General features: G+C 40.8%; 5 protein-coding genes and 1 long non-coding RNA gene across 9 annotated transcripts; 2 read left to right on the forward strand and 4 right to left on the reverse strand.

Moving 5' to 3' along the window:
• Positions 1-600: 600 nt before the first annotated feature.
• Positions 601-1,896, reverse strand: nkx2.9 (NK2 transcription factor related, locus 9 (Drosophila)). Its single transcript, XM_055038630.1, has 2 exons — positions 1,643-1,896; positions 601-1,536 (listed from the first exon to the last, which is right to left on the reverse strand). Exons 1-2 carry the CDS (start codon positions 1,803-1,805, stop codon positions 953-955), a joined length of 747 nt encoding a protein of 248 aa, XP_054894605.1. The 5' UTR covers positions 1,806-1,896; the 3' UTR covers positions 601-952.
• Positions 1,897-15,738: 13,842 nt separating this feature from the next.
• pax9 (paired box 9) lies at positions 15,739-24,238 on the forward strand. Of its 3 annotated transcripts, XM_055038940.1 has the most exons (5): positions 15,739-15,791; positions 15,912-15,997; positions 16,564-17,178; positions 18,956-19,098; positions 23,223-24,238. In XM_055038940.1, the coding sequence occupies exons 2-5, from the start codon at positions 15,994-15,996 to the stop codon at positions 23,475-23,477; spliced, it is 1,017 nt and encodes a 338-aa protein (XP_054894915.1). In that variant the 5' UTR covers positions 15,739-15,791; positions 15,912-15,993; the 3' UTR covers positions 23,478-24,238. The 3 variants fall into 3 exon arrangements, with proteins under 3 accessions (XP_054894915.1, XP_054894914.1, XP_054894916.1); XM_055038939.1 differs by lacking the exon at positions 15,739-15,791 and having other exon boundaries at positions 15,803-15,997; XM_055038941.1 differs by lacking the exons at positions 15,739-15,791; positions 18,956-19,098 and having other exon boundaries at positions 15,803-15,997.
• Positions 24,239-30,277: 6,039 nt separating this feature from the next.
• Positions 30,278-142,719, reverse strand: slc25a21 (solute carrier family 25 member 21). The gene is made up of 11 exons (XM_055038138.1): positions 142,474-142,719; positions 142,245-142,381; positions 74,383-74,431; positions 60,944-61,027; positions 44,470-44,536; positions 42,708-42,767; positions 38,287-38,394; positions 38,016-38,180; positions 35,221-35,402; positions 31,902-31,954; positions 30,278-30,807 (listed from the first exon to the last, which is right to left on the reverse strand). The coding sequence occupies exons 2-11, from the start codon at positions 142,312-142,314 to the stop codon at positions 30,746-30,748; spliced, it is 900 nt and encodes a 299-aa protein (XP_054894113.1). The 5' UTR covers positions 142,315-142,381; positions 142,474-142,719; the 3' UTR covers positions 30,278-30,745.
• Positions 142,720-144,492: 1,773 nt separating this feature from the next.
• plekhh1 (pleckstrin homology domain containing, family H (with MyTH4 domain) member 1) lies at positions 144,493-178,366 on the reverse strand. Of its 2 annotated transcripts, XM_055038135.1 has the most exons (31): positions 178,191-178,366; positions 176,501-176,574; positions 172,450-172,627; positions 166,512-166,574; positions 165,359-165,508; positions 165,181-165,264; positions 164,955-165,036; positions 162,949-163,131; positions 161,342-162,102; positions 160,490-160,568; positions 159,179-159,270; positions 158,910-159,057; positions 158,687-158,823; positions 158,466-158,576; positions 157,899-157,985; positions 157,474-157,632; positions 155,765-155,845; positions 155,486-155,665; positions 155,283-155,394; positions 154,505-154,617; positions 152,900-153,076; positions 152,690-152,787; positions 152,397-152,574; positions 151,457-151,612; positions 151,020-151,117; positions 150,442-150,583; positions 149,660-149,802; positions 149,400-149,529; positions 149,153-149,236; positions 148,417-148,563; positions 144,493-146,514 (listed from the first exon to the last, which is right to left on the reverse strand). In XM_055038135.1, exons 3-31 carry the CDS (start codon positions 172,591-172,593, stop codon positions 146,362-146,364), a joined length of 4,272 nt encoding a protein of 1,423 aa, XP_054894110.1. In that variant the 5' UTR covers positions 172,594-172,627; positions 176,501-176,574; positions 178,191-178,366; the 3' UTR covers positions 144,493-146,361. The 2 variants fall into 2 exon arrangements, with proteins under 2 accessions (XP_054894110.1, XP_054894109.1); XM_055038134.1 differs by lacking the exon at positions 176,501-176,574.
• A 28,425-nt stretch (positions 178,367-206,791) lies between these two features.
• LOC129365162 (uncharacterized) lies at positions 206,792-212,501 on the reverse strand. Its single transcript, XR_008606504.1, has 2 exons — positions 212,346-212,501; positions 206,792-207,133 (listed from the first exon to the last, which is right to left on the reverse strand). It is a non-coding gene; the product is annotated as an uncharacterized LOC129365162 (long non-coding RNA).
• Positions 212,502-251,882: 39,381 nt separating this feature from the next.
• zfp36l1a (zinc finger protein 36, C3H type-like 1a) lies at positions 251,883-257,231 on the forward strand. Its single transcript, XM_055038137.1, has 2 exons — positions 251,883-252,088; positions 254,000-257,231. The coding sequence occupies exons 1-2, from the start codon at positions 252,038-252,040 to the stop codon at positions 255,062-255,064; spliced, it is 1,116 nt and encodes a 371-aa protein (XP_054894112.1). The 5' UTR covers positions 251,883-252,037; the 3' UTR covers positions 255,065-257,231.
• Positions 257,232-288,358: the final 31,127 nt, after the last annotated feature.

Genomic DNA, 288,358 nt, shown 5'->3' on the forward strand with positions numbered 1-288,358 from the left:
AGGTTTTTTCCTTTTCTTTTTCTTTTTTTTTTTTTACATCATGAAAGCTTCTTAGATCACTCTTAATTTATCATCCTGTTTGGATGATATACACATCTACATATACACTGTATATTAAACAAGCACAGATTGATTATTTTTTTAGACAGGCATTCTCTTCCCTTTAGGATATGAAGCAACTCTGGACAGAATAAAAAATGCAAACAGAATGAGGCAAACTGTCTTCCAAAACTTCCTTCATATTTATGAAGAAACTTCAATACGTTATGCATAAATAGGGCTTATTTGTTTACGGTTAAACAAAGGTACCCATAATATATTTTGTATGTTACAGTTACACATATTTGTATATATATTATAACATCTATTTGCCCTGCATGCACCCAGTCAGTAAATATTAAATGTTTTAAAATGACACAAAATTTACCAAACCAATGTGCAGCCAGAGTTCACATGTGAAATAAACACATTACTCTAAAAAGTATTAATCCAAAATAAGTGATTTTATTTATAATTGTTTTACATAAACAGCTTAAACTTTACAGAAGTTCTGGAAGAAAAAAAAAGTAATAATAATAATACACATTTTCTTGCTTTTTTTGTTTCTTTTTTTTAATTGAGACTAAAGGTTGATTTTCTTACATCCCTATCTACTGGAATGAAAACAAAAGTTATTGATACAAATATTCAAGATTTCAAAAACAGAAAAGTCAAATATACACAAATGAATGATCACTTTAAAAAACAAAACAAAACAAACAAAATAAAAATGTCCTACACGCTGCACCAAGAATCAGCTGTACAAAAATAAACACATAAAATAAAAATTGTGCAAAATATTCTCCGCTCTAAAGTGTGAATCTAAACGTTCGAGTAGCTCAGAAGTGAGTAAAACCATTTAGACAACATTTGATGCCATTCTAAATGAGTTCGTGCATTCCCGTCAGGATCCTCATTTGAGAGGCGCGAAGGGAACCGAGTCGCTCCAAAAGTCCCTCCAGGCGAATCTGGAGGCCGCTGGAAAGTGCTGCTGGTACCGGGAAGGGAGCGATGTGGGGGAGGGATGCTGGAGAGGGGGGAAGGCTAGAGGGAACGGGACAGCCTGAGGATGAGGAGGCGCGGGAGCGGTCAGGCAACTGGCTTTGTCCGCCTCGATGAAGCAGGTGTGGAAAGGTTTCCCGTCCCGGACCAGGATCGGAACCACCACCCTGCGCAGCAGCGGAGGCTGCGGAATGTCCGCGTCCGGCGGCAGCGCGCCTTCCGCCCGGCCTCTCTTCATCTTGTAGCGGTGGTTCTGGAACCAGATCTTCACCTGGGTCGGGGTGAGGCTGAGGATCCGGGCCAGCTGTTCCCTCTCCGGCCCGGACAGGTAGCGCTGCCGGCGGAAGCGCCTCTCCAGCTCCAGGGTCTGGGCTTTGGAGAACAGGACGCGGCGCTTCTTGCTCTTCTTGATCCTCTCCACCGGCTCCAAGTCCAAGGACGAGTCATCCGGCTTGGTCGAGTCGGGCGACGGTTCGAAACCGCCTTCATCAGAAGCTGGAGGGGGAAAAAAACAAGAAGAAATAATATTTGCCATAAGCAGTCCTTTCTGTTAGAGCTCTTTGAAGACATGCGTTTTGCCAGTGAAAAGCCAACAACTCACACATGCAGGGGCTCCGATCGCACTCCACCCAGGAGGTGTAGGGCGAGCTGGAGGAGCAGGAGGAGTAAACCGAGGAGGACCGCGGCGCAGACTCCGCGTCCCGCTCAGGCAGGTCCAGGATGCTCCTGACGGAAAAGCTGAACCTGCTCGGCGCACCAGTCATCGCGTACACTCAGTGACAATCCGAGGTCCGTTTCGTTCCTTCCTTACTTTTCTATCTATTTATTTATTTATTGCATTAAAAGGAACCGAGTCCTCAGAGTAAAACCTCTCCACTTTGCTGTTTACACAAACCGCAACTCTCCATGCGCCGCTCGTTTATAAAGCCTCCCTCCTCCGCTCACTGCCCGCACGGATGGAGTGCTGTCACCAATAACGGCTGGGTGTGGAGGAGAAAGAGATGGAGAGAGACAGAGAGAGAGAGAGAGAGAGAGAGAGAGAGAGAGAGAGAGAGAGAGAGAGAGAGAGAGAGAGAAAAGAAAAACTCAACAAAAAGCCAAGGAAACACTCGTCATCATTACAGATTCGTCCCGTATCGTCCAACTGAGGAACAGATAATGGTGATTGTTGGAGCTGAATCACGTCTTGGGTGGCAACTGACAACGGAGCCTGTCCCATCATCAGCCCCTCCACCCCTCAGTACCCCTCGCCCCCCTACCCCCCTCCTCCAGCCTGCTCTTGTCCAAACAACGTGTCCAATATTTGCATACAAAGTGAGCAATTAGCGCGACGCCCGCGGAGTTGGTTTAACTAATGCGCCACTAATGTGCGGATCGCTTACAGGCGTGAGAAGTTTATGGCGCTTTATGGGCGGCGGAGGATTCCCGAACATTCCGACGGGATGCGATGGATGACATGTGGGCTTCTTCTGGTCACGAAGAGGCGAGGGTTAAACGCTTCTCGCAATGGTTGCTGCGCTGAAGGGGCCTACACGTCGGAGGCCGTGAAATAGTCTGAAATAATCCGCAAAACCCGCGCGCTCTGCCTGGCCTCCGGGCACAGGACGTGTTTTTAAGTGCGTCACATATAGAAGAAAAAAAATTGTGAAAAACTTTTTTATTTTTATTAAAACTTTTCGAATTTATGCAACAGCTACTAAAGAAGAAGAAGAAGAAAAAATGCTTAAAACCGAATTTGTTTTTAAGGTCATTTTACTTAAATCTCTTCAATAAATCCATTTATTTCCTCAGTTTCTATTTTATTAAGCCGGTCGAAACAAATCGATTTTAAGCAGCACTACTTTTTCTATTTTCCCCCCAGTCCAGAATAGTATTTTAAAAATATTAATTTAAGACCGTAAATCCCAGACTGGTCAATAATATCAATCCATTCACAAACTACACAGTGACTGGATGCTTTAGCTGCTGCAGAATCAGGACCAACATCTCATTCTTCTTTATCCCCCATGCCAATAAACAATAACAATAATTAAAAAAAAGAATTGATTTCCAATTAACTAATTTCTACTTCGATTAAGATGGGATATCACTGATAATACGACACATGATGTACACTTCAGTCCTGCTGGACTCTAGAGAAAGTGAGAATGGCGAGCTAATCGCTGGCTTAATCGATATTGTTAGTCGAATCCTAATCTGAATGTTAAACTTTGTTTTTTCTTTTTTTTTTTTTTTTTTGCTAAACTGAAGCAAATCGTTTTACAATCTGAATCATTGGCATTATATTTAGAACGTAACAGGCTTAATCAAAGTTTATTCAGTTTTATTAGACTTAATGACTCCAAGTGACATTTTTTGTAGCCCGTAAAACTTTTAACTGAAAAGAAATGAGCGTCATTCTGTGGCTCCACTGAGCCGGACTTCATTGAGTTTTATCTGACCTCAATAATTTAAAAAAAGAGTTATAAAAGAGGCTGGTTTATTTATTTATTTATTTTTCTAACCCGTGGTTTAAAACACTATCAGACGATAGCAGATTTTAGACCTACTTTACATCTTTCACTTTTGAGCGGCGTTTAAAAAGGAGTCGACGCAGCAACGTCGGCCCAAATACGACGTTGTCGTCGTATTTGGCGACGTATCGTTCCGGTCAGTCCATTTGAATCTTTTTTCGCCTCCCTCTCCTTGCAGTGATTGATCGCTGCAAGCCAGATTTAATTAGTAGGCAAAACAAATCGTGAACAATGAATCACTCTGCCGGCGCATATAGCGCAGAAAAAAAAATATGTGCACATTCCCGATTAATTGTTTTTCAATTAAATTCACTGAAAAATAAAAAGAACATTTTATTTCAAATGGACCAGATATCTATAAGATATAACTTCACTATGTTTTCTTTTTTCTTTTTCCAAATCATCCAGCCTGATGTGATGCGTAATTCTCATTTGGAGCCTCGTCCTCTCCGGCAAGGTGCAGCCGTGAGGGCCGAGGAGGAGAGTGGTGGTGGTGGTGGACCTGCCTCCCCGGGGCGTCCTGGGTGGTCGGCCGAGAAATAAGGGGGGCGAGGGGGCAGGCGGGGGGGAATGGAGGGTCGGGGGCAAGACCAATACATGCCAACCAGAGGAGGGGAACAAAGGAGGAAAATGTAGCCCCGCGTCCGAGACCCGTTGGAAGCATTTGTTCCAGTCAAGATTTTGCATTTGTTCAGTGCGGCTATAATGGCTGATTGACGCCCCGACACAATGTGCTTTAACTTCACGGGATAAATCTGAGCTTGTTCTGTGTTGTCATGGTTTTCAATGGGGCTCAATGGGATCTGGGACACTATCTACTGCTCCCGCGTCCCCTGCCGCCCATGTCCACGGACCGGAGCAATATTACATGTGTGATTTAGGCCGCATTAAATTCCCTTTAGATATCAAAGCTCTTTCTTTTTTGTCTCTTTCTCTCTCTCTCTTTCTCTTTTTTCTTTTCTTTTTTCTTTTTTTTACTTGTAGTCTTCATCTCTGCCTTTTCTGCATACATTACAATATGAATCAAATAAACAAAAAGTGATTTTTAAAAAAAAACAACAAAATCAAGGAAATGTCAGACTAATTCTGTCGTGGATGCTTACACTAAAAATAAAATAAATGTGGACACTATTAAGCATTAACTATGATACCTATTATCTGTCCAAGTTGAAAGAGTTTGGGACAGGAAGCATGTGTGTATCCAGATTTAACTCGTTAAGCGACAGTGATGATGCTGAAGTTAAGCTGGACTGTTTGTGCTGCTAAACAAAGCGGTGAACCTCAAACCCTGGTCTTGCAAACTAACACAAATTGTTGCTGTGGTTGTCAGGGAAACTGTTTGTGTTCCACTTTGTGGCAACAGATTTACAAAGTTTATTACTTTTCCGGATATATTTTATGCCTTAATCCCAAATAATGACTATTTTTGTTCCCTTTGAAAGTAGGACAATCCATATGAAAAAAAAAGAATAATAATTGTAATAGTTATAGCTGGACAATAATTCTTTAAATTCTAATTACAAATGACTTGTGCAGATCTAACCAGATAAGATACACAGAATTTGAGAGAGCATTGCTATTGTTTTCAGTGTACCTTATGGTTGGCAAATACAGTAGCTGCCTCATGGTCTGCTGAAGTGGATTGCTTACAGAGAGGCCACTCGATTGGAGAGCAAAAACACGCAAAAAGCAAAGAAGAAGTCATGTCCAAAGAGTGGGAATTTCTCTTTCCACAATGACCCAGCAGCCCCTTAATCTATTTAACACCCACAGGCTTCAGCCGGAGTGGGCACTCTGCCGCGTCCAAGAGCCCTCCACTGCCAAATATTTACTCTGTTGTTCAACTCTCCATTCCCAATCCCTCCTCAGCCAAAAAGGCAGATTTTTCCTCACACGGTCCCTGGAGTCTGCCGCTGCCGGGCCCTGCATGCCGGCAGTTCGGGTTTATGCTCTTGTCATTTTGAAACTGTGTAAAAACGAAACGTGGAAAGAAGAGGCACAGATCACGTGAAAAGGTTTTAGGTTTGAATGTGTTCTGCTCCAATCAAACCTATTTGTTTTACTGTTTGGCTCCATGATGGATGTGCACAGCAGGTTTCACATTGAGGAGAAGGTTTTCCTTAAACAGCCAGTTTAATTACACAGCCAAAGTTATTAACTGAAGGTGCGCTACAAAAATAACGTTTGTTTTCAATATTAGGCCGGTTTTAGATCTGATAGTAGCTACGTTTCACTGGAAACAAATCCTTTCTCAACATTTCTCGGCTATGTGAAAATGTTTGTTCAGTCAAGTGTTATTCTAATTAGCTTAGCCAGAGCGCTAATGCGAAAGTCAATGCTGCTGGGAAGATGAGCTTCTTCACCCTCAGACTAAAGACTAGCACATCTTGGCTGCGGTTGCCATTGGAAAGGTTCACGTGTGACCTAGACTGAGTTTTCAAAGTTCAGGAACATTTTGTGACCTAAATTATCAGATCACTTTTTTGTTTGTTTGTTGGTTTGTTTTTCTTAACATTGAAAATAAACCAGATGCCTTTATGAAAGAAACACTGAAAGATGCTTGTTGGTCACGATTCTCCTACTCAGCAAAGATTATGATGAGGACGATCCTCTGCATCCTGAAAACATGTTCAATGCAAGTAGTTGTAAAATTGTATCCTTATTAATGTAGAAGATTTTTCATGTATATTAAGGAAGATGATGTCATGCCCTTATTCTGCTGGGAATGCCCTGTTGACTGGGCAAATGTTTTAAGACCAATCAAGAAATGTCATCTTCCAAATCCAAAACTGATTCATTTATTAGACTAACCGTCTAATAAATATTTCTACTTAAAGCAATATAAAATACTTGAAGGAAGCTCAAGTGAAACGACACTCTCCAGGGAAATTTTCTTTACATTTAAAGTGAATAAAAACAAACTCATAACATTTCTCACCTCAGAGACAAACCAGAAATAATATCACTCTGCCTCTGTATTTTCTATAATCTAGCTATTTTTTTGGCTTTAAATGTCCTTTTAAGAACCCAGCATCACTATTACTGCATTTATTTATTTATTTACTTAATTTTTTGACTGTAAACTTAATCCAGCTAATTTGAATCACGGTTCCCTCTGATGCTTTCTATTATCACTCAAGTGTCTGACCTTCACATGGAGGCTAATGAGCGCCGACGACGCGCAGATTATTCAGCAGAGCTTTATCCGATCCCAGTGCATCCATCACCTAAAGAGCCACAATGCCTCCTCTGTTGGCCGTCAGCGTACTGCGGTGTCTCAGTGCAGCATCTCGCTCCAGCAGCTGCACCTGCCACTGATGCCCTCTGCCCTCTCTGTCTCCTGTAAATCTACCATTAGCATTTTGGAGACGGCGGGGTGTAGCTGTGGTGGGGGTGATTGGATAATTACTTGGCTGCCACGTTAGTCTCTCTCTCTCTCTCTCTCTCTCTCTCTCTCTCTCTCTCTCTCTCTCTCTCTCTCTCTCTCTCTCTCTCTCTCTCTCTCTCTCTGTGGTAAACTGGAGTCTTGTGAGGCTGCTTGTCCGTGCAGCAGCTGCATGTTGGTGCTCTCACCGAGGGCGAGTCAAAAAGTCAGGTTTGTTTAAGCGCTGCAGGAGAACACAAGACGGCCTTTGTGAGGTCGCGGTATTTTTTCCCCCCTTCTTCTCCTCTCTGTTTTTGGCAAAGGGAACTACAATAAAATAAACAAAACAGGAGCTCAAATAAGTAGAAAGATTTTGACTTGGATTGGATCATATGTTGAGTGTTTCCTTTTTGGAAGAGGGGTGAACGTGTCTGCTGGATTTGCACTTCCGAAGATGAAAGTTTGTGCCTGTTCTTAAAAAGTTTGGTCAGATTGGAAAAACAAAAACTGTTTAACTTTTGGGCCCCAGAAACTCAATTGATTAGCTGTAGTTTTGGCATAAATATTAATCTATTTTTGCAGCCTCCAAGTGGTTTTCTTCCAGCAAACTCATCCCCACTTCGTGATTCTTCGCCGAATACACTTTGTCCTCTCGATAACGGCGTCTCAAAAAGGCTAGTTTTGCTTTTCATTGAGCAGACTGGGACTTTTTATTCCCTCTTTTAACAAAAATCTCCTTTGTCTTTCTTCCATAAAGATCTGAGGTACACGTCTAATAGCAGCTCTATTGGCAGATTTTACCGCCTGCAGCTGCTCCAGGGAGGTCAGGTGATTTTCTGCCGGTTTACCTAATCTTCTAACGTAGTTATTCCTGAATAACTATCACGGTGTTCCTTGATCATCGCGATGCAATTTATCCTCTAATATTTCCTAACAAACTTAAGGGGATCTCCTCACAGAACAGCTGCATTTATACTGACGCTGAATTGCACACAGCTGGACTCTGTCTGCTAATTAGGCAACATCTGACAGCAACTGGATTTTTTTTTTCATTACGGTTCATTAGAGCAAAGTGGTGTGAATAGAAATGCATGCCACACTTTTCAGGACTGCTACTTAGTTCTTAGTCAATCACACACACACACACACACACACACACACACACACACACACACACACACACACACACACACACACACACACACACACACACACACACAAAAAAAACTCTGTGAAATACATTGAGGTGTGCGGTTGTAAACGTTCAAAGGGTGTGAATACTTTTGCAGAGCACTGTAAGACATTCTCTAGACTGCCTGCAGAGAGACCAGAGGAAGATGGAGAGAGAAATTTAGTTTTTATTAAAGCGGTTATGTTCCAAACACAACCTGGTGTGCGAGAAAAAGAAAATGAAAAAAAGAAATCCAGCTCCAAAACCCCTTTATTCCAAGCTATGTGTCATACTTTGTCGCCCCCTACAGGACAAATATTTAAAGCTTCTCTCTTACAGCACCTTTATTTCAAAACCTCTTGCTCGGGAGAAGTAAAATGAAATCCTACATGGTATTCTATGTCAGTGTCCAGTCAAACACAATAATTGATCACATCTGATAATAAATATCTCCATAATGTTTCAACTTCCTTTCCCTGTAGAGTCTGACAATGAGAACCAATGAAATCACAGCGTTAAAGGGACATTTTGAACATAACCATTAAGCAGGTTTTAAACACACTTTATATTTAGTCTATATTTCTGCATTAATCTGATGTAATATTCTGTTTCCATTGATTTCTCTCAATATGTACATTTTAAATGTGCAGCTGAATGACAAACTGACTATTGTCGGCTCTCAAGTGGCTTCAAAGGCTACAACAGAAAAAAAATACAGTCTGGGTTTTGGGTTTTTTGAGATTAATCGATACAATGTGTTTCAATTAGTGAATTCAGTTACTAAAATAAACAAACAGTTAATATTCAAGTTTACTAAGTTGGCCCTGAGACACACACTTTTATCCAACAGGAAAGTCCTGCAGTCATGAATTCGCCCAATCTCTCCAGAAATGTGTTAGTCACTGATATAATATAGTCTGAAGCTCTAGAGCTCTCCATCCAACTTCTGACAACAACAAAATAACCCTAAATGAATATGCATGTTGCCCAAAAACATAAACTACCACAATATCATAAAAGGTATTTAATTCTGTATACAAAGCCTTGTAAAAGAATTCACTTCCCTTGAATTTAACACCACGACCACAAATCTGACATAGTGTCAGATGTGGTGTGCATTTATGTTCAACCTGGTTTACACTCATTGAAATACAATGCAACCAAACGTTCAATACAAAGTTATTTCATTTTAAGCAGAGTCTGGTTGTGTGCAATGAAGTCTCCGTTTAAGGGTCAGGGGTCACGTTGCGGAGATGTTGACAGTAGGGTTGTGGTACTAAATTAGCAACTACATTTTGTATGAGGCACAAACTGCAAAGATATCAAGACGTGATCGTCTGCTAACGCTGACAGGACAGCATTGATCAGTCACAACCTGTTGACACGATCACTATTATTGTTGCCCACCATGAATCTGGCCTCTATTGTAGAATGGAAATAATGACCATTGTTGAGGCAAACCCCAAAAGGAGATTAATCTGAAGTACAACACAAGCCAGCTAGTCCTAGGAAACAAAGCAAACAGGTCAGATGAGACAGAAATGGACGTTTTCAACCTATATGTACATGAAAATGTATATCTAGGTTGAACACACCCCAGTAAAGATCGGAAAGCTGGTGACTGTTGGAGGGCGGATGGCGCTTGGACAAACGGCTTTAAAGGACTGCAGTAGAGAATTCCCTTCCAGCAGCACAATAATACTAAACATAAAGCCAGAGATGGAATGAAAATGTTTGGATCAAAGTATTTGTTGCAAGGGCCCAGTCAAAGTCCACCATGTACTTTTCAAAACCGCTGCGTACGAAGGCTCTCTATCTAACCTGACTTTGGCTAGGAACAGTGGGCAGAAAATGTCAGTCTGCAAATGTGCAACGGTGGCACAGACACGCGTCGACGTGCAGCTGCAACTGCGTCAAATGTGGTTCAACAAAGTGTTTCCTCCGGGGACTGAACCCAGACCACAGACCGAGCAGATTTTTTTAGGTTCCCTCAAATAGTTCCTTCGTCATCCTCACGGTGGAGCCACTGTGCTTCAAAACGAGCCGATCTGGTTGGCGTTTTGAGTGACGTTGGCGCTGAATCAGTGGCACCAGCGGCGCTCTGCAACCAGAACACAGAGGGAAAACTGAAAAAGAAAGTTAAGCTTCGTTAGTTTTTGTCGCAAAAAAAAGATAAAAAAAGAAGAGGAGATGCTCAGTGTCTGCAGGTTCGTTTCCGGACGCATCTTTTTTTTTTCTTGGACTAAATATGTTGTTTTCTATGGAATGTAGGCGATAAATGACTCCATTTTTTATGACTGACTTAACAGAGGCTACATATTATAGAAGAAGAAGAAATCTCTCAGAAGACGCTTTGTCAAAGTTCACAGTCACACACTCCGCCAGGCGCGCTGCGGCCTCTGTTAGTGTTTGCGGATATTAAACACTCAGTCCCACTGTTACTTATCCAATAGGCCTGCGTGAAAAATTTCTTGACGCCGCTGCGCCCAAACCTGACTAATTACTCGCATATTTCTGCGCCTAAACGAGGGGGGATCATAATGGATGAGGAAATTTAATATATGTCTCGTTCAGGTATGAGTCAACGGTTCCCCGTGTCCCCAGTTCACGAGGGGCGGCGTGTTCTGTATCAACACCCCATTTGCACTTTTCTGCACAAACAAGCGCCGCGTGAAAGCGCAGTAAACGAGGAGCTCTCCATTTTTTCTCGCCCCCCTCTCTTCGGTGTCTTCAGCTTCAAATTAAAGCGGGGATGAAATATTTATTACTAATGGATGCCAGGTGCAACAGGAACAGACGTCAAAAGTGATGTATGCGCGAAAGCGTCGTAAATATCGTTTCTTCCCGGGCCCTCTCCGATGCAGCCCGGGCCCTTGGCCTCTGAGACGGGGCTACATAGGTCGTTAACCCGCGTTCGTCCTCATTAAGGCCGCACTAAAGTTACCAATCCGGCCGGGGCCAAGAGAAGTGCTAACCTGCACAAAGACCTTAAATGTGTGACAGCAGCGGGGTCTTTTGTTGTTGTTTTGGGGCCGGGGGGGTTTAGCGGCAGAAGTTGCGCGTTATTTTAAAGGCGCATTTATCTAAAGAAGAAGAAGGAAAAAAGCGTCAAGAAATGAACAAATATAGCGTTAGCCGTTTCGACTAACGCCAAAACGGCTAGAGGTGAAATCAACATATTCTTCGTCGAATAAATAAATAAATCGGTGGAACTTGGAGGCACCGAGCTGCATCCACAGACGGAAACACCGCCGCGCTGTCCGCGCTTGTCAGTTTCGGGGACAGTTAGACTACGAGATGACAGACGTCCGGCCCCTCTGGAACAAGAAATCACTGCGCGTCCCCATAATAACCCATTAGTGGTGACTTGGATTTCCCCACAGGATCACACTGGGAACATTAAACCGCCAACTGGGAGCCATTTTTTCCCCCCCTTCTCTCTCCTTCAGCCGCTTTTCTCCGCGTAGAAACCGAGCGGCTCTGCGGGCTGCGGGTCGAACAAACGGCTCCGTCCAGAACAGAAGACATGGCCGCTCAACCAGAGGAAAGATGATTTCTGCTGAATTAATTTAACCACGGGGGGAATTAGCATATGGTCAAAATAATAATAATGATAATTACAAGAAATAAATATATAAACAAACAAACAAATAATCAGTTAAAAATAAATAGTAAAAAATGTGTAGGTTAGTAAAAGTTAATTATCGATGGAACGTCGCTACTAAAAACAACAAGATTTTTAATGCAAATTAAGCGAATAATAATAATAATAATAATAATAATAATAATAATAATAATAATAATAATAATAATAATAAATTATGATAAACAATAATAATAAAATATGAAAAAAACAAAATTTTGCTGGACTTCAAGATTTACTTTTAAATGTTTTTTTTTTTTTTACGATTTTATTACCTCTGACAGATTGATTTATTTTGGTTATGTACGTATTAGTGGTTTTAACTGAGTCGCTTAAAGAGTGTAAATAATGCAGACGGAAAATAACATTTTGAAAAGCACCAATACCAATAAACAACAGAACAAGCGAGTGTGGACGGTGGGTGAACGTTATTTCTATTATGAAACAGAATTTACTTCTGGGCCATAACATATTTATCATTAGTCCGATTTCCCGGGTTATTCGTTGATACTTTTGGGGTGTAACACCTTTAACCGGTTCATGGAGTCACTCATCAGGCATTTCTGGTTATCAGCGCCTTAATGGCGTTGAAATCTGACCGGCTGGGAGGAAATCAAATATTTGGTGATCAAGGCGCGTGAACTGTTCCTGATTTATTGGGTCAAAGACTTAATTAACTTTGTGGATGATGATACCAGGAAGGCACAGAACTGAACTTTCTTGCATCTTCCTCACCGTTTTCTGGTTCTTACAGATGCGGAGTATTCCGCATTGGTTTTTTAAAATTATTTTATTTCTCATTTTCTCCGATTTTCGAATAAATTTGGTCGAATATATAATAAGCAGTTTGGTGGGGCGCGTCGAGTTCTGCATCTTTCCCCACACAAATGTTTGGCACCCGAGGCCAAAACTCGTTTCATAAGAAACCGTTTGAAAATTTGCTTTGCTCCATAAACCAGTTCATCACATCTCTGTCTCCGTTTACCGCTGACATGATGGATGTCTAAAGTCAACCCCCTTCAAACGCGCAGGACGGATGGGGTTGTTTCGATAAGTGGCGATCGAAATGTAATGCGGCAGGAGAGTGTTTGGAGCAGTTTTTTTTTTTGTGTGTGTGTGTTTGTTTTTTTTAACGGTTTGGTTGACAACAAAAACAGCCCCAAAGCAGGGAACGAGAAAATCCTCCGACGTCCCTCATGTCCCCACTTGTTCGAGAAAAAAAAGACGCGGTAAATCATGATGAAAATGTGATAAGAGACTTTATAGCAGAAGGAATGAAATGTATAATGTGGGAGAGTTTCAGCCGAGAGCGCGGCGGTTTAACAGTAGCTATAGCAGGTAAACAAACCTGACAAACGCTTCCGGAGGTTTTCTCTGCTCTGTTGGTGATCAGAGCAGGTTTTTATTTATTTATTTTTCATTGCGACAATAAAATTGCGTCCTTGCGAAGAGGAATCTAAGACGCGTTCAATTTCCACCGTCGCAGGTTTGAGGACAGCTAAGACCCAAAGGCGTAAATGAAAACGCTCCGAGTGCGAACGGAGGCCAATTACAGACACGGTGACTGCAAAATACAGACATACTGTCAATAGGGAGGAATTGGTGCATTTTACAGTGAACAGGAGGAGAGACGAAAAACGAAAAATCACAAATAATAAGATTATTTAACATTCAGCTTTAGTGCGTGAAATAATTCTCTTTTATCAGAAAAAAGACGTGCAGGTACAGATCAGCTTATCCGCCGAGGATAGGCTGATCCTTATCCTTAAGACGGAAAATGTAAACTTAATATAATTTATTTGAGGGTAGAATAAAATAATTTAACCCTCAGACATACATGCATAAATTATAGAAAATTTCATCTAATTTACACACATTTAAATTGCATTTTTTCTTATATATATATAAGTAAAAATAAGGATAAAAGTTTAAGGCGCTTTAGGCCTACTATTAATCCTAATATTAATCATTTATCAGGTGAGCGTTGACCTCTGTTACCCGCGCAGCGTCATGGATCTGCAGCTCAGACATTATTTATCTTGCGGGTGAGAAGGGAAGTTAAGGGGGGCAGAGGGGAAGAAAAAAAAAAAAAGTAAGGTGCGTTTCCGTCCGCTGTGAAAGCGCTGAAGATGGACCAGCCTGCAGAGACCTCTGATCCCTCACCGCTGACCTCCTGTCCTTTTAGCCAACGCGGGGCTCCCGATACGCAGAAACGCGTCGATCGCGCCTCGCAAACCGTGGACGTCCCCCCCACCCCCTCCCCGACCTGACGCGAGGGTGGGCAGGTGGGGTGCAAAGCGTGCCGCGGTGGGTGAGCTTAATGGGGGGAAAGTCTTACTTGGGTTTTCGTTACGGTAAACAATATTCGAACTAATTTGCGCGTTACCTAGCCCGGGTGTATTTATTCACACTTCTGGGGGAATTAGGCCCTCATCACCGAGACTGGAGAAGGTAAACAAAACACACACACAAACGCTTTCCCCGTCCTGCAGCTAAACCTCAAAGCTGTACGTGCTGGAACAAATACCGAGGAATCATCTGTGTGTACCTTTTGGCCCCTCGCAGCCGCCTCGCTTGTTTAACGTCTGCAGAGTCTTTTTTTTTTGTCAACAATATTCCTAATTGCACATGGCGCCGTTTGATGTGTACATGCACATTGATCCCTTCAGAGTGGGAAGATGAAGGTCAGACCTGCGCTCTTAAAGAACGTATGATACGAGATAACCCAAAGCATGTGTCATAACGGGGAGAAAGTGGAGGTGCAAAATTATGGCGTGTTTGTTTCTCGTGTAGGGAGGCAACAAATCTCTCCTACTGGCTGCCAGTGGGCTCTCTATCCACCCAATGCGTGTTAACGAAACCGCTAGAAACAGTTACTGCCTGATGCATTTGCGTGCAAACGCCGAATCCCAATAACGGCTCTAAAGCTAAAAAAAAAAAAAAAAAAAAAAAAAAAAAGGTCTGCAAGCCCACAAGCCTCCAAGCGCAATTGGATTATTTCGGAGCACTTGATCCGTCCTGTGCGCGCAGCTAAACGATATGCGGGCGATTCTCTGGGTTCATATCAGAGCATCAAGCCAAATTCGACGCACGGACTGCGCGACTTGGCGTCTTAAATACGGTTCTATTGCCGGAATCTAACTCCGAATTAAAATTCGGTCGATTTGTGTCTCTCTCACAAAAGCAAAAAGAAAAAAGGAAAGAAAATGCAACACGTGCGACTTTTGGTGAGCACGCTCTCAACAAGAAAACTCCTGCAACGTCTTGGTTTTTGCGCGCAACTGTGCAGAAGAAATGGAAACGCTCGACATGATCGGGATGTATTGCAAGAATCACCCGAGTTCAAAATGAGCATTTTGCACATTTTAGAGTGGATAACACCAACGTCATCCATCCATATATATATATATATATATATATATATATATATATATATATATATATATATATATATATATATATATATATATATATATATATATATATATATATATATATATATATATATATATATATATATATATAATAAGTCATTATCAATAATAAGTCATTATTACTAATTACAATGAAAAATTTAATGTGCAACCGATATTAAATGGAACCATTTCTGGGTTTTTTTTGCAGATGGGATATCCCTGATTATCCCCAACAGGAGCCATATTTATTTATTTATTTAATTGTAATTTAATTCATTTGCTGCCCATCACTCTTCAGTGGGCGAACGATCTAATCTAGAATCTTGATTCTGCGTAAAACCCACCCTATCTGTCTCAATAACAAACACCTACATGTTGGCTGTCCCCATCTTTTAGAGGTGTGTGTGTGTGTGTGTGTGTGTGTGTGTGTGTGTGTGTGTGTGTGTGTGTTGAGGAGGGGGAAGGGGGGGGGGTGTCAGGAACGGGGAGGAGGCGAGAGATGAAACTGTCATGTCAAACGTCTCCCCCCTCACCAATGGCAGACAGCGCAGCGCGATCCCGACCGCGGATTGGAGAGGCGGGCCAATGAGCGGGCGCAGACGCTCCGGGAAGCCCGGCCTCCCTGATTTCAACAGATTGAAATGTAAGCCTGTCTCCGGCGCCTTCGGGAAACAGAAAGAGAATTTTGTCCCCTCTTCTTCATTTTGTCGCACGAGAAGTGGGTTGTATTTATTTATTTATTTTTTTTCTTCCCCCACTCGAGCGCGGACACGCTGGACGCGCGGCAGGACCCACGGAGGCGGCACAGAGCGGACACCGTGTACTTCCTTTGCGGCTTCAACACGATGGGTGAGTTCGACTGTCCGTTTCTCTCCCGTCTAAACGGGGAGGATGCAGCAATCGGTTCTAGTAGGAAGGTGAGAAAATCCGGGGAGATTTTTCTTTTTTTTTTTTTTTGTCTTCTTTTTTTTGGGGTGGTTGCCGTTTCAGGCGGAAAACTGTTAGTCGACAGTCACGCACGGGTCTTTCGGGGGGCGTCCGCGTGGCGTTTGGACCGTGTTAATACCAACAAACATCTCTCATAACTCGTACTGATTAGCTTCCAAATCAAAGCGAAAATTTTTCTGAGACGAAAGCATAAAATGTTCCTTTGTGGGCTTTTTAAAAACAGCTATAAAAAAGTTTATAAGCGGAGTAAAAAGCTTCCATCTGCTTCATTAGTTCACCCAGAAATCAGATTGTGTCAAATCGCTTCCATCATGTCAGATGTGTGAGACCCGGGTGTGTGTGTGAGAGTGTGTGTGAGAGAGAGGGTGCGTGTATGCTTGTGTGTGTGTGTGCGTGTGTGTGTGCGTGTGTTTTGGCCATTAGCGTCATGTCTCACAGCCCTCTCCTCTGCCTGTTTTCAACACTAGAACCTGCCTTCGGTGAGGTGAACCAGCTCGGCGGTGTCTTCGTGAACGGCCGGCCTCTCCCGAACGCCATCCGCCTGCGCATCGTGGAGCTGGCGCAGCTCGGGATCCGACCGTGCGACATCAGCCGCCAGCTGCGCGTCTCCCACGGCTGCGTGAGCAAGATCCTGGCGCGCTACAACGAGACCGGCTCCATCCTGCCGGGGGCCATCGGGGGCAGCAAGCCGCGCGTCACCACGCCCACCGTCGTCAAGCACATACGGACTTACAAGCAACGGGACCCGGGGATTTTCGCCTGGGAGATCCGGGACAGGCTGCTGGCGGACGGCGTGTGCGACAAGTTCAACCTGCCCTCCGTGAGCTCCATCAGCCGGATCCTGCGGAACAAGATCGGGAATCTGGCGCAGCAGAGTCAGTACGAGTCCGGCAAGCAGGCGCCTCACCCGCCGCCTCAGCCCTCGCTACCTTACAACCACTTGTACTCCTACCCGGCGTCTAAAGTACCCAATCCCCCCGGCATGCCCACCCTTCCCGGACACATGGCCATGCACAGGATATGGCCCTCCTCGCATTCTGTCACAGATATTCTGGGGATTCGATCGATCACAGAGCAACAAAGTAAGCAAGGCTGCGCACAGGCCTGTTACTGTTACTCACCACATCACATCTGAACAAGCTTTAGGGGTTAGTGTGTGTGTGAGTGTGTGTATGTGTGTGCAGCTTCCAAAGTAGTAATTGATTAATAATAATAATAATAATAATAATAATAATAATAATAATAATAATAAAATAATAATAATAGGAATAATAATAGTAATAATAATAATAATAATAATAATATATCGTTAGTTTGCTGCTCTAGAGTGTTCATGCGGTTCTTGGGGACATTCTGCTTTCAGGTCAAACGCGTCAGAATTTGTTCGGTGTTTCTTTGGCGCAGAGCCGCGTTTCCCAGCACAGCCAGAGCCTCGTGTTTTGTAGTCCAGTCTGTGTGACACATGCAGGTAAAGGCCCAGATGACTTTGCCTACCCCCCCCCCCCCCCCACGCCCCTCACACACACCCCACACCCCTCCACTCCACAACCCCCTTCAACACGACCGCAGATGTTTTGGAAACAGTGAAACAGGATCCGGCATAAATCAGTGTTAATGGTGGGCTCGGGCTCAGCAGCTTGTTTACCAGGGGCAGGAGGGGAAGTGCTGTCAGGGTTCCGGGCTCCTCTCCACTTCCACCGCCGTCATATTAACGACGTATATCTGTAACTTAAGCGGCCCAAACGAGACGAACGCGAGGCAGATATCTGCGAGAAGAACTCACACAGGGGGGGGGGGGGGATTGTGTTTTTGAAAGGCTGCCTCTCTAAACAATTTATGCATTTCCAAAATCACTTGCAGATGTCTCGTGGCTGCAGGTTTTGAAGGTTTTCGCGCGGATCTCGCGTTTTGCACAAAAAAAAAGTAAAAAAAAAAAAAAAAGTGAACTGAGACCTTGTGAAAGGTGGGGGTCAAAAGAGACTCGTAGGTCGATTTGTTTGTTGTTGGGTTTGTTTTTTTTTTTTTTCATGCGCACAGACTCAGAAGTGCGCGCAGGCGTTTGACCTGTGAGCACCAAATGCAAAGCTGCTGAGATTTGATTTGCAGGGAGGCAGGCAGACTTTTTATTTTAGCTTCGGAAGTGTGAATTTTGTTCCAATGTTCTACAACATGGGGTTGCAGCTCTCTCGGCGGTAAACGCTGGGAAGGATTGTCCATTACGCACGAAAAGGGAGGAAGTACATTTCAAGTCACTCAGAAAGATTGCATGGACTGACTCACGGTAGAGTCCAGTGACACAGCCTGCACTTTCACCTGAGCTTTATATGAATTTATATATATATATATATATATATATATATATATATATATATATATATATATATATATATATATATATATATATATAAATCCCCAAACACTCCAGGCTAACCGCATGACCTTAACACGTAAAAAAGAAGCTCCCATTTTCCTTGTTTTTTTCTTAAAACGCTCTCAAATACTCTGGCTCATGTTGAATGGACTCGTGACATTTTTAAATCTATGACTATTAATTTTCAAAACACAGAAAAATTTGTTTCAGATTAAACCTTATTTAAGCATCATTTTCTATATATTATATAATTTTTTTGGCGCAAAAGAGAGAGCGAGAGAGAGAGAGAGAGAGAGAGAAAAGTCAGAGGGTTATTGTCTTCTGCAGCCTGGCTAACCTTCGGCTGATGGGAGCGAGAGCAGCAGCGACCAGGGCCGCCTCTCTTTCTCCTCTCTTTCTCCTCAAGAGTTCCCTTTCGAAAAGCCCTTCCTGACGTCCCTGTTCTTCTTTTTCTCTTCTCTACCTCTCCTCTTCCCCCCCTCCCCCAGTTAGTGACAGTTCATCCTTTCCCAGCGCCAAACTAGAAGAGTGGAGCGCAATAAACAGGAGTAATTTCCCACCAGCGAGTTCGTCTCTAGTCAATGGCGTGGATAAGGTGCATTTAGAGCCACACGAAGCAAAATTCACACAGGTAAAAAAAACAAAAACAAAACCAAAATGTGGACATGTCTCTTTTTTTTTTCCTTTTTTTTTTTTTAAATCAGTCACTTTTTGTAACTCAGATTTTTTTCTCCCCCCCATCTATTTATAGCAGTCTTGATTTTTTTTTTCCTTCCAAAATAATTATATGGCTTGAAGTCCTCCTTCCTCCCCTCTCCCCCCCACCACCCTTTCAAAAACCACCAACATGCATTGCAGGTTAGCACATTAATGGTGCGCTTCAGTATTATTATTATTATTATTATTTTTTCATTTTACAAGCAGCATTTTCCGTTGGTCCTGCTGCTTGATCGTTTCTTTTGGGGATTATTTATTCAGCAACTGACAAGTCAAAGAGGTTTCATAAAATAATATTATGGGTTTAAATTAAATTGCAACGTATTTCCACTCATAAAAAAAAAACCCTCCTGAAAAATTATTAGTCAGATTTTTTTTGGAGGGGGGGGAGGGGGGGTTTTGGTATATTATTCGAGCACAGAGTAATTGATTTAATGTGAGCGACTTAAAGCAGCCGTGAGTGTTTAAGCTATTAACCCTTTAACTGTCACCCCAACCCCCCAAAACACACTTACATGCACGTCAACAGGTCCACGAGGACGCCTACGTCCTCGTGACAATTATGAGATTTTTACAAATATGTGGAGTAATTTTTTTTAAAATGCCTGTTGCACAATTTTTTTTTTCAAATATAAATCAGATTTGCAACAGTGGCGCGCAAAAGGTTGGACAATTTATGTTTCCAGAAACATTCTTTGCATTTTCATTTCATGTTTTTGTTTAAAAATGATTTTATATATATATATATATATATATATATATATATATATATATATATATATATATATATATATATATATATATATATATATATATTACTTTGTGTTGGATAAATTCCGCTGTCACAGTAATTTGAAGATAACAGGGAAATCAATGCTCTATTTCAACAGCGCATTTCTAATGTTACTCTGACTTGTGAAAGGCGCAAAATAGGCCTCAAGACATGAGAGTAAATTACTTATTTTGGCCACAAGGCAAAAGTAAATCACATGTATATTTTAAAGTAAGCTGTTTATTTTTAAATTTTTACCATAAATTAAAATAAAATAAAATAATAATAATAAAAAAAATCAGAATTTCATTTGCCTTTCTAAGTTTTGGACACAAAACGCGGATCATAATTTTGCGTAAATTGCGATAAAAGGCTCGTTTTGGTGACGGCGCATTGGCGCGTGGATTTGTTTTTCTCTTTCCCCTCTTTACTTGACAAGTACGAGCAAAAATCTCGAGAGATGTCCACGAGGCGTGATTGATCGTCCCACTTCATCAAATTTCAGGCTCAACGTGCAACAAATCTATCTGGGGATGTCGCTTTGAGCGCGCTGCCAAAACATCACTTGGTAGACAGATATCACAAAATAAATAAATAAAATAAAATAAAATACTTAAGTAGGGAATTAAATTCAAGCAGTATGAGTTTAAATAGAAGGAATAAAAAGAAAGCAAAAAAAAAAAAAAAATACTTGCAGCCATTGGAGAGTCGTGCAAACATGTACAGCTGCTGTGTTTTCAAATGACAAACATTCCCTTAAGAATCAGGCCTGATTTTTCCCCCCCTGACTTTGGCAGCCAGGAGTTAACCAGTTTAAAGGACTATTCCGCAGTTTATTTTTAGCTCGAGCATGAGCAGGGGAGATTCAACTGAAAACACAGAGGAGGCCAGCAGGTCGTGTGTCTGCAGGGCCAGACGCTGCGGTTGGAAACAGGTAGCCTCGAGGCTCCGCAGGGAGGGACAGAGGTATCCATGGAAACATGGGCAGCATCATCGAGCTGTGTTGGAGTGGAAGTCGGGGTGGATGCTGCTTAGCTGCCTTAGAGGGAAGCAGGCCTCATGCTTCCTCCCCACCCCCCCAAAAAAGTTAAGGAACGCTGAAGCCACAACACTGATTTAAATAATAAACAGTGGGATTAATGGAAGGCGTTTGAATCTTAATCGGGCATAAAGATGAACAGAAATCTGGCTTTACAGCGGCGTAATAAAAGCTGGAGCCAATGCACTAGGTACATTCAAAAATTATTTCATTTTAGTCAAGTTCATTTTGATCTGCTTTTAATCTGATGTGTCTTTTGTAGCGAATTATGTCAACGTAATTAATAAAAAGTAATAAAGCAATTCAGTTATTATTACGTCACGTGGGCCAAAAATACAGCAGTTGATCTACTTTAAAAATGTGCAGAAAAGGAAGGAGGGAGGAAAAAAAAAGAAGAAGCAGAGAGCCAGCAAAATGATGCAATCAGGATGGGCCGTGTTCTGTGTGTGTGCAGCTGCTGTGTTGTACTTTACCTCTGAGAAAATTGTATAAGACATGCGCTTGGCACCATTCCGCAGATGGGACTTTGCAGCCTGCTATGAGCTAAAAAAGCAACTAAAAAGAAAAAAATCTCGCTCTATCTACGCGGCTTATAATGGCAGGCCTGTGTGACATTCTCCTGTCGTGACAAAGTTGAGAACAAAACACCAAAGTCACACAAAAGGCATTTTTAAAAAGTGTAGCGTCATTTCAATTGCTTTCATTTAAAACAGAAAAGCAACTGCTGTGAATGACTGTGAACCTAGCATACTGAAAGCTAAAGTTTTTGTGAGTTAATGTAAAAAAAATAAAATATGTATTGCAATTTTGGTACACAGATTAAGTAAAAATATAGAATAAAAATGCTTTAAATTGAACTTTCGGCCATATTGCTAATTAAGGAGCAAAAAATATAAAATGTGGCGAACAGCTGGTTAATTAGTCTGGTTATCTGCTCAGGTAGCCACTCTGGTTTACAGACACTACGCTCTTTCTTATCTTACTGATATATTTTTAAAAATCTTAAAAATGTACTTTATTAATTGTGGATTAGGGCTCTCATTTAATTTTTATGTCATTACTGATTCCATCGTTCTACGCTTTCTTTTTTTTTTTTAAGCAGCCGACTCTCTTGAAAATATGGCAAAAGATTGCTAGCGTTCTTTCAGCCGACTGCTCAGCAGTGTGCAGCAACAGAATTGGGATGGGGGGCGCTATGTCACTCTTTGATCTGTACACCTGGAGTAAATTAAGGTCACTTCAGCATTCTGCCTGGCATTTAAAAGGATTTCGAACCTATGATGGAAAATTTGAGCCATTTTCAAACGACCTTTCCAGGACCTCCGCGTTCCTCCGACACCTTTAACGTACCTATGTGTAACGGCTAAAAGATACATTTTGAATGATGCATATATATAAATACTTATATATATACTTTTTTAAAACCATTTTAGACAGGCATGTCAGTGCGGGGAAAAAAATCCCAGTTATGAAAACTAATAACATATTTGTGCTAGCACTAGCTAGACCACCCATGAGAAGAAATTCTGTCTCCATGATCAAAATTGAAATCCTCCAGTTGAATCCTGTTGCTGCGCCGCCGTCGCCCTCCCTTTCCTCATTTTCTATCATATTTCCTCTTCTTCTCCCCCACCTCCCCGCACCCCCACAAATCTATCATGACATCTGTTTTGTGGCGTCCCCCAACAAGCCTGTACTCCATCGGCTGGTGTGGTATGTGGACGCTGACAGAGAAACGTCCACTTTCAGAGCAAAAAAAAAAAAAAAAACAGTGCAGCCACCCATGTATGGTTGTTATGCTCCTTTAATGTGTGGCAGGAGTGTGAGCGCGCATAATTGATCATTCATACTTTCATCAAAATTTGGGACAGTGGGATTTTTATGTGGTGGCTGTGAAGTTAGGGATTTAGGTCTGCTGTTTATAATTCAACCGATATTACTTTCACTTATTGCCACAGCTTGCTTCTAAAGCCGCAGTGTATGTGTATGTATGTGTGTATGCGTGCATGTGTGTGGGATATATAGCTTTTTCAAACTTTCCCAAATCTTAGAGTGACCAAAATTAAGAAAAGTGTGGCCAACAAATGACATCCGTTTCATTGATTTTAACAAAGCGACTCATAAACAAGACTCGGTTGAGGACAACAACAAAAGACGACTGGATTAAATTTGACGTTTTTGATCCGCGTTGCAGATTTAATCTGGATTTTTCCCTTCTCGTTTCCAGACGCCGAGTGGATTGCCCACAGCGAACAGCTATGTCACAGCGCCCAGCATCCCTCCCTACCACCCTCCCACCCAAGTGTCACCCTACATGGGGTACAGCGCCACCACGTCGGCCTATGTGACCGGACCCACATGGCAGCCGGCCAGTGGCAGTGCTCTATCTCCCCACAGCTGTGACCTCGCTGGCCCTCTGGCCTTCAAGAACATGGCGGCGAACCGGGACGCCGTCCACCCGGTCGCCGCATCGGTGCTTTGAGCGTTCCCTCCGAGGACTAGAGACGGACAGAGTCTGAGGGGGGGACAGCGGCGGCGGGTGGGGGGATGCGAGGGTGAGTGGACGGGACAGGACAACGGACTTCGAGTCTTGTCGTTTCGCTCTTGCAGTCACCCTTCTATGAAGGACTGAGAACCGCCGCCGAGCGCGGGACGCTCTCCCTCGACCTTCCCCGCCGCACTCCAAACTCAACACGGCGAGACCGAAGGCCGATGGAGTAAAACGGTCGACACAACAAACTCGTTGTCTAAAAGGACTCGCAGAGCAGGTGTTCTGAAGGGACAAGTGCGTGACCACCACTCTCCACCCATCAACACTATTCCGCTCAGATTCTTTACTGCACACTCTTTGGGCAAAAACGGGGTAATGTACGACTTCAGAAATATACAATCAACCTAAAGAAAAACACTTTGCATGAGTGTTTCAGGGTGCTTGTAAATTACTATTGCTTTTTTTTTTTTTTTTAAGTTTGTATGCTTTTTTGTTGTTGTTGTTTATGATTTTATAAATGGAGCATTGCTTTTTCCCACTTCACTAAAAGTGTAGCCAAAGAAAGAGCTCCACACAGAAGTCTTATTTATTTAGGTTAAGGTACGTTGAATGAAGTGCAATTAGCGTTGCAGAATGCATGGGAGTCTCCATGCACATTAGGACAGAATTGGAATTATGTTGCAGAGCATTAACAATTGACAAATGTTGCACAGTGAAATTGAATGTATCTTATTAAATTGTTTGGCTGTTTACCGATTCTTTTCCCCGGGGCATTCCTGCTTGTTTTGGGGGATCCGGGGTTCTAACGCGGACGACATACGGTACACACCCCGTCGCGGGGAAAAAAGAAAAGAGAAATGTTTTTCAGCATCTCATTTTATTCCATCGCTGCTACATTTTGGTTTATTCTGGCACTCTGGTCCGATTTACATGATTAGGAAGCTGCTTTTCATAAACAAAAACCAAATGAAAACAGCGAGCAGGCCCTCAAAGTCTGCGTTTTTGATTTCCATGTGTCATGCCTCATTGGGTAGTCCATCAGAAAGAATTTGAGTGCGCCGAGTTCATCGCAACATACTGCAACGTTGGCCAGCAAAGCAGCACATGCTTTGCTGGCCAACGTGTCTTCTTACCTCATCACATCTATTTATCTGGGTTGAAAGTAATAAGAAATCTGCACTGTGCCTGACGTGCAGAAAGTGTAAAAAATTGTGGTTACATCAGGGCAATGACTATGTAGATATTTTATTATTATCCCTAGAACTGTTGGAAGTGCAGCTAAATACCAAAATAATTCAAATGTAGATTTATTTTCATTCAGTCAAAAAGTTTGCGTCCGATTGAGTCTTTTCACTTTTTCAATCAGATTCAAGTTTGGACAATAACTGCGCGACTCGCAAACGTCCAGTCAATGTTAATCAAAGTAGAAGAAAAACATATTACAAGCTTAAATCTGCCAGAGGTATGAATAATATTGGGCTTGACTATATATTTCACATTAAAAGAAAATAACACTTGTTTTTTACACTTACAAAAAATCGGACCCTTAAAACAGCTCCATTTTCGTTTGTAAATTACAAAGTCATGTTGTCCATTTAAACCTCCATTTGTATTCATGACAGAATAAGTTTCAGCTTATTTTGTGATTTCAAATGTTTGTGCGGGGTTTTGCGTTGTGTGGAACGAACGGCAAACTTAAACGCCGCCGTACGGGGGCCAATCGACGGGGCATGAGGCAGATAAGGGGTCAAGCCGGGGCCTGTTGCTGCGGGAGCAGCTCGCTGCGTTCGTTAAGTAAGTGAAGTTCATGTCTGACGGGTTTGCAGAAAGTCAAAGAAACAAAGCAAAACAAGAAAAGAAACGCTTTCTACAGATTTCGAAATCTGCAGAAAGTGTGGAGTAATAAATTATTCATCTGCGAGTCTAGCAAGCCCCGTCTAGCCCTGCAGTGGAAACTGGGGATTTAAACAAACTGCGCTGCGGCGTGGAGGCGCAGATTGATGTCTTGATAAAGCTGCTCACCTGCTCCCTTTCTGTTCCTCCTATATTGCTGCTGAGGAAACTTTTTTTTTTTCTTTCTTTCTTTTTGTCTATCCGTCTCGTGTCGCAGCATAAACAGTGCCTCCGCGTCGCAGTGCCAACAGTCCGCCCCATGCAGGAGCTGATTTGACTTGGAAAGCACCTCTCCCCGCATCCAGTGGTCACGGACCGTTGCTCACGGTCGCAGTGTTTGACCGTATGTGAACCACATCGCATCGGGGGTGGGAGGGAGGCAGCGACGTGCAGACTGCCGAGCCTGGCCATCGCCACCATCCTCTAACCGAAGACCAACTATCGCCAACAGCTAATGACTCTTTTGCTCGTAGGAGAGGGTTGGATGGCGTTTTAAAGTCAACTTTTTCATCTAAGAACAAAAAAAAGTAAAAAAAAAAAACAAAACAAAAAAACCAACAAAAAGAAAATGGCCTCCTTTGACTCAAAACATTAGAATTTGACCTCATCTAAAGGCCGCGTGACAAATGCATTTTCAAAAAAGGTGCTCAAAAGCCGTTGCTGCTCGGCTTTATGGGTCTACAAGATGTAGTTTTGAAAATAGGGGCCGACACGTGTTTATAATTAATTATGTTGAGTCTGACTTCAGTGTCATATGGTTATCCTTACTTCTTCACATGCAATCAGAAACAAGACAGCCTTCGGTTTTTGCAGGGTAACACAGAGCAGAGAATGTTGACACTGGCTGAACACAGAGCTCCATGCGTGCTTCTGCTCAGTGAGCACTTTTAAAAGAAGCTGACGACAGCCAGAGTGTTTTCCTAATGTCTTAAAACAACAACGTCGAGCAGACAGGTGAGCATAACCTCTCAAACTTGGGATTTTGAGAGAGGTGGAGGGCGGAGGCTGGGGGAGAAAAGAAATCAGCAGAGACGAACCCAGCATGTCTTTGTGCGCACATGCATCCTCACTGTGGTAGATTTTAATGCACATTAATCACCGACTGTGTTTGCCTTGGAAAACACAGGGAGAGCCGAGCGCAGATTGCAGGTTTGTCAAAGTGGAACCACCGAGGTGAAGCGCTTCGACTGGAGGCCGCATACTTCGCTGATTTATAGTGATCAAGATGTGCGGGGAATTCAGTTGAAGGTGGCTTTGTTGCCTAGCTACCGGCAATTTTGGGCGTGCCTGTTGCAAGCTGTCAGGCCCGAAACAAACATCGAACGCTGAGCGCTTCATTACGAAAAAAGGACAGGTTGGGCGCTTACGATTTCATCAGTCTGCAAGCCACGGTTGTTCATCTATCACCACACGTCCCGGGCGACAAAAGAAAAAAAAAAAGAATAAAAAAAAAAAAAAAGCAGCAGCCGTTTTAGTTTGGCGCAGATGAAAACTCCCACATTGAGGGGGCCGCTGTCAAATGCCAACGTGGCTCGGTCGAAGCTACCAGATAAGGTCACGATAAGTGTCATCGAGGGCAGCCATGACGCACCGCAGCTATCGGACAGGTGTGTTGCGAGATCGCATATTTGTGGAAAAGATATGTGGGCTGAGGGAGGGAACGTGAAGGCGAGCTCCCCACACCCTCCGTCGAAACCCGAGGCCTCATTAGAATTTTTCTAAAGCGTGTTGTTTTAGCTTGTACTGGAAGCTACGCTCAAGACACGGAAGAGACTGACACTCAGCTGGCAAGCGCCACTTGTTCGGCTGACAGCTAGTCAAACAACAAAAGGCTAGGATGGCGGGGAGACGAGAGGCGAGTGACGGCGCGGTAAACTGGGGAAAGCCGATACGCTTATATCAGCGCCGGGCTGAAACACGAGCAGGAAAGACGGATGTGTGACAGCAGAAGTCGGCCATTAGGGCACGGGAGAAAAATGCATCCCGATCGCAGCTCGCATGAGTGCATGAGGAGCACGCTGGTTCAGCCTTTCACTTTTTAACAAAACATGGAAACAAAACTCAATTTTTTTATGTCTAGTTAGAAAAAAAGGTCAATTTCAGATCATGGAAAGGTCGAAAATAGTAATTTCATAGAAAATGTGATGAATAAATGATATTATTCTGAAAGTAGCAAAGTGATCAAATTATGAAAACATACTTATTTCTCTAAAGCTCTTTCACATGTCAGAAAAACTAACTATAATGCCTTCTGTTGGGATTTCATGTCATTGTGATCAACACAAACTAGTGCAAAACTGAAGTGAGAGGAAAAGGTTTTCTAAATACTTTAAAGACAAAAATCTGAAAAAAAAAAAAAAAAAAACAGCGGTGAGTGTTTGCATTTAAGCCCCATTTTAATTGGACATCCTTAAAGAAAATTGAGTCAAATAGTACACCTGTGTGTAATTTAACTTGAACATGAAGCCCGCTCTGTGAAGGCCTCAGAGTTTTGAGGAATACAGCAGGCGGGTCAGGATCGACGCTGTTTAAATCCGGGTTAGGTTAAAAAAGGTTACATTTCAAGCTTCGGAGCTTTCATGGGAGTCTGTATATCGTCTGCAATCAATCTTCATGACTTTGGCTAAAAGTCACACAAAACTAACTAACATTTTTAAATACATAAAACCTGCATATAACAAGAAATGCAGGTTTCAGCTGGGTTTTTTTTCTGTTTCTTGCAAAATTTTATGTTTATCTTTATTTTAGATCAGAAAAAAACATAGATAAAATGTTGGTCCTTAAAAAAAATAAATTTTCTAGTGTAGATATATTCACCAAAAATTACAAGTTGTCTTTTTTCCCCCCAAGTAGTTTTGCGACATTTGCAGCTCTAAGCAAGTTTTGCTCGGCTGGCCCGAGAGGAAACTGCGCTTTAGGCTGTGAAGGTCGCAGAGCCCTGATAAGAGAGAATGCCAAGAGAATCAAGGTGACTATGGAGGAGCTGCCACAGGTCCACAGCTCAGGTGGGAGAATCTGTTAGCTGAGCACTGCTCCAGTCTGACATTTATGGAAAGATAAAAAGAAGAAAGGCGTTTTTGGAAGAGGGACACAAGAGGTCAAATTGACAAAATGCACGAAGCTCTAGGTGGAAAGAGTTATGTCAAAGCTGACATTGCATGTCACCCCCGCAGTGACCAACACCATCATGCTTTGGTGCTTCCTGTTGTACAGAGAGGGAAGCTGATTGGAGACAATGAGAATATGGATGACACTAAATAGTGGTCAATGCTAGAAAGTCCTCAGGTTGACTTCAACGTACATGAACATGCAGTCAAAGCTGTGATTGGACGGCTCAGTTCATGGCTCTCCAACCTGCGGCTCTTTGGACCTTCAAAAATGGATCTTTAATAAAGTTGGCTCATAATGACAAAGAATCAACTAATGCTTTTCAATGTACATTTCATTTTAAAATATACAGGTTTTAGAAGTTTTTCTGTTTCTCTTTTTTTTTTTTTCCACAAAAGAAAAGGTAAAAGACGTCAGCCTCTTTAGGTGAAAAGCTGGTTGAGGTGAAAAGCTCCACATAGTGCTGTCTCTCCGGGGTCAAGTACAAATAGACCCCAGATCTGTTTTCAGAGTTTAGTTTGTAGAAAATATCAAGAGTCACGAATCTTTTTCTCTCCATGTCACAGTCATGGTTTGCTTTCTGCTGGTTTCTCACATGAAATTCCAATGAAAGGCAGTTTATCTGGATTCAACGTGGAAAAGTGTGAAAAATCCTACGTGGTGTAAATACCTTTTTTAAAGAACTGCATTACCACAGTGGTTATAAACAGAAAGCAAAAGCACAAATTCACATGAGGGGAATTCGCATGGTATGATGTGGCTACTTTGAATTATGTTATATATATATATCTATATCTATATATATATATATATATATATCTATATATATATATATATATATATATATATATATATATATCTATATATATATCTATAACTATATATATATAGATATATATATATTATATATATATATATATATATATATATATATATATATATATATATATATATATATATATATATATATATCTCTATATATCTATCTATAGATAGATATATATATCTATCTATAGATAGATATATATATCTATATATAGATATATATATCTATCTATAGATAGATATATATATCTATATATAGATATATATATATCTATATCTATATATAGATATATATATATATATATATATATATATATATATATATAAATATATATATATATATATATATATATATATATATATATATATATATATATATATATATATATATATATATATTATATACTTTACACATGAACAAGTACACAAATTGTTTGGACTGCAAGTGATTTAAATTAAGTTATTCCTATGTTTATTTTTTTTTTTGTCTATAAAACTCACTAATTAGCTTGAATCTATTCCATGAGATAGGTAAAGTATGTGACTGTTAAAATAAGAACAAGCGCATGTTTATGATGACAGAAACTATGTGCATCCCTCAAACAAAAACAGCACAATAAAACTCTCGGGGGTGGAGGGGGGTTAAGAAGAAAAGTCACTGATGTAAAAGTCGACTTTAAAACCGATGCAATTCTTCGCGTTGTAGAACCAAAGAGGAAGAGAACCTTCCTGTCTTTACCGTGTGTGTTTGTGTCATTAATGTTGGTTTACAAAGTTAGTTACATTTAACTCATTCATTCAGAGAAGTTTAAATGACGTTTTTAGTGCTTTAAATAATCTTTTTTTTTTTTTTTAATTAAAAAAAAAAATTAGTTTTCAAATGTATTAAGAATTAAAATATTGGAATCATCTACCACCGGCTCCATCTGGACAAAAGAGGGAATAACAGAAGAGATGCCGTAAAGTGAAGGGAACTACCTATTTATTCAGTCCATTTTTGTAAAATAAAAATAAAAACAAAACAAAAAACAACAAAAAGCAAACTCTGATCCATTTTAAACAAGTTGGGGACAAACAGAGTAGTACAAAAAAAAAAAAACCTGATATTTTGACTAATAAATTTAGAGCTCCATTACAAAGGTCACTTTATAAAGTTTGCACAGCTTTGTCTATTCTGGAACTGATGAAATAAAAAATAGAAATACTTTTTGGTGATGAAAACCTATTGTGCTACTGGTTTACACAACTTTTATTAGTGAGACAGATGCATCGCCCGAATATGGAAACACTGTTTTGGTATTTTTATGAATCTTAGAAAAAAAACAACAAAAAAGCAAAACCAAAGGCTTCGTGGTGAGTCACCAATTCTGTCAATGAGGAATAAATTTGGAACAGGAATTACAGGCTTTTGTTTCTCTTCTGTGGTTTTCTCGTTACCAGTGTTTCTGCAACCACTTCGACATATATTCGTAGACCAGCAGCATCACCCCTCCACCTGCAGCAAAACATGACAGAGAAACGCAGCCTCATTTACACAGGACATGAGAGGAGCTCTGCTTTTATTGTCATTATATTTAAATGAGGATTACAGGGATTTGCTGCCTCCATTAGATCCATAAAACAGGCGACTCCATCTTCAAATATATATATGCTGATTGCTGCCAGCATGCATACAGCGCCTCACATACATCCATACATTTTATTATGGTACAAAAAATCCTGAAATTTTTCCAGTTAGGCAAACAGAAAGTGGGGCACATTTATGAAGTGGTTTGTTGGAGAATATCACTGAAGAATCAGCATCATGAGGACAAAAGGGACACAGCAGATGGGCCTGGGGTAAAGCGGGTTACAATAACTCTTAGAAATCTAATTGCTTTTTGCAGTTTGCAACAAACCAAAATATAATAAAAGGTGTTCTGATAATATTTCATCAGGATATAATCTTTTGGCCTATAAGAAATGTAACATTCACATCACCAGCCCTGTGAAACATGACAGTGGCAGCATCATTCTGTGGGAATGTGCCTCAGTTCATCTAAAAGTCCAGCGCTCAGAGAGTCAAAAGACACGCAGATTCTACAAAGTGTAGAATCTCCACTCTTTTTGGATGTTTATTTGTAGAAACTTTCTACGTCCCAATTATGCTTCTTTTTTTTTCAACATATCAATAAAAATCCAAAGCTGACTCACAGAAGTTTGTGGTCGCAATATCTTGAAATGTGAGAAAGCTCACAGTACCTTGAAACCCAAGGAATATATATATATATATATATATATATATATATATTATATATATATATATATATATATAATATATATATATATATATATATATATATATATATATATATATATATATATATATATATATATATATCAAAAATGATTTTACAAAAGCTCTGCATAGTTATGTAATTTATAATTCCCCCCAAAAAACAGAAAAGATGAACAAGTTGGTCATGAAATCTCAGAATAAGTGTTTCAAGTGTTAAAAATTTAGGATAATGTATCAAAATTTACATTTACATTATAAAAAACCTAAAACAATGAACGTAAAGTGTCAAACTTTGTTTTGTGTTTTTTTACCTGGTCCAAGTCTCATTATCTTAGGAACCAAGCCTTTGTACAGAGCCAAGAAGCTGGAAAAAAAAACAAAGGAAAAATCAGTTCGAAATACAGAGACACAAGCAAAGTAATCAAACAACCAAACAAAAAACAAAGTAAATTCAGTCTCAGTTTAAGTAAGTCTCTTTTAGTACTGACAGGGAACCGTAGGTTCTTTACTTAGGTTAATTTTCTGATTTCAAATATCAGTGCAGCAGAAATATCCAACAAATAAACGATAAAACGATTATGTTGGCTCAACTCTCGATAAAATTAGGATTGTCTTTATTAGCTGCAACTTCAAGGTGACGAACAAGTGAAATCAATCGCTTTTTCGTGATAACATGCCTTAATCTGAGAGGAGGAACATTCTGCAACACACATCCCTGCTCCTGTTGATGTTGATTGATCTCGCCTCGCTTTCCGTCTGTCTGCTGCCTGGCACGTCTATCACCCCATCGGGGACTAACAGGCAGCGCTGGCGAATACCTGTCCCTTAATGCGTTCAAGGTGATCAGTGGCTGCCTGCCTCTGCCTCGTGCTCCCTGTCCCGCTCCCTGCCCCCGCCAATGATGGCGTTAATAAGGCTCGACCCACTTCCTCCCTGGCCCTCTGTCTGATTAGATTGACCCGTGGAGCGCCGCGCGGCTCGTTAGGGTCTGCTTAACGATGTCTCCCATAGGGACCACTAATTAGCTGAGACTGTGTTGTGTTAAGGGAAGGGGACTGGATGTGGCGGCGGGGGCACAGTTTGTGCACGCCCGCGCCAAGGCTTCAGTGCTGCTCGGGCCGCTACCCCCATCCCGTCTACAAACTAACAACATCCACTAACGACAAACATCTCTTGGGGTCTTGTCTCAGGGAGCGGCATGGGGCAAAATAGAAAGCCCAGGGCAACTGCTAACATATCATAGATCTCTCCTTGAAACCTCCATTTGGAGCTGTCAGTCTCTGAGGCTTAAGAGTTTGTCCACAGTTACTCCAGAAGTGATAACCTTCATTTCATAAAATTTATCACTGGCATCATGCTGAGCGCGGTATAGAATTTGACATTTGTGTTTTACGGCTTTGCATTAAGGGGGTTTTCACACCTGATGGCCCGGTAGACTCAGTTTGATTACACTTTCAGCTGGCTGGGTTAGTTTTCAAACCGCACTGTGCAAAACGAACCAAACTCTTTGTAAAACCTGTTTACCCCCTTTGCCAGTGGTGGCGATGCACCAAGAACCCCAGAAGGAAACAACATGAAAACTTCAGAAGACAAACGCAATTTCATTCTTCACAATACATGAACAAAAATGCAGTGGCATCAGATGTTAGCGGTTGCAGCAATTGTCTTTTTTTTTGGGGGGGGGGGAAACGACTACAAGCCATTTCTCCTGCTGGCACTGGACTCACATGTTTGTTTTTGTTGTTTTTACCCAAAGTGGCATGTGCTTTGAGCCACCTCCTCTGCTGAAGTGAGCCACCCCGAGGTTCACTTCAACAAAACCAAGACCAAGGTGTTTAGGACAGCCAAATGTAGACCAAAATGTGTGAATGTACCATAAGGCACGTTTCAGAATTTCTGAAGTATGTCAAATGATTATAAGCAGCTAATATCCAACCTGAAGTACATAACTCTCTGACCGACTTCATTTTGCATCCCTGGTGGTGTTGCTGCAAGACTGAATTTGGCTGCAACAGCTGATGTCATTCATAATCGTGAATGACAAGATGCACTTCTCACAGAAAATTTTCACAGTTTAGCCAAATTTCTTCCTTTTCATGTGTTTCAATAATCACAATCCTGCAGACATATCCCTGCAAAGTTCTGGCACTTGTGCCGTTTAATGTTACTTGTTGCCTCAAGCGTAGCGTGTTGAACGTGCACCTAAACTGAGACAGGATTTCTGCTACGATTATTAGTCAGGTTTCTAACATTTATTAATTGATAAAGATTCAAGAATAAAGTGACTAAGAAATCCAAATTTGAAGTGAGCACTGTAATGCTTGTAGCTTTCATATATTAATAAAAGTCAATGGGGGGAATTCAAGTTGTTTGGCTGTGAGTTATCAGTTGATAATAATGCTTAGAAGATGTCAAATATTATTTTCGCCAGGTCTACTTTGAGGTGCAATAAGTTTTGCCCAACTTCCTTCAACAAAGTGCAACCTGTCTTATTTCTAATAAAGGGCATTTTGTAGCAACTCAGTCCATACTGGTGCAGTCTGCAAAGCAGCTAACTATGTTAGCTACATAAACAGATATAACTTCTTTAGGTCGTCCTTCAACCTTTGAAAGATGAATAATCAATAATCAATAACCTTGAATCATTCTAAAACAACTCAATTTTGTTTTAGAAATTTGTATGTAGTTTATGTGATGCTGTTTTCTTTAAACCTTCATTTCATATGTATTTGTATTGGGAAGTAATTTGCCCTGCAGCTGATAATTATTTAGGCAGGAAATAGTGGTTGGAGGACCATCAATTATTTTTCTGTGTTAAACACACCAAGTTTCAGGTATTAAAAATAATAATAAAAAAACCCCGTTCACTTAAAGTAGTAAAATATGCAGCTTTCCTTTGATATCACATTGTTATTTTGACAAGACCACAGAGGAAAAGCGGTTAAGTCTTGTAGTTTTTCCTTGAATGTGTTGAGTTTGAATGTGAGGAATTAAAAGTGAGGTTATGATGTAATTGTTTCAAAACCCCAATGAAGTAGTTAAATATATATAAAAAAATACAACTCAATAAAACAACTCACCTGAATTGGATTAACTTTGAAAACACTAAGTCTTTCCCTGAACGAATACATTTATTTTGTGACCGTGGGTCTCTGAGACCTTTCTAAAGACCGACTCAGATAATGTAGCTTTAAAGGTTCATAAATCCTGTTTGCATTCACTGCTCTAACACTGGAAACCAGACTTTTTTTTTTTTAACACATAAAGAGTCTGGTTTGGTCTCGGGCCCCTTTTGAACAAGCGGGGCCAATTTATTCTAAACTCTGACGCCAAGAGAGTTAAGATATAAACTGCTATTTAACCTTTTAACCTTTTAACAGAAGCTCAAACGGGACAAGTCCTTTAAGGCACATGTGTCCAGTCCTGGAGGGCCAGCGTCCTGCAACTTTTAGATGCGTCATTCACAGAACTCTGTAGCTCCTGATTGTGTGAGGGCATAACTGAGTTCTTTGACTCAAGTCTGTTGAATTTGGTACACAATAAAAAGTTGCAGGACAGCCGGTATTGGCTCAGTTTTCCTTGAATCATCTTTTTTTTGTTTTTTACATTATTTTTCGGTGTTGTTATTACCCTTCTTCGCGGTACACCAGTGCCATGGTCTGGAAGCAGGTGCGGTACTTGATCACTCCTGGTTCCGGCTGGGGCCCTTGGATGCGGCTCTTTACTACGTCAAAGGGAATATTTGCACATGACGAGATGGTCCCAGACGTCAGGCCAATAGCAAACTTCCTCAGGAACTCTAACCTGGGGTCCTGTTTGGAAGATGACAATGAAGCTTATTGGTTTGACAAGGACAATCTTCATTGGAAACATTTTTATAAGTGAGCTTGAGAACTAAAAACACACACACACACACGCACGCACGCACGCACGCACGCACGCACGCACGCACGCACGCACGCACGCACGCACGCACGCACGCACAGACACAAAAGTGACACTAAGTGAATACACACAGTAAATTGACACTGTATTTTTATGCGAGAGCGAAAGTGAAACAGAGATGATGGGATCGGAGCGTATGATTTCAGACCTGGCATGAAAGCCCGGATCATTTTATGGTTGTGGAAGGAGGGGCTCCGAGGGGCAAATTTGCGCTTCCTGACTGTGGTGCAGCGTTGTGATTGGCTGAGCAGAACCACATGTTCTTTGAGGAGCCAAGTCGGAGGATTTATAAACAGGGTTCACGCAGGCAGACTAGGGAGGCATATGGGGACAATTTGGGTAATTGGCCTGTGACTCGGCACAGGGGTATTACTGTACCAAAGAAGCCCAGACTCGGAGAGCTCTGACAGCTAATTGGCCAGGATATTTTTACAAATGACAGCAGCTTCTCCGGTCCAGGGCTTTCTCAAGCGGCTGGACACCCCGAGAGCTGTGGTAAATCAACATCTAATCCCACTTCTTCTGTTTTTTTCAAGTGGGATGCGGGTTAAGGGGGCGGCGGGGGGAGGAATATAGCCACGGCCTAAGCACACCCATCAAGCCACTTCCTAACAGCCTTAAGCAAACATCTCCTCACACATCCCCTAGTGAATGATGGCAGTGTGCTATCTGCCTCCTATGTGCTATTCAAATGTCCGTACAGCAGAAGTCTGGGCTCGGTAATCTAAATTTGACTATTGACATGATTGACTTGAAAGCTCATTGCTCACGTTGCTGAGAAGCTTTAAGCAATGAAAGCTTAGCTCAGTCTCCAAAACACACACGAGACAGATTTGCAGTGCACATTTTGTGAAAACTCTAATGTAATTTATTAAAAAGAATTTTTGACTGGCCAATACAAATTAGCGTGTGATTACAAGGTAGAATAAAACTAAATACAGGGTTTTAAATATAAATGAAATCAGAACTACGTAGTGTGACTTCATATTAAACCCCATCAGCTCTAAGTAAAAAGAAATGCAACCAATTGCACTGAGAAATCAATTGTTTGTTAAAAGAATCCAGCTTAGAGCCACTTAATCTCATCATGTTTCCCTTGGTAAGTTTGCCTGCAGCTCAGTGGGGCAACGAGAAGATTTATCACAGAATAAGCGAAGAGGCCCGTTGTAACTCTTTAGGAGTTGCAGTGATCTAAAGCTCAGGAAGGACAAATAGTTCAATGATCCCTATTAAGTCGTTCACTTCACAGATTCATGGATTATTGACATAAATAAAGTCTAAGTTGAAAAGAGAAAGAGCAAAAATGTGGAAGGTGCTCTGGCCAGAAGACACACACAATTTAACTTTTTACTTTCCTGTAAAATTCTGTTTTACAGGAAAGTCACAAAAAAATAGTATTCATGCAAATCACCCCTCAATGAATCATGGCATTGGCAGCATCATCTGTCTCCATCCACCTAATGAGGAGATGGATGGAGGACGACCAGGTCAGTCCTGTGAGACAGCGCAAAAGAGCACGACCCTGAACATACAGCCAGAGCTCCAACTGAATGGTTTAATTTGAAGCACACGCCATGTTGTGTTCACAGATGCTCTTTAGGTGAAACCACTGAGCACGGGTTATTTTATAAAGAGAAAAGGGGATACATTTCAGTCTCTTAATGCACAAAGTTGGTCTGGAGACCTGAAACTACACTTTCCTTTATTTTAAGAGTATACTCTATAGGTCTATAAAACACACTTAAGTTGTAGCAAATGATCTGACAAAATCACAAGAAGTTTTAAACAGTATAAACACTTTTACAAGTCACTGTATATTTTAAAAGCGTGTGTCGGTAGCCTCTCGCAAACAAAATTCCTGCACTGCACACATAAATGGATGAAGCCTATAAGTAACGGCCATAACCTAAGAAGAAAGCTATTTAAGTCATCTAGCCACGTACTCATTATTCACAGAGGATGACCACTTCGACGTACATTATGCAGCTCTGGAAAATTTTGGAAAATACAACAGAGCCGGGCCTCCCACTGTAACCTCCTCTCGAAAATAGTACGGTTGTCTGCTTCCAATTAGTTCATTGGACTTCTAATCTAATGCTCTGGATTGTACATGTGGAAGTGGCGTATGGTAACGTTTCCATTAAACAAAATTAACTTTTGTTTGGGCCATCAGACGCTGCCGGATGTGTAATCCGAAACTTTGAGGATGTTATGAAGAGCAAACAGACGAGGTATTAGTGGGGCTGATCTTGGAAGCTTCTCTCTGATTTCTGCTTCCTCCGTGCCGTGCAAGCTAATCATACTGTTAAACACTTGTTATTTTCCCGCAGCAATGTGGCGAGGACATGTGAGGATCACAGAGTCTGAGGTTAGCCAAAAGTAGGCAGAGTCAGGAAAGGTTAGGCAACACTGAAGCACAGCAACAGGAATGTGCCACAGACAAAATTCCACACAGTGCAGATTTTTCACTTGCATCTTACCGGGTTGGCAGGGATCGCATCCTTGACGTTAAAGTAGAAGCCAAAGTAGATCATGTTGAAAACTCCATGGCGTCCCAGTGTTGAGGTTAACCCTTTATTCAGACCTCTCGATCCAAAGCCACCTGACTTGATAATACGTCTTGTTTGGGCGAAAGCGGAGGGTTGCTGTCGAAAGACAGAATCGAAAAGGATCTTGTCAAGGAGCTACAAGAAAAATGTGAACATTTAGCATCATTTTTACAAGTTAAATCAGCATTTTCTTTCACTCAACCTCTGCGAATGAGTCTCTGTTGGCCTGGAGACTGACTTTCACCACTTCGAACGGATTGATGATGAAGGCCTCAGTCACCCCTGAGCCGAGGCCTGCTACCGACAGCGCCTGTAGGGGAGATTGACATGATTTAACTCTGAGAGTGAGAGGATAACATCTGGGTAAAGATGGAGCAGAGCAGAGATGAGCTCCAAAAACTCAGTCGTGAAGTGTTTCTGGAATTTGTGTTTTTGTTTTTTTTTCCAAAATGCAAATGTGTCTCTGTCACGGTTAGACAAATTGTTCCCGAAGACACGCAAGACACCTGAGGGTGTTAGCTGACAATATGTCAGATGTTATCTATGAGGGGAAAGGAAGGTGAGTGGCAAGAGGAAGCAAGACTGTTGCAGTTTCAAGTCACTTGTCCTGAAGAAGACGACTACATCGCTTATTACTTCATATACCTGCATCGTAATCAGAAATGGAACCTGCACCACCAGATGTATTTACACCGAGCTTTGTATTTTTGTGTGTTTTTGTGTCTGTGTGTGCAAATGTGCATGAATGCGTGCTCAGCGAGAGGCGTAATGGGAACATGTCGAGAACGTGTCTGAAGCTCATTACTCTTCCTGCGTCTTTATCCCGCTGTCAGAGCCGCAGGACCCATCCTCTCAGACATGCCTCGCGATGTTTACACAGCCGAGCGGCCATGTTTTAATTCCTTATTTGTATTATTACTGTGTGTGTCCTCATTAATCAGAGTGAAGGCATTCAGCTTTGCCATGCTGAATAGAGTAAGGAGAAAGAGAGACAGCGCGCTAATCTGTAATTAAATTGCACTAATGATCTGATGTGAATTAGTGTGCCTGATACGCGCGGGACTTTGAGGGATTTGAGGTTTGCAGCTCTTGCAGGAAGAAGATCATAAGGGAGGAGGTGGAGAAGAAGTGGAACAAGAGCTTGATGGATGAGGTAGGTAAACATTTCTCCACCACTGGCTGTAAAGCCAGCAGAGGATGTTCTCTGTGTGGAGGTGGTTTTGATGCGGACTTACAGGTAAACCATCCGTCATGGCTGACAATTGCCCCCCCCGCACCCAACACTAAAGTTTTGGGTGTGTGATGACCACACCCCGGTATTTCAAATCTGTCCATTTCCAAACCGAGGACTGAATACACCAGCAAGACGATTGCTCAAAGATTATAAAACTATTTGTGGAGTCACTGGCTGTGGTGTGATCTATTTCTAAATGAGCAATTGTGCAGGTCAATTGAAGATGGAGATTTTGGTCAAATCGCAAACTTATGAGGTACAGATAGGTGAAAACAGCACAAAAACAGATTCCACAGTGCAAGCCAGATTTCAGTGTTTCAAAATAGATATCTAAAAGCTTTGAATCTGGAAATGCCTAAAAGGAAAACAATCCTCACTGATGCTTCCAAGAGGAGGATGATAAATGGATCTTTGGCGTTCCAGGCTTTTTCTGTATTCCTCAGTATTTATACTGGAGTTTGTTTCTCTAAAATGTTATTATAAGTCATTTTCATGTCAAGTAAATGGCATAGTTAGGTTTAAATATCAGTCCATGGTCTTTGTCCATGGAGTTTGGATGTTCTCCCTGTGCATGCTCCGCCCATCTCTCCAGGAACCCCAGCTTCCACCCACAGTCCCAAAACATGACTGTCAGGTTAATCAGTCTCTCAAAATTGCCCTTATCTGTAAGTTTGTGCATGGCTGGTTGCTCTGTGAGTCTCTTTATTGACTTGAGATGGATTGGCGACCTTTCCAGGGTCACCTAATTATCGTTGGAGATATGCACCAGGCCCCTGGGTATAGTCAATGGATGAATAAATTACATAACACTACCTCCAACTTTCATTTGTTAATTAACACATACCTGGGAATGTGTTGTGTGCAGTTTGCGGGTCGTGTTTTATTTTCACTTTTACTCGTAAGGATGACGGTTGTGGATTTTATGCAAAAAATATTTCAGAGTATCATTGAGATAGCAAATCTTCTTTATAAGAACATCCTGCCTAAAACTGGCAGCAGCACAGAGACTTTACAAAATATTCACAGCAAAACATAAAAAGTTAACGTTGTCGTAAATAAATAGATTCCTCAGTTAAAACATTTATAGACAGACAAAATATTTACAGACAATTAAAAATTTACAGATTTTTATTTCTTCTCAAAATTAGTAAAAAGAGGCCTTGTGACATATTTGAGATTGTAAATAACAAACCGACACAAATTAGTTTAGTTTTTTAAGCAAACTAAAAAACTAAACTAATTTTAATAAAATAAAATAAATGTTTGCTATATGTTAAGTACATATAGGACCTAAACCCTGAAAAACAGTCTTGAACAGGCAAGCTGGCAGTCACTAAAATCCGTGAGTACGTTCCATTTTCCTCTGCACGATAAGGAATCCATCAACAGAAGAAATAAACCTCGATGAGTACTTGGGGCAGTAACATCGCAGAGTTTCAGGTAGAACATATCAAAGTTGGTGAAATGATTGTGAAATCCTCATCAGCACGAAAGCCAAACCAATGAGTGGTGAGAGATTTATGGTGTCGTTTGCCAACGCTTCCAAACAGCTTCACCTGGACACCGGCTCCGCCCTTTGGAGCATCGCAAAGAATGCTGCCTCCTTAGGAACCACTCATCAGAGAAAATTAAACTCATAACATCTCCATTACAATATGAAAATGGTTAAAAAAGACAAAATCTGCAGAAAAACAATGGTAACCAGCAGGGGCAAAGCCAAACAAAGGCGCCATCAAAACAGAAACCAAGTATCCACTCGCTGGGAAACTGCAAACCTTCCCGTCAGCTCTGACCAGTCTCACTGTCTCTGCTCAGGAAAAACATCTGCCACTGTCACCACCGTATTTCAAGGCGGGTTTGGAATATTCAGGATGATATGTTGTGTTAGTTTCCTGTCAAATATTGTATTTTGCACGTGGGCTAAAGAGTCGGTCTCATCTAAACAGATCGCATTCTTCCACATGTTTGCTGTGGCCTCTGCAAGCAGGACTTCTAACGTCTTTCTTTGAGTAATAGCTTTGTTCCAATCTGGTGAAGAAGTGACATGGAGCACACCACAAATGTCAGTCAGGTCAGCAAATTCTTTCCACTGAGCTGCGGGTTTTTGCAGCTCCTCCAGAGTTACGGAGATGTCTTGGTGGGTTTCCAGTCGTGCCATTCTGTTTTCTTTTTCAGGCAATGGAACAAAAAGTGTTTTCTGAGATGGAATATTGTTCTTAAACCAAACTGTTTTAGGCTTCTCCACAAATGTACCTCTGATTTGTCTGCTGGGTTCCTTGGTCATCATGATGCTGTTTGTTCACTAATGTTCTCTAATCTCCAGGGTCTTCATAAAATAGCTTAATTCGTAGTTAGATTCAATTACACACAGAGGGACTCGGCGTACTAATTATGTGACTTCTGAAGACAAAATGACGCACTTTTTTATTTTATTTAGAGATCCTAAGGAAAAAGGGGCTAAACGCAAATGCGTCACATTTTTGTAAAACCCGAAAACCCCAAGAACTTTTCCTTCTACTTAAAAATTTTGTACTGCTTTGTGTTGGTCGATCACATAACATACAAAGAGGTTTGTGGCAGTCCTGTGTTGTAAGTTGTTATTCATCCTCACAGAATGCCAACCAATAAATTTAACCAAAAATTGCCGGCGGAATAAACATGGCATCTGACAAATTTCTGAAAATTGTTGGGATTTTTTTTTTTTTTTTTTTAATTCGGCAAAGACGAAACCTGACTTAAGACCGAACCACACAGGTTTTAATCTTACAAAATAACAATAAGTTGAAGGGCTTATGCGATACTTAGACAAGCTATTATATATTTTTCTTTTACATCAGCAATAGGCCTGACATTTTAGAGTGTGTGTCATTCATCGAGAATGCTTTCACATGTGCTTAACATTTAACAAAAGTGGTACTACGGGCTTTTGTTATTTAATCCCTAGTTTTTATTTTGTCCAGTGCCATCCGAGTATTTATTTTGTCCGGTGCCATAAACCTTTTTTATGTCTGAAAAGAAAAGCAATGTTAAATTTGTCGCACTGATATTGAAGAACTGTAAACTTGTTAAAGTAAATGATCAAGCCTCTGCAAAAGACCTGCAACGACAATAGATATAAAATAAAAAAAAATCTACAACGAGTAACAGTAATTTCCCTTCTAAATGTACTTATGCCTCGCTCATTGTAGCACTGAAGGCTTTTTATAACAACATTTACACTGACATAATTTGCCTGGTAAAACTTTTTTTTTTTTTTTTACCGTTCACATGTTTGCTTTAACCGACTTTGGCAGCTAAGCAGATGTCAGAAGAACTATTGTTCCTGGTTCTGTGTGTGTTTGTGTGTTTAAGCGACAGTGTACTCAGGTGCTTCTGTTTGGCTCACTCACCACACCAGGAGACAAAGGGGTCAGACTCAGCACCTTCTTGTACTGCTCAAAGGTGAAAAACTGTGGAGGTAAGATCAGGATTAGCGACGTGTCAGAAGGTTATGAAACATGCAACACCATCCACGTGCACAGACTGACGCTTTACGCAGAAGAGTATGTTGATGCTGAAAACGGCACAAAACAGCGGCGTTTAGGGTGAATACTTGAAAAAACATCTCATCCAAAGAGAGGACATACCTAGCGGAGGCTACGTGTAAACTGAAAAAGAGGCATTATTATGTCTTTTATCAAGGTAATGATCCAGAATAACCAGATCAACTCAACATAACATCAAGGACCCAGGATGTAGAGAAATAGTGCAAAGCAAAATATTGAAAGCTCCTTGTATGCTTAAAATATGAGAATATGTTATATTTTACTGGAAAAAGTAGGGAGTAAAAAATGTGCAATTCAAGAGTAACTGGAGTTGCTCCACTTTATTCAACTATTATTTCTTAAAACATAACCTCCCAACCACTGAATAAATATAGTCAGGTTAAATTATTATTATTATTTTTTTAAGATTTAGAGTGTGATTATGCAGCTGAAATAAAAGATTAGTTTATCCACAATAAAGATTTTATTGTGGTGAAGTTTATTGAAGCTGTTATCAGTGACAGAAAGGTGTCATTACTGTGAGCTGGTGAAAAGAAACTAAATCCTCTGAAAGGTGGTAAAACTGAATAAAATTTGTGTTTCTATGAACTCATGCTGGTTGAGTCTGCTGGCCGTCTCGATCTGCCAGATCAGCTGCAACTCACCAGTTCTCCACCAGCTCTGTGGAGAACAGACGAACCTTTTAGATTCTGCATCAGTTCTGCAGCAGCATTGAAAACGATAGGTTGCAGTGAGTTCCTGGTCTTGCAGTTGCTAAAGAATGATCCTGGAGGAAAAACTAGCTGTTGACTTGAATTGACACAATGCTTTTGATTATCCTGTTAGCTTCCACCACTGCAAGGATTTATGAAACGTTACATGAAGCTTGTGGCAATATGACATTTTAAATCTGTTTTTAGTAGCTTTACAAAGCCTTAAAAGATATTCAAACTAATCCTTCAGGGTTTCTGAAACATTTTCAAGTGCCAATGAGGTTCCACGAAAGGCACAACCCATTCCACGCCAAGATTTGAGATTTTAAAACTATACTTCTAAACGTCCGGCTTAATCTCTTACGTCAGCAAAGGGCACTTCCTCTGATTTGTGCAAAACACCAGTTGAGGTGGCTGAAGATCCTTAATTTGCTCCAATATTTTGGTGCAGTAATGTCTCACCATCAGCAGCGTTGCTTGCCATGTGAGCGATTACCCCATCTTCTCAGTGTGAGTGCTTATTTATAAAGTTCACTTTGTCTCCGGCATCTCATTACAGAGCAGCATAGTGCCAAGTAGCACACTCTCTCCACCCCTCGCTCCCAGCCTAACCTCCAATCGGTAATTCTGCTCACCTATAACTATCAAAATATGACGTTCATGCCGTGGCTTACAGCAAATACTTGTAAGTCAATATTGGGTTTGCGGAGAGGGCAAACAGGAGTGTCTAAAGAGGCAGACATGGTTGAGGGCGTTATGTGTTTAATCAGCACGTGTGCTCTATGCAACAGCAGTTCGAGTGTTTTCATATGGTAGTACGGCAGCTCATAATGAAACTAGATCCTGGGCCTTGCGTGACATCGTGAGAAGCTTTTCAGCTTCCCATAGACAAACACACACATCCTTTATCCTACCTTCACTGCTCGCTTTGGCGTCTCTGCCAGAATCGGAGGCAGGATTCCCTTGTAGAAGCCAAGGATTCTGCAGGGAGAGAAAATAAATAGTTGCGTCTCTTATTTTCCTGTCAGCTGCTCGGTTGTGTTTAAATCTAAAGAGAAAAGGCATAAAAAGTCAAAAACAACACAAAAGCAACCCAAAAGAGGTCTACTTTACAACCATGAGTATCAAGTCAACATTCAGGGTGAGTTTCAACATTCAGGGTGAGTTTCACATCAACAAGCGTGGACGGACTAAAATCTAGATCAAACACATTTCCCTATAGCATGAAAATCCTTGTACATATAGCACAGATTTAAACGGAAGTGAGTAAATGTCAATGGGAAGCTTAGTGGTGGAGCAAAGAGAACTTGGTCACAAAAGCAGAATGTTTACAGAATTTAAAGCTTGAGCATCTTACTCTCACAGTCCAACTTTCAGGTCAGATCAAGTCATATTTCTAAGTTAATCTGCACTATAAATACCCAAGCATCCCTTTAGATAATTATTACAGAATAAGGGTGATGATTTGAAGCGAAATAAGGAGAACAGCACCTCTACAATACTGGCAAACAAGGAAAAATGAAAAAGAACATTCTGCCATTACATCAAAATTTAAATTACTCTACCAGACTTCAGAAAACGACAAAAAAAGGAGGAATACTGGGTTGTTGAAAATAGAGTGGATTTCTTTTAATAAACCTAAATATTTGAGTTTATAAACTGAATAATGCTTGAAGATTTAGCTTTTCTGTAGACTGCCGAACTAATATTTAGTCAAATACTGTTTTGAAGAACTGGTCCACATACATTACAAACATGTTCTGGTACCTGTGTCCTGGTGTTCCTGCCTGAAAGGCTTTGCTGAAGAAGCATTAGGTTTAATGTCACTCCACAAGTTTCCCATTAGATTAAAGCCCAGGGATTGGGCGGCTCACATCAAAATGTTGATCTTGCTTGTCTCTGGTGTTCACTGGCGCTTTGGGGGTGGTTGTCTAGTTGAACCGCATATTTTAAAAGGGCATTTCTTCTTTGGCATAACATGAACTCTTCAAGTCTTGTGATGTATTCAAACCGATGCATGAGGCCTGGCAACTCGTAAAAAGTCCCGACATCATAGCACAAGAAGCAGCCCCACACTGCAATACATTGTCTGTGACTTGATTTCTGTCACACTTAATTGTTTGAGATCATTAAACAAATTCTAACATCAAAGATAACCAGCATAAAAACAAAATGTGTTTTTGTAATTAGTATTTCCTTTAACGAGGAGAACATCCATCCGAACACTTCTTCCACCCAACAACTGGCGTTAAATGTTTGCTATTACTGTTGCTAAGACTTTCATATCATTGTGGAGGAATTTTGACATGCTCTTCTTTGTAGACTTGTTTGTTAAAATAGGTAACAACAACATCAGTATTCTTGGTAATCCGCTTATGACATACCTGCATGGATTAACTAATTGTCATCATCATGATCTGCATGCAGCAGCATTACTCAACTTGAGGTTTTTGGAAAGTTAGCAAAGCTTTTTTTTTTTTGCCTTTTGGCTCTGGCTGTTTGCTGGTCATGACACAGATGCTTGGCAGCGACCCTGCTCTCAGTGATCTGATCCAGCATGTGTACACTCATGGCGTATTCAAAGTTGGCCTTAAGAATCCCTTCACCGCATCCGAGCTGATTCTAACATCAGCTGTAACGGCTGGAAAAAATGCAGGGGACAGAGAGGGCGGCTACAGGAAGTGCAAGGGACCACATCTACCATAACTGCATCGCAGAATGTTTTTTTTTTTTTTTTGTAAAATATATGAATAAATTAAAAATGTAAGACAAATATTACTGTTCAGCATCACGCATGCTTTCATCTTGAAGATGCGTTGTGAAACAGGAAGTTAAATTAGAAGAGAGGCTAAGGAGCTTGGCCAAAATATAAAAAAATGAAATACAGTAAATGTTGGGATGATTGGTGAAAATTGGAAGATCACAGAAAATTTGCAAATAATGACTCAATTTGCATTAATAGTTGCGACTGCAACACCATAACCTTCTGAAGGGACTCTGGTTAACTATCTCTGATATTTTGTCTGATGTTGGACTCCTTGTATTCTCAACAGAAATGTACATGCTTTCAATACAACGACAAAAAAAACATTGCTGTGCTAACTTATACAATTATCTAATTATAAAAAATAAGGGTAGAGAAGTGATGCTAAGCAATGTTTACTGGCTTTTTGGGGACATTTCAATACGTTTCTTCTCACTTTCAGTTTGTCTTTCATTATTGTCTAAGTTGACTATTTAGAGGAGTGTTTAGTTTTGTTTGTTAAACTTCTATACAATGTGGAATTATTCATTCAGTACCCAGGAAAGTTTCTGAATCAGCAGAAAATGTTGCCAAGAACCAATTTTAGATTGTATATTTAGTACATTTGCTGCCCAAAGTCCAAATTGTGAGACGCAATTTAACGTCGAATGCCAAACACAGCTTGACACAATAACACAGCATTCAGTTGCAACAAGGAACCAGTTGAAGGCTGGCACTTCACTCAGCTGCTCCGTCTCTGCACTTTATTCACGACACAAATAGCTCTAATTATGTGATACGCAAAGCGCTTATAAAGTCGTACATATGGAAGTAGCTTGTACCTCTTTTTGCTAAAGGTAGTGATTTTCCTCTTCAAAATCTAAATGTGACATTTTAGCTGCCACCTACACAGCGGATCCAGAAGTAACAAAGAGATGCAGCTAAATATTTCTTCCTGCTGAACTCCTGGCTCTCATGAGAAAAAGATAATCCCCAGGACCAGAAAAACAACTAACTACCAGGAAGGAATTGCATTTAAGATGGGGTTTACAAATCAATAAGTGATCTGAATGTTTGATTCTAAAACACAGTGACATAATTCATCATTTTTAACTAAAGATAAAAGGTTGTTCTACAGTTTGATTTAATCAGGTTTGAAAATGATCAAAAGTAGCCCATAACAGAACAAAAATAGAAACTCTCATGCTTTCTTGAACATAACTACATCCCATTATTTTCAGGTAATGAACACAAAAGTATTTAGCTTTTATCTCACAGTGCTGGCTCTGAATACATGCAGTCTTCATGTCTCCTCTCACTCTCAGTGTAACAGCAGAGCTGCACAATCCCCTACAACAATAAGGACAGGTCTTATTCAAAGTGTTCATTTGAATTCATCAATCTTTGCATATGGAGCATCATTTGTTGGAACAAGCTAAAATTATTAATTTTTTTTAACTGAAAAAGCAATGCCTGCACTTTTTCTTTCCATCCAATTTACCAAGAGCTTTCAAAATAAACAATATTTAATGCAACCTTCACATTTCAAACAGCCTATATTTAAGAATCTGATGCCTCTGCACCATTTAAATATGGAAAACCTTTTGTGCCAGTAGACCTTACAGTTATGCATAAAATAATTCAGACTTCTGGCAAGTTAAGATTCAAAATTATTTTTGTTCAACCAACAAAATTTGCTTGATTGGAAAGGCAGCTCTCAAAAGACAATAAAGCTCTAAAATGAGAATAAAAAAAACCAACCATCTATCTTCTTTCATTTGTATCATGCAAACATGAATCATACTGCTCCCAAACAATACAAAAATATTCATTTTTATAAAATTAATCAGACTCTTTTCATAATTGATGGCCATTTCTTGTCTAGAACATTTTTCTGGACGTGAGAAGTGACAGCGAAGCTTCCTGATGCTTTCACTTCTACAGTCGGATCTGTTTCCCCATTCAGAAAGCAATTTATAGGCAGACAAAACTCGTAGAATTTGGAAAGCACATTACCCGGTTCTCAAGAGTTGTCCGTGACATTCCTGAACAGTGAGTCTTTGGTGGCAGAACCTCCTCATATAAATAACTTCAGTCTCTGGACTGCCTTTCCTCAGGTCCTCAGCTGTATTCACTTCAACTCCAAAGAAACTTCAATAAGTGGTACTTGAGAAAAAGGAATAATCACCCACACTGAATGCCATACTTGACTCTCCATTCAGAGGTTCCAACTGAAACATCAAAATGAAGTAATACAAGACATAAGAGGCTTTATAAATAATATATTTTTTAAAAAACTCATGACATGGATTATTCCATCCTACTTTTCTAACTTTCCTCACTGTACATCATGCTTGAGCCGCCGAGGACATTAAATTTCTTTTTGCCTCTAGCTAACAAGAGACAAACAGTAAATAAATTATGCCGGCTTGGAGCCATGACAACTGAGACATACTTCCAAACCAAACCACAAACCTAAGTAAACAAGTTCTTCAGGTGTATGATGAGGAAATGATTTGAGAGTACTTTCAGAATATGATATACTGGACATTTCAGAAGTGTTTAACTGTATAATTTGAGTAATATTTCCAACTTGCCTTTGCCAGCACTGATTTAAAGCACGCTTTGAGCCATAAAATGAAGATGTATGCCTGCGTATAACGCAGGCTGTATTTTGAAATGAATCAGTTTACAGTTGAGCCATGTGCAGAATGCTAGTTAGATTGACGTTCAGAAGCTATTCCAATTATTATTTTTTTGATTTCAAACTGAATGTACTCTTTCTACTGAATGGAACCAAGTGGTAGCACGTTGTATATTTCAGGGGATAATGCATTGGTTTGTTTTGCTAAGGGAGCACAAAAGGTGTTTCGTATACATTTAGAAGTGCCCACACATGCGTTTCCCACAGCCTCAGACTTAGTGAAAACATGGGCAAGAATAGTTCATATGTTGGAACTTGTTTAAGGTTTACAGTGACAGTGTTGTGCCAAAAATGATAGAAGTACTTAGCTAATTTAGGTATATTTTGTATGCAAACATACCATTTAAAATTCCTCTAGCATCTCGGAGTGTAACTATTTGTATTTCTTGAACTCCACCATGTTGAAACACAGCAAAGACTAATCATCAGACCTTTTGTTAGGCGGCTGGCATTTGTGTTAATAACAAACTGTCACCAGCAACAGACAGCTACCTGTTTCTGTCTGCTCTTATGGCTAAATGTTGTTTTAAGGGGACGGACTTAAAGTCAAACAGGTTAAACAGGTCCAAGCCCTTGTGCAATTTAAAAGACAATCAAGCTAAAACTTTTTTTTCCCCCTGCAGGTTCAAAATATACAGTGTATAAAAAAGTGCTTTGTATGGTAGCGTAACAAACATGAACTAAATTGAACTTGTGGGAAATAATCAGTGCATTAACAGTGAACAAGTCTGCTGCTATGGAAACGTGTTGTCAAAACCTTCGTATATGCTAACACTTCCTTGTACAGTCACAAATGGAGCATTTTTCCATTACCGTACAGATATTGCATTCATGGAAAATTGGAAACACACATTTTATCTGCATCCTTTAACGCTTCCTGAGGATTTTGAAAGATATGCATATTTTGCCTCTATTAAAAAAAACAAACTAAATATCACATCCCATCTATGCTTGTGATAAAATTACTTCCTGGATTTAATAAAAAAAGTCCTTCAATATCTCGTCTATGTTACTGGTCAAAGACCACAATTCATCCCTTATTGATGTGTACGCAGCTTCTCTTGGTGGATTCCCTGTTAATTAGGTCATATGCAAATGAGTCAAACCACCAAATATTCTGCTTGTATGTTAATAATAACAACATTCAATAAATTAAAACATATGTACCAATGAAAACCAATGAAAACAACCTTTAAGCATGTATTAAACATACTTTTTATTAAGCCAGCATTTCGGTTTTTATTGCCGTGATCAGTAATGTTAGAATTTTAAATGTCATGTTTTCATTTAGTGTAAGTGGAAGAGTAACACAAATAAAGGCTTTCAAATATCCATTGGTGTAAATAACCTATATAATATGTATAAAAAGGCTTTTCAATAATATTTAAATTTATTGAATGTAAAGAAATGAGTAAACCTATGACAGCCTATATGTTTCAAATGTGCTTAAACTGTAACAAAAACACATTTCAGTTAAGAGTAAAGTAAGACATTTAGTCCACCGTCTGCCATCAGAACAGTGTGGAGGAGCGCAATTATGAGTTTAATCTTGAGCAGCACAAGGAACATGCTTTAACCTTTTGGAGCAGAATGATTGTGGTTTAAAAGCACCTTCATCTGAGGAACAGGCACGCGGTGAAGAGAGAGGAACTGTGCCACTCTGGTAAGCGTTCTGTCGCAGCGAGTTACAGTTTTGTGCCGTTCGATGTGAAACTCAGGGACTCCATTGTATTAGTTTGCCATTTTTCTTTTCTTCCCAATACATTTCATGTGTGGATATTGCTATATGTCTTTTGTATGAACTAAATCCAAAAGGTTGCACATCTAAAAAAAAAAGAAAAAAAGAAGTACTAAAAAATTTTTAAAAAATACATCTGAACAGTTTTCATTATGTTTGGACCAGCAATGTCATCGGAGAGTTCACCACAGCTGTGATCAGGGCCCACCCATATTCACACCCACAATGATGAAGAGCAAACCGTAATGGAGCTACTACAAACTGGGATAAAACCCAAACCATACATTAACTGGTTAGACTGGGACTTCACAGGCGAGAAGCAGCTTTAGTCTGATGTGCTCCTGATGGTTGAAGTGAGAGTGAACACCATGGTGAGATCGACGGAGATATCTGAGAGCTTTTAGCTAATAAAATATAGAAAAAGACTCAAAAGGGTCTCAGAAAATAAATCAGCCATCCCACTGTATGAAAAAAGTAGAGAAAAGAAATGAAAGAGAAATCCCAAAATCTCTAGATCTGACAGTTCAAGCAAATACCCTAGAAAGGACTGCAGCATGCTAGAGTAAGCCTCTAGAAAGCATATATCATCATTTGACCACCAGGTTGTTCCTACTGTTGATATAAGTGTATACTTTGAGCATAAGACAGAGTCAAGTCCTTCCACTGGAGGAACATAAGCAGGAACCTTTACTTTCTTAGGGAAAAAGTTTGAGAATATGAGAGAATATGAAGAAAGACCAGAACCTCTGGCATACTGTTCCTTGGATAAATAAGATGCTATAGTCTGGGGACATTTTGGCCCTGGAGGAGAAGGATAGCTCAACATCATAGACTCCACCATGAATTCTTCTGGACGCCACTTATGACACATGAAAATAATGATCAAGCCAAACTGAATCTTATATCAGGACATTAACACATTTTATTCAAGCAACTTCAGAGTCTTTTTCCCAAAATTGTCAGAATCATGTAGGTAATTTTATATTCTCATATGAACTGCTGCTGTGCAATTAGTTTCTAAGTTTGTAGAAACTAATAGGTTCGTAGTGTTGCCATCGTAAAATGTAGCAAAAGGATTTCTGTCAATGATGAGCATAATTTTCTCTTCTGGCCCTGATTCTGAGTGGTGGACAAATATATAGCGGGTAGAAAACTTTTAATCAAGCAACCAATTTAAAACTAAGTCTTCACGTTGAACCTTGAGTCAGCTGAAAGGTGGATTTTCCTGTAAACCAAAGAGCCTCTAAACAGATGATCATTGCTCGTGAACGGAGAGGAGAACGCGGCGTGACCGACTACATCCTGTGCAGGCTGCATCGGCTCTGTTGTGACAACATACTCTGCAAGTCACCAGAGATGATCTTGGCTGATTTAGAATGAGTGTAAATATTTTTGCTGCTGGCGCATATTTCCACTCAATATAACCAGACGAAGACGGGCCATTACATTTCCAAAGAAGACACGCCACCTTCCATTAACTGCAGTGAACCGCAACTAATTATCAAAGCACTTGTCATCAAGTGGAGCCAGGCAGGATATTTTTAGGTAGAGAATGTGACACATTGTTCATAAGGTTGAACGCAACAACAGGGTGGATTTAGGTGGAGTAAAAAAAAAACCCAACATCGTAATGTCCAAGAATAGAATCATAAACAGGGACTAATAACAGGAATAATTTAGGAAAAGATTGTTCTATGAACTGTTTATTCAACACGACTACGCTCTACTCAGAGGTCACGTATTTACCTGAAGGTGTTAAATATAGGGATGGTGCTTTCAAGAGATTGCACCATTCCTATAAACTACCAAACTACATGTGGTAGTTTCCTACCACAGCTGTCCCTTTTTAGCAAATATGCAAACCCTCATTTTGCATAATGGCATAAAAGTTTTATTTTGGTGTCATCTTACTAGAGCACTTGTCTTCTGACTAAGATACAGTTCCCTGTGAGTCTTTTTGAATTTTCCGCGGTACAAATAAACTGAATTGAATTAAACGTATTCAGGGACAGTAAGTCTGCAGATAAAACAATCTGCAGAGGAAGTCCAGACATCAGTTTTGTCTAAACTTACTTCAGGACAACTCATTCCTTATGAGCTACAGACGTTAACTAACCTGCAACAGCTGAGTTGATGCAGAGCTGCACTTCCTGTTCTATAGACTAGAACAACTGTGGTAATGAGTAAAGGCCAATTTAGACCAGGAATTGTATTTTATTACTAGGTGTCACTAAGTACGAAAAAAACAAACAATTGTTTAGCCTAGCACAAACTAGTTGATGGATTAGCTGTCAGAATGGGCTCAGTCAGTGGTGATACAAGATATAAATAAAGTACTGAGTTAGCATGAGATATTTTTAAATAAATTCAGACTGTAGCAATCAACAGACCTCTCTGTGTGTTCTTCAAAGTTGTATATTTGTTAGCATTTATTAGAAAAAACTTCATCTTAAAACAGGAAAAAACTTCCCTTTTCCTTAGTCAGTGAATGGGGATCTGTGTGTATGCTAATCCAGCCGGCTTGTGGCTACTTGCTCAGCCGGCCAATCCACAAAAAGTGACAACTCTGGCCAAGACCTAGTTTAATCAGTTCCTCTTACAGTGTGGCACATGCAAATCAACCAAACTCCCATTCAGTAAGGAGTCAAGATTGGGTTGTCAAATAGGCCACATGGGATGGTGCATGTTGGGCATTTCAGCCTGTTGATGCTGTCCCGCAAATTAAGGGCAAATGCACTAATAGCTAATTTTCCATATATCACTGAACAATATTGCACAAAGCAAAATTGATCTGCAAGCACCTATTTGAATCACCTCCTATTGCAGATACATCTGCAAGTATCTTGGCAGATATCCCCGTTAGCTCTGCACAAGTAGAAGAAGAAAATTTGTCTCACTTTGGTCACAGAGCACATTAAAGTGCTTCGATCATCATCTGATTGTCGTTGTCTGGCTATGTTGATGTGTTGCGTACGTTCCTCTAGCCAAACTACAAAAAGAGTTTCCAATGGCTTACTTCCAGCAATGAAAGTAAGCCATGTAGATTGAGCGCACAACCAGCAGTCATCATGGTGACCATTTGTGCAAATTGATCCGTGGATTTCTGCTTCTCCTCACATCACATTCTGATGAAATAACGTAAAAGTTTTTGGTGGCAAAATATTAAAAAGGTCATTGCATACAAATGGTGGATTCGTGCCTACTTCTTTTAACTTATCAGATTTTTTTGTGGAAACCAATTTGGAACATTTTTTTTTTTTTTTGGCAGAAAATGACTCCAAGCTGTTCCTGGAAAACCTGCCGACTCACAATGTTTTTTAAAGGGCGTTCTAAAATATTAAAAAGAAAATGGATTTTGAGAAACTGAAATCCATAGGCACAACACTACTTGACACGCTTCTGGGAGTCCCATTTATTTTCCGTGACACTGATTGACATTTAATAATTCTGGGATATAAATTTAAGTCATATCCAGAGTTTACTGAAAACATGCAGTTGTGAAACTCCAAAATTACAGTTAGAGTAATAAAGTTACAGTTAATAACACTTGGATTTTCTTATGTTGGTTAAATCTGTATCCAGAGGCATTTTAACATAATATGCCTTTGAGAACAAAAGCTTTATATGTTTATCATTAAATAGTAGATTTTTATCTTTTTTTTTGCAGCGTTCTTATGCAACAGCTGGAATTGCTTTGTAAGTAAAAATGAATGATTTTATCCCAACAAGTTTCTTACACAGAAAACAAAAATGAATCACTTGCATTGTCCATGTTAAGTTATTTTAGCCAGACGGAAGGCCCTTCCCTCGGCTCTCTATGTTCATGCAAATGGTGGCCACAGATTTCCCGGGTGTGGTCAGACTGGGGAGCCACTGGGTGATGAAGAAGGAGTGAAATTTGTTACAGAACAAATATGGACTCCAGTGAGTGGCCGTCATTTGAATCCTCATTTGATTGTCAATGTAAAGTACGCACTAAGTCCCTTTTTGTCTCCCCTAAACAAATGGCCTCATGACACAGAGTGGGACATCGGGGGAGAGCCAAATGGATGCGAGTTTGTGTTTGTTTGTTCTGGTGTATATAATTTGGCTTTCATTTTCATAAACCTTTCCTTTTTTAACAGCCTCCATCCATCTGGAGAGGAGCGTGCCAGTGACAGGACTGCACTTGATGAGAACAGTCAAGAAAAGCAGTGAATAATAAAGGTGTACTGCGCAAACGCATTGCTTTCATGTTTACGTTTCTTTTTTTTATATATATATACGCTTCACAACATGCCTTTCAGAAGATTCCCAGGAAATATGAACCACCCTGGGGAACATTTTATCATGTAAACAATGTGTCTGCCTCACCTGCAAATATTTTCCTGTACCCAAGGTCTAGTTTCACCTTGACCTTGAGGAACAATTCAGCAGATGTGGGCCAGGAGGATACACTAAACTGCTAGAAATATTTCAACTCACTGTACATCCTAATGACTACACTAAATAGTCATTGGCAAATGTCCTCTTTTCATATACCTTTCAACATGTTCTGGGTTACATTACAAGCAGCTGATTAGATACAAATTGTAAATCATAACCTGCAATGTTTTATTTTACTGTGTGGTTTTTAAATGGAAACAATTCTCCGAAACAGAAGACAGGCCGGCTTACTTTATTCAAGTCTAACATAAATTCCCCACCAAAATAACATTGAGAGAACAATTAACATGTTCTCTTGGTCCCATAAAAAAGTACACAAAAGGTGCAGGAAAAAACAATGTGTACACAATGTTTCTCATCTAATTTGGAGGACACGCTTATTAAATACCACCCGTATTTACTGCCGTTACGGGTGGTCCCAGCTGGTGTCAACCTTAGATCCCCTCTTAACCCTGATGTAATAGGTCCAAATGGGCAGAGGCCAGTTACCGGTATCAAGGGAAATAAAGGTTTTAAAAAGATATTGTTTTCAATCTGCTAATTTTTTTTCCATCAAACTGTTCCAACAGCTTAACGTCCTTTTAATGAGATACCAAAGATTTGGCCGTATGAAGCAGAGTAGCGCTACGCTCCCCCTCCCACACCTGTTTCTGCTTGGTGTCAGCCACTCCTACATGTCTCACTTCCTTACAAGTAAGACAAAGTCATCACCGTTTTACAAGTACAGTTATCAAATTAGCAAGTAGCGTGTATGTTGAGCAGCGTTCTGCTACCTGAGCAAACACTCCGACTGATTCACCATTTAATGCCCACTTGTTAGACTTCCACTGCTGGTTTACACAGACCAGAACAGGAAGGCACAAAAATGTTAGGAGCGGTGGGGTGTGGTCCTACATTATCTGTTTTTAAACATCTTGCGTTTTATTTTTGGTGACCTTCCGATTTAGTCGCCACAGGCTCACCACTCTTTAATCACTAATTTCCAAACATTTTTGTTTTTAGAAATAAAGCACAGATCCTTTATTTCTCCACGAGTTCAAATCAAGTCTCCCATTTCTATTGAGTGAAAAATATTTATAATATTTATGCTGTTTAGCCTGTGCCATTGTTTCTTAGGCCTAATTTCACTTTGACTATAAAAGAATTTATGACCATAATTATGTAACTCAAGCAAAATCCTGTCTGTGCAGATAAAATAGAAACGCAACTGCTGCTCTTGAAAAACATAATTCAACAAGAAATCAACAGCAATAAACAGTTTTAAATAAGCGACTTAAATAATTTGAAGATTGATTGTGTGCAATATTTGCCTCAGTATTAACAAAAACAAAAATAGAAAAAAATTAAGATCTCTAAATAAACTAAGGTGCTTTTCATTTATTTTTTAAAATATTTTTTATTTCTTAATACCTGTTTAAAATATCCACTCCTAAACTTGATACATTACTGGCTTTGGAGTGTTTTAATTGTGGCAAGAGGATTTTCAAAATCCATATCCACATTTAAAACCATTGTCAACTCTAAAAAGCACACCTGTCCTACGGTATGCTGGATGTTTAACTGTGAAATAGTAAAATGTAATAGGCAAAATAAAGGTATTTCAAAAGTCATTTAATAAAGCACTCAGTTGAAGAAACATTTGGTTGGACTTCTTTCGGATGTGACGGCAAACACAAACTGATTGTTGTAAACCAGTAAACCATGGCGAGGGACTAATAAATCATGCACATCTTTTCATGGAAAAATCTGTTCATGCATTTGCATCAAAGTTGTTATTTGTAGCTTACAGGAGATATCAGTTTGCCCTCACAACTGAATAAATCAAATAAATGCTGTTAATGAGATTTAATTCCCAAAGAATAAGTCCAAGTCGACTTGTGAGTCTTCAGAGTGTGAATCTAGGTCAACTCTTTAGTACAGTGGACTCAGACTCCAGTCCTCAAGGGTCGGTCTCCTGCAACTTTTAGATGTCTCTGCTTCACCACACCTGGCTCCAATATAAGCTCATTAGCTGAGCTCTGTAGAGCCTGACTGCATACTAGTGAGGCAGTTTCAAAGTTTTATCCAAGCGTATAGGACAAGGGACACATATAAATGTTGCAGGACTTTGGCCCTGAAGGACAGCAGATTGAGACCACCGCTTTATAGCAAAGCTTAACACACACTTCTAAGCCCAGACCACAAGTCGAGGTCAAGGGTACCATGAGTCAAGTCTCGACTCACAGATCAGGAGTCAGATCTTGAGTTGGAGAGTGGGTCTCCATCACGGTATGTGATAGACTCTCTGATGATGTTAGCAATGACACTCAGCAGTGGATAACCTTGAGGTTGTGGTTTTGATGGACTCAAAGAAACCCAGACATTTCAGTGCTTTCTTGTAGAAATTCCCTGCAGTGGCTGAAATGTTGCTTGGCGTTTTCAGTGACTAAATCACTGAAAACGATTCAGTTTCAGTGATTTAGTTTCAAATGCAGTCTGAATTTGTTGATTCAGACTGCATTTGAATCAACAAATGCAGTCTGTGAGAATGAAAAAACAGAGACAATCTCCTAATGGACATAATTCTGGCCAGTGAAAAGTGGTGCAGAACCAGGCAAAGGTAGAGAAGAGGTTTCTGTCAAGTATTGAGTCCCAACCCACCAGTCTCAGTCAGGTCTTGAGTCATTATACCGCAAGACTGAGTCAAGTCTAGATTCCTTATGGGCTCAATACATGGACAGCAGCAGCAGCAAATGAAAAAGGTTCCAGACATTCAGGATACAATAGCAACAAGCAACACAAGTTTTTCAAATTTCTTGTGTTGCTTCAGAAGTCTGCGTGTTGAAATTCCACATGTTGAAGGAGGACAAGCAATTGTTGCGTCACTGCTTACGATACAGAAATGAAGAGGGAGCGATGTCGCCCCCTGTGTGTCAAGGTCCTTAGTCAAGCCTTGAGTCTCTGACCACAAGTCTAAGTCGAGACCATAAATAAAATAAGTAAATAATGTCATGAGTTTATAAAATAGACCACCCACCGACATCATTCTTTTTCAACTCAATGTGTCTTTGTATCATAATCAATAAACAATATTTATTATAACTCTGCTGTCAATCTGTCAGTCATTCGACCTGTTGCTTAACAGCAGCAGCACTTAAAATGATGGATTTTTCTGATTTCAGTTTAAAGTAAAACCAGAGACCAGGTTGAACATTTTTCAATTTAAATCTCTGGATTACTACTTTAAATGGGGTATTTTTACTCAAGGATGTCATCCCATGGGAATCTCATACGAGTCCATGCCAACTTTTAATCATGGTTCGATTGTATTTCCATCATTCTCACGTCATGCACGGGCACTTCTAACAATTTTGTGACTCTGCTGAAAATATTCACAACTGCTCCCATAAATTACATTTTTAGTCTCACTCCAGACGCAAACAATTAACAGCAGTAATTACAAGCAAATGTAAGAGGATTTAATGCATAAGGTAATAAAAAGGTGACTTTTCTTTAACTCTATTTCCACAGATTGTTTTTTTCTTAATTTGCACTTTAACAACAAATACTCAAATGTGTTTTTTTTTCCTTTGAAGAAGCAAATTCTATATGCCTGCATTTTATGTGTAGTCTTTCAAGTCTTTGTTCATTTTAATGGCGTAGCTTAAGCTAAAAGCTCATGTTTCCTTCTTCCTCACCTCAGACAGAGTGAGGTCTGGTGTTAGCTGAGTGCTGCCATAAGCCGACTGGAAATGTTTATTTTTAATAATAATTCTACAACAGTGGGGCCTATAATACTCTTGTATAATTATAACTAAGTGGTTTGGCCTGGAGGTGATCCACAACGTGCTACCGGGATGTTATTACAGACTGAGCAAAAATATACTATAAAGATATTTGGCCGGCAAAGAAAGTGGATCTACTGTCGTTGGGGACTCTTCCAAACATGGCATTATTTTGCTACATAAACTCAAAGTCAGCATAGTTTTCTAGCTTATCTGAGGGACATAATGTAATATAGCAGTCGTTTCACTATTACAGTTCTCTGGAAATTCACTCGGACCGACTTCCCTTGTAGCCAAATCAGAAAACATGTGCTAGCAAAGATGTTAAATATTATAATGATAATGTGCGCTGAGTGAGGGGGTTTGGGGGGGGCTGACTGCAGCGGCGAAGCTGTTGTTGATGAACCACAGCCAAGTGAAGACTGCCAACTGTCACTAACCGCCCTTTCACCGCGTGCCTGCTCACACCTCGCAGCAGATCAACTTTATATCCGCAGTAAAGCTGTCGACTCGCCGTAAACAGAGCAAGTGGCAAACACTTTCTCTTACACCTGCACTGTCTCACAGGGCTGTCACGAGGAAAGCAGAGCCGGATGGAGCACAGCAGGATCTCTGTCGTTAGTTAGTCTACTCTCGTCTGGCACAAACTATAGTGAACGTGAAGATATTCAGGACTGTGTTTGACAGAGATACACACGCAGCTTATGAGCTAGAAGATCAGAAGAATGATCAAGATTTTAATCTTTCAAACATGGCAACTTTGTAATTAAAAGGCACGCAAGTGTTTTTGTACATATTCCCCTAATTACAGACCCAGCTATCGAGCTACAATCGCTTCAAAAAGTATGCATACCTTTTAATCTGTCTCTCAGTTTCTCACATTGCAAAATTTTTCACATATAAAAATCTGAAATATTTGCCCCCTTTAATCTGATACCTCTATATAAAATTCCAACAGCTGCTTTCAAATTAAATCACACACATACATATAATTTCAAAGATACAAAGATTTGACCAATCAGCTAAGGTGAGAGGCCAGTCAAGCAGAGGCATGATGAGCGTCAGAGATCCACGGCACAAGTAAGAGAATCTGGCAACAAGCCGGCTATTAATGATGAGTTTTACAAATGTGGCTTTTTTTGGAATAATAGCAAGAAGAACACCATTGTTGAAAGTAAGCCAAAAGAGCTTAAATTTACACACACGTGCAGACAGAAATGCTGAGGTCAAATTTGTCCAAAGCTGAAGTTTTTTGGTCAAGACATAAACTGTTATCTCTTAAAGAAAACACTGCACATCACCCTGAAAACACTATCTTTATTATAAAGTGTGGTGGTTGCAGTCCAGTCATTTGGTGATGATTTTCTTTTGCATGGACATGGGAGGTGGTGTGAAAGAAAACCTTCTATCATCTAAAAAAGACATTTGCGACTGTGCTCAGGGGTTCATCTTCTACCAGGATAACTAAACACACTGCCAGAGCAACAATGGAATGGTTAAGTTCAGGGGTGTGCTATTTAAGTCCTTAAGAGCTGCTTTCCAGCAGGTTTTAGATGCATTCCTACTCCACCACACCTGAATCAAATAGCTGAATTCCCTCACTGGTATGTCATTCAGCTCTGCAGAAGCCTGGTAATGAGCCACTCATTTGATCCGGGTGTGTTGGAGAAGAGATGCATTTAAACGTTTCAGGATAGTTTCAGGACGGGACCTTGGAATAAATCATATGCATGTGTTATAAAGGTCAAAATCAAAATCCAATTGTGAATTTGTGGCAAGACATGCAAGTGTATGTTCATAAACACTTTGCATCCAGTCTGTTTGAGGTTGAGCTATTTTGCTAGTTTCTAGATGTGCTGTTTGCAAAGTCATTCTCCCCCCACCCCAAAAACGGGCGCCTGTGATTGATGGCCCGGACTGTCTTTTTCAAGGTGCTGTATAAGCATTAAATAATAGAAATTTCCTTTTATTTCTATGGATCTGTAATAGTCAAAGCTGGTTGGGAATTACGTACCCTTCCTTGCGGAAAATCGTGCGGAAGCAGTCTCGTAGACTCTTGTAGCTGGTGGGGTCACTCGATCCTCGCTGGATTTGAAACCTGCAAGGACAAAAGATTTTTACTCACGTTTTAGCCGTCACTAGGGATTTTACTGTAGTTGTGTCTTTTTTTTTTTTTTCTGGAAGCACTTTCACACATGCGTCAAACACACTGAACAAATTTGATGTTATCATTAATGAGCTCATTTCCCACTTTATTTTCCTCCCCTCTCCTTCATTTGCTTTTCCCCCGCGGTCCCCACCCGCTCCTGCAAAGATGAGAGACTCGCAACCTTAGGTCGTGTTAGTACGGGGGAACGCTCAAACATTTATTTAACCCAACTGATCCAATTAGTAACCCTACACCCCAACACTGAATTTTCGCAGCAAGCTTACCAACTGCTAACATGCCAGTAAGCCTGTTATAACAACTCTTTGGTTACATGTAAACTTTTAATGCGATGGGGATGGTTGAGGGCGTTTTTGTTGCATGGCAAATAAGCAGATAAATACCTAATAAAAGTATAATATGATTTGTGTAAGAACTTCAAATATGAGAGAATATTATTTTAAGCTCAGAAATTATGCTCCCTGTATAGATTTCTTATAGATTTCCTATTTCTTCATATAGCACAAATGTCACCAAATAAATCAGTTCAATAAAATGGTCTGATGAAAATAAAAACAGTTCTGAACAGTAGAACATATGGAGAAGTAAGAATTGGAAATGATTTACCAATAAAAAAAGATGTCAAGGATAGAAAGACATGTCCGATGTAACGGGACAAGAGAAAGATTCCCTCCTCATGTGGCGTCAACTGCCTGGTCACAAGGTCAGCAGTAGGTCCTCCATGTGGGTGCCTGATGGGGTCATAAAGAGCTCCGGGTTTCAGCCAAAGGGGGAGTTTAGTGGGGTGAGCGGCCTTTCATATCACTAACAGATTGACATCTTGGAGGGTTGTCCCTAATATCCTATTTGATGGAATCCCCATAGCTTGTAACCGGTTTCTGAAAACCAGTAAAAACGGCATAATAAATAGATGTCTGACACCGTATTAAAAGTGAAGAAAAGAAGAGGGACTAAAGGTATGAGGGGGCGGGGAAATAAGCGGGATGGGAGAGAGGGTAAAGCGCCAGATGATTTAAGACCACTGGGGCTTGTAAACAAAGTTAAATCTGACTTAATTAAAGTCAAACTATTGCAGTTCGAGCCTGGAAGACATCCTATCCCCACTCCCCTGGTTTCCTTGCTCATCACACTTCGACCTGAACCAACCCTAAAAAAAGTGAGGTTGGCAGGGCCTTGGTCTGGTTCCAGCCCCCTGACTCCAGTCTTGACCTTCGGGTCAACTCATTTCCTAATGGCCCTCTTCTACCCTCCTGTAAAAGCCGGGGACCATACAGGGGGCCCGAGGAGTGGGAGATAATAGGGTGAAGTCAAAGTACTTTTGGCAACAGAAGAACCGTCAAGCTCCCGGTTAGGGACCTTCTAATGTTACTTTTCACTGCAACAATGTGAATATTTAGTCAATCCGAGCCGAATTTCCTGTTCCTTGGCTTTGCAAAGACAAAAAGATTATGATTTTGGTTAAAATGAGTCAGCAATGTGATGTAACAAGATATGCCATTTCTGTAAAGAACAGCAAACCTCAGTATGGCTTTGGAGTTATAGACCATAAACTCTGAATAAGAAAAACCTTGGGACCTTTTCCCGACACACGGTTTGCAGCATCCTTTTCAACCAACACTGAAGATAGATACACAGTGTACTCCGAGGTGATGAGATGTGCAAGTCTATCAAAATGATCTCCCAGGACCTCTTCACCCACATTCTACCTTCCCTGTATTTTAGCTTTACGGGCCCAGAGGTGCCCAGGTGAGGGTGAAGGCGAGGGCAGGTTGGCTGTTCCATGAACAAGACAAGCACTCTGACCTTTAGTGCCCGTAAAAGTACAAAAGGTATGCATTCACAAGAAGTCAAAAAGGTAAATTAGGGCAAAGAGGCACGCCAGAGCCCCAGTCTATGTATTTTTTATGAACAGCAACAAAGTGTTTGAGGAACTTCAGTGGTCTGCTCCAAGACTCTGGCAGCTCTAAGAAACTGAAAAGATGAGGTGGAGCTCAATAATGATTCATAAATTTGAATTGGCTAATGGGGCAGCGAAGAGATTTATGCACACGAAAAAGCAGAGGCTGGATGTTCTCATCTTTAGAAGTTCATACCGCTTTTTACCAGATCATTCAGCATTATTAAATTAAGCGTGGGAGTGTAACAAGATATTGTAGCATGAGATACGATGTTTCTCATCAAATTGAAATCTGTCTCGCAAAGCACCATCAACTTGCTATCATTATGTGTCTTTTTTACGGCAAAATCAAGTTAATATCCCAATGTGAATCCGAGAGCTTTACATTTGGAACCCCATGTCATTGCTAAAGGCTCTTTTTTTGAGGAAAATAAGAAAGTAGTTCTTCACTTCAGTTGAACTTCTAGCACAAATAGTACCATGACAAAAGAACTTTTGCATGCTGTATGGGTACACAAGATTTTCAACAGATTTTTGACATAAAGATGTTTCTGCTTTGTTAATTTTGTTTTACCAATTCACAAACTAAAATGCTAAAATCTGAGTTGAATTAGTTAATCAGTTTATGTTTTACTAATCTCAGGTTTTAATTGTTGACATGAACATGTCCCATTTAAATACAGAAACGAACGCAGTCTTAAGCTGTGTAAATAATCCTGTTCAGTTCTGTCGTATTTAAATGTTTAATTAGTGCTGATCCATTGTAGTTCAGGCTTCAGAGTAAAAATAACACCTAATTTAAGCACATATTATAAATGTGGAATTACGTTACTTCATGTCTGTAATTATCTGAATTTTACTACCATATTTTCTTCAAATTCACCATAAACTGGACATTGCAAAAGAAGCAAAGCAAAAACCAATCGAGTCCTAGTGACAACCTGCTTGTGCCACCCTCTAAGCCATATTATATAAATCAAAATCCACCTCTTCTTGAATTGCTACCATTTTGTGTTAAAGTTGGTGAATAATGCCTAAATGTTCTTTTTATCATAGGAACATAGCAAACTACCGTAGTCCACACTGTAGCTATTCAGTTTGTCTGGAAGTTCAGAATAAGCAAATAACATTTCAACTTTTTAATATATTTTCAAAAACTGGGGTTTCTAAAGTTAATAAAAGATTAATAAAGGGTTAACTTGGTTAAGTGGGATTAAAAAAAGAAACACATTTGATCATATTTTTATTTTAAAATAAGCCTAAAGGGATGTGCCACAGATACTTTTGAAGGGCTACCAAAGCATCATGAGACCAGATCAAGTTGGATTTAATCTACATAGTGTTTTTTTTCCTCTCTGAATCTGGCATTGCTTCGGTTTTTTTGAGAACTCGCTGTGGCTTTGACTGTGGAAAGGGAAGGATAATTTACTCTAGTTGTTCAAAAGACAACGGCATCCTTATGTCTTTTTGGACTCTTTCTTACACCACTAAAATTGATTTCTCCCATTTCCTATATGACCATGTTGGGACTAGTTTGTTCCTCCAGATGTTTGCTTACATACTATGACCCCAGTGACTTGCGATAAGGCTGTGTTATTGGAGACAAGCAGGAAAGGACCTGCATAAAACAGTACAGGGAGACCTAGATGTTTTAGACATTAAAAGGTGTTGATTGACAGACAACTCTACAATATGTTAGAGCCGATTCCTGCAAATGTTCAAAGTAGGTGCCAGGTAAGTGGATGAGCGAGTGATTTTAGCCACATGTTCAAAGTGTTGGCATAAAAGGATGTCTGGAACAATAAATTCACAGATTTCACCTCTACTTAATTCCATCAAATAGTTTTTAGTCACAATGACCAAAAATGTTCATTTCATTTAAAATGAAAGAAACACTAAAAGTGACATTAAATGCTTTCCTTCCAAACTCACTAACTTTCTAATAGGGAAAAAGAATTTTCATAATAGATTAGCAATTAATAAGATGACTTTTGATGTAATCAGAACAAGTGGGCTAACAGCAATAAGATTAGGTCAATTGCAGTGGCTGCTGCTGTTGGTAAAGAATGACTCAGTAGCTGCCACTTTGATGTGAGGAAATGCTGCAGGACTCTGGGGGCTCACAGGACAGCAGGCTACTGCTGTGAAGTCAAAAAAAAGGTAACTGGCATGCATGTTTTCATTAAACAGGAATTAGAAGAGCTTTTAAATGCATATTTGTTTATGTGAAGGATAATGTCACTTTCCAAACTATAATTTTTGTTGTTTAATAACGTTTCAGATCCCATCTTTGTAGAATAGTTAGTTTCTTTTATAGCTTAGTTTTGTCTTTGTTATTTGGTGTATATTTTATTTTGCTATGGTTAGTTAAAACAAAAAAACAAAACTGTTAAACTAGGGTAATGTATTTCTTCTGTATCTCCTCTATATTGCATGGTTCCCCAAGGAACTATTGTAGGCCCACTGCCTTTAATGTTTAAATGTTGCCAGGAAAGAATACTAAAGTTTCTTCTTTTTTTTTTTTTACCAGTCCTAAAAAGTATGAACATCTAATAACTCCAGTCTTGTCATCTAGACCTTGGCTCTGTTTCTTCTTCTAACACCAGTGAGAGCAGTTTGCTTAACATGCAAGGTTTTCTTGGCTGTGCTTCAATCCAAAAATAAAAGCAATAATAAAATATGTGGAACAGCTAGCAAGTAAGTACTGCACAGACTGCCTACAATTATTTCTCCTTGGTTTTTCAGGGGAAAATAAAAAGTGTTTCAATTCTTTTAAGTCGCTCTGCCATTTTTGTTGTTCTTGTGAGGACTTACTGTGATATACTTTCATATTTCCATTGCAAGCCTTTAGCATGTCCCCCCTCCATATGTGACCATGGGGAATTTCTCCAGGCAAGTGTGTTTCGATTAGGTTGTGTTTAACCAAAGCGTTCTGCGTCCTGCATTTGGTTCTACATGATCACATGGGCCTGAGCTTGAATCTTTGAGCCGATTCAACATGGCTGGTGTCGATGTCTATTAAAAAATGAGTATGTGGCTTTCTCTGTAATTACCTCCATCACTCTTCCATCCGAGAGTTATTCTCACTACATGATTCTGATACCACTTATGGTGATGTGCAAAGAATTCTATCATTCTTCCATACTTGGCATTTACCACGTGGACCAGAAAGTTACATTTCAGTGTTGTCCTTCCTAACACCTTCTGTGTCCACTACATGGTTTGTAGCAGACATCGTTTCTCAACTTAAAATAGTTGTTTCTCCCAACTCAGAAGTTGTTCATCTTGGCTGTTTTTTTAACTTAAGCTTTTCATTTCACTTGTATGGTCATGTCTTAATAGGTTTGCAGTTGTGCTATGGCTGTTTTATGTTTAAAATAAATAAGGGCTCAATGAGATGCTCAAAACCTGACTTTCTGATTCTCTTTGTTCACTAATATTCTCTAACACGGCTCTGCAGTCTTCATAGCTAGATTTATGCTAAGATTACATTACATACATCTGGACTCTGCCTACAAAGTGAAAGACTTGCTTGTAGTCAATTTTATTTAGGGGTATTTGAATAAAGAAAATCTGAATCAAAATAAAAATAATATTTTCGTTTACAATTATGTGTTACAATGTATTGGTTCATCACATTAAACAAAGAAAAAACGTGTGGTTTTAACATGAAATAAGAGGTGTTACTACTTTAGTTAGGATCTGCACATTTTTTTTCCCTGACTGTTTTATATCTCTACCAAGTTATATGAATCTTATGCTTCTTTTTTGCTTGAATATCCTATAAAACAAAACAAAACAAATAAAAACCTTTAGTCTCTGTTCTCACTTTGGCAAAAGAATTACAGATCCAGATGGAGATGCAGTCCGTTGTAAGCTGCAACCACGCAAGGGTTTTTAAACAAGCTTAAAAGGCACACAATGGGCCTTGAACATGGCAAAATTGGCGCGTTTTAGTTGGAAGATGTGCTGCAGGCAGGGTACATTGGCATTGTTATTCTTTTCAGTTACTTGCACGATAAGGCTGGATTTCTTTCATGTGTGTAGACTGTTGTCACTCTGTCTTTTACTTTATGCACAGATATTTACAAAAGCACCCACAAAGGGAGAAGTGACCTAAATCCAGCTAATGATGCTATATTTAAAACGAGGCTTGTTTAATTAACAGAAGAACAGATGAGCCCTCTGAAATTGCAATTTCCAGGTTGTGCCACTGGAAATTGCTTGACAACCATGGTGTAATTCCAGCCTGGCAGTGAGAAGTCCAAACATTGGCTTAGCAGGCAGTGACATGTCTCTGCCTTCTGTGAAAGTTTCTAGATGTGATGGCACTATTGCATATTGTAAGTTTAGGCAGCAGGGGGCCAACACTGTGGTTCTTTTTGCACCAGTGTTTGGAGAAATCCAAAACTTGCACTCTGTAATTAGTATACTGGAATGTGAAGGCCCTCCATGATAATGATAACAGGTAATCGCTCTAACATGCACATCTGCTCTTTATGTAAATCTCTGTAACTGAGTTTTCTATCTCTATAGGAAACCATTTGCGGGTGTTAGTTGAATGCCCAACATCTGTGAGTAACTACAGCAACATCTGTCACCACATTAAAAGTTATGTGTTTGAGACTTAAAGTTTATTTTTTTGGCATTTGCCTTTATGAGATAACAATAAAACGTGAGGAAAAATGGATGATGTAGTTACATGGTGTCCTCGACAAGTCCCTTTAATGAGAACAAAATTTAGCATGTATGTTTTTTTGTTTTCAAATTCACCCAAAGTATATCGTGCTAAACTTATTTTAGTTTTCTCCAGTTTTCTGTTTGAGTTATACGGACTGAAATATCCGCTTGGTGCATAAAGAGAGAGGCCTCACTAAAAGGCCTTGAGGCTTCCTGCATTGCTTATTCATCATATTGCTGTGCCTCTTCTCAAAGTTCCTCCAAAAAAATGTAAATAAAATTTAAAAAATGGTACTCCAAAATTACATCAGAGTGTTTGTTCTTGAATTGCAGTAATATGCCATACGTTGGCTTCACTGCCAAGGGCTGTTTGGGAGAATACCCTACAGGCTACCAGCTTTAATAAGACACCTTGAAGTGAGAACAAGTTGTAATGATTCAGGTGATGTTAAAACTGTGGCAAGTCATGGAATGGCTTAGTCACAGGAAATACTGACAGAGGCTAGTAACAAGTGTGCATTTATATGTTGTCGTGCAAAAATATTCACACCCCTTGAGGTATTTTCACATTCTGAGCTACAAACTCCAGGGGATTTTATAGACACAAATTAGCGTAAAATCTCTTCTGAAAACCAATAGAAAAATTGTGGCATGCAGTTGGATTCTCCTCCTAAGTACAGTAAAAACCTTGATAAACAATTTGTTGCATTGACAGCTGCAACATTTTTTTTTCTTTTTCTTTTTTTTGTAAGTTTTTTTGTAAATCAGCTCAAGCTTAGGCAGTCTGGATGAAGAGCATCTGAACATCACTGTTAAGCTCTTACCAGCTTCCATTGGACTCAAGTCTGGAGTTTGACTAGACCACTGTAACACATGATTGATATTTAAACAAAAAAAAAAAACACTCTTTTGTACCTCAGGTTGTATTTTCAGGCTTGTCCTGCTGAGAGCAGAACCTCTGACCCTTTATACAAGGTATGAACCAGGTTTTCTTCCAGTAGTTGCCCATATTTAGCTTTCTATTAACTAAAACCCTGTGGCTGCTAAAGTAAACCATCCATACAGCATGATGTTGTCGGTACGTACTGTGTCAATTTTCCGCTACCCATAGCCATTTTACATGTAGGTCAAAAGGTTCAGTCTCTTGCACAGCTTGTGCTAAACTGAAAATTGGTCTTTTTGGAGTTTCTTTCAATCATGGCTTTCTTCTTACCATTGTTTAATCAAAGTTAGATTTCTGGAGTGCACAACCAGAGCTCAGGATCTTGGCAGCTCCTCCAAAGTCACCATGAATTTTTTGCGTGTTTCTCAAGTTAATGCTGTCATCATCGGTTCTGTCACTGTCAGTCAACTTCCATGTCTTGGTAGCTTTGCAGTTGTTCTCCACACTCTCTCTTCTCTTTTTCTTTTCTGTTCTGATAGATTCCCTCTCTGAGATCTCCAAAGATTGTATTTCAGTCCTGACCTAACTCAGCTTTAAGACCAAGTCACCTTAAAAGCCCCATATTGGTTGATGCATGTCTAAATACCACAGAAGGATGTTTAACCAATTTTTATATTCACTGAATTTCCACATTAAGAGAAGAGGCCAAGGAGGTTTTATGTTTAATTTTGCATAAGTCACTAAGTTGCTTTGTCAGGAAGGCCAGCTACATTTTTTCAGAAACCTACTTGGACAGATGATTTAGATGACCTACTTTTCAGCAAATAAAAGGCTAGGAAAAGTGGAAAGAATACTACTAGAAAGTAAATGGATCATATTTAATCCTATTGAATATGCTAGGCTGGTTCTCGTAAGTGGACTGAGTTCATCGGTTTATCCTGGATGCACGTGGCATGTGTTTGTGTTAACGCTGCGAGTAAAGTCTTGCCCTGGAGTCTCACATTGCCGAGGGGGTGGAAGGAGGGGATTAGGAGCCAGTTTGACTACCGCTGACCTGCCTGCTCCTTTACAAGGAAAGATCAGCTATCAGGGCTGTTGCTGCTTTGTGCCCTGCTGTTTGAGGGTGGTGTAAGGGATTCCTTTTTAAGTGCATAGGGGTTCACCAAGCAGTTGGGGGTAAAAAGGGCAAAGGAAGGCGGAGGTGAAGACTTTCAGATATCGTTGGGGTTGTACAGATAGAGACTGGTTGTCATCAGTAGAAGCCCTCATCAAAAATCACTTTCAAGCCTCTCAAGAGACTCACATCCTCCTGTGTAGCGTTGTCCCAAATCGCTACAACAAGCAAAGACCAGGTTTTTCTAATCAGACTTGAAACAGGCTACTGGCAGGCTTAGTGGTTAGCAATGACAGCCATGTCATACAACACAATTTACAGAATTGCACAATTCAGTACAGACTCCTTTAAATGTACACACTTTTTTTTTATTTCAAACCGGGGTTTTCAAACAAAACATTATATGATTGTTCCAAAAAAACGCAACCTACAAATTCACAAGGAAACCACAGCAAACAAAACAATGGGCTCTCCATGTTATTTATGAGGTAGTTATGTAATATGGTTCCTGTTCACAAAAAAAGCAGAGAAGCTGATTCAACAATAGGTTAACAGACATAGTTGTTGAAAATCTCAAACCACAGAAAGGCATAGTTCATATGGGGGAGGAGTTGAAGCCGTAGGAAATCAGGAAAAGAGGAATTAAAAAAAAAAAGAGGGGAGACAGTGAGAACGAAAGGGAGAGGGAAGGAAGGAGTGGCTTGTTCAAGACTTACTACAACAGATACACTTTTGGGATCTTTCCAAACACAAATTAGATTACGCTGCAAAACATTCACACAGACTCCAAAACATGAGAAAGGCGTGGCCCTTCTGCTGCAGAAGGAAGCAAAAGGAGATTGGTGAGTAGCTGCTTCTAGATTGGTACATACGGTTTGCGCATGCAAGTTATGTTGAGGGCGGAGCCCCATGTAACAGGATCTCGACATAAAGGGAAATCCAGGCTCGAAGCAACTCTCTAATGAGAAGTGGACCCTGATCAGAGTCAGATGGGATGCCTCGAGCACACAGCCCCCTGCAGAAAAAGCCGCCCGACACCCTTTGTTACCTCCAAGTGAGCTGAGACCAGCCCATGAACCATGTAACTAGGTGGTTTCCAGGTTAATGAAAAGCTGTAACTCTGGTCTCACCGTCTCCGATGAAGGCCTTTCCAGCATCGCGCAACCCCCCCCATCTTCACCCCCACCTTCACATATCAGGGTGAGGGGTAATTAACTGTTTACATCGTGTGAACTATGCTATGCTTGCATGTCGGCATGATGATCGTCTCGTTTTACTGACAGATTTCGCTTTCATACTTGGACTTTATACATGACAGTATTACAAAACATTGTGGTAAATTTAATCTGGAAAATCTATGCAGTGCAACTACACTCGTGGTAGTCATGCTTTCTTGCTCTTTGTGATGCCATTTGTTCACTCATGTTTTCTAACGAACCACTGAGGCCTTCAGAACAGCTGGATTTATGCTGAGGTTAAATTATACAGTAGATTTTAGTCCATGGTTTCAGAGTAAAGGGAATTCTATACAAATACATATGACACTTCTGATCTTTCTTTAGAAAAACTCAAAAACTATTTGCCATTTTCCTTTCCTGCGTTGGACTTCCAAATAAAATCCCACTTAAAATGTTTGGCCTATTAATATGACTGTAACAAAGAAAAATAAAAAAAAGTTTAAGAGAAAACTAAAATGCTTTGTTGATATTTTTAGCAGATAGCAAACGTTACAAAATCTTTTTTTTTTTTTTTAGCAAATTTTTGGGTATAAATGCAACGTTAATGTGGGCTGTGCTTATGTCAGCAGAGTTGAACCAGAGTCATTAGTCGGCTTTGTCTGGCCAACAGGCCCAAAACAAACACGGCGGCTATGTTGTCTACGTCACTTTCAAATGAATCTGATTATTCAAGCTTTGCATGATGAGCAACTGAACAGTTGATACCTGAGGAGCGACTGGTGACACAAAAGACAAAGTCACAAAGTTTTCTTAAACTGCTGATTACTCTATGAACTTGGGGGGGATGTTTTTCAGTCTGCTACATTTTGGAGAAAATAAATGTTTGAAGAAATACTGCAAAGATGCTGCTAACAACTAAATTAATTGTGTTTAAACCAGACAGATAATAATCAATATACACAGTTATCAAATGTGTCTCTGGCATGGAAATGTTACTATCTTCATTATTAGAACTTGAGAAAAAACAGATTCAACATCTAATGTTGTCTATTTTCAATTACGCATCAAAATATTTGAATCCTAAATATATAGTATTTTTTATATGGAAGTGCAGAAATGATACAAGATTGGTTGTAGTTAGTCTTGTATCGTTATTTGTCACCTTATTATTAAAATTCATAACCTAAAGTGCAGATCAATATTGACTTTTTATTTTGTAAAATTAAAAACCATATTAACCTTTGTTGCAAAATAATTAAATCAAACAAAGCTAATTAAAATGATTAGTTGTTTAGCTTATTTGAAAATGTAATCAACTGATTATTAAACGCTAGTGGCAATCATGCAGTTAAAAAAAGCACCAACAGGTTTTTCGGTATGAGAGTTGTTAGATAAAATATGGGTTTATCCACAGAGTCACTCAGTAGTTCTAAGAAATCTGTTCCTCTGTTTTAGTCAGAAATACATGTCTGAATCTCTCTCAACAAGAAAGGAGGTTGAAAATCCAACTGATTGAACATGGAGTCGCTCAGATTCAAGAAACATGGACGTGTTAGGAAAAGTGAATAACGGAGATTAACTGGTCGGAGTCAGAGTGCAGATTAGTAAAAAGGCAACACGAAATATGAAAAAACGTTTTGTTTTTGTGTCAGATCTCATGCGATTTGCAGTCGAATTAGCGCTAACGTTTCTTACATAACTGCAAAATATTTTTCTGTCAGTGTGTTTCTCATCATGAAATGAACGTGATTTCAAAATAGCTCCAAATTTGGTAGGGGTTTTCCAAAGTGGCCAATTTGTCTTTGCAGTTTTGAATATAAAACAGCAGGACTGAGCTATTCATTGTTAACTTCTGCTAATTCGCACTCTCCTCTTCCTTTCAAATGTAGGAGAGATAGATAAACCCATGCAGGAAGGCAAACAGGTACACATTTAGTCAAGATTACCTTCCTGAAAATCAAAAGGCAAAGGGGGGAAAAAAGCCTTTGATTTTTTTTTTTTTTGGTTGTGGAAAAAAAAAAAAAAGTAAATTCACTCCAGTCGCTGTTCAATTTGGACTGTTGGACATTAAAGCAGTTCCTAATAAGAGCCATGCCTGAGAGAGAAACACACACACACACACACACACACACACACACACGCATACACACGCACACACACACGAGCCAGGGAGAGAAACCCAGCCGAGGTGTGTCTGACTCTCGGCTCCAAGGTTCCTACTAATAGATTTCAGCTCCCCAAGTGTCCCAATTAGCTGGTGTGTATGCTTGCTTTATGAATTCATCTGTAGATATTAGAGTGCGAACATGAACATGTTTTCACACAACTTCCTTCTGCTCGCATTCCTTAATGTAGAAAACGTCTGGCCGATTAGGCAGAAATATTTCTTTCTGTGTTATTTGGAACCGTAGGCAGATTACTGTGTCTTCTGTATGCATATATGGAAGCAATTACATTTAAAAACTCAAAAAAAGTAAGTCAAGACCAAAAGGAATCAATTTACCCCGGCCCACTGCAAACAACAAAAGTCTTATCAGCATAAACACATGGTGACACAAACGGAAAACAAACAGATAAACATGTCCACTTTAAAGCGACTTTTATCACTTCTGAGGGAAGAGCGTTACAAAGAAAATAGAGAGCGCACTTTTAACCCTGACCTCATGTGAGGACGGACAGCCAGAGCTCAAGACTTACCTGTAATAAAGCCCGCAGTTTCCACTCGTGACCATAAATCACGGCGTGTGCCTTCAAAGTATCAAATATCGACCAATACAGCACCGCTCACCCTTGGCTTTCATCCCCACTTCTTGCTCCCCACGTTCTAGCGGTGGCACGGCCTTCAAAGTGAAAGCGTCTCAGTTTTTTAAAAGGCACGCCGGGCAATTTATTTACCAAGAAAGTGCTGCCGTAAATGACAGAAAAAGTGGTACAATTTACAGAGGAGGAGTGAGTGGGAGGAAGGGGGGGGTGAAGGCAGAGGTCTTGGCTGGTCCTGTGAAAGACTATAAAGCTTTAGTAGTAGCCCACGATCTGTTTATGACTGACTGAGACACTGTGGTGTTAGGCTCCAGAAAACTCTACAGCTCAACGCCGCTGCTGTTCTTAGGATGGTAACGGAAAAGCAGCCGATGAAAACATAGGCTGCTTTCATAGGGAACTGATTGATTTGGCAAGAACTGCAGAAAAGAAGAAACTATATATTGTGCTTTTTGGTTATATAATAAGACAAATATAAGACATAAATTTAGAGCGGCATATTTGCACATTTTGTGAGGTTTGAACAGTGAAACGGTGCATTTAATTTGCAACTAAATGTGTGAGAAAGTTACAACATTGGCACCTACTTTTGTGGGGAATGAGCCCAGATCCAAGGGGGCCTACTAATCTTAAGATTTAACACCCCGTATACTGTTGGCCGCAAAAAAAAAAAATCCCATCACCAAAATTTATGAAGCAGATTCCAGCTAAATTAGTTTTGTTCATCTCGAGAAAACAAACAGGTAGATTACAATTTTTAGAATTTATGCTCACCTCGTCTTCACAACGTCAAGTGGATGCATCAAGCAGATCTCTACCAGACCTGAAAAAGAAAAACAGACAGGACAAGCTTTCAGATTTAAAACTGTAGTTATTGAATTGAAGTGCTTCCGGGAGTTAAAGCTTTGACATAATTTAATCGCAGCAGATGTTATGGTCATTAGTCTTGTAATCTGTAATCTGAAAGATGGAAGTTCCAGTTCTGAGATGTTAAGTAATTATTTTTACAAACTCACCAGTGGCCCAATTATTGGTATCATGCTATTAAATTTTGCGCTGCCTCCTTTTGCCAAAAGAACTGAATATAAAGGTGGAGGATATTATGTAAAATCAACTTTTTTTAAAACCTTAACCTTACCCAAGGCACTAATCGGAGCTCCCACTCCACAGGACACCTTTCCCCACACAGATCCACCAGACTAGTGGCAGCAGCAATTAACATGCATCTGGTGTGCTCCTAAGAGCAGTTGTAAAGATACAGCTAAAATGCAAAATCTAATTTCTTTTAAGTTATTTATGTTAAATATTGCATTTTCATAATAACTAGAGGCACCATTTTTACTTGATTGTGCTGTAAAATGGCACTATGTGCCTGGAAAATACATCCATTAAAGGTCGAGTCAATGTGAAAATATTAGCTTTCATTGTCGCAGTTGCATGACAGAAGTACGTACCTCTGTACAACTCTTCCAGACTGACCTACAAAGGTTCGCAAATATATGACAAAACACCATAATGTATACTGCTGTAGGAGGGGTCTTACAGGAAGAGTGTGTGAAAAAATGAACAACGCTCAACCACTTGATGTATTGACTGTTCGGCTTTGACCTGGCTATATTGGCCCTTCAGTCTTCTCCATTTCGCAGAAATGAGAGGGGGATGTTTGAGTCGTTTGACACATTTTTGTTGAAAGGCCAAGGTATTTCAAAGAGTTTGTGATAACATGCCCTCTAACACGGTGAGAAGTAGTTCATGTAACCACCAAGGTTTGTGGAGTACCATCCCTGAATGCACAAACTTTGATGCAGATGGGCTACAGCAGCAGAAAACCACATCAGGCACCTCTCCTGGTAGCTATAATGAGGAGTCTTGGGCCACAGTTCACACATGAATCTTATTCAACATTGAGATGGTGCAGGCAAAATTTGCCTCAAACACGGATTCACCCTGCCAAGTATCAACCAGCATTTCATCACTATTGCTGACCATTTTCCATCCTTTCTGATGATATCGCTCTCATCTTTCAATGGCTACTTTCAGGAAGATAATGAATCATGTCACAACGCTGTTATAGACTCAAATTGGTTTCTTGAACGTGGCAGTGGGTTCACTGTGCACCATTGGCCTTTACTTCCAGTCATCAGATCTCAATCCAATACAGTAGATTGTGGTGGAACAAGAGGTTCAAATTTTGGATGTCCAGCTGGCAAATCTACAGCAACTGGAGATGCTATAATAAAGAACAAAATCTCAAAAGAATTTTTTTTAGAGTTAGTTTCTCAGTACTTTATATGCAGGGGATAATACGCTCAAGTGAACCATGGCATGAACAAAAAAACCAGACTGGGACTCACTTTTTGAGTTGGTCTCAGTCCACTTCCAAACGAACTTTGATGCTGTTCAATTCCAATGTGAATTGAACAAAACCTTCCTTGATCTGAACCAACTACAGAAAACATCAACCTCTCAAGCCACCATCGCTGAACATCATGGTAAAAATTAGTCCTTCAGTGTTGCTAAAGCTACTACTGCACGGTTACTGTGCCTCCTCAATATTTGGGCAGATGCGCACATAACCAATAACTGGTAGAAAAGACACACAAATTTTGTGTCCAACCTGTTTATCAAAAGAAAAATGGAGGGAAATCTGCAAACTGTTACCATGTCAAACATTAGAACCAACTCTAAAATAATGTAATTGACCTGAATTGGAGCTTTGCTCATGTGAATCATTTTTCCAATTTGAAAGTACAAATCAAGCAAAAAGGATTTTGCCATATTCGCATTCATGTAGTAAATTTAGTGTTTTCTTTTGCTCAGGTGCTGTCTGTGCCACAACTCGGTTGTAAACAAGTGGCCGAAAATTTCTTCAAGGGACTAAAATTTGCTACAATTTAATGACACTAATCATACCATGCATGAAAACTGGATATGTCAGCCAATCTGCCAGAAGTTGGAGAATTGATGCAGCTGGGAGATCATTTGGAGACTGAGGTTTCACACAAATCCTAACTATGTGCATCTGTGTTGAAAAAGCCACTGCTCTGGCACGGAGGCCCTCTGACTCAATCAAGCTACTTTTAACTCCTGATTCTCTCTGCATCGCTTCTCCGCTGCTCTGAGGGCTTTCCTTGTAGATTCCACAGGGGAATGTGTGTGTACACAGCTGCTGCGCAATTCGGGCTCTTTCTAATTTGCCCAATTAAACACATTGTCTATAAAAGAGTGTGTCTTCTGGGGGTTTTCTAGGGAAGTAATTATCAAGCAAAATACCACAGAAAAAAATGACTGTCTAAAGTTGCTACTTAAAGTATGAATGGGAAAACAGAGAACTAATGAACCGGGGCAGCATGGGGCAAAGAGTCGAACAAAATTCAATCACTCGTCCGGACTGTGGTTGCTAATGACAGCATGCTGAAAAGGTAAATGCAAGACCGTACTGGAACAATCACTTTCTTTTCTCACTATAAATAGCCCGGCGGAGGTGAAAAGGTGCATCAAACCTTTCAGTAGGTAATCCGATTAGATGACGAAACTAAATCTGTTGCCCTGCTCCATCGGTTTGTGCAAACACAAAGACACAGGGAGGTGACCGAACATGCTCAGGTTCATCTAATGATGGGGAAGCAGAGTTTGAATAAAAAAAAGAAAAGCAGCTTCCGCATTAGCGATAAAACGAATGAAATGCTTTCTTTAAAAATTTCTCCCTTAACAGCTTTAGTGAATCTTTAGTGAATCACATAGAAACGATAAGAACCATTCCTGACTGAGCGACAGAGTCAGTTACAAGTAACAAAAGATAGGTTCGATGTCATCAATCACACATGTTGCAACACAAACATTTAACTTTTACTCATTAATTTTTTTCTTATGAACCAGTGACCTAAAGTGGAGTGTGCTCTTCGGTGGTTGTGGCAGGATCAAGTGGTGACAAGCAGAAAACCTTTTTGCGTCTACGTAAGCGACTTTGCGACACACTTGCCGGCCAAACACTTTAAGAGCAGCTGATGGCAGATGAGATGACAGCTTGTTGAGGTTTGGAGAAATATTTGAAACGGCAGAAGGTTCAGCCTTTCTCTAACCTCTTTTGGAGCAGCTGGCACAACATTTTCAGGCCATTAACTGTAACTGTGAGATGTTTCCTCCTCTGCCCCCTTCAAAATGAAAGTAAAAAAACAATGCCACACTGTCCTGTCAAGTCATTAAAACAAACATGAAAAAAACCCCAGCTAGCCAGAAAGAGAAGTTTATTCACCGTGGGTATTTTCCTACAGCAAGTTATAGATGATGATATAGGAAGAGGAACCTTTTTATAGCCCAGCTTTTTCATGATTTATTATCAACATTGATAAACCTGCAAACCGCAATTAAAACAGACTGAGGATATGTCAGTACTTTAAACTCAGTGAACCTTTTCATATTTCATCTAACTACAGCCGCAAAATTGAAAAGCATTTTTGAATTGAATCCTATGAGGTAATAAACAAAAAGTAGCTTTTTATCGAATTCAAATCTTCAAAGAATAGCATGCATTTTACTCAAATTTCTTGGATATGTCCAAATTTAATCCAGTGCATTCAATACCAAGTCAGTTGTGTGTAATTTCATCTTCTTATAAATGTGAATGCCTCAAAGGTTTGTTAGAGAACAATGGAGAACAAACAGCAGACACGTCAGCTAGAAAGTTTTTAAGAAATGAAAGCAACATTTGGGAATTTAAAGCAATGTCCCAAGATTTTAACATCCCACTGAGCAGAAATTTGAAACACTAAATTTTGTGACTGTGACGTGATAAAATGTGAAAGACTCTGCCAAGTACGCAATTTCCACAGTGCTGCTGAGAGGCAGCTTATACCCTCCACAGTGACCTAGAGGATCACCGCCCTTCTATTCCAGCTGTCGGCACATGCTACTGTTTAATCACAGAGCTCAGTGGTAGTGAACCCACACACTTCACTCGCCTCTATGCCCTCTCTCGAATCCAGTAACTGAGAAGGCTGATGGGCCTGGCTTAAAAGACGATGCCACCAAGTCGCTCTCATTCGTTGTCTTGCAAGCACCCTAATATTTTCAGCAACGTGCCAATCTGGTTGACATTTATGGCTTTGTTTTGCATCAGCGGGCGACATATGGGGATGTTTTGTCATTTATTTTGAGAGTCTTTTGTCTCTGGACTACAAGGAAGTGCTTGTCTTCCATCGCCTCGCAGAGTCACATTCTCGAAGATGTAAACAATACCAAAGAAATGTCTGGAGAAAAGAGATTATGCATAACTTTATTTAGACAGTGCCTATACGTTTTCCAACTTTTTGCAATGTTAAAACCACAAACCTTACTGTATTCAGATTTTATGTGGAAAACCAAGGCAAAAAAAGCTCACAATCAGGACATGCAAGATACATTACACATGGTTTAAAATCTATTATAAATACAAATCTGAAAAGTGTGACCTGTGTTATCCAAATATAAAACCATATAATTGTGATAATTGAGTATTTTCAGAAACATAGTGGATTAAACCCATAAGTATAATCACTAGTGTTATTCTCATTTGTACTTCTGGCACTTAATTTATGGTACTTTAATCTGTTTTCATGTGCAGGGATTTACTGCAGGGACTCATCTATCAGACTGAATAATAAAAACAATTTGTGAACTTCTGATTCTTGGAACATTAAAGTCAACAACTTCTCTATTGAAAACAGTATTTAGTGTAATATTGAAAACACATTAGCTGACAATTAAATACATTTTTCACTGCAGGTACGGGCAGGAGGGATTTTGGTAAATGGATTCAAACTTTTCATAATGAGAGGACACATTTTTATGCATCTTATTTGCAGAGCAGCTCAATCCCAAGATCAGATCTAACTGATTGTGAACAGCAATTTTCAAGTTTTGACTCAAATTGCAAAATTGCATCAAGACTGGGCCATTATAACACATGGTAATGCTTTGATTGAAATGATTCAAATCTGGCTGTATGTTTAGGGTTGTGCATCCAGATTAAATCTTTAGCAACCATAGGTTATCTTCCAGCATTATTATCCACCCACACCATGGTGACCATTGTGCTTCAAAGTGGACATTGTGTTAGACATATCATGTTTAAAGAGTAGTATATTTTTTTCCAACCTGACATAACTCCACTTTAAACCGATGCAAAATTTAATCCCGGATGCATCCAGTGTGTAATGATGCCTTTTGAGAGTATTGGTTGCAAAAGATTTTAATGAGCGTGGAAACTGTTGATGAAACCGTTCTGATTTTTTTATTTGCAAAACATATTGCAAACCATTTATCCTCCTTTTCCAACACACTGAGGTCTGTGGTTGAAACGGGACAAAATTTATGTGCTTTGGTCTGAAATGTGCAGCAAAGCCAATAAAGCTGCAAGGAGATAAATATGTTAGTTTGATTTAATTATTTATTGTTACAACATGAATTTATGCCCAAGCCTACTGCAAAAACTAGGGTTTGGCTTTGCATAAGAATATATTTTTTATAAAAGAATGAATGCTTTGCTGGTATTTTGCACACAGTGCACAGGTGTTAAGAGACTTGAGCCAACAAGTAGCACGAGCATCACCGCTGCCCTACCGGCAAGACATTCCACGTTTCCTGATAATTTGTCGTCCACGGAGCGAAGATCATGCATCACTCAGATGAGATGATTATCTGGGTTGGTTTTGGCTTGGGGAATGCACGCCGTTTGCTCCCACGCAAAAGTGAGAAAGAAAAACAATACAACACCAAAGAGCGATTGCTCAACGGGTGCAGGTGTCATCCATCATGCTGAGAAACTCACTGAATGACTGTAATTCCCAGCAGGCACGGAGAGGAGGTCACTGCCACTGGAAGAGAGACTCGCCTGGGTAAACGTCCTTAATAAGTGAAAGAAGCAGAGACCTGTCATTGCACAAGTTCACTTCAGACTTCGAAGACAGCTTGCGTGCTCCTCACATCAATAGTTTTATTGATTACTCCAAGGAAAAGAAATACGGCAAGCGGTAAGTCGGGTGTCTGGCTGTTTATTTCTTCTTAAAACAAACGATGAATGAAAGAAAATCACAAAGAAACACGTTGAGCTTATGATTCATATACACCCCAATATTCCTAATTGTTTTACAAACATGGCACATTTTTTGGTTCATTGAGAGCCAAGGCAGAAAATTGCAGCTCGCCCTGCGGTTTGAAGGTGTGAAAGGAGTGCCGTGATGACAGGGCTTCGCCTCACAGGCCCGTTCTGGTTTTAACAGCAGCTCCTGACTGAACCTGCAGGTAATGTCTCACGCCTGCATGTCCTCCATTAATACATTTCAAAACATGGCGGAGCTGGAATGCCAAACAAGGCCTGCGAGGGTGATGCGCTCCCTGTAATTTGTCTGCTACGGTTAACAAAGCCAACATGATATCCATCAGCGAACAGACTGAAGCGCCGTGTCAAAGACAACTTGATTAATTTCAGACTCTTTTAATGTTCAGGCAGGTGAAAAGGAACATCATAAACAAGAAGAGGCGGCACTTGCACGTTTCTTATGTAAATGTAGAATGATTGGTAAAATTAGTTGATATCACAGATCACGGCAAACACCACAAGGAAGGATGTATTTTCATTTGAAAAGCCAATTTAAGATGTTTTTTAATGGCAAGAAGACATTTATTCTCAATCTATAGGTATTGCATTGACTCCAACTGATGTAAACAAACAGATATACAACAATAACCCTAATATTAATGGCATAATTCATAAATGGAAGAAAATTAAGACAAATTTTAAGCTTTGGCCTTTATCTTCCCTCTAGGACGGCGGTTTTCAAAGTGGGAGGCGCGCCTCTCCTGGGGGAGGCGCGGTGCGAGGGAAAAAATAAACCGAAGAAGAAGCTATCTGCTTGCTGTCTACTGATGTGAGAGAAAAAAACGGACAAATTTTTAGTAAACGTGTTCATCCCCTTCACTTCAACCTATCTCTGCGAATGTGGGTTTTCCGCACTCGCAATGATTAGAAACAAATCCCGGTCAAGGCTGCTGGTTGGCGCTCCACAGTGCAACCCCGCATTAACCGGATTTGCGCATCAAAAGCACAAGCACATTGTTCCCACTAAAACTAAGGTGAGCTGAACAGTAATGTTGCCAATTTAGTTAAAATCATACATAAAATGCGTTACACATGATTCAGGACCGTGGTAGAAAAAAAGGGGTGCGCATAGCGTGCGTAATTGTTTTTTTCTTTTGTAAGCCTCCGCTCTTTCATACAGCACGCTCTTTTAGCTCGAGATAAATTGTTTGTTTAAATTGTTTAGATGAGCCACAAAAAGAGCTCCACAATTTTGCAACTGTTTAGGTTTTTGATGTATTTTTTAATTTTAAGGAAATGTGCAACATTTACAGATGTGTTCCAAAGATCTGATCAAAATGTTTTTGTTAAGATGTGAAAACACTGTTGGTATCTCAAACATGAAACTCAGAAGCTCAGATGTTTGTTTGAGAAAACGGTTGAAAAATGAGTTTGGGGTTGTTCTTATCATTAGAAAAATGAAAAAAGGGCGTATTTGCCATCCAAAGGCCCTGATAAAATAATTAAAATGGGAGAAAATGTTTTAAAATGTTCATGTGTTAAATTTTTATTCAGATAAAGTGTCATTTTAAAAGATGAGATACTGTAGTGGCATTGTGCTCCTTGAAGGGGGGCTCATCCTTTCATACTTTGAAAACCCCTGCTCTAGGATATTCAGAGTAGTACTGCATATGTCAATAATCTGAAGTTTAAAAACAAAGTTATTTGATCATTTTTTTCAACTATCAGAAATTTAGATTGGGGAAAAATAGCTGATTTCCCCCCAATATCTGAAAATCAGAGGCTACTTATGGACCCAAATCAATTTGCATTAATGTCATATTATTGTTTCATATTCACACATGGAAATGAGAGAAATAGGCTACACCATGTTGCAAATTATTATGCAAGTGATATTTCTCAGATTTTCTTAAATGGTCAGTGTAAATGATGGTTAGTATAATTTTCAAGTCATGAAGTTTTACAGTATAAATCTAATTTTACTGAACAAAATTATTTCAAAATGCTCCAAATATTTCAAACTGTTCCAAAATATTATGCGCACCAGGTTTTCTCAACATTTTATGGATTATAAAGAACTGCAGACGGTCATTCTTTGAATGTGCAGCATTAAGAGGTCACATGTACTAAAATCAAAAGCTATTTCAATCAAAAACATCTTAACAGACCAAGTTAAATGCTAAAATAACAGCCCTTCTTTGATATCACTGCACAATTCTTGCATCCTCAGAACCTTTGAGTTTGTGGAAAGTTTTTGCTTGAATTTCTCTGCAGGATGTCAGAAAACCTTCCCAGAGCTGCTGTGTTGATATGACCTGCATCACACCCTCAGATCTCCTGTTGAGGAAACGCCAAAGGTTCTCAATAGGGTCAGAGGTCAGAGGAGGATGGTGACCACACCATGAGTTTTATGCCCATAGCAGCCAATGACACAGTGGTATTCATTGCAGCATGAGATGGTGCACTCTCCTGCATGAAGATGATTTTGCTACTGAAGGTACGGCTCTTTTTGAACCATGAAAGAAAGAGATCAGTCAGAAATTCCATAAACTTTGCTGAGGTCATTTTCACACCTTCAGGGACTCTGAAGGGCCCGACTAATGATTCTCTCCCCATGATTTCTACCCAAAAAATGACTCCACCACCTCCTTGCTGACGTTGGGTCGTGGTGGCCATCCACCACCAATCCACTACTGCATCCATCTGGACCATCCAGGGTTGCACAGCAATCATCAGTGAACACGTCTGTTTGAAAATGAATCTTCATGTACGGCTGGGCCCACTGCGACCATTTCTGCTTGTGAGCATTTTCCCTTTCTTCTTTCTAAGTAAGTAGAAAGGGAAAAAAGATGGATTATAAGGTAGAAGTTTCTGAAAAATTTAAAAAGTAAAGCATGAATATAAAATACTTTATTCACATGTATTGATTTTTTTAGGGCCAAATCAATTATTTTATAGCACACAAACTAAAGGTTGGATTTTCAGTCGGATTATGCGACTGCAACAAAAGATGAATTTACACATCTTGAACAAGAGAGCCAAATAAATGTGGCCAGAGCTGTATTATAAAAGGAAAATATATTACGGCTTAGAGATCATCTGGGAGAAGATGAAGCACGGAAACAAAGACGGAGAAAACCATTAATCACAGAGTTCAAGTTTCCTGGTTCAGGAGCGCAGAAATGTCCCAGTTGATTCTGCTAAATCTGCACTTGAAAAAAACTCAAAGAGATCTTACGAAAAAGAAAACCCAAGTGGAGTCATCTCCAATGACAACAGGGGATTTCTCTAACTTAAGGCTGCAGCTAAAAGGTTTAGACATTCATGGGCCTGTGCTGACTGCTAGATCGCAGCCGCCACAGTTGTTTTTACACACCCGTTGAAGGACTGAGATTTCCTGCACATTGCCTCGGGGGACTGCATGTAAATAAGCATATTTGTTGGGAATAATGTCCATCTGAGCTCTTGTGCGAATGGAGCAGATAATTCCTGGCTCGTGCGTGGCACTTCACGCACAAAGAAGGGTCAGAAAGATCTCAAAATAAGCCCACATGTGAATATAACCAGTAATCATCCAACACGTTCCCCGTGCCACTAACTTTTTTGCCCTTTCTAGTTGTTGTATCCAACTTTATGAAGAGAAAATGAAGAAACTTAAACATCCATCTTGGAAGTTTGTGGATTTTCAATCACCTTTCTCACCATGGCACAAACAAATCTGCAGATCCTAAACTGTCTGTCTTTTGCATGATAGTGAGTCTCAGTTGTGAGACTTTCTGCATTGCGATGGGGGTTTCTTTGGATTAGTGTAAAATAGATGTGGGGTTTTCCTCAGACAGCTGAAAAAATAAAATCTGTTCTATTTTGTTAAAACGTTCACATAAAGTCGCTGCTTTGCAACAAAGACTTTATTTTCATGCTCGAAAGGTTGGATGCAACTCAACACTCCCACCTTACGACCGATGGGAGATGCTAGTAAATATTAACATGAAAGCTGCATCGTGATTATTGTTTGATCGCCGAAATAGATGTTATAAAACAGCTATAAGATCAAGAACAACCACAAATCTAAAAGAGACAAAATAAAAGAAAATGCACTAAAGACTGAAGCGGTAATATATTTCAGGGTCACTAAGTTCTCGCTTATTATTTGAAAATTCTTCCTCGGAACATTGAGAAAACTTTCTGGCATTGCTGACACCTCATAATGAATCATTTTAGGAGTCATTTGTGGTATTAAGGTATGCAAACAGCCAGGGTTATCATTGTTGGGAGGAGGCCAGTTTTGTAGAAAAGCAATTCCAGTAGGTACTTCTTTTTTCCCTTAAGGTGTAAAGGTGTGCAGAGGGTGTGATATAACTCATTATTCAGAGTTGAAGCATTATTCAACCCTGAATAAAGCTTTTTATGGAGGTGCATTGCAATGTACTCTTCTTATTTACATAATGTGGAGTAAACTACTTTTGCTAAGAACACCAATAGGAAGACTATATTAGTTTTGCACAAGCTACTAAAAATGGACAAAAGTGGTGATTTAAATATAGAATAGGATGTCCAGGTGCTCAACTCAAATCATGTTGTTCAGAGTGTTGAGAATTTAAACATTTTGAATAGATGTGTTGACAAACTAAAATCCCTCTAGGAAAAACAACTTCATTTAGATAAGATTTGTACAAAATAACGATAACTCTGAAAAAGAACAAAGTAAACGCTTATAAAAACTGACTTGTTTTGGAAAATGAAGCAAAATTGTTGTGAAAAAATAATACACGTGCATATTACAATAACTCCCTAAGTCTAAGTCCTGCCTGGTTTTGCAATCCTTACTTGTTTTTACGTTCATTCTGACGTATACGAATCAACAAAGCTACAATCACATAGGATTTTAATGTTTCTTACCATGTTGGGAAATACACACAATTCAAAAGTATGTGATCCTAAACACATTCATGTAACACATAATTAAAATCTCAACAAAAGTAATTACAGAAGACGACCGGTTAAGGAATATCTTCATTCTGCCTATTTTACCCTGTAAAAAATGAAGGTATGGGCCAGCCTCAAAGAATAGCAAGATTTTTAAAGCTGCTAACATTTTCCCCTATACCGTCTCTATGCTTTGAAGTCATTTTAGTGAAACGGCAGAGAAAGTGCCAGAGTGCCTGTCATTTTCATCAGTTTATGAACCAAAAACTGCAGGAATGCAGCTACCTGAAAAGAATCAATGATGAACTCTGTGGTTTGTAAATGACTATGGTTGAAAAATTATTGCAATAATCTGTTAGATTATTTTATCTGTAGTGAGGAGAGTTGCTGCTTGTCTCGTCAGTCAGGGTTGATGGGATGAAAAAATAGGGATGAAAGTGATACTTTCTCTTTTTATTGTACAGGAAAAAGTTAAGTCATGCACAAAATGTCTCTAAACTACACGCTTACCAGAAGAGTAAGACAAAAAAACAAACAAAAATAATAATAAAAAAACACGAGACTTTTATATCTTGCTTTCAAGTGACACAGTATCTTTTTTTTGTGGCCATTCTTTCAGTGATAAATTTATCTTGAACGCAATTTCAATTCCAATTCTCCCTCGCTAGGTAGATAGAGAGATAAGAGAGAGAGAGAGAGCGATCTGACATGGTACATCCTAGTTTGTCAAACTTGAACTGAACTCTGTGATGTTGATGGATGAGTAGAGGTGTGTGAACGGTTGACTGGGTCAACACAGCCTGCCTGGGCAGACGCGCTAATGATAAATGTCAGATGTCGGTGTCAGAGCCTTCGTTCCTCCATTACTGTCTCTGTTGTAGCTTGTTATGTGTGTGCGTGTGTGTGTGTGTTGAAATACATCATCATTGAAGCAAATAGAGATACCGGATGGACGAAAATGTGTGACAGAGTAAAAAGAAAAGGGTATAAAATGGATGCAAAACGTGGAATAACTGATGTTTTGGAGAGGAAGTATTATCCCAAACTTCTTGCTCTCTAAACAAACTATCTCCAGCCCCTAGACGAGACCTGCCCCAGCTAAATAACTGAGTGACATCTCAGAACAAAGACCACAGTCTAAAATTTGAAACACTTCCAACTAGAACAGACGCTTTTCAACACCATTCAGTATACAATATTTTGGTCAGCATGAGTACTTTTATGTTTGAAAAATACAGCAAATTTGTCTCAAACTCTGCATCTGTAAAGTTGTGAAAGAAGTGGCTTTGATACCAGTCACTCAGTGAAGAAGCAAAAAGATAAGTGAAGCACATCCGACGGAGGAAAAGAGTTCAAACATGTAAGTCTGCACCTTGTTTCGCTGACTTATCAAACGTAATCATTAATCTATAACTGACCGAATGGATTTTTCTTGTATTAAGATGCTGTTTGTATGGAACTGGGGCTCAGCATGTTTAAAGAGTTTTTAAAAATTGGACGGTATTAAATATAAGCAATTAAAATCATCAAAATTGAATTATATTGCAGTAATTTGTAACGTTTAATTATGGTTAAGTTCCAACCAAGCCAGCTACTTCAGTTTGGTAAATAATCCTAGTAGAATATTCTGATGTGGTCTGCGGCATCCAGACAGGAAGAGGAAGGCTGATATGTTTAAATAGGATGTATTATGAATGTATATATCTTTGCCAAAGTCAATAAGTGTCATAAGACTTGTGGTTCATAAAGTTTGTGTGTCAGAGAAAAAATTTCAAAGAAGTTTGTATTCAGCTTTAGCTAGCTCAGTATTGATGCCGAGACCCTGAATCAGTTGCTGCTGATGGTCAGAGCAGGTTAGCTGTTTTATCAGGGAAAAAAGCCCAATATTCCAAAACAAGCCTAATGGAAAGTACAAATGTTTTATTTCTTTCAGTGGTAAGAAAATGATAGAAGAAAGCTAAATAAAATGGATAACAGCAGTATTTTCCTTAAGTCAGTGTTGAAGTTTCATTTTAAACATTTTCTGGATTGTAGGATCAGGTAATTTCCATCTAATGAAGACTGGCATTATTTTTTTTGTTCTTGATTTATTTCAGAAAGACTCGAGATGTAAAATACACCAGACCGTATTTTATTTTTAAGCTGCTGTAATTTGTATGGGTAGAATATGAGTTTGTTTATCTTTCTCATTTGGTTCACACTTCCGCTTTTCGTGGCAGTAATGATTCATTAAGATGTTTGCCACTCACCATTAAACAAGAAGTAGTAGAAGAAGAAGAGTTGGGATGTAAAAAAAAAAAGTCTTTCTCTTTAGAGCTTGTCTTCCATCTTCTTTCTGTGTAGGTGGCTAAAAAACTTCTGAACTGGGTTCAGAAGAAATTAAATTTGAATATTGGGCTTTAAGCATTTTGGTTATGACGTCTCTAACACTTTGTTTTACTTACAGACACAATCTTAGTTTTTGTTCCTCTTTAAAATTAGACACCTAAAAAATCTTGATAATTAATTACACTGTAAATTATTTTAATTATCGACTTTCTAAACAGTGAAGCATGATATATCGGCATTCACATTTGTTTTGGACAATATTAATAATTATTTAACATTGAAAAGACAGATATATAAACAAAATGTTAATGTTTTTTTAAAAAAAATATATTTAATATAAAATGTAATGTTTTAAAAGGTCGTCAGCAGACAGACAAAGAAGTTATGTGCTGACTTTGAACATTTGTCGACATTTACAGTCTGAGTCCTGCTTTGAAACTGGTTGTTGTGTTATTCTTGGCACCAAATACTTACATTAGAGCAGCGTAATTACACAAACATCAGCCAACATTAGAAAGCAGCACATTACACTGACATTAAAGTGAAAATAGAAGAGATAAAAAGTTTTTTTTCTAGTCTCATCAAAAGCCACAAACTTAGTTTGGTGCAGTCATCACATTCCAGTTCTAGATCAGGTTTAGACGTGACCACGACTGCACAAAAACAGAAACAGCTATTTCCAGCAAAAACAGAAATAGAGCATTACCTTTTTTTTCTGGTGTTTTACTTTTGTTTACAGAGAACTTCTAGTGAAATTGATGTGACACTGAAACGCTTCACTGGGTCAACACATGTATCCATTATTTGTTCTGTAAACTGGTATGTGGGTATGCATCTACAAACAGGCGTTATTGCAACTTCATATGAAATCTTGCAGGCATAAGCACTTATTATTCACTTTTCCAAATGGCACATAATAATGGATACATATAATGCTGCCGCTCCTCCATCTGTTGCTGCACACTGCCAGTCAGCTGGCTTGAAAGACATATTTTAGGTTGTAGAAAAACTACAGGGTGAAAATTATAATTTAAAAAAACTCATTATGACATAAATATATCCAGTGGCTTATATTATTTTAGTCACAGTAAATTAAAGCAATTGTTATACATTATACATTGGTGCTTTATGTTATTCTATGGTAGTGATATTTTAGTGTTTATTCTCAAGGTTACAACACTGTGAGTGTTTCATTCACACCTACAACATTCATCCTTTCACTCTGTTCATTTGATACAAACTTTAAAAGTATGGCAAAAAACAAAAACAACAAAAAAATACCCCAATGATTCAAGCTAATCTATGTAGAATCTCAGACAGGTTACGGATTGTCAGAATTTCTGCTGGGAAAAAAACCCTCATGACATCCTGTTAGAAAAATTATAACTTAAAATCACAAAATCCAAATGGATCTAAATCTGATACTATGAAAGTGTACAGAGCGCCATAATGTGGGCCATTACGGTCGAGCCTTCAGATGCTGCTGAGTGATGAGGAGCAGAGTAGGAAATGTGTGGACGTCCCACAATAGACATTAACATTATTACCTTCACCAGCACGTTCCCACATCACTATAACATCCTACAGCCCATAGGCCTAAGTATTTTACCTTGTGTAAACAAAGATTATAGTGCATCCCATCCCCAATCCCTGAAAGGGGAGAGCTGTGTCATTACTGTCACCTAGTGGACAGAGGGGAGACAGAGATTGATTGAGGTGATGTAAAGCACATGTGGGAACCACACAAAAGATGGCTCTTTACTTAAGAGAGAAAGAGGCCAGCTGAAAAAGCATATTTCCATTTCATGTAGCAACTAGAATTGCAAATGAGTAGAGAAGCCCCGTATCTACCCCCTCTGATTCTAACCTCTCGGCTTCACAGCTGCCGTGGTGTTTTTAACGCGACGTCATAACTGACCGCTCGGCCAAAACACGCAAAACGTTCTGTGGAAGCTCACCTGTGTCCATAAAAGCTGATAATAGAGGCAATAATTGGGAGGGAACAGCAATAATAATGTTTTAGTGAGGCAGTAAATTCTTTAATTAGTTGTTAACACCCTATGTCTATAGGATAGGTAGAAGCCCCCAACCCCACTGGCCCCCACTCCAGTTAGTGCCTGCTGTCTGGAGCAGACTGGATGGACACTCAGACAGAAGGAGCTTGTCTTTAAAATAAAGACCCTCACTTTTACTGTTAACAGGTTACCACAGTAAACTGCAGGGAGACAATTAAAGACAAAAACAGCCACCGACAACTTCAAGCTTTGTAGCTCAGGACTGATTCAAAGTGGGAGAAAAAAGAGCTCAGGGTAACAATCCTCTGTGGAGGAAAACCCCCTTTGGCAGATGTTTTGGGATCCATCATGGAAGAGATGTTCTCCGAAACACACAATCATTGTGGGCACAGAAAACGGCTGCAAGGTAGATGAATGCAAATGATGCAGGGGCTGAAAAACCAGCGGACATTCCTGTGGGGTGATATGATCTTCTTTATGATCTACAAGCTATTCGTGGTAGGACTGACACAGTCCTGGCGGTATTGAATAAGCTCAAGGGGTGGTCTGGCTTTCCTGGCTCCAGCATTTAGACACAAGGAGGAAAATATGAAGAGAAGCCGTGAAGGTTCCACATTCGAAGAAAGGGAAACCTGCATGCGTCTTTCTTGTCCGCCACCTTTGGCGCTAAAGGCAGGAAGCGATTAGAAAAAAGCAAAGGCATTCAGCCATTACTGGTTAAACATAGTCACAATATGTTCCAGCACTTAAAGAAAAAGTGGCAGGCATTACGAGAAGGTTGGTCTTGTTTAAACAAGAGAGCGATTTCTTATCCACACTACCAACACGACAAACAAGCGTCGCGCTCATTGTTAGCAAGCTTGCAGCGAGTCTCTCCAAATATTGCGTAACGCAGCTCCAGATGCACAATGGCAGCTTGCTGCTGATGAGAGACAATGATTGCGTTCCGTAAGACAGCGGTTGGATGCGATAATTATGTAATCAGCAGCCGAGCTTTGTGTTGTGTCTGATTCGTCTCCATTATTTGAATTAGGGTAATTCATTTCCACAGCCGGGTGTAGAGGCAGGCTTATTGGCTCTCTGTGTGAAAGGGCATCGCTGATGGTTTTTGTTTTGGCAGATGGCTCAGTGCCACGTTGCTCGCCCGGCACCAGTTAAACAGCCCTTGGGCTTAATCACCATTCAAGTCTTTCAGTACTTCCTGGATTATAAACAACGACACAACAGATGAAGAGATGGTGCAAAAGATGTGTAAAGACTAATACTGGACTGCTTGTGTGTTGTGTTAGTAGAAAACATAAAAAAAAGAGAAATGTGCAAATCTGGAAAGCGGGTCTTACTGTTTAACAGATCACTTGTCACCTGAGCTGGAAATGAGACTTCAGGCTCTCTGGGCATTAGAGAGACAAACCTCGGCGCTGCTCCACTGGCATTGAATGAGAGGCTTACTTTCAGACGTGGCTTGGTGTCTGAGGTGATGCTGGGAAAGGTCAAGCAAACATTCTTTGAGTGCATAAGTCTTGCATTCATTGTCGATGGAGTGCATCGGTGTTTTGTCTCTTGATGGCATCAGATTATATCAGTGTATGTTTAGTTTTTTGGTTTTGCAAGGAACTTGCCGCGTAAGATAAGAGACTGAAAAGAAATACATGCAAGTAAATTTTAATATGAGATAATCTGAGAAACCTTGAAAGCAGCCCATGTTACAATGTAGGCATGGATTTGTTGTAGATATCAGATGCAACAATAATAAAAAAGATAGATTGCATTCACACCAGCCTTGTTTAGTCTAATTTAGTCAAAGTCTTTGTTTGGAGAGGTGTGAAAGGTGTAAAACCTAGCTCTGGGTTTGACTAAAATGAACTCTGGTACGGTTTGAATGCATTCAATTCCTTCAAAAGCAGGAAGCAAACTATGCTTCCTAGTTTGCTAGTTGCGCAGCAGTAAGCAGGGCATTCTGGGTAAATACAACCAAAACAAATAAGAGAGTCTAAAGATAGCAGGACAAATAGGTCATGGTCTTTTACAAAAGAGAAATCCTACGGCTGCTGAAATCTGATGCTTCTTAATTTTTGCTTACTTTTTGCAAAATTTCCTCCTTTTGCGTAGAGGAAAGTTGCGCAGCAGTAAGTGGTGTAATTCCACCGAAAGTGAGGGGGCAAACAGGTTTAGTTCATTTGACAAAGTGGAGTATGAATGTTAATGTTACAGCAGTAAATTTTACATCACCCAAAACATTTGTATAATTTAGCACCAGCAGAAATTATTTTTGCTTTTCCTTTACAAATAAATGGAAACACTTTGAAACCTTGGTGTTTTCACTTAAGGTCATTATCCTTTTTCGTGCTTTGTATTGCACGACAGGAATCTGTAGAAAAAAAAAAAAGCAAAACAATTCAAAGCCATAGCTCAAAGCTGCACTAACATGTGCGGATGCCTGCTTGCTAATGAAATTCAGCAACACGCAAAAGAAGAAATGGCTCCATCATCCTGTAATTGAGAGGTCAAGAGCTTCTACTTGGACAAACTCCAAGTGAACTGTGCTGAGTCTCTTGCTTTTACCCACCTTGTTGTCAGAAAAGCTGAAATAACTCAAAACTGTCTGCGGAGAGTTATGAATTTCAGTCTTTTAGAGGATAAAAAAAAGATTCAGAGAAAGGAGACTAGCATGAGACAATTGTAGGAAAGTAAGACGTAAATGATTTTAAAAAACGATTAGCAAATTATTGTAGTGATTTAAAAAATGAACTGTATTTGGTGCATAGAGATAGAGGCATTCCTTTTGGATCTGGCAATGTAAGGGCTCATAAAAGAAACAGATGACACCTTGACTCAGACTCTCCACAATGTGTGAGGGCCATTTTGTGCAAGAGCCAGTTGGCTCATGGGACAAATCCTAACATGTCCTAAAAGGATCTGTCTGTTTGCTTTTGTTTAGCCGTCACTGAAGCCAGTTTGGCGACTGTAGATGCACGGCCTGTGAACATTAGAGGCAGGAACGCCGGGGCTGTGGCGCGGGAGAAGCCAGTGGTTTTTTGGGCATCGGCTTTGCTATGACAGATGCTGATGATGAACTCTTGACACGGCTCAACCGGTTTATGTTCAACATGTGTGTCTGTGTTACTGTCTCTGGTTTCCAGGAGACTGAGGTATGTGTGGGCTTTTGTGTGTGCGTGTGTGTGTATTGTGAAGCCTGAGAGAGATGAGAGGAGCAGCAGGATCTGCAGCTATCTGGGAGGTTGGACATAATGACACACCGGGGACAGATTAGGTTCCTGTCCGTCAGGGTTCCATCAGGAAGACTCTGATTTACAGCCACGCTGACCAGCCAGTTTGCCCTCCGCCCAAAGCAAACAGCTACGGAAAACACCACCGCCTCTGTGCGGTGGCAGCTGGTGGGCTCGCACACATGTTGCATTTGGCTACCTCATACTTTGGATTTGGATCATCTGCGGATTTAACAACACAACAGTGTTGCAGCGGGGGGAAGAAAAGAAAGACGAGCTCGAAATCACAATTAGCTCAATCTTGATACGAACCTGAGTCAGAGTCTGTGTTTATGCATGAGCTTCTAAGCCGAATATGTAAAACCGGTCATGCTGCATAGCTCCTTTTTCCAAGTGAATGGGCGAAAAAAGGGAGATGGACAGATCCATTAAACAAGATGTCACCAGCAAAAACAACAATGATTAATCACACGCTGCAAATTATAAGCACCTGTACGTATGAATGGTAAAGCAAAGGTCTCTCTCACTGTCTGATTGCAAGCTTTCACTCTCAGACAGACCCCTCCCCGCAACCCCCACACTCCTCTCTGACCTTCAGTGCCCTCCTTTCAGTTCAACCAAGAGGAAGTCTGCCTGAAAAGAAATAACTCAGCACTTACACAAACGGCCATTTTAGCTTAAACTCTCCATGAAATAACAGATTTTGATGTTTAATGCAGAGGTGACTTTAAGGGTATGTGAAAGAAACTGACATGCCTGAATGTGGTCAGATTTTAATATAACGGAAGGCAAGAAAAAAAAGTTACTTTGAAGAGTGGCAAAAACGTAGAAGAAAAAAAGTTAAAGAAAGATGAAGACCATTTGGTTGTGGTGTATTTCCTTTTCAGCTGTTGCACAGTTACAACAAAAAAGCAGGATTTTGAACAGAAAAAAGGTTTTCTATACAAAACATTGAATTTTCACATTGTGAACATCTAGATAGCTGATGTCCCAAGAATGTTTTTAAAGCTGAGAGTATGGCTAGGAAACTGGGATTAACACAAAGGAAGCAGGTTTCACTGGGATTCACAGGCCTCTGTAAATGCCACCCTGGGTGTGCTGCTTTTGACACAATCAAGAATGGATTCTGAAGTGATTCCTTCATGTCTGACATGGACATGGGTGGTTACTGGCACCAAAGTAATCCAGCGTCTTACAAAAAAAACAAAGGTTTCAAAAGCACAACAATGTCTCTAACCCGACAGTTCACAGTCACTTCTGATGAGAGGGAAAGTGTCAGAGTAACAGGCGTTTTGTTTTCTGCATGAATTCAATCCAATTAGAAAAAAATAATGCTCCATTAATCCCAGCGGGACGTTGGATGTTGTTGTAACTCGTATTATACGACGAAGCGTAGAGTAATGCAGCTGCCCCTGCTGATCAGCTGGCTGACTGAAGTCTCCTGCAGTTTTTGGTTGCTACCAAGAAATATAAATTCAGCTGTCTGGAAATATTCCCAGCCGCAAAGAAAACCCCATGACTCCTTTTAGGGTAGCAGTGTTTTAAAGGCTTGTCTTTTTCCCGGCCAACTGTAGGCTGGTAATTATTGCACATACTTTCATACATTTTTGTTTAAAACATCTAACCTGATGAACTTTATGCCTCAGGAATACAACTTACATAGAAAATAATACTATGAAGAGCAAACAGAGGGGTTGATTACTATATATTTTAGTAAGAATATGATTCTGTCAATCCAAAAGTCAAGTAGAAAGTGCAAATAATTCCTTATTGGCAGTTTTACTTGTCTATGCTCGTTTGTGATTCATGAACACAATACTCTGCTGACATCACCTGAACTTATGATTAGCAAGTACACCCACCAGTCATACAGCGGACATATGTATCCAATGTCCATTAAGCACACTGGATATGCTTAATGCATATCCAGTGTAATATGCATTAAGCACTCTAAAAAGTGCACAAACAGATTGGCGGACTCAAGTTTGTGACTTGTGCAGAACGGAATGAATGCTATCTTTTATGGTTCCTCTCTCAATCACTATGATGCACCTTGCTTTTTATGCTGTAATGGTAATGCCCACATCATTGTAAATCTGTGTGACTGACTGTTCATGGTAGTTGTGGTGGATGATGCATCAGGTATGCAGGAACCTACAGGATATAAATTTGGTTTTTCAAAGTCCAATCTGGCAATTAAAGTCCTTTCTTGTCCTCTTGACAAACTGTTTCCATTTCATTGTTGCCAAATTTTTGGGAAAACCTACACAGTGTTCTCAACAAACGGCTCAGGGGGGTTTGCTGCCATTGAATAAAGTACATATAAACGCTACTGAGAACAGCAGTAGATAAAAATACAAACAGTCTAAATTTAAGCACATTACTCTTAGCAACATTCTGTTCCGTAAACTAATGATGAGCTAATGTCGAAATTTGTTTATAACGCCATTTTGACCAGTTTAAGCACAATTTGCAACAAAACAAAAACAGGAAAACTCACAATGACACTTTGTTTCATTTAGGACTTTGGTGTTAAACTAAAACCAATTCTGAGTTTGAAAAAAATTGTATTAAGTATGCAGAAGAAATTTAATCTGTGTTTTATTCCTCTCCCAATAGTATTAGTTTGCAGCTGAGGACTGTGCTCCTCTGTGTAAAATCACCTGCATTCATTATGCTAACAAGCCAGCCCTGCTGATAGGCGCACTGGCTGATGTGAGGAAATGTGAGTTTGATTAATGTGGGCAAAATTGAGCTGTGCAGACAGCGCCCCAGCCCCAGTTAAAGCAGTCGCCGACCATCAGGCTCAAAACGCTGAGTGCTCTGAACTGCAGTCCCGCTGACATTTCCCTGCAAATCTGCAGCAGACCTCCCCTTCTGTGCTAAAACAAAAGGGAGTGTATGCCTGGATCTTATGCAGGGACTTAAAGCAATTAAAGCCTTTTGTTGACAGCTTGCACAATGAGGAAGAATTGCTTTTTGTTCAGCTGTGTACACTCAAAACAGAACCAGGCAGGCTGGTTTTGTCTTGGATGTGATCTGCACTCAGGCCACAAAAAGCAGGCGATCCTGTGTGTCCAGCCGATCATTTGGCTGATTTCAAAGAGCAGCTCGACGTCCAGCCCTTAGGAAATTGTGGCCCACCAGCGCACATGAAGAAGGCAGAAAACTGGAGGGGGCAAAAAGGGGGGGGGGGGTTTAAGAGGAAGGGGAAAAGCAAAATTGAGCAACACACAGAGCCCCCAAGTACCTGCCTGTACAGTCGACTCTCTACAAATGTTTACTTTGGACCAGACTGGCGGCCAACTGGTTGCAATTGACCCTCTACCAGGACGAGTTAGAGAGCGAACATGAGCCTTTTCCTTCAGGGAGGAACATGGAGAAAAGCCACACACGCACACTACAAGCACAAATGTTTACAAATTTTGTCTCAACAAAATCTCCACATTGCTTTTGGAATAAAAAGCAATATATATGCATATCTAAATTTATATACCTATTTTACAATTTAAAAAATGACTTAGAGAGAAGCTAAAACTAAAAAGTAGGCGAAAAATAAAAATGACAGGTGTTAAAGCTTTAATATGGTGAAGTCAAGCAGCATCTGTCTCCACAAATGTTCACTTTCAGACTTCTCATGCTTATGGTCAAGCAGCGAGAGGATTCCTGTTGGCCCTGCAGACTAAATAAAACCTCTTAATCCTCATAAACTGCTCCATATGAGTATTACATGTCCTAACTCGGTGCAGAACTTCAGGGAGAATGGAACTCATTTTGCAGATAAAACATTACCAGAATCCCCTCCTGTTTTCTGCCTGGCTTTCATAATGCGTTCCGTGTCGAGATGAAGGTCTGCTCTGATGCGAACCCCGTAGGCTCCCCGCAAAATATTGATGACAGAGAGTGCTTACCATGAAAAATGTCCTGGAAAATGTAAATGAGGGGGTTGGTTGGATGCGGGTGATCGGTGGATGAGAGTTCGCTCAGGCAGAGCATGTTGCCCTGCGAGGCTACAAATTATGCCAACAAGCCCTTTAAGGAGTTCTCGTACTGTAAAGGAAAAAAAAAGAAAAAAAAAAACGGACCAGTACTCACTGGGATCAGATCATCAAATCACAGAAAAGTTAATAGGATTCATAGACTAAAATCTAATTTAAATTAAAGCGAGATGTTTGCAATCATTACACCTTCAGGTAGTCTATTTACGCTTGGCACGCGGGCTTTCTGACCGTACACCTGAGTAGAGTAAGCAAGCGTCTGCCGCAGCAGGAAACGAGGGGGAGGCAGGTAGGCATTTCACTCCAGGCCAGTCATTTGTCACAATTGTCACCAAAAGCACAAACACAAATTACTGAATTATATGTGCGGATGTGTGTGTCCTGCCTTGACTAAATCAAGTCAAGCACTCGAAGCTGTCATAACAGGGGCTTGCAGAGGTGGTCAGTTTATGTGATTCCTGTTATGAATGTCAGTGGGAACTCTAATGAAAATGGCTTGGATAGCTGACAAAGGACAGAAGAGAAAAACAAAACATGCAAGGTAGGGCACCCGGGGATGATTAATAGGATGTTTAAAGGTACTATTATGAAATCCTAGTACATCAGTCTCTTTTGTGTTGTAATTTCATGGTAAGATTGCTGTAAACAAATCATAGAAACAAGCTGTAATCATACACAAGCCACCTCATTTCCTGACCAAAATATACAGACAGACAGAAAGATTTTTGTTCCAAAGGAGAGAACGAACGCGCTCTCGCTGAAAATACTGTCTCTAACTACAAAGTTTAATTTATTTACACTACACATATTTTGGTAATTTACAGAATAAAAGACCGAATATCAAAATATTTACAATTTTTCATCTCTGCAGTTCATTACTTATAAAATTCCCTTTGATTAAACCTTTTGCTGCAATGCCAACATGAATGCTTTTCTCTCTCTGAAACGGATGTTTTGCAAAAAAGAAACTTTCTGCAATGTTTACACATCTCTGCCACAGGGGATTTTAAAAACACTTCACAAAGTAAAGATTTTTTTTTTTTACTCCATTTGTCCTGTAATGTTTGGTGTGGATCTTGGGAGATTATTAAAACCTATGAAACAGAGGCGCACTTTGTGCCTGTCCACTAGAAATCATGGAGCAGTTTATCTTTTACTTTTCCCACATCTATCTCGCTTTGTTCTGATGCTTTTCCCAAAGGCGAGAGCGTATCCAAAGGGCTCTCTGTCAATTCAGAAGAAAGAAGAAAGGATTTGGGATCGAAAGGCAGCGAGGAAGGACACGAGGAGAGAAGAAAGAGAAAAAGAAACGAAGGGAGTGAAGAATTTAAGGAAGCAGAGAGGAGAAAAGAATGAAAGGTGGGAGAAAACATTTCGAGAAATAAAAAAAAAGTGAATGAATTGAAGACTATTATTCCATATTTTTATTTTCTTCTACCAAACGCGGAAATCAGATTCTCTAGTTTTCCAGACCTCAAAAGCACAATCCTCGTTGTTGCCAGAGGAAGTAGGTTTGCATCTGGTTTGCTCAGTTATGAGGCGAGTTTGTTTCGAGGTGAACCACACAGGTATGGTGGCCAAGACACAGGAAATATATTAACGCAGAACAACGTTTGCTTTCCCGACCGCACCGTGTCCCACAGGGGCAGGGATTAGACGACTCAGGTCAGCGTCTCTCTTTACACACACATGCAAATAAACACACCTAAACATATTAGTTCTGCTGTAGGCTTTTGGCATTAGTACAAAAGAAAAGAGGAAATTTTCAAAAATAAATAGCAGAACTTGAGGAGCTAAAACACATGGTAACATAAGTAGAAACCTTTAAAAAAAAAACGCAATAAGAAGGCCGGATTCTGACCGACATCGTCTTCACACACCTTTTACTCGACACAGATGCTCTAACTGACAGAGAGGAGGAACTGGTTTCTCCACCTCGGAGTGTTAGCACCTGTCTGCACAGATGTGCGCACACTATCCATTAACACCTACATAAAACACCTACAGGCACCCGTATTCTATTAGAGGTCAGCACCCGGCTCCTCAATTTCATGGCCCATGTATGAGGGCAGCAGAGGTGAATGTGATGACAGAAGGACATGTGAGCTGCAGCTGAAATCGCTTCATCGCTGATCCTCAGACAAGCACACAGGTGGTGGACATGAGTTCGGATGTATCCCTGAGCTCAAAGAGACGGCTTTGTGTTTTTCTTGACAAGGCGGGGGATGCTCATTAGTCTTGATCAGGCTGAATTTGGCTATGGTTGCATTTTGCCTTTTTTGAGCCTACTCCAGCCTTTTTTGCCTCGCTCCGTGCTCGCCTCTTCTCCAGCCCCCTCCTCTCGCTCAGGAACCTTGTCCCTTCCATGGCTGGGAGGGAGTAATTTGTTACAGGCAGCCGGGCCGGCAGAGAGGTCTCCTTGTTATCTGGACAGGGGATCACAGCGAAAATCATATCAGAGCGAAGGCGTGTTTAAATACAGCCATAATTACGGCAATCATTTCTTGCTGTCTCTTTGGCCCCAGCCTCCCACTTTAAAAGCCCCACCCTCTGCTCCTCGAACTTTCCTTCTCTCCGGCAGGCCCCCACCGTTCCCGGTTCCCTTTTTTTCCCCCCTGGCTTTTCAGAACAACCTCCATCTTCGCGAGCATTTCCTCCACTAGTATCCAGTTAATCCTGGCTCGTGGTGTGGGCTCAGGGGCTGACAGTTGCATGACAAGGAATGTTTCCCTTTGTAAGAGCCTACTTCCTCCTTGCGCAGTTTTAGCCTAATTGAAATGTTTCCTATTGAGCTCAATCAAGGGGGCAATTACCTAATTATTCGCTTATGCCTAACTCGGCCCTGCAGAGAGAAACTGAGAGCTGGGGAGAGGGGGGAGAGAGACGGAAAGAGGGGAGAAAGGAGGAGGTGGAATGAGGGAGAGGAAAAGGAATATTGAGAGTAAATGCAGTAAAACAAATGAGTGGAAAAAGGACACAGGGGAAAATACAGGAACAAATTAGTGGGAGCATTTTTCTTTATGTTGAGGTAACAAATTCTTGAACTGTAAAGGGAGGATTGATGAAAAAGGTCTGTCTTGACGCGAAGAATGTCAGTTCCAACATTTTTATGGGTAGGATCTCTTGTAAAAGTACATGTATCCCTCAAACGTTTTCCAATTTTAGCCCCGGTCTTTCATGCACTTTGGTGTGAAGTGGCACAGAACCACAGAAAGGAAGGAAAATATACATGGTTTCCAATTTTCTGTTTTATTTTATGGAGAAAAACCTGAAAAAAGTGGCAAATATTTTTATTTCAAGTCTTTTTACTCTTCAAATAAATCTCAGTGTAACTAATTGTCTTTAAAAGAAGTCCCCTGATAAGTTAATTAAGTCCACCTGTGTGTAATTATTATCAGAATATAGGTACGTGAAGGGCTCAGGGTTCGTTATAAACCCTTAGTAAACATATAAATCAGGTTAAAATGTTCTTTAGCCAATTTCCATCAGCTAAATTGAGAGGAGCAAATACAGAGCAGTCATGGGAGGAAACTTGTTAAATGCTAAAAAAAATAAATAATCTTACATATTTATTGTTAATTGCCTGCCAGTATTTGCTCACATCAATTCATCAACTTCACTGAATTTTTCCCATAATGCAGCACATCAATTGCTGAAAAGGATGCACACGTTTTGCCTATTGGAGAGGCAGACGCAGGAAGTGTCAAGACAGACAAAGTCGATCCCACCGAGTTCCTAAGTTCACACGACACTTTGATCACTTCAAAACGCAACACATGATTTACAGCTTTTAGGAAAGCACCCGCAAACGGTTCAAAAGCACATCCACAATCACAACAAAGCATTGCTTCATTGGAACCTTCCTGATGTGGACATCTTAAAATTTGTGTTTGACTCCTCTGGTTTAGATTTTTAAAAAATATTAATTTGATGAATACCTATATCCAATTGAGAAGGTGAGGCACGAATTACAAATACTGTTCACAGGCACGCTCCAACCAATCAAACTGATCTTTTGCTCTTTTGCAAAGAAGAACGCACAAAAATTAAAGTCTGTAGTGGCACACACCTGGGCGAGACATACACCTAATGATTTGCAGCAATCTGTAATTGGTGGAAGGGTGGCCATACACAATATTGACTCAAAGGCCGAAAACAAATGTGTATTTAAATTTTCTTTATTTTTAATTAAAAATTAAAAAACCATGAATCATTTCGCTTGTAGTTTATGTACTACTTTGTCAACCAATCAGTCAAGTTTATTCATATTACACATGTCAGCAACAACGCAGTTGAAAGTCCTATACATCATACAAATCATGGTTTTATATACACACACTCTGGTTTGTGTACAGACAAACACACACACATTTATATATACCCATATACACTGCTATGCATTATATCTCTGCACTTCTCTCCAGCTACACCAGAAGAAATGCACATTATCAGTACATAAATGAAGTTGTACAGTCTATAATGCATTTAGTTCTTTTCAGCGCAAAAAGGAAATGGGGGTTCTCTTTGAAAACGTCTGGTTTTATGGGCTAATAAGGCGAAGTATTATCAAAGAGAGAAGCGAAAGGGACGTGCGAGACGAGAGGGAGACATTAAAGGAGCTGGAATGTTTTGTCCCTGCTCAGACGGCCTCTACTTAATAATGAGACAGGTAATAAAACACACTGGCACTGCATGCACCCGCTAACACACACACACACACGCACGCACACGCGTGCACACAACCGCAAATGGGAGAATGTGTTTTCATACACTCTCTTCCAGGCCCTTCTGACATTAAAATAGATGGCCTATGTCATGTTCTGAACCATAATAAACAAAATTTTATAGCTCATTTGAAAATGGAGTATGTTAAAAAGCAATCAGTACATCGTTAGACTTATCCATCTTGTGCAAAGCCAAGCTTTACTTTTGAATTATTCATTTGGGCTCAGTGAATAATGTCTCTCAGCTGCAGGATGGATGGCGTAAATATCACTACCTGCGTGAGAGGGGGGCTGTGTGTTTTCTGCTTTGAATTGCGTCCCTTCCTCTCTCTCATCTCCTCAAGCCCGCCTCTATCCTCGGCTTCAACAAGTGTTGGCTGGCTGACTCCTAAATCAATCATCTAAATATATGGATAAATCAGCGACCCGTCTGGGTTTAAGCACACATGCCGTAGCTTAATTCACCCGAGCACAGCGGCCATATTTCAGCCAACATGTGCACCACTGTTGTCTAAACAAGCGCTGCGAGGCAGGCCGCAGAGGAGGGTCCTGGCTGGAGGTCATGGAAAGCAGTTATAACGTGCACACACAAATAATATATGTATATATTTATATATACACACACACACATATACACAGACGCAGGCCTTGAAGGGAGCGAAAACACCAGCTTGAGGTCATAGAAAGCAGCTATAATGCCGCCTTTCAGCAGGAAAATAAAAATAAAAATGAGAAGAGCTGGGTCTTGAAGACAGAAGCTGCTTTCCTGTGACACAGATGAGCATATGTACATGTACACACATGCTCAGTGCAAACAAAACCGCCTGATATCCTGAAACACACACACACAGAGTTGTGCTGACCTCTACGGTCCAGAGAGAAATGGAAAAATGGAAGTCCACTCTCTCACAGGCTGGGTGGGCTGGTCAGCAGGACTTGGATGAGGGAGTTTATTGGGGAATTCTGCTGAAACACTTAGAAAAAAAACAACAACAACCGCCCCCCCCAAAAAAAAAACACTAAATTTTTTACAATTTTGTTCTACTTTGACCTGATGAGCTGAACGACTCAAACTGAGGGAGACTATATGAACAATGATGAATAACACGCGTTAACTTTAACTTTAGTTCAAACAAAAGAGGAGTAAAAAAAAGGAAAGAATCAGTGGATCATCAAGGTGGTCCTTCCCCCAGAGGCTGTATGGGTAAAACCTGAAACCCATGTAAATGTGATCACCAGAATCAGCCTTGATTGGGATGGCCGCATATGATTAAATATAATGACAAATAACCTTTTTTTTTTTTTTTTTTTTACTTCCCCACAAACGCCCCCAGCAGTTTGCACAAACTAGAAAGGAAGGATCTCAGAGGGAAAGAAATTAGACAGAGAAGGAAGGTGTGCATGAGGCGGCGAGAAAAGCCAAATTTTTCAAGGAGATAACGGCAACAACAAGACGATTAGCTTCTTTCGAATCAGGGCTGGTTGTTACATGCACACTTCTGAGCAGACAGGCTCTGCTGGCTGATATAGGACGCCAGGATACAGGGGCAGAGCCGTCACACTCGGATGATTGATGGCTTCGTCTGAATGCTTAAGTCAACAGAGCCTGAGCACGTCTCGGCAGCCCAGCCTCAGCCCTACGCTCAGCACCTATTTAAGGGTCAGGTGCTTCAAGACACACTCAGTGTGCAACTGCTCCTATTACCCTTATCAAAGCCTGCACTGAGAGGTGCAAAGTTATTTGGGGGGAAACAGGACACTGGCACTTTGAGATGCTTAGGCCGTGTAGAACTGCATAGTGGCATAAAGTCATTACTATAAAGAGGGTGATTTTCAATGCCATTTTCAAAATCTTTCAATATTTCTAATCTATTTTTTTCCCTGTTTACTGTGGATTATGTGGGGAAAAAATATTCTTGTAATATTGTTGTACGACAGAGTACAGTTCAAAACTGGCAATAGTATGGCTTTAACCATGCTGTGCTGCTAATCTGACATTTCCTTTCAAATGAGGTGAAAATTGTTTTTGTTTTATTATTTTAATGTGTGAAAAATGCATTTCCTCTTAAGTCTTCTTCCGCTGCCAACATTGTTACGTAACAGTATTGTTTTCTCAGCAGTGAAGTCTTGTGTCAGATTCCAGAGCGAGAAATGATGCCACGCCCAAGACGAAGGTTTTCTAGTTGCGGGGCATAAAACAGTGGTATGCTATTGCTACAGTCATAATTTGTAAATTGAAAATACTGTTTAAAAGTTTATTAGTTTTAGTAACACAATTCATGAAGGAAAACGCATAAAAGGTTGAAACCATTGGCTTTATGATGCATAACTTTGTATTTCTTTCAATTATAAGGATTTTGATGAAAACATGACATTTTAATACTGTGGTTTTAATAAAAAAAAGTATGCTTAACATCTGCTTAAAAGTTATATTCAAAAGATATATTTTTAGTCTGGTAGACAAGCCTCAACAGAATGCATGTTCTAATTTGTTTAATCAAGTGTATTTGTGCGGTTCCAACCTCTTTTACCAAAATAACTTGATAATTATCTTCTCTCCATTTTTAATGTTTAAACAATATAGGAACAAGTTCACAATTAGCTGTTATTAGCGTGTCATTTGTTTAGTGAGACATCAGAATTGCTAATAAATAGCTGCTACTGTTTTCTTTAGTACATTCTATATTAGTGCAGCCATATTGGATACTTAAATCAGGGTCCCCTGAGCTCAATATGTTGCAGTTTCAACTTTATCATACCTAAAATTGATTCTTTAAGATTTATGAAAGCTTTACTGGAACACAAATGTCACCATTTTTATTTATTTATTTTTATGATTATTTTGCATTATGGCTGTCAAGCATAAAAATGCAGAGTATTCTATTCTGATTACTGATTTTTTTAAAATACATTTTATAATTTGGTAAAAGGAATGTGGGGATTCTTAATGTTCCTTAAAAAGCTTGATAAAATCTCACCTTGTGAACAATATTTTTTTAGTGTTACATCTCCTAAGCTGAATATATCATTCTAGTTTCATTTTAATTTTTTTTAAATGAATAATGCTCAAGACTAATGAAAAGCTACAGGGAGACAAATGGGATACCTGACAAACGTCCAGGTGTTTCAACCCAACAGCAGCGTTCACACGAATGACAGCAAAGACTTGATTAGTGTGAACGTGCATGCAGCTTCTTGAGCTGTGGTTAGCGTAGCTTCCTCATTGCATGATGAGGGATTTGGAGCATTCCGGGTCACTCGCTCCAGGGAGCAGGTGTCCACCGTGTTGATCTGTGGGCTGCCCTACTTCCAACACCTTTTCACCCAACCTGTCAAACACTTCTGCAAATTCTTCACCCCCCCTTTGCTAAATCGTGAGTATTTTGCATCCTCAACTCCCTCTCCCACTGGATGTATTTAAAAAGAAAAATGTTTTTTTTCTTATTTTCACAGCAGTGAAGATCAAGACTGTAAAATGAAGACACAGGCCATTAAAGCGAGACTTTCCACTTATGTGAGCCTCCTACAACCGGAGAGATTTCTCGATGGCAACACTCCCAGGCCACCCTGCCTGGTCTGAAATGTATGGAAAATGGAAAACACCAACTGCAACAAATAGCCCGGAAAAGACGCTAAGGCCTCGAAATTGCATTAGGATTGTCCTTTTCTACCTCTTTGAGCATGTACATGTTAAACATGTTTTTTTTAAAAAAATCAAATGCAGATGTACCACACATCTCCTCAGACATATCAAGTCTTCGGCCAGAGAGTGTTTAAACAAACTGAAATTCAATTGTGGAGATTTAGCGGGAGCTTAAAATGCGGTCCGTGCGCTCTACGCAACAGCGTATTTAAAAATACAGTGGAAATGTGCACATATACAAAGCGACAGGGCCGCTTTTGGAACCTCCTGTTAGACCGAGTAAGGCTGCAAAAAGCAAAGAAGCACAAGCAAAGACAGAGAAGAGAAGTGAAAGAGACAAATCCAGACTGAAATGCTCTTGTGGTCTGAGTCATTCTCATCAGCCTGTATGTCTTTTACTCCAAATGAATGACAGATGCAAGGTGGGTAACTAAAGAACTGCCGGTTCCTGCAGAACATAATAATCTCAGCACACAAACGGAGACTCAGTCACGTATTCCCATAAGCGCCTTGAACTTATCAGCGTGATATAGTTTTGTTTCAGTCTGATTAGAGGAAGGCCTGAGTCATGGAGGAGCGAGCAGAGGAGATAACCACCAAGAGAGGCAGACGGATGAGGAAATGGAGACGGCTTTGACATTAAATATTGTAAATATTGTACGTTTAAGCCTAAGGGTAATGCAATAAATGATAGTGCTTTCCAAAAGAATTATCAACACTTTCCAAATTTTGTCAAGTTACTCTCACAAAGTTAAACGTATTTTGTTGGGATTTTATGTGACAGACTGACACAAAGTAATGTGCAATTGTAGAGTGAAAGTAAAATACATGGTTTTGATACGTTTTCATGAACACAAATATGAAAAATATGTTTATTTCTTATTCATGCTTATTATATTCTAAAATAAATTCAAATATGACCATTCTTATTCTTTGCGTTGTGTGATATATGAACACATATATTCCAGCAGAGAAACATAGCGATGACAGCACCATGCTGTGGGGGCTCTTCAAAGGGGACAGGGAGCTTAGTCAGACATGATGGGACATGGATGGAGTAACATACAACACAATCCCAGAAGAAGGCTATACAAAACTCAAGACTGGTGGGGATTCAATTAACTTATAGCAAAACAACGACTATAATCAAACTAAACAAAGCTGAGACTGAAGGAGTAGGAGTGGTCTAGTCAAAGTCCAGACCTGAATCCAATTGAGAATCTGTAGCAGATGTTTTTTTTTATAAATAAAATAAATATATATATTTTTTTCTTCCTTTGGGTTGGTCTTTCACATGAAATATCTAAAATGCATTAAAGCTAAGAACATGTGAAAAGTTTAATATTATATGAACACATTTCCAGACTAATGTTTGTAAAGCGTATACAACTTACACATTTGTGTGTCACGCTATGTTTAATCCTCTGTTGTATCCACAACAGACCCAGCTGTGTCAGAGCCTCCACAGATGTGTGTCTTTGTGTGTGTGTGTGTGTGTGTGCGTGTGCGTGTGCGTGTGTGTGTGTGTGTGTGTGTGTGTGTGGGGGGGGGGTGTGTGTGTGTGTGTGTGTGTGTGTGTGTGTGTGTGTGTGTGTGTGTGTGTGTGTATATAGAATGTATCAGTGTCTCTTGTGGATCCTGAAAATGTGACAGGACCTCCATCATAACACAAACATTGGCAAAACATTTCTGATCACAATAATTGGATCACTCGAGATTAGATTCAGTGACTCAGCAAGTGCCTGAGGAGCTGGTGGGAAACAATCAAATGTGGACAAAATCCACACACACACACACCACCAGAGCACCTTTTAACCTTCACTCAGTAGGAGGAATCTCATCTCTGATTTCCCCAATTTCTCCCCGCTGATTCATTCCCTGTTGGAGCCAGATGAGGATGAGGATGGCACAACAAAGGCTGGCCCTCTTGATCTTCTCCCTGATCATCAGTGTCCACGTTGTAATGCAGACAGACCCCACCCTGCCGCCCCTGCAGACTCTGACTAACTTATGTCACCCACCCTCTCACCCGCTGCCACCCCTCAGCCCCGTGGGTTGGGTGCCTCCCAGCTGCAGCCCAGCTCGTCCTGATTGCGCTTGATTTGGGTTAAGTGATTATTACCCTGCTGCGGTTTGGGTAGGGACTCTCCTACAGCCTGGAAATGAAAAGAAGGAGACCTCTACCTCTCTGGCATTCACACACAGACAAACACACATGTATAGTATGTCTTTGTATCTTCACAGGGACTTTGCATTGACTTTTATTCATTTTTCATTCATTTCTATAGCATATCCCTGACCCATACCCTAAACTTAACCATTACCAGTGCGCACTAACCCATACCTGAACTCAGTTCACACCCTCGTAGTCCTATTCTTAACTCCAATCCAAAAGCAACACATCTCCTTATGGGGTACACAGGCTTTGAGCCTCATAAGAAGCAGTGGGTTCTCAAAAAACTGGTTATTAAACTGCATCAAATACAATACCACACACACACACGCACGCACGCATACGCACACGCACACACACACACACACATCTTGCAGCAGTTTTACACTCATTCAATTTTTCATAGTACAACCACCAACCTTAATGTATTTTTTTGGTGTTTGATCAACACAAAGTGTTTTGGAAAGTGAAAGAAAAGTATATGTTGTAAAAAATATATTATTAAATACATACAAGTCTGAAAGGTTTGGAAAGCACCTTTCAGACTTGTATGTATTTAATAATATATTTTTTATAGACGCAAACTAATGTCAATTACCGATCATTAAAAAGCCTGACCTGCTCATTCCCAATTTTGGCCGATACCAATTTTTTAAGTCTGAAGTGTTTCTGCTTATAGCAAGAAAGTCGTTGAATTGGTAACAGTAATGTAACTGTTGTTCATTACAGACATGATCTGGTGGGTCGGCCTGCCAATCAAACCTCTCTCACGAATAAGGAGAAGAGGACAGTAGTTGATATTTAGACCTTTGCTGAAATAGTTAAGATTGAACGACAAGCTTCCCATGGAGGTATCTGCCAATCACCGATCACCCAAAATTAAGGAAATCTGCACCAATAAATTGGTGCACCAAGGGTTAAATGTTGCTGGGTTTTAAATTTATATCTGAACAAGAATTTTTTATTTAAACAATTGATGGAGCCTATTTTTGGACACTGGTACAGCCTACAAGGTCAAGAGAATAATATGAAATGACGATGAAAAGAGTGAAGCTTCCCTGTGTTGTTCTGTATTACTACTAAACATTAATTTCACTCCCTAAAGTCAATCAATTAGTGATGGAAAGATCTGTTTAAATCACTAATAAGCTGATCTGGCACACTTTCTTCCTTTCCATCACTCTGTCAAAGAATTTTAAAACGTGTTTTGAGAAATTGGTATAAATCTTTCTGCAGGATCCCAACTAGAAACTAAGAGAAACTGCTTTGTGGTATACATACATATCATAAAAAGTAAAATAAGAAATAACTCTACAGTATCAATGCAGCACAGTAATAGAGATGTCACAGGAGAAGCGTAGAGGAAGGGAAAAAGTAAAAATGTTCCAAAGACATATTTACGACTCTGTGTTAAACTGTCTCTCACTCTGTAATTCTCTGAGATTTTTACTGCAGCCAAGGGGTGAACAAAATCCACATTCTGTTATTCTGCCATGCATCTCCTCTTACATCCACCCATCAGATTTAGAGCTGAGGTCTCAGGGCCGCCGCCGTAGAGATGGGAGAATCGTCGCTGTATTGGGGAACACCCTGAAACTTGGGTGAGTTCAAAACCGGTCAGATTTTCTTCCTTTTTGATTTGTTACTTGTGGACAGGCCGAACAGTTACCCTACCCAAATTTCCATCTGAATTTCTACTAAACATGGTGGATTCTGACAGATTTTCGGACGTAGTGACTCATATTTTGATTTGCGGCTCTCTTAAGAAAAAAAATGAGAAAAGTTAAATCTGGGTTGTTTTTTTTTAGCCTTCAAAACTTTCTTTGACCATTGAAAACCAGAAAGAAATTATGCTAAACTACTTCAATAAGTTAGAGGGAATCCAAAATCAAAAATTCTTTCCTTAATTTTTTTTTATTACACATTAATTTTCCACCTCTGCAGTAAAGCATAAAATCTCTGCACTTCAAAGATTTGAATGACCATTTGGTTTATTATTGCAAAACCCTTCTTATTTTGTATATAAAAACCATATTTTGTTAGTACACCCATTTTCTCAGACATCCCTATCATTACAAATTAAGGTTTGGTTTCATAGCAAAGACAGTAATTATACTCGACCCAGAAGCAGATGAAAAGAGAAACGAATACGAACAGAACCTCTAAACCATGAGGAGCCAAAAAAAACCCAAACATAATTGAAAACATACCAATTTAATCATGGTGGGAAAGATCCAACAAGCTGTGAACACCTGCTAAATTGAAAATTTCCATAAAGACACAAAGTTTCACCAGTCCAATGATGAATTTTAATATTGGGAGCTGCCGCAGACAGAATGCAATGCGACCGACTGAGCCAAAATAGTTTCATCCCTGGAAAGACCTATGAATTACCACAAGCATCCTAAAAACAGCTGAATGATCTAACAGATGGTGCCATTCAAATTCACATCTCTAAATGTTGTAACAGAATACAGCATGGTCACTTTTATTCTATGTAGTACTCTTCCTGCAACCCTTCAATGCGAGAAAGCACAAAGAGACAGGCTAAAACATATGCGTTTTTAAAATATGCACAGATTGGTATGGAAATGGAGAAAATAACCAGCTGAAATGTCCTGTTAATATTAGAAGTTCCAGGAGAAAGAGGAGACTGGACCTAGATGATAAGTCGCTACAAGCAATGCATGAAGAACGTACAAACTCTGAGGATACAACATGCTAAACCTTGAATCTAAAGAGCTACTACAGCAGAATACCACACTTTATGAAACTTTTATCACTTATGAACACAGAAAGCGGGCTACAACTCATTAATTAAAGAGTCCAAAATGTTTTTCACAATTGTGCAAGACAGCTCAAAGTGCTTTGCCACCACCCCATTATATTTTTGAGTTATAAAATGCTTAAAGTTGACAAAGAATCTGAAAATATCACCAGGTGATTATGTGTTATTGGAAAGCATTAGTGACAATATCTAAAAGTCTTAAAAAAGGTCAACATCTAAATAAATACAAGTAAAATAAACATTTTTTTGCACATTTGTTTTTTCATACTAATTAAAGAGTCCAAAATGTTTTTATCTCTTATCAGTGACTTGTGATTTGTTCACTGAAGTTGTTAGCGTGTCGACAAGTAGTGGTTATGGCGTTCCAGTAACCAAAAATAAAAAACATAAAACTAAAAAAGTAAGACACCTGACCTCAGTCTCCCTTTGTCTTCACATACTAACCATGCCATTGTGCTTCCAACCATTTCACCAAAGAATCTTTAACCTCTTGTACCATCACTGTTTCTGGTGTATAAAAAAACACCTGTAAACAAGCCTGGTGGCCCGCCAGGCTTATTATACACTGGGGGGAAACCCTGCAGTTTAAATTCCATTCAGTCATTTAATGTTAATTAATGACAAAAAATATTTCATTTTGGTACAATTGCTGCATTTCTCTTTCAATCAGTAGAGGGTCACTAATGGACACCAGGAATGGACTCAGAGAAATGGGTTTTATATACTTGCAGGATTGCTAATTAGAAAAATATATTTTAGTAACAAAGAAATGAAAAGAGTTGCTAATTAATAGCAGCGCTGGTGATTTTGAGCACAAAAAAATCTAAACTCAAAATAAAGGTTGCTTTTTCTTCTATAACTTACAGCAATAAATCAAAATTAATTTTGAACCTTTCATGCTTTTTTATTGGAGACTCAAGTAATTGTGGATGCATGTTTAAACATCTGTGTATGGCTTTTTTTGTGTGTTTTCACAACAGCTTCCACCAGCAGGATTATTACTTGCTAAATAATTCAAAGTGTATAGTAAAAATGTGCTCTTTTTGGCATTTTATGCTCCCTTTTTTCTCACGTAGGTCTTTAAAATTAAATTGTCATCAGAATGAAAGGAGCTTCAACTATCCCTTTGAACAAATTATGGGGTACACTGAAACCTTTCCTCTGACTAACAGTTCAGCTTGTGATTCATCACTCTATGTAGGAATATGTTCTCATCTCTTAGCGACTCCATCCCTAAACCAGACTGTGATTCCGTCTTACTGCTGGTAGCAGTGGGAAAACAAATCTAATCCTTGTCGCTTTCTCACTAAACCCATCCATCCAGATTGCAGGAATCCTCTTTTCCCAACAGGCCACAAAAATGTAAGACATTTTCAGAGCAACTTCACGAATCACTGACTGCAAAGGTTTGCACTGACATTGTTACATAGACTGAAATGACAAGTGTTTTGTAAAAGTATTCATCCCCATTGAACTTTTCCACTATGCATCCAAATATTTAGTTTATTTTATTTTGATTGAATTTTTGGGATTAACGCAAAGTAGTGCAGTGCATAACTGTGGAGTGAAAAGGAAAAATGTATGCTTTTAAAAATGCATGGCATGCATTTGCATTAAGCCCCATTTACCCAGATATCTGAACAAATTCCCCATAGAACCTATTTAGTAATAGAGATTACCCATGAGTAATTTGCTCTCAATCTGAGCACAGTATGTGGGGTTGGAAGTATCATAAAATGGGTCAAATCAAAGAATATTCATATGTTTAGAAAGGTCCAGTCAAATTCCAGGCTGAAATCCAATTGAATATTAGGACTTGTACATCACTGTTCACAGATGTTCTCCATCCGATCTGAGCTAGAACTGTTTTGAAAATAAGGCCAAACATTTAGTCTTTATCTATGCAAAGACACACAGCAGTAACTGCGGTGAAAGGTGCTTTCACAAAGTATTGACTAAGGAGACTGAATGCAAGTTCATCTGGCAGTTTTTAGATGAAAAGTTGTGTACATATTTTTTTGTTTTGTTCACTTATTTATTCACTACTTTGTGTTTGCAACATAAATTCTCTCTGAAAGGCGTTGAAGTTTGTTGTAGCAATGTGACACGTGCAATATGTTCAAGGTGTATGAATACTTTGGGCAAAGCAGTGCAAGTATAAACCCAATTTTTTTTGTGCCAACACAAAAGTGTAAATAATAAAAGCAATTAGAGTGTCAGTGAACTGGGTGTGAAAAATCATTTCAGATGCTGATGATGCAGTTTTCAGAGCGGAGAAGAATAGATCAAGGTGGAAAAATATACCAAAGAGGGGAACTGACATGAAGTTGTGATTACATAACATAAGCACAAAAAGAGAAACGTGGCTTGCAATGTGTGTGACAAAAAAATGTCTTGATCTAACATTATGGTGTACTAAACCATGCCATTATAAAATGTTTACTTTGGATTATCTCTACGGAAAGTAGAATGGCTACAAATGTGAGTTGTCCTGCCTCTTTAAGTTCGTCTACCTAAATTTAGGCACGAGTGACCCCATGAAATCAGACAGAACTCACACCAGCACACTAAAAATACAGTAGTTTGTTCTTAAGAAAAGCAAAGCTGAAGACTGGGTCACAGGGTCATCATACGGCACCGCACACTGTTGTTCAAACAAGGGCAGAGGAGAAAGAAAACATCAGCTGAGAAATTAGGGGGGACCCCGGACCACCAGTGTTATCCCCCTCTCTTCTTATTTACTTAAACTTTCATGGCTTGACTCGGGTGCTGCAGGACCATCTTTCACCCCGTGTTTTCCCCGCCTTCACACCCCAAAACAGCACGCAGCGGAAGAGATTTCCTGCTGCAGCCATCTGACCTACACATGCACATACATCTGCAATTCCCAATGGTCAGTTTGACCTGCAAGAAAGGTCAAGACAATGGGAATGTCTACTATGTGTGAATTCACGCAGAGGGTTACAAGTTTTTTTAAATTAAAATAGTGATAAAAAAAAGCTATGTGAAGCAAATGGATGGGCATTTTTTGCTATGCTTTGACAGCTTCCACTCACTGCAGCAACAATCTGAATTTAGACGTAGAGGTTCCTGAGGGCAAAAAGAGGGATGGGCTCCCCGTCTGTCCGGGAGAGGCAGTTTGCATTGAGGGGAGGAATGCTGTGGGTTCTCCTTCTCCCAGGAGTCCTCAGACCAGGATGGCTGCTTGTTGTTACAAAGTCCCACAGGATTCCCTTCAATGCCAGTGAGCTCCAAAAATGACTAAAAATCACAGAAAAATATTTTGATCGTGACATCATGTCACAACTTTGTCTGCGAGTTTTTCCTGAATCTGATGTGAGACCTCCTCGGCGAGGGTAGTATTTACATCTCTGCTTCTTGTACGTCGCAGACTTCCTACAGACGGTTTGTGCTTTGACAGGGAAGGTGAAGGGGAGGGGGCATTTTTCTTTTGGTTGTGGAAAATAAAGGAGGCGAGTTTTATGACCCGTGTTCCCTGTCCTCCTGTAAAAATCACACCAGTCGTTTTCCAGCGTTGCAGCATCATCAACTGTGCAGCCAATGAAAACAAAGAAGTGTGTGGAAAAGAAACAAGGCAAACAATCGGGGTGAAAAAAAGAGGGTTTCACCGAATTAAATACCTGCAAGTCGACTTTCTGCGTGTACAACCTCCTTTTCCATCACACATTAAAGGAGATGCGTTACTTACTCAGACACTCTAGGAAATTTTGTAACCCTCCAAGCCTATAGAAAAGTTCCCAAGGGTCTTCAGTGGCAATCTAATCTGGCCATCTTCCAGTGCTCTCTGTAGGCACTTTGTTTAGCAGAGGGTGGGGGTCTTATGGGTCAAACCCAACACAGATGCATCACTGCTTGAGACCCACCACATATGGATGGGTAAATGGACATAGTTTTGTAATTCCATATAACCAAACGAAAGCTGCCAGGGTACTCTGCCTTTAGCCTAATTGTGATTGTCAAACTCTTTATTGAATTATGTGAAGAGAAAAGGAATGCACGTCTTGGCTAAGCCTTGAAGATGAGAACGCAGGAAATGCTAAAGTGCCTGCCCTGTGCGGTCCTGTCTCTATGAAGTACGAATGAAGACATGCATTGTGTGCGTGATTCATGTGCCATATTGTATTAGAGCACAACAAGGGCTGAAAGGAAGCAGAGTTGCTCGGAACAGTACCAGAGAGGGACAAGGTATTTGTATTTTCCTATGCTCCTAATACATGGTAACAAGGGTGATTTGCACAGTTAAATCAAAACCGAGTGATGGTGACATTGAAGTCCAATGCATCTTAAAATGATAAAGCTCCTCATTGTGCCTCGCATCGGAGCACATTCGCTTCTCAGGGGACTCAGTCAGTCAAGGTAACATAAAGAATTAGTTAACCTGTGAGAGTGTGCTTGAACTCTAATGCGCAGCAGATGTAGCCATCTTACAAGTCACACTCTTTATTGAAACCTTGCTGCATTACTGCTTCATTGCTTCTCCGTTTCAGAGTTGCATCTAGTTAGAATGTGGTGTAAGGAACAATGTTGCATGCCACTTTGATGGGTACACACGTTTCGCATTAACAGCAACAGAAGTGTTCAGTTACTTGAGAATGTTTAAGGAAAAGCAGGTTCCGACCCCTAAAGATGTACTAATGAATGATTGCTGCACGGCAAATGGAAAATGAGGCACTTCCATGGAGAGTTGAAATTTACAAGGCATAAAGTGCCTTACTAAAGAATTCATACCCCTTATATTTTTTTAATATATTGTTACAGTAAGCCACAAACATTCTTGTATTTTAACATTATATTATTCAGTACACAAGGGGTGCATAATTTGATTTACTGTGTAATTGGATAAATGGTTGTCCAAGATTCTTTTTTTTAACAAGTGAACACTGAGTGCATTTATAATTAGCCCCTCTTAACTATGATTCCCCTCAATACAATCCATTGCAAGTCATTGCTCTTTACAGAGGACTCTTCAGTTCATCAGTGACTTGGTGTAGTCTACTGCGTTTCCTTAATTATTGGACCTTTTATGATAATTAGGATCAACTGGAAAGTATGTGTGATTGAATTGAAATGAATTTTTTTTTTTTGGTAAAGTGCTTTGAGATGACATTTATTGTGAGTTGGTGCTAATAGCTAATAAGCTGAATTCAAATAAATAAGAGTATATACCAGCTGCAAACGCACTATGACATGGCCGCCCACCTAGATGAAACGTTTGGTCAGAAGAGAAAGAATTGAATAACCAGTCAAGAGACTCTCAGTAACTCTGGAGGAGATGCAGATATCACCAAAGTCGGGTAGAAGAATCTGTAGACAAGAAAACTATTATGTCGCGCACTAATTAAATCCTGCCTCGACGGAAGAGTGCAAATATGTAAGCCGTTGTTGACAGAAAGCAAAGGAAGCAGAATGTGATACGAGACCAAAATACAAATTTTGCCTTCATGCAAAACACTATGTATGGCGGAACACCGCAAATAACACAAAACACAGCATTACAAAATTTGGTAGTTGCAGGATCATTACATCGAGAAGCTTTGAAGTACATTTTATGGTCATTTTATGTAAGAGACCGACTCCAAATTAAATTCTGGAAGAAAATCTGTTAGTGGCTGAGATTCACCTTCCAGTAAATCAGCTGGATCAAGATTTTTAAATCTCGCTGAGATTTGAAAATTAAGGTTACCAACAAAATCTGACTTATGGCGTTCTGAAAGGAAAAAGGTGCCTCTCTGTATTTCAACCCCCTTCACATTTATGCACATCTTTGTCTTTGTCTACCTTGTAAACTTTAACGTTTGTGGTGGTAATGTGACAAAACAGAGAAAAAATTCAATGGGTCTGAATACCGTTGGAGGCTCTGTAGCTAGACTGGTTGGTTGTTTCCTACAGATTACAGAGGCCTAATGTGGGCTCGTGTCGACCCTGCACACAGCCTGCAGCGAGGCCAGCTAACACAGTTAGGATTTATCTGATGTTATGATCAGACCCACAGCAGACCTGCCTAAACACATCTTATCTCCTGCCTACATCCCAGATCACATCAGGTCTGTGGAATAAATCTTGACAAAAAAGATCAAGATGTGCAGACCAAACCCATTCAGAAGCTTAAATCAGATGAGAAAGTAGAATCAACACAATAGAAGCACCTCTTATTCTTAATCAACCCGCCGCCCTTTTTAAGGCTTCTACAAATCCCCCAGACTGCTAGCCACCTCCGCCGCCCTCCCCACCTCTCCACAATAGCTTCCATTGCTCCAGGAGATCCTATCATTTCTCCCGCAGACGAGATTTCTTGGGTGACTTCAAAGCTTGTTCACTAAGTGTTTAGAAGAATGCAATGGAAACAGGAAAATAATGTTCTGATTTCTGTAAACTTTATAACATCTGCTTTTGCTTAGTGCCGCTGCAGTGTGAAGCAGGGGCTCCATACTGCGTTCACTTCAGGACTTTTTTTTTTTTTCCCCCCCACAGTTTATACAATATCTCACACAGTGGAAAAGGTATAAAGCTTAATTTTAATGGCAACAAAAATGACATTATGCTTCGGTAATGCCGCTTGCCCTTATGCGTGGCAACATTTCCAGGCGTTTCACAGCACATTTGAAAAGCAGGTGAAGATGAATCCCACAAGAAAGGTAATAGTTTAACCCTCTAAGACCTAATTTCCATGTCTGTTTGTATAACCTTCATCTTCTGAGAGTCAAGAGGATACAATGAGTACATTTCCACTGAAAGGGAAAGGAACCAGGCGAGGCTTTGCTGGTGTCCCAAAAGGCCGGTGAGTAATGTTGCTGGCACCGTATAAGCATACACACAGACTAACGCTACCTCCTTGTGTATACACAAGATGACAAGCAGTTTTTAGGGCCAAGCCAGATAACTCCATCACAATCTCCCCATGCTAACAGGGCAGCATGACAAGAGCAGCATATATACACACACACAGCATCTGACTGGCAGCCTCGGGGCTCCTGTCTCCTTTCCCCTAACTCAATCATGCTCAGGTTTCACTCTCGCCCATCCGAGGCTAACTCGCTTCCTCTCTCTCTCCCCTCATTCTGCCCCCCATGCTCCAAATCCTTCACTCACATCCCACCCATACAGTTTGACTTTTGTTTTTTTGGCCATTGTACAGTAAAGGTATTTAAAAAGTTGGGGATACAATGGGATCTATGCATTTACAAAAAAAGATATCAATTTATATTATTTGTCTCTTAAACCTCCAATAACTGAGCTGCTAGACATGTATTTTAAAATCATAAACTCAAAAAAAAAAAGAAAAAAAAAAAGATGCGTATACAACACCTCCACACGCGGACCAATGTTGCTTGAGAAAATCCTAAATATTTAATTCTCCATAAAGCTTTAGGAAAATCAAATTCTTAAATCACTATGACATTGCTTGAAAAACTTTGCACTGGTAATGCACTTCTCCATTTCATTGTTTGTTTGCGTTTTCTCCATATGCAAGCCAATGTGCCAAAGATGACAAAAAGAAAAAAAAAAGTAATGTTCAGTTACTTCCAGTGCAGATGTAAAGGGATCCTTCATTGTCGCAGCAAAGTTTCTCATTTATTTCAAACTAAATGTCAGGGTTCAGTTTCAGTCTCTCCTCAGCCTCGTTTCCCTCTGACAAGTGATCAACTAAGGAGGAGAAAAAGTGAAAGCACATAACCCTATGTACAAAAGGACGATCCTTGCTCCATCACAGTCCATCAAACAAACAAACAAAAAAAAACATACAGACATGTCTGCTTAACAAGACAGGAAACCAGGCTCCCTGATCTGACAGTTTGGGACACAAACTAACTGAGCAGAACTTTCATCAGGTTGGCTGGCCTTTCTATGCCCCATCCGAGTTGGAGATTTTGCTTTGTTTATACAAAACCCACAGCTGTCACTTATTCTTACTGACTTGGAAAAAAGTTTCCATCTTTAAAGTGAAATTCTGTTTGCCCTGACATGCGACTGACTGCTTCCTGCAACAAGTTGTAGCAGAATATCAATGGATAATTGAGAAATTTGCCTTTCAGAAGAACAGCATATCTGCTTAGATAAAGGACAAAGCAGTGCAAAATAATAATAAAAAAAGTTTTATTATAGCATACATAAAACTACTAAGATAATATAGATCAGATCTAAGACATCAAAAGATATAAAAAAGTATATTGTTTTCTAAAATTCAATAGATTTGTTACATCTTGTAGCTCTTATAGGCTCTATTGTCGAAGCCTGATAAGGCCTTTTTCTTCTTGGAGACATTTCTGCCATGTTCACGTTGATTTATTTACTTTCCAGGCAGGATTCCATGTTAGGTCACCTTGCACATTTCTGTGTGTTCTGATCGCCAAGCAAAAAGGAGATTTAAAAAGAAATGTATTTATGATGCACTCGATTCATGCTGTAGGTATTTGAGTTTCCACGTTCAAAGTTGAAAAGTCAAATGAATCATCAGTCGGACTAAAAGCTCTTGAGCTACAGAAATGCCAATTGTGTTACGAATACAAAATCCAAATGAAAGTGTAAAATGTCAGATCTTTTATTTTGAAACAACATTAAAACCCAGCGCTGATTTATCTCTAGATAATCAGAATCAATTCACAATCTTCCAATAAAAACAGATCAGAACGTCATAGCAAACTTCTTATCGACGCTTCTCTGCCCCGTTCAGGAAGTTAACAAACAATATCTTACACTGCAAACACAGCACAGCATCTACTTTTGGTGTTGTTTTCATTTACAGATCAATAGCATTCATGATGAGCCTTTTTTATGCCAATGGAGCTTGAAGGAATAGAGGTCAGTCATGTAGCCCTTCACTCATTCTCCTATCACTTTGACTCTGTATCTGTTCAAAGATGTGTCTCAGTGTTGCTCATGTAAACACTGAAATTCATTTTCAGTGACTTACAGAAGAGCTTTTCAGTGGCATGTGTCTCTCATCAAAATAAAGTTTTGCCTTTTCGTGAGAAATTCAGGATATTAAAAACCAATTGTTATTCGTTTACAACGTGGAACTTTGGAAGAAATTCACGTTTACATCCAGTTAAACATGAGGAAGGTAGATCCTTGTCAACCCCATGTATAGCAGACCATGTGGAGGGTCCGGTCTGCTCAGCTGAGCTCTGTTCTATGTTACATCCAACTGTGACAATGCTATACAGTTTGCAGTATTGTTGTGCTTGTTGTGTTTAGGAGTTAATGACTTGCAGATGAAGCGTTAGATATGTTTCTTAGAAGAGGAAGTAACAGGGTGAGAGTGAAAACAGCAAACCAGTTGAGAGGACACAGCAGTGTTGTATTGTCAATATCTCATCAAGCCTGGTAGTAACTATGAGGTTCAACACATATGTTTACTTGGCTCCAATGTCAGAGATTACACTGTTCTTTTAAAGCTGCATGGTGGAAATGTTTTTCATCAACTGTATGAAAGGGGGGGACGAGGGAGTGCAGAAGTTAGTTAATGCACAATTGCGTGTAGTTCCAGGGGCCAAGGCAGGACTTGCAGGTCTAACTGTTTGGTAATCTAATTTACTTCCATTCTTTCTCAAAATATTTCTCCAGATGAAAAAATAAAACTGTAAATGAAACAAAAATAAACAAGGCAGAAAAACCAATATACAGTAGAGACATGAAAGTTTTGTGTACACAGAATTACTTTGGTAAAACATGCAATTTCACAAAGAAGGCACTGCACAGATGTGGAAGCAAACCTTACATTATGAGAACAGAGTTCAGCAACGGACGTAAGATCTGTTTGAACAAAGATAAGTAATGTCTGAGCGTATTGTTATAGTCATGCTGGTCATTAAAATACGCTGTGGCACTGTGAGCTGGTTCTTGTTCTTTACATGAATGGTGGAAATTTCTCAAGTGAGACAAATAAATGCACAAAACATAAGAAACAGTGGTTAAAGTAGCATCATATGAGAACATTTCTACACATGTATTGTCTACTCTGACAGCCCAGATCTTGCATAGTCAATACAACACTTGGTAAATAGATGGAAACGTCTTGCTCAGTCCCCAAATGCACAAAAGTGTTCAGATTATTGGCATCTGAGTGGAGACTCAACATTCATTACTTGTATTTGGTGTATAATATATGATTTGAGGTCAGCAACCTCCAAAGACTGCCCAGTGGGAATGGGGTCCCATTTTGACCAGGAATTGAAAATCACACCTCTTTTTATGTAGGTGTCATGAAAAACTGTAGTATAGGCCATATACATTATTTTGTTGACAGCGAATGTAGGTTCTTCAAAGTGTGCAGTGATTTCTGTCCTTTGCAGTAAACTTCATAGAGAAAAAGAGGCAGTACTAATAAAGCAGCTGAAACACTAAGGACTACATTTTATGCTGTTCAAAGATCTTCATCTGTGACGTTTTCTGTTTGTTGTAGGTTTTGCCATAAATAAATACGTACATTTGCATATTACATTCAGACTAAAAGCATACTTGATATAGGGAAAGACGTACCAGCCGCCCGTTCCAGATGCACAAAATAAAGTATTTATGAGCCACACGTTTTTTTTTTTTTTTTTTTTCCCAAATCAAAACACCTGAGTAATTACAATTCAAGTAATTCTAATAATACAAAATGCAGCTCTTTCTTCAGTGTGATTGTGTCTGATAGATCTGAATAAAATCTGGAAGATATATCATTTTTAAATCCTACAACTCTTGCCAGAGAAGTTTTAGACTAATTGTTGAATGATAACTTCTCTGCAGAATCTGCTCAATGCTTCTGTTGCTGTTTAGATGGAATGCTGCCCCCAATGTATATGTTGCAGCCCTGAAAGAGCTGTGAACTGCTTAAGGTCAAAAAACAATATCTAGAAATATTGAAGCAACATCTGAATACGTCAGCCAGGAAGTTGAAGGTTGAATACAAAAGATTCTTACAAGGCAGCAATAAGCAAAGTTACATAGTCCAGGTAGACCACATTAGTAACGTAGCAGCTTAAGGACAACAAAGTCAATGTCTTGGAGTGACCCATTGAAAATTATGGCCAGAGTGGAATAGGAGATAGTTGGTTTACAAACCTGACTCAGGTGTACCAGTAAAAACAAACTTGGAAAACAATTTTTCACATACTTTACACTTTTTTCTCATGATCTGAGATTACACTTGAGTTAATTTTTTAAGAATTTATTAAGAATTTATTTACTTTTATAACTTATTTGTTTTCATGCACAAAATGCAACATGATCTATAAGATACAACAAGCATCATTACTGTAAAATAGCCAATGCCACTTTTCCTAATGTCTTTTTTTTTTGTCTTTCTTTTACCACTGACCAAATACGTCAAGCTGCAAAGGGTAAAACCTTCAGCTTCCTCATGAGTAAACATAATTTCATGGCCTGTTGGAATCAGGTTGTGTCTCATTTAATTGAACAGGGAGAAAGAAAGTGCCACTTTTTCACTGCAGTGGTCTTCTCCCCAAGAGTCATGTCCCTCTCCTCAGACTACTCCATCCAGGTCGAGCCGTTTGGTTCCTGCTCGAGATGCCCACTGCCGTGATGAATGGGCCCAAGCTCCATTCAATTACGTCCAGAATGCGAAGACACAGGAACAATGGAAACTGGCCTTAGCGGTTGCAGCGCAGACCCTCAGCATTTTTCGCAACAATTTAGTCTAATTAGCATCAACTCCTGCTCCATCCATCATACTCCTCAAGAAACATAAACAAACTGTCAGCTCTAGCGTAACAAACAGATCGCCCAGCTACTTAGCGCAAATTATTCTTACATGAAACGCAGCTTCTCAGGCAACCCCTCCCCCCTCGAGCCATCTGTGGGGGGGTGAGGGGGGGAATGGAGAGCTATTAAAATTGAAAACATATGTTTTAGTCAAGTTCAACTCTCCAGAGTGCAACAGTGGACATGGTGACAGTTCCCTCTGATGGCTTGGCCCTGATGACTCAGGGCTGGGGGGGTGAAGGCATAGTGATGAGAACCCGTGTATTAAGTTGTGCATCATTAATATTCATATCCTTTCAACTATTTAAGATTTTGTCATGTATCAACTATGACTTTGATGCTTATTTTGTGGCTTTTATTTGGATTGGCCATTTGTGAATCAATTGAACCGCTTTATGTTCCCTCTACAGCTGTTTTTTTGTTGTTGTTGTTGTTTTGGGGAGAAAAGAGGACACTCTACCCAATTTAAATCCCGAGAGACTAAAGTTCTTTTTGTAAAATAGCTGAAACTCAGCTTAGACTATTAAAGCTAATAGTCTTTATTGAAAGACTATTAAATAAACATTAAAAAATAATAATCAAAACCAAGATGATGAGAAACAAGGATTAGAGATGAGATCAATAAAGACTTTGCTGGACTTTGACTGGATTCTTCTACCACACATGCTTCAAACTAACCCATTTCATCACAGCTCTGCTTGCATGCTTACGGTTGTTGTTCTACAGAAAACTGAACTGTAACCGCTTTCTCACAGTCTTTTTCAGCCTCTAATAGGTTATTTTCTAAGTCCTGTATTTGGCTCCTGATTGTGACCTTTCTGAGGAAGCTACATGATGCTGCCACAACCATGTTTCATCGTAGGGATGTTTTATTCAGGGTCATGTGCATTTCAAAGGATCCTGCATGTAGGCTGTTTAATTTTGGTCTCAACCAGAATATCTTCTAAACATTGTGTTCTGTCATCACATGACCTCCACGTGACTTTATGGAAACTGCAGGAGACATGTATTTCTTTAGACAATACCTTCATCTATGGTTGTCACACAATGGCTCTTTTTATACTGACATTGAAATACACACAGGTAGATTTTAGGTAGGTTTTATTTGGGGGCATCAGAGTAAAGGGTGCTGAATACAAATGCCCGCTAAACAAAATCCAATTCAATATTTTGGCATGTGACTGCAATGTAACAGTTTGGGAAGAATTACAACGTTTGCAAAGTTTTCAAAAACGGTATGTGTGTATTTGTGGAAATATAAAAACTTAATGAACTCAAGGGAGAATAAAAATCTTCTGATACATAAAGGTTCATGTTTTTGGGATTTTCAACAGCTCTGTACATCCAGTTACAGGGGTTATAAATGAACCTTTATAATCCATGTAGAATATCATACAAGTCAAGAATTTTCCTGACCTTAATCTTGCGAGTCTGGATGAAAGACTTAATCTCATTTAGAACTACAAAGCTTTTTTTTTTTTTTCACATGCACAGACAACACAAATGAGAACTTTATACAAATTACCCTCCAAACCAAACACATTTTGGTCCTATTTAAGGCTCAGCATTTGATTGGGTTTTAAAATTCTGCCTGACCCACCCAGGAAGTGCAATAACATTCCTTCTGTTTAGAAATCCTATTTATGGCTCATTAAAAGATACTTTAACACATTTTTCTCACGTCTATCCTTGTGCTTGTAAATATAAAATAGAAGGATATATGATAAATAAATATGACCAAATGATCTACAATTCAGATTTCTTGTAGAAATGTTGTCAGCCGTATCAGAGGGAATAAAATGGTCAGAATTGCTGCTTTGTGTATATTTTCTTTTCTTTTTTTTGTGCTTTTTTTAGAAGTGACCATGTGCTGCACTGGATGTCAGCCATGTCTCCTCTAAGAAGTCCCTACCCACTCTCCACAGACCATGCTTAATTTACTGATTTTGCATTTTGATGTTTTGCAAAGTGTGAAATACTTCACTGATTATGTAGGAAGTTTGGCAGGCGCAGCTTGTTATTTTTAGAAAGCCGATGGCAAACCTCACTCATCCCAGGAAAACAATAAAAAATACTGTACAAATCCTTAACGACATAAAAACCACGCTACCGATCCTTCCGCTCTACTTCACAACCGAAGGAAGCAAAACAAAACGTGAACACTAGAATTTCCTTTTTCTTTCATTTATTCCTTCCACGTTAAGCCTACCGAAACTAAGTTGGAGGCATTTGGTTTGAAACCAAAACCATCGTAGGTGAAAGAGGCTTCTGGCTGAAGTGTGAGTGGAGCGTTGTTCTAATCAAGCTAATTTGCCGAAAACCTTCAAAATGCTATGATCCAGCGTAGAAATTCTTGTTAGTAAGCCAAAACTAATTCTCACTCAGTCGTGAATACAAACACTTCAACTATTCTCTCTTGGCAGCCCTGATGGAGATTTTAGAGCGTGTAAAAATACGAAGAGGAGGAGCCCGGATTCACTAGAGTGACAAATGAGGAGATAACGTAGATCATTCAGTCAGCTCGCATTGCCCTAACTTGATTTATTTATATTACAAAAACAACTATTTCATCTTCAAGTAGAGCTTTCTAGCCTGTTTCTTGGATATCACTCACATGCTGTTAAGCTTCTGAAGGGCTCCGTAGTCCGTACTGTCAGTGCTGTGACGTGACTTATTGAGTGATTCTTAAACAGAAACCGTGTCTGAATCAGAGGGGGTTTACAAGGTTACTCAATCTTTTATTCTGTTTCCATTCAAATATATTACAGATTTCTTCTTTTTTTAACCCATATTCTCAGGTTGGCTTCCCTTTTTGACGTACCTCTGAACAGAAACAGTTTCTGTGTCACTGCTGGTCAGTGTGTTGATTAATCTTAATGTAGCTTTTTGCTGCAGATCAAAAGGGAACCTTGCCTCGTAAAAATAAGAATGAAAGCATATTATCGGCATATATTAGGAGAGTGAATAAATGTAGCGTCAGACATATTTTTAAAATTAAGTCTGAATAATTTGTTTAAAATGATACCAATGTTTGTATACGCAAACAAAATATATCAAGGTATTGATTATATCAATACCTTGATATAATCAACACCTGGTGAAATTTTCACATTTCATTATGAGACGGCTTTATTCCAAATTGTACTTCATTAATCACTTTCCTCAAAAAACGAACACACAAATATCACCCATGACAATGTGGAAAAAAGTTTGACATTTTTGTAAACGCGTTAAAAACAGAACACCAAAAAAATCACATACATATTATTAAGATACATATTATAATAGCCGTATTAAGGAAAAGTATTAAGCCTTTGTTTAATATTTTGTTGATCCACCTTTGAATATGATGCCACAATCTTAGCTCACCTATCTCATTTTTTTAGTGGATTTTATTTTACAGTAAATGGAGAGAAAATTGAGAGAAATTGAAAACATGCCACAAAAGGTCCAAGACCAGGAATCGAACCCAAAACGACTGGTAAGAAGTGAAGCTAGATAATCAATCATGGATGGTTGCTAGGCGAAGAATAATAAATATTTGGTCAATCTGCCAAATATTGGTCATCTCACTGTCTTTAAGGTGCTAGAAACTGCTACTGAGATTTCTGTGTTAATTTTATGTTTGTAGTCATGATTATTTTATCCTATATCAGTGTTTTAAGTTCTTTTAAGGGCCTCCTATTGTCAGGTATCAGCCGATTCTTTAAAGTTCACTTTTGACAGAATTTAATTTGTTTGTTCAGAGTTAAACTTCTGGGCTCACGCTACAGGAAACCAAGCTAATTGTTCTAATATATTTTTGAGTGGATTTTTATGAAAAAATAATATCTTCTTATGTTACCCACATTGATAGTGAATGAGAAAGTTGTGGAGGTTTTGTCTGACCTGTCAGAGTAAAAGAGTAAAATGAGATATGTAAGAATTTGTTGTTGCTGAGTTTTATTTGTACAGATACCTCAGAATTTTACCCCAGCGTCAGACATATCTGCTGGAGGAAATACCAGCATTTATAATTTCAGATATTTTCTGTTTATCATTTTGCAAGATAAAATATTCTTTCTAGATAAATGTGGCTAAAAAATGCAAAACAGACTTTTTTTTCTTTTTTTTGGTACTTATGAACTTGTATTATTTGTGTATTTACATTCTCTAAATCATCTAAATATTAAAACATATGGAGTATGACATCGGTGGTTGAATGCAAATTAAAATGGATGGAATAATTTTTTCAGAATTATTTATTGAAAAGGGAAAACATGACAGAAATGCACCAAACAAAAAAGTCACGCAACACTGCACTATGTTTGCCTTCAAAGTTCACTTTTCCGCAAGGATTAGCAGGGATTCTTTGTTGTTACTGTTCCAAAAGTTGGAACAGTAATGACCCAACAATACTGTAGTGGTTGTGCATGTTTAGAGAGCCACACAAACACTGTCAGACCGCCCAACGGAGGCTGCATGAAAATAACACCCAGCAACATGTTTCCTCTCTGATCTTCAGCGTTGGCTAATGCGATGAAGCTGTCTGCAGGATTGTATGCACATGGGCGCATTCGGCCAAGTACAGCGAATCGCTCCCTCTGCCGACTGCAGCGGGAGAGCTGCTGGCGTTCAGGTGCTGTTCATCTGGCAGAAGTTTCAGGGGCCTGCCTCTGGAGAAAGAAAACAAACCCTGATCTGCTTGCCTGTGAACGGCTCCCAGCGAGCCAGCCAGCAGCCTCCGGGAGGCTTTCCAGCCACTCCGGCCCCTCGGACCAGGATGTTTGGGTTAGAAAATGACTTGCTACTCCCTCAGCCCCTTTCTCTAATTGCCCCAAGGGTAATTACCTTGTCTCCTTTCCACTTAGACAAACCAAAAGCTATAGAGTTTTTGTATAATGTAGAAATTGAATTTTGGAAAAATTTGTAATATTTGTATAGTCATTATTACAGTTAGAATAATAAATGTACTAAAGTGGGTGCTGTAAATACCAATGAACTACAAAAATAAAGCAAACTGACAACTGGTGGTCTAATAGGGGCTTTGCTTACATCCTTATGTTCACAGAGCAGCTTAAAAATGACTACAATAAAATAATCCAGCAGCAAATATTCTACTAACAGAGCGTTTCCTGAGTAAGCACGATGAAATCGAAATTTGCAAAACCACGTTAGCTTATGTGTGATCACATATGAGGTGTGCCTCAATAGGAGAAAAAGACCATATAGCCTCAAATTTAAGCAAACTCTGAATATGACAGGGGGCTATAATCGCAGACGTATGAGCGTGTCATTTCGTCTTCCTCAAACTGGGGACTGATAGATTGGTGCGGAGCACAGTTTCTCCCTCGGGTGTGATACATCAGGCTGCAACGGTCCAAGTACCATTATGAAACACACCCGAGAGTACCGCAATTCAGGAAAGAGCAGAACACCAATAGAGCCCTTGAAAGATTTCTTCTTGTGCGGTACAGAAAGGAGACGGGGAGAAATTTTTGAACAACTTTCCTCTAACTCTTACACAGCTAGTATAAACCTGGAAAAGAATCAAAGAGGGCAAAAAAAATCCCTAAATGCTGGAAGACAGAAAGCTTTAATCAAATAGGAATAAGTCGCTAAATGATGTCAAAGTTTACCAAGCTGTCAGAAAGCCTTTAAGATTTCCGACACACCTTTCCCACATCACGGTTTAAAGTCCTTTTAATGAGATAACCAGAAAAACTCCTTAAGAAACCAGAGAAATACAGCACTGTCCCTTCTTCATGTGTTACTGTGCACTGCCAGTCAGCTGGCTGAAAGAGGGCTGGTTAATTTTAGCATGCTTTCAAAAAAAAAAAAAAAAACAAGAAATATGAAATAGTTTCGATGTAGAAATGAACTCAAAATACCCATAACTTTAACTGTAGTTGTTTCTACATGGCTGCAGTAATCCAGCGGTGCTGATCAGCTGTCTGAAAGAAAATTACTCACTTTTCTCTGTTTGGAAATATTTATGGTCACCAAAAATACACACAGTCGTGCTGTGGATAGTAAGAAATGCAACTCATGACTTTTACAATGGCATCACCTTCTTAATCTACAATTAACAAGCTTAGAGCACCATGTAAGCACCATGAATCTATAGTATTTTCACTCCAAGTCAGAATGCCAGCAGGGTATCATAGCAGCCCATGTCTAAGTCAGAATAAGAAACGGAAAACAAAAGCAGAGAAAATGATATGCTCGGAAAAATCACTGAAGTTACGTTGGGATTTTCAAGAGTTGCTCTTTCTTCTGTCTTTGAAATGACTTTCTCATTTTGAGGATCGTAACATCAGTGTCTCACTGCAGAAACAGCTGTCAGCCTGTTTGTTTCCTACATGAGCCTGCAGGTGGTTCTTATCAAGAATGCATCTGCCAGACTGTCTGATTAGTTGCTTAGCATTCTCACTACACATATGGTTACTGGCATCAGGGTATACCAAGGGTTTAAAAAGACACAAAAGCAACAGGCAACTTTAGTTATAGTATTTTGGAAGGTTGAGAGATATTTTGTTGGAGATGACGGTGTCAAAGTAACTGGAGTTTTTGCTGGCTGTGTGGAGCAGCGCTGTCCCCCGCCGCCCCACCACACACACACACACACGCAAACAAACACAAACACACACACACACCTTGCTGCATAGTGCCAGTCAGCTGGAATAAAGGAAGAAGGCTGCTACATTTTTCTCTTGCTCATGAGAAAGCAACATTTGACTCTTTGAACATATTCTCGTCTAGAAAAAAGAAAAAAGAGAAATAATGTTTCGACTAAACTAATGGAGCACCAACAATCATTCTTATAATGATAAAACTGTTTTGACTGCAGGTTGACCAATTAATTTGAACCAAATTGAATAATCAACCAGCTAAAATCACCAAAATCCTCCAATGGTTTTTTTCTGGCGTAAATCAAACGTTTAAACAATTGTAAAATGATTTCAGTGAAATAAAATAAATAAATCCTTGTGTTAGAGCAGAAAGGTGATACTAAGAATATAGTACCCATTTTATATATATATATATATATATTTTTTTTTTTTATTAAGATGATGGCAGGTATCCTGATGGACACTTAACATTAACTTGTTAAACAGTAATAATAATAATGATACTCAATATGCATGTTTTATTTTTAAAAAATACAACAGCCAAAAGAATATTCTACTAGATAATTGCCTGACTAACTAACGCCAAATATCAGCATATTCAACTTGTATTACATTAAATAAATGTTTTTAGAAAGAGATAATTATAAGCTTTTTGCCCTGTAATTTTATTTACTTTGCATAAAAATCTAAATAATAAATTTATTTTAAAGCTAACCTTATCGTCAATGTTAAAATATTAATGTTTAATCATCTTTTTAGTTTTACTGAAAAAAGTGTAAGAAGACATGAGCACGAGACTTTTAGAAAAAATATGTCAAATAATCAAAGAGATTTGTGTTTTAAATGTATACAAAAAGATACAGTGGTGGCCATGAACTTTAGTACTTTTTTTATTCCAGGTCATCATGCAGTTACACCCTGAATCTGGTTCTTGCGTACACTACGTACTCTGGTTAAACGTAGACTGTCAAACCGCTGATGGGATTTTACTGTCCCACCTCTCGGCCACCGCTCCTCTTTTACTCTCGACTCGCCTCAAACATCGTAAACAGTGTCGCTTCGCTGTGCCGTCAAACGCGTCTCAGTGGGAACTCTTGTCTTTAAAACTCACGCAAACCACAGAAAATATTTTGTGTCACTCCTGAGTCATGATTTGGACCGCAGTAGAGAGCAAGCGGTTTTCAAGTATCCATGTGTTGAATGAAGGCTTGGAGAAATTTCAGCTTAAATGAAGACGTCTGCTGGAAATATTAACATTTCCAAGGATACCTGTGACAAACTGAACCCAGATGTGATGCGATCATCTCCTACTCTGAGGATAGAACATCTTGGCTCACTGAACTCACTCGCAAGTACATGGAAAAGAATCAGTGAACTTATCCATCTTGATATTGGCTTAAAGACCATGATCTTTCCCAGGCCTTTATGCTAAAAGTACTACAGGGATAAATACAGATTTCTCCCTTCGCATACTATAAAGGAGAAGTAAAAAAAGCTCTCTTCTGCCCTCTATACCCCTGACTTTAAGAATTGTTAAATAGTTGGATAAAAGGCTTATTAACCAGCTGTGCAGCTAATTAAATAGCCAGTTTTTTCCATTCCTCCTAATTTGCACAGATGTTAAACTTTGCCCTTTAATCCAAAATGAAAACCAGACAAATTTCAAGCACAAATCAGTGTCCTCAGGGTCGCAGCAGATGAACATTAAGACGCTAACACACTGCTCTTTTCAGCAAGCTGGCAACGTCTTCAAAATCTCCATTACCCGCTCTTATTTCAAACAAATTGAGGAGAACTGGTGGATTCCTCCCACAGCTCTTCAGAAACTCTTTCCAGACTGTGACGTTTTCACGTGTCTGCTTTGATTTCGCTGCACGACTTTGATTTCAAAATGATAATGGTAAACAAATTCCATACACGACCTCTCAATCAGCTTTGTTTCTCATTAAATCATCAGACCCCCCTCCCCACTCCCAACCCTCATCCTCTGCCAGTATCTTTCCCATAATTATGTCATCGTCCAACCACAGGAGGTCAGAAATAATACAAAGTGTCCCAAAATGTGAGCTTCCCTAATTAAAGCCTTGCCCTGAGACATCTACCAGCATGGCCACCAGGCAGAGGACAGACTTGATCCCTTGAAATGGCATAAATTGGCCCCTGAGCCCAACAAATTGCATTATAATTACTGCATTGGCCCAAAGTGCTGTTCTTCTTGATAGAGTTAACCCAAAAATGACTAACCCGGCCTCCCTACTGCAGGGCTAAAAAGGGGAGAAGGAATGATAGTTTTTGGCAGAGGCTCGCTGCTCAAACCTGTGCTGTAAATCTCTAGCTCATCCAGAGAATCAACACACCAAACATTCACACACACACACAAACACACTAAAACAGGCATGTAATTCAGGGGTTTCAGTCTGTCCGGGTTTGTTTCTGTTTTTTTGGCAGTACTTATTATGTTTATTTATATATCAGTGCTTGCAGCAAGAGCATGAAGGACTTGTAATTATTGGATATGAGCTTTGCTGTCACATTCTGATCTAAAAAAAAGAAGAAGAAGAAGAAGAAGAAGAAGAAACGTTTGCTCTGACCCTGACCTTTTCGTTTATGAAGATTTTCTGAAACAATAGCAAGTCAAAAGAGGGTGGAAAAGAAGCTGGATTAGCAATTCATCCAGCGTTAACCTCTACTGCAAGAGAACGACCCCGTGTGTCTGACCTGCTACCAACCGTAGCTATGGGTTGCGGGGCAGGAGGTTAAATGCCCAATTCAAGAGTTTTCAACACACGTCAAAGTTCATAAGGAACAAAGTGTTGGAGAATAAACAGAGAGCATGTTGTGGCTGTTGAGAAGCGAAATCCAGATGAAACAAAAAGTGTTATTCTTGCATTTGTTATTTCTCTGATATGTTTCAATCTCTGTGTAGTAACCTAAATATTGGTGATCGAACATCAAGGTTATGTACATGAAAGGAATGATGACAGCGGCCCAGTCTCTACTTTGAAGGTAAAGACTGTTTCAAGTTTTGTTTAAACTGAGCATAAATACCAAAGCTGACAACTCAAAAATAAACATACATCACAACATAATCCAAATACATGAAAACACAAAAAAAAACTCTCACATACACCACTGCTTACATGTAGATTTCCACCCACAAACCCATCCAATTATAGCCTCCTTACCAGCAAATATATGTCACTGAAATGCCCAACACGCAGAAACAAACAGAACACAAACCTGACTCTTACGTTACATGACAACACAAACCCCTCCACACACACACACACACTTTTTTTTTTTTTTACCATAAATACATATTCCAGATGGATGCAGCCATACACGCAGCCAATTCCCACAACTGCATACTTTGTCTCTTTTTTTCCCCCCTGCTCCTTCCCTACTTAGTGTAAGTGCTCAATTAAGCATTGCTTGTTGAGCTGATTTCCTCTCCCACTTTTATTGACGTTGCCATGCGCTGTACAGTGTTTGCGTTCGGTTTTTCTGGTACCCTGGAATTTTTGAGTGATGTCGGCTTTTCATTTACGTCTGCCCTCCTCCAAATCCATTTCACGCTAATCATATTATAATAACTTGTGCTCCTGGACAGATAAATGATGTGGTGAAACAGGAGCCTGTAATAAAGAGACAGTACTATATTACAACCCTGAATCAGCTGCAATCGTGGCAACATTTAGTTATTAATATTATATTATTCATTGTTAGTGTATGAAAGCAGCTGTATGATTTGCCTGAAATGTTGCACACACACAGAAACATTCTTATAAAATGACTACATTAGATATTATCAGCAGTAGTAGTATATAAAATACTAATGAGTGAATGTTTATTCTAAAGCCTTATTTAAAATAAGCTATAAATAATTCCAGCTTACGATAAACTATCACATAGCTAAGGTGTACTTTATCTACAAAACAAATTAGTTGATGTGATTAGTTGAAACTTGAGCACATTCAAAACATAAATGCTCAATTCATTAAAGGAACTGAAAGACTGAAAACTGTTCATAGTCTTTCCATTCAGCAGAAAAGTGGTCGATTGTGTATCAAGATCACAGGGAAGCTTGTCATGATAAAGGTTTTGTTTTGTTCATTCATGTTTTCTTTATATTTATTCAATTTTACATTCTATTAATTCTGAGTCTTCTGTGCGTGTCTTTTTCTATTTTCCTGCATCATACAACAACTTGTTTTAGTCCAACAACTTGTTGTAAAAAACAAAAAATAAAACCACCCTTAGGTTTTTATTTGAAACTATTACACCATAAGTTTGAGCAAAAATACGCCTTTAATTTGGGGAAATGTTCCAATTGGCTTTTGATTTGCGTTGATTTTTTTTTTCTCGTCGATTTTTTTTTTTTTAAAGGTTGTTATCAGGCTGTAATACTGAAATATTTCGGTTGACTGTGATTGCCTGTTACAGAAGCACATGCGTCCACGCGCTCCTGTTTGTTGACAGCTGACGTAATGCGGTGCGGTGCGTGCGATCTTTTCGATGTCGTGCTGACGTCCTGAAACCGCGTGCGGCCTCCTTCCTGGCGCGTCTCACACCCGGGCCGCCCGCGCGACATCAGCGCGCGGTGAGTCAGGCGCTCCCTGAACCCGCTTACTGAACGCTTCTCATTAATCATGAGATAACGTCCAGATCTCAGAATGAACCCATGCATTACATTTTTTCCCCCTTTTTATTACTTAAAGTTAATTATGTCCTCAATATGGGTTTGTAGGCAGATCTATTCCACAATTTGGAGGACACTTCTCTTCAAAATATTATTAGTTTTAAACTTTTTGTTTTTCTTTTTTTGTTATTGCTGTGCAAAAACATAAATAGTATTGTCAAAATTATCTGGCGAAGATATAAATATGAAACTCATCTGTTAAAACTGATGAGTATTATACAACAAAAAAAGAGAAAAACTAAGATGATTTCTTTCTTCTTTAAGTCCCATTTTAATTGAATTGAATTTATCTGCAGTGCACTGTATAACAAGAGAGGCGAGGAAATAAGATGTAAAGCCATGACTGTATTTAGAGGTGATGCGTGTATGCAAGTCAGAGATATTTCTTTCACCGTTTACGCTGAGCGTGACCCTATTTCCCACAAATAAAACGGCGTTGTAGTTGCAGATAGCCGTGCAATGAAAAGACGATAAATAAGTCAGTTAATCTGCGCCACTTTTAAATCGTTGCACATGTTTCACAATTGCGCTCCGGTTCATTATTAACATTAAACACGGTTATCCTTCTTCTTCGGCACTCTTTGAATTAATAAGACGTTTCTTCCCCCCCACGTTCATCTAACTTCTCCTGACATTTTGATTAACATTTATAATTAGTGGGAAACGACAATTAACTCGTACGCTTATTTTGATATTGATTAGCGTGTCATTATTATTATTATTATTATTTTGTTCCAGTCTTAAATGAGGGGTTACTTTAACTAAAGCACGATCGGCTCAATTATTTGGAGACAGTCACATATTGCCAAAGAACTGGTCTTTCAAGAAGATGATGAATCCTGAGTTCGTTGCAGGACAGACGCGTCTGCAACACAGGATGGCCCGGTTCAGGAGGTCATCCTTCAGCACCATCACGGCCCATTTTAACCGCCTCAGCGTGCTTGAGCATTTGTCCGTCAAGGATGGGACCGGGAAATAAATAAATAACAATAATAATAATAATGTGAATGGGTGGCATCCGATGAGAGCCAAAGCACACGTCAAAAATGTGAGCAGGACTCAAGACAAAAAAAAAATAAAAAAATAAAGATGGGAAGCAGAGGGAGCCGAGCAGCCCCGTCCAGAATCAACGTTACTTCAAAACATGAGGTCATCTAAACATCTGTCCACAACATGTCCGCCAGGAGTTCAATCAAAGCCCGCCCCACCTCCCGAAACACGTACAATTGTTTCTGGAAATAAATATTAGTCCTAATTCGACTGTGATTGGTTGCTGCCACGCGGGAATTGCGGAGAAAAAAAAACAAAACAAAACAAAAAAAAAAACAGAAACAAAAAGAAGCTGCTCGCGCGAGCTTTATTTATTTTATTTTCCTCCTCTCTTCTTCCTCTCTTTCATTTAGGGTAATGGGCTTTATTTGTTCTTCCTCGACTGATTTCAGCCCCCCCCCCCACCCCCCCTTCCTCGCCCCCCAGTTTAAAAGCAATTAAATGAAAAAGGGTTGCGATGCAGCCGGAGCGAGGCTCTGACAGTCTGGAGGGAGAGCTGCGGCAATCACATCTGTCTCATGTCGTCACAGTCCATTTGCTGGAGAAGGATCGATTTACTCATGGAGTTAAAAAAAAAAAAAACTTCCAGCGAGGAAATAACAAAGGACTTAGAAAGAAAAAAAAACATTACAGCAAAGATCATGTAACTAGATAGATTAGCTATTTATACAGTTACTGCACTCTTTATTTCATCATTGTTTATTTTCTTTAAGATTTCAGCTTCCATTTAGATTTTTTTAAAATTATTATTATTCACAAGTTGCCTCTATTTTTTGTTCTTATTTCTGTTTAGACCCCGATGACAAGATGCAGAGCAGTCAAACATCAATCTCCCTGTACCTGAAAGTAACGACACAAACTTAAAAACTGTATCTACCTTTCCCATAAAAAGCATCCAGCATGGAGCTACTACCCCCTTGTGGACATAATGCGAATGACATCAAAATGCCCACAGAGGGACAAAGTTTTTTTTTATTTTTTTATTCCAGCCTTGGTGGTGTTTTCCACAAGTTCAAGGGAGGTTTTCAACACAAAAATAGTCCTCTGATTCAGAATGATGACCCATCATTCAATATTGTAATGGGCAATATTGTAAAAGTTTATTGTTTAAGTGTTTTTGGTTTGTTCCAAGAGAAAAAAACAAAAGCATTTTCTGGAACAAAAAAACAACAACTTCTTGATGTGGGAATTCTGACTGGGAGGGCAATGAGTCCCACGTTTAGTATTCAATACAGTTTCAAGCATACAGACATGTAGAGAAGGTTGTTGATATAACTGTGTCTAGATATATGTCATGATGATGTATTACTAATTGTAGTTAGCACCAAAACAAATAGGAAATCCCAGTGATTTTCAGATTTGTAACTAGAACACTCAGATTTCTGGGGCAAATTGAATGCACCATTAAAGTAAGGACAATATAAACCGAAAATATCATGTTCACAATGTCAATCGGTGCTATATTAATACAAAGTGCTCACTGGAGTGCAAATATTGTTGATCATAGTAATATTTTTTGATATAGTTGCAAAAAAAGAGTTGACATATCTTATTGCTAAAACCGTTGTAAACATCTCCAGGGCCAATGAATGTCTCTCAGGAAAGGGAGGACTGGAATATGCCAGATGGTGGAGTTAAGGTTGCTAGAGGAGCTGCAAAGGCTGAAGCAGCTAAACATGATGCCAAAGCTGAGGATCTGCTTTCTGACAAGCTCAAGGACAAACCAAACAATATGGAAAAGCTCAAAATAAAGCCTCTTTAAATTGGCAGCCTTGTTTTTGTGAGTTGCTTGTACTGACATTTGTAAGGCAGGAGCATGTACAGAGCAAAGGTGAACACATATGGAAAAGTTTTGATTTCATTCCACTAGACAATTAAAAATCAAAAAAGACAAATAATGGGGACACTTTACATGATTTTAGGACTTTATGACTTATTCTAAAAGTGTTGGCCCATGTTATTCACTCAGTGTTTTCTTTAAACCGTTCAAGATTCAGTCATTTTCGTACAACGTGAGCTTAACCATTCGAGTCACCATCCGTCGTAGTTGTGAAGTATTCCAGATTCCCATTTCAGACCTCATTCTACTTTCATGGGATTTTTCTAGCACTGACATCAATCAGAAAAAAGAAAAAAAAAAGAAATATGTTCTCTTATTTCTTTCCAGATAATTTACAGATAAAATTGCCCTTTTATGATAGTTCTGCTTCGACTTAGTCATTATAAAACTGTCTTAAAAATACACCATCTTGAATGGAGATCAGTTTACTCAGTTTAGGTAAAAAAATTAAAATAAAAATAAAAATTCTCCAAAGCATTTGGGACTTCCACAATTTTGGACACAATAAAAGTTCAAACCAAACTCCTGGTTCCTTTAGTAAGCCAACAATCAGAAAGCATGTTTCCATTTTTTTTTTTTTTTGCGAAGATTTATTGCACATTCGGCTGGATCAGTCTTTACTTCATCACCTGCAAGGTTTTAAAGCGTCTTCATGGACTGGCAGCGTAGTGTCTTATAGATCATTTAATCACTTGCAGCCTTACCAGAGCTCTAACGTTGTTGAACCAGCTATTTTTACAAGTTCCGAGATCCAGGAAAAAGTAGGAAAAAAGCAATAAAAAGAACAGTCTATTTTGGTTTCAGCACCAACACTCCCTTCTCAAGTAAGATCTATCCAAAGCGAGGAACTACGCTTTATTTAAATTAATTAAAAAAAAAAATTGCTTGGCTTCAGTTTAACACTGATTGTGAAGGGTTTTTTAGAGTTGTTTCTAATGGTTTTATTATTTAGATACACTTTTTTTATAGATATAAAAATTCCTATTTTTGTATATATTTCTTTTTGATTAGCTATCACAAAAGCTTGGTGCAAATTAGATTAATAAGATTAAGAAGTGAAATAAGTGACATAAATCTAATTCTGAAACTTTTCTGAAACCATGACTGTCTTAATAAAATTATTTAAAAAATAAAATAAAATAAAAAAAGTAAAATCTGTAATTATTTAGGGGCTCAAGATAATCAGAATTTAAGAAATAACTAAGATGATCATTTTTACGACTTATCGTCTTGATACAGATATGGAGCTCAGCTGGGGAGAACTTAAGACTTTAGAAAGCCCAAATGCAGCGTTTTCTCCCGAACTACATTTAAAAGAAGCCCAGAGACAAAGGAGCATATAAATTATATCTCACCATTCTTGTTAACACCAAACCGAAAGAAGAAAAAAATGTTCTGGTGGGGAGGTGAAGGTATGAAGAAACACTAAGCCCATTTTCCTCACATAAAACTTCTGTCCCCTGCGTGCCCCCATCAGTCTTAGTGAAGACAGATGAGAGCCCTTCAGCTTCGGGATCGGAGTTCAAGTCAACCGGTTAGCACACCCTGGAGACCTGTGAGGTGATCACAAAGCTGGACCATAGGCTATGTAACAAGCAACATCAAATAAGCCGTATAATGTATCTAGCGTTTCATAAAAGCATAATTCTTCCATTGTTTACTTGAACAACATTAGAAAGGTGACTGGGGCGGATTCTCAGCTCTTAATCTCTATACGTTCTGCCTGTCGAACACAGCGCTGTTCATAAGCTTCAAGAAATGTAGTAAATAAAGTTCATCACCTACGTTTGACCCAAAATATACTCTAAAAGTTAATAAAACTTTCTATTAAATAGTCAACAAACTGAGAGAACCCAAAACAGGCAAACTGTCTTGAATATGATTTACGTCCGGTTGTCAACAGAAGAGCAAATACCATGCTGCTCAACTTGCTGAAATGCTCGGAAACATCAGTTAGCCTAAAAAATAAGGAAATAATTGTGTTATCCTGTATAGTCAACAGAAGTCAGCTTGTTCAGCTGGAAAAACTAACGTGATATAGAAACAATCTGCACTTGTTCCTGGTGCCAGATCGGATGACACATCCGGCTTTTTTTCCCCCTCTCATCGCGTGGGATCTCGCAACGGATTCTTAACAACACAAATTAACAGAGGCAACGTTTGCCAACAAATAACATGGCACATTAGGAATGATGGACAAACGTGAATATCACGATGTCGTCAAGCTTTTCTAGCAGTCTTTGAAATGCAGTCGTTAAAAAACATCAAGGTGTGAAGCATGAAAAACATGAAGATTAAAGAGCTTTGTCAAATATCCACACTTGTTCTCGACACTTTAATGATTCTTGCAAACAAAAACTCACAGCCTTGGCGGAAAATAGGTAAACACATGAATCTAACGGACTTTGTGGAGTATTCATCTGCATTGACCAATCAAGGAAGAGCTCATGTTAAATTTATTTTGTCAACATGCGCAAGATACATCAAACTGAGTTATTATTCTGCTTTTGAGAGTTATCAAACATGTATTTTTTAAATATAAGCATCAATAAAATATTTATTTTGTTGTTGTTTTTTAACTACGTGTTGACATTTTATGAAATCAGCAGTTATTATCTATTTATTTGAGCATGATTGGGCCTCGTCAGAGATAAAAAATATATATATATTTATATATATTTTTTTCCCAAATCAGGAAATGCGCCATACATAAGTCATTCAACAATCTTCTGTGTTTTCGCTGCTGCTAATGTAAAGCTCATTTAGCCCTTGCTACTATCACAGGTACTCTGAATAAAGTTTGAGAAAATGTAAAACTCTTCAACAAAAGTAAATTGTTTTGTTTGTTTCTTTTCTTTAAAGGAGTGCTGACTCATCTATTCAGCGTTTTCAACAAAGGTGAAGAAAAAGTGTCAGTGATCTGAGCTGAACATTATGAATGTAGAGTCTTAATAAGAGGGAAGGAATATGAGTGAATTTCTCATGGTTTTTGGCATAGTTGCACTCGACAGTGGGCAACCAGCTCTGCTCGCTTATCTCATCTGTGCACGCCCATTGCAGGGGCATCTTCCCAGTGACGGTTTCTTGGTGCAGTGTTTGCCAATATTAGATAAAGGCTGGGTAAGAATACAGTAGCAACAGAAAACATCGCAACATGGAAAAATGTGCTTGAATATGTTGAAAACAAACCCTGAAAATGACTTTTCTGGGTGCTTGGTTTTCCTCAACTTTTAAAGTGTGTATTTAAATGTCTCCAATGCCATATTAGTAGAGTTACAGAAGGAGCTGCTTCTGCTGCTTCAGCCAGCTCATTTCAGCACAAAATTTCTTTTCAAATTAAACACATGGTATATTTTAAAATATTGGTCATTGACTGCCCTAAATTTTAAATATCGGTCTTGGCCATAGATCATTATGTGACAATCAACCTTCAGTGTACATTTTCAGATGTAAAAAAGCAAAAAAGATAGTTACAGTCTGTCTTGTAAAGAAGCAGCAAAGATGTACTATAAATTATTTTGCAGAGTTTTGCACTAATACAACTGTTTCATAATCTCAATAATGTATTTAGTGATGCAGAATGAGGCTTCAGTATAACTTTGGACTGGTTTTAAGAAAATCACTTTTGATTTTTCGATCTTATTATTAGGACACGTAAATTTTCAAGCAGTTAAAAAAAAAAAACATGATGTTAGCATTTATAGTTCTTGAAATCAACTAAAATAAGAACAGGTAGTTTCACCAAATAGGTTTACTGACATTTGTTTGACAGTATCTCTTGCCATCTGGAGGCTGAGGAAAGCTGTACAAACATTTTAACTTCTATGTCACGGGATAATAATTGGCTCTGGGTAATCCCCGTTTTACTTTAACTGAGTAAATGCTTCATGTCAATGTGTAAATATGCCAAGTTTGCAATAAGTCACTGCTGAAAGTGACAAACTGTCTTAAGTTTAAATTAGCATAAGTTAGCAAATACACACAGACATTCACACCTTCAAACTTCCTGGTTAAGAACAATGGACATTTTTATATGTACAGTAAAACAGCACACCAACCCAAGTTGAAATGCCAACATTATGCATGCATTATCAATTTTAAAATAATTTGCCATTTCCTTAAAATGCATAACGCAAGAGTAGTAAGCTGAAGTACTGCTTAATCGTTAAAGATGATCAGGGTCATATCGACATGATGCTTAGGAGTCCAAGAAAAGTAGCTTCATGTGAGCATAGGAATTAATACATAAAGCAACTCAGTGGTGCAGAGAAACCTAAGCTTAGTCATGAACTAAACCTTAACAGCCACAAGAAATGTGTAACTAAAACCGCCTGACAGTTTTTTCTTCAGTAATTTATCAAAACAAGGTAGTCTGGAGAAAAGAGAACAAAGACAAATAGAAAGTATAATTTTCTGTACATTAAATTATTGCAATAGTGGCTTTACATGTGCATGCAAATTAAAGAAAAAAAAATCTGTTAATTCAAAACAGCACAAAGAGGCCAGGAAAATGTGCTTTCCAGGAAAATGGTGCTACTTATTAGCACAATCACATAACTGTGTTAACTTCAGTTGTTCAAAAATGCTAAGTATATCAAATTCGACTTACAATTCCACTTTGCAATTTATAAACACGTATTTACTTAATATTTTGATAATCCTTACCCTATATTTTCTAGTGATATGCAAATCTATTGTCATGTTTAGTATAACTCAGTTCAAATATGGATCTTGTGTTCTACAATTTTCAACACTTTTTCTTTCTGTCGCTTCCTCTATACTTTCCTCTCATTCCCTTCATTTCAAACTCGACAAGTGTCTCCCCTTGGTGCCTGCACTTTGTAACTGCACTTAAGTTTTCAGCTGAACACTTTAAAGTCCTGTTCAAAACATTTAGTGTCGCTTGTTATTTGTAATGGAATATGGATCCAAATCCTGTCACCGTCCATCCCAATGAAAATTAGGCTCCAGCACGTTCAAATGATTGCAAGAGATGCCATTCCACCCCTTATGTCCCTTATCAAAATACCTACATTTAACATGTCTAACACTTTTATATAAATCTGGGGCATTGAGTCTAAATGAGTAGTAATAAATTAATGTTAATTTTGTTATCTTTGTTGCTTGTGCCTGACTTGGAAAACGTTGCATAACATTGCCATTAATAGTTCTACATAGTTTAGCTAGGAATGACCTTTAATAATAATAATAATAATAATAATAATAATAATAATAATAAAAATCTATAATTTTTTGCATGTTTTTGTTACGTTGACTCTGAAACGTGACGTCTACCTTTGTCACCATAAATATTCAGTCAAAGCTCGCACCTCTGAATTTCTTAACTCATTCAAACGGCACTTAAATTCATACATACTGTTTCTCAATACGGCATGAAAGTTTAGGTGATTAACAACATTCATTTTGAACCCCGTCCAGGTCAAGTACGTTCAAACTGCGCCTGTGTCCCGCGAAGCACAAGTAATGTTGGGGAACACGGCTGCGCATGCGTAAACATGCGCAAACGGTGTAAAGTGAGCGTACGTAAAATGGGAGGGAACTATCTTGGTGAGAAACACTAACTCTTTGTGCCCTAAACATCGCTTGTGGCCGTGTATGTGCTTCAGCTGCGAGAGTACAACAATAAACACGCGCCAGTTCCGCAATTGTTATTTTTTTTTTTAATGGTAACAACTCAAGAGGAGCTGCCCCTACCGCCTTCTGAAAGCACTTTATACGTAGTGGTTAGAACCATTGCGTAATCGGAACAAAGGCGTCAAAAATTAATGGCTGTGGATAATTGACTCACCAGCGGATCCACCGGCCATAATCTGATGGGAGGCTTCGCGGAGCACGCTCCTTGGCTTGTTGGCTGTCATTCTTTTTGTTTGTTTGTTTGTTTGTTTGTGTGTTTTTTTTCTCTCTCTCTTGAGCGACGTCTCGGCTCTGGGAACGTGGAGGAAAGCTGTTCAGAACCGTGCATTTAGCCTGTCAGAAATAAAGCAATTGAGCTGTAGCCGTGCTTCGGTGTTACAAACCTGCCGTCTCCAGTTGCTACGAGGTTGTTGAGCGCGTACCTCGCTGCTCAAACTTTGCTCCTCAGCACGCGCTGGAAGGCTCTCTCTCCGCGTGCCACCGGCTAACTCCGCTAAGCTAGCATGGAAATGGTTACAGCTCACCTAAGCTGTAAACATGCCCTCGTGTGTCCTATTTAAAGTATTGTTTTGGACATATTCGTGTCACAAACTCAATTTCACAGCCCTCACGATAAAAGTTTAAGCCACACAATGAATTCAGTTCATTTTAATTACGTTAAATTACGGTTAGAAGTATTAATAGTATTGCTAGAAACATCTCCAAACGCCTTTTGTTGTTGGCTTGTAATTTGAAACTCCGAATCGTTTTAATATGTAAACATTCTGCTGGTTTACTTCTTTGTATCCCTGGTGTGAGTACCTTTAATAACAATATTGCCTGTTTTGATTGCAGTGTGAAATTATCAACAAATATCCAGATTCAAAAAGTTATTTGAGATAAGTTAGCATGTTCAGGTGTTAAAAGGTTGATTTAAAGGGATGGAAAATAGATTGCAAGTTAGCTAATCTTGCCTCTACTATTGTAGTTCTTGCTTGATTGTGCTTTTGTACACTTTGTACAAACAAAGTGTTTCTTATTTTGGTTAAAATAAGACAGTATGAGAAGTGGATATCTATAAAATTGTATAATAAAAAAGAATTATATGAAAAATACAAAAAAAAAAAAAAAAGAAAGCTGCTGGTTTACTGTTTGTTTTTGCCCCAGATTTGTGGTCCTCTGTTAAAACCCAGGATCTTTGTGTGTGTGTGTGTGCGTTTTTTTTTTTTTTTTTGCACAATAGGTTTTCTATACCAACCTTTCTCATTACTTCTGCAGCACAAATAATGACAGAGCCAATAAAATGCAATAAGGGTTCACTGTAAAAATATGAAAATGAAAATGCCCATCTGTTACTCTGCATCTTTGCTATAAAAAAATGATTTAAAGGCTTGTAAAGCAAGTGGTCGAGGGTGCATTTCAGGCCCAAAGAATGGAGGAATTTTTCTTCTTTGTTGGTGAGAGATGAATGCTCGCAATAATTCTGCAGTGAGCCTTATAATGAGTTTTTCCCTTTATAAGCGAGCAACTCAGGAACAACAAGGGTTTCAGACAAGCTGTAAAAAGCTGGCATTTACAGCTTAAATTTGGCAAGAAAATGCCATTACTATGTTGACCTTCTTGAACAAGAAAAAGCCGAGCAGCTTCCCGATGCATAACTAGCACACAGGGTGATTATTCAGTTAATGGATCCGAATAAGAATGAGAAGAATTTGTTTATAAAACTTTTTTCCCCCCCTCTCCCTCAATAATTATTGCTGCATAAAGTTTCCTGAATTTTTGTGTCAACTGCTTAGGCAAGGGGAAGTGGTTTTGTTTTTGTTTTGCATGAAAAACAAGAAACATTTGTACTAAAATCTTTTGTGATAAAGCACGAGTTTATGGATTTTAATCATCTAATATCTGAAAAATTATTCAGGAATTTTTCAGATATTTTCTGAATAAACTATTACAACAGAGTTTAAAATATATTGTTGAACAGGATTTTCAAATTTAATGTATCAGCGTGACACGTAGGGTAAATGTTTCATCTCAGCTGCATACAAAGCCAAAGATTTCTCACCTGGACGGATGTTTTGGATCAATCTGGAGAACAATCTGTATAGGTCATATGATTTCTATTTAAAGTGGTGGCATTTCAAATCGACAGTACTGCATTAGACCCAAAGATTATCCGCTGTGCATAACAGGCTCTAGGGGCCAAATCAAAACAGAAAACTCAATTTTGGTATTGTCCAGCACTGAAAAACTAACAATCTTTCAAAAAATAATTAATTTGTAAGATTCTTAGATTAAATGACCGGTTACTTTCTTAGTAATTTCCTGACAGGAGATAAAACTGCTTCATTCTTCACATTGTTCAGCAAATGATTATTTTATTTTTTTTAAACAGGAATATTTAGTGGCACAAAAAGTAACCAAGCTCAATGGGTGGCAAATTTATTTTTGAACAACACACATGAAATCTTAGTTCAGCGTTTAAAAGTCGTATCATTTAGTTTATCACCTCACATGTGCACGGTCAACGTAAACAACCATAAAAATTTTTTTTTAAAAAATCAATCAATCAAAGAAAACGTATGTTGTCATTAATTTACCCGAGCAAACCTTGGCCTTCTAATGAAAACATTGCAGAAGTGGAAAACCTTTCACAAGTCCCAAATTGTTACAGAGCAAATAAATTAGTAATAAAAACATAAGTGAAACAGTGGTTTATCCAAAGCAGTTCAAGTCTTTCAAATGTTTGATAGCTCGTCGTACAAACTGTCAGCAAAACTGAGTGGTCTTAGTGTAAGTCACTGCAGCACAGGAAAACGTCACGAGTCTCATGTTTTGCTCCATGTAGATGGCCAACGACTCTGTTCCACGTTTCACCATTTTCCCTTGTGAAGCTTTCATTATCAGCCCACCTAATTCTGCAAGGCCTACATCTGGCTATATTGAGAAGCTTATATAACCTCAAAGAACAACAAAACAAAATCAATTTAATCATAGTCTCTTAAGAGTTAAATGTCTAGAAATCTATTAGAAAGGCAGTTTTCACTTATTTTGTTGATTTGACAGTCGGATTGATTACCGTTATCTACCAGCTACCTTTATCGACAATGACCTTCCTATACTCCGAGTACAAACATGCGACAATTCTAGTGTATTTGAGACAAATAATTACAGTACTTTGTAAAAGTATTCACATCCCCTTTAACATTTTCAGATTCTGTCATGCTATGGCCGTAACCCTTCCATGTATTTTGTTGGGATTTTAAGGTAACGCAAAGTGGTGCATAATGATGTGAGGCAATTAATAGATGACTTTAAAAGATATTTTCAAAATAAACATCTAAAAAGTGTGACTTGCATTGACTGGTAACCTGATACCCCACGATAAAACCCAGAGCCGTCAGAGCGTCACGTTACAGTTTTTATTGTGGAATCCAATCTTAGATTGCGGGAAGCCTCAAGTCAAGTCCAAAATCTAGTCCAACTCCTAAACTTTTCATCTAAAGGTTTTTTTGACATTTGGCCAAATAAGTCATTTTATCACATAAAACATTTCTGCATTGTTAAAATATTTTTCCAGCACTATCAGCAAGAGGAAATAAACTTTTTACACTAAACAAAACTAATTAAATGAAACAGTGAATTGAGAAAATAAGTGATCCGTAATAAAATTCCTTCTGCTTGACAACCAATAGGAAAAAAAAATAATTGTGTTTTAGACATATTACACGAGTTACATCAAATGATTTAAATGCCAAATTGAAGCATTTTTAGTTAAATTTGTTGCGATCTAGTTGCTTTTATTAGATGTTATTCTGGCAGCCATACACCAGCTCGGTCCAGGCCAACAGCTCAGAGGACAATACATTACTTTGTGTAGCTCATAAAATCCCAATAAAATATATCATAGTTAATAATTGTCACATGAGAAAATGTGGAAAGTTTCAAGGGGCAGAGATACTATATTAATAACTACACTACCACTTGGCCTATATGTTCAAGCAGTATCCTAAGTAAAACGAAAGTTGCTTGTCACATCCATGGTGAATAACTGCTGATGCAGACAGAAAACTGAGCTGTTAGTGACCAACAGTCCCTCCAATTTCTAAAATAAATAAAACAAGTGAAGGCAGAAGAAATTGTGTGATGGCACTCTTCCTGCTCCTTTTAATTTCAGCCTCGATGTTAAAAAAGAGACAATAAAAACTCTGTTCTGTAAGGATAGAAACACGGGATGTGATGCGGCCCAGCGTCTTCCATCAGTAACTGCGGCCGTGGAGCCTCTCTGCCGCTGCTTACAGTAGGGTCGGGCCCTTGGTGGTGTAGTTCATGGCAGGGAAGTGCCGGCTGTCCACATCCCAGTGGCCGAGGGGCTGGTGGGAAGCCGACGGGACGGAGGGGTTCCAGTGGTTGATGTAGCTCGCCATGAGCAGAGTCAGCTCCAGTATCTGAGATGGGAGAAAAGGCGAGACAGATCATAGCAGACCTAATTGCTTTAACATTATGACATGAGCGCATTTCATCCGAGTCCGGGGAGGTGGCATGTCACGTTTGCTCCGAGGCCATAAAAACTTGAGAAACCCAAATGATCTTCCATCACGAATGAAGTTACCCCCATTAGCCTCGTCTGGAGGGGTAACATGACCCCGACTTCAAGCTCCACAGACCTTCATGCACAAAAACAGAAGGAAATCTGGTCTCTTCATTAACAAAAAGGAGTAGTGTGAAGCCTGTTTTTCTTCCATAAACCTTTGCCTGTTTTAAAAAGTTCTTACCTTAAAAGATCTATTCTACAAACCCATATTTTCACATTTTGTCACCTCCTTAAATGACCTTTTTTAGCCTCCTCAGCATAATTTCCTGCCTTCTGAACATTGCATACTCTTTTAGTCAAGACGTTGGTCCTTCTTTCACTTGCATGTAAAAGAAGAACCGATATCTATTAAAAAAAAAAAAAAAAAAAGAACAGCAAGAACTTGACATGGCTCATCATTGTACATGAACTGAATAAAATCATATGTGCATATAAAAGACGACTCAATATATCTTTAAAAAGTACAGTGAGAACTTGGCTTGGTGCATCATTATGTCACAGGGGTGAAAATTAGGACACACCACTTTTCAAATGCAGGGTCAAAATGATCAACCCATAAGCCACGATGGCAGGTTTGCAAATTGAAGAGAAAAACGTTTCGATTCTGCGCCAAGCGTGAGTCAGTGAGAGAACGACTAAAGTTCTGTGATTCTCTCTGTGCAGAAAATGCAGAAATGCACATTTTAAATAAAATCCTATTTAAAAAAAACATCTCATATCGTAGAAATGCATTTTAACCGACACACGTGTTTAAATCCCAGTGTCTGTCCTTCCTGATTCTTATGATCTGCCTGACGCTGTGACGTGAATTCTAATGTTGAAAAGCATAGTTATTGGGTTATAAAGTGCAAAAACAACTGTAAAAAATATTTTATCTAAACTTGCTTTGCTAAAACTGCAAAGAAAACAGGAGTCTAATCAAAGAGTCATATCAAAACAGAGAGGAGGGAAAGACAGTGTTAGCCTGCCATTTCTACAAAGTCCTCTCTAAGTCAAGATCCTTAGCAGAAGCAGAACGCAGACAGATAGAAAAAAATTTTGATTAATTGTGCTATCATCAAGATAATCAAAGTGTCATATCAAAACAAAGTGGAAGGGAGCTAGCATGTATATATATAAAGAGTGAAATTTGTCTCTTTCTCAGAGCAGCAACAAAATTCTTTGTGGCTCAGGCACTCCATACAAGAACTTGAGTGCAGAACTCATTTCCAGTGAAAGGAATGACACAGGTTGGTGCGGTTCGGTACGCTATTTTGTGGTTAGGCGTATTTAGGAGAGTTTTCCACCGCCAGTTGGACTCTCGCCAAGCAGGCAGGGTTAAGCACAAACACACAACCATAGCACGACACCACTGTGATGACAAAGAGACGTTTTTCTAAAGTGTTTCATGTGACGCCTGTAGCTCTGCCTGAACTGTCACACAATATTTGACGGACACCACTTAAGAAGGAAATTCTGCAAAATGTATAAAAAACAAACTAGAAGCATCACACAAACCAGGAAGTCATTTTGTTCTTGCAGGCAAGATAATTTTCAGTGTTCTGGAGGCACACATGATGCCATGCTAGCCTCTCACTTTCTCAGCAGAAAGTGAATGTGTGTTTACTGAAAACCTTTTGTTGCCTTAGCATAAATTATAAGGCTTTGTAGGACTTCATTTGAGGCTCTCCAGAGATCCTGGAGATGCAATACACGAATACATAAAATGTGGGGTTTAGAAAAACTGAATCTACTCTGATGCACACAGCAGACTTACCTTTGGCTTAGTCATTGCAAAAACCAGCTTTTCTACGTTCTTCTTTCCAATGCCAGACTCCCTCTGCTGGCTGGTGACCACCATAAAGTCATCGCGACACCCACCAAAGGTGATCACTGAATGGTAGGGGTACATGAACAAGGTGTGCTGAAATACATTAAGAAAAAAAACCCCCACAAACACATAGTCAGTCGGAATAAGAAAAACAAATAATCAGTAAAACAGAAGCTGAGAGCATGTTCTGGTTTCACACGAAGGAGAGCCTGTAGTTTGTTTGGGAAGCTCTTTCAACTTTTGCTTTTCTGTGGCCCACACTGAGAAAAACGGAGAATGACACGGTTTTCACTACGTTTCTTTCTCCGCTCTTCTGAACCGACGGGCCTCGCTCCGAGCCAAACCGAGGACTGAAACGGATCGGCGCGGGCTGCAGAAAATTAGAGCTTGCACTAACATTGCATTACATGTTGGGAACTGCCATCTGCCAGGATCAAGAACATCAAATCTAAAGCAGACCAGTTTATTTTCCTTTGGATTTCTGCTTCTTAACACGCCGCTGTGTCTCTGGGGTCAAGACAGCTCTGCAGCTGTAGCGGAGCCAGCTGCACGGCATAAATTTACCAACCAGCGTCGGTTTCCGAGCTTTGGAGTGAAACAGCCTGACATGTAACCTTGGGGAGACTTTCTAGAGGATAAATTGTGTTTATATCGTTTCGGTTTTTCCAAGCCTCGAGCTCACCATTGTGCCGTCGAGGACACAGAGTCCGTCCTCACTGACTGCCAACCACACCTGGCTCTGGTCAACTGGAGAAGGAGGAACAGGCTGTGGACAAAGGAAGACACGTCATCCTCCTTAACATCTCAGAATCAAAGATTGCATCTGTGGCAACATCTGTTTACTTTCCATTCCACAAAATATATATACAAGCCAATAGAATTCCTCCCCCAAAAAGCAATAGAAGAAGTGAGAAATTTTAAATTTATACCTTTGCACTGAAGAGTTTGGCGCCAAACAGAGGCCATTTCCGCGCTACGGTCAAATATATTCTCACACATTCGGCCGCATTGCATCCACGAAGCATCGACCACTTGGAGGCCAGACGCTCGGTAAGATCTCTGAACGGGAGAAAAGCAACGGAGACCCCCTAATGAATTGGATCCGTTTTTGTTTCACTGCGCCACAAACTATAGAAAAGCTCATTGTGCACCGACATCGTTTCTTTAAAGAGAGTGATGTTTGGTTCACCTGAGCTGCTCTGCGGTGCATTCCTGTTTGTAGCGTTTGGGGTAGAAGCGCTCCAAGGCCTGCAGAAGAATCAGCTGAGATTTGGACTGAGGAGAGCCGGCAGGAGAGGCAACGCCTGACCGCTCGAAATCACCATGTTCAACCTGAGAGGAAAATCATTTTGGTAATTTCAACAAAAGAAGTTGAAAATATCCTTATCAATTATTTCCAAAATGTTGTCAGGCTGCTGGTTATAAGGCAGAACATTTTCTTTGACATGGTAGGTTCTTCTAATGCAGCATATTAAATCACGAGGACCAAAAATAGTGTTAGTATTTCTTTCAAAAAAAGTATGAATAATAGCTGAGTTTTCAATGGTGACAATGCATATGACTGAATATTCAGGGTCAGGATCAGGTTTAATCAAATCCCAAAAGGAAATTAATGAATCAGCAGGAACAGGGAGTTGATAAGAAGACAAATGGCGCTGAAGAAGATAAAAAATGTAGGAGAAAAGCTGGAAGAGCGTAGAAGACGGCAAGGACATTGACTAGACGCAAAAAGCGAGAGCTGCAAAGAAATGGTTTAGATTACAGTAAATTCACTTGTTTGAATGGCCCAGTCAAAGTTTAGACCTTAATCTAATTCAAAATCAAGGCAAGAACTGAAAACACTCAAACTCAAAAGACTTGCGGCTGTGATCGCTGTCCCCTACAACGTACTGCCAAAGGAAAACTGAGATTAAAAGCACACCACACTTTTTAAGCATTTTAACAAAATCCACAAACTATGCATGTGCAGACCTGTGCAATGAGTGCAGCCACCTCCAGAGCCAGCTCTTTGTTCACAGGGAAGAGGCCTTGCTGAACGTCGTCGTTCACCTGGTAGACCAGCAGGAGGCGCTCCTGCTCCGTCTCTCCTTTGACCTGAGATCTGAAACACAGCCTGGACACGCAGGAGGGAAACATTATGATGAAATGTGTTTTCTTAGAACGACTCCTCGCATCAATCTGCCACATTTCATCCCCAAACTCTTAAAAAGGCGTTCCGTGGCCTTGTCCAGGCATGTACACCTTCTAAAAATAATACTCGCACTAAAGATGCGACCTTTCATCTGCTTGGAAAAATGAAGTCTGTGTTCCTGTGGTAATATGCAGACAGAGACATCTTGTTTTCAAAGGAAAAGCTCTTCAGTCGGCTGTAAAACTCTACATAAAAAGGGGAATTTTCTGGTTGGGAGGCAAATTTTCATAGAGCGCTCCACAGTGATGAAATGTTTGAATTTGAAGAAAAGTGTACATGTGGACAGACGGTTCAGTTTGAACTTCTGAGGTCAGAGAGTTTAAATCCCCAAAGATACAAAAAAGAAAAAAAAGTTGACCTGTTTTTGTATGTTAGCCGAACAATCCGCGTCCCTTCATTTTTCCCAGGATGCAGCTCTTTCAGAGTTTGCTCCCACTTGGAAATGACATCACAGATCTGGAGAAAAAGGGAAAAAAAAAAAACAGCCAGCTGTCACAACGGACGTACTGCAAGAGTTCCATTTTTCCTCATTTAATTTCAGCCAGCAGGCGGCAGTAAGCAAATCCAGGCGGGACGAAGATGCGGACACATAACTGGACACATCAGAATAATTATAGATTTGTTGCACATTGTACAGATCAATTTTTCGGTTATTGCACGTTAAAAATATTGACCAACATTTCTTGTTACTCCAAATTATACACAGCCTATATATCCAAAATCCACTTCCTCCAAGTCCTTGTTGAAGTAAATCAGACCAAACATTTGACGCCCACCAACAGCTAGAAGTCCTACCTTTGCCGACGGCTGCAGGCAGTGCTCCAGGTCTTTGCCGGACGGATCGTCGGTGAAAAGGGCAAACCCCGTCAGGTGCGGCTTCCTCATACCGATCCGCTGGTTCAGTGTGCTTAGGAACTCGTCCACCGTGGTCGAGCCGTCAAACCCTACAACCTGGGCAAACAATCAGAGCTCATGTCATGCAAGATCTTCCGTCTTTCAGTTTTTATTCCAAAAGCGAGTGACAGCAGTGAAAAGTGATCATTCTTTTCTTCTCCAAAGGCTTCCTAAAGTTAGAACCCAAGTCGATTATATTTGTTGTACGATATTATAACCCAACATGATTATATTTAGAGGAGTTCTCAATCAGGAGTAGCAGCAGACTTAAAGTCTACATGTGCCTCATATTATCAAATCAAAATTTAGTCTCTGATTTATAACGGGGGTGTAGTTACTAGGATCATCAGTTGTGTTTCCATTGACCTAGTAATTGGACAATGCATTTGTATTTCGAAAATAACATTTGCTTAATGGAAACATGCCAGATTAAAAAAAAAACAACAACTTGCGTTTCGGTAAAAAGCTGTGGTGAGATGAGGAGTCTTATTTGGCTGTATCAAAATTGGTTTATTTTCCAAAACTGCAATGGAAACTCTTTTCTCGCATCACACAAGTCACATGATTAAAAACCGGATGTTGCCAGAAAACTACAAGGAAGACGACTGGAATCAGTTAGCAGACAACGGAGCAACATGTTTCTAAATGACTTATCACGTGAAAAAAACGTTTCAGTTATACAATTGAAATGCTTCAATTGCATAATTGTGTTTTTTTTTTTACATTAGCAGAGTATTGACATAAGTTTTGCACACGTTTGTAAAAGACACGCAGGTACTGCTTGAACGTTATGACGGCTGGACCCGTGACTCTGAAAGTCCTTTTAATAGCGAATTGGTACCTGATATGTGTTGTTCATGAAATGTACTGGGATGCTGAAAGGCAGCGAATGATGGTAAGGGTTCCTCAGCAGAATGGACACAATCTCCATCCGAGAAGGTTTGGCTTCCCGTTCTCCATTCTGCAGCGTTCTCTCCAAAGATCTCTGACAGTATACGGCATACTTCCCCACCTCAGTCCTTCGTGGTGACAGAACAGAAACAGTAACGTTGGAAAGAACTCAAAAGTTGGTGCCCGGAAGGCTGGATTCTGTGTCTTTGTAGTGTACTGCAAAGTGACGGGATCAGCTCCCACCTGGGGTCAGCGTTGTGCTGCAGATACTGCCTGAGATACCAGAGGAAATGCTGCTGTGGGAGGAACAGCGCCACACACAACGACAACAGCTGCCAACACTACAGAAAGCAGAAAAAAGGTAACCTTTTTTACCGCTTTGTTGGCTAAATTACAAAATAGCAATTTATTCCTCCTGGCTTCTTTTTTCTGAATCATGTGCATCCGACTGACCTGGGTTAGGGAGTAGTTGTGCGGCGTCCGGCGATTGGTCTGCTTGATCAGCTGGCAGTACATTTCGTTCTGCAGCTCCGGGTGGGTCAGGCACACTTGCAGAGCATTCTGGGCCAGCGATGTGTGGTAATCAACGGAAGGGGACTCGACCAGAACATTGATAAAAAGCTGACAGGACTGCAGAGATGGAACAAAGTCACTTTGAATAACTAACAGCAGAGTGACGCAAAGATACATAAGTCGTCTTGGACGCAACATAAATGTACATAAATCAAAGCTGGACTATTTTCCACTTATGCACTTCTAAAAAGATTTTATTTATGGGTATTGGATATGCCTGTAATGATAATAAATTGTGCTGGATGATAAATCGTCCCAGTGATTATTGCGATAAACGATAATGTTTTGAAGTCATTTTCAAGTAGTTATTATATTGATAGTGGCGCACTAATAGAAAGACAAATAAACTTTCTGTAAATAACACTTGACTCTGGAACTGGAAGATATTTAAATAGCCAAAATAAACCACAACAAACAAAAACAGTCAATGAAATGGAAATAAAAACTTACAAAAAACTCAAGTCATGTGTTACTTTTACCCGAGAGCAACTTTTTAGTGAGTTAATATTGAATTGAAAAGCTAAAATTAAAATAGTTTGTATGATTATTGGTACAGACAATTTTATGGGACTTTTAGGTATATGTTTTTCTTCTATTTCTTGAGAATCATATACTACGTTGTTTTGATTTACCAGAAAAAAAAAGAAAAAAAATACAATAAGTCTTCATGGCAACAGCAAACTAAAATAGAAATGATGCTCATCTGATGCGTTTGCATATCACTGAAAATCAGACGGTCAGAAGCAGCACATTTACAGGGAACCTTAATAACGGACTCCGCTGGTTTGAGGCAGCTGAAACTCTGGCTAATATTTCTCATCGGTCTCCTCGGATTCATTAAAACTTCAATGGCCCGAGTTGAAAAGAGCGTTACTCGTTCCATTTTTTGACTCATTGTTTGGCATTTGGGACACTTTTTAGGGCTGGCTGCTCAAAAATAGAGCCCATCATCTCTGCCTTCAAGTGAGCAACTGGGGGTGTGGAACACTGACAGCTCAGGGAGCGGAGGGGGAGGAAGGTTTCAGAGGGGCCGCATTGAGAGTTGAAAAGAGAGAAAAAGGAGCCGTCGTCCCTCTCGGATCTCCCCGAATTTTGCTTTGATCTTGTTTTGCATCCCCAGTCCCGTCCCCTTACACATGCAGTGGTGCCGCTCTCCGAGGGCCCCCGGCCCCCGACCTGTCACGACTCTTCTCAAAGCAGAAGAGTGGCAGCCAAGCCACAGGAACAGTTGACCTCAAACAGAGCACATAATCAAGGCCATTATCTCGCTCGCACGCTCTTGATGAGCACAGACCCATTGGACGCGAGCGTCTGATCTATTTTGGAAGCGGGAGGGATCCGGCGCACATCCAGGTCGGGACAAAATGAAAGCGATGCGGACAGAATCGCAAAGTGTTTTTCTTTTCTTTCTTTTTTTTTCACTAGTGGGAGGCAGCAGACAAATAAGAAAACAAACAAACAAACAAAAAAAGTTTGGAGACGGACCTTGAAGAGTTTGAGAGCTTCGGTCTGCAGGGCTTCAGACGGCAAAGTGGTGAGAGGCGAGCGCAGACCCTCCTTACAGAAGCTCAAGGTCTCGCTCTTCCATAACACAGACTCTGGGAAGAGGAGAGGGTGTTTATGTGTAAACCAGAAGAAGCAAAGACGGAGTTTCAAAACTGCAGTGAGTCAGAAAACAGCTGGACAAAAAAAAAAAAAAAAAAAAACAGGCTGCTCTGCTTTGACAAACTCAGTCTGTAGAGGGAACTGGAGCTAACGCACAGCATGAACCACAACAACACATCGAGTGCTACTGAGGTCATGTGTACATACATCCTTGGACTTACACATGACCTTAGTAAATTTATCTATTGGAAGTGTACAAGTGCAGAAAACACAGAGCATTTCATAAGGAGAGAAAATGGAGAAACACAACCCTGTTTAGATAAAAATTAGAGCAAGAATATAACAGGGTCAAGGAAAGTATGCAACACCAGGCTGAAATATAACAATTTTAAGGTGTTTGCAAAGTAAATTTTAAACAAACCAAAACAAAAACTTAATGTGTCCTAGTGTCTTGCACAGAGATTAAAATCTAAATGTAAAGGTTTTAATCTTTAAAATATAACAAAAAAAAGCTCATCTTGTTCAAACTCTTTGATTTGATGAGCTCAGCAGGTGAAAATATAATTTATTACCTCCTTGCCTTCACATTTACTTTCACCTCCCAAACGTAAAACTCAAATGGATGCAAATATTGAAAGAGTCGGCTTCAGTTTCTCACCTGGGTCTCCCTCCACATCCATAAGTTTACCAATGAGTTGCTCGCACTCCGTGCCGACTTTCAGCATCGCGCTGCTGCCGGCGGCTACGTTCAGGTGATACAGCCACGTATCCTGTGCAAAATGAAACGTACCTGTCAATATCAAGAGAAAGAGAAAAACAAAAACAAACAAGCAAAAAAAAAAAAAATTCTTGCTGTCCTACCTTCTCCTGCTTGGTGCCAATGAGCAGGTAAGTCGGGCTCTGGTCTTTGGGTTGGACCACTAAGGTGCAGTGAGAGGAGAGGAAGCCCCGGTCGCCGGCCTCGTAGTCCTCGTCTGAGTCGCAGGAGCGATCGACTTCCTGCACGGATGCCTCCCTCATCTGCAGCTGCCCCAGAGGAAGCTGCGACACGACAAATTAGCACAAGTGAGCAAAACTGAAGAAGCAGTGAAGTGTTTTTGCCTTGGAGGGAATTTATTTGAACAAAATTAAGTCTCAAACCTTGTCCTCCTGGTTGCGAAAGTAGTAGAAGACTTTTCCCACCAATGAACACCACACCAGCTTTGAGTGTCCATGTTTGACCTTTGCAAGAAAACAAACGGCATGCGGCACACACGCGAGTTTTAGAAAAAGCTTTAACAGTATGGCTATTTGCAAAATAACTTCTTCTTTTATAGATTCTGGCAGTAGGAATGAAATTTGCCAGAATCGTTAATGTGTTTTAATAGTGACTGCATTGGATAACAGGCGGCAGCATCATGCTGTGGGGATGCTTTCTTTGCGTGAGCGAAAATGGCCGAGTTTTCCCATTTTGTGAAATGGGAATATGTGCCCAAAATGGATTGCAAGCGGAAAAAGCTGCTCATTTTTATTTCATTTTTTATTTAATTCACTCAATAAACCTGAATAGTGTGTATAACAGCTAAAAGATCCATAAATGAAAAGGAGCAGAAAGAAGTATAAACATTTCATGTTTTTCTCCGATTCACATAAAGAGAAAATTAGCTATTCAACCTCAAAGACTAGTACAGACATATTTCAAATTTACGAAAAATACACATCAGCTTAATCAATGCCATATCGCTTGATCATGATGATCTTCAAACTTCTTGTGAATGCAGAAAGAGATTTAGATTCTTTTATCTCGCTGTCAAGACCAACACGGTTCTGACTCAGGGGGGCTGAATACAAATGCGCAGCAAATTTTCAGAGGAGCACACAATGTGAAAACTTTTCACGGCGTTGCAGCTGTGATTTTGTTTCTTTCAAGACCCTGACATTTATTTATTTAGGGGATTTCTACAGCCAAGCTGCAGATGTTCTGGAAGGTGTGTCATCTTTTACAATCAACCCTTCATGTTGAAGGGAAGGTGACAACTACCTGCCATCAACTCTTCTCCTCCGCTACATAACATAATCAGGCAGTGCAGCTGGAGATGATAATTACACATCAGCGTCTGATGAGGACTTCAGTCCAGATGAAGCCAGCTGTGCCTCCATCAGAAGCCGGGTCGTCGTGGTTAACTGCCCCAGCCGGACAGGGGCGGAGCCTCCTCCGGTGCCTGAACCGCCGTAGTGTCACGAGCCACAGATCAAAGCCACGCCGCAGTGAGAGGGTGTGAGCTCCATCGTCATTCACCTGCCACAGACCCGTCATGCTCGCCCCGCGCCAAGTGCCTGTTTTAACGGCGGGAGGCGTGGAGGGCAACATTCCTACAGATCCTGATCCGGCGGCCGTGTCTGAACGTGAAGAGTTTGTCTGAAGGTGAGGAAAACATCCTCATCTCCGGCTCCAGCTGCCATTAGGTTTGTCGTAAAAACCCATTTGTCTGGACACTAAAGAGTTCCAATGACAATATTATTGTTTCGAAACCATTTTTCAGTAATGCAATAATAATGGCGGCATTACAATGCAAGCTAGCCTTCTCGAAGACGAATAAACTTTACTTTTGAAGAACATTTAACCCTAGAGATGGAAGATATTTTAAATATCCAGAATAAAACCATAAATAAAATGGATCATGACGCCTCTGTGTGCAAAATTTCCCTTCAAAAAATATTAATCATCAGCATAAAAATTATGAAGTTTATTTTCATTTATTGTGTAATTAATTGATTAATTGTGACCTTATTATCTGCCATTTCTATTGCTCAACTTAACCTGCTACTGTAGGTATTTTGTTGTTGTTGTTGTTAATATGACGAACCACCTTTGTAAGCCAGCCTCTCACGGTGGGCTTTGCCCTCGTCTCCACGATAACAGGGCTGCTGGATCGGACTTTCAGGATGTTCTGCAGAACTCTGATCCACTCCTCCAGGATGTTGGGCGAGTCGGCCGCCAGATAGAAGGTCTTCTTCTCTGTGATCAGCTGATGGCGTGAAAGGGAGGAATAAAGAGAGAAATGGAAAAACGGCGAGAATCGGAATGAGAAACGCGTTTCACGTCAGGGGAGATCAGAATCAGCATCTGAAAACATTCCAGTCTGAAATCTACTCCCATTCCCTTTTTTCTTTTTTTTTTCAGCTCTCCAACTGTGGATCTCTCCAGATAAGACTTTCTGCTGTTGAACAGTCAGCAGCAGCAGTATTGGAGCCTATGAACAAAGCATTTAAGGTAAAATGTGTTTCCACTTACTTGAAAAGTCTGCGCTCCCTCTCCACGTACTATGCAGCAGGACGAGTTCAGCTCAATCTGACCCTGAGGTTTTCTGATTACATCACTCTAAAGAAAAAGAAAAAAGAAAAGAAAAATAATACAGAAATACACAGTAAATAAGTAGACCTAAAGGTTTGTGTTCAAAATATCCCCACTGCAGTACATAAGTGTGAGGCATAATTGTGAAACAGTCAAGTTTTTTGCAACTAAAAGCTTGGAAAAGTGTGAATTCAGCCCCTCTTGACTCTGATACACCTAAATAAAATGTTAGCAATCAAATGTCTGAGGGTTGAGTTTGTGCAGAGGTTTAAAGTAGCATTGGGATATAAAACTATTAATATACCACCCATATTTTGCAGCTATTATCGTATTCTACACCAAGTCGAGGCTAAATGTGCAATAGGCGGTTTTCGCTAATGTTCCAAAATTATATGTACGTTTAGATTTTAGAGTCACCGTCCTCAGGATGAGAGAAAAATCTTACAAATATCCAGCAGTACTTTCAGAGGTAGAATCTAGCAAAGAGGTGAGCAGGAAGGAACTCACTGGAGACTTGTAGTAGAGGATCTCTCCGTTTCTCAGAACAAACCAGCGACGCTTCCAGGCTTTCACCTGACTGCCCATTTTCAGCAGGTACCCCGACTTCTCCATAGTCTCCTGCGGAGGCGAAAATATACTTCAGTTAAGCCGTCGGATCAGACTCTTCTCTCCTGACTGATACGAAGTCAAATCGAGGCTGTAAAGTGGTGCAGCAAACATAGACTTACGGGCCCGGTACTCTCACAGGAGTAGGAGGAAGTGCGCTGGACTTTGTGTTCTGGTTCAGAGTAGTCGCTGTCCAGGGAGTACGCATCCGGTGGGATCGCGTAGTCACTCTCAGAGCTGATGGAGGACATGGACACACCTGCTGGACAACGGAGACATGGAGCAATCTGGAAACACACCAAGTGAACGCGAAGGCCTTCTCTGAGCTCTCCACTTTCTCCTCACCTCTCTTTACGGCACGTGGGCTCCCGGGAACGCTGCCCTTCCTCTCTGGGCTCCAGATGGAGGTCCGCAAACTGGCCAGCGAGCTGCTGTCGTCCTCCGAGCCAGAGTCGTCGTCTGGGAGAGGCACGGTGCTGATCTGAGTGGCTTTCTAGGAAACGCATGTCTGAATTTAAAAGTCTTCCTCGTGCCGGGACATAAGCTGCTTGAACAAAGATGGAAGCTGGAAATACTTTGTGTAACAGTGAGACTTTGTGGAGCACCGCACTCACCCCTTTCAGTGTGGTGTAGACTGGAACATTGATGTTCTTGTAGATCAGCTGAGTAAAAGGCCCTGATGCAGGATACTGGGGTAAGGAGGAGCCTGAAACGTTACAGAGTTTTATCAGAGATCTGAAAAATGACACAGCAGGTAGGATCAGCATGAAGCCTCTGAGGACACGGCGCATCAGAGGGGAGAATGCAGAACCGCCTCCTCCACATCCAAAGAAGTCAAATGTGGAGATTCAGGGAATATGTTATTCTTTTAGGCCTGGGATTGCTTTGGGATCCCCCAGAATGAGTCAGACGGACACTTTATATAAGGAGCAGACAAATGGACGGCTGCAACTGGGATCCTTGAGACGTAACAAAGAAGCAAAAACATTTATCCGTTTACCCACCCAAACCAGCTGCAGCTGGATTTGGTTTTGTTTTCTCTTAGTGCCTGAGCCAAATGAATGACAGATTGTATATTAGTATTTGGGCCTCATTTCCAAACGCAGCAAGTGTAGCATAGCGTGAAAACTAACTGTTCTGTCGAAAGTCTACTTATTAATGTTTTAGTTCATTTAGTTGCCATCTAGTGGCTGAATTAGGCAAGACATTTAAGTACGTTTGCCATTGTACGATAATGCCACAAAAAGGAAACAAAAGGGTGGGAGTTAGCAAGCACGGTCAAGCACGTTGCAACTTCAACTTTCAGTCAGTCTTTGAAAGCACCGTTATACTCTATAAAAAATGCTTTTTGACTTCAAACCTGTAAATAAAAAATATCTATAAGAGCTACAGGTCTGGACACAAATGCGGGTGGGGTGGATTTGTAACACTGATAATATATGCCCTTCAAACCAGCATTTCAAACCTCAGTGTTTGCATCTCGACAATAACAGAGACATCAGAACTGAAGCCACAGCCGTTATTACAACCAGACCGTGACGTTTTACTACTGCTGATTAAAGAGCAGCCTTTCTATCCTCTTCTCTTCCCCATCCTTTCTTTTTTAGTTCAAGCCTGTTGGAGGAAAAAAAAAATCATAGGGGAGGCGAAGGTTTAGAAAGCCTCGTTGAGGTGAAACAGACACCTGAACAGGTGTGTGTAGCCTCAGGCCAGAGGAAGTGACATCAAAAGCAGCAATGATGGATCTTAATAAGCCACTCTCCCCGTCTCAGCAGCTTAAGCATCAGTTAAATGACAAGTTTCTTCACTGTACTGACTCACTTCCCACAGGTAGCCCCGCTGCAGCTCAAAATGGATAGGAACTATGGGGTTTGATTACTGTTATCGAACAAATGTGGTGATGAATGACACGGCGACTCTCTCACCTCGTCCAAGGCCCCTGGCTAAAGCCCCGGCCTCAGACACCGTCATTCCTGACTTTGCCACAGCATAAATCCGACTCTCCTGCAGGGAACAGCACAAACACAAATACTCAAGCTTCGCTGTTACCACTCTTTAGAAACCTTTAAAGGAGGAGCCTTTATGAGGATTATTGACTCTGTTTTTATCTGATTGGAAGACAGTATTGTGATCGAGTCAGAGAAAAAAAATGCATCGGGCCCAGCAATATACTTGATTTCAATTTTAAAGCTGAGGGTGCTTTCACACTTTGTGATCCGGCAGAATCTATTCAATTGAGAATTTAATATTGTTACTTTTTCAGCTGGTGCGGTTCACTTTCACACGGCAACGTGTCAAACGATCCAAACCAAATGAGCGACCTGTTACCCTCCTGTTGCCTGTGGGGGCGCTGCACCAAAAACCACTGGAGGAAATAACACTAAAACCTCAGAAGAAGAAAAAGGTGCAACTTCTTTGTTCATGGCTTCAGATTTTAGCTGTTGCAGGATTTCTCATTTGTGTTTGGTAAACTAAGAACATCGAACTATTTCTCCCTCTAGCATTTGACTCGCATTTGTTTTAGCTGTATTTACCCAGAAGACCCTGCACTGCAGTTTGCTTCCTTGTTGTGGAGCGGTCGCCGGTCTGCTTGCCATTTAAGTTTTATTTCTATCTGCAAATATCAAGTGTGAAAATATGCTAAGACACAACCTGATGATCATCCAGGAGAACAAAATGGGAACGATTTTTCTGCTCAGCCTTAACATTTTGATCCAGAGTCCAACTCTAATTCACAACCTTCTCTAACTTCCCTACAGCTGTAGATCGTTTTTTACCCATGAGGGGAAGCGATGCAAAGGAGGAGTCGGTGGCTTGACTGCCTCCGGATCCAGCTGCTCCAGCTCCTCTGCTAGTCCCACAAAGGAGACGCCGTCCTGACACGGCTCCTCCGGTTCTGTCCCCTCCATCACTTCGTCCATGCTGTCGAGGAGCCCGTCGTCGATGTCCGTTTCCTCCACGAGCTGAGAGAATGGCGAAGCGGCGGTGCCGGTGCTCTTCAGGGTGGACGAGGCGGAGGACGGCGTCATGATGTCTATGTTGACGTTGAGGTGGTGCAGTCTGTCCAGGCTGGGCTGCGGCTGGCTGTAGTGCTTCTTCACCAGCTGGATGCTGTCTCTGGGGGTGAGCGGAGTTCGTACTTTGGGGAGCGTCATGCTGGTGCCTGACTGATGACCGGGAAGGTGAGGACAAACGGGGAAGGGATTGTTGGTGGAGGGCGATCGGGAAAAGAGGGGGCTTTTGGGGGCTACGGCCATGGTCAACCCGGGAGAGCTCGGTCTGTGCGCCATCTCGTACGCAGAGGATGAAGACGAAGAGGACGAGGAAGAGTGAAGGCACTGAGAGCGGAACTTGCTGCTAAGCTCATCGGAGGAGTTGTCCCTGTCGGGGCCCCCCGCTTTGCTCTCGGGGCTCACTGGGAGCTCTGGTCCTGTAAGGGAGCTGCTGGGACCGTCCCTGATCCAGCTCTGACTGTCATAGGTTGTCAGGTCTCCGAGACAGAGTCCTTTGCTGACCAATTCTGGAGTCCTTTTCACATCTGCAGCAGAGAAAATGGACAGTTATTGGCTGAAACTTAAAGCAGAACATTTAAAGTGCAGAGAAAATAAAAAAACATAAAAAAGGCAGATTATAAAGTACCTTGGAAATTACAATTAATACTGCTTAAACGTCACTGTATTTAGTAGGATTTTATGTGACAAACTATTTTAGTAACTAATTATTCTATTGATTATTGTGACATTCAATCAAATGAAAAAAAAATTGCCAATTTTCCATTTCACTACTTCAGCGTTTTTATACGCACACATTTATATAAATATTTAAATAAGAACATAAACATGTAATTGCCCAAAATGCAATAGCAGCATTCCTTTAGCAAGCGGTTGATCGTTGTAGCAAAGGTTGAACCTGGAGGTAAATAAAATACTTCTAACACCAACATGTGAAACACTCAGCCCTTTCTAATCAGTTTAACATTGATGCAGTGTAGGGTTGATCTGTTGCCGATTGCTTTTTGATTAACTGATAAAATTGAAATTTTCCTTACTGAATTCAAACCAGGTTAATATATACAAACAATTTCTTTTTAATCTTCAATGCAAAATGACTATTTTTTTGTGCAGGTTTGACAATAATTACTGCGCTAACTGTGTTGTTTTATCAGCGAAGTGGCTTTTTATTAGTCTGTATACTCCAGTTAAGGGTTAACCAATTACTAAATTAGTTGTGTGTTTCTTGGTCTTCCTGGTGCTGCATGTTCACTAGTGACTTCCTTAATAGCGACTTGTGTTAGTCTATCATAAAAGCCCCAATAGAATCTATTGATGTTTGTGGATATAATATGATATAATGTGGAAAATAATCCAGATTAAAGGCACTCCACCTGTTGGCAGGCTCTTGATGTTAGAGGCTGCCCCACGCAAACCAGTCTGTCTCCAGCTGTCATCCTGGGCGGGCGGCGTGCCGGGGCAGCTGGGAGGAAACAGCGGGCTGCTGGGCACCAGGTGGGCATCTAACACCGGGGAGGTGGCAGGTGATCCAGAGGACGAAGGCTTCTCTAAGAGAGCTTCAAAACAAACAAAAGCAGAGGGCATTCAAACAGCCCTGATTGACACCCCACTCCAGTTAAGACCACCAGTTAACATCAGTCTAAGAGCATAATGGATGCCCCACAGACAAGAGGAGGATTAAGGGATGCCCAAGGTATGGAGATGAAGAGATTGCAGCACTGCTGTCTCTAACTACAGGCTTGCTAAGCGGTAGAGATTGCACAGTTCAGCAGACTGTCCACACAGCCATTCATCATAAGAAGCATGTTTTGCAGCGGTGTAAACACCAAGCGTCCAAATACAGGCTGAGAACTGACTCCGGCAGTGCACCACACTTATGTGCTGTTATTGTCTGGATGGTTCAAGCGCTGCTACAGGACATGCTCACCAGAAAGAAGCCCATTGAGGGGATGAAGCAGATTATTCCACTGAACAAGAGAAATGCTTTGTGTTGTAGGTGTTGTTTTGTTTTCTATTGTTTTATGTATTGAAATGAAATTCGTCCCAAAAACATGTGGTGTAGTGAAATCGATATGAGCTTTGGACACCACTACAGCACATTCATGTTGGTGATGCACTTATGCGCATAAAGCGACTTACATCTGCTACCATTTACTATTCTGATTCAGCAGTGGAATGACGGCGGGTTTTAGAGTAGAGAAATTAATCTTCACAGATATTGCAGGATGGAAGTTTTTTATTTTTTTTAAATAATGCCGCTACTTTGTCACAAAACGTACTTAAGGATTTGTTACTAAAAAATGTATACGCTTCCTCAAGAGAAGATTTTCCTTTTAAATCTTTTAAATCTGCATTTTTAATGCAGCAAAGACAAGATATGGATTATGAAACTTAGTTTTCTATTGGTTCGCACTGTAGAAATGGATCCCTGCTGGTTTTGTGTGTGTAAATCCCATTTGCTACAGAAAACTATAGTTTTACCTGCAGTAAAACTATAGTAAAGTCTGAATACTTTGCTCTTTAGATGATCATGCTCCGTCCTTATTTTCCATCTTGAATTTACTCAACATGGAGCCAGGAAAGTTAGCAAGGACACTAAAGCCCAGAATAGAACCCTTTATTCCTGAGGACTTTAAATGCAACAAAATAGCCATAAACAGTTTGAGGCGTAAAGACTGTGCCAGAAATTTGCACTTGAAGCTCAAGCAGATCAGAGGCAGACTTCTGTTTTATTTCTGCCCGAACCGATAAGAAAGAGCTAAAATGTTTCAAATAGCATACACATTTCATTTTATGATAAGGGTTACAAAGCCTTTTTTTTTTTAAACATTGAACATTTTTGGCCAAAATTTGTGCCCATAGGGAGGCTGAGAAGTAACAATCTATATATGACGATGACAAGAAGAGGAGGGCAAATCAATTCAGATATTTTAGAATTGAGGAATCAGCAAAATCTTATAGATGTGCAATCATCATTCTAGATGAATAACAGGAGGAACATTTAGCTTGTTATCAAAGTAAAGCTTATCCAGTTGGCTGATTCATGATGTCTTATTCAGGGATGCTTCTTCGTTTTTTAGCAAGACAAAGCCGGGGTGAATTCTGCAGCAGTGATTGATTCCATGGTTCTAAGATAAAAATGTACTCATATCCTGACCCAAATGTACTCATATCCTGACCCATTTTCCTGATGCAAGTTTAAAATCGGCACATAAAACATGTGATTCTTAATTGCAATCTAAGATGCCTTCTCCAATAAACAAAGAGAAGGAATGGAGAAATAAGCTTGTCGAAGGCAATGGACTTCATTAAACGGAAAATGAAGAGAAACTTCATTTTCACGCGACAAAACATTTCAGCTTGTTTTGTGAGAACTCACACTGCAGCTTGTCTTGCAGCAGCACAATCTGCTCCGTCTGCTTCACATTTGCAAGTTTCAGTTGCTGGTTCTCCAGCTCCATCTGTACAAGAGAACAAGGAAATGGGATTTGCACCATAAAAGGTAGGGCAAAGTACGTGGTTCTATCCATGTTCACCAGCTACTATGTGCTTAATAAGCGCTCTCTGTTTGTTTAGCGGATTCATCTGAACATGCCTGATCTTACCTCTCTGAGCTTAAACGTGACCCAGTCTTTAATCTTGGCAGCCTTCTCTTCAATGATTTTTGCCTCCTGGGCTCTGACTAACATCTGTAACGCAGAAAATAGGATTTGCGGGCTTCGACTTACACTTCAGGCACATAAATAGACGTTTCCCTTCTTTATCTGAGGCTTCAGCCCGTACCTGTTGTTCCAGCTGGACCTCTAATCTCTTAATTACAGCATCCTTCTCCTGGAGCTGATTGGTCAGGTCCTGATACTTTTTGTAAAGCGAGTTCTCCGAGTCACCAGTTTGCACGTTTGCGGACTTCAACTTCTCTTCCATGACCTGGATCTGAAAAGCAAAATTAAATGTGCATTTAAACAATGTCGACTCGAATCAATGTGATCCTTTTTGGTTTTCGCCGACTGCTGACGAGGCAAAGATTAAAAAAAGAAAGTCTTTGCCAGCTCTGCTCAGAAAAGCCTTTTAAAGCCCTGAGGTAGCTTTTGGGGTTGAAAAGACATGGTGTCCTTAAATTACTACCTACAGAGAACACCTGGAGCAGGCAGAAATGATGGAAAACTCACGATTAAAGCTGACAGCATGAGAGCAGAGGAAACGTAAAAAAAGAAGGAAAAAAAAAGAATTACAAATATTTTATTAGTTGTGCTAAGGCAAGCTAGGTTAGTTCATAATTAGGTTCAAATACGAGGCATCCCTCAAGTTTTACATTGGATTCATTAAGTGTATTTCAGTACTTTATGGGTACTCTCTTTGATTTGCTTTAACACATAAACATTACTCCCAGCTCAGCCCTTCTATGAGCTGGGAGTTACCCATAAGTTGATGCACTCTTTGTTTTTAATTCCCAAATTAAATATGGCTGGCTCAGTGTGCTTGGGTTTGTTTGTGTCTTTTTTCCCGGACATCGCCACTGACGTAGTTGTTGCTGATATAACATTTCTAATTCAAATCACTTCTGTGTTTTGAAAGTCTCTTTCACCTGGACACTCGTTGACCTTCGTCTACTCAAAAAAATTTCCCAAATGTGTCTTTAACTGCGTCTCTTTTCCAGAAGACTCTACTTAGTTAGCCGTTTGTTTCCTATAAAAAGCACCCCTCTGTTTGGCTGCGTTTCATCAGATGACTGACCCATAAGGAAAACAATGTCTTCATTACTTACCAAATGACACTTCATGACAACAGTCAGAAGCACTCACAAAGACTCCTTCGTGTTCATCATAAAAGGTATTGTGTCATGTTTATGGACAATCTCATGCCATAAACAGAACACCGGTAATACTCATATTCATTTGACTTTTGTGGTCAAAATAAATCCCTCTTTATCCGTTACCTGTTTTTCAGCTTTCTCTGCCCTCTGATCGGCTTCTGACACCCTGTGCTCCAGCTCCTGCATCTGTAATAGAGAGAAAAATGTTGAAACATATTTCAACAGATCAACTGTTTCTGTCAGAGGGAAGACGTCGGTACTTAGCGAGGTGTAGCTGAAACTCTAAGAATTGCTTCTTCAAGAAGAAAATTATTATAGCACTAAAACAGACACCAGCATAAAAACGTCAGGTGATCTCATGTTGTAAAAATGGATGCAGGCCATAATGTTGACAAAAAGAAAGACTAATGGCTGGAAACGTTCTGTAGTCTAAAAAACACCTGGTGGAACATCTAGAAACTTGGCTAATTAGTTGAAATGGCAACAGGCCAGAAATCTACTGACTCATCTTCGGGACCTCAGGCAGCACTGCATTAAAAACAGACACGAGTCTCAGCATTCGCTCAAGAACACATAACGATGCAAGCTCGAGAGAAAAACCCTCCTCGTCGCCAGTTTTTATGTGGAACAACATCTCTCACACTATAAATGTAGATAATAGCAGTGTGGTTGTGTGCACACTGTCATCATGACAGTTCACACATCTGCAAGTACCTCATCGCACACTCCCTTGGAAGCCTTTTTTTTTTTTTTTGAGTTCAATGACCCGGTTTAAAGGAGAACAAACATGTCAATGGATTCTTTCTGGTTGAGAGAAACGCGTGAATTCCCCTCAGATGTTGTGTTTTCCCCGTCCATCCTGGTTACTCCTCATTGCCTCTGTAAAGGCCAGCATGTAAACACTTCTCTTCAGCCAGATTAAAGTCCGCCAACAGCCGGAGGGTCGGCGGTGAAGACCGTCGGATGACCCCTCTTCCTAAGGTCAGCGATGGCAAAAGGCTTCATCGACAGGGAGAAGCAAACTGAATGGATCTTGCATTTGAAAGCTAATAACCTTTAGAAAAAGCAAATACAAGCGGTGACTTTAAGGCCCCTCTAAGTTTCCGATGTTGGAAGGAAGATGAAAAAACTTCATGTTGGCAAAGAACAAAAAATAAAAGTGGAGGCAACATCTTGCTGGACGCTGGATAATGGACATTGGGCTAACCAATGAGAACAATTCAAACGTCTTAAAGATACATTACAGTAATTAAACACCCTAAAATTTACTTCATTTCTGAAAATTAGTAAATGCATGCATTATTTTTTGCTTCAGGGCATAACTGATCTCCACATAAAATCTCATTATACTGGTCTTTTCTGTCTCCGCTTCTAGGATACAACATTGTCTAATTCTGTGGTAATTCAGCCATACATGATGAAACCAGAGAGCAACATGACAGAGGACATATGTAACCAGACCAACACAAGGTTTGGTTACATATGGGACAGTTACATGTGGTTTTTATGTTGCACGCATGAGGGTTGTAAATGGTGGTCACTGTTGTGCACAAACAAGCTCGTCCATAAGTGGGGAGAACATTTTTTGGCGAGCTTTGAAACTTTATTATACAGTAAATAGGGTGCAGAGAGAAGGGGAAGACAGACAGTAGATGACCTGAGTAGCTTTTTGACAACAGACGAATGTATTTCTTTTTATTCATTTGAATTTTGAGATCTAAATGTAAGTAAGAGCTATTACTGATTGTGTAAAAATGGTGATGGCTCACAATTCCTTTGAAGGTTTTTCTAAGTTAGAAAATATAAATATACACAGGGGCCACAACTGTTTCGGCGGCCAGGTAGGAATGAATCCAGAGCAGCATGTACATCTAAACATTTAGACATCCTATGAAATGCCTACAAAGACAACAATTTAGATTTATTTTAAACAGACTAAAAAAGAAAGTACAAGATAAAAAAAGTGTCCTTACACACTGCAGCAAACCTTGTGACTTTTCAGCACAATCCTTTCCTCACCGACACTAATTGTCAAGTAATACTGAGAAGATCAAACCATGTGAGGCTAAGTGTTTAATGCAATTCATCCTAAATTGAATTAGAAATGGTCAGCTGGCGCAGTTTAGACTCGCTAGTGCTATGTTGCATCTGAGACGCGACTTCGGAGGAAGTCTTTCAAAGGTTTCCAGCTATGCATTTACAAGCATAATAAAGCTTGTAAATTAGTGTCTCTGACTGGTAAACAACCTGCATGTCATCAACATGTTTGGCGACAAAAACTGGCCATTTACAGCTGGACCGTTAATGGTGGCTCACTAACCAGTCATAAGAGCACCAGACTGGTTTTGCATTTAGATTATTTTGATGTATTTTGTTTATTTTTTGTTAAACGTGGATCTAAATTATGTTCATCCTTTGGCTTTGGGAATCCTAGTGCTATTGCTTTGTGCTTTAAGTATTTTAAGTGGTTGTTTTACATTCTGTGTCGTAGTTTTAGTTTTTCTCCTTTCCTGTTCCTGTTTTAGTTTTGTCACTTATGTTTCTGAGAACATGTTTCACCTCAGTTTATTCTCTGTTTATTACACAAACCAGATCCTAGTGATCAGCATCAAATTCGGTTTTCTTCCCATTACTTCTACAGTTTTTTCTTTTGTTTTGTTTTGCTCTGAACTCTGGGATTTTTGATCTTCCTTCACTTATGACCCGTCTGCGTCCTCTCTGCAGTAAACAGCACCATGACAGCCATATGTATTGTAACAACCCTCTTCGGTGTGACGTTGTTATTGAGGGAAAAAAACTATCGCTATAAGATAGCTATATTTTGTAATGCTAATTTTTTTTTTAATGCCATCACAGGAACATCAACAGCCTTCAGAAACTTTCACATTTTGGTCTTTTCATTTAAAAACAAACCAAAAAAAATTCTGTACAGATCTTTCTAATTAGGACTTGTTAAAATCCACAAGTCAAACGGGGCTTTTTCCTCTCTTCCTTATTTTGTCTGACTCACTGTCCGCTGCTGGAGGTAAATCCTATGTCAAAAGCAAACTGCATCACTTTTCTTTTTTTTTTCACTCGTGTTTTTTCCATTCCTAAGTGGGTCAATGCATAAAACACTCCTAACTTGGCGAGAGGCGAGACGAGGAGCATGAAACAGTATTTCCAAACAGCAATAAGATGACAGCATAGTAGTCCCCCATTCCACACTAACCCACACATAGCAATGTGGGGTTCACTGTAAACCTTCTATGTGATTGTGTTTCATTACGCATGTACGTTATTGCAGTAAGGAGCAACAGAAGCTCCTAAAAATTACGTATCATCACATAAAAAAGAAAACTGTGGAATGACCAGAAAGAGAACCAAGGCAAGAAGAGTAGTACGTTTGTGAGCGTCTGAAATGACCATGTGCAAATGGCGTCCCTTGACGTCGAGCAAGAGAGTGTCATTTTCATTTACAAACATTTAAATCTAAATCAGAGAGCTGCAAAAAGCTAAATTAGAACCTGACACTTTTGCATGTGGTGTTTTGTGAGTGAAGAGGAAGGTGGTTTTAGGCCAAATTGCTCTTAATTATAATTCAGCAAAATAAGAAGCTGTCCAGACTGGGAAAACAAACGTCAAAGCATGGAAAAAGGGGCAGCTGTGATGAATGTCACTGACAGAGTTTTACTGCTGGAGTCTCTTTCTTTAGAAACACTATGTCATATTTGGGAATTGGGTTTTTAATTGTTATGGAAACGTTCATTTGGACTCATCTATGTTGCATTTCATCTTTTTTTTTTTTTTTTTTATAATCTGTTTTTATTACTCATTGTAAAATGAGACCCCATCCTGGTCCCGCCACACTTCTGCTGTGAACCGCTCCCCATCTTGGCTTGAGAATGCAACCAAAACAACTTCATCTGCACCAGACTGAAATGTAACCATCATCTCCCGTTAATCAGCTGATGGAGGTTGCCAGGTTAGGAAAAGCCCCTTTCAGACCATGAGTGTGCTCTTCCCTGAATATGTCAGTGATGACATATTCACACTCTTTTCCCTTTTCAAGTGGGCTTCTGTACAGCATGAGCTCTCACAGGAGAGGTGGGAGTCTTAAAGGGATTGACAGAGGACACGGCATGGAGTCGTCTTCCTCTTATCGACAACACGGTTATGTTTGGACTCTAAACATCCTGCCAGCAGACTGAATAAACTGGCTCTGCTCTTCCATGGAGCTCAGAGACGACAGAGTGTGAAACCACTACGACAAAGGCAATCTGAAGTCGTTTAGTTGGATGACACAAATACTATTCCAAATTTAAAACAGTGGAAAAGTTGAGACGTGACTCATCCTTTGGTCTCTTTTAACGGGCACCAATTTATGTCCCAATGATTGCTTTCCAAAAAGGTCAGAGAACCGGTTTTATCGCCGAAATTTTACAAGCATTTGGTCGGCTGCTGTTTCCACCAACTAAAGGGGGGAAATTACCAGAACGAATGAGCTTGAACATTCCTTTTAGCTGAAAGTTTAACCTACTCTTGATGACACACCATGACTGGACCAAGTGTTTACCAAAAGCAATGGGTAATCTCGTGTATTTACGCACACAAATAAACAGTCATCAGCACCTGGAGTTCAAACCGATCCACGTGCTGTAATCGTTTCCTCATGCACGTAAATATGTAAATATGCCATCGTACCGCCCTCCAGTCGTCACAGATTATAAACAGAGCTTTTCCACAACACAAATCTGCCGATGAGAAGCAGATGCGTGACGCTCGAATACGGTGAAAAGTATTCACACATCATGCAGAAAATCTGTGCTGGGAATTTCTTTGAATGTGAGGAAAACTGGTGGACACAATATATATATATATATATATATATATATATATATATATATATATATGTTTTTTTTAGTTTCCAATTAGTCTGTGTTGAAGTTTCCATTGGAAATTCAGCTCATTTTACGCTTTGCAAATTTAAAGTACCTCAGTAATTATTTAATCATTTCAGTCTGATGCAGGAAGATACACCTTATTTCACACGTAGGGTTGAAACTTGTGAATGACGCTGACCTTTACCATGCAGTGAAATTATTAAATCTAGCCTCCGGTGTGTGAAAACACAGACCACAGTTTCTTTAACCAAAGACGAAGCAAAACTGGAAAAATTAAAAAAGCTGCACTGCACTGACACATCCAAAGTACACACATATATACATCCTTTATTTTAATCTTGTGACAAAATGTATTTTGTATATTTTCAACTGATTCCTTTAAATTAATTACTTACTAGTATTGGTTATATCGTGCCAAAGTTTTCTTAAAACACTGTGATAAGGTTGAAGCCACCTTGGCCAACCCTCATGTAAAATCAACTATGCTAGCTGTGCTAACTATGCTAACCCTGCTAAATGCTAATTTCAGATTTTAAGACATCATTCTGTCTTTTGTTTTTCTGTCTGTTTATCTGTGCCATCAGTAAATCCTGTGGGACATTGTTAGTTTGAATAGATCAAAAAGGATTTGGTGATATAAGACAAAATTATAAAAGTTATTCAACTCTAATGTCCCTCGATAAGGAGAAATTAAATCTCCTTATCGAGATTAAATCTCAATAAGATTTACCTCCCTTATCGAGATTAAATCTCGATAAGGAGATTAATTAAATCTCCATTTGTTTGGTTTTTTGGGGTTTATTTGCACAAATTAATCTGTCTTAATCTAGAGGATTTTTGTAGATTTTCAGTGATGCACCTCATCAGCCTGTATGTGAGAAAATGATAGTTCTATCTTCTTGTAATATTTTATTGTTCAGATACATTATTAACTCATTATTTATACTTACTGAAGAACAAACAGAATCAACCATGATACAAAATCAGTGATTGAAAGTTGGCTGCTAAATCTCAAGATTGCTTTAGTCATAAAGTCTCATTGTGTCTATAAATTAAATCCATATCTAAGGCCACATTCCAATATTTCTGTCCAAATTCCAAAATGATGACTCCCTGCTGAGTTACGTTTTGGAAGAGACTGATCCAATTTCGAATGCAGCCTTTTGTGACCGTCTCACCTTTTCTGCCAGCAGCTCTCGGATTTTCCCTGCCTGCAGGCGAAACCTCAGCAGTTGCATCTCCAGAGCGACGCAGCGTTTCTGCCAGTCCACGCTGGCCGCTCCTACGGCTCCGGCTCCGCTGCTCTCCAGCACGTCAGCCATGGCGAGGATTCAGGCCTCCGCCTTTGGACTCAGGCTGGAATGAAAAGGGAGGAGAAAAAAGAAAAAGAAAAAGAAAAACGTTTTTTTGTTAGACCAGCCCATGAAGAATAGCTGCAAAGCACTAATTTAGTTCTGAACACGAGGCACAGCTAGTTCTGAGATGGTATTTCTGTGTTCAGTCCAGCTCCTGTTTTCATTTACACCACGAGATAATAAAAAAAAAGCAATTAAACATCTAAAGGAGCTCGTTGCTGACCGCATTTCCCATGATTCATGGAGGATGCGTGAGCAAAAAGCAAGCCCTAATGATGAGTCAGAAGTGACACGACTAAAATGAAAGCTTCCTCTACCTCTCTGTGTCAGAGACACGTGTAACTGAAATAAAACATGCACACGCATACATGTTGGTTGCACAGAAACAGATTGCAGTGGCCTGCATCCCCCTCTTTCTTTTCCTCCATCTTTTCTCTACATGCCCACACACACTGAACAAAACCTCAGCGGGGAGACGCTGTGAGTGGGGGAGCTGGAGTTCCCAGGCCTGCCTGCCCACCACAAAGCAGGTCAGAGCTCTGCTTTTTACCCCAATTACCTACTAACCCAATCCCCCTGCCCCCTCCCCAGCCACCCACCCACAACTCCCAGTCCATGCAATCCCTTCTTAATTACAAGGAAGGAGCGAAACAGGATCCCGCTCTGCACAATAGTGCCTTTCTGCATGACAGTCCCATCACAGCTAGAGGCTGGAGCCGCCAGCTTGCCTCGGCAGAGAAGAGAGGAAAGAATGTGCGACAATGAATGGGCAGAGAGCCATAAGCGTAAAAACCGGTGCATTTAAATTATTATTATTACCATTTTTTTTTTATTTTTTATTTTTACCAAATCTTGACTTGGGTTTTGACCGGCTTGCGTGTTCATTTGCAAAACAATAAAAGCCCTACTGTGTGATCTTTAAGTAGGGTGAAGATGTCGGAAGGTAAGCTGTAAAAAAAGACGTGGGAAAAAATAGGTGAGGACGGCCTAGCTTGAGAGAAAAAATCAAAGCACAGCCAGACTGCGTCAGTAAGAGAGCAGACGTTCAAAGTCCAGCAGCTGTAAGTGCACCATGTTGCTCCCCTGCAATTAGCGTGCTCATAAATGCAGACCCAGCAGGCAGATTACAGAAGTCATGGCTGCAGAGGTTTCACCAGGCAACCGCTGTGCCCAGGCTGGACAGGTCAAGGTCCAACTACCAGCATCTCTTCCTCTTTCTGGGACAAACTTAGAGGTCTGTGCTCTGAGCAAAGTTGAGTGGAAGAGGTGAGGGGGGGGGGTGAGAGACAGCCAGAAACTCTTTTTTTGGTCAAACTGTGTGGAGAGCAGCGACAGAGCAGAAACAGATGTAAACAAGCCATTTGCTCTGCCATGCTATCATGGTCCTTTATTGCTTCAGCAAAGAGTAAAGTTGTAAAGGGCCAAAAGATAACTGAAGTAGCAGAAGATTGTTCCAAAAGACTCACAATTATTTCAAATGTCAACACGCTGCAGGCAAAAAATTTGAAACGCGTTTCATTTGAATTTCACATTTTCTTATGAAAATGTGAAATTTTTTGTAAGAAAAATGTGAATATAACATATAACAATTCTTTTCGTAAGAATTGTTATATGCAACAAACAATTCTTTCTTCGTTTGTTGCATATAAATATCTGCATGTGCAGACTTTGACTGCACATGCTGAATTTACAGTGATTTTAAAATACACGTATGTGGACTATTTCATTCTATGTCTTCTGAAAGAAGACGGGCAACGCTGGATTTTATTCATGGGTTTCAGTGTAAAAGGAGCTGCATACAAATGCACGCCTCACCTTTGTTCATTTTCAGCTGGTGTGGTTTGCTTTCACTCTGTACTGCGTAAAATGATCCAAACCATTGAAAATATTTTGCTTCGCCTCCCAGCCTGTGGCGGTGCTGCAACAAGAACCACCGGAAGAAACTGTACAAAAACATCCACAGAGGACATGAGTGCATGTTTCTTCTTCACAACTGCACATGGAGTAACGTCAGGTTTTAGTGACTCTAGTATTTAACTCGTTTTCGGCAAAAGTCCACGAGACATTTTTTCCTGCTAGTGCCAAACTCTCGTGTTTATTTTGTATTTACCCAGAATGCTCTGAGCTATGGACCGCTTCCTGCTTTCGGAGCGGTCACGTATGCCTTCGCGCCGCATCACAGTTCACCTCAACCGAACCGAGGCCCAGGGATTTCAGGCAGACCAGAGTTCGCTCTTTTTGGTTTGAATCAAAATTCCCCAAAGAAACCGGATTTTCTGTACAAACGAACTACAGTTCGGTGAAAGCAGACTAAACGAGGCTGGTGTGAATGCACCCCACGTCAAGCATATGTCATTTTGGATAATCTAAAAAGATTTGTGTGTCGGTATTCCCCCAGGTTAACCGTCATCCGGATTGTCGAAAGGATGTCAGTTGGAAATTGTGGCATTCAATTCCGTATATCTTCATGTTCGAGGCACCCAAAAAAGCAAAAACGAGAAGATGATGGCTTGAACTTTTGAGTCCGTCTCCACATTTAACAACTCAACGACCTTGGGAGCTGCTCCACTTTAAACTGCTCGCAGGATCTTGCAGACAGTCCCAGCCAGAGCAAACACTGGGAAAAGTGGGCCGAGTATTTGGAAATGCCACCACAGTAATCCCGACAGGATGCTTTCAATGACTGCTGTAACAGTCTGCTGCTTTCCACTGACATATTATTCCTCAGAGAGTGATAGCATATCCATCTAGGACGCAGATGGTTATAGAATCATTTCTATGGGATCGTTTGGGATGTTTTCCCCTGCCACAACCAGCCAGATGAAAGAGAAATGCAGCACACGTATGAGTCTGGACCGAAGTCAGCAAGTTCTTCCATTTTGCTTCATTTTAATCATCGGATTTTCAAACACACACACTACACAGAAAGTCGTAACTCTTCTCTTTGGAGCGCAGACACACAAGGAGACAGAGAAACAGATTGGAAACAGACACGTGTGCATAGGCACTCGCGCAGGCAGAGGCACACACTGCTGAGCATGCAGCTGCGGTGATGCAAGTGATTAGGTGGTTCAGTGATATCATTCCCAGCAGACATTTTCAATCTCCGCCGTTGCCGTCTCTTCTGTCGGGGTCCGAATTGGCACCTCCTGGGTTTTTCGGAAAATGAGAATGACTTCCGTCAAGGCGGAGTGTCGAGTGCGGATCAGGGTCAGTCGCCGCAGGTTTGTGTCAGCGTGGCAGATCCCGGTGTGTGAGTGTGTGCGTACGTTATGGGTGACACAGACAAATGATCTGAGCAGATCCGAGTACGAGGGCTTTAGACGTTGCCCCTCGGTCCCTACGTCATTGTGGTGCTTACCAGTTGACTGAGCGAGTCTTACATTTTTGTTTAAATATGTTGCAAAGCTGTAGTGCGCGCTCACATGTTCGGCGCAAAAAAAATATTTCAAATCCTGCGTCGTTGTTTCCCAACCTTTTGACCCCCAACATGTGCAAAACAGCTTTAAGTCAGCGCAAGTGAAAAAAGATTAAAATGAAAGTAAAACTGAACAAAGAGCACAATAAATGTCAGTCCCAGAGGTCAGCCTGCCTCATGACACATCCTCCCTGCTTTTATCCTCTTATCGCTCTTTCCATTGCCTCTGCATCACCTCTCTTCTTTTCCCTCCTTGCACTCCTTTCCTCTCCTCCTGCAGCGCCTTTCCCACCCTCCTCTCTTCCCTCTGCTGCCTCTCCTGCATCTCTCTCTCTCTCTCCCCGACTAGTTCAGGTTAATGACAGACCTCAACAAAAAACTGACCACACTCATTATCAGTCTCAGAGTTAAACACGGGGTCCTGACATTCCTCTGCTCTGAGGTGTAAACATCTACCTCTGCAAGCTCTCCTGCCCCTCTGTGCTCAGGTCGTGGCTTTCCGTCAAACCCTGCAGGGCATGGAGGCAGCACTGCAGGAAAAAAATGGGGTAACAAATGTAAACAAATAATCATAATAATAAAGCAAAAGGTTAATGGAGTATGGAAGTGTTTTTTTAAGTGCCCTGAAGAGAAAAAAAAAGACTGCCAATGATTAATATTTAAGTTAATCACAGGAGGTTTCTGCACAAACAGAGAATCTACTAAAAAGATGCAAATGAAGAGGAAAACATAGAAAATAAAATCAAATGAGCATCATTAAAAGAACTAATCATTCCAATTCTAAATACTCACTCATTTAAGAATTAAAATTAGAATTGTACGAGTTTTAAATACAAATCACATAAAGTGCATCTAGCTGGGAAATGTTCAGAAGCAGTAGAAGCAGTAGTAATCTCATCTGAAATAGATTATTGAAAGGAGGGATTGATCCCTGTCAATTCTGCAGGCCTTCATCTCACCTTCTAGTTGTCAACATGTAAGAATTATGATCTCATTCAGAAAATCTACTGCCTCAAAGACATGTATGCATGATCCATGCTTAATGTCCCGTTAAAACCAACCAGCCCACTAAGTGGAGGTGATGCACCTTTACACCGATTTAACCAAAAGGCAACAAAAAGACGCAACAGACGAAGACGAGCGCGTTACTGGTGTGTTCTTCTTAAACCCGGAAGTCTGGCCTTCCCAGGTTTCCGAAAGGAAACGCGAAAATGATCCCCAACAGGTCAGAATCCTGACATGCCTCCCACACATATAGGATAGTGAACGTTTCAATGATTAACTAATTCTTAGAAGCTCTGATGGAATGCACCGTATTAGACCAATGGCATCCATAACACTGTGTACTTCTATTTGCAAACATGTCTTTTTTTAATGGCTTGAATAAACAGAAGTACAGTTTTAGTTGCTCATATGATCACCTTCTGTTGTCAGTACGTAAACAACAACAAAAAAGTAACTGTTACCTTCAAATATACGTAAAATCACAATTTCCGACGGAAATCAATGCACCAAGACGCCTTTTGTGATGTCACATGGGATGTGAGTTTCTTTATGGTTTTTTTTTGTTGATTAAATGATTACTTACTTAAAAACACACACACACAAATACATAACCTGACCATTACATGTAGTTCTATAAGTGGAAAAACTGCATATGAAGCTTGCTTTATTGATTCAACAGGAAGGTCTAGCTTTAAACCCTGAAACTGTTTATATCACATCTTCTGCATATGTTCTAAAAAAGTCTAAACTTCACGCCCATTCTGCTCCCCGTTTTACTCCACAAACTCACTGAAGCTTTAATTATCTTTACGGCTTACTCCGAAGGGCACAATGTGGTCAAATTCTCCACGAAAACGGCCACGAGCAACAGGTGTGCGCGCTGCCACGGCTCCATTACAGCAGCAACAGCGGCAACCATAAACTGTCGGTCAGCAAGGGAAAAAAAGAAAAGGAAAAAAAAAAGTTCAGCTAGACATCTCTCAAAAATACACAGCTGTGCTGGCGTCTTTTGTCCAGAAGAGCCTCCCGAGGCTAACAGTATCCTCCTGGCAGTCTGCTAACAGGCGCCAGGACGGTGACAGTCAGGGAGCCCACGCGCCGCACTTTTGACAACAGGAACCGCTCGCGGCGGTAGCTTTACCTTGTGACTCTGTTATCTGTCTCCTCTTCCTCGGCGGCTCGCCGCGGCTCGGCTCATAACCTGCCCTGCGCTCTGCCGTCTTCATTCATCTCGTCTCTTCCGAGTTTCCACGCGAGCTCTGCGGCCGGTCAGTCCCGCCGCTCGCTCGCCGCTGAACCTTCGCTTGCTTTTGAACTCTCCGGCGAAACTCGCTCGCAGCTCCATTCAACAGACTCATCCCATTTTCCATTAAAGGGCCGAAAGCGGGATCAAATTTCCCCAAGAGTCAGGCCCCCTCTTGTGTGCGCAGGAGCTGCTCGGGATATTGCATTGGATTTCAAAGAGTTTGTTAAATACTGACCCACTATCCGCATAATTACTCTACATTTTTTATAGAAGAAAAGAAAAATACTAAATAACTTAGAACATTGATTTTTATAACTGGATAACCTTGCAGACAGTAGCTGCGTTTTCTTTAACCACACTTACGCAAACTGAAATGACCAAAATAAATTAACAAAAAAGAAATTGTTGAAATTGTATATTTCCAGAACTGCAACAGAAACACTTTTTTTTTTTTTGCGTCACATGAGTCACGTGACCAACAGCCGGATGTTACTACCTGCGAAAACCAGGAACAATATGACAGGAAGTAGTCTTTGTGGTGATTTGTTCTGCTCAGGGTTTTTTTTTTTTTTTTTTGCTTTCTTTTCGGACAAAGTGCAGCTGACACCACCCAAGCGCTCACAGCACAGCATCGCTCATGAAAACTCGCTGTCAGTCGAATTTAATCGGCAATTGCAGTTTCCCTAAAATGCTGCATACATAGCGGCTCCGGAAGATAAGGGACCTGCCGCTCCATCTGCAGATTGACACACTAGTGCCATGAATGAATTAAGTATATAATCAATTCTTTACATCCGGGATAATGATGATTAATCATTTGAACAAGCCTTTTCACAGGTCATTTCAATTTTCTTTCTTATTTAATAGAAACACAACAATGGCAAAATTTTATTTTATGTTTTTTCAACATTAGTAGAACATAGACCAAAATTTGCTCACATTTCTAAGGGAAATGCAATCCGACATTGGTCAGTGGTTTATTTGGTAGGGGTCATATGGCGCATCATTCTGTAAAGGGGTGGCACAAACACATAGGGTAGGACTTCGTTCCACTGGGGCAGAATGAAAAGTTGAAATAGAAGTAGTTCTATTCTCTTGAGGCTTCAGTTTCTGTTTGATTGTTTTGTATTTAAACTCAATTGCTTTGAGATATATATATTTTTTCCTTCTCCACCAGATTAATGTGAAATAGCCTGCACAAGTATTGTTCGCTTAGAGTAGTGCGAATATTGCCTCGGGTTGAAAATTTAAGAATTGCAAGACCACCAACTAGGATACGCCAAAACGTTCCAACTTCTTTAGTTTCAAGGTAGACTAATTACAGATTCTGTTTGTTTGTTGCAAAGGTTTGGAGGACAGACTTTGCTGGGATAATATGTTGTTAAACTCACATGTGGAACTTTGCAGCTGTAATGAATCATTATCTGGGTAGTAAAGGAGCTGCGGGGGGAGTCTTTTTGGGCGGGCTAAGGCTATTTACTCGAGATCCCAGCCTGCTCTGGTCCCCACAGTGGTGGCTCCCGCTTTGCTGAAACCTCTCAAGGATTCCTTAAAATGTTAGATACGGAGAGGAGCCATACTGTGCAGTGGTGTGACACACCCTGCTGGACCACCGACTGAAAAAGTTAATACGGCTCGATTTTTGCAGCTGTGTTCATTTAAAGTGGACAGATATTTGAATTGCAGCCTAAGAACAAAGTCCCAGCTGGCACTATACCCCCTTTGAAATTTTTCACTTTCACATCTATGAATGTAGATTTTTGCATGCTTTTCAAACATATTTGTACGCATATTTAATATGCATTTTAAGAACAAAAAACGAATTGAAGTTTAAATATTTGTAATGGGGTCATTAAATTAACATCAGATGTGGACATCTGAAAGAAAAACCCTCAAATTAGTGAATTATTGAACACATATACAGAAAACTAGAAACTAAAAAACACTCAAAAGCAAAAATATAAATAACTTCAGATTTAAAGTTATTTATATTCATCTTAGAAGTTTACTTTTGATAGGAACTGTCATATTTCTCAAAACTAGCTTTTCCCCTTTGTCCTCTGATATCATGAAAATGCACCTTTGGTGAGTAAAGAAATATATCTCAAACTAACATTAGTTAAGTGATTAAAATTTGTATTAAAGAAATGATAAAATACATGATTTACCACATCATACAGTTAATCTTCTTGATTAAAGAATTCATTGTAATATAATTGATCAAAAAGTTTAAATGAGGGATTTTAATAATATCCCGAGTTTTATTTAAAGAGCAATGTGTGTGCACCCATAAATACAATTTCTGTGAAACATTCTCTAGAGTATTTGAGATTTTTGTGGATTTTTCTATTATAAGTGAGTGGATCACCCTAAAGGTCTATTTTACACTGAATTCATGTAATCAAGACTGAATCACAAATAAAATGTAGCTATATATTATTTTAAACAATTGGTTTTGGGAATGTACTTCAACTTCGTGTTCAGGACTAAAGACGGCTTCAAGAAACATAAAGTGATGCCCAGTTGCCAGACTTGTCCATCTCTGGCCGACTGAGAATCTGCACCATATTGCTTATCCTCGTTCCATTTTTATTCAAAAATTAAAATTGTTACCCTGCGAATTTTTCAAACTAATATGACACGCCGCCTTGCTTAGGCAGACTGCTTGGTTTTGGTTTTCGTGCACAGTATTTAATTAGCATCTGGAAAGTTCTTTGTCCCCCTCTGTACTGATGTGGTTCTTAATGCCTCTTCGAAACCCTTAAAGAAAAAAAAAAGAAAGAAAAGCAACTATTCCAGTGACTTCAGTAGGAGGGATTCTCTCCAGAGCAATGAGGCACTGATGATATGTACACTCCGCTGTGTGTGAAGCTCTATAGTTTCTGATATGATTAACTGCATCTTCCTGGAAGAAACATTTCCAGCAGAAAGGAGGTTCCAGTAGGGATTTGAGCTTTATAGCTGGCCGGGCTGAAGTCTCTGCCTTGTGTTGCACAATAAGTCAGTGCCTCAGTGCTCTCAGTCAAAACAACTGATGTCAGCGCCTACAAGGTTTACATGACTGCTTTCCCCCCCCCCAGCACTACGGCCGTGGCGCAGCAAGGCAGGACCGGTTGCATCGGGTGTTTGCAGATTAGTGCTTACAGCTACTTAGCCTCCAGAGGTATGTGATGACCTGGGCTGCGTCCAGGTCACAGAGCAACACAGCTAACACTGTTATATTGCATCTGATTTTAGATTACAGGGAGCAAACACAAGGTTTGAAGGCGTTTTATTGTGAAATGGAGAACTGCATTCTCTCCTGTGCTCACTCCACGGGTTTTCTGCCAGATTTAGTTCTGGAGACTAAATCTGGAAGACTATTAGCTAAAATTTAGATTTATACATTTGCTTCAGGTTTTTATTTTTGTTAAAATTCCCAACAATTTTCCATTTTACCGGAAGAGGCGACTAGATTTGTACTTAAAACCGCCTGGTATATCACAGAGGTTCATGATACAATGTGCACTAACAAGGTTCCAATGGGAGAAGAGAAACAGGCCCACAGCATCACAGACACACCTTTATTCATACGTGTATAGAGGCTCATTGATGCACACAGCTCCAGCTAAAGCCTTACATAAAGGTATTTTGTGATGGCTTTATTCCCAAACATCTTATTTGAATTTTGCTAACATCTCTTGTTTTCCAAGGGTTTTTTTTTTTTTCATGCATCTTCACCAAGGTTGCTAACAAACATGTCTTAATGCACGTTTGCAGCTGTCAATAAGGTAGAGGTTGTTTTTTTCTGCAATCAATTTATCTGGTCTTATGGATACCCAAGACTTAATCCGATTTATCCTGTTTTTCACATCCACAGGCTGCTGATTAATAATCATAACTTGAATCTAGTAAACCAGATTGGGTGAGCGAAACAGACATTGGTAGTCGTACTGTAACACCAGACGTCTGATTTATCAGAATTGGCTTATCGCGGTCAGATACATATGACATACTTTCCATTTTAAAGAAGATAAATAACATGATCTTAAGAGTTGGCAGATTCTTTCAGTGACAGAACTGACACAAACACATGCAGCAGACTAGGTACAATAAGGCACAAGGTTGCATTTTGGGCTTGCACACTCGCTCGTAATACGTTCCTTGAATTTTTGCAGAACTAAAGCTTCTTTATATTTTCAGTGAGTGTTCTCCAGTGTGTTTGCTTTCTGCACGACTGTACATAAAAAGAAAGGCCCAAAATATTCCGCCCGGACGCTGACCATGGTGAGAAATATCTCAGCAGCTGTGGAGCCACTTGGCTTTCCTGCACGCCTTAAGCAGAGCGTTGCTCCCTTTCGCTTGCATGTTGTCCAGTTGCTCAGCCACTGGAGATTTTGTTAGATTGACAAATAGGTCTCCTTTCCATTTCTGATGTCCTTTGAGCGTTTTACTGCCGCTTGGCCAGCCGCGCTGGAACCGCGGAGGGAGTGGAGCTTGATGGAAACTCCATATAAAGAAAGAAAATAAACCCAGCTCACTTCAGCAGCAACTTTGTTGAAGAGAAGACAGGATTCTGGATAAGAAATGCAAAGGATAGCACATTGGAATCAGAAGGGGGCTTAAGGGGTTCTTGGACATACATTATAAGTTTTTATGGCGGAAAAAACTACTCACCATTTCATTTTTGTTCCCCCCTCTGTGATAACAAGACAGTTAACTCCTCTCCCCTTTGCCTCTTTCTTTTTCGCCTCCTTTTTGGGCTTGCTGAGCTTTTCCTAGCTCTGTGTGTGGTCTGCCTAAGAAGCGTCAGAGTGGCCTTACACTGACAAAGGCCAACGTTGCAGGTTAGGGTTATTTCTCTTTCGGACACAGCTGTGAAAGGAGAAAGCTGAGACATCAAGTCCCCCTCCCCCTCACCTGGAACTACAACATGTAGGATGCCGGCCCTCGAGGACACAACTTTGGGCGACCCTGATGTAAAATAATTGCGGTCGGCGCGAAACTAAAGCCGCACAAAACCCTGAACACACCATCCCCACCCTGAAACATCTTTTCCAGTAAGAACTGAGATTATTGGATTATAGGCAGATCTAAATACAAGATGATCCTAGAAGAAAACTTGTTGCATACCATATTCATGTGGTAGAGTGGCCCAGTCAAAGTCTCAACCAAAATCTAAAAGAGAATCACACTCACAGGTACCATCCATCCAGCCTGGTTAATTTAGGAAAGAACAGGCAACAAATTCAGTCTCTGGATATTGAAAGACGTCAGAGAAACACATCAAACAGCCCAGCTAAAGATGGTTTATTTTGGGGTTTTTATTTGTGAAAGATAAACCATGTCTGATTTTTATGTCATGAACTCCTACTAAAATACTTTGCTCTCGAAAGGGTTGAGATATGAGGTCTTGTTTTCAAAAGGTTAGAGGAATCAGCAACAACTAATAAAAGGGCACGCTGTTGTGGAAAAGAAGATAGTGTTGTTTGATTCATTTTTTCCCTCGTTCTGATGTAATTTCCCAAGCAAATGAGGTCCTAGTTTTAGTTTGCCTACTGTGACATAATGCCGGGCATGTGCAGTAGGTACTTAAGCAGAAGTTTGGGTTGGCATTTCATTCGCTGTCAACATCATCACCATTTAGGGGCTATTGGAAAATACGCCCAATAAGTGAGTTGTAGTGCAGCAGATCTGGTGGCTTTGGAGGGAGACGCAGCGAATGCGGTTAGGCACTGATCCTCAAATCACAGGTCCTCAAAGTGATGAGTGTTTAGCTAGTTCGAAATACTACTCATTTTAAAAAGCTACCAAAGAGCCTGCATGTATGGTTTGGTGCCTTGGGACATAATCAAGCCCTTTGTCCTCTGTACGATAAGTATATGTTTTTGCAGGCACAAAGTCCTGTCTGTTGCAAGATAAAAATCCTGTAAAGATTAGACCCGGAGCAGAAAATCATGCATCTTCTTGTCATATGATCCAACCACAGTGTTTACATTATAGTCTGCGGCGCAAAACAGATCCAGTCCACACACCACTGAAACCACAAGTGTTTGTTAAAGTTTTTATTAAATATATTTTTCACTTTTAGATCAGAGATTCTATCTTTTATTAGCTGACTGGCTTGTTCAATCAAAACATGGCGATAAATTTGTCAAAGGGTAGAAAAGAAAAAGCAGTTTTCGCTGAGACTCGAAGGAGGTTTACAGCCATTGAACTTTTTAATTCTTCTAAGAAGTTTTTTTGCATCACCCCTGGGATAAATTTAATGTAGCAATACCAACCAGGGACCACAGCCCTGGACAAGACATGCACCAGGATAATAATATTCACCATGTTACAGTGGCGGTTTTGCAGAAAAGGAATGAATATGTTATAAGAAAAAAAAAAGTATTTATCTTGAGAAGTACACTATTCGGACTTTGGTTTGGAATTGGAAGATTGTATCAAGAATATTTTATTAAAAATCTCCTTTATTTGTTTTCAGTATGAAGAGAGGTCAAGCCCAAAACAAGAAAACAAACACGAAACCAGCAACTAATAGAGAAATTGCTAAGAAAATAGTGGTCAGAGTTAGTATGATGATGGATGAATGGAGTTAAACACAGAGTGATCCGACAAGGAAATCCATCGGAGGTTGCTTGGCCAGAGAATGTTTCCGACATTGCCCTCCTATCAGGACAACGACCCCAAAACACACAGCCAAAGATACAATAAAGTAGTTTAGATTGCATCATATTTATGTGCTTAAATGGCCCAGTCAAAGTTTTAAGCTACACCCAATTGAGGATTTGTGACAAAACATAAGAATCAATGTTCAGACGCTTCTTTTCAAACTTGAGCTAAAGTTTTTGCAAAAAGAAACAAATGAAAAAAAACAAACTTGAAGAGACACACCCCTAAAAGATTTGCAGTTGTGAAATCAAACATGGCATTGTGAATAATTGAACTAGTGAGACTGAAAACAGATTCAATTTGGAGAAAAACTAACCTCTCCTTTCATTTTACAGTTATGAACTGCTTTATGTTTTTATTTATTTGTTTATTTTTTTAACAAAAAATCTCCAAAAGCTTTTCAGTTCATGTTTGCGAACTGACAAAATTCAACAAAGGAAAAGAGTCCGCAAGGCTGTGAGTGTTGGGTGGACATTGTTTCTTTGCTCTCGTTTAAACTTAAGAAGTAGCGTGCCGTCCATTTTTTAGTCATGAGGATTGCCAGATTTTTACAGAGAAATAGATCTGAGCGTCATCTGTATGAAAGCAAATTCCTAATTGTCGATCTTGTTGTTGTGCGTCGCGCACGCCGATTCTCACAGACCATAAATAAGATCTCCTCTGACACCAAAATAAATTGTCTGTGCATACAGGAAAAAGCTAAATGAAGTGAAGATACAACCAACGATGTTGGAAAAGACGGAACGTTAGCGTACTTGCCAGATAGCTTAGGTATTTGTTCAGAAAGTTGGATGAAAACAGCTGTCAAACAGGGTGGGGATGAAGAAAAAAGGAAGGAGTTTTGCAGACAGAGGATGAGGCAATATCACGTGACCGTAGAATCCCTGCAGATGGAGAGCTGTAAAGGCTTAAAGACAATGGAGACTGTGAGAGCATACCATGGAGCAAAACCCGGCAATATAAAATGTAACTTTGCGGGCTGAAACTTTTACTAGCATGAGGAGCGTTTGGCTGCCGTCCTGCCCTGCAGTCCATGGCCAGGAAGAGAGAAGGGCCTCGTTTGACGCAGGGACAGAGTGTGTCTTTGCTAAGGTTAGGCCTAAATAAAACCCATCATTTACCCTGAGCTTTCCACATTTGTGAATTAACTTAATGCACCTGCACAACGTAGACCTGAGTTGGGATCATCTAAGGGGAGAAGAATGTCTGCTGATCGAGTTCTGGATGTTTTTGAGTCAGCGTTTTCCTTGTGAGCGTCATAATTGTTCAAAAAGAAATTGACAGAAAGATGGAAGCTACTTTCTCATATTCCTGTTGCCTAGATTACGATAAGTGCATTATTGTTCTGATCAACCTATTAGTCAGTCAACTCTGATGAAATAAGAAAAATCAGTGTCAAAATATCCCTAAGTGACCTTTTACTGGAAGATATTAATTAGAGTGATGAAAAATACAGCAGCCCATCTACTCATGGTTGTGAACAGAAGGATAATCTGTACCACACATACACCACATGCAAATATGACTCTGCTTCCTATCCAAAAGGTCAGATTTGAAAAGCCAAAGATCGCAACAGTGCCAAGTGGCGATGGGGTGAAATGACCAACTCTTCTCCTGGACATCTAACCACATTAACTCCAAACTGGGATCACAACATTCAATGTTTTGCTTCTGCTTCCTGTTGCTGGTGCTTCAGGAAAGAAGAAGGTGCAAATGTTGTTGTTGGAAGGACGATTGGTTCGGGGAAGGCGTGGAGTCGAGGCGTGGGGACCGCACAGATACCGTGTGTTTGTCTTGCAGGCGACTGCAAGCGCACACAAACTCGCTTCATTGTCAAAGACACCATCTAAGGGTTTGGGAGGAGCACGAGAGAGCAAATAAATAGGAGGAAAAGGGGAGAAAATGTTTTAAACTGAGAGGAAAAAACAGGAGTGAGCTTTAGAGGGGAACCGAGTGATAGATTTAGCAGACTCATGCCTGAGAGGACTGCAGGTCAGACAGAGACACAAGCTGCTTTCTGAGCCACAACTCAAAACACTTTATGATTGCCTGTCTGTCTAGTTTGGCGAAGTTCAGTGCTTCAGAGCAACAATAATAAGAGCAGGGTGGGAAAGGAGGGAACAAAAGTGTAAACATGTAATAAACACAGAAGTCACGGGAAATGGAAAGAATGTACAAGGGAGTAATGAGGATGCTCGTCGCTGTCCTCCCTTGAATCTCAAGGCAGGCTCCTATTTTGGCGGCATACTGGCCTCTGGTGGCTCAACCGTTGCACTGATTTAAAGTAGTGTTGATTTTATACCACAAGAGGTCGCCAGAGATGCAAAATTCCCATGTCATGATCTTCATGATATGCAGGGGGTCGATGCTGATTTAACTCTATATGATTCACATACATTTCCATGTTGCAAATACTGCAAATGTTGCTTCTGGGTTCCTCTTTGTTGTGCTGTTCTGAAGATAACATGTATAAGACGTTTTATGGGCTCTTAGGTCCACAAACATCTGTTATAAATATCCTTTTGTGTATGCAACGGAGTGGTAATATGCTAGGGACCCGTTTACTGCATAGGATGCAGGACAGCTTTGCAATTGCTTTTGCAGATGAAGGATGTAAAACATACATCAGCGATATGTGCAGCCTTACACATGATTTTCTTTTCTAATTTCTTTTTTTCTTTTGTCAAACTCATGCATCAGGCATCACATCAAAATAACCTAAATAAATTCAAAAAGATGCTTTCAAATAATCCTTTCATGTGGTGGAGTTGCTGATATGAACAAGAGATTTTGTTCTTGTATCTTAGCTTATATAAATTCCAGAATTAAAAGAATAATAAAATATGTTTATGAAAAATAACAGCAACAAAAAACAACAACATTTGTCTTTGTCATTATTCTGGCATTTAGTACGTTTAAATAATGTTATAATGTAATCCTAGCCAACATAAAACAAGAAAAACTTAGTCTGATTTAATGTATGGAAGACAATGAGGGAGAACATGTTGTTTAATCACAGAATGCATGTAAATACCCGTTTTTAACTGTATTTGGTAAATAGTTACCGGTTCTTGACAGTCACTGCATCTTCTGCAGGCTCCAGATGCGATGCGCTCTTTGAAGACCTGACGGTTCTTAGACTCAATATGTTTTACAGCTGTCAAACACAAAAGCGCTGTTGATGACCAAATGTTCTACTAAAGAGTCTTTGATGGTCTGTCTGAACACACAGATAAAACAAAGCATAAATAACTCCAGATTCTGAAACAAACAGCTCCCCCCCTACAAAACGCATGTGGTATATATATATATATTAAAACTGCCAAGACACTCCATTTAACAGATGCTGTAGTCACTAACACACTCTGCACTCTTGAGCGACACAGTCAATTTATCCTTTGTCCCGTTCTTGTCAGCCTTTGTCTTTAATCTATTCCCAAAGCTCCTCCTTCGCAGACCCCCACCCCTCACTCTCCAGCAGACGGTTTGGTCCGCACATCCCAGCTGAAGCAGGAAAGACGTGGTTGTGTGTGACAATTGGAACGGACACGTTTCTGAAAGGCGGCTGTTCAGTAGCAACATACACATGACAGAAAGCGTTTCTCTATGAGCAGAGGAACAGGGGGCAGGAAGGTCGCGACCTCCGTATTAGCCCGATGGTGGGGGCGAGTATAGAAAGGGACGAGACAATTGAATACTCTCTCTCTCTCTACGCCTGGCCCCCTCACCCCCCACTGCCCCAGCAACGCCACATCCCATTGAATAACGGACACTTTGATCAAAGGGGAATTCCTGCTCTCCGTCTCTGACTGTTGCAATCTTGCAAGACTCAGTCAACTGGAGTGAAGGATGGAGGACACACCGGTTATTCAGGGCCAGCTACAGTGATTACGACACAATGGCATCTCATGCTGTTTCGGTTATGTGTGATTGTGCGTTAAAGCATCCTCCGTGGCCCCTTTGCGCCAACCCTCTATGCTATCGTGCACCAACATACACAAAACTCTCCTCCGTGGTGAGACGTCTCACTCCGGGACCGTGACCCCTGAGCAGGTGGTGTGGGGCAACAAATGCTGGACTAGAGACTTACTGGAATCTGCTCCAGGCCAGCTATGGAGATGCTGGCCAACGGCAAAACTTGCCTAAGGAAAAAGTCCGGTATGGAAATGGATGCGTGGGCTCATGTAAATAGCGATAGGCAAAGGAAGTATATGTATGATTAAAAATTACGTCAGTCGTTACAGCACCGGCTTCCTTCCACTTCCCAAAGAAAAGGCATTTGTTTAGCTGGTGCTGTATGAACATGAGCATACAGTTTGCCCGGTGATTGATAGATGGGCTGTTAGTCATTCAGCTGCTGGTGGTTCTTGAACGAATGGCCCCCTCCGTCTGCAACCCATTAGCCATTTAAAAATGAAGAAAATCAGCTACATTCATTCTCAGGTGGAATAAAATGCGGTTCAGTCGTGGTAAAATCAGACAGGAGACTAACTGCCTCTTGAGGGCAAATGAATAAAATCATGTGCCACTCCCTTTGTAATGCAGCCCTGGGAAACTGCCCGCAGTTTTTGGCACTGCTGGTAAAGTTTGGGAGTAAACCTTAAATATCACTTTAGGTTTCAAGTATCCTGCGTGCCAAGTCAGTGAATCTATATCATGAAAGACTGGGATAAACAAAATTATTATTGTGTCACCTTTGTGATATTTGCATATCAATTCATTACACGCATGATATATAAAACATGTGGAAATTCTGGTGTAAAATTCTTGAAAAAAAAACAATTTGTGACTTTCGGGTTTACATGGTGATCAGATGGCTTATGCTGCAGTATAAAATGTATTTTAATATGATTTTGGAGCATAATTTTCCTCTGACACGTCTTCCAAAGATGAAGTACAAATGCACAATATAGTGAGAGAGTGGAATGAAAATTTTAAAATGCAATCTTTCACACATACAAACATGTGTACCCTACAGCTTTAGGCCGGTCAGACGACCCGCTTGAGTAACTTAACCTTCGTCTGGTATTAGCTTTCTGCTGCCATCTGTGGTGTTAGCGGGTCATTTTGGACCCGTGTATTAAATCAGCCATAAAATACCCTAAAAACAACCTTTTATCATCGCATGTTTTTCTTAACTCTTGTTTAGCTGGTTGGGCTCCCTTATCCATGAAAAGATTGGTTTTAATATTTTTTGTGGAATCCTGGGCCTTTGTTTTAACAGCATACCCCTCGTTTCCAATGTCTAAAAAGTGGTCAAGTGAACCTTACGAGAAGAAGGTGACAAAATAATCAGTTGTTCTGATACCTGAGTGTAACTGAGAGATATTAAAACACATTTCTTAAATGTTCAACAAAAAAAAGATTTTAATTTTAATATTATCAAATATAGTAACATCTATGGTGTTTTGGGTCATTTTGGACCCGTATATATTTACTTCAATAAAAGGGCAAAAACAAGACTTTTTTTTATCCACACAATAGTACTTTGGGTTGAACATCAGTGGAAGGAGTTGCACCCATCTCTCCTAAACATCACTGATGGGAGCAAGCTTGTCAGATTTTGCTCTGGTGTCTCGATTGTCAAATCTGAGGACTCTTGAGATCATCTGAAAGGTTCGAAGAGACATTGTTGCCCGGAAAATATTTCTGCCCGTTGATGCATCCCAGAGACTCTCAGTTGCCTCATTGCTGGATCTGTAAACCCCAGCAAGGAGGAGAACACCAATGTAGGCATCCAGGTACATCTCCTCAATGTCTTTCCACGCGTTGCCATGGACTTTTTTCCCCTCAAGGTTTGTCATAGCAATTATTACTTTTTTTAGTGACAATGGCAAAAAAAGATCAAAGCACGTCTTGATGTCACTTACTCTTGTCACAGCAAACCTCGTGACCCCAGGGGTCATTTTGATGATGTTTGCAGCAGCTGTCCTTCCATGCACATCAGGAGGAACTGTGCTCCAACGGATGTTGCCACGTTTTGATTGGAATGATTCAGCAGGAGCAGCTTCAGCACCAGTGACCTCCTCTTCAGACTCATCAGTTGTGTCTGTTTCTTCCAATTGTTACTCCACATCATCTTCGTTCTCAGAGGCCTGCTCATCTCCATCGCTAAAATCCTGTGTGTCCTCTGCCTCATTTGCAGCAAAGATGTGATCCAAAGCTTCATTTACAGTGAATCTTCTCCTGATTGTTGCATCCTGTGAATTGGAGATGTGTACTCTGCAAGTCACCACCTCAACACTCAAATGGCTTGACATGCCTGGATATGTCTCCCTTTGATTGTTCTCACAAAAAGGCAAAGAGAAAAGCCCCTAAATGAAGCTCGTGGTTGGAGGGAGAGGCTGTTGGTTGATTGTGTGTTTATGATTTAATTTTTGGAATTTTTTTTGTTTTATAATCAAAAATTTTAACCGGGTCCAAAATGACCCGAACACCACAAAAGTCATTTTTTTCACCAAAGCACTTTATAATTCAGTTAAAAAAAATATATAGATTTTATTTTGTTTAAATGGAAGTCCCTGACAAAGTCAAAAAGTTTCAACGCAAAAAACAAATGTATGAAGTACTTTTATGTATGCTAAAACTCAAAACGGGTCCGTAGGGACCCTAACACCATACGAAGGTTTTAAAGCACGTAATTGTCAAGCGTGCTCCACATCAGTCATGTTTATAATTTGATTATTACAAAGTCAAGATTTTTCTTAGGAAAAAGCAACAAGTTTTTTCCAATTCCGAAAACAATAATTCTATCTATACAACAGCTGCACAAAAAAATAATTGTTCAAGCTTAAAATGGCTTTCAGATTAGATCAATCATTAAGACACACTTAGTAGACAAAAGATGCTCCCTTCACAGTTCATCCTTTACATTCCTAAAACAGTGGTTGGCTTTGAAATGTTGGAAAATAATTTTCTTTATGCTTCCAAAAAAAAAAAAAATAGAAAATTCAATCTCTATGTTCTTTGTTCAGGTGATTGACTTCTGTTTACGTCGTCTGTTTGGATGGGGGTGTTAAAATAATAATTTCCTGCACCATTAGATGTTAAGCTCGGACGATTTTGTTGGATATGGGATCCCGGCCGTCGCATAGAGCGCACACTGTGTCTTCCTCCTGCAAGGGCTGGAGTTTCCTCTCTCCACCTGATTCAGCGTCCCACATCTGGCCCGTGTTAGCATGCAAACGGACGTGTCCAAACCCCTGCAGCCAGTCAAAGAGGGGGCTGAGGCAAACAGATCCCCATGACACACAGACAAATGCAGCCAGACGGACGGACGGCCCACAGGAACGCCTCACATGTACCACGGGGGGAATGCAAAACATCCCGGCTTGAGCAGCACCTCAGACTCCCTCGCGCTCCACATCTGGGCCGCAGATGTGCCGTCAGCAGAAGGAAAGAGGCTGCAGCGCAGTTCCGCATGCGTGCTTGTGTCTATGAGCAACTGGCAGTGTCCGTATTTACACAGAGAACACGTTGCACATTTGTGTTTTATGAAGTGACCGCGCACACGTGCTCCTACGTATGTCACCAAATGGGCCGTGGCGGAGGCGGCAGTTTGTGGGTGGAAAAAGAGAGGAACACGGGCGTGACCTCACGGGAGTAAATACAATCAAGCCTGCTTTCCATTCAGAAAAGCACACAGACTTGACAGGTATGAAGTGCAGAAGAAAATAGTTCCAGGTCAGTAGGAGATGCAGATGGAAAGAGATGGTCTGACCTCAACATAAACTCTGAGAAATAACAAAAAAGTGGAAAGAAAAAGAGGAGATCAGACACAAGAAACACATGGGGGCTTTGTCCCGGGTCCGCACATCAGAGCAACAAGTGATATGAGTTTGAAGCGTGATTTAATTTAATTTATTTATTTCCTTTATCAGACAGCAAAAATGTCCTAAGGGTGTTTTTTCAAAGTGGGTGAACCAGAGCATCAGAAAATTGGATAGAGATGAGAATTTTTTCCTTTGGGAAAAAAAAAAAAATATATATATAGAATAAAAATTGAGTCCTATACTTTTAAAATGAAATATGACATCTTTTTCAATCAATATAAAAAATATACTTTTCAAATACATAATGAAATTCTGGTTACCATTCTGATTGGCTGCTGGTTGAATTTCTAAATCCGATTTGATCCAATGAAACGGATGTTTCTGTGAAGGCCAGCAGCCCTGCAGTGCAGTTTCGCTGCTGCAAAAAAACAAAGAACTGTGGGGATGAAATCAAATTTGATTTGGGATTAAAGAGGAGCTTGCAGTTACATATTTCTTTTACCGTGTGACGTATAATGACGTAAAAATTAAGTAAATCAAAAGGGATGAGGCAGCACTTATGCTGAACAAAAGGAATAATAAACTCAATATCAAATAAAAGTGAGGAAAAAAGATATTTTGTAAAGATACACATATTCTGTAAACTTTGTTTTGTAGCGACATGGATTGGAAAAATTTGTGAACCTGCAAAGGACAGGGTCACTTTCTGCCTCTGGGAGTCATCGTAGAAACAGATGAAGTCTAACTAACAAAAACTCTCTTATAAATATAAATCTCAGGAATTTGGGTGCAAGAAGCGGAGAGGCTTTGCCGTTAGTAAAAGGCCGCCTTCGCTTTTGTTCCAGTAATTCTTGCTTCCGGTCATTCTTGCTACAAGTGAGACAGTCCTTAGATATTAATGACGGGTTCGTTAAAAAACAACAACAACAACAAAAAAACAAAAACAACAATTGTCATAAAAGTTGATCAAAGTTCTGATTTCTGAAGCGGCTCCAGGCCGAACAGATAGAATCCTGATGCCTATATGGTTGACCGACAATGTGGAGAAACCCAACTATATTGCAAAACAGACAACAAATCCCATCAGTTACTCAGATTGCAGTAAATTGTAATCTGAGTAATTACAGTTAGGGCCAGAATTATTTGGACAGTAACACAATATTTGTGAGTTGGGCTCTGCATGCCACCACATTGGATTTGAAATGAAACCTCTACAACAGAATTCAAGTGCAGATTGTAACGTTTAATTTAAAGGGTTGAACAAAAATATGTGATAGAAAATGTAGTAATTGTACACATTTGTTTACAAACACTCCACATTTTAGGAGCTCAAAAGTAATTGGACATATAAACATAACCCAAACAAAAAAGTTTTTTCTCAATATTTTGTTGCGAATCCTTTGGAGGCAATCACTGCCTTAAGTCTGGAACCCATGGACATCACCAAACGCTGGGTTTCCTCCTTCTTAATGCTTTGCCAGGCCTTTACAGCCGCAGCCTTCAGGTCTTGCTTGTTAGTGGGTCTTTCCGTCTGAAGTCTGGATTTGAGCAAGTGAAATGCATGCTCAATTGGGTTGAGATCTGGTGATTGACTTGGCCATTGCAGAATATTCCACCTTTTTGCTCTGAACTCCTGGGTAGCTTTGGCTGTATGCTTGGGGTCATTATCCATCTGTACTGTGAAGCGCCGTCCGATCAACTTTGCAGCATTTGGCTGAATCTGGGCTGACAGTATATCCCGGTACACTTCAGAATTCATCCGGCTACTCTTGTCTGCTGTTATGTCATCAATAAACACAAGTCACCCAGTGCCATTGAAAGCCATGCATGCCCATGCCATCACGTTGCCTCCACCATGTTTTACAGAGGATGTGGTGTGCCTTGGATCATGTGCCGTTCCCTTTCTTCTCCAAACTTTTTTCTTCATTCTGGTACAGGTTGATCTTTGTCTCATCTGTCCATAGAATACTTTTCCAGAACTGGGCTGGCTTCTTGAGGTGTTTTTGGGCAAATTTAACTCTGGCCTGTCTATTTTTGGAATTGATGAATGGTTTGCATCTACATGTGAACCCTTTGTATTTGCTTTCATGGAGTCTTCTCTTTACTGTTGACTTAGAGACAGATACACCTACTTCTGAGAGTGTTCTGGACCTCAGTTGATGTTGTGAACGGGTTCTTCTTCACCAAAGAAAGTATGCGGTGATCATCCACCACTGTTGTCTTCCGTGGACGCCCAGGCCTTTTTGAGTTCCCAAGCTCACCAGTCAATTCCTTTTTCCTCAGAATGTACCAGACTGTTGATTTTGCTACTCCAAGCATGTCTGCTATCTCTCTGATGGATTTTTTCCTTTTTTTAAGCCTCAGGATGTTCTGCTTCACCTCAATTGAGAGCTCCTTTGACCGCATGTTGTCTGGTCACAGCAACAGCTTCCAAATGCAAAACCACACACCTGGAAACAACCCAGACCTTTTAACTACTTACTTGATTACAGGTTAACGAGGGAAAGGCCTTTTGAGTTACTTGCAGCCTTTGGAGTCCATTGTCCAATTACTTTTGGTCCCTTGAAAAAGAGGAGGCTCTGCATTACAGAGCTATGATTCCTAAGCCCTTTCTCCGATTGGATGTGGAAACTCTCATATTGCAGCTGGGAGTGTGCACTTTCAGCCCATATTATATATAAATTGTATTTCTGAACATATTTTTGTCAACAGCTAAAATAACAAAACCTGTGTCACTGTCCAAATATTTCTGGCCCTAACTGTATCAGTCACAGGTCATCTGTCACTGAAGATGGCGCTCTGCAATGATTCAGCATCCTGAGTCAGCGCGTAATCCCGTTTATGACCACAGGGTGGTACTTGTGCTCTGCTTCTGAATTAACTCACTGGAAAGAACCTCTGCAGACCCGGTGGGCCTTTCAGCATATTATGTCACTGCCTGCTTTCCTGACATGAGCAGGTCAAATAATAAAACCAAATAAAATAAAAGTGGCATTTCATAGAAGTATTTCTGCCTGCGACCCACACAGCAGAAAGTGCAACAACTGCACACAATCATCTAGACATCTACAAAAGACATGTGCAGGTATAAATGAAAGAGAATAACAGAGGGGTGTTTCCTGCTAGATTAACACCTGCAACACCTCTGAATGACTGGAAACAGCTACAGCTGAAGCCACAGCAGAATGGAGAGTTGCAGGTGAACTTTCCTGGTGTTATTGTCGTTGTTGTCAGACTTCATTGGACCACGGTTCCTCTTCCTCCCCACAGTCTGTCTCATTCCCCAGAGGGACTCTTAGGAAGTCTCTTTGCGGGACAAAGAGATGGGAGCAAGGCAAACACGTCGACCGGTGAGACCGAAGTGGAGAAACTGGAAGCAGTGGAAAAGCGAGGCGAGCGGTTTGCTTTGTTTCAGAAAGCGTGAAATCAGGAACAGATGAAGTGACATGCACTTTAACAGCTTCACATGAGTCAGCATGCAAAGGAATAAAGAAACATCTGTCGGAGGCCAAACAGAAGAGATTGTTAAGAAATCCTCATTTTTTGTTTGGGGACAGAAACTTGCCTTATTTTGTCGGTCTTTACTGGTACACAGTCATTGTGTGGAAGAAGAGTGATTTCAGACTTTTAACTGAAAAGCATAATAAATAAATAAAATTACATATTTGTCCTTGCTGATTTGCCAAAAACACTGTTGACCTTGCTGCCTGGTAATAAGAGAACAAACAACACAAAAATATTTTCTAACAATCTTTCTAAAACCTAGAGTACTGCCCTTTATGGTTCTCATTTAGAGTTCCTTGGAACCAGAACTAAGTGAATCAGAAGATAACTCAAGCATTGACTTCAGTTCCAACTATATTTTACGCTTCCTTCTTATTCAAGGTCGTCTACATAGAGTTGGAAGGGACCCGAAATTTGATCGTTTTGCAGACATGTCAGACATGTTCACAAGTTTTCTAAGTCAAGTCTTAAGTCTTTGCTCAAAGTCAAAGTCTCTACCGACTGAAATAAATACTTTATCACCAATTCGATGAAATCTCACCGACCTGTGACCCCGTGTTGCTGTGGTTTCAAGATTCCAAACTCATACTGTTTACTTTGAGGCTTGATTGGACAGATGTTGTGCAGAAATGTCTCATTTTTGGAGGTTTACTGCGGAGTGACTCAACAGGAACCAGGCAAGAAGTATGGTGTCAATTTATCTAAGGCTTTTCTTTCAGCCAAGACCTCAATAACCTTTCTCTCCCTTTCCACGTTTAGTCTTACGTCAGATATTTAGAAGCCCTATTACGCATGAGTCTTAGGGTTCACTTTTTAGAGAGACATTTGGATAATTATGTACATGTTTTAATTAGTGACACGTTCAATATTCTCTTGAAGATGTTAGATATACATTTCTAACGTTTTTTGCTTAATTGAATCAAGACATTTTAATGTGCTCACCGGTTGTCATGTTTCCAGGTATTTTCCTGACACAAAGCAGAACGAAAGGTTGGGGGTCAGTTTTCGGAAGCTGCAGAGAAAATAACTCGTGGTGAACAGGAAGTGATGTTGACTTACCGTTCTGAGGGAAGGGAGCCGGAGTCAAGGGAAAGTAATGACCCTGGTGGTGGATGATGACAATTATGTTTGAGGATTCATGGATTCGTCAAGCAGGTTTACCAGAAACAGAGCAGGTGGCCTATAGGATGTAGTTTGCTACTGAACAGAGTGTGTTGGAGGGCGGGCAGTCTGATGAAGGTTTGAGGGAAAACGTCAGTGGACGACTGTGGAGTGTGCGGATATCTGAACGGCAGAGGAGCCGCTCGGTAGGATCCAGAGAACACGAGAAGAAAACGTGGAGCAGGGTAAGAGCGAGTGATGAACTCTATCACACATCAAGCACACTTGGCTTGCCTCTAGTGGGAAAGGTTGAGTATCAGGTGAAGACAGTTTGTCCAACAGAACCTTAAACCCCCAGCAGATGATGGAGTGATTGTAGAAAGATGTGGAGTCTGCAGCAGCAGAGCCACACCACCAGCAAAGAGGGTGTTTTCATAGGACACACACACGCACGCACACACACACACACACACACACACACACACACACACACCACACACACACACACACACACACACACACACAGTATGTATTTCCATTTTCTCAGGGACTTTTGCATTTACTTCCACGTTTTTAACCCTGACCCTTCCCATTACCATAACCTAAAAAGAAACCCCTCTCCTTGCCGACTACACCATAAGGGTGTTTCTTGCCACATGGTGTTTCTTGTAAAAATGGACCTTACTCTCCAGCAAATACAAGGCTACATACACACACACACTCAAAAAACACACCGACCACCAAAATCCCGATGCTACAGGTTGATTGTTGGTTCCATCAGTGACAAGGTAACTTGAAGCGTCAAAATTGAGACCATGAGAATTAATATATGTTTTATATCTTAAACCTGTCTTTCTTTGGTTGTAAAGTATGCGGTTTGATTGATGACAAAAAGAATTAAGCTTCCAGATAGGGATTAAGAAATTTGTATGGATTATTTTTGATCTGTGATTAATTAAATGGATTACTAGCCTTTTCAGTTGCTAAAGTCATATTAACTTATTACTTGTCCGCACTCATACTAAGGTTATCTCATCTTTTGGGCACAATAAACCAATATTGACTCAATTACAGCAGCATACAGTCTTAAGACAAAGAGCTTAGTGAAGTATGGCCTTTCTTATTGGGTCATTCTGGTGTATGCAATGGCCATAAGGATGCAATTGTTGATTCCATCAGTGTGTGCAGGATCTCAGAGCCTTTTCCAAAAAATGATCAGGCCGTCAGTTTATTGGGAGAAAGATGAAAGGCTGTTGGTAATCTTCCCAGGGCGTCATAATCAACATGTCAGTGAGTTTGTGAGAGCGCAATTAGAAAACAAAACTCGACATGTGTGGCTTGTTAGGAAGATCGTCAAGAGTCTTCGCTGAAACGAACATGACAGGAAAAGAAAAAAAATGAGGAGGGAAGGGGGAGGGAAAAGATGCACATTTTTTAAGACCGTAACATTAAAAAAAAAAAAACATCTGGATAGAGATAAAATGCTGGTTTCGGAAAACTGACACTCCACCCTGCTGCACCATCAACCGAGTCGCTTAGGACCGCGCCGGCGATCCCGCCTCATGGTGTTTGATTGCAAAACATTTTGTGCCTCCAGCCTTTCGATGCCCCGTTAAACAAACCTACTCTATTCCTGTAAAACTCTGGGCATCACCAACATGAGTCACACCTACACAGAAGAAGTAAATATTAGTCAGCTGGCACGGAGCACCACAAAAGAAAAACAAAACAAAACAAAACAGAGACACTGCATATGACACCACTTTTGGGAAGTGTATGCTTTAATACATTGCTGAGTCACACTTGACTTTGACCAATAGGAGCGTGACAGAGCCACGCATTTGGAAAGTTGCGGTGCTTGTTTATTGATAATAAAACAAGTTTGGATTATTCTTTTCCGACTGACGTGGTTGATACTTATTAGCAAACTCAGCATGTCTGCATTTTTTTTAACCCTTTTTTTGTTGCTTTTTCCAATCATAATCAAGATCAATAAAATTTTGCCTTTGTAATGAGAAACATGCAAAAAAACAACAACAAAAAACAGGTTCCTTTCATTTCTTGACGATGGATTCAACTGAACTCCAGGTGATGTTCAGGACCTTTTTGTTTCCATCCCCTGACATATACGTTTAAACCACAGCATGAACGGTTCCGATTTGCTTTACCTGTTCATGCTGTGATGGCCGACAGAGATACCGATTAACCAGTGAATGGACATTCTGGACCCGCGTGTCTTTATGTTACAAACACCTGAAGAACACTCACTGCAGTCTGGTGATCTCCAGGCCATCGTCTACTGGCCGGACCTCTGTTAAATTAGGTCAGTTGCTTTAAATTGGGTGAATATTTAAGCAAGCATCGGTTGCAAGCTTGACATTTTTATTTAATTGTCATCATTTTGTAGAAAACGGGTTTCAATTCGGCATTAGCATTAGGGGTGGTCTAATGCTGGTTGTGTAAAAGCAACAAAATGGGTAAAAAAAAAAATGACTGAGGATGAATATTTTTTATGGGCAATGTAAAAATCTTGAACTATTTGTTTAAGTATTGGAAAGGATGAGAAATTGAGAGAGCATTACAGTCATGATAGGAGCAAAATAAAAAATAAAAATAAAAAAAGAAAGTAAATGCGCTTCTTTCTAAATTTGTCTCTCAACTTCTTTTATGTTATTAAGATAAAATAAAAACACAGGAGGTATTTTCCAGCATGCGGTTAACACCTCTACTCTCTCCCTCGCCCTCTTTTCTTTTCTCCGTTGGCTGAATGAAAGACTAAGTGGGCTCAGGTTGTAATTACACTGATGAATGATTACGCTTCACCTTTCTGCATGTCGCGCGTTGTTTTGATCTGCAGCCTCTTCCTTCCCTCCCCTGTTCCGCTGGATGGGAGCTTTTTGCCTCTTTGTGTTCAGTGAGGAGATTCCCCGTGTTTTCGCAGAGCCCGGTGTCTCCTCATGTTCTTTTCTAACCACCTTTTCTTTGATCTGCTCCTCCGTCTCTCTCTCTCTCTAATCCTCGAGTCCTACGTTTCAGGTACGTATGGTTGCCGCATTAAGTTGTGAGGAGAAACGCATGCACACACATGCTCTCATGGACACACACACGCGCGCTGTGATGGTCTTGAAACGTGACCACGTTGCTTCCATATACATGTGACTTTTAAGAGTCTGAAGAAGCACAATGATGCGTTTTTTGTTTCGAAAGGCCAACGGACACTTTGAACACTGAAAGGCCATTTCGAGAAATTTTACGTTTCGGACAGAATTCGCACAATTTGCTTGTGTGAATTCGAGAAAATTGGTGAGACGACTGCTGATGATTTTTCAGCTTCACCTGCTTGTGACCTGTCACAAACCCAAAGACATTCTTTGTTCAAAGAACCGAGTGGAGAAGACTCAAATATAGCCATTGTCAGTGGAACTCATGGGTGTTAAAAATACAGACAGAGGAAGGAAACTGTATTTTCTCGAACATGTGTGGGGTTTATACCGAGGCAAGGACGGAGCTAGCTTTTCAGGAGATGACAGGGAGACTGTAAAGATGAAAGTCTTGTTTTATCTGTACAGGCTTTCATCTGCTGAACGTGGGAATGTTGACAGGTGAAGAAAAGCAGGTAAATAAATGTAAAATAAATGTTCAACTTCCCAAAAAAGAAAACAGGAAGTGCCTTTTTTTTTTAGCAATTTCCAACCAGAATTATCTTGGAATGTGCAAAAGGCCCCAGAAAACATGCAGCATCTCTCAGAGGAGATACCAGCAGAAAAGGAAAACATGCACGTCATTATCAAGTGGCTGGTGTAGTGTGCAGAAACATCTGTGCAGAACACGAACCGGAGACCACTGGGTGAAAGTGGGTAGAGAATGACGATCCAAAACGGTAATGGTCAACCAACCAGATCACTGATAAGCGGCAGGGGATAATCGTTGTGAGCGATGAGGTCATCCCAGATGATGGAAACATCAGGACAAATGAACTCGTGGTGGCTGAAGGCAACTGTTGTGCCCATCACTTATCTCGCCAGTTTGTTAAGTTGTGCTTTTTTTCCATCCCCCCCTCCTCCCCTCAAAGTTTCTAAGTTTCAAAGCAAAGGCCTCACTTCAATGCATGTGTGCACAAAACCGAAACCAAGTAGATTGGGTGGAAACCGTGTTTGGTACCGGGCCTCGCACTGTTTTTCTCCGCATGCTTCCCCGCCTGCGACTTCTAATCATTTACTGATGATCAGATTTGCAAAACCTTTGTCAGCTTCTCCTGCACATCAAAGATTTTGTTGTGCGCTGGGGGGTTTTCGGCGTGTAGTTTAGAGAAGTAAAACTGTACGACGAGCAAATGTGAATCAGAGGTGCTTTTACCGCTTCCTCAAAATAACAAATAAAGCAAAGCATAAAGTATAGTTGTTGAGCACAAAAACAAGTCCAGCCCAGCTTGATGCTTAGACATCTTCCCACTTCATAAATCTGTGGTCTTATGCCGTTCTCTCGGTCGCCCTTTCACCCTCGCACCTCCTCACTCTCTCTGCGTCGCTCCTACGTGCGTGCGCCGTGTTTCTTGTCAGAGCGAGCGCTCCGAGATGAGGGGTCCGCAGGCCCTTCTGCCTCCTCCTCAGCTCACCCTGGCCAAATAAGCAGAGGAGTGGGAGGGGGGTAAAAAAAATGATATGAAACCTAGAGTCACTGACCCCTGGTTCCACAGCCGGTTCACAGAGAGTTGAGTGAGAGGTGCAGCACAGCTAAATAATCCCCCCCGACCTCCATTGCTTAGTGGGCTGCAGTGTGAGCTCGCACACAGCCTTATCCTCTACTGTTACAGCGCGTGACGTACGGCTGAAGAAAAAGCGGAAATCCTTTTTAAATTAGACGGAGGTCAGCTCTAGGATGCTAAACGAGCAGCTGTTTCAAACTGGCCTGTGCTAGAACAATGGAAGAGAAACTATGTCACTAATAGTCAAACTATTTTAATTGCAAAAAATATATGCACAAATATTGTCACCAAAATTTTAAAATGCATGTACTTATGCAAATGTGTGTGTCATAATTTGAAGCCAGACAACCTGAAAATCTTGAAAGTATGCAAGATTTCCACACTGAGTGTGGATTCGTGATTTCAAAAACACACCTTCCTGGAACACAAAGAGCTTTTTCTTTGCCCGATGAAAACAGGAGGCACCTGCCAAAATGTGGCTGACGACTCGTAACATCACAGTCTGGTGACTTTTGAGGTTAAACTGTGTCTTTTCGAAATGGACCGTTTGTCAGCAGGACTATGTCAAAGGTACGTGTGGCTGCTTGTTGGTCAAACAAAAAAGTATTACGTCTGCCTTTAGCAGGACAGGTAGACATGCTCTGGAAAGACGTGCTTCTTGGTTGGACACAATGTTTGTCTCGAGATTTTGAAAAACTCTAAATATCAGTTCAAAGGGAACTCTAACCTGGAGAAAAATGACTTCATGCCTCACCGACGATGAGTGCAGAATGATGCTCACTCGAGTGAGGCTGGTTGTGAATGAATCCCTTTTGTTGCACTGGTTTCCAGTTTTTTTGTGATCTTGAAACGATAAATTTTTATCAATGAAAGCTGCTCTGGCTGCTCTGAAGTCAGAGCAGCCAGGCTCTGACTGCGGAGCAGGGTTTTAACTTTCCACATGTAGCGAGCTAACATTAGCTGCAAATGGCTTTTAGGGCCAAATGGCGTGTTATAAGTTCAGGCTGTCTGTCAGATTCATACCTGGAGTAGGAATTACATGTCCCAAGTTGTCCTTTCTGGCTGCGCTGACAGCTTTTGAGTTTCTCCATGTGGTCCCCCCCCCCCTTTTTTTTTTTTTACCTCTGCAACTATTAAGCTGAAATATTTGAAGTGATTTCTTCACATCATGAAATCAAATCAATAGTCCTGTGCAGAGACTGTTTTTTCATTTTTTGCTTATTTATTTCACATTTCTTAATCATTGAAATGAAAATAATTGCTACAAGCCTACACTCAATTGATAAGAAAAAGCCTTGCTAACCTGGGCTGTGCAGCATTTGGAACAATAATAATAATAATAATAATAATAATAATAATAATAATATATAATATTATTTATTGTTGCAGAGCTTGATTTTACTTCCTCTAAATTTTGTTTTAATGGCAGTTTCACAAGTGCTTTTTTGCTTTTGGCCTCACACATTAGATCTGCGCTTAACCCACGTTATCAAGACAGAGCTTCTCCGTTTTCTTTCTCAGACTTCCCAAGCGTCACCCAGATTTCAGTCTGTGGCCTTTACTTGGACTATCTCACGGAAATGAATACCTGATGTAATATGAAAAAATATGCAGTGTTTGGTGCAGATTGTTCAAGACAAAATGTTGATCCTAGTCAATTTAACTTCCAGAGATACATTTTCTTTCAAATATTTTTAATATTCTCACTGTAAAAAAATAATAAAAAAAGAATCTCTAACTACAGGCAATTCTTGCTCAAATAATTAGAAATGACATCACACAGAAAAATCCACTAACAGTGAACACTGAACCATGAATCTGTAGGGCTTCACTGTAGGATAAAATGGATTTTCTGCTCATTTTTTTCCTTGAAAGTCAAATGTTGTTGTGCAACTTCAGTTAATGACTTCCACCAGCGGTTTGTTTCATGGGCAAATCGACCCAAATTTCATTTGTCTTTGGGATCAATAAAGTAAATTTGAATTGAATTGGGAATGAGAACCAGAGTCAGTGGTATTGTTCAGAAAACCCCCCACACACCCCGAAAAACACAGTGACATTAGGTTCAAGAAAAGATATGAGTATTTGTGTGTTTGCTGGACTTATTTCGCAGCATTCCCTCTTTCCTGAATGAGAGCATGTTGCGACAGTAACAAGGAAAACAGGCATCAGTGGTCGGTCTGAATGTCTCTGGTAAAATTAAAATCAACTGTGGTTTTGTTGTAAATCTAACTTACCATGACTAGATTTAACAAGAAATGTCACCTCATTGTTACTGCTTTGCAAAATTCAAGAGTAAATGAGAAAAACATAAAAAATAATTTTTTAAATAAATACAACTTTTTGATATATGAGAAAAGAAAAATCCCTGTGACTCAACATCCTTCTTTTTTCTTTTTTTTTTTTCTTTTTTACCAAAACATAAAACATAATGCTGTACTGTACAGTTTCCCCACTATGTTTCCTGGCCCCCACTTCATTGTTTACTTGTACTCTGTGTCACTTGAACCCGTTATTGTGCAAAACTTACATAACCTTCGCGGTGAAAGAACAAAACACGGGCATGTGTCGCCGCGGTGGGTGGGTGACCGCCAGGGAGCGGAGCAGCAAGAGGAGGGATCCGTCAGCTCACACCAGCCCCGTCTGTAACAGCGACGGGCTTTTTAAATGAAACACCCAGGTTTGAAGAAGGGAGCTGTTTCTAATTAGGATGGCAAACTGGCAAGCTGGAAGGCTCCGCCAAAAACACGTGAAACCTTCAGACGGATGGTTAAAACAGCAAATAATTGGCCTCCCACTCCCGTCACCTCCATAACCTGTGAACACACACACACACACACACACGCACACACACGCACACACACACACACACACACACACACACACACACACCCCCACACACGCACACACACACACACACACACACACACACACACACAAACACACACACAAAAGGCCTCCATCTTCTCCTCTTTGGCTCCCATCATCGTCTCCTCTGTCTGTGTTTCACAGCGGTCCAGGGAGAGGCATGTAAATCTGGCCCCCCCTTTGAGCAGGCTAAAGGCTCCGGAGAAAATAAATCTGCCCAGGTTCACAGCGAGTTCAGCCAAGCCACTGCTCCAGGCTTTCTCCCTCCTCTCTCTCCCTCTGGTGCATCTATCTCAGTGCTTCATTTTTTACTCTTTCAAACTGTTTAATTTCTTGTTTTTTGTTGTTGTTGTTGTTTTTTTGTTTTTTTTACACTACTCAACAAATTCCTCCTCTGGGCCCAAACCTCGTCAGACGCTTTGCTGATGTAACTATAATGACCACATTGTTCTGATGAAGCCCCCCTGAGTGAGAAAGACAGTCACGTCAGGTGTTGTGTCTGTTCTGCTTTGCTTCCGCGTCTGATTGAATCTGGGCCAAAATGCTCCTGGTGTCTTTAGACAGAGCAGCGCAATGACAACGTGAAGGAACTCCACGACAGATCTGCTTCAAAACGCAGAGCCCAATTTGATTCAAGTTCACGTCAGATACTACATCTGATATCGTCATTTTTCTGTTGTGTTGTTGTTTTTTTATTTTTTTACTGATCATTATTTTTTTCTGTCCCCGTCAAGGACATTTTCTGTTTGCTTTCAATCATGCACTGATCAGTTAATGCGGCACAATTGAATACTGTAAGCCTTTCTTACAGTGGCCATTTTACTTTCTGCTTGGTTGTGTGAGGTATTTCCATGTTAACATCTCGTTATGGAATATCTGAAGTGTTGTATTTTTTTTTCTTTAGGACAGAAAAGCAACACAAACCTGTGATACAGACAGAAACTTTCCGTAAGCAGGAAAGAAAGAAAAAAAATACATGCAAACTATTTGGACTCTCTCCGAACTACTCAGTCAATCGTAAAATAATGGAGAGTTCTCGATTGCCAAAATATTCTTTTACAACAGCCCAACTACCTTGTTTCAAAAGTTTTAACATCTTGCTTCTAGTCTTGAGTCATCTTGTGCCTGCACGGTGCTCGACAGGTCCTGGTCCAGGTGAGCCTGGATCAGGACCTGAAGTGGTCAGAGTTGTTTACTCGGCGTTCCCCAGACTGGAACTAAACAAGGGGGAGCAGTTTGCAGTTTCAAGTTCTGGGATCAACTCACCGAAAGTTGAGACGATCAGAAGCTGTTGACTCCTGAAAGCATTACTGATGACTGCACCTTTACTTTAAAGCGCACAGCTCTTATTGTCACCACGCCACTCTGTCAGATCTCAACCATTTTCTTGTTTTAAAATTGTGTTTTACAGTTGATATGTTTCTATGTAATACCGACATTGCATGGTGATTACTTTGACGTTTTTTTGTTGTTTTGTTTTACTTTAATTGCGACTTTTGGTTGTATCTGTATGTCACTTTGTGCACTCTTTCTGTGTGATCGCCTCTCTCCTTCCCGTAAACAAAGTCTCTGACGCATCTCTTTTGTCACGGTCAGTTTTAGTCAGTTGCATAGATTACACTTTTCCACTCAAAGCGCACTAATGTCAAAGTCGACAATGAGGAAAATGTCAACTGCTCGACAGATTCCTGCAGATTTTCTTCTTCTTCTGCAACGGCTAACTTGATCGCTGAGGTTCAGCGCGCTGCGTGCGGATGGAGCATTGCAGGGCTTTTTTTTCTGCGCTTGCATGACTCTAATTAGGATCGTATAAATGAAAGCTCACTGGAATGTGTTCCGAGAGCCACGTCCAGGAAACTCTGTGGAAGAAGCAGCACGACTTATCTGATTAATTCAATCTTTCTTTTATTTTTTATTTTTTTGTCACTGCAGCAATAATATCTTGGAGAAAGAAGGTGTTGTTTGTTGCAGGGAGACAACGAGTGTCTCCCCTGGTGGATCACGTCAGGCCACTCAGCGCCGACACGGCTTTAAGCTCTCGTCTGATCTGGCTGTTTGTCAGGAACGGACAGACAGTTTGCAGAAGGAAAAGGAGGTCTGGCCACTGACTACTTCCAGACCTCGAATGAATCAAGACGGATGTGAGGACACAGCGACCGACCCCCTCCCACTCCCTCTCCAACCTTGTGAACTTTGACCTGTGACACAGCATAGCATCGGATCAGCATGTGGCTCTGGAAACAAAAAGAAAAAAGAAAAAAGGATCTCTGTCAAGAGGGATCGGCTTCATTTGCTGTTTAATGATGTGACAAACAACGCTTGCAAAATGTATTAATGTCCCTTTTAACCTTCTTTACGGTTGACATTATTCCCACTTTGCGCTATTTTTAGCCGTGGTGAAATTATTACAAGCACAGTTTTCTTGTGACGAATGCAAACTTATTAAGTTTTCATCTTTTTTACAGCCAGGCTTTAATGATGAGCCGAGCTTTTGTTGAAAAGCCGACTTTGCTGCATCCAAATCAGCCTTGAGCTTGGCTAGATGTAGCAAACTTCTTGGAAGAAAGTGACCCAAATCCTTCTCTTCTATTGAGAATAAATGTATTCAATCGAGCCAAATTTTTCATTTTTATCTTTGAAAATGCGCAGAAGCTGATGCTGAGTCCTTCTTGTCTGCAGCTCCTCCAGAGACGGCACTGGACTCTCGGAAGTGGCTCCGTATTGGCGCATTTGAAGTTGTGCCACATCCTTTCCACTTTCACGATTGACTTGACGGGTTTTGCTGAATCCACACAGCGTGATGCAATAAACCAGCTCAAATCTGTGGAAAACCTCAGCGTGTAGTAAACAAGCGAGGAAACAAAGGCACCACTGAGGCTCTTTCAGATCAGATATGTAAGGAAAGTCCCCTTCCAAGCATGTCCACAATATGTCCATATCCCATTGATATACAACACCGTTCATTACTTCAAATCACCACTTCTGTCTTTGCCTCTGGAACTAATTGCGCGGCTGTTTGAAGTTTTTCTGTCATTAAGTGCTCCGTCTCCCAATCAGCCAGACTTTGACTGTCTCCCCATTCTCTAATAGTATTGACGTTTCTTTTTTCTTGACAAGTGTTGAGGATGCCTCAAAGTAATCTGCGACTCATTCAGCGGGGCTTCATCCTTAATCTCCGACCCAGGAGAGTCCAGGACTCTCGGTTTATAGAGGGAGTGCTGGGAGTATTGGATTACACTAAGATTGTAATTATAAGGCCCCTTGGCCGATAAAAACACACACACACACACACAGATACACACACACACCCATGAATCCTAACAAAGACGAATGCATGGATTGCACTCGCACAGACAGGAACGTCTTGCTTCGGGATGCTGAACTCAACTGTGGTCAGGGATGTCTGGCGTTTGGGCGGCCATCGATCTGGGGCATTTTGCAGCCCCGATTCAGAGAGCTCTGCTATTTGATATGGCCGGATCAGACTCTGGTTTGTTTATCCCTTTGCTCTAACTGATTTGTCACATGTGGACATGGGAATCAAGCCTGGATGTGACTCAAACATCCAGGCTTGGGAGGAAGTCTGCCTTAGTCCGGCTTAATATACACACCGAGGTTATTTGTTTGAATGGGAAACATAATCCAGCCTCAAGTAAGATCCAAACGGATCATGTTGTTTATTTTAGGGAGTTTGGATTTGAGGACATTGGATCTAGAACCGGGTCACTTATTTGAATACTGCTTTTGGTTTTGTGTTAAGTGTTGGTTGCGGAACGAGAAAATTTGACACTTAGCTGCGAAAAAATAGCAATTATTAAAAATAAATATCACATGTAATCTCTTTTTGAGCAACTCTCAGAGTCATATGAGGTTGGAAGTGAAAACACAACCAAGCAGGCTTGATCCAATTCTCCTAAAAAAACCGAATTCATGTTGCACTTTTCAACATGAATGCCTGACTGTGCTGGCTCTCTGCGCCCTTTGACCCTTGTCCTTCATCCTCATGACGCCCCCCCTCATGATCCTGCCATGCTCTGCCCAGCTTAGGCCAAACCATTCAACGGGACAAACTGCAGGATCCCCTAATCAGCTCTCATTTTGAGGCAGATCAATGGCGCTGATGACAAGAGCTAAAGCCGAGACTCCGGACGAAACGAGGGCAGAACAAAACAGCCTTCTTAGGCGATGGGGGCCTTGGAGCAAATAACCGCAGGGTAAAGGGGTCAGGAGGTTGGTGACCTGGGTGGGAGCAGAGGTGGAGGTGTCTGACTGGACTCAGGGAGGGGTTGGATCGGCGTCTCCCCCGGTGTCCCTGCTAGTGGGCCAGCTGAACAAACAGCTGGGAACAAGGGCCGTCTTCAGTGTGCAGTGTGCTTCAGCCGTGCAAGAGTGGTTTCGGGTCGGATCAGGCAAGACTTTAGCTCCAAGACAACGAGCCGCTTTCTTCACGGGAGAAAGGACGAGATCTGATCTCTGCATGCAGATGAAATGGACATGTAAAAAGGTGTCTTGCACTCGTATTCCTTTAATTTCCTTTTCTACTTTTTGTCGTGTTACGACAACCTTGAGTTTCGGCAGCTGGAAATCCTGGAATAAAACTTGTCAGAAGCTGTAAAAGCCTTGATGCCGAGTGAGAGAATCGCTTTGTCCATGAAATAAACTGTTGCATTGTTGGATTCATACATCTTCATGGGTTGAAAGGAAGATCCAGCACCAAGACCTCAGACTCAGACTGAGCTACACGCTACATGGAGACACTTTACAAAGGGGCAGCATCATGTATTTTCCCAGTGCCATTTTATTGCACAAACAAGTAACTATGTTACCTTAAGTTGTTTTAAAACTGCTGTCTATATGAAACATGGCTTAAAGAAAAATTGACTTTGCACTTTAAAGCCTTGAAATTGTGCCTCTGTGTCTTTAAGAAGCTCCTGCTCTTTCTGACGCCGCACCTTCAGGAAGTCATCACAACAGCCCGTATGAGGCGCAGCTCCACCAGGTGTTTGGTAGTTGCTGCTGCCGCTAGTCTGATGGAGTTAAGTGGGGGAGTAGCAGCGCTTGGTGAGACCAAGTGTTTTGAACAGCTGAATATGCACAACATTTTACGAACCGTCATCCTCCTATAACTTCCCTCTGTTTTTGTGATTAGGAACATCCGGGTGTTGATCATGTGACTGGTGTTATCGGAAAAAAAAGCGTTTTTGGTTTCGATACAGCAAAAAAAAAAAAAAAAAAAAAAACAACACTTGTTGAAAACATGACTGTTTTCTTTTCTTTTTCAAAATTGCCATGTTTAGCGTATTTATTCTCAAAATTTTGATTTGTGCAGTTTTATGAAAGCACGGCGGTTTTCTTTCCTTTTCACAATTCACACACAAATAAAATCCACATAAAAAGAATTGGGATGTTTTTGGTTGGAATAGAAAAAGTCTCTGCACAAGTTCACCTGAGACAACACATCCTCGTTTCCGCACGTGGTTATTGCACATGGACATTTAAACACCAAGTTGGCAACAAAACAGACTCAACTCAAACAGCTTGTATCTGTCTGGGTTCTGCCCCAGACCAACACTCCTCTCTCTATCTGCAAGTCATTGATCACCATTTATCTGGTCCTCTACAGGGCATCCAGTGTCTCTTCTGAGAGACTCCAGGCGGCTGCTAAAAATCCGACTCCCTCCGCCCGCCAGCAACAACAGCAGCCAGACTCCGGCGAATGGTACAGATCAGCGCGCTGTGTTATTCGGGAGACGCATTCTTTTGCAACACCGATTATGTAAAAGCTCTGAGGTCAGACAGCTGGGAAAAGCTGAAATGATGAAAGCGTTAAAGGGCCTGGACAAACGGTGAACCCCACAGAAAATGGTAGTTTTTAAAAAAATTATTATTATCTTTCCCCCCAGATTAAGCCTCCTGCCCTTCATCTTTGATGCCAAACAAAACACAGACGAGATCTTTTCTCCTCGAGTCAGATTCTGTTCCTGTTGCATGGGACCCTAGTCCCTGCAAGTCGGTAGCAATGCGAGTTCAAGTTTAATTTTTTATTACAAACCTCAACATGCACATAAAGGACACATGCAATGATATGCACAGACAGCCTTGTTAGGGGACTTTGGAGGGGACGGTCGCTACGCTCTGAGAATAAGTGGCAGGGGCATAAAAAGCGGGATCCCTACTGAGAAAGCTTCACCAGTGGAGCTGTTGTTAGTAAGCTGATCTCCGAGCCGCTCAAGCGGGACATTGTCACCCCATGGATCCCTCCTGACAGGCTGTCACTCAACTTAGTTTTTCCCCTGTGAGCCAATCAGGGCCCAGCATCAGCAACCATCCGGGAAATCTTGACCAGCAGCGAGGAACTTAAAGAACACAGTAGATCAGCAAGTTTGTTTCTTTAGGATGCATTTTCTCATGAACTGTTTGTTAGCTTGGAGGGTGTCTGTGTATGTCAAATTTGAAGTCAAGCCACAGATTTTGAATTTAGGTGTGAGTTTCACAGAGGCCCTTCGAATGCAACAATGTAGGATGGAGCTCTGGCTATAACATCTTCCCCAAAAATTGACATTGACTTTGTCCCTTCTTGAAGACATCATCAACACTGCATCTAACGCCAGTCTGTGATCTAAATATTCATATTCCTCCATCATCAGCCTGTTTTAGCTGCATGTTGTATTTTAGCTGCTTGTGATCTTGTCTCAATCAGACATAGTTGGAACATTCAATATTTAGTTTATTGTTTAAAAGGATTGTCTTTTGTTTCAAATACAATGTTGTATTTACTTTCCTTTTGGCTTTTTTTTTTTTTTTTTTTTGCATGTTCTTTGCCAGTTCGATTTTGTTTGAATAATTCATTTTTTCAGTAGTCAGTTGGAGAGTGTTTAAAAACAATGTTCAACTGTCGGTAATGAGATCCAGTGCCACCTAGAGGAGTGAGTGGGAATTGCAACAAACAGAACATCAACATTTACTTGAAACAGTGTTTTGTTTTTGTTTTTTTTGTTTTTTTTACATGTTTCTAAAATTGTATCACTGTTTAACCACACATGATTATCAGTACAGGACTGAGAATAAATTCAGGCAGAATTGGATTTCGTGCTATCAGAGTCGGACCCAGTGAACCTTCGAGTCTCAATTGGTCTGAGTAATATGAAAGGGCAAGTTTAGGGCAAGGTAAACCACACCGGGCTCTCTCTAGAGCTCAAGTGTGGGCTTAGTGAGAGCAAATGCAGGGAGCTACATATGCTCCAGTTAATTCCCCCGAGGAGCTGCATGAGGAATCGACGTCAGAGCTCAGTTTGTAACTGCGCATTGTGAGCTGACAAAGGGCTGCATGGAGGTTCTCTCCTGTGGACCGAGTCTCCGGTTTCAGTTCTTCAGGGTGGTTGCAGACATGCTGCAAAGGAATTAAAGTGAATCTTCAGGGCATATCAGAAAGACTGTTTAGATTACCTGCAGGCGATCCTTGGGGGGAGCGGGAACCGGGTTTCCCTTCCTCTCCAACTTGGACGTTTGTCTCGTTTCTTGACCGTCATCGCCTCCATAATTTGGAGATGGAGGAGTGGGCAGGTCACTGTGAGTTTATGTGCTATATCTCTCTCTAGTCAGCAGACCTCAAGATAATGTCAAGTTCCAGATAAGGAAGGCTGTAATAATTTTCATATATTCTGAAGGAAAAGTGGACGACTCCACTTTGTGCAGTGATGAGGGGGGAAAAAAAGAGCGTTCCTGATTTTTAATCATAAACTATTCATATGAAAATAAAGAAAACTTGGGTGATCACAAAATGCAGCTCACATTTACTAAATGAACAACATCCAAACCAAACTTGGACAACGTGAAAAGTAATTGCCCAACAAATTTTTATGCCAGCCTTGGTAAAACCAAACAACAAGCACATGCAACAACTGGCTGTGAGTCTTTTATGTCGCTGTGGAAAAGTTTTGGCCCATGTTTTCTTTGCAGAGTTGTGTAAAGTCAACCATTTTGGAGTGCCTGTCGATACTTTTAAGATTTTTCAGTCGACTTCATATTTCCTAGCAGGTTCCATTTAAGAGATTTCTTGACTCTTCAGTTTTCCAGAAAATGTGGCTGACCAAAGATCACTGAAACATTAAAGCGTGCTAAAAACAGATATTTGCGGCATTCAAATCTATAACGCCGCAAATGCTTTTTCACAGCACCGCGAATTAACCGGCTGCAGACACAATTACAGTCGGTTATTTTTTTTTTTTTGTCTGACCTCCGACTTCCCTTTCCATGACTCGCGGCTTCCTTCATGTAATTTCACAATAATGCTTCATTTCGCAACAACTTCCCTGAAGCGCACCAAAACATGTCACGCAAGTGATCCATCGACCACTGATTAGATTCTGCGACAAAGTCCAATCTGTGCAGCACGGATAAGAAAAGTGAGGGACTTGAAGGAGAAATGTTTTTTTTTTGTTTTCATTTTTCATGGCAGCTGAAGCTGAAGTGCTGTGGTGGGAAAGAAGTCTCCTTTGTTCTGGTGCTAGATAGGGTTTTTCTCCTGCCTCCCATTGTCTTGTTACCTTATTAATCTTCCGTGCCGACACCTGATAGCTGACGTTGTGGCTCATTTGTCACCCGTGTTTACGTCTGGGACGGCAGAGTTTTGTCGGAATAGGATATTCTCCACCCCCGTGAACTCCCTCAAGGGTGTGGGTGCAGGGATAAGGGACACGGAGATCCAGCCGAGGGGGGTCAACATCTGGGTGGAGGAGTGCAGGAAAGGCCTCTTGGTTTCTAAGGCAGATCCTCCGAGCTGTCCTGAGAAAACAAAGGTCTTGTCAGAGAGCGCAGAATAGATTAAGAGCATGTTAATGAGTGACTGAGATAGTGAATGAGTCATAATATGGAAAGGAAGTGTTCTGTCTTTTTCTTTTTAAGCAGGCAGTACACCCAGCACATAAATAAAGTGCGGTGCATTTCTACGAATTACAACATTTTGACTCTTGCCTCAAAGTTTGCAACAATGGTTGCAGTCTGTGAATGTGGCTCTAGTGAAAATCACTGTGACTGGTTGGTGTGGCCGGAAAAACGCAGAACTAAATTCAGGCTGGACACTTTTCAAACCGTTCAGTAGCCCATTGTATGACTGGTTTCCATGCAACGATTGCTTTTAAACCAAGTCCACCAATTCTCATTGGGTTTGTGTTTGACTTAAAGTTGCCCCGCTCTATCCTCGCAATGTTAGATGTCTGTTTGAAGACCAAATTATGTCCTTGTTTCAAAGATGGAAGGATTTGGAGGTTATCCTATTTTTTTGCAGTGTGAAATCCAATTTATAAGATTCACCGATAACCACTGGCAGTGAAATAATGCCACCACCGCCATGACTAGCAGTCATTCTATAGCCTAATTCCTCCTGGCAAATATATTCGCTTCAATGCCAAATAACAACATTTATCTTATCTGGACATTAAACTCTTTGACTGTCCCCTAATTAGTCCATATTGATGTAGAACTCACCTCACTTTAGGCATCTTAACCAATTTTCTTTCATCTAAGGTTGACCTTCAGGGTCAAATGGGTAAAACCTGGGTGGAATTAGGTTTTGGAGCAGGATAATGATCCCAAGCGCACATCAGGCCCCCGGAGGCCCAGAAACACACTGGTTTAAATCATCTTTACTGATTCATCCAAAATTACTGGTCAAGCCAGAACCTTATTAAAGACTTGGAAAAGTTCACATGACAGTTGCAACTTTAGGGGACGTATGAGAAAAAACAAAAACAAAATAAATTTGAATGGTTGTTGTTTTTAAAGTTCATAGAAGTTTATTGTTGGATAATGGTTGAAAGTGGTTGAAATGCTTCACAAACAACCAAAAATGTATTTGCCACAAACTGTGGCAAATACTTTTAACAGAATAAACTTTTAACAGAACCTGTAATTTCAATGCTGATGAAAGTTGCATAGACCATAATAGGATATCGGACCAATCGAGCAGAAAAGAAACGTTTGTTGGCCGCATTGTGGCACTATTGCCTCGAAACAAGAACGTCGGGGGTCCCGTTGACGACTTAATATCTGTACAACATGGAGGTCTCTTTACTCTCCAGGCTGGGCACGTGTCATCCGTCCAGAACCTTCAGCCTCTATCAAGTTGGAATCCTGACAAAACGGTCATACATTGGAAAAACGGAAACGAAATAAACAGGTGCAAAGAACTGAAGCTTAGAAAAGAAAAGGTTGTGGTTTGGTGGAGTTCAGGTATTGCAAAGCTGGCTTGTTTCATGGCAGGGGGGCCAGCGAGGGGAGACACACACTCAGGTCTGAACACACACTCCGGATCGATGGACTGCGAGGGTCGAGTCTTTGGTTGGAGAAACAGATAAAATCACATGGCTAAAAAAAGCAGTGCTGTTAGAATAACAACAACAAGAAATAAAAATCAGGATATATCACACACATCCTTGTTTTTTCACCCACCCAGTCCTTTGGTTCTTCCTACAAGCTTAAACCCTTTCGTTTGGTTTTTCCCCAGCCGGTTTATGTTCCTCTGTGGCAGCACACACGCTGTGTCAGTGGAGAGACAAGGGGGCCTCGACGGTGCACCGCAAACAATGTTTCAAAGAGCCAAAAGTCCCTCAGGCTCTGTAATAAGGAAGGAATAACAACTGATTTTTGTTTCCCCTCCTTGCCCTGTCTTCCAGACTCGACCGCTCTCTTCACTTCATTATATTTTCATTCGTTTCAATCAGTGTTTCATTTCCTTTTCTCTGCTCTCGGCCCTCTTGGCGGTACGTGGTGGGTCAGAACTGAGGAGGAGGAAGAGAGTGAGGGAAGAAATGCACCCCTCCAAGATCAAAGGCTCGGTCCTATTGTGAAGACTGTACAATGGAGAAGTGCTAAAATACATCCTCCTCTGCCCCAGACCCCTCCCACCCCCCCCTCGATGAGGCTAACTGGCAATAAAGCTGTGAGGTAAATGAAGTGATTTTAATAGATGTGCACTCTAACAAATCAGGTCATAAGTTCATTACACCCGATTTTTGAGCTGCATCAGCACAGTGGCTCATGCTTCCACTCTAAGGTTGTTTTTGGGTGAAACCTGCTCTTTTTGTCACTTGGTGGCACCAGAACAAACATATGATTGAAAAAAAATGCTGTGGCTGCCACATCGTTTCTGCCTTCCTCCGAGAAAAAAAAAAAGTGAGACCTAAATGCAGTCGAACTTATCTGTTTTTATCTTCAGCAACCGCAAATGTTATGTCAGCATTTATGGGGGTTTTTTTGTTTGTTTTGTTTTTTTTTTGTTACCAGATTTGGTGTTTCTGTGCTGAGCAGGTAGAGTTCTGCAGGTTTGTGGAGCAAACACCTGCAAGTGGAAACCTGCACTGGTTAACCAGAGCGGCTGAGAATGGAAATGTTTCACTTTTTCTTCACATCAAAACTTCCATCTGATCCACACAGGTACTATTTGCAGTGTCAATAAAAGAATGAATTTATGAAGCAACAAATGCACAGCCGAAAAAAAAAACGTGCCAAAGCGAAATTACTCTGTTTAACTGAATCCATGTTCTAAACACGGTGCCTTGCTAAAGTATTCACACCATTTCAACATTTTTAATCACACAAAGTTTAATGAACTTTATAGAGGTTTCATGTGACACAGAGACTGAAAAGTGGAAGGAAAATTATATGTAGCTTTTGAAAACCTGATACTTGACGTGCTACTGACTGTTGTTTGCATTGAATTTCCCTCTCACTGATTGGCTATTCCAGTTTGAGAAAAAATAAGGAAGACTAGATATCAGCGTCTGCTGTACTGCTAATAAAGTGTTCACTGTGCTTATTAAGACACATTAAAGTATATTTGGTGTTTGAGCTGTCAAAAATAAGCGTTCAGACAACCATTGTTGACCGAAACCTGTAAGAAGGTCAGTTTAAAGTTCACCATAAACAAAGCAGGACACTTGTGGAAAACATGATGAACATGGTAGAAGAGTAACAACACATGTGACACAGCAACCCCTCAGTGTGAAACCCGGTAGTGGCAGCATCAAGCTATGATGCTGGAGGCGAAAGACTTGAAAATGAATTGGAGGTTTACTTTCCAGTGAACCTAGAAGGTACAGGCAGAGGTCAAAGGGTACACTATGAAGCTCTTTCACTTAGAAAAAAAGGCAATACTTTCTCTTTCTAGATGACAAGAGACTCCACTTTTACAGTAAAAATGTTTGGTTTTTCCCTTTTATTTCACAATTCCATGCTGCTTTCATTCACTCTGTCACAAAAGAAAAAAAAGATCACTGACGAAAACGTTTTAAAAAAATTCTATGGCTATGAAAGGCGCTGTTCAGATTACAGATTGAGCGACCGTCACGTTACATAAATGGAAAAATCATCATTATTACACGAAGTATCCAGAGGACGATGGTGGAAGGCGGGCCCCCTTTGCAGAGATTCACATCTGTTCTTCTTTCTTTCTTTCTTTCTTTCTTTCTTTCTTTCTTTCTTTCTTTCTTTCTTTCTTTCTTTCTTTCTTTCTTTCTTTCTTTCTTTCTTTCTTTCTTTCTTTCTTTCTTTCTTTCTTTCTTTCTTTCTTTCTTTTTGTCACTCTGTGTCACATACACTGTGGTGAAAGTGTAACCGCAATCTAGAGCAAAGCAGTGACATGACATACAATATCCTGCCTGTGCACAATCTGGATACGAAAACGGGGGCCTCCCCGTCGAAGTCAAGATGCAAAGACAGACAAACCTTCAGAGTCGAGGCCTCGTAGCTGAAAAGTCCCCGCAGAGGAGAGCTGGTGGCTGGGGTTGTGCTTTAACCACTGACTGACCCCTTCATCCACACAACGGGAAGACACCCAAACTTCCCCGCATCTTTTAAATGCTCAACAGTGCTTGTAGTTATTGCCTTCTTTCCTGCTTCCCTCCACCGGTGAGGTTCATCTGCGGGGATGGAGGGAGGAGAGAAGGAAGAAGACAGGCACTTTCATGGCTGAGTTAGGAGCTATTAGCCCCCCGTGCGCTTGGCCCTGTTCTTCCTCCTCTCAGTATTAATCTGCAATGACAGCTTCACTGTTTACCAAATCCACCCAGGATCCTGGGGGATGACCGACCGGCGCCACTCTGCTCCATTAACCCCTGACCTCCAGCGTTACGGCAACCAGAGCCAGGCCTAGGGCTCGGGGAGAGCTTGGTCTGAGCAACCGGTCGGACACCTGTCCGACGTCCAAGAAAGAAGAGCTCCTGTCACGCGAAGCCAATCTGTCCACAGTGATGCATCCCGGCTGAGCTTCACGTAGGACCAGACCAGAGTTAGAATTAAAAATGGAGGTGCAAGCTTTTGAGTTTTCTTTTTTTTTTTCTTCTAGGTTGTAGCTGTGTTTCAATTGACCCTAAAATTGCGCAAATTGAAAGCACAAAAGAAGATTTTCTCAATGGAAACACCGATTTACGTCGAGAGACCAGCGATGGAAACCAGTTGCTTTATGGAAGCGGCTTTCGTCGGGTTTTTAGAAAAGAAACCCGTTTTTTGATAAATAATAATAATAATAGTAAAAAAAGAAAAAAACGCTTGAATGAGGTGATTTTTTTTCTCTCATCTGTATCAAAATTTCTGAATTTCCCAAAATGGCAACATAAAGATTTTTTTCGCAACAGATGAGTGATTTGATCAGCAAACGGACGCCGCTACTTTCGGGGAAGAAGAAGAAGAAGAAGACAGAAGGAGGACGACCCTCCTTAGTGAGCAAGCTTGGCTTAAAACATGGATTTTAATGGTGGAGCACTAACTCCACGAATCAGGACGATAATCAGTACAGACTGGGTTCAATTTGCAAAAAATTGAACCTGTGTTGTTCAGATTGTCACGAAAAAAGCCAAATACAGGTTACTTAAGAACAAAATAAAAAAAAATTAAAAAATAGAAATCATATTTAGGTCACCTCAGGCTGTAGTGTGAACGTAGCCAAACACTGGGCGCAGAATTGTTTTACAGAAACCTACTGCATTTGCCATCATGACGCCGACTGCTAATTTACACTAAACTGTAGTGTTTTTAAATTTCTCGAAGCAGTTAAGCATATTTGACATAGCTCTCCATGAGGCTAAATTTACCTACAGCAACACTGGCCAGCTTGCACCATCTGCTGTGAGACAGATGTGATTTTAAGCGCAGATAACACACTGTTTATCTTGACCACATGTTCCTGTAAAGCATGTCGAGCTCTGACTAAGCTGTTCTGGTTGATCTTATAATGTTTAACTTGTGCTCATAAGCACTCTTGGCATTTGCCAAATTGAGCCTCTGAACGGCCGACTAAGAGGTAGCTGTGACAAGTGTCACACCACAGTGCTGATGCACTCTTTTTGAGTCTGTCCTTGTCTGACTCTAGAGCACTAGTGCTCAAGAACTTGTTTTTTTGTGGTTGTTTTTATTGCTTTGATCAAAATGAGTTCATAATGTTAGTGTGAGAGATGCAGCCACAAGCTGATTTCCCATCTGCAGTTGATGATGTAAAACAAGATAAAAACGGAAAAATCACGGGATTTGTCAAAAGTGTAAAATGTACATTTTGAAAACACAAACAGCTGTCACTAAGCAACATTTAATCGCAGATTTAATTGGTCGTTTTACTACAACCACAAACTTCACGGGGATTTCCCTGGAATTTCATATGCAAGAACACTAATCAATTTATAATTTTTAAATGAAGGAAAAGCTATGCATAATGCTCCCCCTTTTTTATTCCTACAAAAACTAACCAATACATTTGTATGCTGCCCTTTCGGGTCAACGCTTTGAGAATCCGCCTCCGTTGCAGTGACAGGGGAAAGTCTCCACCAGCCTGCCGTCGATGTCTAGACTGGTTTTTCGCCAAAACTCGCACCACGTGGACGGGAAGCTTGTGTGAGCGGCAACTTCGAATGTTGCCACAAATCGTCGATTGGCTTAATATCTGGAGTGATGACAGGAATCTGATTTTACCCACTTTTTTTAAAAGTTTGACGAAAGAGTCTTTTTTTCACCGAGTATTGTTTTTCATCCAGTTTGAGTCAAACTCGTCACACAGTTTATCTATCAATGGAACTAATTCTTTTTCATCAATGTCATTAAGGGCTTATTGACTTAAAGCAAGCCCATATGTCTTGCTGAAAAGCTACGTTTAAGTTAGTTTGTCTTACTTCAAGAGTACTGCGCTGGAAACGAGAACCAAAATACTTTGTGAGATTTTGTGTTTTTGAAGTGCACAAGTAAAAAAGTTGTGATTTTTTTTGTTATTATACTAACTACAAAACAAAGGACCAAATGTAGAACCTTGAGGTACACCAGCTGGGCATTTTACACATCACAAAATGTTTTGAGTGGAAATCTTGAAGGATGTGTTTGTTCGTCAACAGAACCAAAGGTTCTTCTTTCAGACCAAACGAGAAGGTGTGCCTGCTGATGCTGCAGATGTGTTGGTATTCACAATGTCAAACTTGTACAGTCATAATGCACAAACACTCACAGTCACACTTCCCAGCAATGTTCTGTCATTGGTGCAAAGAAGCATTAACATATGTACTCTCTCACACACACACACACTGCGAAAACCATGCCAAACACACTTAGTCTTCTAACCAGACAGTGAGTGACAGAACACCAGGTCTTTCCATCAGCAGCCTGTTCACTCACTCCTCCTCCTCTTTTGACCTCTAACCCTGATGACAACCGACTGTCATCACCATCACTCCTGGAAGATAAACACTCCATCCCGAGTGTTTGTTCTCGTGTTGATGTATGCTCATTTTATGTGTATCCGAGTGTGTCCGTTCCTCTTTAAACATTTGGGTTGTTGCGATTTTTTTCTTTTTGTCAAACCTGACCCTTTTCTTCACCTCCGTTTTTTTTTTTTTTTACTTGTTTAAATTAGTCGTCCTGCGCATGCCTTGTTAATCAGCTCCAGCCCACCTGCAGCCCCGGACCGGAGCCAAAAACCACTTCGATTTTTCTGCTGAATGTTCATGGAAAAGTGAGCTTTCGGGAACAAAATGCCTGCCAAAAAGAGAAATATTTACCCTGCGTGACGCAAGCACTTCCCTGGCATTGAAACACTCTCAGCTATATTTAGTCCTCACCACCAGACCAAAGTACTGCCCTCATCAAGATAACATGAAAGGCAGAAAATGACTCTTCTTAAGCAGCGGCTCCCCCTCCCACCCCCCCTCGACCCCCACTCCTCCGCTGCCTCCAATTTAACTCTCTCAGCACATTTCCAGTGACGCATCGCAGAATTTCAAACTTCCCAAATTAACCGAGAATCCTTGGTGTTCTTGGTGTTTCCATACACCGTACACGTATCTTTTCCATATTCTTTGCGATCTGTTTTCTAAAGAGTATGCAACAAACACATGTTTATTTGATTTTTCCACAAATGAAACAAATGTGGAACGGGGGGTGGAGATTGGCCAAAAAGCGGAAAAAAAGGGGGATTTTTTGTTGGTGTTGGAGGGAAGGGGGGTAATGAGCAAGAGCCTGAAGCCAGTTTAAGGCTCCTCCTCTCCCAGGAGAACCGCTGAGCGACAGCCAGCTGGAAACCATTGACAGGAGGTTTTTTTGGGGGGGGACTGGGGGAGGTTGTGAGTGAATGTGGAGATGGGCTTGATGGAGGGGATCACAGGGGCCTGCCTGTCTTTGTGAATCTGCTTTTTGAAACCAAAGAAAGTGAAGAAAGCAAATTTCGGCCATAATATCTCCAAAAACGAGGGTGGGCAGCGAAGAGGGGAATTACTGAGTTCAGTTTTTAAAAGTCAACCCTTCTGCCACAGGAGAGCCCAAACGAGTGGAGGTTTGTATTTTTCTAAGTGGGATTTGCAGGCCATTTGTTAAAAGCCGCATTTTCATCCAGACGTTTCCGTGCAATCTGCTTTAAAACAAACGTTATCTGTTCAAGTGTTTTGTAAGGTTATAATATTGTATTAAATGGCGCAACAAACAACATCTGCATCTGTGTGTGGGATGGTGACAATGTGCTCATTTGAGTCATTTGGCTCTTCGAGCCATGCCGCAACGCCTAAGGAAATCCAACTGGTCTGGAGTGCAAAGGATTGTTTTTAATCTAAATAAATGTCTGAAATAAGGAAAATAACTCTGCCCTGAATTTGAATGCAGTTCTTTATTTGGTTAATGAAAAAAAAAAAAGATGGAAAAGTTTTCACAAAATCACTGCTGCCAAATGTATTATTCCCTCCTCAGCTCTTTGCCATTTTGAATAATGCCGAGTCTTCACCATTTCATCATTTTGGAACATCCAGAAGAGCGGATGCTTATCGATTTCTTTTTTGTGACATGTCTCTGCATCTTCCAGGTCTTGCCCCTCTGTTGTCCCGTATTCAGTGACGCTCGCCCCGCAAGTGTCAAGCAGTATGGAGTTCAAACGCTGGTTTAATGAGTATGCCACCAGAAAAATGTACAACTGCTTAAACAAATAAAATAATTTTTAAAAATCAGTGCATGCTGGTATCTAAATGTCTTTTTTTTTTTTGACGTCTTGCGAGATTTCTCATCTTGACTCGTGAAACCGTTTCTCCCCAAATTGAAGTGTCAAAATGATTCAGTGCAAGACAACAAGAATAAAGATGTTTTTTTTTTCTAAACCAACAGGATAATGACGGGATTCTCACACAGAAAACATGATGCAAACATCCTCTAAGTGCACCACTTCAAACCAACACAACACTGCGACATATCCCACCGACTAACACACAACTTCAGCTGGTTATCTGTGCGAGTAACACATTACCAAGAAAACTTGTTGTAAAAATAATCGACTCCGTCTTAAAATCATCCCAAATGCAAAGCAACCAGGTCCTGTCTTATTCACTCTCTCTCTTTTAATGTCTCCTCTGGACTTTGGGAGCACTTGTGGAAAGTCTGTTTTTATCAGTGTATCTGTACCGGAGCCATGCGCCACAGCTGGTTTCCATTTTGCATTGGTTGAAAACAGCAGAAGAAGAAACATGGCTTCCCATGGCCGAGCGAACTGAGGTTTCCCCCGCCGGAGTTTTCAAGCTTGTTTCGGATGTCAAAATTAATAACAAATACAGACCGAGACGAAACGTAATCCTTCGGCCTCCGCAAGAAACATCGGTTTTCGTAAATGTTCAACAGAAATTTCACTGTGACCCGTTGAAAATGAGGAATGTCTGGGGTCTGGAAGCAAACAGAAAACGATGAGAAGCACCAACATCTCAAGCGATCTTCATGTGAACGTTTCCTAAAATGATCCACAAAATGAATCGCACATAAAAATAAAATAATAATAATAAAAAAGTCCAGTGAAAACATTCACAAACCTCTTCCTCTGGAGTTGGCTAACAGTCAAACTCCTCATTCCTCCCTTTGTGAGATCGCATCGACGGCCGAAGCCAAAAAGCAATCAAGCGTAATGCGTGCCGTTTCCATCTGTGCCTTTTCTCGTCCTTAACCGATATGTAGTTTCTGATCTTTGGAGACGCTCAAATCCCACAGCAGCGCGCTCGCAGCTGACAAATGAGTTCAAGGATTTTCAATAAATATGCATGACTTTGCCACAGAAATAGTGATAGTTAACCAACAAAGCTCTTCCTACAATAACATTGTGCCAAAGCGCTTTAGGACAGAATAAATCAAAGGAAAGACATGAAAAGATAACTTGAGACACAGTGTATGAAATACAAGTAACAGTGCAGGGATACAACTTGATTATTTGGTGAAGAGCCATACAGCAAAAAGATAGAAAGTGGCTCAGAGAGACATGACCGTTTCAAGTGATTTGACACAATGAGAGGCAAAGCATGCAATACACAATAAATAACATTTTTGACCTCAATAATATTTTTCTCCTAAAGATGTGATGCTTTGCATTTTGCAGAAAAGATTCAAAATGATTTTCCATTCCCAAAGTGTTGACATCTCTCAGATGTTTGCGCCTTCTTTTCGTATAACTTCCACTGCAGGCAGTTTCTAACAAACATGGCAATTTTCACATTTTTTATACAGTTATTTCATGTTTAATTCTTGAACTGCTTTAAATAATTCTGCTTTCCACACCGATATCTGCTGCCCCATCTTTTTTTTCCCCAAACTTCACTTTCGAACATATTCTTTGGCTAACGCACCCACCATCTTTAAAGCATTTACTTCTGTCATTTCATCTTTTTTGAATATCAGAATATTTCTTGTTTTCCAAATTGCCTCTTTGACACAATTAATTAAAATCCACCAAATAAGTTTATTTCTTTCCCATTCGTCTTTAAAAAAAACAAAAAAAACCAAAACATAAAATATCTTTTCATATGTTAACAAATGCTGACAAGAGCATGATCACAGTTTCTGGATTCCCCACAGTTGTCCTCCTGGGAGTCGTGCTCACAAACTACACATATTTCATATATATATATATATATATATATATATATATATATATATATATATATATATATATATATATATATGGAATTGCCAGTGTTATAGGTCAACTTCTTTGGTACGAGACTTGAGCAAGCGAGAAGTGATGTCAGAGGGGGAGGCCGGAGTTGAAGCGCCTACTGCGGCATCATAAGTTTTGAGAATGTCATAGCATAAGTGGTGAGGTAAGAGCAGCAGTCAGTGACACTCCAACTCGGGCTTGCCTAACTTGGTCATGGAGGACCATTTCTACCAGCGCCCTTGACGGTCTTCGGCTTCCTGTGGGATAACGGCGACAAACTTGTCTAGGTCAAGGTGTCCTCCTTCGCTTGTGCACCCAGTGAAACCAAGACCAAAAAAAACAACAAAACAAAAGCATTTGCAATGTATGAGAAGGCAAAACTGGCAAATAAATGACCCGCGCTCCCATAAAAGGCAGCTGTTGCTTTAAATCGCAAAAATGCTCTGTTATGACCACTCGTCTCCAAGTGTTTGTGCTTCATAATTAAAACATTTACTGCAAACCGGCGTCATCCCATTCGTCGAGCGGCTTGAGAAAAATACGTCAACGCTCAAGTGTTTATGGGTCTGTAGGTGATTTGCTTTAAAAAGGCAAAAAAAAAACCATCAACAGCAAAAAAAAAGTAAGACATGAGCTGCAAGTTTTGATTTCAGTATTCCTATGAGTGGGAAGAAGGGCTTGATTTTATTGAATAGGGGATAAAAACAACAACAACCCAAAAAAATGACTTTAAGACTTGGGGTTTCGTCACCACAATCATTAAAATCATTAAATCCGCCCACAGAAAATTAAAAACAGTTTGGGTTTGAAGGAGGCTGACACATCATTGCCTTGAGTTGACCGGCCGGTTCTGAAAAGCCGAGGAGCTAGTTTTTTTTTTTTTTTTTTTGACTCAAACGTTGTCGTGATTCACTGTTAATTACTGCTCGTTATGTAACACAGATTCACGGACTCTGAACCCGGCCCATTGTCTGGAGTCCTATGCGTCGACGCAGCGACGGCGCTTCCTTTGCCAGAGCAACGCAGCCTCCTCCAACACAGCCATCCACAGACGCACAGCCCACCGGCTAGAACCTGAAGCGCAGCACGTATGGAGGAAGCGGCTCCAGTTGGAGAAATCAGATCCATCTATGGGGAATATCCGAAAATAAACCCCTCTGTTCTCCCATATCAGGCCTTGTATAAATAAGATAGCACTGCAGGCACACTGCACCATGGGAATTAGCCAATCCAGTCCTGTAAACATCAGCCAATGACTTCTGGCAGGCTGGGCCAGCTCTCAGGAGGGGAGGTTCTGCGCTGGAATTCATAAATAAATCACTTTTTTTTCTGGGAGGATTATGTGTCCACACTCTCTGGCTCTCCCAGCTCCCTCCCCTTCCTTGAAAAAATAAACAGAGCAAAAGTAGAAATAGCAGCGCTTAAGCATCAATACAGGAAATTATCCGGGCCCCTCGCTATACTTTGGGGACGTTGCTTTTGTGACAGTTGCATTTCAGTAGAATAGAAAGTTTTTTTTTGTTTCTTTTTTACCGGTCTTACGTTGCACCGCCCCCTCAACTCTGCCGAGGTCAAGTGACCTTTAGCAGAGTCACTTGTTTTTCTAACCACCGGCTGCTTTGGACTTTTGTTCATGCCATTAACAGGGTTAAAGAGGAAGTAATCCACTTCCATTTAAATGTACTTTCCCAGGACATAAGGATGTAATCACCTGTTCAGATTAAAAAAAAAAAAAAAAATAGAGGCCAAGAACAGAGTTGGGATCTGCCTCTGTGTGAGATGTTTTTAATCAATTTGCAACGCGTGCTGCCTAAACATAAAAGAAAAAATAAGAGATGAAAATACAGTCTGGTTTAGTAAAATCTGGATTTGGAGATCACCGTGTAGCAAGAGCTTGGAATCTGCTTCGAAAAACAATCTGTGAGAATGGCTGTATTGCATTAGCAGCGGCGGCTTGCATCGCTTAAACCAAGTCGGTCACATTTCTGGACTCGAATCAGGTCTCCTGTGTGTTGTGAGCACCAAAAAACAAAAAAACAACAAAAAAACCCACATTTGTTTGTATGTGAGTTATGCAGCAATGACTGAGAAAAAAGTTTTCTTACGCTTGGGAAAAGTTCAGAATTTTATGATTGTTGCTGTTGTAACAAAGTGACAAAAGGGCGACTAAAGCCCTATTGTTAGAGATGATTAAATGTGTCTAATCGTGTTTCAGGTCAGGCTAATTACAGTGCAGGGCAGGTTTATTGCCTGGAAAAAGACCATTTTCCTACCGTCAAAAATGTAAACATGCAAAGTTTGCTAAACAACTCCTGAGACTTTAACTGGAATGGCAATGTGCTTTGGTTAGGTGAAACTAAAGTTTGGGCTTTTCTGCTGCCAACACTTCAGGTGGGTCAGGAATTTATTTTATTTATTTATTAATTTTTTTTAAAAAAGATGAACATGTGGACAAGCACCTCATACCCTATTATTAAGTATAGTAGTGGGACCTGTCATGCTGTGGGCTTGTTGATCTTCTTACTGGTATTTATGACACTGGGATCCAGCTGGACAATTAACATGAAGACGTGGTGAAATCTACAAGATGGCAAAAGTATCTTCATCTTTATCTGGGTTTTCAATGGGATAATGACTCGAGACATATCAAATCAGTCACTAACGCAATCTTCTCCCAGGGTCTTCTCAGTGACAAGATTCATATTTTGCAGAGAATACGTGTGGTGAGCTGAAGAAAAGAGAAAATATATCTTTACCAACGGTGCCAATAATCAGAGCGATTTTAGTCTGAATCATCAGCAGAAAGTGCAATGTTCTGAGGCTCCTGGCATTTTCTGTTCGCATGATCCCACCATGTTCCATTTGTCGTTGACTCTTCTGTTTTTGTTCTTACTTGTGTTCTGTGTATTTGTTTAGGTTGTCGTTTTATTGTTTTGTGCCATTCCCTCGGCTCCTGGAGTCAGGTTCCAGCCCAGCTGCGTTGCGATCCGCTGATTATTTCCACATGGCTTTCATGTCACTAATCACCTCCACCGCAGTTATGAGCCAGTCAATTTCCTTTCTGCCCCATCAGTCGCTTTCTCCACCTAACAGTTTTGCTGCCGTCTTGCTCCAGATCCTGTCGTTCTTGTTCCACGTTCTTTGTGAGTGCAGCAAATCAATAGTCAGTCCGTCGTCCTGCCAGGACTTGTGTCCAACTCAACAGCCACTTATGACAGAAGTCAGGCTAACCTCTTGATAATGACTCGCATTTCAGACAGGATGCAGCCACCAAAAACTACTGAGACCTCAAATAAATGAGAGGGTTGAACTGTGGTTGAATTGAAACTTATTTGTCTTCCTTTTCACACAGCATTAGTTTCAGTGAAATGGGTTATTTACAGGTAATTGTTGCAGTTACTTGAGGAATATTTACATTACGGCATGACTGACGACCCGATATGCCAGAGCCTCGTAGCTCCCTGGTGAAAGTCGAGAGGTTGAATGAGGGAAACATTTCAAATGGAGCCGACGTTAATTCTTGAATTGTCAAAACTTGCATGTTTTTGGGTCGAAAATCAACAAAGTGAGCGAGCCAACACGGTCTGTTCCGCATTGGTCTGACAACACATAATAAAGGTACGTTAGTGAAAGGTGGAGCAGTGGGACATGAAGCATATTTAAACTCAAATAGTTGGTTATTCTTCTTTGAAACACTGTTGCTAGACGGCGCTATCCCGGATTGCCAACTTTCGTTTGTTTGTGGCGCACTGGCTTCATAAAAAAAATAAATAAATAAAATGGTTTCCATCGGCCACTGCAGGAAAAATTTCCACAACAAGAAGTTCTCCTAATTTAATAACGAGCTCGTCAGTCCAAATAAAGATACAAGGACATCATGGAAACTGTAATAACTTTAGTCAATGAAAGAGGGTGTTTTTCCAATAGAGGAGGTTGCTGTTGTTGTTTTTGGCATTCAGCATTGCTGACTTCTTCTTGTGTGGGCATGAATGGGTTAAAAGGGCGAAAAGGCGCCTCAGAGGTGCACGGAAGCATCAAAGTGTGGAGCACTGCTCGCCTCCTCTTCATGTTCCGTAGTGTCTGCAGTGAAGCTTTTATTCATACAGTAAAAGGCCTAGAAAAACCTTGTGGGTGTGAAGGATGCCTGCAACAAGGAGACACAAACAGATCAACCTCCAGCATCCGGTTTGGTATGGTTTGCACACAGGTGCTGCAAAGCCCACAGGACACCCAGAGCTCAATTTTGGCACACATGCACCGTACGTCACAGATACAAGTCAGGAAATTAAGTAAACGTTAACATCTGCTGGCATGTTGTTAAGTGAGGAAGAAATAGGTTGTGTCAACTCTGAAATAGCTTTAGCACACTTTTTTTTTTGTTTCTTTCTTTTTAGGGCCTACAACAACCACGTCGGGGGAAAGTAAGGGGGCTTCCTTTTTCCACATCAAGCAGATAAGACAGGAAGTGACATAAGTTCCTGTTGCAGACTGAGCCGCAGCAGCATGAGACGGCGAGGAATGCATGTTTTATGCTCACAGAGTGACAACAAACCGGCCGAGATCTAAATGATATGAACATCAAATGCTCGGTTTTTGTGTTTTAACTCTGGTTTAGTGCTCTTTCCCATCGCTAAGCTGGGAAATTTGATGTTAATGTCACTTACTTTGCTCAAATAGAGCAAAGTAAGTTGATTTTGTTGAGCCAATTCCCTGAAACCACACAGTGCTTCAGTTATAACTTGATATCGACAGTCAAGATGTTGCCCTGCAGTAACCTGCGCTAACTTTGACTGTGAAAGCAGTCAAGTTTAATCAGATCTGTCAACAAATCGGCTGACTCATTCCTGTAATAATAACCCAACGTGCTTCATTATCAACCATTCAGACCCAAATAGAGGAACTCTAACGCTGACGTAAACCCCGAGAGCGTGACTTGTGTTAAGAGAGCTCACCAGAATGCAGATGTAAGCGACCGTACTCGGGGTGGGGAGAGAAAAGGAGTACAGACGTTTCTATGCTGCAGGGTGAGATGCGTCCCAGTACTCTTGACCGTGGCTAGAGAGGACACGTTGAGCAACGCTGTTTGTAAACCGAACCCTGAACTTGCGACTGCAGGGTTCACGGCGTGAGTCAGAGCCTGCCTGTGGTGTGGCCAAGGTTTAGCGGCTCAGTAAACATGGCAGCAGACTGCCAAAAAAGAAGAAAGTGCCCCTGGAAAGTACCTAAGACAATTCGCTGCGCAGATTGACGAGCGCACGCGTTGGCCTCGATCATTTGATAAGACGTCTCTGCCTCTGAATATCTATGGAGGGAGGAAGAAAGCAGAGATTAAAATGCGCAAGAAGAGAAAGCATGTAGGCTGAGTGTATTTCTGTTCTGTGTACCATCGACGTTAGGGCTACTGGCAAACAAGAAACGCTAAAAAGGAAACAAGGTGATAAGAATCTGAATGCAAGCATTTGCTCAAGTGGTCGACTTTGTCAACAAAGTGACATTTATCTCTGGATCCTGAGGGGGTTTTTAGAGCATAATTAACCCAGACGTGGTCTCACCTTGTTTCGTGGGCGACACAATAATGACTCATTTGAGATGTGGCACTTTCTCACCATAGATGGTCTGTGGAGGGTTGACATGCCTCCCGCGTTCTAGATAGCGGACTCGCAGGGCCACATCAAGGCAGAGTTGACACACTGTCGCAGTCTGAAGTCCAGACTTTGAACCCACTCCTCTTTGGACTTGGCTGCAACTCAAACAGGCAGCAGGCCGTTTGCTTAGGCTGATAAACAACTCCCGGGCACGGAAACGAGCTGACTGAGAACAAGCAGAGCCGAACAGTTGCACATCCTACAATTGGCACATGCACACGTTGACTCTTTAAATCAACCTCTTGACCGAGGGGTTTTGAGATTTCACCAATACATTTCCAAACGAATATTGCTCACTGCGGGCTTATTTAACAGCGCACGGTTTCATAATCATCTTTGGGTTTGGGGACATTTCCGAGCGTCTCAGGGCACACAAGAGTCCTGTGTCTTGTCTCCTCGCCACCGCATGTTACATCAAAACATGAGCGCAGGAAGTGGGTAGAAAGGGGAGTTCTGCACACAACTAAAATAGCTTGTCAAAAACAAAGATCTACGTCTCTAGCATTTCACGGTTGCATGTGTTGCCCATTGTTCATCAGTCTGAGCTCATCGTATACAAAAGGGATATATTCGTAAAACAAAAACAGGTGTGGAGGCCTCTCAGTGAAAGGGAAGCAACTCCGCCTCCCAATCCAAGTCCAGTCTTATGCAACAGGCAAGGTAATTTACTCTAACCCACTTAGGAAAGAAAGAGATCAGTGTGGTGGCTGCAAAGTTCATTAGGCAGTGACTCTATTTCTTGGAAGTCCCGAGGGTGCTCTCCATGTCGGACACATGTTGGGTTGACGTGAAAAGTCCAACTTTGAGGAAGTCACCTCTTTTACAGCCATGAATCACCCAAAAATCAACAAGCCAAGTTGCTCCCACTAGAGCCTTTTTCCACCAAACTCTGCCCAGGGTCATATAAAGCATGTGGCATGTCACAGTGCACAGTATAAGGGAGTAGAGACTAAGATATAGGATATAAAAAATATTTCTCCCTAATACCTTAAAGGGACAGTTCAGGATGTTTGACAGTTGCTGCATTTATTGCATCTCCTGCAAATAAATCTCTTAGAGGTCTTCATCTCATATAAATCTATACTCCTGGTTAAGCTAACAGCTTTAGCTGTCTGTCTGGCTCCCTAGACCAAAGTGGACTGCTACCATCAACTCCAGACTCACAAACATCACAGTGGTTTATGCAAATTATGCCATTTTATAACCATTCCTCGGAGTCTCCCCAGAGAAGATTTTTGTGTGACAGCGTCGTCGCCTGTGCACAGCGGTCAATAACGGTGCCAGACACAGGGTGGCACCAAACACGCAGTAGACTCAAACGATGACCGGAAGAAGAAAAACGACTACAAAGCTTGTTTTCATGCACTATAATGAGGATAAATCTGCCGTTTTTAAACCTCCGTCATGGTAGTTGGCAGTCCATCTTGCTGAGTGAAAAACATACTACATACCAGAACATGACATAGAAAAATATAGACGTTTGAAAAGCATAAATATAGTCGTTGAAGTGAAAACTAAATGGGCTTGTATTGTCTTAACCTCATTCAAAAACATCTACCATATTTTATGAACAGGTAAACTGGCATCACGGTTGTATTGGACTGTAGAAAGCAGCTGATTATTACATAGGAAATTGAGGCAGGAAACAATGTGTTGCATGTGAAATGTTCTGGCACCATTCCATGAAAAGCATTTTGGGCCGCGAGCAGCGGATAAAATAACGCTCACTTAAAATCCCTTTAATATTAGGCTAAAACCAGGAAGAGAAGGGAACTTTACACGTTACTTCCATATAAATAAGCACTTGACAGCAGTTTAAAAGGTTGATAAAACAGCATTCACCTGATTTTAAGGAACAAAATAGACAGTTGGACTTGTCCTCTTTCAATTTAGCCACTTGCTAATCTGGGGTTATGCTAAATGAACATGCTGTCTACAACTTACAATATATTAACTTCCCTTTGAAATTCCTGAACTTCTCCTTTAACTAACTTCAGGAATACTCTGTAAATAATTCACCACAATTTTATTGTTGCTTTCAAGCTGATGGCAATTTATGAGTGAAACTGCTATCGTTTCCCCCCGAGGAGGCTTTTGCTGAGAGTGTGCGTGGATGGGTGTGTGTGAGTATTTAGGTGTGCGTGTGCGTGTGTTTGCGTGCGCACGCGAGTGCGTGTGCGCCCCTTTCTGGATCTTCAGACAGGGTGTGACTGTAGTTTGTGAATTTGACCTACAACTTTTGACATAACAGGACGGAAGATGATAAACAGATGTTTCCCAGGACAAAACCAAACAGCCTTCAAGTCAAGCTTTACTTCTACAGCACATTTCAGCAATGGCACAGTTCAAAGTGCTTTACACCATAAAAACAATTCAAAAACCAATTACGAAACAAGTGACAAGCAACGCATTTGTCAAATGCCATCATTATCAAAATCACCAAGCCAATATACATCACATATATCGACCCATGTTCCAGTTACTGTGAATCAAAGGTAGCTATAATCAGGCAGGTTTTTAGCCCACATGCTAAGTTGTGTGTATTGGATGATTTGTTGACAGTACAAAGAATTAGTCGTCACGCACTCCGCAAGTCTGGCCTTAATGGAACAACTTATTGCATATTGCCAGAAGCCGTGTGGGAGGCACAGCAAACCAGTGGAAGAAGGTCCTCTGATCTGAGGAGAACAAAAGTGAGCCCTGTGGCTCAAACACACCATAGACACAGTGAAACACGGCAGTGGCAGCATCATGCTGACGGGGAGCTGACCTTCAGAAAGGATAGAAAGGCTGTTGGAGTTGATGGAAAAACTGCTAAGCTATTCTTCGCCCATTGTTCCTCTTAAATGCGACGTTCACACGCCGCTCTGCAGGCAACTTGTAGGAGGGAAAATCCTTGACGTGTGTTAATTTTTTATTTATTTATTTTTTTACAAACATTCGCACAGTTAAATATAAACACAGACGGAGTAAACATTGCAATTTTTCTTTTAAACAGATTTTAAAAAGTGCATAAAAGCGACACTTATGACGCCACACCTTGTGGTTTAGAGTCGTTTCAGCAACGCAGTCGCATTAGTCACGGTCCAAACCTAAATTTACCCGACAATGTGTGGCAGGACTTGAAAATTCATGTGACGCTTCGAACAATCAAACTGGAGTGTGTGAGGACTTGCGCTTACTTTGTCATTATTTACTGCCAATGTCCCAGGAGCTTCAGGAAGAGAGGAAGCTCCACCCAGCTGCCTGTTCTTCATTAACCTGGCTCAGACAGTCGAGCCGAGTCAAGGCCGTCGTTCGCCGCCTCTTTTTAACTTTTATCGTGTCAGCAAGCAGCAAGCACCCCGTCCCCACCCACCAGCTTTGACACATCTGCATACACAGATCTTATTCTTTCTCTATTATCTCTCCATTTGGGAGCCCTCCCTCCTCGCTGTGCTCCTTTTCATTCCTCCATCCTCGCTGCCTCCCACCTCCCCTTCCTTTCCTTCATCTCTTGGGCCCTCTCACTGACAGCTGGCTCTGATTATGGCTGTGAAAAATGGGGCATTCCAGCCAGCAATCTCCCCCCCCCCCCCCCCCGCCCCCTTCCCCCGTCTCCACCTACCCTCCCTCCCCTCTCATCCCCCCCTGCTCCTTAAACATTCCTGCAGCATGACTCCGCACTTTCTCCCCACTGCTTTGAGGCCTGTCTTTGCTTCCCTCCCTTCTGCTTTCCCTGTCTTTCTTCAGCTGTCTTTGTTTCTGTCCTGTTGTTTTTGCAGTTTCAATACTGTACCCTGCAGCAATCGGGAGGGTAAACTTTATGCAAGCACAAATCCGGATTTCAGGCTTGTGTTTAATTAGACCAGCTAAATATACAAGGTTTACGGGTAGAAAACAAAGGGAGGCAAATTGTGTTTAAATTAGTCATAGATGGTTCTTATGTAGCATTCAGTGAAGACTTTCCTACTTTTCCTGACTTTCCTCTGACCATAATGACAAATTGGAATAAAACATCCAAACATTTGCATTGAATTTAGGGCAGAAATGTCTACACTGGAGGAAGGAAGGAAGGAAGGAAGAAAGATGAAAAAAAAGGAAGGAATGAAGGGAGAGAGGGAGGAAATAAATGACAGAAGGATTTTTCCCTGCCTGCAATATGGAAAATGTCTACAAATACAAATATTTTACAGAACTTATCCAGCCTGAAAATATATTTCAGTCCAACTCCACGCGTTCCCAAGCAGCAACCCTAGCCGTCAGAGAGAGACGGAGGACTTGCGGCAACAGTCCACAGCTTCTTTGCAGATGGAGCCCGGCTTTAAAACATAACCAGCCCGCACAAGAACAAACACGCTCCATCACTGCCTCGTGCGCTGTTTATGGTACGTTACTTGACTGTATAATGACTACAGCATGTCAGAGTGCACACTGTTTTGGCAGATTTCTCCATACGTGCTTATTTATTTGTCTGAACTGACACAGGGCGAAACCTCACTGTCACCAGAACCCGCAGTAGATGCTGATAGTTGCCTTTGCCATTCAGACGGTAAAAGCAGATCCATCCACACGCTGACTGCCAAACCTTCCGCTCTCTCCTGCTCGGTACGCTTGAAAATAAGGCCCCCGTTCGGAGTTCATAGCAGAATGTTGACGTCACGTTAACATTTGGCTAGGAATAATTTTCCCATGATGTAGAATAATCGAGGGATTAATGGGCGAGGTTTCGCAATAGGACAATAAACCTGTTTTCTCCTGATGAATTATAGATTTCAAACTATTCCCCCACATCTGGACACTCCTAACTCTAATTGTCCGAACACATGCTAACTATTGTCAATGGCCGAAGGTGATTTGATTATACTGAATGGCAGCTGTGCATGCTTAGTCCTCGGAAGTGTTTTGGTGTTTAGCTCAGTTTGTCTTTGCCAAATCATTAGCTGGAAGTCAGGAAATAAATTCAGGTCACTCTCTTGTTGAAAGTTTTACTCCTAATGACTGCAGCATCACAAATAAGCTGAAATTTGACCTAACCGTACTTCTTCCTTGACATCTTGACTGCGGTGGTGAAGCTTTGAAACCCTATCGAAACCAGTGGCTAACACAAAGACATCGCTATTATATAGCCTGATTAACTGGGGGCTCTTTTTTTTTATCTTAGCTAGCTATTAGCCTGCTAAGGCTAGCAACCAGGGTTTTCAACTTTCTCTTAAAGTACTAAAAGACTAAAGGAGTACCAACGACAATCACTTCTATGTTGTGAGTGATTTGAAGATGAAGTTACAAACTTCTGCACAACGTCCATGAACTATCATGCCTTTAAGGTTATCTGAGTGACCTTTTGTCTTTTCGTGCTAGTGTAATCAAAGCAAAATGAACTAAACTAATGCTGGATTCCTCCAGGAATTGGCTGCTGCCATAAACGTTCAGATTGATTTTTGTTTCCTCAGGTCGTACCCACAGGTTTTAGCACCTTTTTGTGGTTTTTAATCATTTGTTCTCACCCAGGGGTTGCTGGTTTTGCTTTCACTCACGGCTGAGTAAGGTTGTTTAAGCAGTAAAAAATAATAAAGTGGGAAAAAACGTTGCTGTAACGTCTATACGACCCGTAGTCGTCACTGTGGCTCGTAGTAGTTGTCTTGGAATTGGAAGATTGTGGGTTTGACTCCAGCATCCACATGTGGACAGGATTCTACTTTTCCAGCATTTAGTTCAGGAAATACAGACCGTTTGATTGGCCAGTATAGATAGCAAAGTCCAATATGAATCCGGTCCAGTAACCACTCTACCATCCTCTATCTCTGACCTTCCATGTAGCAGCTTTCTCTGCTTTAGATCTGTCTGCAGTAACATATCCACATCTGAAATGACTGTTCTCATAAAAATAAACCAAAAGCCCTTGTTTCCAAAAACTCTAGTCTTTTGTGATATTTTCTGCATCTCTAAATAGCATCACTCACGAAAAATGAAACAGGTTTCGATCTCAGACAGCATTTAAACTGATCGATGCTTCTAAAGACGTGTATTGAAAATCCACAGAGTCCAAATAAAGCTGACTTGGAATGAGGCAGAACTTCTGCTTCTGACAAACTCTGATCGTTTCTCTCACAGTCTGATGGGGAGTGGAGAAAGCTGTTACAGCATCATCTAAGCTCTCCAGAGGCCAACAGATGTTTTGTGTCATGTTGCATAAACAAGAAAGAACACTTTCATCCATCATGCCGTTGAACTGCGAGCCTTAAGGCCTCTTATCCAGCTTAAGGCGTCTTGTAGAAGCAAAGAAACATCAAGGGCGCCAACCTCGGTATTACCTCAGTGGACATAAATCAGGCGCTTTAAAAATATACCCGCTCAACGCCGTGCTGTCCCTCGGACACGAGAAAAGAAAAGAAAAGAAAAAAAAAACGATTCCGACATCATTGTTTCGAAGCTCTTCAACCTCCGTTCGTGTCAAAGTATTCAAGCCTCATTTATTAAAAACAAAATCACATACGAGCGGAGGCAAATGTTGAACACACATGAAAGCCATGCGATGGAAGCTTTTGATTCACCGGCTTGTCGAGTAAGTCAAACTCATATCCTGTGTTTAAGGGCTTTCTGAAAATGGCCTCCTGCTCGAGGCGTTCCAGGCACCCACCGTGATCAAAATCAGATGAAAGATGCCGTTTCCAACACACCTTCCCCAGCCAGAGCGGTATTAGCTTCATTAGACACATTTCTTAGAAGCCAGACAATGCTGCACGGATGATATGTCACTGCTGACGTCGCTTTTGGGCTTGTTTTTCACATATGCAAAAATGGAGAACTTGACACTTTTCACTGGTATTTTAATTGTTCACTTATCCCCTAAATGAGTCACGCAGCGAGACGGTTGCCCACAGTGGAAGCTCCAGTACTGTACCGGCATGATCCCACCCACATGCTAGCTCTGGTGTCTCCACTGCTGCACATTTATCTTTTCTTTTCACCTGCTAACTCTCTTCCAACTGGCTCTTTATTCACAACAGTAGACTTTACCGTTTTAGATTTTAGAGCTACAGACTGCGATACCGTGTGTAAGAAAGTAAGACATCTCTTTAAAAAAAAGAGTAAACTGCCTCACTGCATGAAACAGGAAAAAAAAATCTCATGAAACAACATGACTTTCCTTGATCTGAAGAAATTCAGGACGTGATGAAAAATAAAGCCAATGAAAAAGCCACTTCTTCCATAAGGAAACGAGAACAGTGGTAAACATTTTGAAAACTGGCCTGAAACTACTTCAAGAATGCATCCGAGAAGTCACAAACAAAACCAAAACAAAGACTTTTCTCACTCTTCCTCGTCCCTCCAAAAATCTGGATGATCCTAAATATTTTTAGGGAGACAGAGAAACAAAAGTGGAACCTTTTGGAAACTCCCTTTACATCTGATGTAAAATCTACCACAACATTTCAGGAAAAAACAATATGAAACCCTAGTAGGACATGGCAGCGGTTGAGTGATGGGACAGCGTCTGTTTTCTGTAGGGTTTTCGTCTTTTTATTCGAAGATCCTGAAGAAGAATGCCTTCAGTTTGTGGCCTAACACCAAAGTTTATGAAATCATAATTTGAAAACTACATTTGGTATTTTTTGTCTGCTTTTGTTTTTTACATTTGTTTGATGATCTGAAGCACCAAAGTGGGACAAAAAGCAAATCTCACAAAAGACACCTTATATCAGCTGCTGTCTCCAGTCAGACAGCAGCAAAACTGTGCCTGGATGGCTGATGACGCACTTGTAGTTCTTTATAAGGATTCTAAAAGTTACAGATTAACATTATAACTCAAATCCACCGAGTCGGAGAGCTCCACTGGAGTAAAACACCCAACTAAAAGCTTCAATGAACACAACGATAGATTGCCTGGGTGTACTTTGGCAGCAGTTTTGGCTTGCAGTTCTGGCAATGGTGACGGCCCAAAGGTGGGGGCTATCAGCCTGGGATTTTTGGTAAATGTAAGTCAGTTGGGTTGAGGGGACTGTAAACTCGCATTTCTGGGAAAGCCATTGACTTTTACAAGCCTTTGCAGAACCTACAAGAGTAGCAAGCAAGAAAAAGGAAAAAAAAAAAAAAAGAAAAGCAAACCCAAGAGTATTTAACGAGCACAAAAAGTGTTTCCATATTCATGTGTCACACAACACAGCAGCAAAGGGAGTACTCCCCTGGGCTGACACAGTCACGTGGCCTGCCACTGAGAATGATGTGTCGTTAATAAAGCTTTGCTGAAAGTGGACACAATGAGTGTGTTGTGTTGTTTTAGAAAGCATGATGATAATGTTAGACTGTTACCAAAACTTGAAACCAAAAAATGTGTTGTGTTTGGTTTTGGGGCTTGAGGACACACAATGACTGGCAGTAGAGTAACAACAAATATAAATTTAACAAGAAACACAAAACTTAATTGTTCTGGTCCTGCATTAGAGATGCTTAAATCTTTTTTAAGAGATATGTCCAGGCATACCAGTACTGTCATTTGGCTTAAATTAACACATGATCATTTCGTTATGTCCATTTATGCTCATGTCTGTTCAGAAAATAGCAATGTTGTTTAGCTCCAGTGTAAATCCTTGGCTTGATCTGATGTATCCTTCAGTGTCCTTCAATTGTTTACAATAAAGAAACTATTTGTTGAGGCATTCTGTGATAATAAACAAACTACCCTGAATAAAACAAGTCAAGAAGGGAGAGAATAGGATTTGTCTGACTGAATTAATGACATTTTTGAAAATGTACACGGCTGTTTGGTGTAAAGTGTATTTAATTCGCCTCAAGTTGTCAGACTGGCCAAGTTACGATGGCAGCATTTAACATTTCCAGTTCAGAACCTGTTGATCCGTACAGCTTTTTGGCACTCAGGCGTCTGGAGCCCTGTGTGTTATGGGGCTGCAGGACACTCCCCATTGTGTTGTTGAATGTAAATGGCCTCAGCCCAGGAACTGCTAGGCACTGGCAAAGTCCACTCAAAACCCTGGCCAGGAAAGTCAACCAAATGGACTGATTCTTCTCATTCAGCCTGAAGGATTCTTCACAGCTGCACGTTGTTTCACAGCCAGGGAGGGGGAGAAGACAGTCTGAAAGAGGGGGAGGAGGAAGGGAGGCGGACAGAACTGGACCGGCCTCAAAGACCACGAGGCTTGTTTGCTTTGAAGACAAAAAGAAGCGGCTTCAGCTTGGCCTGGACGTAAAACTGCACTCTGGCTCATTAGGCGCTTCTACGAAACTCTTTAAGATTCTCTATTTGCTTTTCAAACTGTTGGAGCACACTCTGTCGATTTGCAAAAGAGGTGCACCGCGATCGGCCTATTTTCAAACTGGCTGTCCAGAGTGGCAGATGGATGGCACATCATTTTCTACAAAGAAGGGTTCAACTAAGATTTTAGAAATATGCATCAGAATCCAGGCGGGCTCTTGTGTAACACCAAAATAAACTGCTTAAATAACAAGAAAGAAGTGTTAAAGCAAGAATGGCAACCTACCTGACATGTTCCCACCTATCTCTCAGACATTGTTCCAGGAAAGGACAAGCTCAGCCTACAAAGAGTAAGTCGGCTGAGCTTAATTGTGCCCTAATAATTGTAGGGTGCAATTATGAAAATGTTCATAATTTCTGGACTATTTCTCCCTCTGCTCTCTCAAGATTTGCCAGATTCACCCATTTTCTCCTTGGGCTACATTTGCAAACTTATAATTTACTTAGAGACTCTAACTGAGCACCAATGCTGAAGCAATAATGTGTCTTCTGGTTCAGGCCACGCTGACAGTACTCACCTGGAAACCCCTAATTTGGTTCACGAGAGCGTTCTGCTGGTTCTACTCACCAGTCTAATCACCATATTTTTCTAAAGTAAAAATATTTTTACTTTTTTGAATTTGTTCCAAGCACTTCCACGGCCATCTATAATGTCTATAATCTATAATCAGGCGCAGCATCCCGGCCGCTTCTGCAAACATTTGCGAAAGAACGGGTCGCTCTCAGGACGTCAGGAAATTCCAGTGTGATACGGTAATAAGATGCATCCTGCCTTGAAATGTCCTTGCTACTGAAATATTCCACAGTCACCTCTTATGGCAAAGTGGGAGCAATCCGGGGAAAACAACAGGTCGGACATAAAAAGCGGTAGAATCACAGAGTGGGGCCGGTGAATAGCGATCCGTGTAGTTCCCAGAGGTTGACAAGTTTCAGCAGTCGGCATCCACACACCTCCAAACTTTATTTGACCTGGAGATTAGGTCAAGAACAGTGTGTAGCTTCGTGGAATGGGTTTCCACGGCCAGGCAGCTCCATCCAAGTCTTACATCAACGAGTGCAACACTAGGCTTTGGATACAGTGATGTCAGTCAGACTCCATAGCAGCGGTAACGTGCTGTCTAATTGATCATTTGTCCCTCTTTGGTTGGCGGTCCAATGGATGAGTTTGGGTTTAACAGTAGCTCTGGTTCAGGTAAGTTCGCTGCATTGGGGATTAAAGTGCAGGACCATTTTGGGCTCATCCTCTTGGTTCCCAGGAAAGAAAATTTCACACTGCAGCATGTCAAGACATTTTGGAGTAGTTTATGTTTCCGACTGTTTGAGAGAAGTTTGTCTGTTCTAAAGTGATTCCCGCTGGAACAAAGCCAGAACCATAAGGACATGACTGAGTCCCAATCTCAACGTGACAAACCGTTTCATCCAACATCAGAGTCTAAATTCGCTTCAGGAAAATAGTCAAAGATCCCCATGAACACACAGCTGAACATTTAAAGCACGCATTAAAATCTTTGTGTCAAGATTGGGAAATTATTAAAGTTCGTGTTTCTGTAGTTTTGGCAATACAGTCTAACTCAACACACTCAGCGGTATTCTGAGTGTTATTATTTGTCATTGAGATGTAAGTAAGCACGGTTTTACTTACACAACACATTTGTAGGTAAAAGATAAAAATCCCAAAGCGATGTGTGAACCGCTACTTTAAATTGGTGCTTTTAAGCCTGTCCGTTTTCTACCTCACTAAAATCTAAAGGGGTTGAGAACGTTTTTCCATCGTTGTGTGCGCCGCATTTGTTTGCTGTGAGATGAACATTATGGACTCATGACACCTCAGAGAGAAAATGTATCAATGTAATGTTTATGTGAGTAGCATGTTCACAAGTGCAGGGAGGAAAGAGGATATGTTGGCAGGAACAAGTAAGAAGTGTCAGGAATCTAAGGATAGGCTAAGTAGTTAGATTACAAACACATTCCTGTACATAATTTAATCAGTAAACTTCTTGGTAGCAACTGGGCAACCCTCAACCCTTGTTCAATCGAGTCCAACGCCTTCCTTACACTTTGCGGCTATCAAAAAGTCAGATTCCCTCGCCTGTCTGATATATCAGCGTCTTCACTTTTATCTCTGTGTCTTCAGAGTTAAATAAAGATTTAGATTTTTTTTTTTTGGTACTTTGCTGGGACTCTTGTTCATTTCCTTGTTCTCCTTTTAACTGAGAGCGGAAATACTTCTGGAGCTTATGTCAGCCCACGGGAGTTGCAGCAGGTCAGAGAGGAGTAAAGAGCAGATGTTAAGAGATCTTCTCATCGCAGCCGGGTTATCGCAGCACAAGACATGTACGGTACCGGCTGTGGCTCACACGGCTCGTGAGACAGCAATTATTAAAGCAAGGCTGAAGGGTTGTTAAAAAGGCATTTGTGTTGTTTCCTCAGAAACAAGAATGTACGCTGGCCTTGAGCATTCACATGCTCATGTAAGACAACCAAACAAAGACAGTATGTTTACTAATCTAACAGTGCAGGGCTGAGTTATATTAGCTTATTTGGACTGTAATCACTGACTGGACAGTGAGGTTATTATCCAAGGGGATGTTTGACACTGTTTATGACGTTTTCCCCCATTTTATGGTCTGTTGTGCTGACATTTTCCTGACTGAAATCAAGAAGCCAAGGTGTCAACTCGCTGGTTCCAGACGAGTCGGTGCTCTCAACCGTACAGACGCGACTGAATCGTTGCAGTTTAATGCGTCTGGATCCACTCTTTAATGGTTTGGAACCGTTCTCTGATGTTGCAACTGGTTAGAAGGACTTATGTTTTTGTTCCACTAAATGGGTTTGAGTCAGATCTTGCTTGTTTCTAACCGTGCCAAGCTTTGGCTACGACCAATGAGCTGATGCTATCGTGGCTCCAACTTCAGGCTGGGCAAGATGAAAGACATAGTTTTGCCAGGATGTGAAGAGACACAGATCATTTTTCAAACGCCGGTCTTATTTTTTTCATTTTTTTTTTTAACATTAAAAGCATTTGGGTTTATAATAAAATCAGATCGGTACTTGTTCCCGTTTCTCAAAGTTTTTAGTTTTGATTTTGCACTGGCAGCGTCAAACCAGACACCCAAAAAACATCCTTTTCCAAAGTTTTCTGCTCAGTAATGTGACTCCCCCAGAAAAAAAAAAAAATAAATAGTTGAAATCCCATGATCTGCTGCCAAATACTACACATACCGAGGGTGTTAAGGTGCCAATCAAAGTACCATGACACTTCTGATGCGTATTTGCCTTAAGTAGATTAGAGCAGCCAATTCTTTTCAAATAAAAACATAAAAAGCACCACAATATTATCTGTCCTCAATAAGTGTTCGCCAATCCTGCTGCAAAAGCTGTATTCAGGCGCTTCTTGGAGCTAAAGGTACCGATCAGATCAGAGATCTGGTTTGTCAAATATTCACAAGCACCAATTGTTAAAATCGAAGTCAGCTATGCTAGGTCATCACTTATAGGGATGGCAAGACGAATACGAGTCTCATCTGGAAAACATTCATGACAAACAGAAGATATTTACATTTATTTTATTAGCTAACCACCGTAGCTCCAACAGCCGAGCGCAATGAATAGTGGCTTATCTGATGTCCTTTGTTTTGCTTCTTACCCATGAAAGTAGGAATGAAACAAAATGTACACCCAATGAGAATATTAAATCTGAAATTATTTTTGTGTCGATTTTTTCCATTGTTTTTTTTTTTTCCCCCATTGGCAAGCGTAGCCTAATTTTGTGAATTTCAGCCCTCTCAGTCCCCTAGGAACTATCAAACCGTGAAGTATATTCGTGTAATAGATTGCAGATCATTTTTCACATTCTGCTGGCGACGCGACAGAGCTTTTAAAAGGTTCAGATTAAAATTACAGCAACAATAAAAGCAGTTTTATGGGAATGAACGATCACACATCTGATACTGGTCGACCGAGATGTGTTCTTTTCTCACAGATCCACAACGCTTAACGAGAACCAACCACTGATCAGTCCGTACATCATCAAAGGCCGAACGCCGAACGCTTGTTCGGTGGGAGCTCCGATCAAACATAACGCAGCCTCTGTCATATTAACAGCATCTGGAAGAATATCAAAAACTGAAATGGTGGCTCATCTAATAAATTTGAGGAGGTAAAGGGGTGAAGATTCATTCGGGCGGCAGTGTTTTAAGTGTTCTGCAGAGCCAGACACATGGACGGAGTAATTCTAGTCTAGAAGTGAGCACACATCGCTGGTTGTGAGGTCTGGGAGGGCTGCAAAGTTGAGACAGATGGGTCAGGGCTTTTCGGTGAGAGAATGCTTTTCGTGGTTTTAGTATTATACAAAGCCCATTGATTTTTCCTTGCGCTGAGGGAGGGGCAGAGGAATATCTGGTTGCATCATCCGCCACAAAACCATGACACCTGGAGCACAGAGGGGTCTTGCCAGTTGCCCCCCAGTAGAACAACAGTAGAACTGGACCCTGCAGCTTCCTGTTGGTGGCTGCATGAAGTTGAGGTACTTCGCGTTCTCTCAGCATGCAATATGATAATGCATGGTTTCCAGTTCAAAAATAACAAACAGAACCGTGGGGCATTCATTTATTGACCCTCTTCATTCCTGTACCCCTAGATAAATTCCACTGCAACTAACTGTACCTTCAGATGTCACCTTCTGTGAAGGTCGTAGAGGTTTCTCGGAAAACGTCAGCATGTTTACACGCTTATAAAGAATGCATTGGATTGGCGTCAATGTCGCTTTACTGGTCAAGTCATATGAAATGCTTCTGATGCTGCAATACATGGTTACAATCCGTCTCTGGATGTTTTATGGTTCTCTACAATCACGTGTGTACTTGCATCTCCATCTTTCTCCTGGTGCGTTCACTGACAGTCTGAATGTATAAGCGCCGCTGTATACATTACAGTCATTGAACTAACACTCATGAAGACCATCGCTTAGGTTGTAAAAGCAGTATCCCAAGCTCTGAACATCTCACAGAACACTGGTCAGTCATCCAGACATGGAAAGAAAGCCATGACGTGACCCCCTTTCACAATTTGCAACAAACCATTTAAATGGATCAAGTGAACATATGGGAGAAAATGTTCTGGTTCACTGTGAAAAACACAGTGTGGTAAAAAAGAAACAACAATAAAACTCATCCCACTGTGAAAGACAGTGGCGTTTCTTTAGCACAGACAGGAAAGCTGGTCAGAGCTGATGGGACGATAACTGGAGCTAAACACAGGGCAATCTTGGTTAAGAAAAAAAAAAAAAACAGTGTCAGAGGCCGCAAAGGAGTTCGGACTGGAGCAGAGGTTCACCTTCCAGCTGGACAACAGCAGTAAACAGCCAGAGCTACGGCACCATCAAAGCACACCACATCACTTTGGGTTTAATATAATACAAAACACACCATGAAATACATTGAAGCTTGTGGTTTTAATGCTACAAACTCTGCAGAAGTTCAAGGGGTGCGAGTGCAAGACGTCCAGATTGTAATGGGTGTCAGAAAGCTTCTGATGACGGTCTCCCTTTCATTGCTTTACGGTTTTGACCCCAGGGGTCCTGCGCGCGAACGGAAAACAAAGCTCTTTTTTTCCCATGAGCCCTCTAGATAGACTGGAAGATTGTTCCTCAGGAAGCGTGGGTCAGGAAGTCAGATGAGGAAGCTAGTCGTTCTAAATGCTACCCCCTCCTCTTGAGAGTGGTGCGTCAGCAGAGAATTGGACATTAAATCTTCCTTAAACGCTGACCCCTCGCTCCCTTGTTTTGTTGCTATTTTTGCGTCCTCATCTTCAACCAAAACATCATAACTCCTCTTGTTTTACTGCAAATTGGCACCAGAGAAGCCACAAACCGAGTTGCTGTTTATTTTGAACTCTGGCTGTGATCGCAGTGCTGCGACATCAATGGCTCGCATTGACGCTGTATCCCACCCAGTGTGAGAAGAAGGGCAGTGGAAGTGAGTGGATGGGCATGTTGGAGCGATTCATGGGAACAACATCGACAAGACCATTTGGCGGTTCACCACTAACAATGCTGTGGCTACCCTTAAGGACGATTAATTGCTTCAAGCTCTCATTTTCCCTCTCCCTTCAATCTCTCGCTCTCCCTCCCAAAGTCTCCTCGGCCGGGGCTAGTTTCATTCTGCACGATGACCACAGCGCTCCCTCATGATCGCTGCGGGTCCAGAAGACATGAGAGGAGGCAACCATGATGCCCCGGCTGTCAGAAATGAACAAGTCATGGATTGGACTGAGTGGAGAGGGGGGGGTAAAAAAAAAAACCTACACACACGCAAAAATCAATGCAGCTTTCCAGCCAGCCTGGGCTGATTTGAGGTCAAGAAATCAAACTCTGCTCATATCTGGCTGTCCTAAACCGCTCATTGCTCAACACGCAGCTGCCTGATGAGTTGTTCTGTCGCTGTTTCGAAAGCCATGCTCGCATGTTGTTAAAAAGTGGGAAGTTAAGTCAGCAACAACTTTTAATAAGAGCTGAATCGCCACAAGCTGTGTTTCTGCAGTGGATCATGCGTACAGTTCTCCAAAACTTTTTTTTTTTTGTTTTCTTAAGGAGGAGGAACTCACAGCTGGGCAAAATACTTTAGAACTGAAGTATAAACAAATTATGCTTGTTTATACTTTACAACGGTTTAGTTGGAAAATCAAACCACCCATTGCAGAAAGTGTTTTTGTTATAAACACAATATATTTTTTAATTGCCTGTCTTAAATTAGACAGTAGTAATTTTTTTTATTTATTTTTATTTTTGTTATTGTTATGTCCACAGTAGTAGTTAAATTAAGATATTCTTAAAACTTTCACTTCACTTTTTATAGCTGCTCTGTCATGGATTTCAGCAGGCGGGAGGAAGATGAGCCTCAGTGGATTTGTATGGGTCCCACAGTCTGCAGCCGGCCCCTTTTCTGTGTCTCTGCATGCGTCACCCATGACAGAATGCGGTCTGAATCTGGTGAGGTCACTTTGGTATCGTGTTATCACCTGCCTGGTGAAATGATATGCACATATTCAATTCAAGGAGCGTTACCTGTAGGCCTGCAAATGTCAGCATATTTAAATGTTTTATAATAGACCAATACTAAATTGGGAATGATAACTTAAACTTTGACTAGGCCATTCTAACTTTTAATAATCTTGATCTTGATTTTTTTTTTGCCACCTCTTTCAGGTGTTCTTCCGTCTGCATTCTGCATTCTGGTGCTGACCGCCTTCGCATCACATTCCCACAGAATGATAATGCCCCCTCCAAGTGCAACACCGGGGTGGCATTTTAATGGTGAGTGTTAGTTTACCCTCTGCACAGAGTTATTTAGGTCTCAGGTGACCAGAACATCTTTGTCACATGTCCCATAGATTTCCAAAAGTAGGAAATACCAAGACAAAAAAACAAAAAAACAATGGCGTCTGCTCGATTCATACTGCTAACAGTGGGTAAGCATACAGTCCTGTAATGTGAGTTGACTCAAGTCATTTTTGTTTGCGCACTGAATAATAAGTTGCAAGTCGGAATAATAAGTAAACAGGAAAAGCAAGTCCGATTTTTTTTTGTCGTCTAGAAGAATTGTGCTCGAACAAACTATTTTCACTCGAATGTACTGTTATGGTAACGCCCCCTGATGGCTCATCAGCTGAAAATGCCAGTAAAAATGGAATTATTTGTTTTAGTTTTTTTCATTCCCACATGAAAAAAATGTGGAAATTTCAGATGGAAATTTACTTGCTTCAAGTAAATTTCTAGTGCTTGTCAACAACCCCGTCCGTATCCCCACCTTCCCCAGACCCTCCCCAGAATACACATAATGTCCCTCCAGCAATAAGAACAGTTATTCCTCCTTTGAGACAGCGTTTTTATGAGCAAGCGGTCACATTAAGTGGGATGTGGTGTTGCAAAGATTAAAAATACCACTCTGCATATGTGAGCAATTGTAACGCAGATAAGCTTGTGCTTTATATGAGGCCAGTAAGGTAGTGTGTCAGAGAGGAGGTTGATTACACAACATGCAACATCGAGCTGAGTCCTAATTCTACTGGATTCAACACAGAGAGGACATTGTGTTTGGGTGAGACAACATGCACGTCTAGTCTATGAAGAATTTACATAAGTGATCTGATCTTAAAGTATGCATACGGCAACTATCTAGATTTTTTTATTATTATTATTATCTTGGAAAAAAAAACAAAAAAAAAATGGGGAAATTCTAAGTCTGGAAAGAGGAAAGGAAGAACTCTGCCCTCTGTTGGCTGCAATGAAGCACAACAGCAAACTGTTGCTTTAAGAGTCTCTGAATGTGTTGCATTTAGCTTTTCCTTCATCTCCTGCTCAATTAGATGAAAATTTAACATCCCGTCATCCCACTTAAAGTTTATCAGTGACCTCGAACTCCACCGCCGTCCTCCCTTCTGAGGAGGAGGGAGTGGAGGCAGAAAAGGCAGAAAACAAACTGTGCAGCAAAGGCCGAGGAGTGACTGGCTGCAGCTCCGACGGTGCCTGAAAAACAGGAGGATATCAATGACCTTAAGGTGCTCACGTGTTCTGAAATGAACCGAAGCGCCAGCATTTCTAGTTGATAAAAGTCAGCATGAACTGACAGCTCATGATTCTTGTCTTTGCACTTTATCAGCTAAAAATAAGAAAGCTTTCAAAAGTACCTTAGAAGTTTGTTTCGTCATGCCAGTTTCTTGTCAGGCCAACCTGTTCTGGCTTTGGAGACGTGTCTCACGTCTGGAGGTAAAATTGAAAATATTTGAATTTGAAACAATGCGACGGACGAAACAAGACATCCTGCTCGGCGTTCAGAAGGGGATTTTTCACAAATAAAAAACAAACCGCATTGAGGAAGTGTATGTTTGTGAATTTACTGGAATTGCTGTTTGGCACTCTGAACCAGGGATTGGGAAGCGATGGAAGGGAGGGGCGGGGTAAAACATGCTAACAAGCAGAAATAAATGATGAAAATAGTGTTCACAACCTTTTACACGGTTTTGTTATTTGTGGTTATCTGGCTGCATATAGGAAGTGGGATTACATGTAGCTACTGTTATTTACTGTTATTTATTTACAGTTTTTTTCTTTGAAAAAACTGTAAAAAAACTGGAAAAACGCCCTGCATTTTTTACCTGGAAAAATGCAGGGCGTTTTTCCAGGTAAACGCCCTGCATTTACCTGGAAAAATTTGAACTTTTTTTTGATGCCTCATTCACGTACTATTATATTTAGCTTCAGTTGTCGCTCCAACACAGAAATCTTCTCAGCGACATCTTATAAAGGATCTGTATCACTCGATGTATCCATTCACAATACAACCCACATAAAAGTATCTGTTCTCTGTCAGACACTGGACACGACAAATAAAGCTAACGGCTAACGGATCAAACTATCATCAGCTCGATGCAAAACAAAAACCTCACGTCAGATTTGTTTCGAAATAACGCAGGCGGTGTTGTAAGACATGTACTTGCAGTGGACATCGCATTTATAAACTGATGTGCATTTTATACTCACCAAACTAATTTTGCATTCTGCATTGGCGCTGAGTGCAAAGCTGGATGCAAACATAAATCATTGTTCCAACACAATTAGGTTCTCGACACTACATTGTCCTTTCAGTGAGTTAATGCCGATTACATTAATATAGCATATATTTATCTCAACGAATCCTCTGACTCTTCTAAGATGGACGCAGAGACGATGAAAGAGGCTGGCGCTTCACTGAATCAGCATCTCCAAATGATTTTTTTTATCAAAACAAAGTTGCACATTTGACATCATTATACATTGAGTACACATTTACCAGCTAATATTTTTGTCTAATATGCACATAATTGCAATCACCTTTTTTTTATTGCTTCATCAAACTCCTTTAGAAAGTTCACCTTGCCAGCACACTTTCTGTCGCTGAACTAACTGAACCTTGATATGAACGTGAATCCAAGTTTATTCGCAAGAGTTCCAAACTTTTTATTGATCTGAAGCGTCAATTCATGAAACAGCCTGTGTAAAAATATTCTGAATACTCTTGAGGATTTCTTTTCATAGCTTACACCAGGGAGCAGGAAAGAAAAACTATTCAACTTTTGAGGCTTCTTCAAATGCTCCGCTGACCCGCCTGAGATCTTTACGACTCTCTGCTGTGAAGTTTCTCGCTGTGAACCTCACAACTGCACTAGCAAACATTACAGCATACTTAAACTCTGCTGTTCTGTTTCATGTCTGGCATGTTACAGACCTGCATAGCAATTTCACACCAGCTACATATTTTTGTTCTTTGCACGGTGGGGGGAGGATTGGGAAAGCCCTTTGGCCACGCAGCTGTAAATATTCCTTAGAGGGAGACAATCGATCTGATTCACTTTATCAATCAGTGACGAGGCTTTTGAACTGCAGACGTGATTTCCAGCGAGTCTGTCATCCCACCCTGTCGTCTGTGAAAACACTCCGGGGGGAGATTGCTCCACACAGGCTCGGCTTGTAAAAAAAAAAAAAAAAAAAAAAAAAAACGCTTTTTTTTTTCTTCTTTTTTTTTATGTTCAAACACGCCCTTGCTGATCGTTGACAGAGTTCAGGAAAAGCAACTGCTTGCATAAAGCTCTTCTGCTTTTCTCTCTGGACCGCAGCTCCACAAAGACCTGAGTAAGGCTTTGTACCTGCTCTCGCCTCTGTTCGAACTCCTTTCAGCAGAGCACCACCTTCCCATCCACCTCCACTCCTGCAAGCAGAGAAACAAAGCTCTCCACCCCCTGTGTGGCTCCTGTATAGGCAAAGGAGAGGAAGGGGAAAGGGAATGTTTTCCCTCTCTGTCCCCACCCCTCTTCCCTCACCTCCCCGGGGCAGTACTGTGTAGTAATAAAGCCCCCACACCCCCCCTCTACCTCTCTCCATAAATCTTCTCCTCATGCCATCCTCCCCTTCTTCCGTCTCTCCCTCCTCCCCTCACAACCCTGCCTTTCTTTTTCACTCTTCTCCTTTCTGCTTCGACCCAACTCTGATGTAAACAAACAGCCGATAGCTGCTCTGTCATGGATTTCAGCAGGCGGGAGGAAGATGAGCCTCAGTGGATTTGTATGGGTCCCACAGTCTGCAGCCGGCCCCTTTCCTGTGTCTCTGCATGCGTCACCCATGACAGAATGCGGTCTGAATCTGGTGAGGTCACTTGGGTATCGTGTTATCACCTGCCTGGTGAAATGATATGCACATATTCAATTCAAGGAGCGTTACCTGTAGGCCTGCATGTAAGACACACCATTTGGGTTTTGGTAAAAAAAATAAAAAATAAAAAAACTAAAAAAAAAGACAAGAAAACAGAGAGGTAGAATACATATAACTACGGTAGGGGAAAGAGTTAAAGCTCCTGCTCACTAAATTCACTGGAAAGTCCCACAAAGTGAGGACAATTAGGAGTAAATTAATTATAGAGCAGTATGATAGCTGAAACCCTGAGGATAATTTTATAAGTCTCAGTAAACAACCTTCAAACACTCAAAACTATCCTAAAAAATAAAGTCATCTATCTATCTATCTATCTATCTATCTATCTATCTATCTATCTATCTATCTATCTATCTATCTATCTATCTATCTATCTATCTATCTATCTATCTATCTATCTATCTATCTATCTGTCTATCTGTTTTATGGTGTGCTTTATGGCTCATTGCCCAGGGCAGCACAGACATGGGGTCGTCGCCATCCAGATTTCTATTACCTGAGTTGTATGTTTCATCAATAATACAGTTTTGAGGCGGTAAAACATAGAGGACCTCACGTACGCTGACGTGGAGGTAAAGTTTGCAGCTGTTTATGGCCCCCTGCTGGTCTGGAGGAGCTCCAACAGAGCTTAAATTCAAAGATGGAAAGTCGGCATGTGCACACAAAGAAACCAAAATGAATTCTTCATGGAATAAGATTATGGATGATCAGAATAGAGCAGAAAACAAAGAAAATTTGTATCCAGCTCGAGACAAATGTTCATGTTAACAACTAGCAGCCTTTTTTTTTTGTGCGGATGCTTGTGAACACAACTTTAAGGTTGGATTCACTTCTCTGGAAAAAAGAGAAACTAGATTATATGAGCACATAAAAGGAGAGTGTAACACCGTATTTCTTCCTTTTTCACTAATTTGTTGAAATTGCAATATAACTAACTTATATCTTACTATTTCAGGACAACTTTATAGTATTACTAAAAGAAGCAAATAATTACAAATAAATAAATAAATAAATATTTCTTTCTTTAAATTTACTGCTGGTTCACCAGCAGTACTTGCTGCTAAAAAAAAAAAAAAACATGTGTGCAGAATGTCAATATGTTTGAATTCGGCCGGATGATACTGAACGCAGGTCAGGCGGTCTGAACTAAAGGTGGCCCTCCAGAGGAAACTGCTTTGGGCCTCATAAAAGTTTGAGCCGCCTCTGGGGGAAGCGGCCAAGCAAACCTCAGCCTCTATTATTAAGAATTCACAGCAACGTAGTGATGTCAAAGAAACTGACAAGCCAGTACACATTAAAAAAGAAAAGAAAAGTCTGTCTGTAAAAGCAGAGGAACAAAAAAAAGGAAAAAAAAAAAGTTCAGAAAGTATCCGCCCAGCACTTCTGTGGCTCCTCCTCGCCGGCGCTTATAAAGCCAATGTCCGAGCCGGAGCGGGGCAGAGGGGGAGTCTGCAGGGCGCAAAACACACAGGAGCCGCGAATCAGAAACTGCGCAAAACCTGCGTAAACTTTCCTAAACAGGCGGCGGCTCGCTTTTTTTTTTTTCTTTCCTAACTCGACCTGGTTGCTGGAAAGATGACCACAGCCGTGGTGTCGCCTTTCTTCGACTTTGAAATGATAAACAAGGTATTTTGAACACTTTTTTTTTTTTTTTTTTTTTTTTTCAAATCTTGAGCTTGAGTTTGAGTGCAGGAATGAGCGCGGCCCTCCCAAAGCCGCCGCTGTGCGCGCAGCCTGGTTTGTTTTCCTTCATTTAGACTAAAACAACATGGCCGTGCTTTTTGGGTTTTTTGTTTTATATTTTTGACTTGGTTCGTCCCCGGCGGGGTGTTTAATATTTATCTCCCGGTTCGGCGCCGGAGGTTTTGACATGAAGTTGTGACGGTGAACTCGGGCGGTTCTCATTTCCAGCGTGTGCCACATCAGCTAACGCAACTGTTGCTCCGGTTCGGCCCCGCAGGCCCCAGGTTGGCTCCGTGTGAAGACAGGGGGGGGGCTTTGCGCTGCTTTTTAACGCTCGCGGCGGCCGCGTGCTCGCTAATCATTAACGGGGTTTGCAGAGCCTGGCTCTCGGTCTTTGCTCCTGCAAAGCTGCTGAAGGCTGCAGGGGCGCTAACACGAAGTTTATAAAGAGGGCAGCAGCGAACCATTTGTCAGAATATGTTGGAGTTTCGATAAGCTTTTCCTGGTCAGTGATGGATGCTGAAAATGGCAAAGGAAACTTGCATTTGTAGTCATTCATGGTCAACCCATTCACACTTTATTCTCCCAGCTTCATACCTGTAAACAAACTGTTTACATCTGCTTGTAAACACAAAGCTTGAACTGTTTTTCATCTGGTTTGTTTCCTCCCATGGCAGCATGCTTTAAACTTATTAGGAGATAAATCCTTGTGAAATGCTCAAATCTTATTCGTAGTTGAATATAATTCTTTGTTGTTGTTGTTTTTACTACATATTTCCATCCATTTGGATTCTGATCACTGTTTGGACAATTTGACTCTCATGTCGGGTCCACTGACCAAAACTGATTCCAAGAGACTAAATTCTAGTGAATCATAAATGAGCTGGGTACAAACATAACCAGATTTGAAAAGGGGCAACAACCCAAAACATTATATTGAATGAGCATCTCTAATTCCTATGATTAGAAACATTGTAAGTGTCTGGCTGAGTTGGTAAAGCCCCTGTATTTCCCCCCCCAGTCCTCCCTTGGTGGCACCTCTGTTTAAACTCAGTGAGCGACGACTTCTCTTAGACGTCTCTGACACGTTTTCTTTCACCTTTCTCTAACCCCTCAATGCTTCTGTTACTTTTCATTCTCATGTTAATCAGTCACCTGTGGTCGTTCGGTGGGTGTGTTGAGATGCAGACCCAAAGTTTCTTTTTGTAGTCCGGCAGGATGTTTTGCCTCCCTTTCGCCGTCTTTCAAATGACGCAGCCCACAGGCCTCTCGTGTGCTGCTGTTGCTCCATTTACTAAACAGGCACACATTCCTAACCAGGGCAACTTGCCAAACCAGCTGCTGTTCTATAGGCCTGTATCCGCTTCTGTTGTCGGAGCCAAAAAGGAACAATCGTGCAGTTCGATGGGAGGTTTCTATTCAGTCTGTTCAGTTTCTATTCAGTCCTCCGGTGACCATAAATAAAGTCTCCAAATGAGTAAACAGAAAGCAAATGTGTACTCTAACCTCTGGATTAATGCTGTTACATGCGTACATCGTCGTGCATTCCACTGAACATACTGTCTCCAGGGTAAAGCATGGTGGAGGCACTGATATGCTGAGGGGATGTTGGATGGAGCATCCAACAAGGCAAAGACCACTTGGATTGACTTTTAATTTTTGTCTATATTTGTTATTGATCTCACTCATCCTACAGCTCAGGTAGTGCAGGTGAAGACTTGTTTTGATGTTGGAAAATAATGTTACAATGCAATGTTCTCCTAATGCCATGCAGATGTCGTTGAAACCCTTGTACGTCAGTCCTGAAGGCAATCATAGACTATGCTCTCATACCACGTGTTTGTTTCTTTACAGAACAATAAATTCAGCTACAACAACAACCTGGGGGGCTCTCACCAAGTGTCTGTCCCTTGCACTGGCACCAGCGTGCCCCTCTCCAATGCCACCGGATCCCTGCTGGACAGGAAGGCGGTGGGATCCCCTGCAATGGCTAACGTGTTCCATCGGCGTCACTCTGTCAGCAGCACCAAGTTCAGCCAGAACCAGTTTCTGAACAGCCTGAAGACGGTGGAGCACTCCTCGCTCATCTCAGGGGCTGGCAACGCCGGCAGCAGCAACAAGGAGACCCGCCTGCGAGACCGCTCCTTCTCGGAGACGGGCGAGCGGCTCCTCAACAAGTGCCTGGGGCCCTCCAGCCCGACGTGCGGTGGTGGCGGCAGCAGCAGCCCGGTGAACTCCAGCCGTTACAAAACGGAGCTGTGCAGGCCCTTCGAGGAAAACGGCACCTGCAAGTACGGCGACAAGTGTCAGTTTGCCCACGGGGTGCATGAACTGCGCAGCCTCAGCCGTCACCCCAAATACAAAACCGAGCTGTGCCGCACCTTCCACACCATCGGCTTCTGTCCCTACGGGCCGCGTTGCCACTTCATCCACAATGCCGAGGAGCGTCGCGGACCTCCGCAGCAGTCGTCCCCTTTAAACTCTTCCAACAAGATGGAAAGGCCCCGGCTGCAGCACAGCTACAGCTTCGCCGGCTTCTCCAGCTCCGGGGGACTTAGGGACAGTCCGACCTCGGTCACCCCTCCGCCCATGTTCTTCCCTGACGAGGTCCCAAACTGGCCCAGCAGCAACCCTTTCACCTACTCCAGCCAGGAGCTGGCCAACCTGTTTGGGCCGAGCCTAAGCGCCGGTACGGCAGGCGCGGAGCCAAACAGTGCCGCGCCACCCTCTCCGACTGGCACGCCTTACTTCTTCAGACCCATGTTGGAGTCCCCTCCGTTGTTTGAGACGCCTTCCAGCCCCCCAGACTCTCTGTCAGACCAGGAAGGCTACCAGAGCAGCTCCGGCTCCGAGTCGCCCTCGCTGGACAACAGCCGCCGCCTTCCCATCTTCAGCCGCCTTTCCATCTCTGACGAGTAACGGCACGCGTCTAAAGATCGGTGACACAGAGAGCATGGCACTCCCCTCTACCTCTTCCCCTCTCTTCCCCTGAGCTTCCCCTGTCCTCCCTTACTCCAGATCCTTGTTGTTTTTAAGGATGTAATAATGAAATTAAGGGAACTAAATTATAATTTCACCCCAGCTGATCTGCACATAAAGTTTTAGAACTGATGCCACGTGTCATAGTGCCAAACGAGAAGTGGAAACTGAACAATGAAAATCACAAGAACAACAATTGACTGTTTTTTGTTTCTTTTTTTTTCCCCAGGTGCCACTTGTTTATTTTTCTCTTTTCCCTCTTTCTTTTTTTTTCATTCGTGAATGTGTAGCAGTACAAGTGGCCTTGGAAAGGGGGAGTGCATTGCACTAACCCAGCCTTCCCATCCCTCCCGTCTTCCTGCGCCGTGTGCCTAATGACGTCACTTCCCCCTGAGCTAGCTAGAAGGTGCTCACTAATGTAATTGTAGCTCTGCAGCAGACGTTTTTTACAGACTGATACGAGACAAAAAAAACAAAGTAACAGACCCTGAAAATATATGAATAGCTTTTTTTTTTTTTGTTTTCTTTAAAAAAAAAAAAACGAAACGGTTTAATAAAAAAATAAATAAATAAAGTGCCTGGGGCGGCTTCTGCATGTGTTTAGGGTGAATGGACTACTGTTTTTCGCTTCTTTACCTGCTCCCACGCCGCTGTCGGTGCTCCTCAAGTCCCGTCTTCTGTTTCTGATCTGGGTGAGTCTGCAGGAAGGACTTTTGAGCTGGAAGTTGGTTAAATACTCCCCTCGCCCTTTCATCCGAGTTTCCCCTCCTGTTGCTGGTCACTGGCTTATATATTTTATTTGTCACTATTTGGGGAAGGAAGTCTTTATCGAACTGATCATTAAACCTGTATGACTTTGCTCCCGCTCCCCCCACCTTGTCGTCCTCTCTGGTCTGGGGGATTTCCAGCATTCCCATGGTGCAGTTCAGGTCGGACCTCCAAGCTGTTTTACTTTATCCCCTCCCCGTCCCTCTTTACAACCTGCTCCACTGAGCATTTTGTAGTCATTACAACCCTTTTGCTTTCATTATTTGATAATTATTTTTTATTAATGTTATTATTACGGTTATTATTTGAAAAAAAAAAAAAAAAAAAACGAAAAAAAACTTTCCAGACAGAAGGTTTGCGTGTCACTGCTTATTTAACTTATCAGAACATATTTATTGGTGATCATATGCATTTTTTTGTTAATTTTGTTTTTTGTATTTATCTGGATAATGAACAATAGAATATATTTTCTTTTATGTTAAATTATGATCTTCCATATTAATCTAAAGATTGTGAAGATGTTTTTTTGTCAGTTTTCCTTTTTTTTCACAGTTTAATATATTGTACTTCAATGACTTTTTGTTCTGCAACTACACTTTGTCAGAAATGAAACTAATTTAAAGCAGAAAAATGCAAAAAAGAAGTTTGCGTTTTTGATTATTTATTATACTTTTTTTTTCTTTTGTTTTCCTTTTCTTACTCCCTCTCATTGGACTGCAGTTCCATCTGAACAAGATTTGCTTGTGTTCATTCCAGATGTTTTCCCTGCACAACTTGCAACAATCTGACAGTAGCAGTTGCCAACTGTTATTACATAAATTGAGCTTTTTTTGAGATAAAATTCTTGGGTGGGGGTAGGGAAAGCCTGTTCCCACTAGAGGACTGGTATAAAATGGTTTTCCTCCCAGTTTGTTATTACAAGCAATAGCTGTGACCAAATGAGTTGAGGAAAGAGTTTTTTTTTTTTTTCTCTTTATAATTTGATCTGATGCTTGACGCACTTGCTCGGCCCCCCTTTTGACCAGTGGAAGTGCCTCTTTGAATACATTCCAGGTAGCTAAAGGCTTCTCAGCCTTTTTATATTTGATAAAAAAGAAAACAGTACAGTTTTTAAAGTCTCTTGCTCTGTGTTGCCTTCACGTGTGGTGGAAGAGGTGAAAGGATTATGACACAAAGAAAGTGAAACTGTTGAATGTATTTTTTTTTCTTTTTAGTTCAGCCATGTGTTTTCACTACAGTAATTTCTGTGAGTTTATATCAGAACCTCTTTTCCCTCTTTTTTTTTGTAAGTATTGATTGCAGTTAAGTCAATAAACCCCGTATTTTTTGGAAAACTTAACATGTGTCTCGAGTTCTATCTTTGGGTTGTTCATCTGGCGCTTTTTGTGTGACAAAGCAGTAGCATCATTCAAAAGTGGAATAACGAGCAGATTTCCTTTTAGTATTCCCCCAAATAAAAAATTTTCCTTCAACGCACCAATCCTGTCACGAAACATCCCTTCACTTCGCCAGCGAGGAGTGTGGGCACTGTGGATGCTGCACAATATGCTTAAATCTTTCAGTTCTTCAAAGTCAATTTTTTTCACAGATGCATCTTTTTGCTGCAACCACAGCTGCATGTTTTTGGTGTTCTTCAAGCAGCTTTGCATATCTGAACGAGCGACTGAACAACCTCAATTAGACTGGAAGAACACCTGCACAGATTCTCCTTTAAATATAATGTACATCCTCTGGCGCTTTGTCCAGAAGCCTCAAAACATGATTCGCTCTATGCTGCTGTAGATCTGGTGTTTTGTTTAGGGTTGTTTTCCTGATTGGTGAATTTTTGCTCCACTATTGTCCCTGTATTTAGCTCAGTCTGACCTATTTCTTCCCGATAGCGTGACGTTTCCGCCACAATGTTTTATTAAGGAGATGGTGTGCAGGATCAGATTTTTTTAGGTACTAATGATCTCGATGGGCAGTAATCATACAGGAAATGTGGGGAGGAAAAGAAGAGGCAAAAGTCTCAAGGTTAAACCCAAGACGCCGTTAATATCAGCTTTTGAGTTTGATTTTTTTTGTCATTCAGCAATTATGCTGATTTGTGTTTGTCTTGTGATGAAAATTCATTGAAATGTGTGGCTGTAATGTGGCAAAATGAGAAAAAAGGTCAAAACGTGTGGCAGAGAACCCTGGAGTGACTCAAAAGAACCAGACATTGCTTTGCATATCTTCACTTCAAGCCCAAACCTCTGTGATGCACTTTTAATAGTGTCAGTTAGCCAAAGCCTCGACAAACCGCAACAAACTCGACTCTTGCGTTGCATAAAGGTTCACAGTGTGTCCACAATTGTTGAAAAGAAAAACCAAAAACCAATGGAAAACTAGATTTGCCTCCCAGAACTAAAGGGAGTTTCAGTGTGGTGAGAGTTGATTGGTCAGCTGCTCAGGCTGCAGTCAGGGCTATTGACCTGGGGATAATCAAAGTCTGATTGAGCAGGTTTGGTCACACAAAGAATCAGCACTCCTAGTTTCAGCTGAATTATTGATCAGAGCATGCCGTAACTGTAAGGTTTCCCGGAATGAAAAGTTACGCAGTCAGGCAACGACCAGTTGATACGAAGTTGCAAGCCGATCAATAAAGTGTTTTGGGAATGTTCTTGGCGTGGACACAGCAAACAGCTGCGTTTTGTGCATCGTTTGTGACGCAGTTCATCTGATGCATTTCAATAGAAAGGTAAATTCATAAAGCTTTCTCTGTTCTCCGTACTTTAGCTTCTCCTCCACAGACTCAGCTCAACATCTGTACTGCTTCTGCTTTTCCTCTCCCCTCTCTCTCTGGACTCTTCCGTCTGTCTGTGTTTTTACTCTCAGATTGCCAAAAAAAAAAGGAGCCTGAACAGGAACTACTTTTCTCGACACAATGGTGAGCGCTGACCCCTGACCTCTGGAGATCTCCGTGTTGCTTTATTTCAGGGAAACCAAGGCCCTCTAGATTTACCTTTACCTTTACTGCCACTCCCAATCCCAAACAAGATAAATATTGACACCCCTTTAACAAATTTGGATTTTACATACAAAAAAGCTTTTTTTTATTTAAAAGGAGGGGTTTTAGACAGACACCGAGCAGCATACAGTTGCAAAGAGGAAGGAAAAAAATCTATATATTTTTTGTTTTTTGACTAAAACTATTTGCAACCAATTGTCTTAAGAAGTATTTACTAAACAGCATTTACTAAATAGTAAATACATAGAACATTTGTGATGAAAACAGCTTCATAAAGGCCGTGCCACAAAGGTAAGGGAGAGAAACATGCAGAAGATGTTCATCACCTGCTGGCTAAAGACTTGAAACCAGGGGAGAGGTTCACCCTGGGACCGAACAAAGAATAATAAAAGTAATTAAGAAATGTTTTAAATCCATGCTTAAAAGGCAAAGTCCAAGTACAGACCTAAATCCAAAACAACAAGGGGTACGAATACATTTGCAAGGCATTGTACCAGCCCAAAACTGTCTTTTTAGGTGAATTTTTTTAGATTATGTTGAAACTTTTGGGAGTTTATATGAACTGTTATGTCGATGATGACCTGCTTTACATTAAAAGCAACGGAAAAAAAAAAAAAAAAAAAAAAAAAACCTGGAAGTTACCCAGAGTTTCCCATTCCAGTCCTTTATGATCTGACCATGTTTTAGAGGTGAACCATTCGTCTAAATCAGGTGAAGCTCTACAACATGAAGAGCTTTCATGCTGTAGAAAACTCTTGTGAAGTGAAGTGCGGTGACTTCACTTTGGCTACCAGTGAAGTCACCCGATAACACCTCCAAGCTTGTCTGGGTGTGTATTCTGCTTATCATTTTCATTAAATTAAGTGAGTTTTTTTATACATATAGCTTTGGTGGTGGTGAAGTGCAAAGAGGAGGAAAAAAATATGGTTTCTTCCTCAAAACCTTTATCATGTTGTGTCTTGATTGCATCAAAGGAAAAGCAAAAAAAAAAAAAAAAAAAAAAAGGAAGAAAATTAATAGTAAAGGTTTGTCAAGCTAAACGCAGGTGACTAGAGTTCACACAAGCTTTACTTGAAATGTGCAGTTTGAAGCACATGACAGAGGGCTGCTTCCTGTGCGTGCGGTCTGTGCACAGAGGCACCTTGATATAAAGTACAAGGAAGTGGCTTTTTGTGCCGGCAAAGGTGCCGGATGGAGGGGGTCGTCTATTCTTTGAGATGTGGCAAAAGAAAAAAAAAAAAAAAAAAAACAACTTCCATTTCTTCAAAACAACAACAGGTTAGTTTCCAACATGAAGAGAGCGGTGACACATATGACACTTATGGTTCACTTACTTGCCACCTGTGCAAGTAGGGAAAAAGTGATTGTATTGCTCTGCTCTCCGGGGGCCAATCGTCATTCACCTTTAACCTGCGAGGTTGAGCAAGCGAATGCCGCAGCATGTACACTGTGCAACTGTGCTATCAAGACAAGGACTACCTCTTTGTTTGAGAAAGAGTTGAGCAAATAACGCCGATGTGCTGACTGTCCCTTATCTGTTAGCTCTTGCATCCGAGAGACCGGCACATATCTGTAGACTGACGCTCGTGGACGCCCGCGCTCGGCTGAGGGCCCGTGCACCAGGAGCTGCAGCAGGTGTAGTGGAAGAGATGATTAATCACCAAACAAGGGCTGAGGTCAACACTGAGTGCGCAGGTTAGGTTACAGGCTTTGTCCTTAGAAAACAGAGACACAATTAACCTCATTCAGACACAAATACCAGAGTTCAGGGACCTGCAGTAGAAGCATCCGCCCAAGCAAACATGGCATGCTTCATGTGGGGGCAGAAACGTTCTGCGCAGCGGAAACGAGCGGAGAGCGAGTCGTGTGATAAAACACTTTGCTCAAGAAAACACACTGATTTCCACTGATTTCAGCTTCCAGATTCAACCTTTTCACGACAGAAAACTAAGCGACAAAGAAAACAAACAAGGGTCCAAAATGAGGTGATGATATATTCACACCACCTGGCACTGGGTGCTAGCTATTTGGTATTCCACTGATTTTTATCAGGCGTCACAAAATTGTCCACTTCACCAGATGAACACAAAAATCCACTACATATCAGTTCTGATCGTCAGTTTCTCTACTGCACATCTGCTTTGACAATGACGATACTTCAAGTAAATAACACACAAAAATTGCCTTTCCACCCATGTGATAGAGTAGCATGTGACTGGATCTCCGCGCTATGCCCGGCTGCTAACTGGAGTTAACAAACTGGTTTGACCGAATCATCTGAGGCTGCGTTTCTTCCTCTGAGTCTGCGGTGTTCCTGTTAACGCCACGGACTTTCAACGCGTTCAAGAATTCGCTCAGTGAGGTTCGTCCGTGAAGACTCAAGATTTCTGATTCAGAACAAAGACTCTGAGTTGACCCAGTAATTCTTCAGTCACGCCACTAAAACAACAGTAAGACTGGGAGGATTATAAGCTGCACATGCACTTTATAGGCACATTGTGTCAAAGACGTTCGTGGATGTTTTATGTTTAAACCTCTGCTGACAGACGCTTCAAAATACACAGCAAGACAATAAACAGTGTAGTAAAAGTGTTACTATGGTGAAATTGCAGGTAAACAGAAAATAAATGTAGTCTTAAGTGAAACTTCTTTATTTATGATGGTCTCTTTTATCATTGTTACCTCAGTTGTTCATATGAAACCAGTAACTCGTTAGCTTAGAAATTACTTAGCTTAGCTTGTGAGAAACAGAAAAATAAACACCCCTCCTCGTCCTTTGCCAAAGGTTACACTCATACGATCACTTGCACTTCTAAAGCCCCGACGGTCAAAGTGGTGTCAAAACGACCGTAGGAGTAAGAAATGAGGCCACAATTTGACATGGTTTCAGGCTTTTCAAATTACGGCAAACAACGCTAACTATGCACATTTCAGAGCCTTTTCACAAACCCATTGACCTTACCGCTGCAGGACATTCTCATGAACCTGACTGTTGATAAAAAGGTCCATTTATGCTCGTCTTTGGTTTAAATAGACTGTCAGCCTCCCTGTCTGTGGCTCCTCGGACGTTACCCTCCTCTGTCTTTCGACCGAGGGCCCCACAAAGGAAGGGGGTTTCAAGAGTTAGCGCATTGTTTTCCAAAATAATAAAATTCTTAGCTTAATTATGGGAATGTGTTATATAATTTGTGTTAACAGGGGGGCTCCACGTCTCACCTCTAATCTCTTCCTGACAATTATAAGCCTGTGTCATAAGTGTTTCTCTGTTTAGGAAGTTTACACTCCGAATACAAAGAAGTGCAGATTACCCACGGAGAAAGTGGAAAATCCAATACTTAAATCTGCTCTGTGATTTTTGATCACTTTTCCTTAAGCAAAATATGCAATTAAACACACAATCCACAACCACTGTTTTGCTTCTTTCTTCTCTTTTTCTTCTATCCCATGGCGTTTAGGATCTTTATCTCCGTAAACAATCAGAGGAATTTTCACCCTCACACTTCCAACGGGCTTCGTAAAATATCCGATAGTCATGCTCCAGCAGTCACTGCCAGGCTCTTTTACCTCACTAATCACTGTAATCTTAGTATATGTTTGCGGCCTTCGGCAAATGACAGGCTTTTATCTTTCTAGGTCTATGTGTTACAGTGAGACTGGTTGTAGATCAGCAAAGACAAGAATCATAATCAGTCCCTGATCCTGTGGGTTTGAATCTCTGCGCTCCACGTTGCTATTATAAAGGCCACTGAGGCTAAAACACACTGCGCAGCGGGTAATGACCACTGGCCTGGATCAAGTGTACCATGTGCTTCTCTTCCTCTGGGCTAAGTGGCAACCCTTGACCTGTGAAAGGAAGAAACAGACAATGCGTATGTGTTGAGGTGAGGTGAGGAGGCTTCAGAGCAGAGCTGCGGCAACGGTTGTCTGACAGGTTATGGAAACACACCCTTCCACTCCTTAGTGTGACAGAAAAACAAACACAGAAGTAGAAAACTGGCTCTGAGCCCCGCGCTAATGGACGAGCGATGACTTTCTTCGAAACAACACGTTCCATAAGGAAACCCGAGCTGAGCACCGGCCTGTGGGAGATGCCGTTCCGAACCCGAAACTGTTGTGCTTTGGGTTTTCTGGTCCGTCGGTGCCGAGTGAATCACTGCCTCGCTTCCCAAGAGTACTTAATCACTTCGCTCTTCCTGTCCCACGACTTACAACATTACCCAGAGAGCGGCCTTGTGCTAGCAAAACAACACCTGCTCTGTATTTTTTGACCTAATGCTCCACATTCACTAAAAAGCTCCAGATTATCACAAATGTTTACATGACAACATTGTTTTCATTTAAAAAAAAACCAGAGAGCTCCAACACGCGTCTTCACCAAGAAACTGTAAACAATCATTGGTTGACTGCCTTCTCTTCCGTGACCCGTCTCTGATCCTGCTGCCCAGCGCTCTGAAACATCTGGATGTGTCCATGCCTGAACGCATGAACCAGCAAGAATTTATAAAGTCTATTTTCTCAGTCACATTCATAGGGTTAGACTACCTCTGTGCCACTGGTGGTAAAGCCTGCTTGTATGAAGCAAGAGCAGCGTGGGGGGAATGAAAAGCTCATCTGCCGGTTTGTATTAACGGATTTGGCGAAGAATCCAACAACCGAGGGGAAAGTTGAGTTACAGTGCCTTGCAATATTGCAGCTTCAGGTGTTTTGGGGCTTTGCCTCTCCCAGAATTGCCCAAGCTCCCTCAGATTGGGCGCAGATGGTCTGTCAACATCAGTTTTGAAACCTTGTCACAGATTCTCAGTTGATAAAAGGTTTTGAGTTTCACCGGACCATTTAAAAAAAACAACAAACAAAAAACAAATAAGCATTGATCTAAACCAGGCCATTGTTACTCTAGTTGTATGTTTAGGGCCTTTGTCCAAATGGAAGGTGAAGCGCTAACAGGTTTTGTTACTCTTGAGGACTGACGTAGCAGATCCCTGTATTAGGGTCATCAGAGTAGAGGGAGGGTGTTGAATGCAAAAGTATGCAACATGTTTTAAGATTCTTAAAACATGTTGTATAAGTTTTTTTCCTTCCTGCACAAGTACGATGGCCCATCACTTCAAAATCCACGTGAAACACATTAAAGCTTGTGGTTGTTACCCAAAAAGATTTTACAAACTTACAAAAAAAAAAGGGGAGGTGTGAATACTTTTGCAAAGCGCTGTGTTTTTCCATGACAGAGCTACACTGAAACCCTGCGCTATGCTCAAAGCCTGCCTCTTGAATGAGGTTAGCTTCAAGTTGGTGAAGCGTGCTACAGCTAAAAACAGCACGTTTCCTCACACATGACTCTCAGTTTTGTTTTGCAGCATCTGTTTCCTCTGGTGGCGGCAGCGCTGGAAAACAATCTCGCTCTCACTTCTTCGATGCAGTTTTTGGTTTCTCACCGCTCCTGTGCCGATTTCTATGACCTCACACACACACACACACACACAGATGCTTACACACACTTGTCTAGAAATAAACAGACTCCTACACACTCTTCTCTCCTACAGATATGCAGCAGATGACAGGCCCACAAAGTTGACTAACCACTCTCTTAGTCACTCAAGCCTAATAAAAGTAGAAGCGCACAACAGATGATGAGTGATCATTTTACAGGAAGAGCTTTGCTCCGTCTTGCGTCGAGGCCAAGTCTTCACTTTGCACAGATGGCCGTCTCTTATCTACAATCTAATACCCCAAACAGCCACATTATGTAAAATTTCGGTAAAATTTTAGATTACGAAACAGAGAGGAGATAAAGGCCATGGGAGTAGAAATATTGGCACAACTAAGGCAAGAAAGAGGAGATTATGATAGAGATTATGACTCACTCAGTGCTAACACCGGTGTAGCCACTGCACCAGGGATGATTTCTTTTTTCTGCTTGAATTGTAAACAGGACCCAGATATCTGTCCTTGGGAAGTTAGGGAATAGTTAAAAGTGAACTCTGTATCTCTCTGTTTCGGCGTGTGCGTGCATTTCACAATGATCCGCTGGCCGAGGCTCACACAGACGGAGATAAGACTCGACTGGGAGAAACCGCAGCTCTCACACCCACTCAACAGGAAAGAGCGCGCGCCGCACGCGCACATGGGGGTCTAATCCCTTTAGATCACGCGGGGGCTTCTCCGGGTCGAGGTGGAGTTCGATTGGAGGTGTCTCTCGTACCGCTTGCATTTCTCCGGGCAAGTCTTCCATCGAGATAAGGCCCGGCCTGAAACCTGTCTGGCTCGCTCCCGCCCTGCGCCTCACCTGATAACCTGTCGCAACACGCGCTCGCACAGGCAGGAGAGGAAAGGAGGGTTGAAGTGTTGCCCTACCCCGGGGTGCAGAGTGATGGTGGTGTCAGGATGTACAGCAACAGGGTCAGAGTGTGCTGGGTCTTTTTGTAAACTTTACCGAAGGCTGCAGAGTCGACCTAAATCAGCGATATTATTATTATTATTATTATTATTATTATTATTATTATTATTATTATTATTATTATTATTATTATTATCATTATTACAGAAAGGGGCTCATATGCTGAGATGTGACGGGTGGAAAAGATTTTAGTGGGATTATGCGCGACAGACCAACCCAAAGAAGTGCATGAATGTGAAGAGGAAGGGAACTAATGTATTATTTTGGACGACCTTTCACTTATTAAATCCCAACATGAACAAAACTATCTCCATGGTGAAGCACACCCAATGGTGGGTGATGATCCGCGGTTTTCTAATTCCTTCGCACTTGTATCCATATCCTGACACCCCTAAAGTCAGGTCTAGTCAGCGAGGAATAGGAGAGGGGTCAGAGTTGAGGTGGAAGTTCGGGACTTGCACCGGTAGCTACAGAAGAAGGAGGCTCTACGAACATTTGTGGCACGCTTTTCACTATTAGTACTGGAAATGGTTTGAGAGCCAAGCATCATTCATATTCAAAACTTTGTGTTGGTCTCTGCCGTAAAATCCCCCCTCCGCCAACACTCCCAAAGAACATATTAAGGTTTGTTTGTGGACGCAGAGGGACAAGATGGAAATTTCGATTACTTTTGAAAGGTGCTTTATTTCATGTGAGTATTGAAAGGTGGAATGTTAAAAATGTTGACTGAAAAGTTGAAACAGTGAGGTTTAAAAAAAAAAAACAAACAAGGGAAAAGAAAAAGCCTGTCTTTGTTTTTGTTCCGATCACATGGTTTTGCTGCTATCGTCTTACTCATTCTGGCGTGACGGCTGCATACCTGTTTGCTAATGTTACCTATCGACGGATGAACAGCTGAAATCACTGTGGAAGACCATCGGCTTTTTGACTCTCAAACAAAATGAGGCCTGCTTCTGGTTCTCATTGGTTCATTTTCTTTCCAGATCAAGTTACGCTAACAGAAATAACTTATCTTACACCTCAAGACATGGAACATTTTTGCTGAAGGTCTGATTCTTATTTTAATTTCTCCGATTCATTGTTTTGTCATGATGAGCATCATAATGTGTTGCTATGTACCAACACATTTAATGTGTTAAGTTAGTTTCTGACAGATCAGGCTTCTTATTTTCACCCCCCCAAAAAAATCTAAAGAAGGTGAAGAGATGTTCAAATATTTTGCAAGTTGCAAGTGTTTCAGTTCCTCCGTGGGTTTTTCCCACACTATTTCTGAGATTCTTGGACAGTCAAGCATGCACTGCTTTTTTGAGGTTTGTGGGCAAAATGGCAAGCATCTGTCGATATATTGTTTGGTTTCTGTGTGTCGTTGTGTGATGATCCAGACCAACTGAGTTTTCTTTCTACTAATGAGCTGTTTCATGTCTTGCAGGAGTCTCGTCCTCTCTGAAAATATCCTTTTTATCTCTTATATCTTAGGCTTCAGTCTCCAACTGTTTGTTCAGACCAAAATGTCCATTTTCAGTACTTTAATTAAACTGTAAACATATGAATTTAGTGATTTTTATGAATTGGACCCTTGGATTATGTTGGTGTTAGCTATTTACCATCTGTCCCAACTTCTCTAACTGCTGTTTCAGCTCGAATTTAAAATTTCACTTTCAATTTGTTCTCTGAAAAAGTCCTAAAACATTTTAGAACCAAGTTTATTAATGGGCCGAGAAGTGGCAGTAAGAGCAGGGAGTGTACTCTTGCATCTGCCTTAAAAAGAAAAAGTGCTAAGCCACTTACACAACAGCTTTATGTGTGGAAACAATAAATCTGTTCCCTGAGGGGAACTCGTGTGGGTTTTCCACTCTGAGACTCAGGCATCATTGTTATCAGACACACAGACTAACAGAGGAGGAGGGAAAAACAATGTGTGAGAGACGCTTGAGGCCCAAAAGGAAGGGAGAAGCACAATGAGGGGCAAAAGAAGCCCTCGATAAATCACCGCGATAACTGTTTCCCCACCTGTGTCCACTGTCTTCCCAGAAAGTTAGCGTCCCTGCCCTCTAAAATGAGCAGGACCTTAACGCTCAGACATGGAGTCGGAAATGGAAAAAAAAAAAAAAGCTGGGATGTTAAAACCACCGGGAACGGGAGGAACAAGACCACTTCTTCAGGGTAGAAATGATTATTTCTATGATGACTCTGCACAGCTGGGTTTGGGCTTGCACATCATCTTTTGCGCACATAGAAAAATAAACAGATCCTAAGGACATTTCACTTTCACAGTCTTAATAAGGTCAACTAACCTCAACAAAATCAAAAGTCTGCAACAGAAATCCTGAGGTCATCCATAAATCCCCACGATATTACCATTAATACACCATCAGTCAGGTTTATGGGCTTGTTTAAGTAAAAAAAAAAAATAGCTTGTCAGACACAGCTCAGGTGTGTGTATGTGCAACTCAGTCGTATGTAAACACACCCCGATGTGTATGAGCATGTGTGCCGCTGGGGGAGGGTTGTTTACTTGGGCAGCCTCTCAGAGAGCGTCTCCTGGCCGGCTCCCACTTCCTGCCCTCGCGCCTGCAGCAGCGGTCTGTCTAGTCACCCGCCTTGGACTGACAGCGAGGCCACATGCTAGAAGACTTATTGGCCTACTTTAGGAGACGACCTGTGGGGGAGAAGACAAAATGTATACGGGCCTGCTCTGGGTGGGGCTGGGACTGTTTAGATGGGAGATGGGGTGACGGGGGTCTTTGAGGTGTGTGATATTTTTTAATAAAGCTCTCGGCGAGCTTCCCTGCTTCCCTCTGAGTGCTTACAGCTGCGAGGTTGCAGAAGTAGCAGGAGGAGGAGGGGAGGCCGAGCAGTGGGAACTGTGCACTCTCCGAGGCGTATGCGGACGCAGAAGACGCAGAAAATGTCGTCCAGAAATAAATTTTCCGCCATCGTTTTGGCGCCCCTCTAGAGCGGCGCCCCGATGCGTCGCAAGTAGTGCATACCCATAGAGAGCGCCCTTCACAGAGTCACATCTGGAGTTTCCTCAGAGAGCTCAGGAGACCAGAAAGGCTGATTAAAGTCTTAAGATATGTAATGGAACTGTGAGAACATGCTCGTCCAGAACAAGGATGTCCTGGACGATCAAGCAGATCCTTGATTGTCCAGGATGTGCTTGACAAGTTCGCTCAGGCTTACGTCTGCCTGTAGCAGCTGGCTAACACAGTTTCTGGATAAATGCAGCAGTTCCAGGGCCATACATGGTCTCACTGCAGTGAGACGTCTGGCCCCCCCAGCAGGCATACAAAAACCAGTGTTTGGCAGTGGTTACTTCTAAAAAGGCTCACTTTGGCTGATTGGTCCATGTTGTTGCGCTGCCTCCGAGTTTCCACTGTCCGACAACAGAGGGAAAAAAAATCACCGGAGAATTACGAACGTTTAGTACAACGCGTAATTAAACATGGTGCGCAATGATTCTTTTTGAACCTTGCTCAAAGTGTGAGCAATTGTAGTGCAATTGTGAGCTTTCCACTTTATGACAAACACATGTCTGCTAGTGTGTTGTGCTTCACACTCGCAAAAAAAAAGAAAAGAAAAAAAAAAGAAAAAAGGGCTGCCTGGCTGGTTATGTGTGGGAAGTGGAAAGAAAGGTCTGCACTATGGAACTTCATGGTAAGATGTGGGTTGATGAATGACTGAGAATAAAATAAAATCTATATGCCTGCACGGTTATGCACAGTGCCTCATAAAAGAGTTACTACCAGTTAGCATTTTGAATATTTTCTACCACAAAAATCACTAGAAATAAATGTTTTTAGAGAGAATTTAGGTCATAAACCACATAATAGTGCAAAAAATGTGTACACTGCACAGCGTCTCCACAGTAAAACATGGCGGTGGCATCATCATGGTGTGTTTTTCATCCTACTATGCTAATGTCACAAAAAACAAATCAATGTGTGTGAGAGCTGTACTGAAACATAAAATCAGAAACGTATATATGTTTTAGATTCTATGTATGGTATTGTTTTGCGTAGACAGAGGTAAACCTTTGCACCCGATAAAAGTAAAAGTGCTGGGAAAATGTTTTTTTTTTGTTTTTTTTTTATTGCTGGAAAACACAAGAAACGACACCGCAACAAGTCAGAGTACGCCTTGGGGAACTTCCCAGAGATGATCACCAGGAAACGTAATCCATATTCTATAACAGCAGGCATAAAATAAACAGAATAAATCAGTGGTAAAATGCTGCCATGTCTCCTTTGTGTCTGATCAGTGGAGCTGTAGAGGTCCACATTCTTTGCACGCCCCACGAGCGGAGGCCATCTCCTGCGGCTTGTCAGCGGCGCGTGTTAAGCTGGAATAGTTGCGCCTTAACTTCCCAAAATTGATTTGATTCTGGGCTGTGTTTGTCTTGGCCGCCGCCCGCCGCTGTGGATGTGGTCTAAGAGTGGAAAGGCAGAGGGCAAGAGGGGAAGGAGGAGGAGAGAGACGGGCGTGGAGAGAGAAGCAGGAGATGTTGGTGTTCTGAGAATTATGTAAGACTTCAAACAGGTCCAGTCTGGCGAGGGGAGTCGATGTGAGAGTTGTGGGCCCCTTGGGTCGGGTGGCCTCTCACATAGCCTCCCATATGGTCCGCATTTCTCCCCTTAATGCTCGCTGCCTTTTGCCTAATTACCAGGTAATGTATCGTCGCTCCCCTTCCCGCCACTGTTATTCTTCTCCGTTTATTAATGGGATTCACAGCGGCGTGCTGCTCACGGTGATGGAGGAGATTGAGGCTCCGGGTCTGGCATCTTGCCGGGGAGAGGCCCCAACGCTGACACTTTATACAGCGGCAGGTTTTACCAAGGTGTTCATTTCAGGAGCTTCTTCTCTCCTTCATCTGTTTCTTTCTTTTTTTTCCCTCTGTTCCCCCCATCATCTGAGAAAGTTAAATCAAAGCTGGCACTGACATAGGAAACCTTTGGATCATCTCGGTGTTACATCCTGTTCCATCAGACGGTTGTCCCATACAGATGGAAACAGGCAGGGGCCTTGCAGACACACTCATAGCCCTTGAATGTTTTCACATATTGTCACTTTACAACAGCATACTTCATTGTATCTTGTTGGGATTGGAATATTTCTTCTGCTTTTGGCTTTTAGTCAGGCTTGCATTTTTCACATCAGTAGACCGATTTTAAAAGATATCGTTGGGCCCAGCCATGAGACTCCAAATCCCAAACTTCTTGCATTTCCATGACTTTTTTTTTGTTTGTTTTGTTAAGTACCTTGAGATGACTTGTTGTGAATTGGCTCTATATAAGTAAAACTGAAATGCAAAAAAATTCCTTTTTACTTTTTTCAAAGTTTAGTTACATCTTACTAGCCTAGTGACTGCAGGTTGAAGCAATTCTTGAATTAATTTTTTTTATTTAGAGAGAAGTGGTCTGTGATTACGTTACATAACATGTGTACAGCGCTCACGGCATCATCTCTTGTTCTGTAATGCTGCACCTTACCAGAAATGTATTCATAAAGTAACAATTGACTTTGACTGACCTGATAATTAGGGACTTGGTAATTTTGATACCAGTGACTGCTAACAACTGCCTTCAGCACTAGTCAGTAATTATTCATAGCCAAGTCAAGCCTATTGTTGCAAAATCTCACACAACCTAGGTTAATGCAAAATGCAATTTTCAAATTATTGTTTCGTTTACAATAAGGAACATAGCTCTCAAAACTAGCTTGGCCCTTTGTGAAAAAGTAATCACCCTCTTAACTTAATAACTCTTAGCGGCAACAAGTATTTGCAGTAACTGGGCTAATCAGTCTTTTACAACCCTGTGGAGGTATTTCTGGTCCTCCCGTCTTTGCAGAACTGTATTAATGCAGTCAGATTGGAGCACATCCCAGCAGGAGTAGCTGTCTTAAGCAGCATCTCGATTGGCTAATGTCCAGACTTTGTGTAGGTCACAACAAAATGCTCCTCTTTTCTTTTTGTTCTCTGAGTCATTTGTGTGCTCTGTCATTCTATTTAGATTATATCTAGGGTTTACAGGTCAATCAGGCCTCAGGCTTTTCCTATTTTGTAATGTGAAACCACAAGCTTCAATGTATTTTATCTGGGATTTTAGGTGATAAATCAACACAGTCCAGACTGGAGCATTGTTTTTGACACTTTGTATCTGAATAAAAAAATCAATCAATAAAAAAAAAAAGTGTGGCTTGCATTTGTATTCAACCCAAAAGAGTCAATAGTTTGCAGAACCATTCTCCATAATTACAACTGCAATTCTGCAGGGGTATACTGATGTAAACCCTTCCATTATAGTTCCGGCTTTGATGGTATGTTTAGGTGCATCGTCCTGTTGGAACATGACTTTCTGGCCCAGTCTGAAGTTGTCTACCAAGAACTGGAATGAATTTCACTCCATCCTCCCATCAACTCTGGTCAGTGTCCCTGTCCCAGCTGAAGAAAAGCTTTCCTCCACAGCATGATGCTGCTGCCACTTTCCTGTGGAGCATTTCAGCATTCAGACCAAAAAGTTACAATTTTATCATCTCTGACCAGAGGACTTTGTCCCACATGTTTCATGTGTCTCCTACATTGCTTGTGAGAAACTTTAAACAGGAGTACTTTGGGAAAAAAAAAAAAAAAAAAAAGGCTTTAACACGATTGTCCTGTGTGTGTGTGTGGTGGTGGGGGGGGGGGGGGGGGGGGGCAGAAAACCAAAAAAACAAAAGTACGATCTGTGAAAGTGGCTTGTGGCTGCTTCTCATCAGACCTCAGCGGTCCAGCAGCAACAGCAGCAGCAGAAGCAGCAGCAGCAGCAGCAGCAGCAGCAGCAGCAGCAGCAGCAGAAGCAGAAGCAGCAGAAGCACCAGCAGAAGCAGCAGCAGAAGCAGCAGAAGCAGCAGCAGCAGCAGCAGCAGCAGCAGCAACAGCAGCAGCAGAAGCAGCAGCAGAAGCAGCAGCAGAAGCAGCAGAAGCAGCAGCAGCAGCAGCAGAAGCAGCAGCAGCAGAAGCAGCAGAAGCACCAGCAGCAGCAGCAGAAGCAGCAGCAGCAGCAGAAGCAGCAGCAGAAGCAGCAGCAGCAGCAGCAGAAGCAGCAGCAGCAGCAGCAGAAGCAGCAGCAGCAGCAGCAACAGCAGCAGCAGAAGCAGCAGCAGCAGAAGCAGCAGCAGCAGCAGCAGAAGCAGCAGAAGCAGCAGCAGCAGCAGAAGCAGCAGAAGCACCAGCAGAAGCAGCAGCAGAAGCAGCAGAAGCAGCAGCAGCAGAAGCAGCAGCAGCAGAAGCAGCAGAAGCAGCAGCAGCAGAAGCAGAAGCAGCAGAAGCAGCAGAAGCAGCAGAAGCAGCAGCAGCAGCAGCAGCAGCAGCAGAAGCAGCAGCAGAAGCAGCAGAAGCAGCAGCAGCAGCAGCAGAAGCAGCAGCAGCAGCAGAAGCAGCAGCAGCAGCAGCAGCAGCAGAAGCAGCAGCAGCAGCAGAAGCAGCAGCAGCAGCAGCAGAAGCAGCAGCAGCAGCAGCAGAAGCAGTAGCAGCAGCAGCAGCAGCAGCAGCTCTGTGGAAACAATGACTCAAAGCTTGGACTTTACCTCTTCACAGCTCCTGATGAGGGGCTGGAAATGGTGATTATTTTGTTTCAACGTAGAACAGATTCATCGTTACAACTAACAAACACAAAAACAAAATCACACGCCTGTGAAATAAAACCTCTCAACTGCAGCAAAAACAGCAGCCATGTTTCCATTAAAAAAAAAGGGGGGGTTCGGGGCTGTGGGGGGTGAGACATAAAGATGTGTTATTACCACAGCCAGACCCCTGGGAGACTGCTGGCCCATCATGAGCCTCTTATTAGACGACTCTTGTCAGGGAACTTGTGGTTTAATCTTATAAAACTCTAAACACCCACTCCCTGTGTGCTCCACCACAGGCCTTTTAGTTACTGCTTTGCCTTTTAGTGCTCCAGCTTTGTAAATGACTCCTTCTTTTTAGACTCTCTAAGATAGAACCTCTCCTTGAAATGAAATGTCTTGGAAAAGCACAAGTTGAGAAGGTGCTCTGAGAGAGACGCTGCTCCCCCCTACACACTGTTCAGCTGTTGTTGAAAGCTCCGGTTTTCATCAGTTGCTCAAACCTCGTTGCAGATGCATCGGCCCTGCACAGGCTGCCCCAAGACACAGCGGGTGTCTGAAGACAATCCACCAAACCCTCACCTGTCCGTAAATACCTTGTTTACGCCCAGGTACCCATGTCACAGTCTGAACTTTTTTTTTTCTTTTTTTTTAGCCAGACACTTTGACTTTTGACGAGGAAAAGGGGAACTAACCATTGCAGAGCTGCGGGCTTGTGCTATTTTTTATTTTTTTGCTTAGCACAGGGAAACAGGAAACAGCAGTGATAAAGAAAGTCAGTGAATAACAACAACAGCTATAGCTGTGGTGAGAGCAACAAAATGAGAGTATAACTCTATGCCATCCCGCGGGATTCAGATCCTCAAGAAGCATCAAGCAAACAGGAAGTGACATTTAGCATCAAAGAAAGTAAACAACAATTAAGGAGCAGAAGTGGAAAGTTGCCTTGACTTGACCTCCAATCATGTACTATGAAGCCTCTTTTGGGTTCCTGCACCAGGGGCTGGCCTGATACAGAAACCGTTAAAGCTGCTTGGTTTCGAAAACATCTGCTTAGATTTATACGTAAAATGAGTGATCGAGCCTGAAAGATGCGGTGCAGGAGCAAATGTTTGTTACATAAAAACGCTTTTAAGGCTTCCAGTGGCATCTATCCTCCTGTGATTTATCAGTTTACTGCGTTAGACTCGTCTCGGAGGTCGGAATCCACATCTGGAAATGAAGTCGCACCCGAGCCGAGTGGATTTTAGTAGCGAGGCTGAAAATAAGTGGGATTTGCTAGATGCTGTGGTGCTAGCTATCAACCGAAAGCTACACATTTCTCTCCATTTTATGTCTTCAAACGTTAAAGAACGTGATCCCAAACAAAACGGTTGTGCAGTATGTATGTCATTGGTTAAGTGCAATGCAAACCACAATCGGTGTAGTAATGTAATATGTTCTTTGTGTCAGCCATATTGTATTCTAGTTCTAGAAGTGCTCAGTGACCTCCAATTGACATCCCGGTATTTGTAATTTTATTTAGCTTTCAGGGGATTTATGGTTGACATAACTTGAAATACCATAAAATCATGCATCAGAACCCTTCTAGGAGTGGAGAAAGCTTTGGAATTTTGCAACAATTGGTTATTTGCACCATTCTGTTAAAGATGGTAAGTACCTCTATCTGGGTCTTGCACTTGTTTGGAAATTATCCCACTGGACTCATAATAAACCAGTTAGTTCAGAAAATGAGATGGACCGATAAAGGCAGAATATTTACGAGTGGTGCCTGGAAGTTATTTTGCTGAGACAAACTTAGGCCGACTCACTGAAGCTCTTGCAAAAATCTGGTGCTAAATCTAAGTCTGCTCATATCATCTTGCAACCAATGGATATGAATATTTTCATTTAGTTGTTTTAGCTGTTAACAGCTAAAATGTTGGTCTTCTATCACTAGCGTTATGCGAATGTGTGTTAGAATGCATCAGTGTTGTGTGAAATGCTTTGCACATTTCGATCAAGATCTAGTCAAGACACACTAGAAAAGATAGAAACCAAAAACAGTGGAAAAAAACTTATCACTGTTTTTATTCTTTGGAAACCATATTGGATTTTTATTTTTTTTATTTTTTTTATTTTCAAAGAACAGAAACCTTCCTTCTCATTCTTTAAGTAAATCATATTTCTTGTCATTTTTTTTTTAGCAAATCCAATCCACTGCAGTTGTACACAGTAAACCTTTCAGTATTTACTGAGGCAGGACTTAAAGGCAAAGTTTGAAAACCGTTATCAAAGTTATCATCACAACAATCAGCAAATCCTGCCGGTTTTCCAACTCGCAACTAAAACCAGATTTACTCGAGTGTGATGTCACTCCTGGATCTGAGCTCCAGCTTCCGAGACCAAACACGGCGTTACCCTGCCGCCCGTACGTAAATAAACATCAGGGGCAAATTAGAGCTAAACGCCAAAGAACTAAATCACCAAATTTCCTCTCTAACAAAAGACAAGCAAACGTAATCCTGCATTAAAGCGCAAATAAATAACCTAATTCCAACCCACACCTCCCCAGATCCGCGTCTGTGCTCCGGTCCGGCATTTGGAGTGAAACTGTGTCTCAGCAGCTGTCCTGGTTTGCTGAGACCTTTCAGTCTCCAGGCCAACTTCCATGTCCGCTCTGATTATAGCGTCAGAACAATGGGAGCAATTGTGACGCAGCGAGTGTGGAGTTACTGCACTTTTCATCTTATCCCTCTTGCACCCTCGCTCGGCACACACTGCGATGAACTTAAAGCCCTGAGAGAACCGCATGAAGGTAAAAATGTATGGCGAGCATGATATATCGTCGACTGGATCCTCAGTGTTCAGGCAGCCTGCCAGGACTTGCAGCAGGCAGTTGAGATCCATCAGAGTAAGAAACACACACACACATGTCCACGCAGCGCCTCTAACACATGCTCTCTGGCTGCAGAAGGCCTCAGGCCCACAGGGGAAGAACAATCTGACATGCCACACAGTGAGGCTCTCTGCAATTAGACACTTTATCACACCACAACCTTCTCCCTTTCCATTTCTCACTCCTTGCACACACCCCCGACAAACACACAAAGGTGTAATCACTCGCAAACACACTGCCAAACTAAAAACTGCTATTATCCTTCATTAGGCACACACACACACACACACACAAAGAGAGAGAGAAATACATTTCACAGGCACTTTCCCAATGAATATACCCAGTCACAGTCATACACTGGATGCCTGCACATGGTGTTAAAGTCATGAAAACAGACATGTTATGATTTGTCCCTCCATGGGGGGCGCTTAGAGGACAGGTAGAGCTTCTGCAACCCATGACCTTTGACCCAACCCCCCCGGGGCATCAGGGGAATTACCATGAGTCAAGAGACCCAGAGATTGGTTACATAGGCTGCAACTTAGAGAAAATGAAACAGATTCAACATATTGTATAATGCAAGTCAGTCATTGCGATTTGCTTCACTGTTATTTGGTGAAAAGGAGGTTGGAGGTTGTGTGCCACAAATAATCTTCCTGTGCGAAACACGTGCTGACAACAGAACGTTTAAAGCATTTCCTCTCAGAGGCATTAAGAGCAAAACATGCTGTCGTTTTAAGTGAACTCTATGTCATGGATCACATCTTCGTAGGTTTCACATGCTAAGATAAGTCCGTTTCACAGTGTAAGCACTGAGAAACAGTAACTTTTAGCTCCAGCTCAGTGTTTTGATTCCTTGTGAATGTATTGCTCTTGTCCTCTAGTCTCAAAGGTGACGGGACAGGGAATTCTGCTTTGTTTGAATCGCTTTAAATTTTATCTCAAGTACGGGCTCCTGTAGAGTTTGTGACTTTGTATAAGTCGCGAAAAGAAATTACTGCGACAGTAATCTCGACTTGTGGTTTTATTAGAGAAAAATCGCAGTTTTTAAATCAGAGGCGGGAAGTTCTGATGGTGCTAGGCTTTGTAAACTTTTATTATTAAAAATGTTAAAGACGAGTCAGACGGTATTTGGACAGCCCTGCCGCGACTCGGTTCTGAGGAACACCTGGACACTATTTGCTCGGCATGCGCCTTCCCCCGTCTTAAAGCGCAACATTTCTCAACACATGCATTAAACAATTAGATAATGTTTATGTCAGAAGATTCTGTGTTCATTTCATATCAGGAGATTTCCCACTGGAATGACAGATTCATAGGGAAGCGGGACACGAAGCACAAAGGAACTTCGGGGAATTGTTCAAAGGATACCAGATAACAAACGAAGATCTACCTGAAGATAAACCAGGAACAGTAAAGAGCAGGTTGGCTCACAATAAATGCTCCAGGGCAAAGCTTGCTCCTAATGCTTGATGTGACTGACTGGATTTGTTGCATACATTTACATCTCCAGGAAAAATCAACTTGATTTGGAAAGTGATTGAATCGTTACCCAGCTGGAAGGCACAAAATAGGACCCATTTTGCTTTTGCTTTTTTTTTTTTTTTTTTTTTGACAAAGTCCATCCTGTTGTTATTTAAAGTGTTTTGGACGCAGCCCACAGCACCACAGATCACCCACTGCACTGAACAGTGAACATGAGTTGCTTTTCCAAGTACTCAGTGTTTTGCCTTGCCTTGGAGAATCACATCCTTTCTTCACACAGCCATGTTTGCCTTTAGAAATTGTAACTACAGCACGTCAATCCTCTGAAGAACAAAGCGACTTTGTATCTAACCTTGGCTTCTTTCTGTGGTGGGAAGAAACGCGTTGGTGGCCTGCGGTTCAAATCTCATCCTGGAGTCTTTCAGCAAAGGTTTTCCATCCTCTCTTCCTCCAGTAATCCAGAAACCAAGCATGTTGGGTTAAAAAACACGGCTTAATAATTCATTTTGGTAGCGAGTGAATAGCTTGCCCAGTGTGCCTCTGTGACGAACGGGCAATCTTCTCAATACGCATCCGGCCTCTCACCTGTCTGTGCGTCACTTTTGACTGTAAAACAATCTTCCACAACTGAAAAGTTACATAAAGTTTATAAAGTCTAAAACAAACCAAAAGGAAACCAGGCAAGAGAAAGGAATTTCATCTTGTTTTACGTCGTTTGCTGAGAAGCACAAACCAACATGTAGACATTTCTCTGGCGCTATTACATTCTTCAGATGGAGTCTTTCAATACATATATATATTTTTGCTCTCTATAAATTTTTGCTCTCTCTCTGCTCTGAAGCTAAATAAAAGGAAACGACTGGGGCGGAGGAGGTTGAACCTGCCTGTGGGGTGTTCTCTGCAACAACATCTCAGATCAGTGTCTCCTTTTTGCTCTTCTGATCTGCACAGCTTCCATCAAAGACACCGGAGCTGCCTGGCTGCGGCGGCGTGGACGGGCCCAGCCCTGCCCGCCGTGCGCGCGCGCACACACACACACACACCCGCAGCTATTTCTCTTGCCCTCCACAGGTAGTTGGGTTACCAACAGGCTGCTACAGGCCGGCATCTGGGATTCTGGCTTGTGTGCGTTCTTGTCTGTGTCATTGTATGTTTGCTGAAAGCCAAACAGACATGCTAGGAAGGGCAGACATGTCGCCGCACGCCGCTCAGATCTGCTGTGCTCATCTCAGAGCAGAGCGCTGTAAGATAATCTTTATATAACACTTTCTGAAAGGGTAGAAGGATGTTACACGGGGGAAGAATGCGCTGCGATTCGGGGGATGAAATGCAGACATGACACACAAGATCAATGCGAAATTTATGAGCAAATCTACAAAAAAAAAATAAATAAATAAACAACAACAACAAAAAAACATTTCCACTACTTTGGGTTTTGCAATCCCCTTGCAAAATCTCTAAGGTCCGCAGTGTCAACAACGCTTTCTACAAATGAAATGCACAGGTCCATGGAGGTCAAAGGGCAACAGGGTTACACACGAAGAAAGAAAAACTTGCCTCATTCCAAAAGCATTACCTGGATGTATTACACCTAAGTCTTCAGCTGTGAGGGTTAAGCACTTTCTGTTAAAGTGATCGGGGAAAATTCCCAAAAACAAAGTCTGAAATCAATGAATGCAAAGATTTTCATTTTTATTTATTAGACATGTGGACGGATTAAGTTTTAAGTCTTAAAATCCTGCCTTCGAGGAGTAGTTTAATAAATTGAGGGAGTCACACAGTAGATGATTTACTTTGGGGAAATTTGGACATAGCAACAGCGAGTCTCCAGACTGGACTCCTCTTATCAGAGTAGTTATTTCAGATATGGGCTCACAACTATGACAGGGTGACTCATTTGTGTCAGAGAGGGTAACTGCAGCAGTTAAACCGAACAGCGTCTCCACCGACTGAGCTCAGACATCTGTTTTCGCAGAATCCCTTGGCGCATTTTTCCAACTCGTCTCCCTGTAGGAGGTTTTCTGACCGTTAACTCGACTGCATAAAGTCAAAGAGGATCTTTTACTCTGGGAACATCAGCTGACAAATTGATTCTGCTCGACCTCCGTGGCTCAGCAAGTATCTGCAGACAGGCTGTTGGTAGATTCAAGATAAAACAGATAAAAATAGATGTTCGAGCATCTATTTATGAGCATCTATGTTATGTTAGCAAACATAACAATGTCAGAGAGTATTTTTATAGATATGGTCAGTGTCCTGTCTAAAATAAACAACATAACGCAACGCACCGATATGAGATTTCAGGGTCCGATTTCTGGTCACCAACTTTGCAAAAAATACTTTTTATTTTTTTTTGCTTTACTCAACATTTTAATAATGTGGTTTGAATATCTACAACTACAATCATATTCAATTATGAATTAATAGTAAATTCCTGAAATAAGTGGGATTTTCAATATTATTCTACCTGCAGGTTATTGAACAAATAAACCCACCTAAAAAAAAATATCCACATATCTTCTCTCCTCCTTTTCAAGACTGATTATACCTGGCTAACTTTCTTAAAATTTCTTTTTAATTATTGTTTTACTAGCTCAAGATGTGGTGCTTTGCCAAACTGATCCAAATCTCATTTGGCAGGACGAGGCTGCTTCATTTGCTAATTATTAATCTGAGCAAATAAGGGAGGTTCCTCCAGGCTCTGTTATTGTTTTTCTGTGTCACCTCATATCCACTGCACTTGCTGAGTCAGTGTGTCCAAAATGTCATCATTTCCTCCACCTTAGCGGAGAAAATAGAGACGCCATTGTCTTTGATTCTGGAAATGCAAGGTTTCGGAATCATGTCTGTCTGACAATGAAGCTAAAGTCAATGCAAAAACAAAACAACAAACAAACAAACAAACAAAACTTGGTGTTGACTATTCACCTCATTGCCTACTACCTTCTCAGACACGTTTCCTCCAATTGTCCCATCAAGGCCAAGACTGCTTTATGGTGTCACTTTTATCGTCCTTTATTTTATTTATTTTATTTATATTTATTTATTTTTGTTTTGATTGTATTTCGAAGTTTTGACTTTTCATGCCGACATTTTCGACCCACTTCTTGTTTTTAAAGCAGTTTCATCATCTCTGTTCCTTTATTTTCTTGTAAAGCGGTCTAAATCACCCGTCAATCATAAAAGGTTAATTACTGGTGTCAGCATAACAGAATGTCGCAATGTGAGTATCCAAGAGAGCGGCCTGTGACTCACAGCTCCGCAGTTTAACAAGATTTTATTGAAAGGAACAAAGGGGGCATGATTACAGACCTGATTTTACACTCTCTTCAGAGTTTTGTATTTGGCTGTAGCGCAATCTCACAGTGGGAATTACACACTGTAATCAATCTGAGTCTGTTTATTGGCTTACCTATGAACTGAACATAGCTAACAATTAGCCTTTTTCATCCAGTAACACACAGAAGAGGAAAGTATAGTACATACACACTGCATGCTAAAAAAATTAAAAAAAATAAAAATTTTAAAAATTCTAGTTTCCCCAAATAAACACAAAAATCTTCCAGTTTAGGCAAACCCATTTGTGCAATAAACGTCCTTTTGTCTGTTTCAACTGGGTGCTGCATGCATAAAAACGCAGAACTTTTAAGATCTTCTCTCCGTGCAACAAGTCAGCGTCACGTTTAAGAGGACAAATGAAGGTTGTGTGTTTTTATGTGAACAAAATTGAGTGCTGATGAGCTCGTCAATAGTCACAAACTGTAGACACTCCTGGCACAGATCCCTGAAAAACAGCCTCGCAACCGTGAAGTCGGTTAAACGTTTTCTCAGCAGTACTTGTCTGTCAGGAGGCGATTGCGCAAGGCAGCCTTACATCAGACACCTTGTGACTGCTTCGATAAGAGTTGATGGACGTGATTGCACTTCACGCCTCAGGTCCTTCTCATTGTGGCAGGGCTATATACTCAGGCAGGACGAGACACGCTGAGGCTGAGGGGGAGAGGAACACGGGGATTGTCTCGATTGCCCGTTATACACATAAAAAAGGATTTGCAGAAACATGCAGTACAGCAGTCTGTACTAAAAGGGCCAGAAAACCAGGTCACCAAATTCTGTGGGAGACTAAATAAGTGCAGGGCTATGTTCAAATGCGTATCAGCAGAGTGATTAACCTATAAAACACTGCTTTACAACGAGGTGTCATTAATTTACAGACTCAGCATCATCATGCACATTCGGCATGTCTGTGTTATTCTGTCCCATAACAAGAAATCTCTGCGTCAACCAGTGGTACAGTCCGGTAACAGATCAGCTGTTGTCAAATTGAGTCTGGAGCAAATTCAGAAATTAGCACTGATAATGTCTGCAGTGCTTTCCTTTTCATTTTGGGCTCATGCACCAATGCCAACACAGCCCACAAAACAGAAACCAGAGGATTTTGAAGAAAGGAGTGATGAAGAGGAAAAGGTCAGAATTTTTATATAGAACGTAGAAAGGCTTTTTGTTTTGTTTTGGGTTTTTTTACCCCAACCACATTGTACAGTCAAGACCAAATTTATTTGAGAATCTGCATTGCCATAGGAACTTTTGGCAACATCTGAGAGCATTTCCATGATTCACAATGTATTCACTGGAGAATTATGCAGAGGTGTCTGTGCAATGAAACCCAACTACAAACATGCAGCTTTTTATCCTCTTTACTCATTTACAAAGACAGACTACAGCTTGGTAGCATTTTCTTTTTATTGTTTTTTTTTCACAGTATAATATGTGGTACTCTGCAAAACTGGATTAGATCTGATTTGACCACTTTGTGACATGTGGTAATTAACTGTGTGTCTGCTTAACATGTCCTCTGCAGGTGGTCCCACGTTGTTCCTGAAATGACATCAGAATTTTGAAGTGACAGGAAATGCTCCTCTGTCCCTTCCCACTTTGTGACGCGACGGATTGCTTAAACCCCGTGAATGTTCCTGAAGATGTCATGTCGGTTTCACATGACATTTGTGGAGCGTCTAGAAGTTAGGAGCAGAATCGAACCAGAGAGCGGCAGGATGCTGCTCCAGGCTGAAGGCACGCGGTTCCCTTCCTGTGTGTCAACACTTTTCCTACAATCAGTTCATACGTTTCTATATGAACTGTGGTGAAAATATCAATACAAATGTTTTGGTTTTCCCATTTCTGATTGGACAAGGGTTCCTGAGAAATGAAATGGTGGATAAACTCATAAATCATAAGAAGAAAATATCTTTACATGGCTAGGAAAAGAAAAAAAAAGATTATTTTACGTCTGAAGAGAAAAATCATATGCGTCCTTCTGGTCCACTTCAAGGCTAGTCTGCGACAGGTGAGCAAAACACCACCAAAATCATTTTCAGAAAACCTCTCGTCAAAATCTGAACCACCAATTCAAAGCTTAAAATTAGATGAACGGCCATTTTGGTTTTCTCCCACTGACACACTGCGATTCTGTCATGATGCTGAAAGGAACATGACAGGTACATTAGTGGGTCTTTGTTTAAGTTTTTTCTTTTTCACCTCTAAGATGTCTCGTTTCAAATGATGAATTCTCAGCCTTTAAGACGAAGCTGCAGAAACATGCCAGCACTCCGCTCGTATTTTCAGATGATACAAGAATCAATCAACGGGCGAAGGCCACAAGGTTTAGGGAGAGGAGGAGCCTTTGAAGGGTTTCTCCTTGAAAAACGTGTTTCAGCAGAGAGATTTCATGAGCTTGTCACATATGACCTGATTGCTATACAAAACAGTTTCCACGCCCAAAGGCTCCCATTCTGCCAGGTGTGTGTTTTCTTGTGTTGTGAACCAATCTCTAATCTCTTAAGTGTTTTTTTTTTTTTTGGGGGGGGGGATCTAAGACACCTGAAGAGGGATAGAAACCAACAGGACACACCTTCTCCCCTGTTTCCACTTCCCATTCCAGTTTCTTACCGTAAATGCGTGGTTAACAAGGAAAGAAGCAGCTGGTGCAGGCAGAGCAAAACCTGAGGGAAAGTAGATTTCTTTGAGAAACCCTGTTTTGTTTTTGTTTTTTGTTGTTGTTTTTTGTCTTTTTGTTTGGTGATATCAGAGGTGCTGTGGATTTGTCGGGGTCAAGCCGGCGACTGGCCTAAGGACCGGGCGATTATTGTGGCAGAGTTTATGCGCTTTTGGTTTGGCTCCAGAGCACATGTTGCCTCTCTGAGCTACAAACAAGCTCAGATATCAAGGCCAAAAGCGAGCTACAGCTTCTGAGCCTGGAGACCGGAGAGAGGGAGATAGGCGATGGGAAAGAAAGCTGGCGAGCCAAAAACAAGTCCATGAATGAAAAAAACAGATAAGGAGAGGAAAGGAAAGAGTGGAGCAAATGACAGAAACAGCAGAGAGAGTAGAGAGATGGAGGGACTGTGGGGGGTGGGGGAGGCGGGCAAAGAAGAAGAGGAGGAGGGAGTGACTGAGCATTGCTTTTCAAGAGCAGAGAGAACAAAGGCTCTTTTGTGTGGAGTGCTGGGAGAGTGAAGTGGAGCCAGGGCTTAGGGAGTGTTTAACAGTGTACACCGACTGCATTCCTGCAATGTGATTACAAGACGCGTTTAATTTATACTCAGGAAATGGAATTAACTCTTTGCTTTCCTTGTTTTCCATTGCACTCGACCTGTATTTGTGTTCCAGTTCTCATTGTGTCAGCGTAACGTTTTAATGCGATCAGGTAAACCCAGTCAGAGTAAACTTTAAACTTCAGCACTGTTTACACAACTCACTTTTTCTTTTTTTTTCTCTTTTTTCTTTTTTTACGCAAGGGTCAATTCCACCCAACGTTGAGGTTAACCTATATACATTCAAATTAAAAGTTTTTCGCAAGGCAAAAATTCAATTTCATGTGAAGTCACGCATCTTTAACAATCGACAATTAATCCTTTTTACTTCCCTATGCTAAGACATTTCATGATAAAGTTCTTGGAAAAGATGACTCTCTTGAGATCTAAAACCAATTGGACCAAGATCAAAGTGGACATTTATCTTCTTAGTCAAATGTCTAAGTTGTTAATGTTTATTTACACAGGAAGTGAAAATAGAAGGTAGTGCACCATCGATGACCTTTCCTACATGAAACATAAACTTTGAATGGAACATCACAAATATTTTATTGTCATTTTATTTTTTGCCCTTAGCTACCATATTTTTAGACAGATGTTCAATATATTTTTAATGTGGGTTTATGTCATTAAAGTGAAAGTTTAATCAGAATACTTTTATAACAAATTTATGTCAGATCATGATTTCTTGGTTAATGTCAAGTCGTCATAACAAAGATATTTTGAATAATGTCAACTTTGTATTAAAAATGTCATGATTTACCAAATGACACTTTATGACAACAGTCATAAATATTCATGAAGACTCACTCATGTTCATGACAGGTATTATGACATGTTTATGACGCTGTCATGACTGTCTTATTCACAACCCGTCAAATAAAGTGTTACTCAATACTCAAAAATAAAGTGGACCTTAGAAGAAGAATTCAATACATTTTAAAAAGGCTACCTAAATGTAAAACAGCTGCAATAAAGTCATGCAAAAATAGAACTAAAAGCTGTTTGACAACAAAAACAGCTGGGAACAAAGCAGTTCTTTGTATATTTTTGTCCGAGACTGAAGGAGAAGGACAGGAGTCATCATGGAGCTGGCCAGTCACCTTAATATTTTACATGCTTCCTTCACAGCACATGTTTCACATAGGAAGATGTTTAGTGACGCACTTCCTCCAATCTGCCTCCACTTACGGACCTCACTGCCAAAGGTTAGCGACTGAGCAAAATCAGATCAAATTGTTAAAACTTTAACAGAGTCCACACCTCCAGCAAACAATCGCTTGTCAATAGCCGAGGCTCCAGACCCCATGAATGAAGCAAAGCGTATAACAGGTAGTCATGCCTGCCTATAAAAACAGACTGATGTCTCTTTTTCCACTTTTAAAATGTTGATCATTGTGACCTCAATCAAATCTGAATCCAAAGTGAACTCAGAAGTCCCTGATCATCACCATGGATATGCCCTCAATCTGCTGCGACACCCTGGATGGATGGAGCGGAGAGCTGAATGGGCGATCTGAAGGCTCTGGCGGCCGGAGTCCAGCCTCGTGGACGCCGACCTCTGGCCTCGCTGCTGAGAAAAGTCCCGGCCCGAGTCTGGAAGCGATCGTCGTGGCTGGATGTTATCTGGAGGAAACATCTGATCTCAGATCATCGCCTTCCCTCCCCCCTCCCCACTAGCACAACCAGACAATAGTACAATCCAAGCGTGTCCACCTTATGAGAGACGAGCCACTGGCTGCTTCTTTTGAAGCATACTTCCTCTTGCTTTTTCTTTTTTTTTATGTTATCCCAACTCTTGGACCACTCCCACACGTTCAACGCCGACTGTATTCATACACTACAATGTAAGATGAAACTCCTGTTCCCCTTTTATCCCAGCTTTAAATCCTGCTCAGTGCTGAGTGATTTCTGGGGGACGGGGGAGTTTCTACCTCGTTTCTTTTTCTTCTTTTAACATCTTTGCTCAAACCCTCTTTTCCAGTAATGAGCCTGAGCATTGTCCAACTCACTCTTAAGCTCCCATGAACAGCCATGAAGAAAAAAAAAAAACACAAGGGTAAAGAAAAACCAGGGGCGGGCTGAGAAACAGAGAGCATGAAGAAGAGGAGAAAAAAAAAAGTAAAACGTTTTTTTTTTTTTCTTTTTTTTTATAGACAGGACAGTCCAACTCCCACCCACCACAAGATTAGCCTCCCCCCAGGAGAACAGTATAAAGATTTAATTAGCTGACCATTTCTTCATGGCTCGCCATTCACTTGCCTCCCCCCCCACCCCCCTTTATCTGTATTTCAATATGCCTGCTCTGCATTTTCCAGACCACCTAAAAACTTAAACCTCCCTATTTTACTTTTCTTTTTTCCCCCGGTGTGCTCTTTCCTTTTCTTTAATCTGTGCAGGTCTGTGGTGATGGGATGGCCATAACAGCCTAACGTCCGTCAAGAATAACGCAAGGTGTTCAGTTTAGCAGCCAATCAATGAGGATTACACTTTCTAATGAGGCATGTGAAGATTTTTAAAATGTCATCTTTATCCTAAAGCAGCAAACCTTTGTCTGGTCAAAATAACTTTAGTCCATTATGGGCTGGACACGAGACCTTTGGGGCGGCTGTGTGGTTTAACGCGGAGATTTGGGAATTTACTTAATTCTCTCGTTGTGGATGAGGCTCACTCAAATGCATCCCACAAACGCTTAATGGAAGCTTTGGCTTCTTTGTCACCTCAAGCATTTACTGTGGAGCTTTTTTTTTTTTAACGCAAAGGGAACATTATTCTGTCAGAGGAAGGCTGCGGCCCTGAAGCTTTGTGCCGAGACTGGAGTTTTCTTGGTGGGTGGCGCGTGTCAAAGAATGATCCCCGACGAACCCAAGTTTCTGCGGTTTACAAAAGTAAAATAAAATAAAAACACTCGTAAAAGCTTTGGATGCTCCGAAAAGAAAACTTTCATGAACTGGTTTGAGTAATGCAGCTGACCGCCGTCTGGCTACCTGAGCAGGTTATTAAGTGGGCAATATAAGCTAGTCCGGACCAACTTCAAATATGCCGTGCGTGGAGTACAGTTTAAACTATAAAGAAATCTTTATTGCATATGTTGTAAAAAAAATATTCTAAAGATGCTCAGAGTTGGGGAGACCGCCATTTCCGAGCAGAAACCAAAAAGTCCGGTTCGGGTTTAAGGACGAGGGGAGGGCATTTTGAGGAGACAGCTCGGCGTGCCCGAGGGCCCGCTTTGTCAACTGAGCTGAGGCAGAGGAAGGGAGAGCGAAGAGCTAAAGCAATGGGGGATAAAAGATGGTGAGAAAGGAGAGATGGTGAAAGTTAGTCCGAAGAAACTCTTTTTTTTTTTTTTTTTCCACTTTGCATCAAAGCAAAGGCTGGCAATAGAAATAAAAGAGGCAATCTGCATTTCCATGGGCTGCTCCTGACCTCCCAGCCCTCCTCCGCCCCCCAAGCCTCCTCATCCTACCTTCATTATCCTCCTGTACCTTAGCCAACCACCAGCCACCTCCCTTTCCACCCACACCTTTCTCTTGCGCTCACACAGCAGAAACACTGGAAACTACTCCTCGCTTCATGGAAACCAACTGCAACCCTGTCCTGACCTGCATCTTGCTCAACTTTGACTCCCTTCCAAACTCGTAATAGGGTTTTTCCAGCAAAGCTGTTCCAGTTCTTAACCAGAGCTGGCGATGGAGCCAGTTCTGCACCGGTTTCCTTAGAAAACAGCTTGGATTTCCACAACCAGGGAGCCAAAATCTTTGATCATAATTGGGCATCGCAGCTGTATTATATACATGGCAATACTTCTCCTAGGATGAAGGCCACTTATTAATGTTGCTTTAAGCTGCATGTGACATTTTAGAATCTGGAAAACAGAAGACGCAGACAGGTAGGAAGCAGAGTTATTCTACCTTAATTCATGAATGATTGGTTAAAATTTAACAATAAAGAAAGCATCTAGATTCTAGAACATGCAGCACATTAGTCAAATTAAAAACAAGCAGCAAAAAGACAAAGGGACGAGAAGCTCATGTAATTTCCTTTTTTTTCGCTGTTGTTAATATTGTACATATAACAACAAAAGTAACTTGGGAGTTTGAAATGTGAGGCTCATGCCACATTGTGATTGGTTGTTGGTACAAAGATGGCAGCAGTTGATCAGTGCCAGAGTTGGTATTTGCTGCCATGAAAAACACAAAGAACTTCCTGATAAAATAATGCTAAAGACTTTTCATAATTATGCTTCTATAAGTTACTGCTCAAGGTTTAAGTCAACTGAATACATTGCCTCTGAGAGGAAGTACATTTCGGCCTACAATCCCGGTGACATTCAAAAAAAAAAAAAAAAAACGTACCACGCACAAACACGTAACCGCTGTTGTTTAGACACTGGACCTCCCACATGAGATCCCTCTAAAGATTTGATCTGTCATTGTCTGAAAGTCAAGACGTGTTGGTGTATGAAGAAAGGTCAAACCACAAATGGAGAACATCTCTGAGACACGGGTAGCCATGGCTGAAA

The sequence above is a fragment of the Poeciliopsis prolifica genome, unplaced genomic scaffold (genome assembly GCF_027474105.1).
Source record: "Poeciliopsis prolifica strain line A6 unplaced genomic scaffold, Auburn_PproV2 SCAFFOLD013, whole genome shotgun sequence".
NCBI classification, from domain to species: domain Eukaryota; kingdom Metazoa; phylum Chordata; class Actinopteri; order Cyprinodontiformes; family Poeciliidae; genus Poeciliopsis; species Poeciliopsis prolifica.

Coding starts and splice junctions, on each gene's coding strand:
- slc25a21 (XM_055038138.1), bottom strand. CDS start 142,314: ATGACAGCCAACAAGCCAAGGAGCGTGCTCCGCGAAGCCTCCCATCAG. Junction 61,028..74,382: donor CTTGACGTTGTGAAGACGAG/GTGAGCATAAAT, acceptor TTGTCCTTGCAG/GTTTCAAATCCAGCGAGGAT. Junction 35,403..38,015: donor ATGCGATCCCTGCCAACCCG/GTAAGATGCAAG, acceptor TCTTCCAAACAG/GACCCCAGGTTAGAGTTCCT.
- zfp36l1a (XM_055038137.1), top strand. CDS start 252,038: ATGACCACAGCCGTGGTGTCGCCTTTCTTCGACTTTGAAATGATAAAC. Junction 252,089..253,999: donor ACTTTGAAATGATAAACAAG/GTATTTTGAACA, acceptor GTTTCTTTACAG/AACAATAAATTCAGCTACAA.
- nkx2.9 (XM_055038630.1), bottom strand. CDS start 1,805: ATGACTGGTGCGCCGAGCAGGTTCAGCTTTTCCGTCAGGAGCATCCTG. Junction 1,537..1,642: donor CGATCGGAGCCCCTGCATGT/GTGAGTTGTTGG, acceptor TTCCCCCTCCAG/CTTCTGATGAAGGCGGTTTC.
- plekhh1 (XM_055038134.1), bottom strand. CDS start 172,593: ATGGCTGACGTGCTGGAGAGCAGCGGAGCCGGAGCCGTAGGAGCGGCC. Junction 165,265..165,358: donor AGGTCCAGCTGGAACAACAG/GTACGGGCTGAA, acceptor TCTGCGTTACAG/ATGTTAGTCAGAGCCCAGGA. Junction 149,237..149,399: donor CCAAACTCTTCAGTGCAAAG/GTATAAATTTAA, acceptor CTTTGTCCACAG/CCTGTTCCTCCTTCTCCAGT.
- pax9 (XM_055038940.1), top strand. Junction 17,179..18,955: donor ATCGATCACAGAGCAACAAA/GTAAGCAAGGCT, acceptor CCCCTCCCCCAG/TTAGTGACAGTTCATCCTTT. Junction 19,099..23,222: donor ACGAAGCAAAATTCACACAG/GTAAAAAAAACA, acceptor TCTCGTTTCCAG/ACGCCGAGTGGATTGCCCAC.